This window comes from Cetorhinus maximus, chromosome 24 (genome assembly GCF_964194155.1).
Source record: "Cetorhinus maximus chromosome 24, sCetMax3.hap1.1, whole genome shotgun sequence".
NCBI lineage: Eukaryota > Metazoa > Chordata > Chondrichthyes > Lamniformes > Cetorhinidae > Cetorhinus > Cetorhinus maximus.
Genome location: NC_135902.1, coordinates 24,402,697 through 24,691,054, shown reverse-complemented (window position 1 = coordinate 24,691,054; position 288,358 = coordinate 24,402,697). Strand labels below are relative to the sequence as shown.

Below are 288,358 nucleotides of genomic sequence, written 5' to 3'. Positions count from 1 at the left end.
GATCAAGAGCTGAGTGATCCTGGCAGAACCCAAACTGAGCGTCTATGAGCAAGTTATTGCTAAGCAAGTGGCACTTGATAGCCCTGTTGATCACCCCTTACATCACTTTACTGATGATCGAGAGTAGGCTGATGGGATAGTAATTGGCCGGTTTCGATTTGTCCTGCTTTCTGTGTACAGGGCATACCTGGACAATTTTCCAAATTGCCTTGTAGATGCCAGTGTTGTAGCTGTACTGGAACAGCTTGGCCAGGGGCACGGCAAGCTCTGGAGTACAAGTGTTCAGTACAATTACTGGAATATTGTCAGGGCCCAGAGCCTTTGCAGTATCCAGTGCCTTCATCGTTTCATGATATCGTGTGGTATGAATTGAATTGGCTGAAGACTGGCATCTGTGATGGGAGGAGGCTGAAATGGATCATCCACTTGGCACTTCTGGCTGAAGATTGTTGCGAATGCTTCAGCATTATATTTTGCACTGATGTGCTGGGCTCCCCCAACATTGAGGCTGGGGATATTTGTGGAGCTTTCTCCTCCAGTGAATTGTTTAATTGTCCACTACCATTCACGACTGGATGTGGCAGGACTGCAGAGCTTAGATCTGATCTGTTGGTTGTGGGATTGCTTAGCTCTATCTATCTCTTGCTGCATATACTGTTTGGCACGCAAACAGTTCTGTGTTGTAGCTTCAGCAGGTTGCCACCTCATTTTTAGGTATGTCTGGTGCTGCTCTTGGAATGGCCTCCTGCACTCCTCATTGAACCAGGGTTGATCCCTGGCTTGGTGGTAATGGTAGAGTGGGGGATATGTCAAGCTGTGAGGTTACATATTGTGGTTGAGCACAAATCTGCTGCATTTAGCATGGTGGTAGTGCCACACAACACGATGGAGGGTATCCTCAATGTGAAGACAGGGCATCAATTCCACGAGGACTGTGTGGTGGTCACTCCTACCAATACTGTCATGGACAGATGCACCTGCAGTAGGCAGGTTGGTGAGGACGTGGTTAAGTAGGTTTTTCCCGCTTGTTGGTTCCCTCACCACCTGCCGCAGACCCAGACCAGCAGCTATGTCCTTTAGAACCTAGCCAGCTTGGTCTGTGATGGCGCTACCGAGCCACTCTTGGTGATGGACATTTAAGTCCCCCACCCAGAGTACATTCTGTGCCCTTTCCACCCTCAGTGCTTCCTCTAAGTAGTGTTCAACATGGAGGAGCACTGACTCGTCAGCTGAGGTGGGGGGTAGGGTACACAGTTATCAGCAGGGGATATCCTTGCCCATTTTTGTACTGATGCCATGAGACTTCATGGGGCCTGGAGTCAATGTTGAGGATTCCCAGGGCAACTCCTCCCTGACAGCATACCACTGTGCCGCCACCTCTGCTTGTTCTGCTGGTGGGACAGGATATACCCTGGGATGGTGATGGTGGTGCCTGGGACATTATCTATAAGGTATGATTCAGGCTGTTGCTTGACTAGTCTGTGAGGCAGCTGTTCCAGTTTTGGCACACGCATCCAGATGTTAGTAAGGATGACTTTGCATGGTCGACAGGGCTGAATTTGCCATTGTTTCCGGTGCCTAGGTCGACACCATGTGGTCTATCCGGTTTCATTCCTTATTGACTTTTTAGCGGTTTGATACAACTGAGTGGTTTGCTAGGTCATTTAAGAGTCAGCTACATTGCTGTGGATCTGTTGTCACATGTAGGCCAGACCAGGTAAGGACGGCAGATTTCCTTCCCTAAAGGGCATCAATGAACCAGATGGGCTTTTACGACAATCGACAAAGGTTTCAGTGGTCATCACTAGACTTTTAATTCCAGATATTTTATTGCTTGAATTCAGACTCCACCATCAGCTGGTGACAACACCACTGGCTCCCCAGCATGGCAATATATTGGCAAGCTCATCTGCAATTCAGATTTGCCCCTCCTCCAAGGCATTGCACAGTTGATTACATAATGACATGATCATGTTATCATATTGTCTGCCAGCCTCTGTGTGATCTGTGCATGCAGTGTAAAATTTTATGTTATTCCCTATAAGCTAAATAGTCTCATAGACTCATAAATAGACTCATAGTTCACAGTCCCTCACAGTATTATTCCCTATAAGCTAAACCAACTGGAATAAATTTAAAAGAAGTCTTTTTCTGATGCAGCCAACACTGAACAGGATGGGCTGGATTTTTATGGAGTTGGAAGGGCTATGGAACCATTTAAAGATGGTGGGTAGGACCTGATTACGGGATTTCTGCCCCCATTTCTGGTGCCCCCAATTTTCACTGGCACAATACAGCGAGTAGTGAACAAGCACCCTGCACTCCTGACTTGGCTGGCTCCATTATAAGGGTAGGCATCTCCTAGCACCCAGAGCTTTTCATAAAGTAGGGCCAGCTTTTCAAGGACTCATAGTTCACAGTCCCTCACAGTAGTCACAAACAATAGTCTGGATTTGGGAACCTTTTGAGAGGCAAGTTCAAAAGATCTTACCCATGCCCCCTCCATGGGAACTCAATGCCAACTCATGCCCCCTGCCCACCCCATGACCTCTTATAGCCTCCATGCCAACTCATGACCCAAACCCACCACTATGGTGCCTTATTGCCCTGATGCTAACTCAATGCCAACTCATGCCCTTACCCCCTCATACCCTCGCTGCCAACTCATGGCCCTTCTATGTCCATTCCATGCCATTATGTACAGAACCAATGAACCTTACAGTAACTATGGCGTGTGTGTAACTGCTTAAAAAACACCCATTCGTTATTTTTTTGAAAAAAAACTGGTGTTCCTACATTCCTATAAAAGCATCAATCAAACAGACCATTAAAGTACCAATAACATAAGTTTTGAGCACTTGACATGTCTTAACCTTGTGCATTTCAAAATTAAGACATTGACAAAAGAGATCACAGGAAACAATAACTTACTATAACCTCTTAGAGATATCGATCAAGCAAAGTTTACAGTTCTCTGCACTTGTGTAAACAAACTCCCTCACATAATCCTTTTGTAAGAGACCGGTCTCTTAGCCGAGCATGAGGCTTAGCTGAGAGATATGATTAATTTTTCTCTCTTTTTTCTCTTGTTTTCTCCCTCCATCCAATTTTTCTTTCCCCCTCTCTTTATTTCTCTTCCGGTACTTGGTTTTACTCTATTCACCCTCCTTCTGTTTCTTTCTCAATCCTTAAATCTTATTGGTCCTGTAAATAACTAAGGTCCCAAGTGCTCTTTTACCTTCTCAATTAGCAGCTCATGCATTCTTCAGGTTGCAGCACGAGAAAACCTTGAGTCAAACAGTGCATGAAGAAGTCTAACAGTAGCATTAGCTGCGAGATACCCAACTGCAGTAAGATCCAGCGCACCTTATGTAATGTTCAGAATTTTACAGCATGCATAAAGACAAGTTACTTCTTCTTCGATTTGGGTTCATTTTTTATTTTGCCAAATCATTTAAAAGCTTGCTGGAGAGTTAATTTTAAAATCCTTTTTCAGATAAGTTATAATCAAATGCTTGAGACTTGTCAAGTGCTTCATACTTAAAGCACCTAAGCTTAACAATTGTTTATTCAAATGTTAATTATATAGCAGTGTTAGTTTACCCTAAGTGTAATGCCAGATAAATTATAAATAACAAAAGTCATGAGTAGTTGAAAAATATACATTTTTAACATTTTTATAAAGTCACTATTAGATAAATAATCTGAGTTAAGTCTTACTTAGAATTCTTTCTCTTCCTCATAACTGCTATTTGTGCCAGGTTTGTTGTTTCATACAAATTACATGTTTATTAAACCAACCTTTATTGTTTTAGAAAGAGAGAGAAAATAATAATTCACTTGCAGTGCATAAAGAAAAGTTTATTTTCCAAGTCACTGTCAAAAGTATGTTTCTGTATTTATAGGGGTGTCTTCCTGACACCTTTCCTAAGTACAGTGTCTCATTGCTGACGTCTACCCCTCCTCCACTTTTGCAGCACTGTACCCTCCTCCCTCAGAACAAAGTAATCTTCGATTCACCATGAGAAGTGACTTGGGGGTGCCCATTTGTATAGAATTTTGAGATGTATCCATAACACTAGATGTTCCTCACTATTACATAATACAAATTTCTGTGCCACCTTCATAAAGTAAGCATTTATGACGAGAGTCACTATGACCTCCAATTGATCCAAGGCTCTGCTTAGAGCAGTCTCAATTACAACTTGAGACATAAAGGGATACACAAAATTTCACATAGCTGCACTTCAGCAGACTATGACAGGTTAACTGATAAAGAAACTACATAGGCTGCAAATTGTAGAGGTTAGATATTTTACTTTGTTTCTGTTGCAGTCACTCATCAAATGTTCTTTTTTATTTTGTATTGAAGTAAGACCTGTAAATTACTGACCTAAACCGAATGGGGATGCAATGAAGCAAAACTATTCTTGAAGCAATCTTATCAATATGGCATTTTTGAAACTCCAGTGGAGACCATAGAGACTTTTACCAACAATAGCATTAGATTTTCACTTTCAGAAATTAGACATCGTGTTTTATCTGAAGGACATGTGCATTTTGTGAATTTTGTTTTCAGTGTAGCAGACCTGTAAAAGTTCAGCAGTTTGATGAAAAGTCACCTGCTGTAAATTAATGGAGTGAGCAGAATTGCTGAAGTATACTCTTTTAAGTTTACTTTTAAACGTATCAATTAGAAAGAAAGAACTTGCATTGAAATTGTGCCTTTCACGATCCCAAAATGCTTCAAAACCAATTAATTATTTTTAAAGCGTAGCCACTGTGGTATATAGGGAAACATGGCAGCTAACTTGTGCCTTGTAGAAAACGTCTCTTGGGGTTCATGTCACACTGTTCCCTTTGAATTCACATTGTTACCCTGACGGTTTCTTGGAGGTGTTCCATATCATCCATGCAGTCAACTTTTGCCATGTCTAGATTGACAGTGCACTGTAGTTTCATCAAAATGTATTTAACTTGCCAGGTGCATTGTTGTGAAAATAAGATCCAACATTTTAAAATATGATTTGTTGCACCAAGTTTGAGGAATTTGCCAGGTATCCATTTTAAATTAGTCAAATGAATTCTTTTTGTTTTAAAGATTTTTTAAGGTGCTTAATTGGAGTGATAGATTTGACTGATGTAAGTAGCATGGAAAACCAAATAAATAAAGACTGTCATTTTATTCATGATTATTTAATAAAGCTAGTTGATCATGCATGACTTTGCTCTTAGGGAAAAATAAATACAATGTACCCGTCTTTCTATGATTTCCTCTGCTTACTGCTCACTTTCTCATTCTTTTTATCACACTCTACCTTCTGTTTTGTCTCGTTCTTGCTCTCCCCATATCTTGTGTTTCGCATCCCTATTTTCTGTGCTTGTCTGTAACTCATTTGGGTGAAACTTGCTCCTCATTTAATGTCCTGCCATATTTTTCCTTTCCAGGAGGTAGGGAAATGTGGCTGTCAGTTGTGCAGAGCAAGGTGCCACAAACTGTGAGGAATAAATTGACCAGATCGTATGCCTTTTGTTGAGGGATAAATGTTGGCCAGAACAGTGGGAAAACTCTCCTGATCTTCTTTGAATAGATCTGTGGGATCTTTTATGCTCACCTGAAAGGGTAGGCTGGACCTTAGTTCAACACCAAATAACATGACACACCTGACAGAAGTAACACTCAGACCTGTGTGATAACATTGACTCCATTTGTCAATTCATAAAGTATTTTAGTCATAGAGTTCAGTTAGGTAAAGTTATTTGTATGGTAAGTTCAAATTGGAGCTCCATAAATTACATCTGGAGGAATTTATTTTGCCTTTATTTTGGGACTGAGTTTTAAGCAAAACTTATTTTTAGCTGGAGAATGGTTGTTAACTCAAGGAGAGATGTCTGACCTATGCTTGTCTGTAAACCTATTTATTGCCTATAAGCAAAACCTAATCAGGTCAAAGTCATCTGGTAAGTACATCCACAATGCAAATTGTTAATGTGGGCAAATTATCTTTAAGAAGAAACTGAACTTGGTGATTGAAACAACTCAAAAGGACTCTTTGTGACATATTCGAAATTTCAGAAAGTTTTGTATCAAACCTGACTTAGTGAACATGGCTAGATGGTGATAGGTCCTGTTATCCATGAACTAGATGATAGAAATAATGGCTTGAATCTTCTGAGCAACGGCAATGCTGCCACTGTGCGTGAAGATTTTCCCAACCCAGTGCTACTGTTCATTTCTTCTGGGATCTTCCAATCCCTGCTATCAAAGAAATTCACAGCGTAGTGTCCCCCGGGGAACTTTATTGGAGTGGAATGAGTAGAGTGCAGTTGACAATCCAGAGACTGGAAGCTTTGGGGCATTATCATCAATGATCTTTTACAGGAGGCAACAAATGAGGTCAAGTAGATCAATAGTCAGTAGGGATCATTTAGTAGATAGTGAACATACCTTAAGGTTTAGGTTGGCTATGGAAAAGGACAAGAAGCAACGCAGAGTAAAAATAATTCAATTGGCTCAGGGTTAACTTCATTGGGGTGAGAATGGATCTGGCTCACGTAAATTGGAATTAAAGATTGGCCAGCAAAACTATAGAGTAGATGGTTTGGGTACATTTGAGGTACGTTTCCAGGAGAGGGAAAAGTAAGACAAACAAAGCCAGAGCTCCCTGGAAGATGAAGGAAATAGGGAGTAAGATGAAGCAGAAAAAGGGTGCATATGACAGATGTCAGGTTAATAATGTAAGTGAAAACCAGCTGAATATAGAAAGTTTGGAAGAGAAGTGAAAAACTAAGAGAAGCTAAGACAGTATGAGAAGAGACTGGCTGCTAACATAAAAGGGAGTCCAAAAGCCTTCCATAGACATATTAATAGTAAAAGGGCAGTAAAGAATAGGTGGGACCATTAGTGCCCAAAAAAGAGGCATTGGGCATTGCTGAGGTACCGAATGGTACTTTGCATCCATCTGTACCAAGGAAGAAGGTGCTGCCAAAGTCGGCATGAAAGGTGAGAATAGATGAGATGCTGGATGGTCTAAAAATTCAAAAGCCTGGCTGTACTTAAAGTTGGTAAGTCACCCAGACTGGATGAGATGCAGCCAAGGATAATGAGGGAAATGAGGGTAGAAATTGCAGAAGCACTGGCAATAATCTTCCAATCCTCTCTGGAGTGACGCTGAAGGACTGGGGAACTGCAAATGCTACACTCTAGTTCAAAACATTATTTTCCAGGATAAGTCCAACAACAAAAGACAGTCAGTTTAACCTCGGTGGTGGGAGAGCTTTCAGAAACAATAATCAGGAGCAAAAGTAACCATCGTGTGGAATGGGCAGACATATGGCAGATGAAATTTAATACAGGGAAGTGTGAAGTGATACATTTTGGTCAGAAGAATGAGGATATAAAATAAAGGATACAATTCTAAAGGGGGTGCAGGAGCGCAAGGGACCTGCAGGTAAATGTGCATAAATCATTGAAGGTGACAGGGCAGAGAAACTGTTTGAAAAAGCATTTGGGATCCTTGGCTTTATAAATAGAGGCATAGTGTACAAAAGCAAGGAAAGTTTAGAAAACACTGATTTGCCCTCAACTGAAGCACTGTGTCCAATTTAGGACACCATACTTTAGGAAGAATGTGAATGCATTAGAGAATGCAGAAAAGATTTATGAGAATGGTTCCAGGGATGAGGGACTTCAGTTACATGGATAAATTGTAGAGGCTGGGGCTATTCTGATTTGATTTGATAGAGGTGTTCAAAGTCCTGAGAGGACTGGGCAGAGTGGAGAGAAAGAGACTGTTTCCATTGGTGGAAGTATCGTGAAGCAGAGGACATCAATTTAAGGTGAAAGGCAAAAGAACCAATGGCAACATGAGGAAAAGCCTTGCTTACACAGTGAGTGGTTAGGATCTGGAATGCACTGTCTGAGTGTTGAGAAGCAGATTCAGTCATGGCTTTCTAAAGGTAATTTGGCTTATTATCTGAAGAGAAAAAATTTCAGAGCTGTGGGGGAAGGAAGCCAAGTGGAGATAGCTGAGTTGCTCTTACATAGGAGCTGGCATGGGCATGCAGGGCTGAATGGCCTCCTTCTGTACCATAGCCATTCTATGATCCTATTGACATGGAACTGGAGAACTTCTTTCAAAGCAGCCACCTTCCATTTCAAAGAAAGTGGCGTGAATATTGAGCAGCTCTTGAATGTCTTGTTTACTCAGTATGATTGCATTTCTGTGCTGCTGGAATGAGACCGGACTCTACGGCAGAGAAGGGCACCAATGTAAAAGATTATCAAAAGAGCCAGTTCTAAGATTCAGTAAAAAAGACTCCAAGGCTGCAAATGCTTTGTTATTCCGAATAGAAAGTAAGCGGTATGCAAGTTCAATATTATTCTGTTGAATTCATTTTATTTCTTGCAAAACTACTTAATGTAATAAATTTAATTTATAGTTTCAGACTGAAATATATGGTGTGTCAGAATGATGTTTTCTGTCTATCGAAGAGATCAGAACTGCACAGTTAGCGTCTCATGCACTAATTGCTGTGAAGTATCTGAATAAAAGTTATGTTATTCCAGGGACATGCTCACCACTCACTTAACAGAAAGGGTTCTAAGTTTGGAGAAAGTCCAAATTGTAACAGTCAGGTCCCTACTTACTGGGTTGTGGGCTTTGGAGGGCTGTTGGTTTGGTATCTGATTGATTGAAGCAATGCTGGTCCTTATATCAGATCAGTTAAAAATTCTTGTACCAGTTTGGCTGAAATGATGGTCATCTGTCCTTCTGTTCTGATTGGACAAAGGGGCTCGATAATATTACATTTTTGCATTTGAATAACATTTTTTTTATTAATAATACATGTAGCCACTATTTTTCTTTCTTCATTTCCATTTTACTCAGGTTTAGCCTCCTCACTCTCTCTCTCTCTCTCACACACACACACACACACACACACACACACAAAGATGCTGTTGTCCAATGCACTCACCACTTGCCACATGTGGCGAATTGGCCACAAACATGACCAATTGATGCTGTTCATTTTTAGAACCACACAATACTGAGTTGGTTTAAAGTTTCAGCGTTGGGTATGATTATGAGAGTCACTCACTAGACCGCTGTTCGTCATCCGTTCCTAATTGAACAAGGAAGCATCAACCATGCTGTTGTTAGCCAGGAGTCATATATCGGTCAGTCCGTGACTGTGTTTATCAGAATATTGATCAGTTGACAGGGCTCTAGTGACATGGAAATTGAAAGTCCACTTGCTGAGTGAAACAAGAAAAATAGGCTAAAATAAAAGCAAAAAACTGCGGATGCTGGAAATCCAAAACAAAAATAAAAATACCTGGAAAAACTCAGCAGTTCTGATAGCATCTGTGGAGAGGAACACAGTTAACGTTTCGAGTCTGTATGACTCTTCAACAGAACTAAGGACAAATAGAAAAGAGGTGAAATATAAGCTGGTTTAAGGGGGGGGTGGAACAGGTAGAGCTGGATAGAGGGCCAGTGATAGGTGGAGATAACCAAAAGATGTCAGACAAAAGGACAAAGAGGTGTTGAAGGTGGTGATATTATCTAAGGAATGTGCTAATAGGTGACATTAAGGGTAGAAAGCAGGACGAGCAAGGTACAGATAGCCCTAGTGGGGGTGGGGTGGGGGGAAGGGATCGAATAGGCTAAAAGGTAGAGATAAAACAATGGATGGAAATACATTTAATAATAATGGAAATAGATGGGAAAAGAAAAATTTATATAAATTATTGGAAAAAAGGGGGATCGGAAAGGGAATGGGGATGGAGGAGAGAGTTCATGATCTAAAATTGTTGAACTCAATATTCAGTCCGGAAGGCTGTAAAGTGCCTAATCAGAAGATGAGGTGCTGTTCCTCCAGTTTGCGTTGAGCTTCACTGGAACAATGCAGCAAGCCAAGGACGGACATGTGGGCATGAGAGCAGGGTGGAGTGTTGAAATGGTAAGCGACAGGGAGGTCTGGGTCAGGCTTGCGGACAGACCGAAGGTGTTCCGCAAAGCGGTCACCCAGAAAAATGGGCTGCTGTTTGTTACTAGCTCTGTTCCTGTTCTCTGGGCACCTTTAAATGATACATTCAGAACTGCTCTGTGAAAGCAGGGCCAGCCTTGGGAAGGATAGCAATCCAATTGCTTTCAAAATTTTCTTGGGGATCCAGCGACACAGTGGATGCTAACTGAAAAACTTAGTTTCATCTAGCTAGCAGTTTTCACAAAACAGTTGAGGTGCATGAGGTACGGACAGCTCTGCATGGCTGCCAGTGAGGGTTGAAATTTGAAATTTTGGCAAACTGGTTGCTGCAGCAACTTCCAAATATGATGGGCAATCCAGAGTAAGAATAATTAACTGTACAAGAGCAAACTTCAATGGGGCGAGAACGTGGCTGGGCCAGATAGACTGGAACGAAAGATTGTTGGGAAAAACTGTAGCGGAAAATGGACTACCTTCAAAAAAGAATTGGCTCGGGCACAGTCAAGGTATATTCCATTGAAAGGGAAAGGTAGGGCAAACAAATACAGAGCTCCCTGGATGAAAAAGGAGATAAAAATTAAGATAAAGAAGAAAAAGTGTGCTTATGACAGGTGTCAGGTGGAAAATACAATTGAGAACCAAGAGGAATACAGAAGGTCCAGAGGGGAGGTGAAAAAGCATATTTGAGAAGTGAAGAGGGATTATGAGAAAAGACTGGCAGCCAACATAAAGGGGAATCCCAAAGTCTTCTATAGGCACATAAATAGTAAAAGGGTGGTAAAAGAAGGAGTAGGGCCAATTAAGGACTAAAAGGAAATTTACACATGGACAAAGGGGCCATGGCTGAAGTATTAAATGAATACTTTGTATCTGTCTTTACCAAGGAGATAGATGCTACCCAGGACATTGTGACAGACGAGGAAACTCTGTCACTAGAAGGGTTCAAAATTGATAAGGAGGAAGTGTTGAATAGACTGTCAGTACTTAAAGTTGAAAAGGCACCGGGACCAGATGAGATGCATCCAAGGATATTGAAGGAAATGAGAGTAGAAATTGCAGGGGCACTGGCCATAATTTTTCAGCCTTCACTAGACTCAGGGGAGGTGCCAGAGGACTGGAGAATTGCAAACCTTACGCTCTTGTTCAGAAAAGGTTATAAGGATAAGCCCAGCAATTACAGGCCAGTCAGCTTAACTTCAGTAGTGAGCAAGATTCTAGAAACAGTTATTCAGGATAGAATTAGTAGTCACATGGAAAAATATGGGTTGATAAGGAAGAGCCAGCATGGATTTCTAAAGGGGAAATCGTGTTTAACTAACTTGCTGGAGTTTTTTGAAGAGTCGATAAGGATAATGCGGTTGATGTGGGGTACATGGACTTTCAAAAGGCATTTGATACAGTGCCACACAACAGACTTGTGAGAAAAGTTGTTGCTCATGGAATAAAAGGGACAATAGCAATGCGGATACAAAATTAGCTGCAAAATAGGAAGCAGAGAGCATTGGTCAATGGACATTTTTCAGGCTGGAGGAAGGTTTGTAGTGGAGTTTTCCAGGGGTCGGTATTGGGACCCTTGCTTTTCATGATATATATTAACGAACTAGATCTTGGTGTGCAGGGGACAATTTCAAAGTTTGCAGATGCAATATTACAAAAGGACATAGACAAGTTGGTGGAGTGGGCAGATAGGTGGCAGATGAAGTTCAATGCGGAGAAGTTTGAGGTGATGCATTTTGGTAGGAAGAACATGGACAGACAATATAAAATAAGGGGTGAAATTTTGAAGGGGGTGCAGAAGCAGAAAGAGTGTATATGTGCATAGATCATTGAAGGTGGCAGGACAGGTGGAGAGAGCAGTAAGCATATAGTATCCTGGGCTTTATTAATAGGGGCATAGAGTACAAGAGCAAAGAGGTTATGCTGAATTTGTATAAAACACTCGTTAGAGCACAGCTGGAGTATTGTGTCCAGTTCTGGGCGCCACATTATAGGAAGGATGTGAACACATTGGAGAGAGTGCAGAAGAGGTTTACAAGAACGGCTCCAGGGATGAGAAACTTCAGCAATTGGAGAGGTTGGGACTGTTCTGCTTGGAGAGAAGAAGGCTAAGAGAGATGGAGATGTTCAAAATCATGAGGGGGCTGGACAGAATAAATAGGGAGAAGCTGTTCCTGCTGGTAAAAGGATCAATAAAAAATTATTTGCCAAAGAAGCAAATGTGACGTGAGAAAAACCTTTTCACACAACAATTGGTTCAGGTCTGGAACGTAATGCCTGGAAGTGTGGTGGAGGCAGGTTCAATCGAGGCATTCAAGAAGGCATTAGATGATTATTTGAACAGAAACAATGTGCAGGGTTACGGGGAAAAGGCAGAGCAATGACACCAGGTTATAATGCTCGTTTGGAGAGTCGGTGCAGACGCAACGGGCCGAATGGCCTCCTGCACCGTTAAAATTCTGTGATTCTGTCAGAAACAGAATTCTTTAGTTAACTGATTGTCACCACCCTGAGAGTTTATACAGCAGGCTTGCAAAACCCTTTTGAAACTCTCCTCTTGGCTCTGGCAGTGAGTACAGGGGTTTTGATTACTGATGATCTAAAACCTCAAACCCATTTAAAAGATTAATATGCATAGATTTTCTATCCTGACACGAATATGATGACCTGACCACCATAAGAAGCAGAGAGCATTGGTCAATGGACATTTTTCGGGCTGGAGGAAGGTTTACAGTGGAGTTCTAAGAGGGCAGGCAGAGCTGCTTCCCAGTGATGGCTTTAAGTTAGCTGCTGGGCAATGTCCGATTAGTGATCTCACTGTTCCCTGGAGTCTTTCAGGATATTTCACTTGATTGTAAGAAGGTTTGCTTATGAGTTGTGAGTGGCAACCCTTCGAGATCTCTGTGTTCCTCTAATTCTGGCCTCTTGAGCATCCCCCGTTTTAATCATTGTACCGTTGGTGGCTGTGCCTTCCGCCGCCTGGGCCCTAAACTCTGGAATCCCTCCTTACACCTCTCCACCTCTCTCTCCTTTGCTTTCCTCCTTTAAGATAGTCCTTAAAACTGAGTTGAAGAGTCATACGGATTTGAAACTTTAACTCTGTATTCCTCTCCACAGATGCTGTCAGACCTGCTGAGTTTTCCCAGCTATTTTTGTTTTTGTTTATCAAGCTTTTGGTAATTTGCCCTAATATCCTCCAGTGTTCAGCAACATATTTTGTTTTACAATGCCCTGAGAAGTGCCTTTGGGCGTTTTGTTAGATTGAAGGTGCTATACAAGTACAAGCCGTTGTTATGCAAACTACATCCTACCACTCCATGAAAGGTAAAGTTAGTATCTTGCATAACTGGAAACTCAGGTAACTTACAGCTTGAATCAATCTTCATAACTTTCATTTGCTGACAGTTAACTTAAAAAAAAAATAATTTATAACTATATGTTTAATGAATGCACAGACAAGTCTGCACATCAGTGAATAAAATCAGGGACACAACCATTCTTTTGGTATTATAATTTAGCAGAAGGCAGTATGCTGAACTGCAGGTAACTGAATTCATAATGTGTTTGGAAAGCAATCACATTTTTCATTCCATCGAAATATGATGAGATTTTATAATCTATTTTAAGAGATAGATACAATTGATTTTTTCTTTCAAAAAAAAGAATGAAGACTCAAATCCTTGCCATTCTAATTTTCAATCATGGAATCATGTTTTGAGATGAACAAACTGGAACTGATACATTTGTGAGAAATTTTTCTTTTAAGCTATTAATTCCTTCTTCAATAATGAGATGCCATCCTTTATTTATAATCCTTTCTCACATATAGTGTACTGACTGATTTAAAGTAAGTGTCATGTTAGTCTGGTTATTTCATAAAAATACACTCTACTGCCAACCATCCCCATTGATGTTCTTCAATTTTTTTTTAAGACCCCTTTATTTTTCTGCCACTTGTGTAGACAGCTGTCTGATGCCTTCCCCAAGTGACCATTATTCCTATGTTTAATTAATAGTTAATATGTTAGCTTTATGCGAGAGTGTGAAATGAGTGGTAGTGATTCGGCAATGGAAGCAAATATAAAACCGGGTTACCCATTTACCATCACAAATTTTACACTATACTCCAAAATCAAAATCTTTGCCAATGAGTCTAGTAAACTATCCTGTCATGGGGACATTCAAGTACAGACTAATTTGCCCTCATCCAATATTTATCCATTGTCCAACAGCTCCTGCTTGAAGACAATCAGGAATAAAAAACCTGGACTTTTGCTCCCAAGGCGGCTGCACTGAGCTAGGAAATATCCAAGCTTGTCATTCCCGCCTTGGGAAAAAGTGGTCTTAATGGTGGGATCTTTGTTCCGAAAGGTTGGGGGCGGTGGGGGGCAGGGTTGTGCGTGGGCAAGGCAGGGGCGGGATACAGTTGAGTCCACCACCCCCGCACGCAGATCAGAGGCGGCCTTAGGGGTTCACCCAGTATCTACCATGGGTGGACCTTAGGAGCCATGCTGAAATGAAATAAAATAAAGTTATAAATATCTATTACAGGCTTCACTATGTAAAAACCTCATTCCTGAAACCCACTCAATACATTTTAATCCCCTTAAATACTTAATCCCTTATATAAACAAACATTTGTTTTTAGCTCCAAGGAAGAGTCATATGGACTGAACGTTAACTCTGCTTCTCTCTCTCCACAGATGCTGTCCAGACCTGCTGAGTTTTTCCAGCATTTTCTGTTTTTATTTTACATTTGTTTTAAAACCTCTTTGAGCTGTCAATCAAGCTGTGAATTTACAGGTCCCCCCCACCCCCCCACTATGATAATGAAAGCTCTGAAGAAGAGTTATACAGACTCAAAATATTAACTCTGTTTCTCCCTCCACAGAGGCTGCCAGACCTGCTGAGTTTTTCCGACAGTTTCTGTTTTTATTTCAGATTTCCAGCATCTTCAGTACTTTGCTTTTATGATAATGATAGGTTGTGGAAAGCAATCAAACGTTAATAATACTATAAAAGCCCTTAGGGTTATGTCAACAACAGCTATTGAAACTGCCAGAACAGATTTTCTTTAAACTCTCACAGTCAGGTTTTTTTCAATTTTTAAAGGGCTGGCCATTTAAATAGCTTGACACCATGACAGCCGTACAGACTTTATCCGCTTTTCATGAGCATTTACAACTTTTCTAAAGATATGTAACCTTCACACTGCGGGTTAAGGCCCTCGCTGCAGCAAAAATGGGATCTGTTTGAATTCAGCTCTGAGTTCAAATGACCCTGCTGAGTTTGGGTTTCTCATGTGGGAATCATGCCCCACCCTGATTTTCCCCTCTCCTCCCCCACCAGTGAAAATGGTTTTGCTGGATATAAGGGTGGGACTTCCAGATCCAAGGTCTGTCCGCCATTTTGGATTCGCACTGGGTCTCCACGACCCTGTGAAAACCCAGGGTGTTTTGTTTTCTCTTCCTGAATACAAATAAAGCTGAAGGGCAGGCATAGAGGTTGAGTACAAATGGCTTTAGTGGGGACTTGTTGCTTCACCTTACACGTCCTAACTGACTGTGCAGGAGAACGTGATATTGCAAATCTTTCTGTGATTACATACATGTTAGCATAACCACATATTAAATTATTGTATTTTACATACTAACAAAGGCACTAATACAAACATCTCCCTTCCGTTAAATAACATCCCCATACAGTATAACATTAATATATATATGAATAAACATCCCTAATAGAATACAACAAATTTGACAACTATAACACTATTGACACAAAACATTCAATTGTAACAAGGGCACTTGGGACACTCTTCTACAAGGTGTTGTCTACATTTGGAACTGTACCAGTCATGATTGACTCAACCAGGCCTTGTGACAGTGACATTTAGGTGTGTTCTTGAACTGTCCATCCTCGCCAATTGAAAATTGTGTTTGGGAGGACTGTCCTCAGTTGTCAGTATATTGCTTGTTTCTTCATCCGCATAACCTATGTGGGCACGCTTAGGTGATGCTGCTTGGCAACCTTGTGCATGGCAAGCAGAAAGTTTCCTGGGGTGAGATCAATTTCTTTACATTACTGCACTATTTGGTGTTGTCACCTCATACAAATGTGGTTCTTTGATCACCTCTGCTGGAATCCATGTCAGTTCTTGTTAATATGATCATCACCCGCTGGCCAACGTATAGTGCAGAAAGTCTGCACCTACATGCACATCATGTGCGTCTTTCATTGTTTCTGTTGTAACCGGTCTGTGATCAACGGCGACTTGTTGAGATTATAGCTTAGTAATGTTGTTCTCATAGGTCAATCAAACAGAATCTCAGCAGGGGATGGTAATCTGAGAATGCAATAACGTAACTTGGATGTGTTGCCCAGTTTCTAAACACTTTGATCAACAATTTGACTGTGCTAATCAAAGGTTCAGCTATCCCATTCAAACGAAGATAAAGGGGTAATGATGTAACATAGTTGATAGATCATTGTTCAAACATATCCTGGAACAGTTTTCCCATGTATTGTGGACTATTATCGGATGCCACTTCTCACCGAGGCACCAAAAAGACTAAAGATGGCACAGTGTTGGGCATTGCTGCACTTGATACGTCTCGAAGTTTCTGTATAATAGGCCAATTGGAGTGATAGTGGCTAGTGGCTAGCAGATAGCCCTTACTCCCCCAGAGAACAAATCTGTTGCTATCTTGGTCCATGGTGATGACAGTATGTGATGTGATAGGGAGGGTTCTTTCTGTTGACTAGCTTGGTGTTCCTGGCATGCATCATCAGATTTCACCACCTGAACAATGTCCTTGCTGATGCTGGGACAGAACACCGACTTGCGGACAAGTTACCTTGTCCTCTCTATTCCTGTGTGCCCTTGGTGGAGCTGTCCAAGTATGTCAGACAGAAGTGGCACCGGAATGACCGCTTGACACCCTTTGAAGAGTACTCCATTGAATTTACCAATTTTGTCTTGACATGGCCAATGCGTTCTCAGAACCGTAGGGGTCTCCTGGATAGTCTCAGGCCAACCCTCTAACAATCTGCCACAGAGCTCAGAGTATCTGGGGTCTTGAGAAGTGTCCCCCTGGAGCTCCTCTCTCTTGTTTTGACTGTAGCACATGGGATCTATGTTGTAGACATCCTCCAGGCTTGCACAGACTTCGTCCTGCTGGACGCTGAGCAGTAGGCTTCGCACCTTCCCTGGGCTGGGCAGTCTGCTTAGAGTGTCTGATAGGGCCATCTGACTATCAGGTTTGTATCTGACATCATGGTTATAGCCCTGAATCTTGATTCGAGATGGTGCACTCATGAGCCATTTTCTACAGACCATCTCAGGCGGCTTATGATCTGTCTCAATCGTGAACTTTTTCCCGAATAAGTATGTGTGGAACCTGGTGATCCCAAAGATACGAGTGAGAGTTTCTCAGTTGATGTTGGAGTAATTCCCTTGTACTGGTCACAGCCTTTTTGAACTAAATGGGACAGGATTGCCATTTTGAAGAAGACATGCACCATGACCTTTCTGCGATGCGTTCTCTTCCAATGTTGTTGCCTCCCGAGGATGATAGTATTGAAGACATGACTTGGCTGACAGCTCTTGTTTCAAAGCATTGAATGTATGTTGCTGATCGTCCTGCCATAGGTCTTTCTTCAATTCTCTTTGTGGAAATGCCTTCTCTGAGAAGCTTGGTATGTATGGAGCAAGGAGATTGAATAGACCTGGACAACTTTGGAGGTTGTCCTTCTCCTGTGGTATCAGCGTTGACTGGATGCCTTCAATCTTCCCAGAATCTGGACAGATACCAAAGCTTGAGTAAATGGCACCGAAAAGATTTGTGACCTGCCTTAATGGAGCACTTTTTACTGTTGAAAACAAAACCTATGTGCCTGGTGGACTCGAGTAACAAGTGTAGTTTTCTGTCATGCTCTACTATGGCAATGTTGTCCACAATACACAGACAGCCCAGAACTCATTCAGTTATCCGGTCCATATAATGTTAAAATATATCATGGCTAAACAACATTCCAAATGGTAAATGGAGGAAACTGTACCTGCTAAATATTGTTAGCTCTTGCAACTCTCTTGACCAGCATACAGACCAATATCCATTTCTTGTGTCTAATTTGGAAAAGTGTTTCGCTCCAGCAAATGTTGGATTTATCTCTCCTAGCACTGGTATCTTATGAGGGCAGCTGTTTCAGGTTTGTTTAGCCTCCTCAGGTCTAAGCACAGTCGAGTTGAATCTTTCTTCTTAATTACAGTAGTGATGGAACTGCACCAATCGTGTGATATAGCACTCATGGAATGAAAGTTATTGATCTAAGAACAAAGAAAAGTACAGCACAGGAACAGGCCCTTTGGCCCTCCAAGCCTGCGCCGATCATATTGCCTATCAAACTAAAACATTTTGCACTTCCGGGGTCCGTATCCCTCTATTCCCATTCTATTCATGTATTTGTCAAGCTGCCTCTTAAACACCACTATCGTACCTGCTTCCACCACCTCCTCTGGCAGCGAATTCCAGACACTCACTACTCTCTGCATAAAAAACTTGCCCTGCACATCTCTTCTTAAGTTTTCTTCTCTCACCTTAAATCTATGCCCCCTAGTAATTGACTCTTCCACCCTGGGAAAAAGCTTCTGACTATCTACTCTGTCCATGCCACTCATAATTTTGTAAACTTCTATCAAGTGCCCTTCAATCTCCGTCTCTCTAGTGAGAACAATCTGAGTTTCTCCAACCTCTCCTCATAGCTAATAACCTCGAGAACAGGCAGCATCCTGGTAAACCTCCTCTGCACCCTCTCCAACACCTCCATATCCTTCTGGTAATGTGGCAACCAGAATTGCACGCAATATTCCAAGTATGGCCTGACCAAGGTTCTATACAGCTGCAGCATGACTTCCCAGCTTTTATACTCAATACCCCTGCTGATGAAGACAAGCATGCCATATGCCTTCCTGACTACCTTATCCACCTGCGTTGCCACTTTCAGTGACCTGTGGACCTGTACACCCAGATCCCTCTGCCCATCGATGCATTTAAGGGTTCTGCCATTTACTGTATAATTCCTACCTGTATTAGACCTTCCAAAATACATTACCTCGCATTTGTCCGGATTAAACTCCATCTGCCATTTCTCCGCCCAAGTCTCCAACCAATCTATATCTTGTTATATCCTTTGACAATCCTCTTCACCATCTGCAACTCCTCCAACCTTAGTGTTGTCTGCAAACTTACTAATTAGCCCAGTTACATTTTCCTCCAAATCATTTCCGTATACTACAAACAGCAAAGGTCCCAGCACTGATCCCTGCGGAACACCAATAGTCACAGCTCTCCATTCAGAAAAGCACCCTTCCACTGCTACCCTCTGTCTTCTATGACCAATTCTGTATCCATCTTGCTAGCTCACCTCTGATCCCGTGCGACTTTACCTTCTGCACCAGTCTGCCATGAGGGACCTTGTCAAAGGCCTTACTGAAAGCCATGTAGATAACATCCACTGCCCTTCCATCGTCAATCATCTTTGTCACTTCCTCGAAAAACTCGATCAAGTTAGTGAGACACGACCTCCCCTTTGCAAAACCATGCTGCCTCTCACTAATACGCCTATTTGCTTCCAAATGGTAGTAAATCCTGTCACAAAGAATCTTCTCCAATAACTTCCCTACCACTGACGTAAGGCTTACCGGCCTGTAATTTCCTGGATTATCCCTGCTACCCTTCTTAAACAATGGAACAACACTGGCCATTCCCCTGTCCTCTGGGACCTCTCCCATTTCTTCTGGCTCTACACACAGATTCCCACCTCTGCCCCTGAATGGGCCTACCCTTTCCCTGGCTACCCTCTTGCTTTTTACCTATGTATAAAAGGCCTTGGGATTTTCCTTAATCCTGGTTGCCAATGACTTTTCATGACCCCTTTTAGCCCTCCTGACTCCTTGCTTAAGTTTCTTCCTACTTTCTTTATATTCTCCACGGGCTTTATCTGTTCCCAGCCTTCTAGTCCTTACAAATGCTTCCCTTTTCTTTTTGACTAATCTCACAATATCCTTCGTTATCCAAGGTTCCTGAAACTTGCCATACTTATCCTTCATCCTAGCAGGAACATGACGGTCCTGAATTCTTATCAACTGGCGTTTGAAAGTCCCCAAATGTCAGTTGTTGATTTGCCCTCAAATATCCGCCTCCAGTCTAGATTCCTCAGTTCCTGCCTAATATTGTTATAATTAGCCTTCCCCCAATTAAGCACTTTAACCCGAGGACTCCTGTTATCCTTATCCACCAGTACCTTGAAACGTACTGAATTATGGTCACTTTTCCCGAAATGTTCCCCAACTGAAACTTCGATCACCTGGCTGGGTTCATTCCCTAATACCAGTTCCAGTATTGCCCCTTCCCTAGTTGGACTATCTACATATTGTCTCAGGAAGCCCTCCTGGGTGCACCTTACAAACTTTGCACCATCCAAACCCCTAGCCCTAAGTGATTCCCAGTCAATATAGGGAAAGTTAAAATCACCCACCACAACAACCCTATTGCTTTTACAACTTTCCAAAATCTGCCGACACAACTGTTCCTCAATCTCCCGCCGGCAATTGGGAGGCCTATAGTAAACCCCCAACATTGTGACTGCACCCTTCCCATTCCGGAGCTCTACCCATATAGCCTTGCTGCATGAGCCCTCTGAGGTGTCCTCCTGTCATACTGAAACAAAGATGAAGTCTGCATCTTTAAATGATATTATTCTATAGCCTGTAATGAAGTGTTCTAAAAGTACAGTGAATGAAAATAAGCCAGAACAGTACTCTTCGGGGGCAGGGTATGTCAGGTGCAATAGAGTGCATTTCTAGATACCATACTTTAGATTAATGTAGGTTAGGGCTCGATGCTAAAATTCTGAGATTTTAAAGTCAGCCAATTGCCTACTGGTATATTTTATGCTGTTTTAGTTTCACTTAAACTTGCACATTCTAGGAATCCCAACATTCTTGCTCAAGCTTTCTTGTAGAACCTGCTTTTTTGTAATTTCAAAACATGCAGCTTTATTTGGACAGCATTTTAAGTACCCTATGTTTTTGATGTTCTTCTATTTGCTGCACACACATGCAATCAGCTGCAGGTTTCCAAGAAGTTGACCAAGAAAAATAGTTACCAGAGTATGTCATGGAAATGGGTGATAATTTCAGAAATTTACTCAACTATTCAAGTCACAAATTTGTTAATGTGTGACCTTACCATTTTTGAAATTTGTGTCTGTAATTTACCTTCAAACTTTCAACTCCAGTCAAAAGTATGGACATGGGATCGCGATGCTGTGGGAAGGGGTCATGGAGGCAGATTCAACTGTGGTTTTTGAAGGGAATTAGATAAGTCCTGGGGTGGGGGGGGTGGAATAACAGGGCTATGGGGAAAGGGCAGGGGAGTTAGAGTGGCTGGATTGCTCTTGCCGAGAGCTGGCCTGGAATCGAGGAACCAAATTACCACCTCCTTTGCTGTAAGCATTCAATGATTCTATTTGTTTTCTGACTGAATGTTGGCAGGACGTTATATGAGCGGTCACCAAAAGGTACAAAGAAGTTAAGCTAATGGAAACATTTAAAAGTTAAAGTTTGACCAGCGCGCAGCCACACAAGAATCTGCGAGGCCTTGTCCTGCTGCAGCCTGGACCTGATTTTAAAAAGCAGTGCCTTTTTCCTGATCGTTGGAAGTTACATTGATAAAGAGTCAGAAATCTTTGAGGTCACTTTAAAAAAAATCTGTGGGCAACAGCACTGGAGATAATTGATTCTAATTATGAGCTTTTAAGAACAAGCATTTGGTTCAATTCTCTATTTGGGAGGCAGCCAGCATATGAGATCAAGGATTGGACTATAATTGATGTCTGATGTCAATCACAAATTTTACAAGCTCTCGAGCACCATTGTCCACTACAGGTATTACGGGTATTTATTGATGGAATTTGATCCCTTCCTCCATGCCGAATTTGGTGGTGGGGGGTCATTTAATCAGGCCGTCTTCCCGTCTTGACCCCGATTAAGCCCATGGCAGGAAGCCTCGTGGATGACCTTCCCGCCTGCCACCAATTGAGGCTCCGAGTGGGCAATTAATACCCACTAGAGGGTCTCATCCCGCCGTTGCTGGTACTAACCCAGCAGCAGGCTGGGGGCGCGGCATGCGGGGAGCATGACGAGCAAACCCGCCATCACTCACCTGTGACCTTGGATCTAGCAACGATCCTAAGCCTCAGGTGAATGTCGTACCAGCACCAGTCATCACCTCCCAGGTGGCACTTTCCGATAGGCACTGTCCGATAGAGCTGCTGGCCTCTGATTGGGCAGAAGGAAAGAACAATTTGGACCAGTATTCTTATTTCCCTGTTTTTACTGTTTTTTTCGTTCAGGGTCTCGGCAGGCAAGACCCAGTAAATACCGTTCATTCTATCTATACTTATTATGAGATTACTTAAATTGGCAGTTACCTTATTCACATTTTAGTGCAGATAAGGTTGGTTGAGAATCAATAGCAGAAATTACAATATTGACAGTTTGATAATAGCACTGGAAATATACAATTTGGCTCTGTTTCAGAAACTCTGGCAATACAGTTGGTCAGATTTTAAAATAATACCAAACCAGGAAGAGCAATGAAATTAAAGGAGGCAGTCCAAAAACTGCAGAAAGAGTGAAATGAGAAATGTGGGTGGATTGAATATCAGATGAAATTTAATGCAGTTAAGTGCCAACGTGCTGCACGAAGGAAGGGAACAAGGCGAAATGATTTGAAATAGCTGAGGATGAAGTTGAAAGAGACGTCAGAGCTTTAATATAAACACTTCTCATTGCCCGGATCCAGTGATCCCATTAGAGGTGAGTGCTGAGACATAACAGATCCACAATTTCCAGCAAGCCCACTTGTGCTCGAATGCAGAAGTTGTGGTTCACCTGAATGGGTTCTGAGAGAGCGCAAGCTGATGGTCCTGTCAGGACCTGTCAACACAAAAACGCAGGCTGATTGCCCTGTACTTAGACTTGTATTTCGCTGATCTATTTGGGGCTGCTCTTAGCAGCGTAGAGGATGCCCAGGAACGCAGCTGTTTAAATCAGCAGGAGTGTCAAAACATTCCCCCACCCCCAGCTCTGAACTATTCCCTCCCAACCCTTACTCTCCCGCACTCCAGCTCCTCAGTCCCCATTGCATTGATGGACATTTTTCAATTATCTGTACCTCGGCTTTGATAGTTGCCGCTGACTACAAGACCCTGGCCAATCTGTTCCAGCAACAGAGTGCAGCAATCAACAAAGCCAATAGAATATAGTCAAATAGAAGGGAGAAGGAGCAATAATTAAGCTTTACCATACCCTAGTCAAGCCATACTCTGAATGCATTATGTCCCTCTGTGATCACTGAGAAACAGTTGAGAGGCATTGAAATGCCGGAGGTAATGTAGAAAAGAGCCATGAAGCTTATCCCTATTATAAGTATCTGAGTTGTCCAGAAAGTCTGGGGAAACGTTTTTTTTTTAAGCCTGTATAGGAGACATCGTATAGAATCGTAGGGTAAAATGTTTAGCTCAGCCGAAGTTGGCAGCGCGCCAGCCAACAACTAAAAGGCCTGTTAAGGCCATTAAATTATCAATTAACTTGAATTAGGCAAAAAGGCCAAGCGGCCTTTGCACTTTTTAGGAAACCTCATTCATGGATGGGATGAGGTTTCCTAAAGCAAATAAAAATAAAATAAAAATTTTAAAACTTAATTAATAACATGTCCCTGCTCATGTGACAGAGTCACATGAGGGTACATGTTTCATTACATTTTTATTTTCTTCTTTTTAATAGCACTTCATCTCCCTGAGGCAGCTCTCTGCCTCAGAGAAGTTATGAAGCACGCACGCGTGAAGGCCGTGTTTGCCCCACCCACACAGGCAGCGCTGAACGTTGCCAATCGCGTTTCACACTGGGCAGGCATGAAATCACCTCCGGCCCCGATCGCGGGCGGCTTACCGACCTCCCCACCCCAGCCGAGCCCGCCCAACGTGTGAAATTCTGCCTGTAGTAAGATACAGAAGGAGGCTGTTCAGCACATCGTGGCTGTGCTAGCTCTTTGGTAAAGCTATCTAATTAATTTGACTATCCTGCTCAAATACTTGTCTCAATTCTCCTTTGAATGTTCCTATTGAATCTGCTTCCAGCACTCTTTCAGCCAGTGCTTTCCAAATCACAAAATCTTCCTGTTCTCTGCCCTATTGTTTTGTCCTGTGTCCTCTGGTTATCAACCCTACTGCCGCTGGAAACAGCTTCTCCTTATTTGCTCACAAAATCATTCATGATTTTGAAGTCCTCTATGCAACCTCCTCTTCTCCTCCTCTGCTTTAAGGAGAACAGTCCCAGCTTCTCCGGTGTCCCCAGTTGACTGAAGCCCCTCATCCCTGGTACAATTCTAGTAAATCTCCTCCCTGCAACCTCTCCAAAAGTGTTGAGCCCAGAATTGACTGCAGTGCTCCAGCTGAGGCAGAACAAATGTTTTATAAATGTTAGTATGGCTTCCTTACTTTTGTACTCTATTCCCTTATTAATAAATGACAAGGATTCCATTTTAACAGCCTTCTCAAATTGTGCACATACATCCCCAAATCCCTCTGTTCTTGCATCCCCTTTAAAATTGCACCGTTTAGATCATGATACCTGTCCTCATTCTTTTGCCAAAATATATCCCTTTACACTACTGTACATTAAATTACACCTGCCATTATCTATCTGTTTTAACAGCCTATCCTTGTTCTCCGGAACTCTGTTACTCTCCTCCTCAGTTTGTATTATATTTGTCGGTTTCTTATCACCTGCAAACTTTGAAATTATGCCCTGGGTACCCAAGTCCAGGTCATTCATGTATGTCAAAAAGAGCCTGGGTCCTAATGCTGAGAACCCCTGAGGAACATCACTGCATTCTTCCCTCCAGCCTGATGAATTCACCACTACTCTCTGATTTCTGTCTCATAGTTTAGCATCCATGCTGGTATCCATTTAATGCTATTGGCTTGAATTTTGTGAACAAATCTATTATGTGGTACTTTGTCAAACACATTTTGAAAGTCTAGCCCAACTGCATTACCCTCATCAACCCTCTCCATTTTCAATCGTTAATCAAAGACAATTAACCTTTAATGTTAAAAGTGTTTTTCTGAATGGGGAGCCGTGACTAGTGGAGTTCCGCAGGGATCAGTGCTGGGACCTTTGCTGTTTGTAGTATACGTAAATGATTTAGAGGAAAATGTAACTGGGCTAATTAGTAAGTTTGCAGACGACACTAAGGTTGGAGGAGTTGCAGATAGTGAAGAGGATTGTCAAAGGATACAACGGGATATAGATCGGTTGGAGACTTGGGCAGAGAAATGGCAGATGGAGTTTAATCCGGACAAATGCGAGGTAATGCATTTTGGAAGGTCTAATACAGGCAGGAATTATACAGTAAATTGCAGATCACTTAGGTGCATTGATGGGCTGAGGGATCTGGGTGTACAGGTCCACAGGTCACTGAAAGTGGCAACGCGGGTGGATAAAGTAGACAGGAAGGCATATGGCATGCTTGCCTTCATTGGCAGGGGTATTGAGTATAAAAGCTGGGAAGTCATGCTGCAGCTGTATAGAACCTTGGTCAGGCCACACTTGGAATATTGCGTGCAATTCTGGTTGCCACATTACCAGAAGGATATGGAGGCGTTGGAGAGGGTGCAGAGGAGGTTTACCAGGATGCTGCCTAGTCTGGAGGTTATTAGCTATGAGGAGAGGTTGGAGAAACTCGGATTGTTCTCACTAGAGCGATGGAGATTGAAGGGCGACAAAATTATGAGTGGCATGGACAGAGTAGATAGTCAGAAGCTTTTTCCCAGGGTGGAAGAGTTAATTTACTAGGGGACATAGATTTAAGGTGAGAGGAGAAAACTATAGAGGAGATGTGCAGGGCAAGTTTTTTACGCAGAGGGTAGTGAGTGTCTGGAATTCGCTGCCAGAGGAGGTGGTGGAAGCAGGTACGATAGTGGTGTTCAAGAGGCAGCTTAACAAATACATGAATAGGATGGGAATAGAGGGATATGGACCCTGGAAGTGCAAAATGTTTTAGTTGACAGGCAATATGATCGGTGCAGGCTTGGAGGGCCGAAGGGCCTGTTCCTGTGCTGTACTTTTCTTTGTTCTTTGTTCTTTAACAAATACATGTTGCCTTTCATTTATTAGCCCACACTTTACCAAATGCCAATTAATTTTGTCCCAGATTATTCATTCTCAATTTTTCCCACTCACTGACTTTTGGAAGCATTATGCTGTTCAGAGTCAAACCCAAATCACAAGATGGGAATCGTACATGATAAAATTACGCTATGATAACAAACAGTGGAGGAAAGTGTAATCTGGGCTATTTTAAAATAAATGGTAGGAGCAGGACAATGAGATAGAGGTTCAAGCTGGTAACAAGGTAAATTTTAAAGTTGATATCAGGAAGTTCTTCATATGAAAAATATTCAATACATGGGGATGGACTTGGCACAAAATGATAGAAGGGGAAACTCATTTAAAATCGACATCGTTGGGTCTTTCTGAGTAATGGATTAAGATGAGCCAAATTGCCTTCCTCATCCATATTTATCCTGTGAAAAAAATGTCTAAACTGTTTTCAAAAATTATTATACTGTTTTTAAACATAAAAGATTATAGTTGGTGCTAGACTGATCTCAGCAATTTTGTTTTATTTTCATTTTTTGGTAAATGAAAAGAAATATGATGTTTACACCAAGAATCTTAAATTGTTTGTCTTATTGCAAAACAGGGCGTTACCAGAGCATGTCTGCATCTTCTTACAAGGCTGCTTCCGATGGCTTTGAAACAACTCCAGTCGAGTTAATTCAACATGGCGCAACTGGCAAAGTGCTTCTTCTCATCTGCAACTCAGCAGGGACAGGGCAGCAAGCTGTCAGGTAACTAACGGTTTTGGGAGTGAAATGCTTACCCTCACTAATTTCAGTCCAAAAAGTGTTCATGAACAAAAAGTCGGGTTTAATTACTTCAAATTTGTTCCTACGTTTTTGTTAAAATTAACAATGACAGGAATTTTACCCTCTCTGTATTTAAACTTGTGAATCCTCCGAGTTCTTGAACTTTCCCTGGAAAAATATCCAACGTGCTACATTGAGTGATTTGCAATTCTTATTCATTCACTGAACTGGCTGTCAAAGTTAGCAAAGTCCAGAGCAAGCAGACTGAATTACTATCAGTTGGATTTTAGGCATCCTTAAAGAAAATAGGATGCTTGTGGGACAGGACTTTGCCCTTGGCGCGTGGGGGCAGTCAGGAAGCTGCCTGCTGCCCGAGATCAGGACTGGACCACAATTTCACACTGGCGGGCCAATTAAGGCCTGCCCAGCATGAAACACGAGTGGCAGCACTTGGCGCTGCCTTGCCGAGGGCGGAGGGAAGGAGGGTGAGCGGGCCAAGCACGAACTTCATGCATGCGCATGAGTGAGTGCTTGAAAATCTCCCTGAGGCACAGAGCTGCCTCGGGGAGATGAAGCGTTTTTAAAAGGAAAATAAAGAAAATAAAAATGTAATAAAACATGTGTCCTCGTGTCACATGAGCAGGGGCATGTTATTATTTCAATTTGAAAACTTCTATTTTATTTTGATTTGCGTTTAGAAACCTCATCCCGCCTGTGGATGAGGTTTCCAAAAAAATGCAAAGGCCACTTGGCCTTTTCACCTGCCAGCCAACCGTTAGGCTGGACGGGCAGCAAAAAATTTAAGTTAATTGATTATTTAATGGTCTTAACAGGCCTTTTAATTGTTGGCGGGCGCGCTGCTGACTCCGACACGTGCCGACCGAGCTATCGTGCAACTGCGCGTTGACATTGGCGCGCTCGGCCGACGTCATTTCACGCTCGAGCGGCTTGGGCACACGCCTGCCGCCGAGCAAAAAATCCTGCCCATGGGCTTTATTTCTATATTCACATTGATCTTTAGACAATTAAATCAACAAACTCATTGCCGTAAGGTTATTATTTCTGATACTATCTGAGGAAAGCTGCATTTAAAGCTGATACAGTTGGAGAGGTTTCCTGAAAATGTGGGCAAATTAATGACAGATAATGAGGTGATTATATGCAGATTCACTCCTGATGCAACACATCAGTTCAATATTTTGTCTCCACATCCATCTACTGGCAGAGATGAAGGTGAGATATTCTTTCATGTTGTGATGCATGTGCACAAAGCAACACCTACACACGGTGCTACCTGGTCAGTAGGCACTGATGGTTTCCCACCATTTCCATCCATATTTAACATGCGGTTTTCAAAATATCTGCCTCAAGACAATCGGACTTTGCAAATGTGTAGCTTATAAATTTTATAGAAACTGCTGATCCTGGCTGGAACCTCAGATCTGGCACCAGTGACAGGGCCTTGCACACAGTGAGTGACTTATTAAAAAAAAACAAATGCACTGCCAACAATTTTCCATTGAATAATATAAATGGAGAGAAAATCGGAGGCAAAGCACACAGGACTTTGTAAGGTGTCACATTGAATTGTTTTGCTTTGTATCTTTTGGTAAGTGAGGGAAATGAAATGAATATGAAGTTAAAACTTGTGTAATAAAAGCGCTGTGTAATTTGGGAGTCTAAACTGCACTGATACAGTGGCCTGCAGTGTTCGAGCTCCAGGGCAGTGTAACTCGGGGGTACCCCAAAGATCCGCTGGGGAACACACACACACACACACACACACACACACACACCCCCAACCCCACCCCAACCACCACCACCCTACAAAGAAGTTCCTAGGTAAGGATTGCACGGAACTGCCCAGGAAGATCAAACCTCCAATGGGCAATTGCCCTGACTAGGAATCACCCAAAATTGCAATTTAAATTGCAAACTTTGGATGGTTCTGACTGTCATACAGAAATAGTCACCCAGAAAAAGTTAGAGGAATTAAAACCACTTCTAGCTTCCAGACAACTATTGTACTGGTTCCCGCCCCCACCACCCCCTGCCCTCCCACCAAACACAACAGCCACCTACCCGCATTTATAGCAGCCCACTTTCAGTATCATTATGCAAGGTCCATGAAAAATCTGTCATGCCGTTGGATGTAGCTGTAAACCTTTAATTACTGACTGTGACAGGAGAGAAAAGATATTTGTCACTTAGTTCCAAGCAAATGAGTGTGCCCTGCGGATAAGATGCTGATCGATATCTGCTTTAAGCTGTTCTTTCAGCTAAGTGTGGCATTCTGAGACCAATTAATACATATTTAAACTGTACATTCAGACTAGACCTTGCAATTCACTTGTGTTGTTTAGTCCACTGCGATGCATTTAATAATTGCATTGTACTGTTGCTCTGGGCATTTCCTGTTACAAACGTTGTTGTCATCTGATCTATTTTCAAGACCCTAAATAAATCACTTGAGAAAGCAAATTGGCATGACATAGCATTGTAGACTTTTCAGGCATGCAATCTATCCTGAATTTAAAAGGTCACTGCTGCTTAAAATGCACCAAAATGTAATTTGAAATTTTTTTTCCCTTCATTTGCCTGACCTTATCGATGTAGATTCAGATTTCACTAGTGCAAGCACTCACAAGAGATGTTTTAAATTAAACATCAGGCACAAAAAGACCTACACTTTATCCACAGGACGTGCACTGGTCCTCTTGAAGGATTTTAATATTTTATCTTGCACTGAAAGAAAGTTATCTCAAGTGCTAGTGTTAGATGCAGTGTCATATGTCTCTGAGTGGAATGTCACATCTGATAATGTTATGATCATGGAAACTTTTTTTTCCCACACAAAACAGCCTGGAGTTGCTGGCCATCAAGAATTTATCTGAATCTTTGTTAGCTATTTTAATTAACTGCTTAAATGAGGTTACATCAATAAACAACATGCATTTTAAAACCAGAAGGACCAAACTATTTGGTGACTTTAATTGTGTTTAATGTCATACATGTATCTTTTTTTCTTCATATACAACCTGCAACTTTTTCACATTTATATTGTAAACTTTCTGAAACTTTTTTTTATTTCCCAAAGTATTTGTTTCATAGGGGTATTAAGGAGTAATTATGAAATGAGGTTACTACTTTTGAAGATCTAACTGGATGAAAATGTTGATTCATAGACCAGTGGTCTGATATTACAGTGAATTAGAATGGGCTGTTCTTGCTGGAGCAGGACACCCCATGCTGTGCATCTTTCTTTCCTGCACCCTTTAGCTTGAATATAGCTAGTACCATAACTGCTGAAAGTGTAAGCTTATGACAGCAGGGTGAGGAGCACTTGGGACCTGAGTGAACAATGGGACCAACAGAATATCTCCTCCCTCCTAACTCGCATCACGTCCCGTTCACCTGTCCCAATGCTTGCTGATCTACATTGCTTCCTGGTTAAACAGCACCTTGATTTTTCACATTTTCTTCCTTGTTTTTAAATCCCTCCATGACCTCATCCCTCCTTGTCTCCTCCAGCACTAATCTTTGCAATCCTCCAATTTTAATTACTGCACCATTTGCATTCATGCCTTCTTCTGCCAAGGCCACGGGATTTCCCCCTAAATCTCCCTGCCTCTCCACCTCTCTTTGATGCTCCTTAAAACCTATTTCTTTAACTATGCTTCTGGTCATCTGTCCTACTATTTCCTTAGTGGCTCTGTGCCAAAACTGGGTTTGATAATTCACCTGTGAAACACCATGGAATATCTTAATATGTTAAAGGTGCTATGAATGCAAGCTGCTGTTAACCAATGAAATTTAAGGATTGCAGAAGAAACAGAGAATGACAGAGGATGATTAGAGCAAATCAGGTGTAGAAAGAGAAAATAAATATTAGACTAAGAGAGAGAGAGGGAAAAAGAGACAGAAAGAAAAGAAAAGTAAACTATTTACTATCTGTAGAAATAAGACTGCACAGTTTAAATTGTTCCCTTTCTGGGCCAGAGAGGTCGATTAGCATTTAATTCATAATTATCTGGTTCAGTGGGTGTTAAGCCTGAGCTTTAACTTTGTGTTGTGAGCTTATTTGGGAATTAATGTACAAATCCAGCAAGTTCTTAAAAGTAACCTGGAGTTGAGGATAAGCCGCCATTTCTATTCAAACCTATTCGCATATTGCCACACACAAAACTTGCCATGAACCAGTGTTATAAAAAATATGCTTAAATAAATTTTTGCTTCAGAAATATTTTTAAAATATTTAAATGTGTTAACTTCTTGCCGTTTGATTAATATAGCTGATAATGGGCTTATCAGAAAAATAAGCATTTTTAAACAGAATCAATCAAATTGTGGGTGACCTGGTTTTAAATTACTGAAAATGACTTTTAAAAGCTATATAGAATCATCTGTTAATTATACTGCAGTAAAGTAGTTGTAGCCTGTTCCTTAGTAAATTAGAAAAAAAATGTTCAAAAGCTTTTAATGCATACCTATTGGTGTCACTGTGCCCAAAAGGAACAGCTTAAATCTTAGACCTTCCCAAAATCCTTCAAGCAAGGGTAATTATTAGAAACTCCCAATCATGATTAATTTACCTGAAGGTGCCGAATGTTTTGTGCCTGGAGTGTTAATGGTATGTTAATTGTTTATCAAGGTTAGGGATATACAAGTGAAAAGCATTGATTGATTAAGCACCTTGAGCATATATAAAGAAAGACAACTGGGACACTGGGTGTTGGTCAGGGAGGAGGCAGACATACGTAGTGCTGCATTCTGTAAATAAAGCTGTTGTTAAGTAAAGAAGATTGGCGTCTGGTTTCAGAATGAATTAACATGTTAGCAGAAAATGGTTGCCTATAGGTGAAGATTGGAAATTAAGATTATTTTTAAAACAGGAGATTATAATCTGAGTTATTTTGTGAAAAATGGCTGAAGGCAGGTATAAAGTGTCAGGGTATGACGCCCACAATGTTCTCTGAATCCGAACCTTATGACCATTGGGAAAATAGAGCAGAGTGGACACGGGTCACAGCATTACTGAAGAGAGTAAAAGGACTGCTTTTGCATTGTCACTACCTGGCAAAAATAAAATCAACAACAAAGTATTTCCTGAGCCTGATGCATGGCAGCTGGATACCGATAAAGATTTGGATATTCTATTAAATTTCATGGATAAAATTTACAAGAAAGATGCCTACAAGGCACAGTCAGACTTCGATAGATTTTAAAAGATGGATGATTATTCCATAGATGAATATATCAAGGACTTTAACAGACTATCTAAAAGATTGCAGAAATTCAATTTGGAAATTCCTTGCTCAGTGCTCGCTTTTGAACTGTTGGATTGTGCTAAGGCGTCGCATATTTCCTAGATTCCTGGTCTTATTTGGCATTAGATTCTAAAAAAGAAGCACCCTTTTGAATCAGATGTCTGATATTTTAAAAAGCATTCCTCAGGAAGCAGTCATTTTCAGCAGCTTTGATGGCACAAATAGAACGTTCTGTGATGTCACAAAGGATAGAGGACTCACTGATTGCAGCATTTTGAGATTGTTCAGATATGGGATTCAGGCATCAGTACAAAATAGTGACAGACAAAAGACATGGGGATGAAGGCATTTTTGGCGGATCTGTCAGATGACAGTATTAGGTAGTAAATAAGGGATGAATGAACCCCAGGAATGCCTGAGGAACTGTTAACCAGAGCTTCAGATGTGACTCAGAATATCATTATGTAATGAACTGCCCAAAACGCAACAGCAGCATTTTCGAATCAACACATGACACAGAGAATTTTGAAGTTGAAGGTGATGAAAATGATCAGTCTGAGGGAATTGTACTAGTCACAAGAAGCTTTAGCCCAGTAATGAGTGCATTTGTCGCGGATTCATTTAATCGGATAGCGGTTGCACCTTGACAGTGTGTGGAATAGTTTGGTTAAAATGTTATTTAGATTCACGCAGTAGTAAGGATTGAAGTGAGGTCAGGGAGTATGAAAGGGCTACTTGTTTCAGGTTTAGGGGTGACAACCCCTATTTCTATGCAAAATAGCTGGAATAAGCCACTTTATTAGTGCAGATATGTAGTCTCTGGTGAGATACCCTTGCTGCTGAGAAAGCCTTCCATCGAAATGGCACAGGTGAAACTGGACATGGAACATAATAAAGCAATTGCTTTTGTAAAGTCAGTGGATCTGCCGTTTACCCAATCAGGGCATTATTGCATCCCTTTTAACAAAACCTGGCGTTTCAAATCGGCGTGTTGAAGAAGTGTTAATGGCATCAGCTGATAAGAGTTTGGCAGAGAAAAAGCAAATTGTCTTGAAGTTACATCGACACTTTGCTCATCCTGCTTGTCACAGTTATAAATCCTACTAAAAGATGCAGGAGTGGTTGATTATGAATACACAAGGCTCATCGAAGAGATTAGTGAAAAATCCAAGATACGTAAAAAGCATCTGAGGACGCCACCACAGCCTATTGTAGTCTCCCAGTGGCAGGAAACTTTAATGAAGCAGTAGCCATGGATTGAAAGGCGTGGATCAAGGAGAGAAATTTTTTCATTTTACGTTTTATAGACATGGTAACCATGGAAAAATGGATAGGGACCAGACTGGGAGCACCAGCTAAATTTCTGACTGACAATGAGGGAGAGTTTGCCAATGACAAGTTTAGAGACATGTGAAAATATGAACACTGTAGTTATGAACACCACAACTGAAAGTCCTTTCAGTAATGGACCCTGTGAAGGAAATCACACGGTGATCAATGAGATGCTTCATAAGATCTTAGCAGATCGACCAAATTGCAAACTAACAACTGCCCTGGCGTGGGCAGTCCATGCAAAGAATTTGCTTCAAATAGTTGGAGGCTTTGGCCCTTATCAATTGGCCTATGGGAGGAATCCCAAAATACCTTGTGTGCTGCGTGATATTCCCCTGACCCTAGAAAGGACTACACTTAGTTCCATTTTTTGTGCACATTTGAACGCCCTACATGCAGAGAGAAGGACATTCATTGAGGCAGACGTCTCAGAGAAAAATCAACGAGCCTATGTCTTTCTGGGTAACTGTTACAGGATCTCTCCCCCTCATGATCAGAGGCTCTGTCGCCAGTGCATGATCATTCCCTGGTGCCAGAGTCACACTCAAATCCAGATTTGTCCACAGATAAACTTTAATCCTGGGGATTCAGTATACTATAAAAGAGAGGGTCAGAGAGAGAGTCAAAAGGTCTGGCTAAGGTGATAGGGTGTAATGGGAAAACAGTGGTTCTCCAACATGCCAGTCAAGTTATTATGGTACACTCAATCAGTTAACACAGATTGATTACAAGCTTTCAGAACTGAGCAATTAATAGAAGGTGATGAGGCCCCTTGTATCTCACATACTCGTATGTTTGATGGTTTGTGGAACAGAAGCAATAGTTAAGGGGCCGGATGGTGATGGGCAGAATGCTGCCGATGCACAGGACAGGGTTATTGTATCCAAAGGACTGCCTAGAGTCAGTACTAGGGTGACGTACATACCAGAAGGCTCCTGTGAATGGAGATATGTGACCATTGTTGGGAGTATAGGGAAACTGCCTGTTCAAACATTGGCTAAATGTCAAAGATGTTGAACAAGAAGCATGATCTATGGACTGGCAAAATGAGGTGAAACAGTGGAAAGCAAAAAAAATGTAAAAATGCAGTGCGAGTTCTCATGGTGGATTAGAGTGTGACTCTGGCACTAGGGAATGATCATGCACTGGCAACAGAACCTCAGATCATGAGGGGGAGAGATCCAGTAATAGTTACCCAGAAAGACATAGGACGATAAGTAGAGGCTGTAGCTTGACCAGATTATGCAATTGAATAAGGATTTATAGAATAATCTAGAAATACTACTTGAAGTAGAAGCCCTTACGATCAGGAAGTTTTGGTGTCTGCCAACAAATTAAAAGATAAATTAATAAGAGAGGCAAAACAAAAAGAGTTCCATTGTTAGAAGGAATTTGGTGTCTACTCTGTAGTGCCAAATAGGGGACAGCCAGGCATATCTCACAAATGGATATGAATGAAAAAGCCCTTCCAGATGGGGACAAAGTGACAAGGCTAAAATAACACTAGTGGCTCGGAATTTCAAAGAGAGACTTGGAGATCAAGGTGTTAGAATGGACACCCCATGGTGGAATAAATAACCTTGAAAGTTTTCTTATCTCTTGTTGGTTACATATTTGTGGAAATGTAGGTCAATGGTATAAAAGCCACATTTTAGCAGGTTTAAAATTTTTAAAGAATTTTAGAGAAGTGTTTTTGAAACCAGCTAATGATGCAAGCGATGTAGAAGGGAAGCTGTGCAAATAAACAAATGCGTATACGAATTAAACAATGCATCAAAGGTAAATTATGGGTCTGCCTGGCTGAAAGTAGGCTGCACTCTACTGAATGCAGATCCGGTAATGTTTTACTGGTACCAAAAACGAAACTCTCAGGCACCTTTATGATGCAATGCCAATGATTTTCTATGGGGAGGATCTGTGGAATTTGAGCAATATGTTACAAATAAGATTAAAGGGGAATTTAAAATTGGAAGTCAGACTTCGGGGGACTTTAAATATATAGGCTTAGAAATTAAGTAGAACAGGTCAGGAGTACCTTGAATCAATAAACATAGCAAAAAGTGTTACTCGTAACCCAATAAATTGTGCTAGGTCATCACAGAAAGATGATCTTATATCTAAAGAAAAAACAAGGTAGTTACGAAGCTTGATTAGACAGTTAAATTAGCTATGTACTCAGAGAAGACCCAATGCCAGTTTTGAAGTACTATGATGAGCTATCCTTGGGGGAGAATTTTTTCCCCGTCGTGCAGGCTGGGCGGGCGTGCAGCCGATCGCTGCCCGTGATCAGCTGTGTGCTGCCATTTTACGTGGGCGGGCCAATTAAGGCCCACCCAGCATGACGCGCACCCCCGAAGCGCTCAGCGCTCCCTGTGCGGGCGGGGGAAGGAGGAAGAGTCGGGGCCTACGCTCTTTCGCGCATGCGTGCGAAAGAGCGCAGAAGTCTCCCTGAGGCACGGAGTTGCCTCAGGAAGATTAAGTTCATGTTTAAACTTTGAAATAAAGGGAGAAAAAAATTATTTACGCGTGCCCCCTCATGAGTGTCACATGAGCTGGGACATGTTTATGTATTTCAATAAAGATTTTTATTTTGATTTATAAAGCCTTCATGAAACCTCATCCCACCCGTGGATGAGGCTTCATGAGAAATGCGAAGGCCGCCTGGGCTCTTCGCCTGCCCGCTAAACTTAAGGTTGGAAGGGCAGCCCTGTTAAAGGCTTCAATTGATATTTAAATGGCCTTAAAAGGCCTTTAATAGTTCAGCAGGCGCACAGCTGACTCTGGTGCACGCCCGCCGAACTGAAGATCGGAATGACGCTCGGTGATGTCGGGATGCCCGACGTCACTGTCCGTCATTTTGCGCATCGGCGAATGGGGCCCGCCCCGACAAGCCGACCAGAAGATTCAGGCCTTGAGGATATTTCAAGGGAAAATAAAACATTAAAGAAATCCAATACAGAGAAATGCGTACTCAAGTTTCCAGCCTTGGGTGAACTGAAGGACATGAAATTAGTCCTTTTTACTAACGCTTCCCACGTCAAACTTCTGAATGGGTATTCAAGTACATCTGGATTTATAATATTCTTGGTGGGTGAAAATGGAAAATGTTGTCCTTTGGCCTGAGATGCAAAGACAATAAAAAGGTTGGTTAAAAGTACCTTAACTGTGGAAAACACTGACTCTAGTAGAAGCAGAAGATATGGTGTTTTACTTTTCAAGTATTTTGAGTGAAATCCTATATAAGGGATATATATGCTAAGAATAACTTGGCCATTGAATATTATGTCGATAACCATTCCCTGTGGATAATGTACGTTCGACAAAGAGCGTGACTGAGGAAAGGTTAGGGTTGACCTGCGAGTATAAAAGAGATATTAGAAAGAAGAGAGATCTCCAAGATAAAATCGATCGTGCAAGTCACCAACATTGGATTACTTTACAAAAAAGAATGCTTGCACAAAGAAATTATTGGAGGTCTTGTATTGTAAATGTGATATACATGATATGGAAAATCATTTATTCTTTTTCTTTTCTTCAATTTGTTTTGAAATATGTTTTTGTGTCAGAATACTTTAATTTAAAGAGAGAAAATCTGTTAACGGTATGTTAATTGTATTTATCAAGGTTGAGAAGGGCATTGATTAATTAAATATCTTGAGCACATAGAAAGAAAGACTGCTGGGACACTGGGTGTTGGTCAGGAAGGAGCCACATATATGTATTGCTGCATTCTGTAAATAAAGCTAGTATTAAGTAAAATGATTTGGGTCTGGTTTCCTACTTCACCATCTGGCTTCAGAATGAGGTACCATGGTTCAGCTTCTCTCACTTTTTTTTAAAGTGGTAGAAAAGATCCCAGGAAGAATTTGCTCTTGAAATTCTGCAATCTTTTGCGCTGGTTCTGTCGATTTCGGGTCAATTGTGCCAAAAGAAAGCAACTGAGTAGAAACTCCCGTGTTTAACTCATTACTCGTGAGTTATTCAGTGTACCTGATTCTCAATCTAGGCTGACTAAGCTGATTTTAGCCTGAGGACAGGGACACATGCTACAATTGGCTTTAGTGCAACTGGGCCTTAGAGAGATATGGCCAGCATGATGCCTACTCCTGACTGATATGCAGCCTATCATGTTTGGATATAGGATGAATGTGGGACTGAACTTCACTATGATGCCCAACAATTGAATAGCCTGTCGACACTCACAGTGTGAACACAGCACTCAGGCAGTTTCCAGAGGGCATCTAGCACCTGAGGATCCACATGTAGAAAGGGAGAAAACCCTTAAGCAAAAAAAGAGGGAAGATCAAAGCCTTGCCAGTGAAGGTAACAGGTAAATTGGAATCAAAGTTTGGCAGGCAAAACTGTAATTGAACAGTGGACTGCCTTTAAAGAGAAGTTGGTTCAGGTACTGTCAATGTACATTCTCACAAGGGAAAAAGTAGGGCAAACAAACCCTGAGCGCCCCAGATGACAAAGGAGCTCGAGAGTAAGATGAAGCAGAAAAAGGGTGTGTATGACAGATGTCAGGTGGATAAGACACTTGAGAACCAAGCTGAATATAGAAGGTGTAGAGAGAAAGCGAAAAGACAAATAAGAAGTGAAGAGGAGAGCATGAGAAGAGACTGGCAGCTAACATAAAAGGGAATCGAAAAGTCTTTTATTGGCATAGAAAAGGTGATTAAAGGAGGTCTGGGCCAATTAAGGATCTAAAAGGGGATTTGTGCATGGAGGCAGAGGAACTAAATGAGTATTTTGCACCTGTCTTTACCAAGGAAGAAGATGCTGCCCAAGTCATAGTGAAAGAGGAGGCCTTGAGACACTGGATCAGCTAAAAATTGAAAAAGAGGAGGCTGGTTGTACTTAAAGTTGATAATTCATCAGGCCCAAATATGATGCATTTAAGGGTACTGAGGGATATGTAAGGGTGGAAATTGAGGAGGCACATGCTATAATCTCCCAATCCTCCTTAGATACAGGAGTTGTACCAGAAGAATGGAGAATTCCAAATGTTACACCATTGTTCAAAAAAGGTGTAAGGCTAAGCCCAGCAAATACAAGCCAATAAGATTAATCTTGGTGAAAAGCTTTTAGAGATGATGGGCGGAATCGTCCCAGATTCGCACTAAGTGCGGTAGCAGGCGGGTAAAAGAGTGTTTTACTGCAATGCTGCAATGGTGGCTTTTCACACAGAATTGCCTGAAACCCACATTATTAATCATGCATTCCTGGGAAACATACCGTTTCGATGCCGGGCGGGCTTTCATTTTCCCACCACACCGTCACCTCGCTGCCTCCTCATGCTAGGCGCCATATTTAATGTACAGCCGCACGCACACCTCTCAGTGCTTCCAGCCCAGGACTGCTGCACAGAAAACATGGCCCCAAAAGGCAAGAAGACTGAAGGCCCCCTGATTTAGTGACACATTCCCGGAACGCCTTTTGGACGCTGCGGAAGCCTGTCATGAAGGCCAGCGAGCATGATCACCAACCCAGCATGGGACATGGTGGCAGCGGTGGTCAGCACCAATGCCTTGCAAAAGAGGACAGCCACCCAGTGCCACAAGAGAATGAGTGGCCTCAATCATTCCACCAGGGTAAGTCACTCTTATTGTCACTCACAACTCACACACTCTCAAAACCATCACACATCCACAGGGATTTCACACCTCAAGGGATAACACCATTAACTCTATCTCACACTCTCACATCTCCATCAGGCTCATATTCTCCCGAGCTCGCGTTTTCATCCTGTCCATGGCTCCGCTCATCACACAAACATTCCACACAGTGCCATGTGTCCTGCTCTCACTCTCTCCATCTGTTTCCATGCAGGAGAAGCCTGCTCACATCAGCAGAGGATCCAGACATGGGTTGGAGTGGACCACATTAGCCCCCTCACTCACTTTGAGGGAACGTGCATGTTCACCTAGACATTGCGCTGACTGGTGAAGGTGTGGACGCTGCCTGCAGTGATGGTGAGGTTGGCAGCAAATACCCAGGTGAGGATCCTGCACCGGATCATCCCTCTCTCAATACAACTGAGTGTTCTCTCTCCTGCCTTTGACTCTGCTGCCACGCACTAAATATCTCTACTTTGATTCACAGGGAGCTCTGCTGAGTGACTGACACCCTCAGCCAGCCAGTCCCTCAGCTCCATTCAGGTCCGCACCTTCAGCCAAGAGGACTCCTCCACCATTGAAGAGCTGGAAATAAGCAGCCTGGAAGACCCATCACTGCTTACCCACACCCTGCACCAGCACAGAGAGACACACCTTGGTGGAAACCAGATCTGGAGCAGGCTCGGGTTCACAATCTGGTGGTCACCACATGGACATGTGTCTACAGCAGGAGGAGGCAGGTTTAGCTGAGCTCCCGGCACTTGGAAGACTCCTGGGGAAAAGGCATCTGTGAGGTCCGAGTCAGATGACGAGCCTCTGGATTTGGCCTTTCAACTCCGTGTGGAGAGTCAGCAGAAGGCAGAGAAACATCGAAAAGTGCTTTGGAAACCCTCAACAGAGTGGCACGCGAGTTGGAGGAGTGTGTCCGCCTGCTCCCTGATGAAGTGGTGCCCACATGTGCGTATAGAGGCCTCCATGGAAAGGGTGGTGGACACCATTGAGACTCTGGTGCAGCAGAACACAGAGATGCACATCGACCTGCACTCCATTGCGGTAGCCGTGGATGAGTTCCTGCAATGGCAATGCGAGAGGGAAACGGGGCACCCCGATATCCCTTCAGGTGCTCCTTCTCCACCGGCACCCAAAGGGAGGAGGAGTGGCAGCTGGACACCCCTGTGTCACCCACTCAGGAATCTCAGAGGCTCTCCTCTCCCTCCATGTCCCCTTTGCCTGTGACCCCCCTCAACCTCACCCTCTGTCACCGCAGAGGGAGCAGCTGGCCCACAAGAGGACAGCCAAAGCAAACCAGCCCCAGAAAACCCTGGCTCTCCAGAGGACCCACGCCGAGGTCACTGGAGGCAACAGGGCCAACAATTGCCCAGACTGTCTCAGCCCCTGCTGCAGATGTCAGGAGCACCTAGAAAAATTAAGAATTTCTGATCACAAGTGGTTGCACGGGTGAACACATTTTGTCACTTAATAATCTGAAAATATATTCACTTTCACTGAATAATGTGTAATGTTGTCTTTCAGCTTCATTTACAGGCTTCACGAGTCCTCCCCCGCATCCCCCCAATTAACAGTTCAGCTGCATGCAGCCGGCCCACGAGTGATTCTGGAGGGAGAAGTGTGTGTGTGGCAGGGCCTTTCGGAGCCTCGTGCAAGTATTCGCCCATGTTCATGGTGCCTTCCTCAATCACACTCATCTCAATGTCCCAAGCATTTTCAATGCTGCCTGCTGGGCCCGCTTTCAGTTGGGTATCTGAGCTGACCTGCATCTCCGCCTTCCCACGGATCACACTCCCATGAAGCACCTGTTCCCACCCACCACGAATCTTCTTTTGCTTTCGGATTTGCAAGCATGGAGCGTTTAACATTCTTCTTCAGCTTCCCCGTCCTTTCCCCTCTGCCAGTCACCCATTTCCTTTCCCCCATCACAGTTGACCCCCAGCATCACCTTCCACCTCCCCACCGTCACAACCACAACCAGCCACAACCCCTTTTACTTCGGGGATGCCCAGGTGAATGTGCACATTCCTCATCTTCCTGAAAATCCCACCCCCATCCACATTAAACTCCCCAACCTCCTCCTTCCCACTCCCAGGGTCCGTGTCTGCCTCTGAATCCCCACCAGCCACCCTCGCCAAACCTTCTATCGATACCATCTCACCCTCACCCTCGCACCCTACCACCTCACTCTGCCCTCTCTTATTCTCATTATTCCCTCCTACCATGCCCACCTTCATTTCACTCTCCAAGAGGCAGTCATCAACTCCACATACCCCTCCCTTGCACATTCACCTGGATATCTCTCCCCTTACCCCTCCCCAGACTCCTTCACCCCTTCTGGACTCCTCCCCTTATACCTTCCCCTCCCCTTACACCTACCTCCCCAGTTGCCGAATTCTCCCCATTACCCCCTCCTCCCCCAATTCTTCCTCCCCCCTCCTGACCTCACCAACCTGGCACCTTTGTATCCCCCCCAACCTCATCTCCCTGACACCTTTGTTCCCCACCCCCCAACTTCACACCCGCTTGACACACCTTCCTCTCCCAGTGAAACCTAGACCTTCCTCTCCCATTAGCCCCCCACCCGGTACACCTTCCTCTTACACACACAGCTGGACCTTCCTCTCCACCCCCTCGACAACCATCTGTAGCAGACCATGGCCAAGACACTGATGTCCCGAAGCAGACCCTCAACAGTGACCTTCCACCTTCCATAAGCTGCTTCGCAGCAGAGCCATGTCCATGAGAATCCACCCAGCATGTCATGGATGTTCCTCCAGGGTTCTGTTGCTGTCGGGCTCCAGCATCTTCTCCTCGGATGTCAACGATGTGAGCAAGGCCCTGACGGAGAGTCCCGACTTCTGCACATTACACTTGTCAAGATGTGTTCTGCACCAGTGTGTTTTCTCATTGATGTGGGCGGTAAATTTGATGTGGGGGGAATGATTCCAGCGAGCTGGGCTTTTAATAACACACAGATGTGTTATAAGGAAGTTCCAGATGTGCAGCGGTGGGAAACGCGGTCTGCCATTGACAGGCGGAGTGGACGATTGCAAATGCGTTTCTGGATGGATTTTTGGCCTTCCCACTAAATTCTTCGCTCACGCCCATTATGACACCCAACGCCAACAGGCACGGAAAATTCTGCCCAATAATTTGGGACAAAATTAACAGTCACTTGCGGATTAATTAAGGATTGGCAGCATGGATTTGACAAGGACAAATCATGTTTAACTTGCTTGAGGTTTTTGATCCAGTAATAGAGAAGGTTGATGTGGTGTACATGGACTTCCAAAAAACATTTGATAAAGTGCCACATAACAGTATTGTCAGCAAAGTTAGAGCCCATGGAATGAAAGGAGCAGTAGCAGCATGGGTTCATAATTTGTTGAGTGACAGGAAGCAGACAGTAAACGTTCAATTTTAAGACAGGAAGAAGGTATAAAGTGGGTTTGCCCAGAGGTCAGTGTGAGGAGCCTCGTTTTTCTCGATATACATCAATAAGAGTGATTAGGATTGGAATCCACTACCTGAGAATGTGGTGGAGGCAGATTCAATCCCAGGGTCTTCAAAAGAGAATGGGATAATTATCTGAAGAGCAAGAAGTTGCAGGGCTGTGGGGAAAAGGCAGGGAAGTGGGACTAAAAGAGTTGCTCTTGCAGAGACCCAGCATGGACATGATGGGCCAAATGGCTGCCTTCAGCATTGTAATCATTCTATGATTTTATGTATACCAATGCATGTGAAGAGTGCTTTATCACTGTATTTTTGTTGTGGCTGATTTGCCATTGCACATTGGGTAAAATTATGCTGGTAGAAGTGAGAGGCTGTCTTCTGTGGTCGTTCCAGGAAGCCTGTGACAAATGTATTGCTGCAGGGGAACAGAAGTAGTTTGTTACATTAGAAGCTGAGGCACAGAAAGTCTCTTAAGATAATACTTGGTCATTTTATGTGCATTAGCTTTGAAGATTGAGATGAAAACAAATTACAGAAATCACATTTCGTTTTAACAAAGGAAGTTTATAACAATTTTTATTTTAATGCCAATGAATAAATTCTGCTTTTTTAATCTCATTGCAGATTGATAATGGAACTGGGAGGCTGCTCTGTCTCTCTCTCTCTCTCTCAGTTCTGCCACTAAACTTTGTATTATTTAGATAAAAGAGCCTGGAGTTTTATTTTTTAAAATATGAAGGATCTTAATTGCCTTCATTTCATTGTAAACAGTGCTGTAGGACATATGAACAATATTGGACAAATGTAACATAGGAACATGAGTAACTGACCTTACGTTTCTTGAGCAAATTTGTCCTTGCATTTTCGGTTTAATATAAAGTAGAATTACCAGAATTGCCTTGTTTTTATAATTTTAGGAGAAATTGGCAGAAATATAGGCTGTGTATCAGGTCAGGCTCAAGAAATTTTCTGGTTGCATTGCAGTGCCGAAGACCATTGTCGGTTCCACTGGGCTATCTGCTGATTGCTTGTTCCCACCTCAAGTTACCTCCCTCCCTTCCCGTTTCCCCTCCAACTCAATTGTACTCCCATTCCAGGATGTACTTGTAGACTGTGCTCGTAGAGCAGTGGTCTTAAATCCAATGCCAATTCATCAACAAGCTGCTTAGGGATAGCAACATGAGTCTACAGTTTTTCGGTTTCATTTAAATAATGCCTGAGGTCCAATATCAGGTGTTCCTTCAGCCTACCCATTCGGGTGCACACCAGCCCGTGTGTCCAGTTACTTGTTTCCAGCAACTTGGCTTCATGTTTGGAAATAGACTGATACGATCATTTGTGCAGCTGCTGACAATGATATTGATTTTCCTATTCAGCTTTTAGCACTTTCACTATGTAGGTTGTTCGAAAAGATTTGTTCATATTAAGAACAGTTGAACAGTTGAATAGGAATTCAGAGATCCCATGGAATTACGTTGTAGTTTTCAAGCTTCATTTACACAGAGCATATTGCTATATTCTAACCAAATTGCTTTATACTTAGTGCACTTAATACCAGAAAATAAATGAGAGTATGAGCATCATAAGTGATATCCATTATCTCCCCAGGCAGAATGTATTGGTAAGTTAACTTCCACCAAGAAAACTAACCCAGGACGGCATCAGTGACTTGAAAAATGGGATAACTAGGGCTGCTAATATGACTTGAAACTAAAAGGGAGGTGGGATGAAGAGGAATGGTTCAGGTGAAGGGAGATTTAGGAATCTAAAGAGAAAAGTTGAGACATTGAAACAGAATTGAGTAAAACCAAGCAGAATGGGACAGGAAGGGACAGAATGGTAATGATAATTAATGGTAATAGTGCGTCAGCGAATAAGGCCTCCACAAATAAAAAATAAAATTAAGGCTCATCCTCTGAATGCGGAATAAGATAGATGAACTAGCATAAATAGAGATAAATGGTTTAAATGTAATCACCATTACAGAGATATGGTTACATGGTAACCAAGGTTGGAAAATAAATGTTCCAGGCTGCACAAGGGACAGACAGACAGACAATGGCAAAGGAGGAGGAGTAACCCTGATAGTAAAGGATGACCTAAGGACATTACTGACAAAAAGATCTTGGCTCAAGGAAGATTAGGATGTAGAATCCATATGGGTGGCGATTAGGAATATCATAGGTCAGAAAATACTGTTGGCCTTCTAAGAGTAGTTAGACCATCGAGCATAGTTTTAAGCAAAAAATAATTGTGCGGGGCTTTAACCTTTGTTTGTTCTGGACCATTCAAATTGGCAAAGCTGGTGTAGAAGGTGCGTTTGTAGAATGCTTTTGTGACAGTTTCCTGAAGCAATACGTCGTTTAACCAACGAGGGATAAAGCTAGTTTAGATCTAGTATTGTGCAATGAGGCAGGGTTAATTAGTAACCTCATAGTAAAAGGTCCACTGAGAGAAAGAGATCATAATACAACTGAATTCCATATTACATTTGAAAGCAACATACTAAAGTCCTAAATAAGAATCTCTAAACTTAGAGGGGTAAGAGGGGAGAAAGGCTTAAGGTTGATTGAGCAAGTAGGTTAAAAGGTATACTGATAAATAAACAGTGGGAAACATTTAAAGAAACAATTCAAAATGTTCAACAAAAATACATTACGTTAAAAAACAAAAACTTAGCAAGCACGATCCATCCATGGCTTACTAATGAAGTTAAGGATCATATTAGATTAAACAAAGAGGCTTATAATGTTGAAAAGAAAAATATGAAACCTGAAGATTGGAAGTATTTTAGAAACCAGCAATCAACCACTTCAAAGTTGATTAAAAGGAGGAAATAGAATATGAGTGTAAACTAGCCAGGAATATTATAATAGATTCTAAGAGCTTTTGCAAGTATATAAAAAAGAGAGTAATTAAAGTGATCATTTGTCCCTTGGAGGCAGAGAAAAGAGAAATTATCACGGAGAATGAGGAAATGACATGATGATGGACACAAAAAATTTGTTCACTGTAGAAAATGCAAATTACGTACCAGAAAAGAGGGACTAATAAGGGTAAGAAACTTAAGGTAATTAATATCAGCAGAGAGGAAGTATTGGAGAAACTTAAGGGATTAAAAGCTGATAAATCCCCAGGACTTGATGGCTTAGTTCCTAGGGTTCTAATCGACGTTGCTGCAGACATAGTGGATGTGCTAGTCATGATGTTCCAAAGTTCTCTAGATTCAATAATGGTCCCAGCAGATGGGACATTAGCAAATGTAACAGCTGCTTTTCAAGAATGGAGGGATAGAGAAAACGGAAATACAGGCCAGTTAACGTGACATTGGGAAATTGCCGGAACCTTCTATTATTATGGAAGTATTATCAATGCACTTAGAAAATCATGGTATGATCAGCCAAAGCCAACATGGTTTTCCCAAAGAGAAATTATGTTAACAGGTTTATTAGTGTTTTCTGAGGATGTAACTAGTAGGATAGATGGAGGGGAACCAGTAGATGTAGGAGACTTGGATTTACAAAAGGCATTTGATAAGGTGCCACACAAAAGGTTAATATGGAAGTTGGGGGTAAAAATGAGCATCGGTAGAGGAACGTAGGAAAGAGGAACAAGAATAGGCCATTCAACTAGATCGTAGCTGATCTTCTACCTCATTGCCATTTTCCTGCCCTGTCCCCGTATCCCAGCTCTAGAGAATATAGGCCCAGTCTCCTCAATTTCTCCTCTTAGGGCAATCCTGCCATCCCAGGGATCAGTCTGGTGAACTTTTGTTGCATTCCCTCTGTGGCAAATATATCCTTCCTTCGGCACGAGACCAAAACTGTACACACTAATCCAGGTGTGGTCCCACCAAGGCTCTATACAGCTGCAGCAAGACTTCTTTACTCCAGTACTAAAATCCTCTTGCAATATAGGCCAACATACCATTTGCCTTCCTAATTGCTTGCTGCACCTGCATGTTAGCTTTCAGTGATTCATGAACTAGGGCACCCAGGTTCCTTTGGACATGAACACTGCCCAATCTCTCAGCAGTAAAGAAATACTCTGCATTCCTGTTTTCCTACCAAAATGGATAACTTCACATTTTTCCACACCTTTCCATCTGTTATGTTCTTGCCCACTCACTTAGCCTGTCTAAATTCGCTTAAAGCCTCTCTGCGTCCTCCTCACAACACATTCCCACCAAGTTTTTTGCCTTCAGCAAACTTGGAAATGTTACATTTGGTCCCCACATCCAAATCATTGATCGAGATTGGGAATAGCTGGGGCCTAAGCACTGATTCTTGCGGTATCCCACTAGTCACAGCCTGCCAACCTGAGAATGACCCATTTATTCCTACTCTGTGTTCGGTCCGTTCCCAATTCCCAATCCATGCCAGTATATTGCTCCAAATTCCATGTGCTCTAAGTTTGCTTACCAGTGTGGGACCTCATTGAAAACCTTCTGAAAATCCAAAAACACCATATCCCCTTATCGATTCTGCTATTACATCCTCAAAAAAACTCCCAACAGCTTTGTTAAAACATGATTTCCCTTTCACAAATTCATGTTGACTCTGCCCAATCCTACCATTATTTTCTAAGTGTCCAGTTATCACATCCTTTAAAGTCCCTAATTCTGATGTCAGGCTGACAGGTTTACAGTTTCCCGTTTTCTCTCTCCCTTTTTAGTTGGGTTACATTTGCTAACTGCCAATCTGCAAGAACCATTCCAGAATCGATGGGATTTTGGAAGACGACCACCAATGCATCCACTATCTCTGCAGCCACCTCTTTCAATGCAGATCATCAGGTCCATAAATTTCTCCAGTACTACTTTTTTTACTCATACTAATTTCCTTCAGTTCCTCATTTCACTAGCCCCTTGGTTCTCTAGTGTTTCTGGGAAGTTTTTTGTATCTTCCTCCATGAAGACAGACACAAAGTATTATTGTTATTATTATTAATAAATAAATTATTATTATTTAGTCTCTCTGCCATTTTCTTATTAGCCATTATAAATTCTCCTTTCTATGTCTGTAATGGGTCCACGTTTGTTTGTGATAATATTCCTTCTTACATGCCTATAGAAGCTTTTACAGTCTATTTTTATGTTCCTTGCTAGTTTACTTCCACATTCTATCTTCTCTTTCTTTACCTATTTCTTGATCCTCTTTTGTTAAGTTCCAAAATGCTCCCAATCATCAAAAAAAGTAGTAACTTTTTTGGCAACTTTATAAGCCTCTTCCTTTGATCTAATAGAGGATGGAAGATTGGTTGGCAAACAAAAACAAAGAGTAGGGGTCATTGGGGCATTTTCATGTTGGCAGGGTATGATTAGTGGAATGTCACAAGGATCAGTGCTGGGGCCTCGATTATTTACAATCTATATTGATGACTCAGACAAGAGATGAAGAGTAATGAGTAATATATCTTAAGTTTGTTGATGATAATAAGCTGACAGGAAGGGATAAAGAGGCTGAACAGAGATACAGACAGGTTAAATGAGTGTGCAACAAGGTGGCAAATGGAGTATAATGTGGGGAGGTATGAGATTATTCGCTTTGCTGGTAAGAATTTAAAAAAGGAATATTTTTGAGATGGCGTGAAATTTGTAAATTACTGAAAAATGAAACATGCTGTCAAAGCTTTTTATTTTGTACTCATCAGGACAATGCAAGAATGCCAAATTTCAAAGGGAGCAGTAATTTATACTTAATGAGAAAAGAGTGATTGGTTGGCAAGTCGACTATTGCCATGGAGAATGCACCAGGAAACTATTGACCCCCCCACACTTTTGCTTAATTCAAAAAAGGCACAATGCCTGGACATGTTCCTTTTGCCTGCAGAGGACAGAAAATATGTTAACAGTAGTTGAGAAATCCACTAATGGGTTCTCTACTGTTGTCTATCGCAAGCCTACCTTCACTGGTCAATATACGCATTGGGATTCCTACAACTCCACATACTAGCAACACGAGTGATATTTTCCACTAACAGGATTTTTCCGTCAAGCAGAAAAGACATTCTGCCTATCACACAAATGAGTTATATGAGTTTCAGTGCCAGTGCAATGCCAGGCAAGTAGACCATACATCCCAATGACTAGCAGATCATATCAAACAGCACGTCCCTTTGTTCCCCCCTGTTCACAAAAGGCAGAGTTCTAACCATACTCAGCCAGCCCATGCTTGCAAAACTCAGAAGAGAATGTCTAATGTTAGATGTGATTCCGTGATTGGATGGCACTTGCTGAACAATCTTGAGTGTGCTACAAATTACACTAAAAACCAATTGAAGGTCGTCAGTTGGGCTCATAAGGTGGCTCACTTATGCTTGCTAGAAGCTACATATATTCAGATACAGGGACCGGTCCTCAGTAGGCAAAAGGAATATGTCCAGACATTGCTCCTTTTTTGAATTTTAAAAAAAGCATGGGAGAACAGTAGTTCCCTGGTGCAATTTTCATGGCAACACCTCATCCAGTCAAAGTTGACTTGCCAATCAATCAGCACCTTTTTCTCATCCAGGAAAATTTGTTGCTCCCTTTGAAATTTGGCATGCTTGTGTTGTCCAGGAGAGTGCAAGATGAAAAGTTTCGAAAGCATGTCTCTTTTTTTCAGCAATACTCAAGTTCTGTACTACCAAGCGGAAACTTGTAAATGTTAATGTTCAGAAGGACTTGGGTGTACTTCTACAGGGAATCCAGAAAGTTAACATGCGGATTATCTTCTTCTTGAGTTATCTGCCCGAAGGCAGGTCCTTGGCGATTATTCGCCGAACCACGGCAACGTGCCATGATTTTTTTACCGTGGGTAGCGTGAGGAGGCAGACCCCAAGTCTACCTCAGCCAGAATGAGGATTGAACCCTATGCTGTTCACATTAATCTGATCCACATGCTAGCCATCGAGCCAGCTGAGCAAATGACATGTTGGCCTTTCTTGCAAGGGAATTAGAATACAAAAATAAAGAAGTCTTGCTACAATTCGGTGAGACCACACCTTGAATACTATGTGTAGTTTTGAACCCCATGTTTACGGAAGCATATACTTGCATTGGAGGCGGCACAACGAAGGTTTACTATAATGGTTCCTGGGATGAGAGAGTTGTCCATAATGAGAGTCTGAGTGAATTGGGCTGATCCATATTCCCTGGAATTCAGAATAATGTAAGGTGATCTCATGAAAACGTTCAAGACTCTGCAGAGGTTTGACAGGGTAGACACTGTGAGCTGGCTAGGGAATCTGGAACATGGGAGCACAGTCTCAGTAAAAGGGGCCGATCATTTAGGATTGAGATGAGGAATTTCTTCATTCAATGGGTTATAAATCGTTGGAGTTCCTGACCCCAGAGGGTTGTGGATGCTCCATCATTGAATATAGTTAAGGCTGAGTTAGACAGATTTTTGGTGTCCCAGGGAATCGAAGGATATGGGGAACAGGTGGGAAAGTGGAGTTGAGACTAAAGATCAGCCATGATCATTTTGAATGGCAGAGCTGGGGGAGGGTCATGTGGTCTGCTGCTGCTCCTATTTCTTATGTTCTTATCTAAATGTCCCAGTGGAATTTGATGTCCATTCTTGCAATTTTATTTATTTCCCTTTACTTGGGGAGTGCCTAGCTCCTGCTCAGTGTCTGTCCTAATGCTGATATCAAGGTTAATAGCTTTAGGAATTGTGACTGCAAGTTATGAATGATCATGAATTGTGGCTGTAACTTCTTTTCTACAACTGTTGGCACAACACACTCATGTACAACAAGCAGGGTACCTTACCATAGTTTGAAATACTTTTAAAAAGCTACAAAATAATGCTTCAGGGAAGGTTGGACAGACTGGGCTTGTTTCCACTGGAGTTTAGAGGATTGCGGGGTGATTTGATCCAAGTATATAAGACCCTGAATGGCCTTGACAAGGTGGACATTGAAAGGATGTTTCCTCTTGTGGGTGAGTCCAGAACTAGGGGGCACTGTTTTAAAATAAGTGGTCGCTCTTTTAGGATGAGGAGAATTTTTTTTTTCTGACTGTTGTGCAACTTTGGAACTCTCTGCCTCAGAAGGCAATGGAGGTGGGGTCATTAAATATTCTTAAGGCAGAGGTGGATAGATTCTTGTTAGGCCAGGGAATCAAAGATTATTGAGGCTAGATGGGAATGTGGAAATTGAAACACAAACAAATCAGCCATGATCTTATTGAAAGACGGAGCAGGCTCAAGGTGCCGAATGGTCTACTCCTGTTCCTATTTCTTATGTTCTATGTTCTTAATTAGTCACCAGGGGCATTTGGCATTTGTTGTATTGTCAGATGTACACTTGGCCTTGTTGGTGTGTAAATCGAGACGAATGATCTTTCCCATCCATTGGTCCAGGCATTTATAATGTCTGCCTTTGGGAATGATATTTATACATTGTTGTTGCCTTAATCTAAGGAAGTAGGTCAAAGAGAAACAGGTTAGTGATAGTCATTTTTAACACCAGTGACCATTTAGTGAACACTAGAAAAGTGACCCTTTAGCATATCACTCTGCGAATTTTTTTCCTCGCTCCTGTCGCCTGAAGGAGTAACTTGTGTTTGGGTATGATCCCATCCGTTGACATTTGGCAGTTCCCTGCTGCTTCAGTGTCCCACTAAAATGGTCTTTTTGTATCCAAGTCTGGACATGGACTGTAATTAACTTTGTGGAGTGTCAGACTATGTGCAATCTTCTGCTTTCCACACAAGGCATGTTTCCCTGTGGATAGCAATTGTGATCAGGAATCCTCAATGAATTTACCCCTACATGTCCCAGGGGAAGCAAAGTCTATTTTATTCTTCCCTGTGTCTTTCTGGTTGAGATCAGCTAATGCAGGAGAGATCAGGAAATGAACCCAGTGCTGGTAATACTTGTGACTTGCACAGATTGGAGGATTTATGAGTAAGTTTTTAAGTACTTTGCTTCACGTGGGAATTGCAAATGTTACTCTCTTTGTTTAACTTTCCTGCATAAGTACAGGGCACTATTCTAGTCTTTGATGTGCACTTTTGAATCAATTGATCACCACTCTGATAACATTAAGTATGCTATTAAATACTTGACAATTGGAAAAGTAACTGTAAATGGAATAATCTTTGGAATAATAGAGCAGTGTGGAAATCACAGTTGTATCTGTTTTAAATTCAAATTATTTTGTTTCAGCCAAATTTAGTGGATGCATACGGGGATTTGGATGTGCATTTCATGCTTGTCATTTTCAGCGTACAAACAATATCCTACTGTTAGGCTATGAAGGATTAGAAGACTAAAATAAACCTTGACGACTGGTTTCTTATTACAATTTATAGTAATGGGACATCTACTGAATCCCATATCACCTCACAATGTACCAAGTGTTAAGTTTCCTGGAGTCAATCTATAATGGGAGTGCAATTGTAATTGTTTATGTAAAATAGTGATATAATAAGGCTTTTACTGAATAGATTTTTTTCTTACTGGGAGGCATCCAACAATCTCTGTACCAACATAGTTCAGCAGAGTACACCATTGGTCCTATTGTTTACAGAGTTTGCATAATTATACAATATTTTACAATATCGTAGCTGTGAAATCATTTGCATTCTCCTGCAGTACACCATGTTGCTTTAATCTTACTGTCAGCTGCACATGTTTATTCAGGACTGGAAGCATGTAAGAATTACCGTGAGGTTGCTCTAACTGTGCCACATTGCAGTACATCTGCATTGAGACCATTTTTTTGTTATTCTTTTGCTAAATGATACTTTCAGAGCTGTCATACGAAGATGGTCATTAGTGGCAGGATGTGGCTATTTTTATTCCATTACCTGTTCCCTCTGACCTGTTATTTAATAATAATAAAAAAATCCACCTCAAGGGAAAATTCTCGCTTGTCTATTTTTCAGAGTGGCGGATGAATTAATAATGGTGCCAGCCCCCTACTTTGAATAATTTAAATACTTGGGGAATTAATTCTTTAGCATTTTGAACTTCCTAAAAATACATTGAACCTCTTAAAAGTACATTGGTATTGAACCTTTGAAAATGTAATCCTTTGGCAATGCAGAAGCACAAGGCAGAATCTTCCACTCTGAAGTCTAAACTCGGTGGCCAAAGCAGAAGTTGGAGTGATTTCCGCTGGGCAGTGGGACGGCTGACTGTGCGATCTTGCAACGTTCAGCTCATTACTTATGCATCTGTGCATAGCACAGTGAATCTCAGGGTGGGGGGCAGGCAGAAAGCTGTCCTCCCCGCCATTACCTCACTGGGTCGTAGGTCCTGGCACCATATTTAAATGCCACCCGAACAATCATTCATTCTCTTGCGGACCAGGAGCTCCGGATTACTCGTCCACGATGTCACAGAAACGCAAACAGCATGCAGCCCCACGATTCAGCGAGGCCTCCCGGAGACACTCCTCCAGGCCGTCCTGGAAAGGTGGGAGGTGCTATTTCCCCGGGATGGCAGCAAGAGGCCCTCCTGTCTGACCACGGTGGCCTGGGTAGAGGTCACAGTGGAGCTGAGTGCCTGCGGAGCCCAGCGCAGAGCTGCCCAGCAGTACAGGAAGAGGATGAATGATCAATCTGCTGGGCTCTACCAGGGTAAGTGTACCATCTACTCACTGCAAACTGATACCCATAAGGGCTTCAGGAAGTTTGGGTTGCGGCACACCATCAGATAGGATATCTGTACTGAATCTGTGCCAGCCACTTTATGCTCTCAATCTCATCAGTTGTAGGACATCCTTCTTAATCAGTTACTGAGGAGGGCTCAGCAGCTGCCATAGGCATGCATGCTCCTGAATTGCTCATGCAGCCATTGGGATGACAATCAATCCTTCTGTCGTTCTGCTGGACAAAAACGCCCACAAGTGGGAGCGCTCCCCGACTGGAGGCAGCATCCAGACATTCGATTCCTCATCCCATATGAGGATCGGGCCACAGAGAGAGCCAGTGGGGAGCAGGACCATGCCTGTGCTGAGGTGCGATAGAACTCCCCCAGGAAGCCAGCGAAGAAGCCTCCAGTCTGCAGTTGCCAGCTGTGCCCACTGAGTGACGGATTTATTGAATTAAGGAGCCTGCTTAATCATCTCAAAATCTTTTTTTCTCCATCCCAGATACCAGCATGAAATGGGGAAGGCCAGCAACCTGATCCAGCCACAGCCCCAGCCCCAACCCCATGTCTGAGGAGGATGCCTCAGATTCCTCAGAGGATGCACCATCACGCTGTTCCCCTGCACCCTCCACCAGCACAGACACGCACCTTGTCGGTCCACGTTCTAGAGTAGGCTCGGGGTCACAACCTGATGGGCACATCACTGACAGAGATCTACAGCTGGTGGAGGAAGGGACAACTGAGGTCTCTGACACTCGGTGGACTGCTGAAGACCAGGCCCTTGCTCAGACCCATGCAGGATTGCAAGCACCTGGACTCAGCCCTGAGAGACATGATGGAGATGCAGAGACAGGCAGGGGAACAGCAGGCAGAGATGCCAGAGGCCATGCGCAGACTGGACCAAAGATTGGAGGAGTCCATTCCCATTCTGTCCGATGTTGGGACATGCAAGCGCTTGGCTGCCTCCATGGAAGGGGTGGCGGCTGCCTGAGACACCGAGGTCCACCAGTGGCTGCTGGATATACAGTCGGACTTGCACTCCATCACTCTAGCCATTGGTGCAGTGCAGTAGTGGCTAGGCATGAAGGGGAGGGACCACCTTGACCTCCCTCCAGGTGCCTCTTCTCCTCAAGGAGTCAGGCAGGTGCCTTGTGCACCCACCCAGGCAAACCGGGGGCTTCATCCCACAACATTCCAAGAGTGCCCTGCCGCTTCACCCCCCCTCTGCTAGTGACCCCCATCGCCTCCAGCAGGTCAGGCCGAGGAGGGTGCACCTGCAGCTGAGCAGGAGACCCTCAGCATCCCTCTGCCTTGGGCCACCAGAGGACACCTGCCAAAGCCACCACAGTCAACAGGACACAGCAGTCAGCAGGCTGCCTCCACCTCAGCTGTGGATGTCAGGGCTGCATTTAGACGTAGTGATAGGCAACCAAAGATTAAGAAGTTTTGAAGGCACACTGATGTACAATCATTGTAGATATTTTTAGCACTTGTAAATATGTGTTCACTTGCAGTGTTTGGAAGTTTCTTGGATTCCATCTTGCTATTAGTTGCTTCAGCGTCCGTGGGCATTTAAGGGCCTGGAATGTGGGCCCCCATCAGAGTCTGATAATAAATTCCTATAGATTCAGTTCTCCCACATTATCAACATGGCGAATACTCAATAATCCCACGTGTGCAGGATTAAGCGCTGGCTATAATTTGTGAGTGTGCGGCCTGGTCATGCATCGGGAAAGCTATTACTTGCAGTGCGCCATGTTCGAGCCTCTGAAAATGTGTGCAGCGAGGTCACTGTATCTCCTGCTGCTGCTGCTGCCCTGATGTGAGATGTGGGTGGATGCCACATGTACTCAATGGGAGTTAAATCTGCTATCTGAGTGGCAAGGAACAATGTAGATGCAGTTTTAGGGCTGACAGAATGAAGCTCTGCTCTCTTCTTAACAGTAGAAAGCCAGAGGCTGCCCTACAGATCTGCAGAAAGCTATGGTGGGCACATCCAATCGGTAATGGCCTTCCTTGGTCATTTGTCATTTTGAGCTGACATGCAGGGTAAGGCTGCAAGTAAGGAGGCAATGGGCGTATTAGCCTTGACTTAAGAGGGATTTGAGCGTAGAATTTAAGAGATGTGTGTGCAGTTGCCTCAAGCCTTTGTCAAACCTCACATGGAGATTTGTGTGACCTGCTCGTCATCTTATCGAGCTCAGCCTCCCTTTGGGAGAGGTGTGAAGGTGACATAACTGCATCCCTGCAGAGGTGAGATTTGATATTGCTTCCAAGTTGTCATGTGCATGGACTTTGTAAGGACATGTGTAAAATCACAATTGTACTTACAGGTTCCGGAGGTTGTGGGAGAACTGAGTGCTGTTCAAATTTCAATGCATGCATTTAGCATAGTTTGGCACATGCAAAGGAACAGACCACCAGCAAGGCATACAGTAACTAGTGCAATTTAATTCAGCTTTCACAAATCAAGGTACATTAGAGCAAAGTATGATGTCTACAACCAAAAAGGAGCTGGGGCCTGCCAGCCAGCAGAGGATAAAAAACCAAGATGTCAAGGAAATGTGCTGGCAGTTTACTCTGCCTGGAATCTGGTAGCTATCAGATTGACACAGGCTGGTCTGCCACATTGTAGCCCTGCTATGGCCTCTACATGTGGCTCAGTGAAATACTGGCCCTTGTCAGTTCCGTTCACTGTCCTCCTTGCCGAAGGAGACATCTCGGTCCTTCATATCTCCCTCAGCCAAGACATTCCCCACTTCGTAATGTTAGGTTGTGCAGGCACAGTAGACAACGATGATCCAGAGAGCCCCACCTTAGGGCAGACCCTGGCCTTTCAACTGTGGGCACTGGGTTCAAATCTAGCCCAGACTGATGGGACTCATGTGCTGTTTATCCGCTGGCTGAAAGATCCTATGTGAAATAAATTTGGGCTGTCTCAATCCAATTGCTCGATAGTTGAAAGCACAAAACTGTTTTCAAAAAAATACAACCATGGATAATTGACATTAAATTAGTAATCTTATTCAGTGAATTCACAAGATGGTTGGTATGGAAACTTCACCCTGATTAGGTAGGATGTTCTCTTCTGAGTGTAAGACTGAGGCAAGCTGCTGATGTAGAGTACATAAACCAAGAAATGTTATGTCACACATAAGTCAACAGACAGAAAAATGTTTATGCTGAAGCTTTCGGGTTCAGTGTAGGTGTTTCTTTTGATGGTGGATTTACATTGCATTTACCGTTCAGAGATGAAAATCTGCAGCTTGAGTTTTTGCCAGGTATAACCTTGTTTAAGCTGCCTTTGTAAATTTGAATTTTGTTGTCAAGGAAGTGTACTACCATGCGTGCAGAGTTTCATGTTACAATTTTTGGTTTTGTCTAGATACTTGTCTCACACTCAGCACTAAAAACTATTTTCATAAATATCTCTTTCTGAGCAAGAGTTTGGTTTCATCTGCACAACATCCGGTAATGTAACATTGCTCAAGGGCAAACAAAAAATCCTTGTTACTGGAATTAGCTCCCTGAATTGACACAAGCCTTTGTTCTTTCTCTTGTCTTCAGAAGGATAAACACTCCAACGACCCATGTAGTTTAAACTAAGGACTACGGTTTGTGAGCAGTAACAACTGAACAATGGCAGAAATCAATACAGCAGTTTTCAGTTAATTACACGTTCGTTTTTAAATTTGTACCTCTTCCAGTACAAAATGAAAGATGCCATATTTTGTTCACTCTCTTAATGACGTCAGATCTAGCCCAACACCCATAACTTCGCTATGAGGTTTCTTCTACCAGCTTTAAGACCGGACTGTACTTTGAGCTCAAAACTACTTGAGGTGGGTGTACACTGCCTGACATATACCTCTCTTGCCCTTTGAACTTCAAATTGCACCATGCAGAAAATCAAAAGATGATTCCTGTAGTTGAACAAAGCATATCAAAATTCAAAGGTTGTTTTCTTTGAACTGCACTTAGTCCCGATGTAGGTGCACGTCTACTGTTTCAGCGTTGCTCCTGTTTCTCTGATTTTCACAGGGTTACAGCTGCCATGACAGTTCCTGAGTTGAATCTCCACGACTTGTACAACAATGTTGCAAAAACCAACAGCTATATCCTAAATGAACCGTGTAATGGTCACCTTTATTTTCACAATCATTGATTTCTTACTCCTCCCCCACAGCAGGAAATTATTTTTGTCTAATTTTTCCCAAATCTGAAGTAACCGAAAACAGTCAGTCAAGAGATCAAAATCTGAAAGAAGCTTGAATTAGTTGTTGTGGAACATAGGAACAGGAGTAGGTTATTTACCCTTGAGCCTGTTCTACCATTCACTGAGATCATGGTTGATCTGTGGCATAACTAAAAGTACCCCATACACTAATACCTTTGGTTATTAGGAATCTATCAATCTCAGATTTAAAATAGCTGCGTTTGGTGACCCTGAACTGCAGAAGATACAATTCCCGCACATGTAGTTGCACTGCCTGTGATGTCCAGGCCAGCGACTCAAGAATTCTGATTATTAAAATACAGCAAGTATGTAGAAAAGCTGAAACAGATTAATGGAATTCCCTCTTGGTTAGAGTGCTATGTTAGCCTCAGTAGAAATAACCCAAGCGGCAGTCAGAAAACTCTGCTTATTTGGTTACGTTTTGCTGTACTTTACAGTAATTCTTCACTTAACCTGGCAGTTGCATTCCTGAGAAATGCAACTTTAAATGAAACAGCTTTAAGCAAATCAGATTTTTCCATTACAACCAAAGTAAAAGCTGTACTTAAAACCTGTAGGACCTATCTCATCAAGAAAAGTTAAAACTTTATACCCTGTAAGTTGAAATACTGTATATTCCTAAATTGTTACATTTGTAAATTAAATAACTATTAAAATAAAATGAATGGAAAAATATAAAGAAATGTGTTAACTCTTTTTACTTGCTTCCTCATTATGAGCGAGAGCTTGGGAGAGGGAGGAAGTGAGCGAGGGAGCAAGAGGAACTGAGAGTGGGAGAGAAGTGGCAAATCGGGGGTGTCAGTGAGTGGGATGGTCGGGGTACAGGAGGGTTGATGAGCGGGAGAGGGGGCGAGCAGGAGCATCGGGGAGCAGGAGGGTCGGTGAGCGAGAGAGACGGCAAGCAGGAGGGTCGGTGAGTGAGAGAGTTGGAAAGCAGGAGGGTCGGTGAGTGAGGGAGGCGGCAAGCAGGAGGGTCGGTGAGTGAGGGAGGCGGCAAGCAGGAGGGTCGGTGAGTGAGGGAGGCGGCAAACAGGAGGGTCAGTGAGTGAGGGAGGCGGCAAGCAGGAGGGTCGGTGAGTGAGGGAGTTGGCAAGCAGGAGGGTCGGTGAGTGAGGGAGATGGAAAGCAGGAGGGTCGGTGAGCGAGGGAGTTGGAAAGCAGAAGGGTCGGTGAGTGAGGGAGTTGGCAAGCAGGAGGGTCGGTGAGTGAGGGAGGCGGCAAGCAGGAGGGTCGGTGAGAGAGAGACGGAAAGCAGGAGGGTCGGTGAGTGAGGGAGATGGAAAGCAGGAGGGTCGGTGAGCGAGGGAGTTGGAAAGCAGAAGGGTCAGTGAGTGAGGGAGTTGGCAAGCAGGAGGATCGGTGAGTGAGGGAGGCCACTCCAAAATGGCACAGATCAGGTAATACACATTACTTCAGCCAGCACGAAACTACACTAAAATGGAAATCCCAGCACTAAGTGTGCATACCAGCCCTAATATAAACATGATGTTAAAGTGGAACAACTTAAAATGGGGCACTTAAAATGAGGACTTGCTGTATTTCCCAAACTGCAGACATGTCCACGTGCTAACATTATATAATTTCCTGCATTGGAATTTTACAGAAGTTGTTTGTGGTGTCAAAGGTATAAAAATTGCCATGCGTGTAGTGAGATGCAGTGTTATTTTGGTGATGTGCAAGACTCAAAATTCATGAACATCACAGAATTATAAAGATCTTTTCTATCCTAAAATACCTGGACATCATCACTGCCAGGGAAACTGATTAAGTTCATTCTGTGACCGTTAACCAGCGACTGGGGAACTGATATTGATGGGAGCAACGGTGAATACTGTGGTGCCCAGAAGGAATAGTAACCAGGTGAGATGGTGTTTGAATTGCTCATAGAGTAGTATAAGTATTGACAACAGGGAGAGCAAGTTGGAGCCCAATAGAGTGGCTCGCAATGGTCAGAGACCAGAGCATCGTATAGCATGGACTGGGGAGAAAACTGGTAATGCATCAGGGCAGCAGAGGGAAATGGCCCAATGGCAGACAGGGCACGCCAGAGAGAGGGGCCAGCAATTACCAGTGTGTGATAATGTCACCACACACAGGCGCACAAGAGTACTAGCACTGGCTGACGGCTGCACACCAATGAAATCAGCAGCAGGCGAATCTGAGATGTGCCAGTTTAGCATCAGGTGTTACAAGTGATTTAAAATTAGCAATTGATCTAGTATCAATTGCTGTTTGTGGAAAAGAATTCCAAACTTCCGCCTCCCTTTGTGTTTCGAAGTGTTTCCTAACTTAACTTCTGAAGGACCCGCCTCTAATTTTTAGGCTATGTCTCCCAGTCCTAGACTCCCCAGCATGCAAAATTGGTTTCTATCTACCTTGTCAGTTCCCTTTAATATCTTGGAAACTTCGATCAAATCACCTATTGAGCTTTCTAAATTCCTGAGAATACAGCCCCCGTATGTATAATTTCTCCTGGTAATTTAGCCTTGGAGTACTTATCCTTGGAGTCGTTCTTGTAAACCTACCCTGCACTCCCTCCAAGACCAATCTATGCTTCATCAGGTGTGCCTAGAATGGAACAATGTGCTCCAGATCTGGTCTAACTAGTGTCTGTATAGCTGCAACATGACCTCTAATCCCTTGTGTTCCAGTCCACTAGAAATAAAAAAGTGTGCTATTGGCCTTTTCTATTATTTTTGTTCCTGCCCATGAAGTTTTAATAACCTGTATACATCGACCCCTAAGTAGCTTTGGACCTCCACTGCTTCTAGCCTTTCACCATTTAGAAATACTCTGTTCTATATTTTTTCAGTCTCACACTCGCTTATATTAAAACCCATTTGACATCGTTTTCCTCACTCATTTAATCTATTACTATCTCATTGGAATTTTATGATTCCATTTGCCTACTTATAATGTGGCCTATCTTTGTGTCATCAGCAAACTTGGATGTGTGGCTTTCTACTCTGTTATCTAAGTTGTTAATAAATACACTGAATAGTTGAAGCCTGAACACGCTCCTTGCCGGACACTGCTAGTAACATCCTGCCATTAAGAGTACCCACCCAATATCCATACTCTTGGCCTTCTTCTGCTCACCCTGTCTCCTAGCCAGGTCAGTAGCTTGCCTTCAATTCTATGAGCTTCAAATTTAGCTTGCAATCTCCTGAATGTGAAAGAATTTTGTCTATCAGTCCTCCTTAATCATAAGTACAAGCCTCACTACAAAAGTCTTTCTTCTATGAACTTGAAAGAAAATCAGCAAGAAAGCATAAATTGTAAATATTAAATGGGGGAATTGACATGAAGTCAATTAAGGTTTTTTTGTGGCAGTACCAATATATCAATGCAAAAACAACAGGGGAAATGCATGCCCAATAAATCATTCTTTAAAACAGCGCTTGGTAATTGACTGGGACCCTGAAGGATCAGGATTGCATTCTGAGAGTGTACATGTTCCCCTGCCTTTTCCAGCAACACCAAAGAGCTGAGATTTGTTTAAATAGCCAATGTACAGTGAGAATTATGAGTGCCTTGAGACAATGGCTCCATTTTAAATACTAGCTTCTGAAAACTGGATTTTTCTGTTGTTTATGTGGTGTTAACTCTTACCATGAAGACTAACTTGCAATTATAATAACACTGCTTAAAAACAATTTATTAGATTTAGGTACAATGTAAATGAATCTCTCTTATCAGCTTTCAGTAAAGGAAGGAAATGTTGGAAATTATCAACAACTTTCCCTGAATACAAATTTCTATGATTGTATCAAATTCTTTCAAAACTTCAAGAGTAACTTCTTCCAAACAATCCTTTGTTGGGTTTTGAACAGGAAAGAGAGAAAGACGAGTATAATGGATGATTGTAAGTGCCTATAAAAGCTCAAGTGGCAGTCTGAGTGGATTAAGTTTAATAAGTGGAAGACCTTGTACGAAGTTCAAGGTGTAACTAAACATTTCTTGTTCTTTTTGAGCTTTTTATTGCAGTTTTTGTTCATGAATCATTGAACAGCTTGACAATACTTGGTTTAAGAAGGAAAGTATGTAGCACCTTTCATGTCTTCAAGGTATCTCAAAGCACATCACAGCCAATAATGCATCTTGAAGTGCCATTACTGTTGCAGGCAATGGCATCGGTCAATTTGCACAGAGCAAGGTCCCACAAACAGCAATGAAATAAATAACCAGATAATCTCTGTTTAGTCATGTCAATTCCAGGATAAATGTTGGTCAGGACACTGGCAGAATTTTCCTACTCCTCAAATTGTTGAGCAGGCCAAGATTACTTTAATTTAATATCTCATTTGAAAAAAACACATGATGATGCAGCACCAGGTCCATATTGCACTGAATCATCGGCCCAGAATGTGTCCAGAAGTGAGAGTTGAATCCATGGCCTACTGACTCAGAGGCACAAGTCCCAGAAATTGCCTTTGACCCCCTTCTATTTCTCACCTGCATGCTGCCCTCAGCAACATCATCTGAAAACACACCTTCAGTTTCTGTATATACACTGATGATACCCAGCTCCATCTCACCATCACCTCTCTGAATACCCACAACCCTAAATTGGATAACCGCTTTCCCGATACCTAGCATTGCATGAGCAGGAATCACCTCCAACTAGAGTGGAAAGACTGAAGCTATTGTCTTCGGTACCCACTCCAAACTCCATTCCGCAGCTACTGACTCCAGCCCCCTCCCTGGCAACTAAATCAGACTGTTCACAATCTTGGTGTTATATTTGACCCCGAGATGAGCTGCCGACCACATATCCCTGCCGTCATTCAAACTGCTGATTTCCACCTCTCTATCATTGTCCAACTTCACCCCACCTTAGCTCATCTATTGCTGAAATCCTCATTCATGCTTCTATTACTTGTGTATGAGTCATTGACTTCAGGGCAAGGCAGAAGAAAAGTATAAAATATTGGTTTATAACATCATGTTTTGGGCTGTATCATGCAAGTTATTGTTTGGCTATGGATTGTCAGGACATGCGGAATATTTATATTAATTGGGTTATGCACCTGCCTCGTCAAGTTGTTGTCAATTTTTTTTCTCTGTTTAGACTTTGGAACTAATAAATTATGCCATTCTGTGCCAATGTTGATTGTGATATCTGTCATAGTTAGAATGCAATGGCATTGCTGAACTGTTTTGATTTCCATGCTGCTGGTAGCAGAAACCTTTTTTTCATTCATTGATGGGATGTGCACATCGTGGCAAGACCAACATTTATTTCCTTTTGAGATGGTGGTGGTGGTGAGCTGCCTTCTTGAACTGCTGCAGTCCATGTGGTGTAGGTACACCCACAGTGCTGTTAGGGAGTGAATTCCAGGATTTTGATGCAGTGAAAGAACAGCGATATAGTTCCAAGTCATGATGGTGAGTGAATTTGAGGAGAACTTGCAAGTATTGGTGTTCCCATGCATCTGTGCTGCACTTCCTCTACCAGGTGGTAGAGGTTGCGGGTTTGGAAGGTGCCATCGTCGGAGTCTTGGCTGCAGTGTATCCTGCATATGGTACACGCTGCTGCCAATGTGCACAGTGGAGAGAGTGAATGTTTAAGGTGGTGAACGAGGTGTCGGTCAACAGGCTGCTTTATCTTGAATGGTGTCAAGCTTCTTGAGAGTTTTTGGAACTGCAAATGTCAAGGCAGGTGGGAAGTATTCCCCATCACACCCCTGACTTGTGCCTTGTAGATGGTGGAGAGACCGGGGAGTCAGGAGGTGAGTTACTCAGTGCAGAATTCCTAGCCTCTGACTTTCTCTTGTAGCCATAGTGTTTATGTGGCTAGTCCAGTTCAGTTTCTGGTCAATGGTAACCTCCAGGCAGGGGAGTTCAGCAACAGTAATGTTGTTGAATGTCAGGGGTTTGGTTAGACTCTCACTTATTGGAGATAATGATTTGAAATAGTGTCTACATCTTCCCTGGCCCATTCTCAAGTGGTTGAGCATTGTCCAGATTTTCGGTGGAAGGTTGCAACCGGGAATTTCACCATGCGGGTCAGTTATCAGATTGTAGATGGTGATGTTTGCAGTCAACCAGAATGTGGGGCTGCCTGAGTTTGTTGAGTGTGGAATATGTTCCAGTATGGGATTTCAGATGGGTGTGTAGATTTTTTTGAGGCCCTGAGCCAATGGGAGTGCTTCATTATCTGTCAGCCAGTGGTTTTCTTTGAGGATGTTTTGGGACATCAGGAGGTTCACTATGTGATATCACCAGGGGACCACTCAAATTATGTTGGTCTCAACGTTCCTGAAGTAACCCTGATGACTTCCTGGATGTGGATATCTGCCACATTTGTGTGGCAACTCCTGAGCCAGATTGAGCAGCAGTACTTTGCTGTTGGGTAGACCAGGGCAAGTGAAGCAGAGTGTAGTGTGTTGGCTCTGCTGCCCCTAGTGGTCCCCACCAGTCTCCATATGAGATTCACTCTCGTCTTGACCTTGACTCTGGAGCTCTGGAGGTGTTCCCAGTTGATCAATGTAGTCAAGAATGATGCCAAGGTATTTTGGCATTGGATTGTTGGTGAGTGGTCAGCCACAGAACTGAGCTTGGAGTTCTTCCCTGGCCTTTGAGTTGTTCAGGTGAAAGGCCTGAAATGATAGTCCTGCTAGTGTTTGGTCAAAGTCTGCATTTTCTGAAGTAGGGTTCCAAAGAACATAGATCTTCAGTGAGTGTTTTCCCAATGCCCTGAAGTTCTTCAACCTGGAAAGCCAGGCTCAAGTCATCAATATATGCGAAGAGCGTGACTTTGTGGGAGGGAGGTCACTGGTATATATGTTGAAGAGAGCTGGTGCGAGGACTGATCCCTATTGTTGGTTAGGTGTGGACAGAAACATAGAAAAATAGGGGCAGAATTTGATCTCTAAGGTGTGCACATAACTGTCGGTTGCTGATCATGGAGTTGATTGGTTGTAGGGTTTACACAGCAGATGAATTTGGAGAGTTTCAGCAGCATGCCTAAGTGCCACAATGTCATAGGCACAGGATAAGTCGACAAAGGCCTTTCTGGAAACCGGCCTCAGTGTGTGAGGTCAGTGTCAGGAACTGCTTGGAACAGTTGCAGCCTGTGCAAAAACCAGGAGCATTGCTACTTCCAAGGTGGGACTCAGTCTGTTTAGAAGGAGGCGTACATTAAAGGAGGTATAGAAATACAAGTAGCCGTTGCTATTTATGACACTGATCAGTTTGCTGGTTTGAGTGAAGGTATAATAGTCTTTAAGCTTTGGAATTACTTTGAAACCTTCAAATTTGTAAAAATTAATAGATGCTAGTTAGATTGTGAGATGCTTTGATTATCTGTCCTGCGGACTTGCAGTGTTGTGGGCTAACTGTCTAGCACTCACTGTCATGCGATGTCACAATGTTCTATAGTGATATTTTGCACTGATTCTGAGGTGATCTAATGGCCATGCAGCAATCTTCTGGAATCTAGAAGTACCTTAGCACCAGCTGTAAAATAAGTTATACAAATAATGGCACCAACTGTAAAATAAGGTTTACAAATAATGTTTTGAATTAACAAATGCACAATTAACAGAATAACAATTAACCAATGTATGGAGTCTGTTTTTAATCTATAATCTGAGAACACCCACATCTACCTTTTCACTGGCACCATCCATGGCCAGAATTTTCCCCTCGGCGATTTGGGGGTGGGGCCTGCTCGCCAGCAGGAAAACGACGCGGGATTGGTTGGCGGGCAGGCCAGGAGCCCCAGCCACTGGCGGGATGAGGTTTCATGTCCGTTTTTAAAAAGTATAATAAAGTTTATGTCCTTTTTATTAACATGTCCCATCTCGTGTGACATTGTCACATGAGGGGGGCATGTTAATAATATTTTTATTTTTCTATTTTTTAAGTTTTGTGCACCGTCACTAATCTCCCTGAGACAGCACTTAGTCTCAGGGAGCAGTGCACACTTTTGTGCGCATGCGTGAACAAGCGCACTTTGATAGCTGGGGATTCCCTCCCCCCCCCCAGCACAGGAAGCGCATAGCGCTTCCTGTCGGGCAGCCTGCTGGGCAGGCCTTAATTGGCCCGCCCACTCAAAATGGTGGCGGGCCCTGTTTCGGGGGCGGGGGTCAGCTGTCTGCCCGCCGCCGAGCCGGTGGAGCCCTCACGCCCACCAACGGCAAAATTCTGCCCCATGACTCTGTGACCAGTTCCGTCTGTCAAGTTGCTTGCTTGACATCAAATTGTGAATGTGCCAAAGCTTATTCCAACTGAACATCAAGATTGAAGCTATTCAAATTAAGCACCTAACAAAAACGTACAACCTTTGTCCCTTATACTGTCCACTTTCTAGCTGCATGCTTAGGCTGAGCCGGACTGTTCACAACCAAAATTCATTCTTGAGCTGAGATTCAAACCTCACAGCTGATCCAACACCAAGACTACCTTGAAAGCATCTTTACTCGCCCCAGTTATTGCTGCACAACTACAGTTTTGTTACCTCCGGACCCATTTTGTTTTCAACATCCTCTTTATTTTTTTCACACTTCATCCTTTGCAACTTGTTCCTTAGCCTCCATTCACTCCATCATCAATAGCAGAGTCTTCAAATACCTCAGCCTACTCTCTGGAATTTCATCCCTCAACCTTTCCACCTTATAACTGCTCACCCTGCCTTTTAAAACCTCCCCAAATCTATTTCTGTGATCGAATTTTAGGTCACCTCTGCTTACTTTTCTATTGCTGCTTTGTGTCTTGTTCTCTTCTGTAAAGTACCTTGGGATGCTTGACTGCATTCAAGAGGCAACATATGGGCCCAGAAATAAAAGGCCAGAATTTAATCCACTCAGTCACGGTTTTTGTTTTGAACGCCTTTTTGAGATCCAAAGCTGCAATTTGTGATTTAAAGATCTGTAGTGAAGCATAAAATTAACTCAAGGCATTTTCCTTTATCAATAAAACGTGCTCAGTTCTAACAATAGTCACACTATTCAAATTATTGATTAATCATTGCATTGACATATATGTTCCATACACAGCAGTAAATTGCATTTATTATCAGTGATGGCTTTGAGTGATTTGTACAGAGATTTCGATGCCTCTTTTAATTAACAATGCCTTCACAAAACTTACAAACTGTAAAAATAGCTTGGTGGTTTATGCATTGGTATTCAATAGAAAATGTACTCTGTTCAACTCATTCTAACTGAAGAACTTACTGGGATGTGGATTATCACCACCATGGACAAATTTACCAACACCTAATTCAATTGGGTTTCACTGTGGGAATAAAAATCTCTTGCAGCAAAACCCACTGTGGTGATATTGTTGTTTTAAAAACCATTTAATGCATTTATAGCTTGATGCGACTCTACAGCCCAATCAATATCTATCAGTCAACTAACATTTTAACTGTATAATGTGTTATGTTGATCATCTTAGGTTTGGTCCACCATTTTTGGTAAGGGAAGATCGATCTTTGAGCTGGGATCAGCTGCAGCACTGCATCCTGAACAAAATTTGCTACCTGATGAGAAACGAGACCCATTCACAGGTCAGTCGAGTTCAATTTAAATTAGGAAACTTGGAGCTTCTGAAGTTGTTTATCATAAAAGAAGAAAAATAGATGTATCACAAGTCCAGACTAAGCTGGTAGTATTTCATTTAAGTTACCTAACAGGTTACTTATTTGTTATTGTTGTTGATGTTATATTGTTATTTTCTGATTTTGTACTTGCAAAGTCCCTATCACATGACTTGATGTGATTCAGATCATCAAATACACTTGGTGTTATATTTCCCACTTGACATAAAGATCAGAATAGTGTGATGGTAGCCTTCCCATATCTACTAAACTTTACAGACCTGTAACTACCATTAAGCACAAAGATAGTCTAACATACATTATGTATACCAAACTTGGAGTGAGTTGTCAACTCTTTCCATGCAGCGCATTATTTCTGAAGCAAGCACTTTGCCGACATTATACTGCACGGACGTAGACACAGTGATCATAGCTTTCAAAATGTATCTCCCTCAGCTTAATATTATGTGCTGAGGTTAATCATTAATTGTTACCTTGCTCCAGCGTCCATTTCTGACATTTATTGTTAGAATTTGTTTAATTAAAACGTCCATTGGTATTTTCTACCACCCAGTATTCTGTAATGTACACACTGGCTAACTCAAAGACCACATAACTGCATCAGCAGCTTTGTACCTCAGAGAGGAGAGAGAGCAGTGTTTGGAAGTCCCTGCAGAATAAAGGCATAAATAAATCTTGATAAATTTTTAAAAACACTTCAAACTCATCAGACATGTGATACGGGAAAAAAATACACAAATTCTGGTTATGGAAAAAGAAACCACCAGTGAATTAGGTCTGCAGTGCTTACAAACCGAGCTCATTAAGTTATGCCTGAAGTCATTTCATGGCTTGGATTTACATCAACCATCAAGTTGTGTTGAGTATTTTCAGAATAAAGTAACAAATATAAGTAGGCGAAGGGCTGTTGCATACTCTTGGGGTTTAGATGACACTCATAAACAGTTCAAGGTTATTGTTCATACTATATATTGTTTTAACTGTTCAACTACATTGCAGGCTTGTATCTCACTTCAATCAATAGTTCTACAAATGGATATAGACGGAGAGAGAATGTGTATTTGACATCCAGGAAACTGACATTATACCTAGCAATGTGTTTTTTGTGCACGACCAATTCACACGCCCCTCCCCCTTCCCCATTAAAAGAAAATGTGAAAATGAAGCTATAAGTATTGATATCAAGAAAAGACATTTGGGTTTCCTAGCGGTTACTTTTCAAGTTGGTGCTTAATGATTTAGAGCAGACATGATTTAAAATATTCAACATTGAAAGTTCTATTAAGCATGCCTCCTACAACTTGCATGAGAATGACATGAGTGCTATGCTATTGCCTGAAACAAAGTCAGTTCAACCTACTTTTGAATATTTGAAGATAAGTTGGATTCCTCCCAGTCTGCCAAAAAATAAAAGCAATCAATATCTACCCGAATCTCTTGGGATACAGGACCATACTTGGTCATTGCTTAATTATTACAGATATAAATTTTTAATTCCAACCAACTTTGTGAAGAGAATACTACAATCCTGTGTTTCTACAGCTACTCCTACAGCTACTCGTACTCTCTTGCATCTGTACATTCATAAACTGTCGAACCCTTAGCCACTTCTTTACTTGGACAACATAGTCCTTCTTGCCAGCACTTGGATGGATTGTAGGATGTTTATTTCTTATGTGCCAAGACATCTGTTCTGATGTTTCACAAGTACACCTTGAAGCCACACGGTGTGCATTCCAATAATTCATGAGATGGTGGCTATAGTCTATCCCAAGGCTGTGCCATAAAGTTATTAGTTAAGGTTTGACATCTGGGAAAGGGAAAAGTTATTGCAACATTGATTAACAAAATACTGGGTTCCATTAACTTACAATATAAATTTTTCTGAAGGTTTTTCAGTGTGACTGAGGCAGCTCTGAATTGGCAACAAGATTACAGCTATGTTTTCTAAAAAAAAATGCAAAAGCAAAATATGGCAGATGCTAGAAATCTGAAATAAAAGCAGGAAATGCTAAGAGTACTCAGCAGGTCTGACAGTATCTGTGGAAAGAAACAGAGTTAGTTAATGGCCAGAATTCCGTCGGCGAGTTGGGGGCGGGGCCCGCTCGCCAATGTGGGATGACGTCGGGGGGAACTCCCAACGTCATCCTGCCCCATTTAAATATTCAGGAAGGTGGGCGGACAGCGAAATCAGCTGTTCACCCGCCGACCTGTCAATGGCCAATTGAGGCCATTGTCAGGATCATTAAGCCAATTAAAGACCCTGCCCGTCCAACCTTAAGGCTGGCGGGCAGGCCAGGCGCTCCAGCGGGCTTCTGAAACAACGTGAAACCTCATCCACCGGCGGGATGAGGTTTCATGTCTGTTTTAAAAAACTTTAATAAACTTTGTGATATTTATTAACATGTCTCATCTCGTGTGACATTGTCACATGAGGGGGACATGTTAATTTTTTTTATTTTTCTATTTTTTAAGTTTATAAAACTTTCAGCGCTCTCCCTGAGGCAGCACTTAGTCTCAGGGAGCAGTGCGCTCTTTCGTGTGCATGCGCGGAAGAGCACACTTTGACAGATGGGGAACTCCTCCCCCTCCTAGCACAGGAAGCACATAGCGCTTCCCGTCAGGTGGCCCGCCCACTCAAAATGGCGGCGGCGGCGATAGGCTGCCCGCCCGCAGCCGAGCCGGTGGGGCCCGCCCGCCCATCAAGGGCAAAATTCTGCCCAATGTTTCAGGTTGTGATGACCTTTCATAGAACATTCTGATGTCCTGATGAGAACCTGAAACATTAACTCTGTTTCCCTTCACAGATGCTGCCTGACCTGTTGAGTATGTCCAGCATTTTCTGGTTTTATTATGTTCAATGAAATGTCTGGATTCCAGTTTGAGATCCCTCTTTCTCATCAAACTCATCTAAGGCACATCATTTTGCACCTTCCAAAACCACTGAAGTGTCACTTTAATTTCCCCTAAAGCATTGAGGAAGAACATAGACTCTTACAGTACAGAAGGAGGCCATTCATCCCATGGTATCTTTGAAAGAGCTGTCCAATTTAGTCCCACATCCCTGTTCTTTTCTCATAGTCCTACAAGTTATTTCCTTTTTAAGCCTATCTCTATTTTCCTTTTGAAAGTTACTATTGGATCTGCTTCAAACAACTTTCTTGTTTATTTTTTCATTCGCGGGATGTGGGCATCACTAACTAGACCAGTATTTATTGCCATCCCTAATTGCTCTTGAGGAAGTGGCGGTGAGCTGCCGCCTTGAACCGCTGCAGTCCATGTGGTGTACGTACACCCACAGTGCTGTTAGGAAGCGAGTTCCAGGATATTCACCTAGCAATGGTGAAGGAATGGTGATATAGTTCCAAGTCAGGATGGTGTGTGGCTTGGAGGGGAACTTGCAGGTGGTGGTGTTCCCATACACCTGCTCCTCTTGTCATTCTAGGTGTTGGAGGTGCCAGTTTTGAAAGGTGCTGTTGTTGAAGCTGCTTTGTCCTGGACAGTGTCGAGCTTCTTGAGTGTTGTTGGAGCTGCACTCATCCAGACAAGTGGAGAGTATTCTATCACACTCCTGACTGGTGCCTTGTAGATGGTGGACAGTCTTTGGGGAGTCAGGAGGTGAGTTACTCTGCAGAAATCCCAGCCTCTGACCTGCTCTTTAGCCCAGTGTTTATATGACTGGTCCATTTCAGTTTTTGGTCAATTGTAACCCCTAGGATGTTGATAGTGAGGATTCAGCGTGGTAATGCCATTAAATATCAAGAGGAAATGGTTAGATTCTGTCTTGTTGGAGATGGTCATTGCCTGGCACTTGTGTGGTGCAAATGTAACTTGCCACTTATCAGCCAAAGCCTGAATATTGTCCAGGTTTTGCTGTTTTTGGACATGGACTGCTTCAATATCTGAGGAATCGCGAATAGTGCTGAACATTGTGCAATCATCAGCGAACATCCCCACTTTTGACCTTATAATGGTCATTGATGAAGCAGCTGAAGATGGTTGGGCCGAGGACACTAGCCTGAGGAACTCCTGCAGCAATGTCCCAGGGTTGAGTTGATTGATCTTCAACAACCACAACCATGGTTTGTGCTAGGTATGACTCCAATAGTGGAGAGTCAGGCAATGCAATGCAATGGAGCTCATTAGAAGTTGCTGAATAAAAGCAATACTTCTGATCTTCCTTGCTTTTTCTCTGCCAATTATCTTAAACCTGTACCTTCTAGTGAGTGATCTGCCTGCTGGTTGAAAGAGTTTTTCCCTGTCTACTCTTTCAAAACACCTCATAATTTTCAACACCTCCATGAATCTCTCCTTAACCTTCTTTGCGCCAAGGAGAACAATCGCAGCTTCTTTAGTTTCTCAACATAACTAATGCCCTCATCCCTGGTACCATTCTGGTAAATCTCCTCTATACTCTCTGTAGAATTGGGCACAATACACTGAGGATGGACCAGTGGCTATGGGAATTGGTGAATTTTCAGTGGGTGTAGAAATAACATTCAAGATCATGCAGTGATTTAACTATGCGTCCTTACGTAATGATTCCTATGCGAAGATTAAAAGTAGCTTCCATGGTTTTGGATCATCTGCAAGTCTGTTAGCAGTTTATTTAGCTTTCACCTGTGTGGATATCAGCCGTATAGATGTTAGAAAGCTTTGATGAAACAGACGAGGCCTGTGATAAAGCACCATTGTAAGTTGAAAAAGAACAAACACAAGAATTAGGAGCAGGAGTAGGTCATTCAGCCTCTCGGGCCTGCGGTGCCATTCAATAGGATCATGGCTGACCTGATTGTGGTCTCAACTCCACTTTCCTGTGTGCCCCCCATAAACCCTTGTTTGAATAAAGTTAACATCCAGAGGGTGGGATAAGGACCAGCAGGACGTATGGGCAAGATGGGGATGGTTACCCAGATAAGAGTTCTGTGTTCAAATGCACATTGCACAACCAGTAAGTTTGAAGAACAAGTTTAGCTGAAAGGTTATGATGGAGTAACCATTACAGGGATATGGTTCCAATTTGAGCATGATTGGGAACTAAATGTTCCAGGCTAATCTCAGTAGCGCCCTGAAATATAATATATATTTCTTGGGCTTTGCTATTTCGTTCCCCATTCCCCTCAGAATGCGCGGATGTGTCCTACCAGAGCTTGGCACTTTGTCCTGTTTAGCTTAACAAGCTTCTCTGATGCTTTCCTATTATTTAAAATATATCTCCTCTTGTTTTTAACAAATTCAGGATTTATCTACGACCTAGTATCTTTCTGTTTTGTAATTATTGAAGTAAGTCCTTGTTAAGTAATCCCACCATTTCCTTTTACCCTTGACGAACTGGTAATCTTCTTTTCTCAGGAGTCCTCACAATGAACACAACTGTTGTTGATGTATTTGTGCAATATTTCACTCTTTTCAACAATTTTTGGAGATTTCTTCCTCATACTCCCTACTTGTTTTCCCTGTCCTCTTTTTCTTTATTTACATTCTGGACGGGATTCTTTGGATGGCAGGAAATCTACCAGCCGAAGAATACCCAGCTGTCCTGCAGCCATTTAACATTCGGCAGGGTGCTAACTGGCTAAGGGTGAGACTTCCAAACCCATCTGGGGAAGCAGTCGTACCTTAGAAAGCTGCCAGCCTTTCAGATGGCCAGCAGCTCTGCAATCCCAGCAGCTCTGCAATCCCAGCAGCTCTGCAATCCTCAGCAGCTCTGCAATCCCAGCAGCTCTGCAATCCCAGCAGCTCTGCAGCCCCAGCAGCTCTGCAATCCCAGCAGCTCTGCAATCCCAGCAGCTCTGCAGCCCCAGCAGCTCTGTAGCCCCAGCAGCTCTGTAATCCCAGCAGCTCTGCAATCCTCAGCAGCTCTGCAATCCCAGCAGCTCTGCAATCCCAGCAGCTCTGCAGCCCCAGCAGCTCTGCAATCCCAGCAGCTCTGCAATCCCAGCAGCTCTGCAGCCCCAGCAGCTCTGTAGCCCCAGCAGCTCTGCAATCCCAGCAGCTCTGTAATCCCAGCAGCTCTGCAATCCCAGCAGCTCTGTAGCCCCAGCAGCTCTGCAATCCTCAGCAGCTCTGCAATCCTCAGCAGCTCTGCAATCCCAGCAGCTCTGTAATCCCAGCAGCTCTGTAATCCCAGCAGCTCTGCAACCCCAGCAGCTCTGTAGCCCCAGCAGCTCTGCAATCCTCAGCAGCTCTGCAATCCCAGCAGCTCTGTAATCCCAGCAGCTCTGCAATCCCAGCAGCTCTGCAATCCCAGCAGCTCTGTAGCCCCAGCAGCTCTGCAATCCTCAGCAACTCTGCAATCCCAGCAGCTCTGTAATCCCAGCAGCTCTATAGCCCCAGCAGCGTGGCCACTCAGATTACAGCCAGAACCTGAAGAAGGAGGAGCTAATGATGACCAGACTGAAGGGTATCAGTGGGCCATGGCTGACAGGCCATAGTGAGGGGAGTGGTGGGGTTCAGGGGCCAGGCTCAAGAGGCCAATCAGGGGTGGCTTAATGGTGGGGGATATGATTTGGGTGGGTGGTGGGGCTGGCTCCGATGGGCACAGAGGACCCCAAAAGGAAATACCCACCCCTTGCCTGATAATATCCCGCACAGCTAAAGCTTCGGGCTACTTACTTGGTGTGCCCTCGCCCTGCTATGGGTAAAATAGCAGTGGGGGCAGGATGAGGCACTTATGTAGCTGTTAATTGGCCACTTAAGGGCCTCAGTAGGCCCAAGGGCATGTGGGCCGCCCAACCCCTTTACTGCCCGTTGTAAAATGGGACACAGGTCAGGGACTGGTGGTTAGGCCGGGCAGACTTTGCTCTAAATTTGACAAACTCACCAGGTCTTCAAACCCACCATGAAATTCACGCTGTCTTTTACCATTCCTATAAACCTATACGCTCTCTTCAAGTTTAGTTGATATCTAACCTGATTAAGGCTCTGAACAAGTTGTAAATTTCTAAGATTCAATGAAACTATTGTAGTTGTTTGCGGAACCTTCCAGGGCCTAAAACTAATAATATGTTCACCTTCTCGGATAATAATATAGTTTGGAATGTGTGTGGTTGAATGTGTACACGATGGTTGCTGCGAAAGAGCAAAGTTTGTAGTAGGACTGATAAATGATTCTACAACTTTATAGCAATGGCAGCCAGTCTTGCAATATAATTTTGCCTGCAGAACTAGTAATGTCATAGATTTAACCTGCACTATGCTGTACTGAAGTATATAAAGTGACTTGGGTGCAGTAAGGCATACAGTTGAAATACTATTTTGCAGGTGACAGCAAAAATAATGGAATAAATCCTTCTTGACAGCAAAACCATTTAGAAAGTGCGAGTGTGTTGTTAAACACCTCAGGGAGTAGACCCTAGAGCAGAAGACAACAGCCTGTAGTGAATGCTTGGGCCATTACGTATTGCAGGAGAGACTTCAAACTCTAAATCAAATCCTGCTTGCATGTAAGCTTATTAATGTCAGCGAGTTTGAACTTGGTTGCTGCAGCTGCTAAAGAACCAAAGTTTGCAAACTTTTATTTGTTACTGTGGCCTGTGACTTAAGAATCGCTTGCTGCAGGTTATTTTTTGCCACTCAGGTCAATTTATGAACTTCCCTGCAGCATTGAGCAAAAGCTACATCATTCCAGACAGCACAAGCAATTCTGTTTGTCTTTTTACAAGCGCATGTTCTGAATTACACATAAGTGTATTGTGAGCCTCAATTCTGTTGCAAAATAGAATGGGATGATGAAATGGAAAAAAAGCATTGTCATTCAGTCAATTTTCACCACCACCTCCTGAAGGACAGCAAAAGATGGGCAATCTAATTTCTAGCCTTATTCCAGCAATGCACACGCCCCGGGATTTGATTTTGCAAAAAGCAGTTAATAGCAAAATTTGTTGGGCTGGATTTTGTCTGTTGGGTTTGGGGAGAAGGCGGCTTTGATGGTGAACTATTAGGGTGATCTTCGTTACCCCTCTAAAACTGACTGCAACCGTAGGATATCGGGCATTCACGGCTTAACATGAAAGTGCTGAATTGCAGTCTGCCACTCAGGCTGCACTGTGGAGCCCGTGCCCACCCACCCCCCCGCCAAGCTGGCAATCACTGAAATCAGCAAGAATTACAACTTTTCCACTCCTGCATTGGTGTTAGAAACCCTTTAGAAAGGTGCACCTTGTTCAGTCAGGTGCAACTGGGTTTTTAGCAGTCATCTGAATAGCAAAAATTGATGAACAACAGAACAGGCCCTGAAAAATAATTATATAATCACGGAGTGCTGTTAAATGACTACTTTAAGATACATTTTTTAAAATTTACTTTTAAAGCATTATTTTTGAAGTGTTTTAGCTTCCACCATCACACCACATGTGTGACCCAGTCATAATTTGCTCTACGTAATTTTTTAAAGTGGTTTTATCTTAGTGCATTTGTTTCCTGTTTTGGAGGTTGGGGGGTGGGGGGGTGGGGTGGTGGTGGTCTTTAAATGATTGGCTGTGTGGACAGCCTCATGACATCACTGCAGCTCCTTGTTGTGAATACCCAGTAAAGAATGCTGCAGTCTGTTGCTGTACCACTGCACAGCAAGAAAGCTGACATTCTCATCAGAGAGATCGCTAGATCTCTCAGTGAGTCTTAACTTCATACTCAGCAGTGAGTGCCCTTGTTTGCTACTGACTCCATCCCATTAATTCCGTTTTATCAGAAGTGCATTTGACTAGCTTCTGAAGGCTACAGAAAGTAGCCCTTTCTAAAATAAAGAACAGCATATCTGAGGTAAAAAGAATATTCTAGCAACGCACAGCACATGACTCAATACCAAAAAGAAAAATGGAAATAGAAAATGTTGGAAATATCTGGCAGCATCTGTGGAGAGAGCAACAGAGTTAAATTTTCAGCTTTATGACTTTCCTCATCAGAAACTGGGAAGAGTTAGAAATGCAATATGTTTTGCGCAGGTGAAAGGGGAGGGGTGGGAAAAAGGTAGAAAGTGAAAGTCTGTGATAGGCTCAAGGGCAGGCAAGATTAAATGGCAAAAGGTTTAACCGTGCAAAGCCAAAGGGTCAAGTAAGGAAACAAAAGATCTGTCCAGAGGACGTGTAAATGGCAGGATCCTGAATAGCTTTCAACAAAAGCAAAAGGAAATAAGAAAGAAACAAGAGAGGAAAGAAAAGCCAGCAAAGAAAAATGGAATAAAATGAGTGCAGGGGATACAATGTAAAATTGCTGAACTCAGTGCAGAGTCCAGAAGGCTGTAAAGTGCACAGTTGAAAGGCAAGGTGCTGTTCCTCGAGCTTGTGTTGAGCTTCATTGGAACACTGCAAACGGGGCCGAGAACAGAGGTCAGAGTGGGAGCAAGGTGGAGAATTAAAATGACATGGATGCTGGGGGTCACGTTTGCCAACTGTTCAGAGGTGTTCCGCAGTGTGGCCACCCAGCCTGCGTTTAGTCTCCCTAATATAGAGGCGACCATATCATCAGCAAACGAATACAGTATACTAAATTGAAAGAAGTACAAGTAAATCGCTGCTTCACCTGGAAGGAATGTTTGGGTCCTTGAACAATGAGAAGGGTGGAGGTAAAAGGGTGGGTGTTGCATCCCCTGCACTTGCATGGAAGGGTGCCGTAGGAATTTGAGAGGAAGTTGAGGCTGACTGATGAGTGGACCAGGGTATTGTGGAGGTAGCAGCCCCTTCAGGATGTGAAAAGAGAAGGGGAGGGGCAAATACTTTTTGTAGTGCCATCACGCTGGAGATAGTGTAAATGGCAGAAGATGATTCAGAGACTGATTGGGCGGAAGGCAAGGACATGAGGAACCCTATTGTGGTTCTGGGAGGGAGGGGAAGGGGTGAAAGCAGAAGTGCGTGAAGTGGAATGGACACAGTTGAGGACCCTGCCAACCACAGTGGGAGTGGAGTGGTGGGACAGGGGTGTTATTCTTCAGTTGAGATAAAAGGAATACACATCAGGAGTGCTTGTATGGAATGCAAACAAATGCAACAGAGTCGCAGAAACATGGGAGAATGGAATAGAGTCCTTATAGGAAGTGGGATGTAAGGAAGTGTCATCAAGATTGCAGTGGGTGTCTGTGGACTTATAGTGAAGGTGGGCTGATAGCCTAGCCCCACAAATAGAAACAGAGAAGTTGAGGAAGGGAAGGGGAGAGTTGGAGATTAAGGCAAGAGAAGGGGAGAAATTGGAAGAAAAGTTGATGAAATTTTCCAGTTCGGGATGAGAGCGGGAAACCGCTCCAATACAGTCATCAGTGTATCAGAAAAAGAGGAGAGGAAGGAGCTCCGAGTAGAAATGGAACAAAGAATGTTCCACATATTCCACAGAAGGTAGGCTAGAACCCATGGGCGTATCCATAGCAACATCTTTTACTTGGAGGATGGGAGTGGAGTTGAAGGAGAAGTTGTTCAATGTGAGAAAGATTGCCAAAAAAGAGAAAGGTTAGTTAATATTGTGATTAATATTTGCATGCAGTGCATTCTTTCAATGCCTGGTACCTTATAAGTCTTTTTTTGTGCAGCGGTGCCCTTGCATTACTTAACCCGGAACAAGGCTTCCAGTGAACCTTCCAGGCTGCTGCATGGTCACACAGGCGCATGTAGCTTAGCAAGAACATTGGCTCCAATTATGGAAGATTTAAAATACCAAGATATCCTCCTTGGGTATTCCAGTCCTTTACTGTAGAAATATTTAAACTAAGCTTAATTAAAATCTGAAGACATTTCATTATTTTCAGAAGCTGCTGCCCAGTCTAAGTTGGCAGACAATACAGGAATTGAAGGAACTGATAGAAAAAACAATCGAACAGTGCTGATAATGTAACTGCCAGTTCATTTCTTAGATTGTACATTCGCTGACTGTGTAATTAACCACGGGTAGATTGAAGTCAGAAAGAATTTAGATTGATAGCCACATCTAGGATTGATATTGCCATGAACAGATAAAATATTGCCATGCTCAGTGAGCGAGACCATTTTGACAGGTTTGATATGAGGATTGTTTGAGTGGCAGGGAATGGAATGTATTGTGGAACTTGCAGCCTGTGAAGGAAAGTCACAATCTGTCAAACATTACACATACTTTCTGCAATTGGGTTTGAAATTTCTTAGGCGCTTTGAGCAGGAGATGAGAGCCATCTCCCATTTCTTTTAGCATCGCTGATTTTTTTTCTCTGACACTCTCTCCTGACAATGTTGACTCTTACTGGGGTATGATAAGACATTGATCTTTCTTCATGTATTAACTTGAAGAATGACCAGCAGCAGATTGTCCTGATTTTGGGAACCATAACAACTGGACCTGGCCCTGTTCTCAGCTGACATCTAGGTATTTTTCTGCCAAGCGTAAGGACCTGGAGTACAGGAACCTCTATGGATTCTCTTATTCTCTTTTTCATTATCACTCTTTAGTTCAGTTCACAAAAGAAATGGGGCATATCATTCACTAGATGTCAAAATCTCTGATCCTTTTTTCAACATGCTTTATTGCTGCTCAGTCCTCTAGGTAATGTAACTTAAGACTAATTGTAAAAAAAAAAGTCTACCCAAAACCCTAAGAAAGAGATCAGTGCTGTAGTACTATAAACCAAAGCTTTGGTAGAACAATCCAGAGGTACAATTATGTGGTTTTTAAAAAAAATTAAATTAAAGTTTTTACAAATCAATGAAACAGTCCCACCCCTATACAGATACAGTTCCCAAGTTGCATTAATTGACACAAGGAATCCATCACGTGTATTCATCATGGTGGAACCTGCACCTATTTGAAGCTGAGTCCAGAAGTCTGATTCCAAATGTCTGAAGATGAGAAAAATATGAAAAATTTGGCTTGTCAGCAAAGAAAACAGGTGACTGAGAGGTGATTTTATGGAAGCTGGTAAACAGCAAGGAAAAGGTTGAACCAGAAAATGATTTATATCTGCATTAGAGAGAAGAATAAAGAAGCATTCATTTGAACTGATAAAAGACAAATCTGGGACTGGTATACCTACTCTGGAGTTATTTCAATATTTGATCTGCTGGTGCTCAAAATCATAAATACGTCTTGTAACAATATTTCTTCAGGCAATCTATATCTTGGATGGTACAGTAAAATTGCACTTCTATGATATGGATTCAAACCCAGTGTCCACCAGCTATAAAGGTCTCACCACAAGTGATTTGAGTATCTCAATCCAGTTTATTTTGGACTTGTGTTCATAGCATTAAACTATGCCTAATTCAACATTAACTTGGCATTTTTACACTGAGAGGCTGGGTAGCTGGTGATGGAAATGAAAAATTGTCACAGTAGAGCTCAGTGCAAATTTTGTTGTTTGCCTCTTAAGCAAATCTCATAGTCAGTGACAAAGTGACAGCGTTCACCGCTGACCTCAAAGAAAGCTGCCCACAAAGATTTTGCGATGTCTGTGGCTTGGATTTCACCTTTCCCAATGTCAATGCCAATCCCAAGTCACAGGGATGTTCAGGTGTCTAGAAACAGCCAATCACATTGCAGGATTTTCACGGGCAGCAAACCAGGAAGTAAATTGCTCTGATTATTCTTCACTATTAATTTTACAAAGAGCAGAATAAAAATTGGGACATACACATTAGAAGATGAAGTAGCATGAACATATTTTTGAAAAAAATATTATATCAAACTATGGTGTTTTTATTATGATGGAAACTTTGGCATTACAGAAATATAAAATTGGATTTCTAGGGCAAGGGAAGCTATTCAGCGGTAGTTATGACTTAGTACACCTTAAAAAACTGAGTTGCATCTCATTAACATGGCATAACTTTTTAGGGGGGAGATTTAACATTATTATTCTAAAAGGGAAGTTCTCATCAGTTCTGTGATTTGTAAAGATTGCAGATTTCAGCAGCACAGGAGAAGGTGTGTGTGTGTGTGTGTGTGTGTGCTGTCAGTGTCACAGGTAATGATGGGAAACGCTGGCAATTTTGCTGTCATTACAACTGCAAAATCTGGCCAATGTTTCACAAAAATCACAACATGTTTTCCAACCTGTATGTTCGTGTAAAAGGTCAGCATGGACACGATTAAAGGGAGTCACTATATAAATCTCTTTTTAACTCAGAACTTTGGACATCTGTTCCGAATACGTGTGACTGGAGGACCGACAACCAATTGTTACCTCTCTCCTCAAGACATTAGACCACTCTGCCAGCCAGCAGTTGACAGGTGAGAATTGCTGTTTGTCACATAGTGCTTCCTTCAAACCAATTTAATGTCCAGTTCCCAAAGGAACTTTCTTTAAAATAAGTTTATAGAGCTTGGATTTGTCCTTCAAACCCAAGTCTGCATGTTCTTCCCTCTCCTGTTGTATCTGCTGCTTCACATCGTGCATAATTGACCTGATTAATTATCAAGCAAATAGCATCATATACACGTTTCCTGAACAATTAAGGAGAACTGTAACAATACACTTGAATAAATACAAGTTAAAGGGAACAGAAAGTCCTGTCTAGTTTGCCTTATGATTTTACAATACAGGATTATATTTATTTCTTGTATATTTTTAGTTTGGACTACAAAAATGCACATTATTATGATAATTACCATTCATTCTACATGAGCTGCTTTCACTTCTCTTCTGGGTTCTGGTAAATCCTCTTAGTGGACATTAAGTATTAAATGCATGGATCTGTTTAGGCCCCAAGTTCTGATACCTTCACCAGTGTGTGTTGGGATATCGGGAGAATTTATTCCCTTTTGTGGCACCAGCATCAACTTTATCTCCTCCTACATTGAAGACAATTCTCTGATGGCATTACCATCACTGAATCGCCCACTATCAACATCCTGGGGCTTACCATTGACCAGAAGCTGAACTGGACTAGCCATATAAATACTGTGGTTACAAGAACAGGTCAAAGGCTAGGAATTCTGCGATGAGTAACTCACCACCTGACTCCCCAAAGCCTGTCCAAAAAGAATATATCCCCAATGTACGTACATTGCACCTGTTTCAGCTCAACAAAATAAGTGACAGCTATTCGCTGACTCAATCCTCAGCACAGTGCCTTGGCCAATCAGGGTCAAGCTGCCTGGTTTAAATTTAAAACCATACTTGGCAGTTAACTGTCAGTCACCATCAGTGGTGTAAACTCTCTATTTTGTCTGATCCCTAATTTTAGACTCCAGAAATTAGTTTCTGAGGGGGGAGAAAAGCATCAAGAATTTATTTTATAGTGCAGTTTAAGCGATTTGTGGGAATTTAGTAATCAGATTGTGCAATCTCAGTATAAATCATGAAGCTGCAGTCTCCTCTCCAGGGTACAGGGCTCAGGTCTGGGCAAATAGTACGGAGAATATGAGTTGCCCAAGCATCAGGGCCCTTCTCTCGGCGTTGCTAGTATTGCCCAAAGGAAAGGATGAAATCAGTACAGTTTGGTAGCAGCTCTGCTGCATCAAGGAACCCTAGCAAAACTGGGGTCAGTGGAAATTAGGGGGAAAACTCTCCATTGGTTGTAGTCACATGTTGAACAAAAGAATCTTGTTGTGGTTGTTGGAGGTAAATCAACTCAGTCCCAGGACACATTCCAGGAGTTGCTCAGGGTAGTGCTCAGTACCATTCGCGACTCCTTAGATACTGAAACAGCCTGTGTCCCTATGCAGCAAGATTCAACCACATTCAGGCTTGGACTGAAAAGTGACAAGTAACATTCGCGCCACACAAGTGCCAGGCAATGACCATCTCGAACAAGAGAGAATCTAATTATTGCCCCTTGACATTCGATGGCATTACCATCACTGAATCAACCTCTACCAACATGCTGAGAGTTACCATTGACCAGAAACTGAACTGGACTGGACATGTATACTGTGGCTACAAGAGCAGATCAGAGACTGGGAATTCTGCAGCGAGTAACTCACCTCCTGAATCTCCAAATCATGTCCATCATTTACAAGGCACAAATTAGGAGTGTGATGGAGTACAGTCCACTTGCCCGGATGAATGCAGCTCAACAACACTTAAGAAGCTTGACACCATCCAGGAGACAGCAACCTGCTTGATTGGCAACCTATCCACCACCTTCAACATTCACTCCCTCCACCATTGACATACAGTGGCAGCAGTGTGTACCTTCTACAAGATGTACTGCAGCAACTCATCTAGGCGCCTTCAACAGCACCTTTCAAACCTGCAACCTCTGCCACCAAAAAGGACAAGGACAGCAGATGCATGGGAACACCATCACCAGCAAGTTCCCATCCAAGTCACACACCATCGTGACTTGGAAATATATCGCCGTTCCTTAACTATCGCTGGGTCAAAATCTTGGAACTTCCTCCCTAACACCACATGAACTGCAGCATTTCAAGAAGGCAGCTCAGCACCACCTTCTCAAGGGTAATTAGGGATAGGCAATAAATGCTGCACGCCCACGTCCCGTGAAAGAATTTTTAAAAGTTACCGGAAAGCTGCCTGATAGATGTCTGATCTATGCCTATGGGACTGCACTCTGGATTTTCTGTCAGGGTTTACTCCTTTAGCCCCCTTCTCTCCAGGGGCACCCACACGGTGGTGGGCCTATAGCTGGGGGCCTAGTTCATGCGCACCAGGACGTAATCACACGCTGGTGGGCCTGTATACCACATGTCTGAGGGCCAGCCTCCTTTGAAAAGATACCCTTAACTATAAGGTAGCAGCTAATATGGATCACATAGTGTGACACCTTTAACTTTAAAAATACCTGCCGTAGTGCAGTTTGCATGAATAGTAGTTAGTGCCTGTATTCACAGTGAGCTTTCAATTAAGCATGACCCCTCAAACTGACTTTCAGATGAATTGTTAAGCCATGGCTTCGTTTCCTTTTTCAGATGGACATTATATATCCTTGACATTATTCAAGGAAGATCGGGAGAGTTCTTGCTGGTGTCCAGGCCAATATTTATCACTTGACCAACATCACCAGATTTAATTATCTGATCATTATCACAATGCTGTTTGTGGGGCCTTGCTGTGTGCAAATTGCATGTTGTGTTTCTTGCATTAAAACAGTGACTTCACTTCACTTGTACAGGCCTTCATTGACTGTAAAATGCTTTCAGAAATTGAGAGTTCGCAGAGTTTGTGAAAGGCGCTATATAGATGCAAGTTTCTTTCATGTGGCAGCGTTTTTAATGGTGTAGATTTTGTAATACTAATTAAATAAGTTTTACACTTGCGTTGTTATCTGATGTTTAGTTCTGTTCTCACTCCTTTTAGAATATGTGTTATGCATGGCTTTTTAAAATGAAAGGCACATGGGATCACTGTGTCAAATTAGGCTTATGAATCGTGATAAATCAGGCATCACTCCTATATTTCTACCATAGTAAAAGTAATTTAAATTTGATTTATGTGAATGAGCTTTACTTTGAGATGGTTATTGGTGGGTTGAACCTCAATTAGTGGCAGATATTTAGTAGTCACTTTCAATGTTTAGACAACGGGTTTTGTATCACATACAGTATTGAGTTTTGTGCTGCTTAGTTTCTTTACAAATTACATCAGCACCATCTACTGGTAGAAGGCCAGTTATGTAACCTTCATTGCAAGAAATTTCAAACAATGAAACAAAAGATTTCTCACACAATTGAATGGGCTTTCATATCGCTATGGGCGTATGTGGCAATGGGTAGTGTAAAACCTCCCATGTAGACAACAAAGAGCTTAATCTCCTCTTCATCAGAGTTTAGTAGTTACCAATACATTATAGATATTGAACAATCTTAGAACTTATATTTATGTAACCCTATAGATGCTGTCCTATACATTACAGGTCCATATGTTAAACCTGTGCAAAATGGGAAAAAACACACACGCAGGCACATACACACATTACACAGCTAAGCTTCAGAGACTTAAATAAATCAGATGCCTTTCAATAAGGGACAAAATTATTCTAAGCATGACAGGCAGCTAATTAAATGTGCAACTTGTTGATGATTCAGCAATTTTTAGAGAATCGCTAGTCTATATGGACCAGGAAGATCAGAGATAAAAACAGAAAATGCTGGAAAAACTCAGCAGGTCTGGCAGCATCTGTGGAGAGAGAAACAGAGTTAATGTTTCGAGTCAGTAAACGCACTTCTAACATGTCTTCCTTTTTCCTTAACCAAGGCTCTCCCCCACTGTGTTGACAGGGCCTTCAACCGTGTCCGACCCATCTCCCGCATTTCTGCCCTCACCCCTCCCCCTCCCTCCCAGAACCAGCCTTTGCATTCAAAGGATCGTCCTCCATCATTTCTGCCAACTCCACCACCAAACACATCTTCCCCTCACCCCACCCCCACCAGCATTGCGTAGGGGCCATTCCCTGGTCCACTCCTCCATCATCCCCTACTCCTTATGCCCTTCCCACGGCACCTTCCCATGCAATTGCAGAAGGTGCCCCTTTACCTCTTCCCTCCTCACTGTCCCAGGCCCCAAACACTCCTTTCAGGTGAAGCTGTGCTTCACTTGCACCTCCTTCAATTTGGTCTACTACAGTCGCTGCTCCCAATGCGCTCTCCTGTACATTGAGGAGACTAAACACAGACTGAGTGACCACCTTCAATCAGTCTGCAAGCATGACCCAGACCTCCCTGTCGCTTGCCATTTCAACACTCCACCCTGCTCTCATGTCCATCCTTGGCTTGCTGCAATGTTCCAGTGAAGCCCAACACAAACTAGAGGAACAGCACCTCGTCTTCCGACTAGGCACTTTACAGCCTTCCGGACTTAACATTGAGTTCAGCCATGAACTCTTTCCTCCAACTTGACCCCTTTTTTAATCTAAGTTTTAATTTTTTTTAAATTCAAAAAATGTTTTTTAACCCTTCTCCCCGCAGGGCCACCTGTCACTTGTTTCTATGTTGTGCTTTCACAGAGCGCTGACCCTTGTGCTATTAACACATTCTGCTATCTCACCTTTATGCCACTCTTCGTACCTTTTTTCATCTCTACCAGTAACACTCCCTTTGTCATGTGCCCGTGACATCTTAGTCAATCTCTCCTGAGCCACGACCTATCCCTGACCTTCTATTCTTCCCCACCTGCTTAAACAGTATAAAATCCATCACATTTCTACTTCTCTTTAGCTCTGAAGAAGAGTCATACGGACTCAAAACGTTAAGACTATTTTCTGCAGATGCTGCCAGATCTGCTGAGCTTCTCCAGCATTTTCTGTTTTTATTTCAGATTTCCTTCATCTGCAAGATTTTGCTTTTATCTTAGGAAGATCAGAGGTTGATTCCTGGGAAAGCCATGATCTTTGGTGAGGTGGAAGCAAGTTACTACAATAGGCAGGGGGAATTTCACTTGGACTTCTGATCAGAATCAGCATCCAGTGAGTGTTGGAAATGTGTGCCCATGAACATTGGGTGAGGACAGATCAAATTCAGCTAACCATCCTCTTTATTTATCGAAATAACTTGCATCTATACAGCACCTTATTACACCCTCAGGATATCCTAAAGCACTGTATAACTGATGGGCTACTTGTCAAATAGAGTCCAAGTTGTTTTTGTAGGTAAATGTGGCATGCAACATGATCTTGCCTCTAATCTAGCCTCTAAGCTACACGCAGTGTCAGTATCTGAGCCGGTGGCAGAGAGTGTAAATGAAGTGTCAGTGCTGTGTCTTCAACATCACTCTCTTGGAGTTCCTCCACTGCCAGGCCAGGTTGCATCTCTTGGGTATCTGAAAGAAAAAAAGCACAGGGGTAATTTTGTGATGGCGGGGGAGGGTGGTGGGGGTGCAAATGCAAAAAGCACATGTGAACAACATCTGCAGGTTGTAAATCGGATGAGATTGTCCTCGGCCCAATCATCTTCAGCTGTTTCATCAATGACCTTGCTTCCATCATAAGGTCAGAAGTGGGGATGCAGAAGTGGGGATGTTCGCTGATGATTGCACAATGTTCAGCACCATTCGTGACTCCTCATATACTAAAGCAGTCCATGTCCAAATGCAGCAAGACCTGGACAATATCCAGGCTTGGGCTGACAAGTGGCAAGTAACACTCGCGCCACACAAGTGTCAGGCAATGACCATCTCCAACAAGAGAGAAGCTAACCATCGCCCTTTCACATTCAATGACATTACCATCACTGAATCCCCCACTATCAACATCCTGGGCGTTACCATTGAGCAGAAACTGAACTGGACCAGCCATATAAATACTGTGGCTACAAGAGCAGGTCAGAGGCTAGGAATCCTGCAATGAGTAACCCACCTCCTGACTCCCTAAAGCTTGTCCACCATCTACAAGGCACAAGTCAGGATTGTAATAGAATACTCCTCATTTGCTTGGATGAGTACAGCTCCAACACACTCAAGAAGCTCGACACCATCCAGGAGAGAGCAGCCCGCTTGATTGGCACCCCATCCACAAACCTTCACTCACTCCAACACTGATGCGCATTGACAGCAGTCTGTACCATCTACAAGATATACTGCAGGAATTCACCAAGGCTCCTTTGACAGTGTCTTCCAAACCCACGACCACTTCCGTCTAGAAGGACAAGGGTTGCAGATAGATGGGAACATCACCACCTAGAATTTCCCCTCCAAGTCATTCACCATTCTGACTTTGAAATATATCGCCGTTCCTTCACTGTCGCCGGGTCAAAATCCTGGAACTCCCTCCCTAACAGCGCTGTGGGTGTACCTACACCACATGGACTACAGCAGTTTAAGAAGGCAGCTCACCACCACCTTCTCAAGGGCAACTGGGGATGGGCAATAAATGCTGACCCAGCCAGCGAAGGCCACATCCCATTAATACATTTTTTAAAATGAGGAGAAAGTGGGCTGAGAGAAGGAGGATTAGATATAAGGATATTGTCACTGTTGATGGTTTCAGCCCCATAGCTGGCTATGGCCTCAGCAATGGATGTTCTAATAATGGCCAACACCGTGTCCTCCATGAATATTAGGACATGCCGGCATAACTGCCCCCTACAGTTAGCTCCTGCTACCTCCGGTTGTGTGCTTCCTTGTCCTTCAAGAGAAAGGAAAATGTGTCAGTGAGTGTGGTGTATTTTGTTTGGTTGATGTGCCAGTCATGGATGAATAGCTGGCAGCGTATGCAAGCTGTGGGATGAGTGTAATGCTTGCAGCACTGGTAGATGTGGGAGGTTGAGGTGAAGCTCCAAGTCATGTTAGAGATTGCTGATAAATGAGGAGTGCGGTGAATTGAGCAATGTCCAAGGCTAGTGCTGCAGTGGTTAGGATGTAGCATTTGAAGATGCATTCACTGCTTGGAACAATCATATAAGGTCACTGAAATTCTTACAGCACTGCACCCAGATCCTCAGGGCTTGATTCCTTGCATTGACCTCCACAGCTATCTGTTCTTATTACCTTCTGTCTTGGGAGCCTCCTGCATCCTCTACAATATAGGGCATTTCTCCCCTTCTTCATTTCCTCCAGTGTATGTTGTACCGTTCCTTGCTATTTCCCAAGATAGATTCACTTCTTGTATGAGTCCCAGCACCTGGTCCAACCGCAATGCACCTCCCCTCTAAGTTGTGCAGGCTAGTTTGAAGTGATGCTCGGAAATTACAATTTTAGGTCCCCTGCTGATGCAGCCAGCCAATCAACAGCACTGCTTGTCCACAGAAATCATCCTGATGTGTGGGCAGCACCAAGTTAGCACGCTGTCTGGACTTCAGTCTGGGCACAGGTTCACACTTCATGATCCCTGTGCCTGTTTTCAGAAACCAGTTGATTTATTCTCCTTGTGCTTTATTTCTGTCCATTTCTAATGATTCTAAAAATTCTCCAGTGTCATTTCAAAGTGGCAAGTACTGGAGAAATGAACCTGGGAGCAGATCAAAGATCACAATCATCTGAAAAGATAACTTTCTATGAACTGAAAATTCACAAAGTGAGCTCTGCAGTCAATTTAACAGACTAAGAGATAGTGGAGTCGATTTGTCAGCCTTCCCTGAAGTACCCTTTTATTGCTGACCTTACACTGCTGACTGGACACAACCACAGTGATTATTTCATTATGATTGATCTCACTGCTGCAAGAAGCCATATAAACGCTAAGTTGTCTAGTAACAATTTAATTTAATGTAAACACAAATGTAGTTCTCCTGAATCGATCAAGCTAAGGAAAATTCAACAAGGCTGTTTAGATTTCCTGATTGCCCCTTCTCCCAAGCCCCACATTATACTGGCTAAGATTAGTGTCATTGTTATTGACTTGTTTTTTCCCTCTAACCCTGTATGAATCGATTGCTCAATGTATTTATTGTGCGTTTTAGACACCTTTGAGCAGTGCCTTATTTTTGCGCATATAATTGTACCCCAGCTTTGAAGTTTCAGCTTATATAATGCTCTTCACCAAAATACACAACTTGTTTATGATGTGATCAGTTCTGGCTATAGATGTTTATCAACCTTTTATCTACTGAAGGCAGTCAAAGAACTATTATTACTTTTAAGGAGCACATTTATTTGCGTGTAGAATTCAAAGTTTCCCGCCTACTGGGTGAGATGTTTTAAATGGCTTGAAGGGAGTGTGTAGTCAAATTAAAATCTCAGTTTAATTTTATCCATAAAACTATGCTCTAGTCGTTTCTAAGGTTTTGATTTTATTTTTCAAACAAACCTTGAGCAGCCTACTTTCCACCACTTCCTGTACAATCGCAGCTGTAAGCATACCCAGAAACTTTGTTTTTCTGCACTAAACCGACCAAGCAGCATCCTTGCATCTGCAAAAGCTGATGGACAGGCAGCAGACAATCTGTTTCAGGTGGAGTATCTCCATAGTGTGCACGTTTGCTGATGGCTGAAGAGACCAATCCTTCAGAGGCAGCCTCTGCCACAAGTGCCACGCATGAAGCTACCAAGTGTTGTTGTTGTTTTCGGCGTTGGCAACTGTTGCTGAGCCATTGGTCATCATGTTGGTGTGTGCCATTTTTGCCATTTTCCTCTGTCATCAGCTGGTGGCTGCCAGTGTGGTAATCGATGTTTATGGCCTTCATGTCACACTTGCAAACATCCTTGAAGCAGAGCTTTGGGCCTTCTACAGGTTATAAAGGGATTGTAAGAAGCACACACAAGTTATATTTTGCTTAAATGCTGAGATGTATAAATACTTTTCAGTCAGCTGATCCTTGCTTCAATTATCCAAGTTATTCATTGTTGTTTATGTATAACCTTGATAGCATGTTAATCACTGAGTTTTGCTTCAAAATCATATCCATTTTACCATAAAGATTAAAGCAAAAAACTGCGGATGCTGGAAATCTGAAAAAAAACCAAAAATTGCAGGTCTGACAGCATCTGTGGAGAGAAAGACAGAGTTAACATTTTGAGCTCGTATGACTTCTTCAGAACTAAAGAGAAGTAAAAATGTGGTGAAATATATACTGTTTAAGGGGGGTGGGACAGGTGAAGCTGGATAGAAGGCCAGCGATAGCTGAAGGCAAAGGAGAGATTGCGAAAGATGTCATAAACAAAAGGTCAAAGGGGTGATGATAGACATTTCTTGCCCATCCCTACTTGCCCATGAATGGGTGGTGGTGAGCTTCTTAAACCGCTGCAGCCTCTGTGGTGTAGGTACACCCACAGTGCTGTCAGGAAGGGAGTTCCGGGATTTTGACCCAGCGACAGTGAAGGAACCGCGATATATTTCCAAGTCAGGATGGTGTGTAGCTTGGAGGGGCACTTGCAGATGTGGTGTTCCTCATTCACATGCACTGATAGTTTTCGCCATGCCTTCATCGACTCCAGTATAAGTTGCTGCAGTGCTCTCTTCCAAATTTCCCAAATTTCACCAACCTCCTCCAATTCCACACTAAATCTCATTCTCCAAATGCCCTTGTGCTCGCCAACCTTCACTGACTTGTATATCAACTTTAAAATTCTTGCCATCAACCATATATCCTCGAAAGCATCAACAGGTCCTACCTCTGCCAATTTGTGCATCCTATTTTCCTGTTAGCACCCACTGTTCTTCTGATTCTGGTTTTCTATAAATTCCCATGCTCCTCATTCCTCTTGGTGCAGGGTCTCCAGCCATTTCATTAGTATATTCTGTAACCTGGTGCTCAGTTTTTGGGTGAGCGTGCACACAAGTATCACCTGAATACTGAAGCTAAATGATTGAGGTTGGAGTGACTTGGGATTTGGATTGTAGGTTGAACAGTTTCCCATCTGTTCTGTATATTGTCTCCATGCTTGTGGGTCATTTGCTGGAGGTGAGGTTCAGTATTTCAGTGAGGAAAATGAAGAAGAGGGTTGGTGCAATGACAGCCTTGTGTGACCCCAGTTTTCACTGAGATTGGGTTTGTGCTATTTCAGCTGGGGAGGAGCATGGCCTGCATGTCATCATGGCATAAGCAGAGGATGATGACAAATTTCTGAGGGCAGCCAAATTTGAGGACGTTACTCCATAAATGTTCGCGGTTGACAGAGTCAAAGGGTGGAATCATCCCAGTTTTACAATAAGTGCAGTGGCAGGCATGAAAAAACGTGGATACAAAATTGGCTAAAAATAGGAAGCAGAGAGTAATGGTCAATGGATGTTTTTCGGGCTGGAGGAAGGTTTGTAGTGGAGTGCCCTAGGGGTCGGTATTTGGATCCTTGCTTTTCCTGATCATATAGTAATTATCTAGATCTTGGTGTGCAGGGGACAATTTCAAAGTTTGTGAATGATACAAAGCTTGGGAGTGTTGTAAACTGCGAGGAGGACGGTGTGGAACTTCAAGAGGACATAGACAAGTTGGTGGAGTGGACAGATAGGTGCCAGATAAAGTTCAATGCGGAGAAATGTGAGGTGATGCAGAACAAAAACAAAAATACCTGGAAAAACTCAGCAGGTCTGACAGCATCTGCGGAGAGAGATACGGTTAACGTTTCGAGTCCGAATAGGAAGAACATGGACAGACAATATAAAATAAAGGGTGAAATTTTGAAGGGGGTGCAGGAGCAGAAAGACTTGGGTGTGTATGTGTATAGATCATTGAAGGTGGCAGGACAGGTGGAGAGAGCAGTAAGCATATAGTATCCTGGGCTTTATTAATAGGGGCATAGAGTACAAGAGCAAGGAGGTTATGCTGAATTTATATAAGACACTCGTTATACCTCAGCTGGAGTATTGTGTACAGTTCTGGGCGCCACGTTATAGGAAGGATGTGAACACATTGGAGAGAGTGCAGAAGAGGTTTACAAGGATGGTTACAGGGATGAGAAGCTTCAGCTATGAGGATAGATTGGAGAGTTTGGGACTGTTTTCCTTGGAGAGCAGAAGGCTGAGTGGAGACTTATAGAAGTTTTCAAAATCACGAGGGGGCTGGACAGAGTTCCCACTCGTAAAAGGATCAAGAACGAGAGGGCGCAGATTTAAAGTGATGTGCAAAGAAGCAAATGTGACGTGAGAAAAGACCTTTTCCCACAACGAGTGGTTCGGGTCTGGAATGCTGTGTCTGGAAGTGTGGTGGAGGCAGGTTCAGTCGAGGCATTCAAGAGGGTATTAGATGGTTATTTGAAAAGAAACAATGTGCAGGGGTACGGGGAAAAGGCAGGGCAATGGCACTAGGTCATAATGCTCATTTGGAGAGCCGGTGCAGACACGATGGGCCAAATGGCCTCCTCCTGTGCCTTTAAGATTCCGTGAAAAAAGTTGTTTTACCCGCCGGCCGCAATGGTAGGTCTTTGCGCAGTATCGTCCCCTTCCTGGTGCACCCTGCATCATTAATAATGCATTCATGGGAAACACACCGGCTTGCTGGGTGGGCAGGCTCAGACTTTTCAGCCACGCTGTGACCTCAGTGCTTCCTCGCTCTAGGCGCCATATTTAAAGTGCACCAAAGTGCAGCCTATTTCATGTCTACAAACCAGGACTGCTCCAGACAACAGATGGCCCTGTAAGCAAAGGAGACAGCAGCTGCCAAATTTAGTGATGCCTCTCTGGGGCACTTGCTGGACCAGTGGAAGGCTGCTATAATGTCCTGTACCCCCATTCTGGCCACAGGTGGTCCACCAGAGTTACCAGTCAGGCCTGGGAGGCAGTGACAGCAATGGTCAGCACCACTGGAGTGCAGAGGAGGTCAGCAGGAAGAAGATGAATGCTCTCATCCGTTCTGCCAGAGTAAGTCAACTACCTCATCGCTCTCAGCTCACACACTGACAAGCCCATCACACATCCACAGGGATCTCACACCTCAAGAGACAACACCACTAACTCTCATTCACACCCTCACATCTCCATCAGGCTCATATCCTCTCGAGCTTGCATTCTCATCCCTCTCCCACTCCCCCGAGCATCCCGGTACACCTTCCTGTCCCCCTTTTAGCTGATCATCCGTTGCAGCCCATGGCCAAGACGGTGATATTCCGGAGCAAACCCGCAGCATTAATGGAGACCTCCCATCATCCATGAGCTGCTTCGCGGCAAAGCTATGTCCATAAGAATGCACCCAGCATGTGATGCACTAGTTCCTCCAGGGTCCGGTAGCTGTAGGGCTCCAGCATCTTCTGCTCCTTGGATGTCTGTGATCTAAGCAAGGCCCTAAAGGTGAGTCCCGCTTTCTGCATGTCTCATTTGTCCAGGCGTGTTCTGCAGTGGCGTGTTTTCCTGCCGACATAACGGTAAACCTGGCATGGGGGGACAATTCAGTGAGATCCTCGAAAACGTGGACCATTTTCCGTATCTTAGGAGCTTCCTCTTGCCGAAGATAGACACAGATGATCAAACTCGTCACCTCCAACATGCCAGCTCAGCCTTCAGCCAACTGAGGAAAAGAGTATTTGAGAATCAGGATCTCAAACCCACGGTCATGGTTTAGTGGACAGCAGTGATCCCCATGCCACATAAGGTTTTGGAGACTTTGACAACATGCAGCAGGCAGTGGAGAAGTATCGGCAGTGGTGCCTTCGCAAGATGCTCCAAATCCAGTGACAACGCAAAAAAACGGTCTTCCCCGAAGCCAACATGCCCAGTATTGAGGTGCTGATCACTCAAAACCAGTTCTGCACGGCCGGACATGTCTTTCGTATGCCTGACACCAGACTCCCAAAGCCACTGTTATACACAGAACTCAGTCGTGGTTGGAGACTTCCAGGAGACAGCAGAATTACTTTAGGAATGTCCTCAAAACATCCCTGAAGAGATCAAACATATCATGGGAGTCCCTGGCTTGTGACCAACCAAAATGGAGAAGGTCTACTCGAGAATACACTGAACATGTTGGAAAGACTTCATCGGAAACATGCAGAGTCAAATTTGAGACATCGGAGGAGTGCACAAATCTCTAAACAACTCATCTATCTGACCCTTGAAGCAACATCTGCCCCCAACAAGTCTGCAGATCCAGCATTGGACTTAACAACCATCTCCAAACCCAATGAACTGGATTGTAAGCAAGCCATCCTCAATCCCAAGGGACTGCCTGAGAAGAAAATGACTGAGACTCTCCATTAACCTCCCAGTGTTCCTGCTGCTCTTCCTCCCAGTGTTACTGCTGCTCTTCCTCCCAGTGTTCCTGCTGCTCTTCCTCCCAGTGTTACTGCTGCTGCTCTTCCTCCCAGTGTTACTGCTGCTCTTCCTCCCAGTGTTACTGCTGCTCTTCCTCCCGGTGTTACTGCTGCTCTTCCTCCCGGTGTTACTGCTGCTCTTCCTCCCGGTGTTACTGCTGCTCTTCCTCCCGGTGTTACTGCTGCTCTTCCTCCCGGTGTTACTGCTGCTCTTCCTCCCAGTGTTACTGCTGCTCTTCCTCCCAGTGTTACTGCTGCTCATCCTCCCAGTGTTATTGCTGCTCTTCCTCCCATTGTTACTGCTGCTCTTCCTCCCAGTGTTACTGCTGCTCTTCCTCCCAGTGTTACTGCTGCTCTTCCTCCCAGTGTTACTGCTGCTCTTCCTCCCAGTGTTACTGCTGTTCTTCCTCCCAGTGTTACTGCTGCCCTTCCTCCCAGTGTTACTGCTGCTCCTCCTCCCAGTGTTCCTGCTGCTCTTCCTCCCAGTGTTCCTGCTGCTCTTCCTCCCAGTGTTACTGCTGCTGCTCTTCCTCCCAGTGTTACTGCTGCTCTTCCTCCCAGTGTTACTGCTGCTCTTCCTCCCAGTGTTACTGCTGCTCATCCTCCCAGTGTTACTGCTGCTGCTCTTCCTCCCAGTGTTCCTGCTGCTCTTCCTCCCAGTGTTCCTGCTGCTCTTCCTCCCAGTGTTACTGCTGCTCATCCTCCCAGTGTTACTGCTGCTCTTCCTCCCAGTGTTACTGCTGCTCTTCCTCCCAGTGTTCCTGCTGTTCTTCCTCCCAGTGTTGCTGCTGCTCTTCCTCCCAGTGTTACTGCTGCTCTTCCTCCCAGTGTTACTGCTGCTCATCCTCCCAGTGTTCCTGCTGCTCTTCCTCCCAGTGTTCCTGCTGCTCTTCCTCCCAGTGTTACTGCTGCTCTTCCTCCCAGTGTTCCTGCTGCTCATCCTCCCAGTGTTACTGCTGCTCATCCTCCCAGTGTTACTGCTGCTCATCCTCCCAGTGTTACTGCTGCTCTTCCTCCCAGTGTTCCTGCTGCTCTTCCCCCCAGTGTTCCTGCTGCTCATCCTCCCAGTGTTCCTGCTGCTCATCCTCCCAGTGTTCCTGCTGCTCTTCCTCCCAGTGTTCCTGCTGCCCTTCCTCCCAGTGTTCCTGCTGCTCATCCTCCCAGTGTTCCTGCTGCTCTTCCTCCCAGTGTTCCTGCTGCTCTTCCTCCCAGTGTTCCTGCTGCTCTTCCTCCCAGTGTTCCTGCTGCTCTTCCTCCCAGTGTTACTGCTGCTCTTCCTCCCAGTGTTCCTGCTGCTCATCCTCCCAGTGTTACTGCTGCTCATCCTCCCAGTGTTACTGCTGCTCATCCTCCCAGTGTTACTGCTGCTCTTCCTCCCAGTGTTACTGCAGCTCATCCTCCCAGTGTTACTGCAGCTCATCCTCCCAGTGTTACTGCAGCTCATCCTCCCAGTGTTACTGCTGCTCTTCCTCCCAGTGTTACTGCTGCTCATCCTCCCAGTGTTACTGCTGCTCTTCCTCCCAGTGTTACTGCTGCTCTTCCTCCCAGTGTTACTGCTGCTCTTCCTCCCAGTGTTACTGCTGCTCTTCCTCCCAGTGTTACTGCTGCTCTTCCTCCCATTGTTACTGCTGCTCTTCCTCTCTTCAGAAACCTCAACATCTCCTGATTTTGCTTTCAGTCACTGCCCCATCCCTTCTTCCAATACCCATCTCCAGTTATTCTGTCCCTGACGTGTTCAGTGTTCACATTCAAAGCGCTTTTTATGTGTAAATATAAACAGTTTCTGTTGTTGAAATGAAACTGCTTTGCATTAGTGTAAAAGTTGTGTCAGGGCCTGACTTGGAACAAATATTCTCCTATTGCATGTTCTGGGCTCAGCTCTGAAAGCTGGATTTACAATATTGCTTCATTGACCCAAATCTTCTGGTCTCTGAATGGTCATACCCTGGAGGCACCTTGGAAGATGCTCTGGGGGACCTTTCAGAGGTCCCCATGCACTGACTACACGGGAAATCTCAACTTTCAATGGGCAATTCCCCTCTGTCTGGAACCCTCCAAAACTCTGAATTAAAGTTGGAGACTTCAGATGGTCTTGACTCACTTACCAGAATAGTTACCAGGAAAAATTTGAGGGATTGAAACCATTTCTAACTCCTTAGTTACTATCGTGCTGACACCGTCCCACACCCCCCCCACCCCCATCCGCTAGACGTGACCCCGATTTCCTCGCCCGACTACACTGCCTGACTATCTCTCCAAAGTCCCCAGCCCCCTGAAGCCCCTGACTACTCTCCCAAAACCCCCAACTAACCCTAACCCTGACTACCTCTCCAAACCTCCACTACCTCACCCCCAACCACCCTCACGCCCAACCCTGCGTCCGACATTACCTCACCGCCCCCGACCCATCCTAGCCCTCACCCACTTACCTTACACACTTACCTTCTCTCCTGTAGCTTGTCAAAGTGGCATTTTAAACAAAGGGGCGTTTAAATTTACCGGAACAAGGCAGCTAGTGCTGAAAGGGTTTTGGGGGGGGTGCGTGGCTTGGTTTGGTTTTCCCCAACTTCCTGCACTGCGAGGCAAGGATCCGGAGCTCCACATTTCTCAGGGGGCCCAGGTTGGAAGTCTGGGTGAGAAACGTGGAACTGCAATGTAAGGTAAGAAAATAGGAGCAGAGTGGTAATCCGACAGTGATTTGGAAGACAAAATCAGAATTACCTGGAAAAACTCAGCAGGTCTGGCAGCATCGGCGGAGAAGAATAAAGTTGACGTTTCGAGTCCTCATGACCCTTCAGCAGAACTGGAAGATTTGGCCCATTGTGTCAATGCAATATGAAATCAGTTCACACCAACACTGCAGTAAAATAACAACACTATCATGTGAACACAGTTTACATCAACCCCTATTGTCCCTCGGTAGTGCAGTTTGACAAAACCAGTAATGAGTTGTTTTTGCAAGTTTCCAAAGCAAGCCAGGACCTGATAAGTGTCAACTGGATATTCCTAAACATTTCCTTCCAGGGAAATAGCCCTGGGCATTCTCAACCAGGATTCCATTGATAGCAAGGGCAAGGCTGCTCCATCACACATTAAACAAACATTACTGTGTAATCACAGAGTGTCATGGCCCGTATCTTCTTTTCTCCGGAGACCAATGTACCCCACAAGAGGCACTTCAGGACCCTGCAGAATTGCCATCACATTGACTCCATCGGAATTTCCTGGGAACTTTGAACTTCCGATGGACAATTTCCCCTGCTTCCTGAGGCCCACCAAAAAAGTCTCCAACTCTGAGTTTCAGTTGAAGACTTTGGACGGTTTGACTCACTTAGCCAGGAAATGTTAGACATAAAAATCCTAATCTGACTCCTGGGTAACTATACTACTGACCCCCCCACCAACTCCCCTCTTGACCCTCTGACTACCCCGCAGAACCCCTGCCTCCCTTGATCCAACGTGGCTACCCCTGCCCCCGATGCCCCCAACTTTCCCACCGATTCCCCATCCGATTCGACCTGACTAACCCCCACACCCAACTACCCCCGAGCCACCCTGACAAGCCCCACCACCCAACCTCCCCCCGACACCCAGAATCCCCCCCCAACTGACCTGACTATCCCTCACCATCCAACAAGCCCCCCTGACTCCCAACTCCCCACAACCTAACCTGACTAGCCCTCAACCCGCCTATCCTCCTTTTGACCTCACCCACCCTACCCACCTGCCACCCAACACCTCAACCTCCTGCCAACCTGCCATCCACCTACCTCACCAACCCACCATATCACTACCATTCATCCATTCACTAGCATTCATCCATTCATTAACATTCACGCTGGACATTTAAACAGCTAGTTACAAAAGCTAGTGCCATAAAAAGGTGTCGTCTTTTCTGCACTGATTCTCTTCGCTGCTCCCTGCGAGGATTCCTGCACTGAGGGAGTTCTTCTGCATTGTGGGGAATTCGGAGCCTTTCAACGTCTGCAGGTAAGTGGGTAATTTTCTGTCTGACCAGAATTGGACACAGGGTTCTGACTCCGATCTGAAGTTTTGGGTCAAAGCGTTTGACCGATTGGTGATCTTCACTGATGATGGGACAACCATGCGTTTGTTGATCTGTCCTAAATTTGCACTAATTTGGTGTGTGAAGGAAGCACATCTTACGTTGCCTCCAAAACAAGGGCTGTGCATGAAAGTTTTGTTGAGTGATTCTAAAATGTAGTTGTTACTTTTAGGGCATTACGTTCCTGTGGCCCTGGTGGGCCCCCACATATAAAGCTTGTTTTGGAATGGGATCAAAGGACGAAAGATGGGTGAGTGTGCAAATGCAGACAGCTGAGCTGGATTATTATTTGGCTTTCACCTGTAGGAACATGTTGCTAAACTATACTCAAATGTATAAATGACCAGTGGGCCTGCATTGAAAGTGAGCATTCTGGTGGATTATGAATATGAGAGATTGCAAACTCCATTGCTTTGTCATTTTGTTTGATGGTGATTAAGGTGATGATAAAGTTTCTTGTAGGTAATAAAATCCATAATTGCAGAGTGTAGGGCCAATAGATCCAACTGTGTTGTTAGAAATTCAGGTCTAATGCAGATATCCATTTGAGATCAAGTGTCAGCAAGTACCTTAAACAGCCTGGACTCCCAATGCCCTGAATGCACTAGCACAAAACTCAGGAATGTAAAATGAAACACTCTCAAATTCTGGACTAGATCTCTATGTCTCATGCATATATAATTAATTTGAAGGTGGACCAAGTTAACACTGGGTGAGATGACATTGGGTTCAGTTCACTAGCTGCTTTACCCCACAGCAGGCAAAATACATAAGAGGCCAGTGAATAAGGTGGGAAAGACTTGGTAAATTCAGATAACTTCTACTCATCTACTATTACAAAAATACATAAAGACCATACATACGCTAGGGTTTGGGCATCTGACCTGTGCAAATCAAAATGAGCTGGGAATATTCACACTTGAGAAAAGGCAGTTCAGGAGCTCATGTAGAGTTTTTCAAAATTAAAAGAGTCTAAATTGTTTGACATAACCACAGACTCTAACCATAAATTCAAGTTCAGAAGAGAGATGGTAACCAGGCTTATTTAAGTATTTCATAGAGAGGTTACCATGACACAAATTAACCAGGAAGATGACGAGGCAGCAAATTTAAGAGCAACATGCATTTTAGGCAAAATAAACGATTGAGAGATATAAGTAATAGAGTTTACTGTGGTAATGTTCTAAGTTTGGGACTAGCCAGTTGAATTATAATGGTTTTCCAAAACAGTGTATTCCAATGCACCGGTGGTCCTGTTTGTAGAGAGCAATAGGGCTTCATTAAAGTTCATAAACATGTCTTTGTTTCTCAGTTTGTTCGGAAGCATTCAGGAAGAAGTTGTCCAGGACAAAGAAAGTGTTCGGACTCAGCAGCAGGCCCATCAGCAGGCACACAACTGTACATTGGCCGAGTGCTTTGAACTATATACAAAGGAGGAACAGGTAAGGGGAGGTGATTGGATTGTCCATCAAATAGGGACAGGACACCCGTTACTGGTGAGAACTCAGCTGCATCTTTAAAAATAATAATAGTGGCTGACCTTTCTGCAGTGTAAAAAAATCTCAAGGAGACCCGTGTTGGTGGTTGTTTCTGAAGGACGTGCCTAACAAAATTGGATTTAATGTGCCAAATCCAGGCACATGTTTATTTTACTTATTTCTTCCATATTTTTCAAACCCCTATCATACTAACAACCATTCCTGAGGGAAAGGTTGAGTAAATGACTTGCTTTGTGGGCTGTGCCAAGTGTGTGCTGCAACCAGTCCCCAGGTGATACAACAGCAACTTGTATTTATGAAGTGCCTTTAACACAGTAAAATATCCCAAGGTGCTTCACAAGGAGTTATCAAATAACATTCGATGGTGAGGCACATAAGGAGATATTGGCACAGATGACCGAAAGCTTGGTCAAAGTTTTAAGGGGCAGCTTAAAGGAGAGTGGAGAGGTATAGGGATGGAGATTCAGAGCTTTGGGCCTTGGCAACTGAAGGCAAGGCCACCAATGGAGGAGCAGTTAAAATCGGGATTGCTCAGGAGGCCAGAATTGGAGATATCACAGAGCGTTGTAGAGCTGGGAAAAATTACAGAGATGGGGGATAAGGCCTTGGAGGGATTTGCAAACTAGTGTGAGAATTTAAAAATTGAGGCACTACTAAACCTGGAGCCTGTGTGGGCTAGTGAGCACAAGGGGTAGTAGGGAACAGGAGTTGGTGCAAGTTAGGTTACGGGCAGCAGAGTTTTGAATGGCCTCAAGTTTATGGAGGATAGAAAGTGGGAGGCCAGTGAGGAGTGTGGTGGCATAATCAGGTCTAGAGGTAACAAAGACAGTGGGTGAACTCAGGCAGGAATGGTGTTGGGCATAAAAGCAACTTAGCTTTCGAGTGATGTGTGAAATTTATTTTCTTTTCATCCTTTTGGTACCCACCTTCCAACAGCCCAATTAAAATCAGCATTTTACCAAGTGGTAAATTACTGGTCATGAATTATTGGTTATAGACCTGTGGTGTGGTACAATGTTATGTCAGTGCACTCACTGTAATTTATTGCAGTGCAAAGAGAGAGCACAATAAACACAAAATCTTATTTTCTGTTGCAAGCTGTACCTTCAGTGTTGGCAATGATTTAGAACATTGATGTGATTCAATCGTTTCTCTGCAGTTAGCTCCAGATGATGCCTGGCGATGCCCACATTGTAAAAATCTTCAGCAGGGGATGGTCAAGCTTAATCTATGGACTTTGCCTGACATTCTTATCATTCACCTGAAGCGATTTCGACAGGTATTTGTGTATTAAAATAGGACTGTGATTTATTCAAACATTTTCTCTTATTTTACAATACCCTGGGTATAAATTGACTGTCTTTGACAAGTGCATAAAAAGTTTGTTATGGTTATAGAGAGGCTATTCCATATAGTTGTTATTTTGGGAAGGATGAGAAGTTCAGAGTATAATCAAAGAATACTGCAACAGAATGTAGCTTGTTTTGTTGCATTTCCTGTGCAGCTCAGTGCAGCATTTTGAATGATTCAACCTAACTCAGTACATACCATGGTCCCTATACTGGACATTACATTGTCCTCTTTTGAGGTAAAATTGTGCTATGTGATAGTAACAATAATGTGTTTTATATTGTTATGAAATTCCTTTGTTACTTTAGCAAATTTAAGCTGGTTAACATCCCTTTGTTAAAATTGCAGTCAGTGAAATTTGATTCAAATGTGTTAACACATTTGTTTATAAAAACCCACAGTATGATCTCAAAACATTTATGTTGTCATTGCTATGGACATTTAATGGATAATTTTATGCATCTCCAGAGAGCACAGACTTGAAGGATGGAATGGCCTCTTTCTGTGTTGTAACCATTGATTCTATCATAATGATTCTATCCCAATCTTTTTTGTCTTTCTACTTGAACAATTTTTCTTCAGCATATTTTCAGAGTTTTGTGTGAGATCTTCTCATTGGAGGCTGCCCTTTGAACAACTGTGACCCTTTATAAATATTAATTAGTTGGCTTGAGACTAGGGCTGGAATTTTCCCTCCCCATTGGCGTCGGATGTCATAATGGGCTGAGACCAAAAATCGGTTTCACAACGTCGTGAAACCAGTTTGCGATTGTCCGCTCCACCCGTCAATGGCTTTTCCCGCTGCCGCATGATGGGAACATCATTTTAATATATCTGCATCTAATTATAAGCCCAGCTCACTGGAATCATCCCCCCCATGTCAAATTTACTGCCCACGTTGGCGAGAAAACACACCAGCCCAGAACCTATCTTGACCATTGTGATGTACAGAAGTCAAAACTCACTGATAGGGCCTTGCTCATATTGCGGACGTACGAGGTGCAGAAGATGCTGGAGCCCTACAGCTACCAGACCCTGGAGGAACATGAGTTTCACATGCTGGGGGGAATTCTCATGGACATGGCTCCGCTGCGAAGCAGCTCACGGAAGGTGGAAGATCACTGTTGATGCCTGGGGTCTGCTCAGGGACATCACATTCTTGGCCATGGGCTGCTATGGATGATCGTCGAGGGAGTGGAGAGGAAGGTTGAGGTTTGACTGGAAGAGGAAGATGTACTGGAGAAGGGTGAGGTTGGGAGAGGGGGGGGTGGGGTGGGGGGGGTGAAGGTGGTGTCAGGGGTTAAGGTTGAGAGGGGGGAGGACTACGGGGGAGGAGGGTGTAACGGGAGAATGCAGCAAATGAGGAGGAAGGTGTAAAAGGGGAGGAAGATGTAAGGGAAGGAGTTTGGAGGGGGGAAGGAGTTCAGGGAGAGTAAGGAGTTCAGAGGGCAAATTGAGTCCATGGAGAGAAAGGAATCTGCGGGAAAGGATGGAGTAAGAGTGGAGAAAGGAGTAAGGGGGGGTGCTATCCAGGTGAATGTGCAAGGGGAGGGGTCTGTGGAGTCAATGACTGCCTCTGGGGAGTGAAATGAAGGTGGGTGTGGTAGGAGGGAATGATGGGAATGAGAAAGGACAGCATGAGGTGGGAGGGTGAGGGTGCGACGGTAGTGGTAGAAGGGACGGCGAGGGTGGTTGATGGGGACTCGGAGGCAGACACGGATCCTGGGGGTAGAAAGGAGGAGGTCAGGAAGGTCAATGTAGATTGGGGTGGGTTTCTCGGGAAGATAGGGAATGTGCACATTCACCTGGACATCCTGGAAAAAAAATGGTTCTGGTAGGTAGGTGACGGTGGGGAGGTGGAAGGTGATGCCAGGGAGGGTCAACAGTGATGGGAGAAAGAACATGAGCGACTGGTGGAGGGAAAGGACGGGGGAGCTGAAAACATACTTAACAACTGCCATGCTTCTGAAATTGAAGGTATGGGGAGCCTTGTGTTGGACAGGCACAGGTGCTGCATTGGAGTGCGGTCAGTGGGTGGGCGGAGATGCAGGTCAGCTCAGATGGACAACTGAAGGAGAGCCCAGCAGGCAACATTGAAAATGCTTGGGAAATTGAGATGAGTGTGATTGAGGAAGAATCCACATGCATGGGCAAATGCTTGCATGAGGCTCTGAATTTCTCTGCCACACACACACTTCTCCCTCCAGAATCACTCGTGGGCCGGCTGCATGCAGCTGAACTACAAGTTGGGGGGATGAGGGGGAGGACTCACGAAGCCTGTAAATGAAGCTGAAAGACAACATTACATATTATTCAGTGAAAGTGAATATATTTTCAGATTATAAAGTGACAAAATGTGTTCACCCGTGCAACCACTTGTGATCAGAAATTCTTAATTTTTCTAGGCCTACCACTGCTTCTAGGTGCTGCCCTGACATCCGCAGGAGGGGTGGAGACAGCCTGTGCAATGGTTGTCCCTATTGCCTCTGATGACTTTGGCATGGTCCCCTGGAGAGTTGAGGCTTTGAGGCTTGCTTTGGCTGTCCTCCTGTGGTCCAGATGCTCTGACAGAGGATGAGGTTGTGGTGGTCATAAGTAAAGGGGACTCAGAGAGAGAGAGAACAGCTTCTGAGATTCCTGAGTGGATGACCCAGGGTGTCCAGCTGCTGCTCCTCCTCCCTTCGAGAGCCTGAGGGCGACAATCTGACTTCTTGAGGGAAAGGAGCACATGGAGGGATGTCGAGGTGCCCTGTTTCCCCCTCTCGTTGCCACTGCAGGAACTCACCCAAGGCTACTGCGATTGAGTAGAGATCTGTGCGCATCTCCGAATTCTGCTGGACCAGCGTCTCCATGGCATCCGTCATTTTTCCCATGGAGACCTCCATTCACGCACATGTGGGTACCACTTCATCAGAGAGCAGGCGGAGACACTCCTTTGACTTGCGTGTTGAGGGCTCCCAACAGCTTTGTGTTCCCATGCCTTCTGCTGACTCTGCAGGATAAGTTGGAAGGCTGATTCCATAGGCTGGTCATCTGACTCGGACACACAGATGCCTCTTCCCCATCAGTCCTACGAGTGATGGGGAGCTCAGCTGAATCTGCCTCCTCCTGCTGTGGACATATGTCCATGTGGTTACCACCAGATTGTGAACCCGAGCCTGCTCTAGATCTACATCCCACCGAGGTGTGTGTCTCTGCGCTGGTAGAGGGTGTGGGTAAGTGCTGTGATGGGTCTTCCAGGCTGCTTATTTCCTCTTCAATGGAGGAGGTGTCCTCTTCAATGGAGGTGAGAATGTGGATGGAGCTGAGGGACTGGCTGGCTGAGGGTGTCGGTCGCTTGGCAGAGCTCCTTGTGAACCAAAATAGAGATAATGAGAGCATGGCAGCAGGGCCAAAAACAAGAGGTAGAGCACTCACATTTGCACTGAGAGAGGGATGATGTGGTGCAGGATCTTCATGTGGGTGTTCATTGCTATTTCACGTTGCCCCAGGCAGGGTCCACATCCTCACCAGTCAGCGCGATGTCACACTCCTCAAAGTGAGTGAGGGGCCTAATGTGGGCCACTCCACCCTCTGTCTGGGACCTCTCCCTGCTGTTGTGAGCCAGTTTCTCCTGCATGAAAACAGATGGAGAGAGTATGAGCGGGATGCATGGCACTGCGTGGAGTGTTTGTATGGTGAGTGGATCATGGACGGGATGAGGACACGAGCTTGAGAGGGTATGAGCCTGATGGAGATGTGAGGGTGTGTGTGAGAGTTAGTGGTGTTGTCCCTTGAGGTGTGAGATTCCTGTGGATCTGTGATGGGTTTGTGTGTGTGTGAGCTGAGAGTGATGAGAAGAGTGAGTTACCCTGGCGGAACGGATGAGACCATTCATCCTGTAGCAGCACTGGGTGGCTGTCCTCTTTTGGAGTGGGTTGGTGCTGACCACCGCTGCCACCACGTCCCATGCTGGATTGGTGACCTTGCTTGCTGGCCTTTGCCCAGAGCAGTGGTAGAGGATGTCACGGCGGGCTTCCGCTGCATCCAGTAGGCGCTCGAGGGATGCGTCGCTAAATCTGGGTGCAGCATGTTTCTTCCCTTTGGCAGCCATCAGTTCTCAGCAGCTTCCTATCCCTTGAGTGCTAGCTCTTTGCAGGGGCAGCCTCTAAATATGGCGCCTGGTTTACTTCAGGCCTGAGGTGACAGTGGGGCGGGCGAATCAGAGTGACCTGGCATGTTTCCATGGAATCTATGATTAATGAGGTGTGATTGGGACAATACGGCATGAAAACCTGCTATTGTGGCCAGCAGGTAAAATGTCCTTTTTCCTGCCCGCTACTGCACTTGTTGCAAATCTGGGATGATTCTGTCCTAGGAGTTGACTTTGAAACCCCCTAAGTGAGTAACACAGTCCAATGTACTTAGGCAGCTGTTATTGGGGTGTAGGAATTATCCCATCTTGGATAGCTCCCCCACCGGGTGTTAGTGAGGTTTGTGGATTTGATTCCACCTTAACAGAGACGCTATCTCTCACAGAGATTATCATTATTTAACCATAATAAATAGTTTACATAAAAAAAACACAATTAGATCTGTCCTGGAGTCAAACCAATGATCACTCCAAGTCTGTTGAATCTTTAGACATCTTATTTCCATTATTCTCAAACTCGCCAGTCCTAGTCAACTATAGTGCAGAAGCTAGATCTTATATTCTTTGTGTCCACACTTCCTTCCTAATTCTCACATGCACATCTCAAGGATTTGTTCCTCCAGAAATGCCTATGCTTCTTGTTGTTCATGTTTCGTTGAGAATTTAGTGGGGTTAACTTATGATGCATGTTACGTGCTGCTTGTTCAGTGGTTTCTTATCTGAAGACTGTACTGTCTGATCGACAAGTGTCTATTAATGTTTTTCTATAACCCTGTGTGAGCTTGTAGGTAATGTAGTTTAGCCACCAATAAAATTCTTATTGTTAAGGGCGTTCAAAAGATATTTTCCCTTCAGTGGTATAAACATTTCACACCGAAAAAGGAAACACAAATAATTACACACCCTGTACTGACTTTCACAAGGTGTGGAGTTAATATTGTTTGCCGAGTTGCCAACACTTATGATTCTGTTGTTTTTTAACAAATGTTTTATTTTGTGGACTCCCTATGAATAAAAGGGCAGGCAAGACCATTTTTATTTCTCCCTGTGAATTGTGAGCATTAAAACAAGAATGAAACTCAATAAACTGAACAAAATTATGCTGACAACGCTTTTTTCATTTTTAGGGATTTTAGCACAGTGTTAGATAAATCGTAGAAAGTTAATGTTGTATAACATTTTAATTTTTCAGATGGGAGAGAGAAGAACCAAGCTTTCTACTCTGGTAAAATTTCCACTAATTGGCCTCGATATGACACCTCATGTAGCCAAAAGAACTCAGAGCACTAAGAACTTTTTATCTCACTGGTCACCATGGCGCCGACCACGTACTCCTTCTGGGAGTAATCACGAAAACTATATGTATGACTTGTATGCTGTGTGCAACCACCATGGGAGCATGCAAGGAGGTCACTATACAGGTAAGTCAGCAGTATCCCTGTACCTTTATGACAGTCAGTGTTGTTGTAAATTCAAGTCCATTTACTTGAATGGATTTTCAAGTAAATCCATTGTTTAGCTGCCCACATTAATTGATATGTTACACTGATACAGAAAAGTCAGAAAATCTTTGATAACCTGGCTGGTGTCTAAAACATGCAAGTATATTTCAATCTTCAATTCTCCTGACTAGGCAACCCTAAATTGCCTCACCCTGCGTTTATCAATTGTAAAGTTTTGTGGCCTTAAAAGGACTGGGCTTAGTACGTTACACTTCTGTCCCTGTAAAGCAGAACATCATCTAATTGACTGTCAACAACCCCACAGAAAATCCATTAATAATGCCCAGCAGCATTGTGTCCATTGTACCTTCTATGTTACTGTGTTCTGTGCCACACTTCATTCAAAGTACTTTTTTTAAGAAAACAGGAAAAATGATTATTTGCAATGCACAAAGAAACAAAAGATATCATATTTACATCAGTCAGAATAACCGTCTCTTCAAATTGTCCTCGTTAAACTTATCTAAAACAAAGAACATGTCTCAAGCATAATCCAAGATTTATAGTGAGCAGTGCCACGAGAGATCTTCATATATGGGCATAGATTTCTTAGAATTCTGTACACTTCTATCTCACACTTTCATACTTCCTTTGTCACTGTTCTTTTATCACAATCGTGACACTGATAATGTAGTCACAACTGGTTGCAGTATGTTTAATAGGTATAATGTCTGTTAAAATAACCATTATATTTACCTTTCAGTGTTCCCAACATTGGAGCAACTATTGCAGCTCTTAAAACTCTGTTCCCCAAACCCTGTTTCCTAATGATATCTAGACAACTTGGCAGCAGTGAATTCATTATGTAATTAATTAAATAATTGCATAGCCTCAAGACACAATTTGGGCTTCAGTGATAATAAGTACATTTACAATTCATGGACTATGTCTTCTAGGGAAGCGGGATAGCCAGCAATTAATTAAATACTTGCAAATCTCCCATGACATTGCTCATGATTAGTCAAAAACTTAATAAGAACTGGGGCATTATGCTACATAGGATTAACAGAAATGCTGATTCATCTGTATTAGAAGTAGCCCTGGAACTGGAGAGCAATGTGAAAAGGACCCAGGATCTGCTAGTAAAAGGAATGGGATCACAGCACCTAGGTTCCCACAACACTGGAGGGAGATCCGAGGAACGCAGAGGCAGATCCTGGGATCCTCCAACGAGGGACCGTGGGATTGCAGGTATTGGGAAGAGCGTCCTCAGCATCATTAGAATTGTTCCAGGATCGGAGAACACTGGGAATGCAGTGCAAGGGGTTTGTAAGCACGGTGGGGGAGTCCCAGGACCTGGGAGTAGAAAGGGAATTTGGTGGCAGGTATCCTGCGATCCACTAGTATTGAGGAAGGAGTTTGTGAGCACTGAGAGGTTTAGAGTCTGTTTTGTCTGGGGTACTTTCTTGGAGCTGGCATTATTGGCAGAGCAGAGTGATGTCTTCTGAGGTGAGAACCAAGGAAGTGGGGCCCAAACTTCGATTGGATCTTTCAAGCCTTCAGGGCTTAACCCGACTCTATCCCCTCAAATTTTATCCCTGCCCAACATTGTGCAAAAAAAAAGTGAAGTAAAGAAGGAAACGTACTAATTAGTTCAATCTGCATTTTTTAAAAAATGTATTTGGTTGTCACGATAAAATGTTTACATTGTGAAACAGGGCAGGCGACCTACTTGATATTGTATGAATATAATGTGTGTCATTTCTATTATTTTTCCACAACACATTGTATCTTATACTCTAACCTTGAAGGTAACATAAGGTAAAATACAAAACGTAGCTGAAACAGGGAGATGTAACCTGCTTTATATGCTTTAGTTTATGTAAAACAGGTCAAATAAACATAGACTTATATCACACGTGCCTGTTTTTGCTAGTTTGATATTGTAGCTGACAGTGACGGCTGACCTCAATGAAACCACCTCTGTGACTGACTGTAAGTAGTTTTAATGACATCTGCTGATTCCTGTGTTAAATTGTAAGGAAAGCGAAATGTACTTGCAGTGTAAATTGCTGGTGTATGCAGAAAATTTACTTGTATTTATCACTTTGTTCGTCTATTTAAAGTAGTGTCTTAGATACAAAAAGGGATATAATACTTCAACTAAAGGCAACATCTTGTCGTATTTACAAGGTAGTTTTATTACCCACCTCTGTTACAGATTTCATTTTGTGATTAGCTGCTCCCAACTGATAGTTCTTAAATTACACTCTCTTTCTTTTTGATGCCGTGGGTCAATAAATTGACTTGTTCTTTCACCCAATTTGACAGAGGCAGCCCTCGGTTTATAATAAAGCACTTTTTGTTTTCAGGTAATTTAGGGCTGAATTTTCCCAGATTTGCACTAAGTGCGGTAGCGGGCGGGCAAAATGGAGTCCTACCTGCCAATGAAAATGGAGAGTTTTCACACCATATCTTCCTGAACCCGCTTCATTATATATTCACTCCCACGAAACACGCTGTTTCCATGGAGGGCGGGCTCTCATTCGCCCACTGTTGCATCATGCCGGCCACCATCTTTAAAAGGCAGTGGCCAGCAAAGCGTTCATCACCACCAACTCACCACCGCTGCCTGGGAGACATGGCCAGCAAAGGCAAAAAGACTGCAGCCCCCGCTTCAACGACTGGTCCCTCGAGCGACTGCTGGGTGCTGTGGAGGCCTGATGGGACTTGCTGTACCCCCGCTCTGGCCGCAAGATGGGTAGCAATGTCACCAGCCTGGCTTGGGAGGCGGTGGCAGTGGTCGTCAGCGCCAACGCCCTTCAGAAGAAGACAGCCACCCAGTGCCGCAAAAGGATGAATGATCTCCTCCATTCCGCCAGGATAAGTCGCTCTTTTACACACACACAAACCCATCACACACCCACAGGGCCCTCACTCACTGCCAGTGCAAGGGCCAGCACCATTCACTCTTTCACACACACCATCATTGTCCTCATCCCATCCATGGGACCACTCACCACCCACACAGGCCAGGCATACTTATTATCTAGCTCGGCAGGCATCCTGATACACTCTCCCCATCTCTATCCATGCAGGACAAACTGGAGCACAACAGGAGGGAAAGGTCGCAGACAGGTGGAGGGATGCCGGAATTCAAATTCTCACAGAATTTGAAAACAGAGCCATCCAGCTGGCCGGCGATGACCGGGACCAGTCCTGGGCTGACGGTGAGGTTGGCAGTGCTCAACCAAGTGAGGATCCAGCAGTCTAACACCCATCAGACAACCATGCTGTGAGTGATGTGTCCTTTCTCACAGGCCACTGCCATGCACTAATTATCTCTCTTTGTTTTCACAGGCACATCTGGGAAGCAGCAGACGGAATCCACAACCCAGAGCCTCCAATCAAGCTCCAAAGAAACCTCTGAAGATGAATCTGAAGGCACCCTCCCTCACAGCGCTCACCCACACCCTCCACCAGCGCAGAGACACACAGCTTGATAGGACCTAGCTTTACAGTAGCCTCGGAATCACAATCTGGTAAGCACATTGCATTTTCTGATCCACAGCAGGTGGAGGCAGGGACTTCCCAGGTCCCCGGCACTCAGAGGACTGCTGGAGGTTGAGAACGTTGCTGAGTCTGAGTCAGATGATGAGTCTCTGGACTCGGTCATGTCACAATTGCTGGAGCTGCAAAGGCAAGCTCGGGAACATCAGGAAGGGATGTCCGCTGCACTCCTCAGATTGCGAGGCACAATGGAGGAGTCCGTCTGCCTTCACTTTGAGGTGATAGCGCCGGCATTGCAATGCACCAAGGTCAACACTGGCAGGATGGCGGCCACCATGGAGACCTTGGTCCTGCACTGCTGCGAGGGCTTAATTCATCGCTGATGCCATAGTTGGCCTTCAACAGTGTGCACACGAGAGGGGTGCTGGTCAGCTCAATCTCACTCCAGCTACCCCTTCCGCTCACGGAGTCAGCCAGGGGCCCTCGGGCACCCATAGGGAGGAGGATCAGCAGGTGTACATTCCGGGGCCATCCACCCAGGTGACTCTGGGAGTGACCGGCCCAACTGACTCCCCTCTTCCTGTGACCTCCGCAGCTCCAGCTCCACAGGCTGAGGAGGGTGCCACTGGCACTTAGCAGGAACCCAAAAGCAGGCCAGGGCCCTCCAAGTCTCGGCCCTCCAGAGGACGCCCACCAAAGATATCACAGGCAGGGCGTCACAGTCAGCAGGCTGCCTCCACCTCCGCTGTGGATGACCAGGGAGCAGCAAGACGTAGCGGCAGCGTTAGGACAGTTAAGGAGAAATAGTTGCACAGCCTGGGCACAGGTGTTGATCACTTGTACATAATGTTCACTATTGTCAATAAACTCCCAAGAATGTCTCCCTGCCTATGGCTCCTTGTTCTGATGAGCAGTGTTCCTGTCACTCAGGTGTGAAACCTTTCCGCAGAATATACAAGGCAAGTGTCTCAATCCAGGGCCTCTCCCCAGTGCTCTGTGCGGCCTTCAGACCACAGTGTTGGCCCAGCCTCTCACTCCCTGGAAACATTACTGATGCCTGCACCTCAGCGGTGCTGGTCATTGCTGCCAGAATATAATGGGCAAGTGCCACAGAGTTCTCTCATTCTCTCTGTGTGCTCTCAGCACCTTTAAGGTGGGGCTGGCCCCCATCACACCAGCATCTGGTGTCGCTATTAGTGTCTGGAATTCGCTGCCAGAGCAGGTGGTGGAAGCAGGTACGATAATGGTGTTTAAGAGGCAGCTTGACAAATACATGAATAGGGTGGGAATAGAGGGATACGGACCCCGCAAGTGCAAAATGTTTTAGTTGACGGGCAATATGATCGGCGCAGGCTTGGAGGGCCAAAGGGCCTGTTCCTGTGCTGTACTTTTCTTTGTTCTTTGTTCATCTGCGACCAGTGATGCTGTGCACCAGCTCCTGAAGGGCTGAGGTGCTGAAGGCGGACACAGCATCAAATGTGTCTAAAGTTTCATGGCTGCGTCTCTGAGATAGCCCTGATCACAGAGCGCAAGCGAGATGCCCTCAGCCAGACAGGAGTCAGACATTCTCAGAGGCTATGTGAAGATCTATGGAGTGTCCTCACTGCATGTTGTCATCACCCTCCTGCAATTGAGCGACTATTAGGGCCTTCACTGCATCTCCATGACAGGAGCATTATCACAGAGAGTATTGGCGCTGAGATAAGCCAGACTGGAGTCAAACGTTCACAACTGTGATGCGAGGGGGCACCTCGTATGTCATCATCAACCTCCACAAATCTGGCAGCTTTGAGAGCCTCCCGAGTGTGCCTGCCTCGTCGAGCCAGTGCCAGAGTCTCATCCCCGTCATCGTCACCACCGAGGACACCCTCACTCTCATCCTTGTCGGTGTCTTCCTCATCGGAGGAGACCTCCAGCTCCTCCATCTGCTCCTCAGCCAGCTCCTCTCCCCGTTGCAGCGCCAGGTTGTAAAGGGTGCAGCAGACGATGACGATTCATGACACCCTCTGCGGACTGTATTGCAGGGCTCCACCAGGCACCGGAACTGCATCTTCAACATCCCAATGATCTGCTCCACCAATTTGCGAGCTGCTGCATGAGCCTCATTATACCGTCGCTCTGCTGCAGTCTGAGGCCGCTGCACAGGTGTCATCGGCTATGGCCTCTGCGGGTAGCCCTTGTCCCCGAGGAGCAAATCCTGCAGCCTCTGTGGACCCTGGAAGACTGCAGGGATCTGTGAGCGACTCAGGATTTAGGCATCGTGCACACTCCTTGGAAACCTTGCGTATACTTGCAGGATGCGTTTCTGGTGGTCACATGCCAGCTGCATGTTCAGCAAGTGGAAGCCTTTGCAGTTGATGAAGTCCACCGAATGTAGCGATGGAGATCTGAACGCCACATGCGTGCAGTCAATCACATCCTGCAGCTGTGGGAATCCTGAGATCAGGGTGAATCCAATGGCCCTTGCATCCTGGCTGTCCCAGTCCCAGGCGAAATGCACAAAGTTGTGTGCCATGGAGAAGATGGCATCTGTGACCACATGGATGCATTTGTGGGTGGCTGATTGTGAAATCCCGCAGAGGTCACCTGTGGAGTCCTGAAAGGAGCCACTGGCATAGAAATTGAGCGTCGTGGTCACTTTCACAGCCACTGGCACTGGATGCCCTCCATGTCCCCTTGGCACCAAGTCCTGCAGTAAGTGACAGATTGTGAGCCACCAGGTCCCGAGACATGCGCAGTCGTCGGCGACACTGGTTCTCAGTCATCTGCAGGAATGGCAGGTGATGTCTATAGACCCTGGGTGTCACTAGGCACTGAGCAGCCACGGCTCGCTGTCACTCCTGGGCAGCGTGTGCGGGAGCCCCAGCAGCTCCTTCTTCATAAGGTTGCCACTCATGCCTTTGCACGGCCAGGACCCTCAGTCACTCCCTCCTCCATCTTCTACGGTCTCTGTAGCCATCAGGCATACAGCTAGATCACCAGGATCCATGATCCTGACGTGGTCCTCCTGCAGCATGAAATAGAGAGAGAGAGAGAGAGAGACGTGGTTATCATGGTTGTACTTAGCACCTTTCCTGGCCCTGTGTGACCGCCCTTTAAGATTCCCGGAGAGTGCTGGTCACCCCTCAGATGGCCAGAGATGAGTGCGCTGCATGGCTGCCCTGTCAATCTATGACATGGGGGACTGGTCCAAATCAGGAACCTGAGATTGCAAGGGGCTGTGAGCACCTCCAGCAGTGACTGCTACATGGCCAGTGTTGGCGAGGAGATTGTACAACCTGTGCAGCCCAACTGCCCTGTGGTCCAGTAAAGTGGTAGCAGACTCGCAGTCTGTGCCGGGGGTGGAAGGGGAGGGGTAAGGTATGGAGCGCTTGGTGGCCCTTTGGTGCCTCCGCGATGCTTGCATGGGTGGGCAGGCTAGGATCCTGACCCCAATCACATCACTGTGGCTGTGTCTGATCTGTCTTATTTGCACAGGCTTGGTCAGTTTATACAGGTGTCCCTAAGGCGTGGCCATTTCCCTCGCTTACCCTGTCTCCCACCTCGATTGCCTGTGCGCGGAGTGCAGCACCAGGGCAGCACTTGCCCCTCCCCCCCTCAGCAGTCACCTCCGAGGCTGGCCAGCACCTGCCCCCAGACACCATCCTCCACCCTCAGCAGTCGCCTCCGGGGCCAGGCATCAGTTTCCCTTCCCCCCACCCCCCGGCGCCCCTGAGGCCTGTAACCAATGGATGAGCTGTGGGGAACGCTGCTGCTCACGCACCTCAGTTCCCCCAAAGTGAAGGCCGCCAAGTACACGTCGCCTGCGTGCTGTAGTGAAACACGTCGGTCAGCTTTCCTGCCAACGTGGACGGACGATATGGCGGGGTTCCCAGAGCCTGGCGGGATGGCCTTTTAATTATATGCTAATATATTACAATTAGCTCCTCGCCAACCAATGGCGGGAAACGCGGCCCACCATTGGCGGGCTGCGCGGAAGATCGTGACCTGCCTTCACGCCATCATGAAGTGGGTCCCGCCATATTTTCCACGCATGCCACTGGACTCGGAAAATTCCGCCTTTGGAATTGTGATCTGTTGAAATTTCCTCAATTGATCCATAATGTTGCACATATTGCTTATTAATTTTGTTCTGGCCATCTTCCCCCTTTTCGTCTTTGCTTCATGTGACATTATTGAAATAAGCCTTCCTGTTGCACTAATTAGCAACACCTTATACAGTGGTTGTCTAACTTCTCCAATTCATTTAGCTGAAAGCAACAGGCAGTTTCAATTAGTTATTTAGCTCATTTTATAAATGCCAGGGTTGTTCACAGGAGAATGGGAACGATGATTGTAGATTAATAGTAATGTGGCAACATCACTGGATGCTGATTAGGGAATTCATCTGAACAGTGATAATACAATGTGTTGGACACTGTTCTTGAACCTCTGGACTCAATGTATCAGTGTAGGGTGATGAAGCTTGCTTTCTGTTGCACTTGGAGATTGCCAACTAAGGTGAGATGGGATGGATAGAAATCCAGTTATCAACATGTTGCACACAGCAAATCACAGCACAAAATCATCTTGTGTAAGATATGACTATTATTAAAAAAAATTGAACATGAGTTCACAATGGAGTTTAGAAATTCAAGGCTGAAGAACAGATGTGTTATGTATCTGGTCTTCCATTTACAGAAGTCATTTTTTCATGAAAATAACTGAGTCCCTTTTTAATATAGCCAATGCAAGTAATTTATTGATTACACAATAAATCTGAGCATTTAGTATATTATCGTACAATCTGCTGCTTAAACTAAACTGAAGTTTAGCATATGGGTGATCACAACTTCACTGAAATCTTAAGTTAAAACAAATCAGAACACAAATTTGAACAGTTCCTTGGACATTTCATAAAATACTAAAACTTCACAAATTCATATTGAGCTAATAATAGTAGAGTTATAATAAAAACAGGAAATGACTTTACCAGATAACTTATAGAAGAAGCTGTTGTTTACGTGCTGCCCGATTTGATCTGCACCCAACAAACCACACCTCATTTTAACTTTTTTTCAAACTATGTAGCGTCTTGAAGCATTCTTAACCAGGGTATTTTTAACTTCACTCTGCAATGATGTAAAAGGGAGCAAATATCAGTCGGGAATCGTGGTAAATTGCATATGTAAGAATTTTTAACTTTTATACTTGAGAAGGCAATAGCACAATACATAACAACTCCTGCATAGTGGCTCCACAAAAACTGTGATTGTGACCTTGATACTCTTTCTCTTCTTACCCTCCTCAGCCTCTCCTACATTTATTAACACAGTTAATCGTATCATCCTCCTTCAAAGCTTCTCCTCCATTTTCCAGCATAGAGTCACTGCCATTTCTTGGTTCCACTCCTACCAACCGTCAAAGGCAGAACATCTCCAGCAATGATATTGGAGGCCCCCAAGAACAATCCTTGGCTCCTTCTTTTCCTCACCTGCATGCTACCCAATGGTGACATCATCTGAAGATATTCAATCAATTTCCATATGTATTGTGAAGACACCCAGCTTCTACCTTTCCACCAATACTCTTGATAAGACCATAAGACACAGGAGCAGAAGTAGGCCATTCAGCCCATCGAGTCTGCTCTGCCATTCAATGAGATCGTGGCTGATCTGAAAACCCCCACCTCCGCTTTCCTGCCTTTTCCCCATAACCCTTGATTCCCTCACTGATTAAAAATCTCTCTATCTCAGACAAAATATACCTAACATCCCAGCCGCTAGAGCAAAGAATTCCACAGATTCACTACCCTCTGAGAGAAGAAATTCCTCCTTACCTCTGTCTTAAAGGAGCACCCCCTTACTCTGAGATTATGCCCTCTGGTCCCAAATTTTCCCACAAGGGGAAACAACCTCTCAGCATCTACCCTGTCAAGCCCCCTAAGAATCTTATATGTTTCAATAAGGTCGCCTCTCATTCTTCTAAACTCCAATGAGTACAGGCCCAACCTACTCAACCTATCCACGTAAGTAAATCTCTCACTAACCGGGATCAACCTAGTGAACCTTCTCTGGACTGCCTCCAATGCCCGCACATCCTTCCTTAGATAAGGGGACCAAAACTGTTCACAGTATTCTAGGCGTGGTCTAACTAGTGCCTTGTAAAGTTTTAGCAAGACCATCCTATTTTTATACTCCATTGCCTTTGAAATAAAGGCCAACATTCTATTTGCCTGACCTAATATCTGCTGAACTTGTATGCTAGCTTTTTGTGATTCATGCACGAGGACCCCCAAATCCCTCTGTGCTGCAGTTTTCTGCAGTCTTTCTCCATTTAAATAATATTCAGCTCCTCTATTCTTCCTGCCAAAGTGCATAACCTCACACTTTCCCACATTATATTCCATCTGCCACGTTTTTGCCCACTCACTTAACCTGTCTATATATCTCTGTAGACTCTGTGTGTCATCCTCACCACTTGCCTTCCCACCTATTTTTGTGTCATCTGCAAACTTGGCGATAGTACATTCACTTCCCTCATCTAAATCATTAATATATATTGCAAATAATTGTGGCCCCAGTACTGATCCCTGTGGCACTCCACTAGTTACAGGCTGCCATCCCAACTCTCTGTCATCTATTAGTTAGCCAATCCTCTATCCATGCTACTTTACTACCCCCAACACCATGGGCTCTTATCTTATTAAGTAGCCTTACGTGCAATACCTTATCGAACGCCTTTTAGAAATCCAAATATATTACATCTACTGGTTCCCTTTTATCTATCCTGCTTGTTACCTCCTCAAAGAATTCTAATAAATTTGTCAGGCATGATTCTCCCTTCATGAAGCCATGCTGACTCTGATTATATTATACATTTCTAAATGCTCTGCTGTTACATCCTTTATAATAGACTCTAACGTTTTCCCAATGACAGATGTTAAGCTAACTGGCCTATAGTCACCTGTTTTTGTCTGTCTCCCTTTTTGAATAAGAATGTTACATTGGCAGTTTTCCAGTCCTCTGGGACTTTTCCAGAATCTAAGGATTCTTGGGAGATTAATACCAGTGCCTTCAGTATTTGTATAGCTACTTCCTTTAATATCCAGGATGCAACCCATCAGGCCCAGGGGACTTATCGGCCTTTAGCCCCATTAGTTTCCCGAGTACTTTTTCATTAGTGATAGTTATTGTATTTATTTCCTCTCCCCCATCTTTTGCCCCTTGATTATTTAGTATTTTTGGAATGCTATTAGTGTCTTCTGCCGTGAAGACTGAACCAAAGTATTTATTCAACTCCTCTGCCATTTCCTGGTCCCCCAATATTATTTCCCCAGTCTCATTCTCTAAGGGGCCTATGTTCACTTTGGCCCCTCCCTTCCTTTTTATATATTTAAAGAAGCTCTTATTACGTTTATGCTACTACTTTTATATTATTTGCTAGTTTACACTCAAAGTTTATTTTCACCCTCTTTATTTTTTTTGGTCATCTTTTGTTGGTTTTTAAAACTTGTCCAACCCTCTGGCTTACCATTAATCTTTGGGCACATTGTATGTTTTTTCTTTCAATTTGATACTATGCTTAACTTCCTTAGTTAACCATGGTTGGTTTATCCCCTTCCTTAAATCCTTCTTCCTCACTGGGGTATATCTTTGTTGTGAGTCATGAACTATTTTCTTAAACGTCTGTCATTGTTCATCAACTGTCTTTCCTGCTAAACTCCTTTCCTAGTCCACTCCAGCCAACTCTGCCCTCATTCCTTTGTAATTACCCTTTTTTAAGTTTAGCATAGTTGTTTCCAACTTAAGGTTCTCACTCTCAAACTGAATGCTAAATTCTACCATGTTATGGTCACTGTTTCCTAGGGGATCTTTTACTCTGAGATCATTTATTAAACGTGCCTCATTCCACATTACCATATCCAAAATAGCCTGGCTGGATCCACAACATATGGTTTTAGGAAACTGTCCCGAATACGCCCTATGAACTCTTGCTCATGGCTACTTCTGCCAATTTGATTTTCCCAATCTACACGAAGATTAAAGTCACCCATGATTAATGTACTGCCTTTTTTTACATGCTTTCATTATCTCCTGATTTATTCTCTGTCCTACAGAATAGCTGCTGTCAGGGGGTCTATAGACTTCTCCCACCAGTATCACTTGTACCACTACCTCTGTGTTCTCAGATTGTTTGTCTGACATCCTATCCTGGATGAGCTACAATTTGCTCTAAAATGAATGTCTACAAAATGGATGAAATCACACAAGATACCTGGGATAGCCCTGGAGATAGAATCCAACATAACTATACCAGTGTTTCTAGTGGCATCATTGGTTCCAATGGTGGTGGTTTCCTCTGGGTTTTCAGACTGCCTGTGAATTTGGAATGTAACTTTGAATGCTCTGCATAGACTGACATTATCAGAGTTCTGTTGGGGGTGAATTTGATTTAGAAGCTCTTGGAGGGCTTATAAAGAGCAATGTAAAGATTAGGGAGTAATTCCCTTCCCTGAGTCATGAGCTTACAACTGACAAGCTGTGTTTTTTTAACAGTAATTTGGCAATGCCGGGTAAAACAAGTTTACATCAATTCTGGTAGCAGGATTAAATCATGCTTTGTAGCCTACAAAATATAATTTTTACGAATTATAGAAAAGGAGAAATATTTATTTGGTGTTGCTGTGAGACAGCAGCTATCTAGGGATATTTTACAAGATATTAACACATTGTTATGGCTGTTGGACATTATAAGATTGTTGATGTTTTAAACTGTCTCCTTTAATTCAAGGTAAAATGAAGTAATTAAGAGAGGGGGGGTGTGACATCATACTAATTCTACGCAGTGACAGGCTCGTGTGATCTGGTTGCCAAGGGGACAAAGGCCCAGGTCAAGCCCAATTGAAAGTTAGGTGCAAGGTTTAACACCTGAAGACAAAGGGAGAGGCAGCTTGCCTTCCTGCTGCCAGACTCTCAGATCCAGACCAAAGGAGTTGAGAAAAGAAAACCCACAATGGGTGTTGCTATGCCAAGCAGAAGAAAAGGACTGCCTTTGGGTTAACCATCCAGCCAAGGGTTGATAAGGACAGAACCCATGTTCGAGGAGACAAGGATTGTAAAAAGTTAGAAATCACGGGCAGAATCTTCTGATAGAGCAAGGTTGTTGGCGGCAGGACAGGATGTGCGTGACACTTCCACTCGGGTGCGATGTGGCTGGCCACATGTGATCACAATGCGGACAGCCAATTACCTAAGTATGGGCAAGGAGCACAGCCAGTCATGCAGCAGGGCAGGCAAGAGCTCGATGCCCCGATGTTACCTCACAGAGTCGAAGGTGCAGGCACCATATTTATGGAGCACCCAGACAGACATTTGTTCCCTGCAAGCCTGGAACATCACCCTGGCTCTCTGAGTGGACACCTATAGCAAAATCCTATCCTTTCCCTCCGTGGATGGACTCAACTGATAACTTGCTATTCAGGAGTGACGCCTCAGAGAAGACCAGTGGCCCCATGGTTCAGCGGTTCCTCATTGCAGATTCTCCTCCGGCCACCTAGGAAAGGCGGGAGGTCCTGTTTCCCAGGGATGGCAGAAGGAGGCCCTCCCATCTGACCAAGGAGGCCTGGACAGAGGTTGCAGAGTGGGTTAGTGCCCATGGGGCCCATCCCAGAATCTGGATGCAGTGCCAAAAGAAGATGAACAACCTGCTACGCTCCACCAGGGTAAGTGGCACCAAGTAGTTACTGGAAAATAACACTCAAGGTCGTGAAACAGTGTGTGAGTGCTCAAGGAATTTGGGTTGCAGGACTCACTATCAAATGGAACATGTGGACTAAATGTGTGGGAGCCACTTCAAGCTGTGAATATTGTACCAGTTGCAGGACAGTGTCAAACATACTGAGGAGGGCTCAGGAGCTGTCATTGACACACATGCTCATAAAGTGATTGTGCACTCACTGGGATGACACTCACTTATACTGTCTGTCTGCAGGAGAAAACTGCTCATAACAGGAGGGTGTGCAATAAGGCTGGAGGAGGTGCCAAGACATAAGAATCCTGACCCCAGCTGAGGTGGAGGCTGCAGAACATGCCGACGAAGACATTAGCCAAGCTTGCGCTGATGGAGAGTCATCCAATGAGGATGCCACCAGTCTGCTGTTGACAAATGGGCATACAGGAATAATGCCTGAAACATTGTTGAGAAAAGGGATTGTGCATCTCAATCTCTGACATCGCTGCAGGAGTTCCTCAAGGTAGTGTCCAGGGCCCAACTATCTTCAACTGCTTCATCAATGACCTTCCTTCCATTATATGGTCAAAAGTGGAGATGTTCGCTGATGATTGCACAATGTTCACCATTTGTGACTCCTCAGATACTAAAAAAGCCCGCGTGCATATGCAGCAAGACCTGGGCAACATTCAAGTTTGGGCTGATAAGTGGCAAGTAACATGCACGCCACACAAGTGCCAGGCAATGACCATCTCCAACAAGAGAAAATCTATTTCCCCTTGACATTCAATGGCATTACCATCACTGAATCCCCACCTGTCAACATCCTGGGGGTTACCATTGACCAGAAACTGAACTGGCCTAGCCATGTAAATACTGTGACTACAAGAGCAGGTCAGAGGCTGGGAATTCTGCAGCGAGTAACTCACCTCCTGACTCCTCAAAGCCTGTCCACCATCTACAAGGCACAAGTCAGGGGTGTGATGAATACTCCCCACTTGCCTGGATGAGTGCAGCTCTGGACACCATTCAGGACAAAGAAGCCCACTGGATTGGCACCACCTTCAACATTCACTCCCCTCTACCAACTGACCACCCGATCCCTGATCGACTTCTCTCCCCCCGCCCCACTGACCACCCAACCTCCCCAATGACCACTTGACCCCTTCCACCTGACCCCCCCCCCCCCCCTCCCCCCACAATCCTACCCACTTACCTTCTCCCTGGCTTCTGAAAGTGGCTGTACTTTTAAACTTACTTGCTTTACAGCAGATAGTTCTGTACAAAAGGGGGGCATGCAGCCCTCGACAGAAGGCGTCAGGAGTGTGCTGCCCTACGCAGTTCTCGCCCAGCCTGAGTCGGGTGGTCGGGCGAGAAAGGATCTCCTGGATTTCACGGCAGGAAACTAGGAGCGGAGTGGCAATCGGACTCTGCCACTCCTCGGAAATTCAGGCCGACACCTTAGTTTCATCCCGCCATTACGAAGCTGATTTTTGGCCTCTCACGTATTCACCAGAAGGAATGTCAAGGCAGGGAGTCCATTTGATTATGCTCAGAGGATTCAGTGAAGAGGATTTGGTCTAAAAAGACACATTTTCATTTGGTGAAGCAGGGAGAAGAGATCCTGTTGGAACACCAAGAGGAGTTGGACTTTAAACTTAAGACTACATGTCCACGGAGAGTGTGGTATAATGTATAAACACAGTGTGGGGTTTTCCGTTAAGAGGTTAAAGAGGGGGGTTACCTGTTAGTTGCCTACTAAGTAATGTTCAGTCAATGTTTGTTTTTGTTTCTGACAGTAAAAGCCTTAAAGAATGAAATCCTGTCACGTGATCCTTTGAGTGGGTCACTGGGAACTCAAATCTTTTTTTTAAAGTTATCTGTCTCTACAGGGGTCATAACAAATTGGGGGCTCCAGCAGGATACAAACCCAGAGGCTGGAAACAAGCATGCTGGAATTTGCCAGAGTTCAAACAAGATTTCACAGTTACTTCTGCTATATTCATTAAAAAGTTAACATGACTGCATTTAATGCTCAAGCATTTCTGGAGATAAATAACCTAAACATGCCTGGCATCAGTTAAGAAAAGTTGACTTGAAGGCAGTGGCAGAGAAATTAGGAGTAGATTTAAAAATAGGGACTAAAAAAGCAGAGATTGATGAAGTATTTGCTCAAACACCTGAACCTTTAAGAGGAAAAAGGGGATCCTGATAGCAGTCAGGTTGAGTTGGCTAGAATTCAGTTACAAATGAAGCAACTTGAATTGCAAAGAAATAAGGCAAAAAATTGAATTTGAGAAAGAGAGAGAGTTGAGAAAAGTTGAAACCGAGAGTGGAGAAAAAGAAGAAGAGGAGAAAGAAAGGGAAATGGAAAAGCCTGAAATAGAAATCCTAAGAGAAAGGGAAACCTTGAATTCCAGAGGAAAAAGGAAGTGAGGGAATTTGATCTTGACAAAGAAAAGCTTAGATTATGTGAACAGTGGAGGGAGGGCGTAAGAAAACTTGATGGTGACTAAAATCTAGCTCCTGGTTTTAATTCGGTGAGGAAGGAATAAAAGCAGGAAGTGCTGGGAAAGTTCAGCAACTGCGTTCCAAAGAAGAGTCATATTGGACTCGAAATATTAACTCTGTTTCTCTCTCCACAGATGCTGCCAGACCTGCTGGGCTTTTCCAACACTTTCTGTTTTTATCTCAGATTTCCAGCAGCCGTATTTCTTGTATTTTTGCTTTTAGTTCAGTGAGGAAGGAGTTGAAACAAAAAGGAGTCTTGTTGTTTGAGAAAATTACAACAAGACTCCAATGGCTGGGAGAAAGTTGGACAATTTTATTACAAAGCTTTTTCATGGAGAAGGTGTTAGAAGTGTACTCATTCCTTTTGGATATACATTATAGTAATTATGATACAGTGAAAACTGTTCTTCTCAATGCCTGAGAGTTAGTTCCAAAAGTTTACAAGCAATAGTTTAGAAATCTAAGGAAGAAACAGAATCAGACTTCTGTGGAATTTGCTAGGAGAAAAAAAATGATATTTGATAGGTGTTATAGGTCTATGAAGATTGAAAAACATTTTGAAAACCTAATGGAAGAATTTAAAAATAGTGTCCCTTTGGAAATAATGTCCCACCTAGAAGACCATAAAGTTTCTATGATAAGAGCAGCTGCCATAATGGCTAATGATTAGGAATTGTCTCATAAGCATGTGAGTAGCAGTAGGCCTTTTGTTTGCAAACTCACAAAGAAAGTGAAGGGATAAGATATTTGATAATAAAAAAGACTTTATGGAAGATATTTATGATTCAAGGAAACTAACATTTTGCTTTTGTCATAAGAAAGGACATGCCAGTGTGGATTGTTGGAAATTAAAAGGGAAGGCTGTAGTATTTATGGGATTCTATATCATGTCTTCAGGATATGTTGTACCAGTAGGTGAAGCTTGTGACAAACTGGTAGCTTCAAAGGTGTTCACTTTTGGAAAAGATGAGATCATAGACAATCATATAAGTTTAGTGTTGATGGTTGAAGTGACCCCATTTTTGTCTAGTAAAGCTGGCAAGCAAATTAATATTTGTGATGTTTGTGTTTAATGTTTATGCTTTTTTGTAAAAGGACATTTTAGTTAAACAGAATTGTTATATAAAACCTGCCAGTAGGGTGTGCTAAGTCCCGGAGATATTGCCCTCTGGAGAATGGAGAATAAGGAATAAAGGAACCTTCTGTTTTTCATACAGGAAATTGGAGTTCAGAAGCAGATAGCTGTGTGTGTATTCTTAATTATTAAGATGTGACAAAACACTTCAAATGGCGACAAGGATGGGATCATCTTTATTAGGGGCTTTGGAGGCTTTTGATCCAGCTACTATGGACTTTGTAGTTTATGTCAAGCAAATGGAACAGTTTTTCATTGTGAATAAGATTGAAGAGGAAAAGCAGGCCTCAGTGTTTCCTACAGTCTTCAGAATGAAAATTTCACTTTACTGAGAAATCTCATTGCTCCTGACAAGTCAGCAGATAAAAGCTTTAAAGAGCTTGTGGACGCTTTGAAAAAGCACTTCAATCCCAGATCAGCAATTATTGCCAAGAGATTCAAGTTTCACTGAAGAGAACAGCATGTCAGTGAATCAGCTTCCCAGTTCCTGGCTGTGTTGAGGAAATTAGCAGAACATTGTGACTTTAAAGATTACCTGGAAGAAGTGTTGCATGATCGGCTTGGTTTGTGGACTAAGAAATTAAAGAATTCAACGCAGATTGTTAGCGGAGCAAGAGTTGACACTGAAGAAAGCGTTCAAGATTGCTCAAGGCATAGAAATGGCAGAAAAATAAGCTGGAGATTTAAAAGTGCGTTCCAACTGTGCCGAAGTTAAAATAGTGAAATCAGGGAATACTCATTTTCAAACATGTTACTGCCGTAATGGAATAGGGCATAATGCAGAAGCCTGTAAGTGGAAAACCGTTGATTGTCACTACTGTGGGGGGGGAAAATAGGACATGTACAGCATGCGTATAGATCAAAGGCTGATCACAGTAAAGCAGCACCACCAAGAAAAGGGCATCACGAGGAGCACACAGACAAGTCAAGCTTGAAAACAAACAGGCAGTTTAAAAAGGCGTACTACTTGGAAACAAAATACAAAGATAATGCGAGTCCAGACAAGGCAGAAAATGAAACTTACAGCAACAATGAGGAAGAGCAACCGTATTGCATTCAGTCTGATCTGAAACTAGCTGAAGGACTAAAAGTTCACATTGCCTTAAATGGTAAAATGGTTGAAGTGGGGGTTGACACTGGAGCATCAGTTTCTATTGCTTCAGAGAAGACGTGGGAGAAAATTTTCAAGAAATTCTCTTTTGGAGAAAACCCTCCTCCAGCTGAGCAGCTACACTGTGAATATACTTGGAAAAATGTCCGTTCAAGCTAAATATGGAGATCAAATAGCAAAGTTGCCATTTATCTGTGTGAAAGGGGATTGTCCATCGCTTATGGGCTAAAAGAAATTCGGCTGGACTGGAATAAAATAAATAAAGTGCATTGCAATCCCATGTTTCAGTCCTTGTTAGACAAGCATACTGATGTCTTCAAAGAAGGCCTTGGAGTTATCAAAGACATTGAAGCCAAACTTGCTGAGAAAGCCAAAGCTTTTCCAAGGAATCAAAGGTTATCAGGGTTAGATGGGAATGTGGAAATCAAAACACAAGATGATCAGCCATGATCTTATTAAATGACGGAGCAAGCTTGAGGGGCCGAATGGTCTACTCCTGTTTCTATTTCTTATGTTCTTAAGGTTCTTCAAACCACATTCAGTTACGTCCTCAATGCGACAGAAAATCGAGCAGGAACTAGAACAACTTGAAAACTTTCAGATAATTGAGAAAGTTGATTATGCAGAGTGGGCAGCTCCAATAGTCCCAGTAGTGAAGGATGACGGGTCTATCAGAATACTTGGTGACTATAAAATCACCATAAATCCTTTCCTGGAAGTGCATCAGTACTGAAAATTGAGGACCTATTTGCTGCTCTGAATGGAGGTGGATAATTCACAAAGCTTGACCTATCACAGGCATTTTTGCAAATGCAGCTGAGTGAAGATTCCAGGAAGCATACATCAGCACACACAGAGGTCTATATCAATATAAATGACTACCATTCGGAATCGTGTCATCACCAGCCTAATTCCAGCAGGCCGTGGACAAAATACTGCAGGGCCTACCTCGTGTAATCTGCTTCCAAGACGACATGATCATCACCAGGAAAAACCTCCCAACTCATTTAGAGAACCTAGGCAGGGACTAGACTGGAAAAATACGACATCTGCTGTAAGAAATCCAAATGCTCAGCCCTGAAGCTCTCCGTGGAGTACTTGGGACATGTGATTGACGAAACTGGCCACTCAACCTCACCCAGAAAGGTGGAGGCAGTGGTGAATGCACCACAGCCCAAAAATGTTAAGGAGCTTCATTCGTTTTTGTGCTTGTGAATTACTGCAGCAAGTTCATTTCCAAGGCAGCACCACTGAATAATCTGCTGAAGAAGAATGCAAAATGGGATTGGTCACAAGCCTGTCAGAAAAGTTTCAAGGAACTCAAGCAAGAGCTTACTTCTGCTAAAGTCCTGGCACATTTCAATGAAAAGTTACCTGCTTGTGATGCATTTGGATATGGTGTTGGAGCTGTCATCTCCCACACATTTCCTGATGGCAGTGAGAGGCCCATTGCATACGCCTCACACACATTGTCCAAGGCAGAACAAAATTATGCCTAAATTGAGAAGGAAGCTCTTAGACTAACCTATGGAGTCAAGAAGTTCCACCAATATTTGTATGGGCGTAAATTCACGTTAATTACAGACCACAAGCCTTTGAACTGGTTGCTTAGCCTGAAGTCACAAACCCTGATACTTGCCGCTGCATGCCTCAAAGGTGGGCACTGATCTTATCTGCTTATCAGTACGAAATTACATTTTGCTTGACTGAGAATCAGGGAAATGAGGACGCACTTTCCAGACTTCCGTTACACCACAGCTCCACAACCCGAAGTGAATTCACTGCTTTCAAAGTGAACCAGATAGACATGTTAACTGTTAAAATGGATCAAATTTGACTTGAAACGCAAAGGGATGCTGTGCTGTCCAAAGTTTACCTGTACACACAGAAGGGTTGGTGTGTACCTCAAGAAGTGACTGCTGAGCTGAAACCTTACTACATGCGTAGGCTTGAGCTGACTCTGCAAGACAGTTGTTTGTTATGGGGAATCAGAGTTGTTCTTCCTTCAAAATTCCAAACACGAGTGTTAGAAGAACTTCACTCAGTCACATGGGAATCATCAAAATGAAAGCATTAGCTCGTCTACATATATGGTGGCCACACCTGGATAAAGACATCGAAGGCATGGTCAGTGATTGCCTTCCATGCCAAGAAATGAAGTCTTCTCCTGCACCTGCCCCATTACATCCGTGGGCTTGGCCTCATGTGGACTTTGCCAGACCACGTCTCGCTCATACGTTCCTGATTGTGGTGGATGCCCGCACAAAGAGGCCTCATGTTATTCCCATGAAATCGACTATTTCAGCAAAGACCATTGATGCTCTCCGGAATGTGGTCAGTACTTTTGGATTGCCAGAGCAGGTTGTGTCTGACAATGGCACACACTTCACATCATGTGAATTTCAAACATTCCTGAAAAACAACGGGATCGCGCAGATTCTGATCTCGCCTTACCACCCATCCTCAAATGGTGAAGCTTTGTCCAGACATTCAAAACGGCCATATTGAAGGGGAGGATGCAAACAGATTGGAAGTTGAAGCTGATGAATTTTTGATGATGTATTGTAACACTCCACATTCAACAACAGGCGTATCTCCTGGTGAGCTGATGTTTGGGAGACGACTGCGTACTAGAATGAATTTGCTGTGGCTGGATTTGAAAGTAAAGGTTAGTTCAAGGCAACTTGTTCAGAAAAGGTCACATGACACAAGTATACTAGCTAGTGAGTTTAATCTGGATCAGTCTGTTTGGGTCTAAAATTACTGAGGGACACCAAAGTGACTCCTGGGACGAATCATCAAGCGTCGAGGACCACTGACCTATGATGTTGAATCTTCCTGTGGAATCTGGAAGAGACACACTGACTGGATGAGAGAAGTCAAACCCAAGGAACCAAATTTCCAGGTATCTCCAGTCACAGTGGAAGATTTCTGGGAAACTTCGGCTTCAGTGGGTGAAACCTGACTTGATTCAACTGACAAACCTGTAGCTGCAACTGCTGAACCTGAACAGAAACAAGTGGAACAGCAGAACCTTCCATTTCTAAGCAAACAAACTGAGATAAGCCAACATTCCTGTCTAGACCAAAGCAAATCTGCAAACCGCCTGACCGATTTGTTCCTGCCTAAAGAGGGAGGAGAGGTGATGTTTGTGTTTAATGTTTATGCTTTTTTGTAAAAAGGACATTTTAGTTAAAAAGAATTGTTATATGAAACCTGCCAGCAGGGTGTGCTAAGTCCTGGATATATTGCCCTCTGATGGGGAATAAGGAATAAAGGAACCTTCTGTTTGTCATACAGGAAGTTGGAGTTCAGAATTGGATAGCTGTGTGTGTGTATTCTTCATTGTTAAGAAGTGACAAAACACTTCAATATTCTTGGAGGCATGGGATCAGTTCAATTGCAGGTGTTGGGAATTTCCTTCCAGAAAATTTGCTGTATAAAAATGTGTTGATACAAGGTATCATGGTTGTTTGTCTATTCCATTGTATAGAGCTAATTTAAAATGTGGCTTAATTTCTGGTGTTGTAATTGTATCTTAGATTATTAAAGTAGTAACCTTCAACTAATAACCCAGGAAGGTCTTCAATCTCTGAGAATATTACACTATACAAATTGAATAATTCTGGGGAGAAAACACACCCAGGTCTTATCCCCTCTTTTAATCATCACAAAATCACTTAGACCGTTCTCAACCTATACAGCTGCAGTTGGTTCCCAGTAAAGATTTCTTATATTCTAACATCTTTGCCATCAAGGTCAAAAGACTCTAACATGCTCATCAGTTCTTCGTGTTTCACGTTATCACCTTAATACAATCAATAAAATACATCTTTTTTTCATATCTATGGCTCTTCCTGATAGCATGTGTAATATAATAAAAAGCGGGTAGAATCATCCCAGATTTGCACTAAGTGCGGTAGCGAGCGAGTAAAATGTTTTACCCAGCTGCAATGGCAGCTTCTCATGCTGTATCATCCCAAACCCACCCCATTAATTCTGCATTCCCCAGGAAACACACCATTTCCATTCGCCCGCCACACCTTCACCTCACCGCGCCATCACGCTGGGCGCCATATTTAAAGTCCAGCCGTGCACACACCTCTGTGCTTCCAGCGCATGACTGCTGCACAGAAGACATGGCCCTGAAAGGCAAGAAGACTTGCAACCCCCAGGTTCAATGACACATCCCTCAAGTGCCTTTTGGAAGCAGAGGAGGCTTGCCATGATGTCCACTACTCCCACTCCGGCCGCAGGATGGGCAGCAACATCACCAATCCGGCTTAGGAGGCAGTGGCAGCAGTGGTCAGTGCCAACGCTCTGCAAAAGAGGACAGCCATCCAGTGCCGCAAGAGGGTGAATGATCTCCTCCTTTCCGCCAAGGTAAGTCACTCTTCTCAACACTCTGAACTCACACATTCACAAATCCATCACACATCCACAGGGATCTCTCACACTGCCAGTTCAAGGGACATCACTCTCTCATACTCACCTTCATTGTCCTCATCCTGCCCATGGGACCAGGCATACTTATCATCTGGCCTGGTAGGCGCCCTGCTTACACTGTTTCCATCTCTATTCATGCAGGACAAACTGCCACACAACAGGAGGGAGAGGTTGCAGACTGGTGGAGGAATGCCCGAAATCAAGGTCATCATGGATATTGAAAACAGAGCCATCCAGCTGGCCAGCGTCGATCTGGACCATTGCTGTACTGACAGTGAGATCGGTGGTAGTACATCCATCAGATAACCATCCTGTGAGTGATGTATCCTGTTTCACAGGCCACTGCCATGCACTAATTATCTCTCCTTGCTTTCACAGGCACATCTGGGAAACAGCCAAGAGAGCCCATGACCCAGGGCCCCCAATCAAACCCCGAGGGAAGCTCAGAAGAGGAACCCAATGAAACTCTACCTGAAATCCCGTCACAGTGCTCACCCACACCCTTGACCAGCACAGAGACACGCACTTTAGTGGGACCGAGCTTAACAGTAGCCTCGGGATCACAATCTGGTGAGCACAAGACACTTATTGATCCACAGCAGGCGGCAGCAGGGACTTCCCTGGTGTCCGGCACTCGGAGGACTGCTGGAGGCTCAAAATATGCTGAGTCCGAGTCAGATGGCGAGCCTCTGGACTCAGTCATGTCACGGTTGCTGGAGCTGCAAAGGCAAGCACAGGAACATCAGGAAGGGATGTCCGCTGCACTCCTCGGTGCCAATGCACCAAGGTCAACACTGGCAGGATGGTGGCCATAGAGACCTTGGTCCAGGACGTCACTCCACTGCTGCACGGGCTGAACTCCATCATCGACACCATAGTTGGCCTCCAATAATACGTACGTGAGAGGGGACAGCCCGATCTCACTCCAGCTGCCCCTTCTTAAGGAGTCAGCCAGGGGCCCTTGGGCACCCGTAGGGAGGAGGATCGGCAGGTGCACCCTCCCTGAGGCCATCCGAGGTGACACTGGTTCTTGGTCATCTGCAGGAATGAAAGGCGGCATCTATGGACCCTGCGTCTACCTAGGTGCTGACCAACGATGGCTCGCTGTGGCTCTTCAGCTGTGTGTGCATGAGCCCCAGCCGCCCCTTCTTCTTGAAGTTGCTGCTTCTTCCTCTGCATAGCCAAGCGCCTCAGTCGCTCTCTTCTTCGTCATATCCGCGCTCTGTACGTCACGAGGCATACAGCTAGTTCACCAGGCTCCATAATCCTGATGTTGTACACCCGCAGGATGAAAGGGAGAGATGTGTGGGTTAACTTGGGTATACCAAGAACCTCTCTTGGTTAAGTCTGAAGGTGCCTTAACGCATCCCAGAGAGTGCTTGGATGGCCAGAGTTTAGTGCACTGCAAGGCTGCCCGAAACCCCAACCACCTCCGCCCTACTCCACCTGACCGACTGGCAACAGCTTTGCTCATTGGACTGCAGGAGGTGCCTCCAACTGGAGCAACTTGAGCTCCGGGTTTTGGAGCTTGAGCGGCATCTGGGGGCACTACGGTGCATTCACGAGGCTGAGAGGTTTGTGGGTAGCATGTTTCAGGACGTGGTCACCCCGCAGCTTAAGGAAGTGCAGGCAGAGAGGGAATGGGTGACCGCCAGACAGAAGGTGACCAGGCAGGTAGTGAGGGAATCCCCTCCGAGTGCACCTCACTCACAAACCATTTTTCGCCCTTGGAAAACGGTGAGAGTGACGGTTCCTCTGTGGAGGTCAACCAGAGCCAAGGCCATGGCACTGTGGGTGGCTCAGCTGCTCCGGTGGGGAGGAAGAAGTGTGGAAGGGCAATAGTGGGAGGGGATTTGTTAGTGAGGGGCGTAGACAGGTGCTTCTGCAGCTGTAGACATGACTCCAGGATGGTGTGTTGCCTCCAGGTTCCAGGGTCAAGGATGTTACGGATTGGCTGCAGGGCATTCTGAAGGGGGAGGGTGAACAGCCAGAGGTCCTGGTCTATGTTGGGACCAATGACATAGGAAGAAAGATAAATGAGCTCCTGCAAGCAGACTTTGGGGAGTTAGGTAGGAAATTGAAAAGCAGGACTTCAAAGGTAGTAATCTCCGGATTACTCCCGGTGCTACGCAGTAGTGAATATAGGAACAGAAAGATAGAGCAGATGAATGCGTGGCTGGACAGATGGTGCAGGAGGGAGGGCTTTAGATTTCTGGGGCATTGGGACCGTTTCTGGGGGAGGTGGGACCTGTACAAATTGGACGGGTTACATCTGAACAGGAACAGGACCAACATCCTCACAGGGAGGTTTGCTAATGCTGTTGGGTGGATTTAAACTAATTTGGCAGGGGGATGGGATCCTGAAAAGTAGTTCAGAGGGGAGAGAAGCTGAGATGGAATTAGAAGTTAAAACGCTAGTAAGTGAGTCTGAAAGGCAGAGGAAACATAGGCTACATAAGAAAAAAGTGAGTTTAGCAAGGCTAACTGGAATATACTTTAATGCAAGGAGCCTGAGGAATAAGACAGACGAGCTGAGGGCACAGATAGGAACGTGGGAGTATGATATCATAGCTGTGACCGAGACTTGGCTAAAAGGCCAGGATCGGCAGCTCAACATACCTGGTAATCGGGTTTTCAGACAAGATAGAAAGGGGGATAGAAGAGGGGGAGGGTCGCAATATTGATCAAAGGGATCAATTATAGCAGTGATGAGGGATGATATCTTGGAAGGATCATCAAATCATATAGGTAGAAATAAAAAACACAAAAGGAGAAACCACACAGTTGGGTGTGTACTATAGACCCCCAAACAAGCAGGGAGAGATAGAGGATCAAATATGTAATCAAATTTCAGAGCAGTGTAAGAATAATAAGACAGTAAAAGTAGGGGATTTTAACTACCCAAAGATTAACTGGGATAGTGTTAGTGTGCAAGGTAGGGAGGAAGCAAAATTTTTAAACTGTACCCAGGAGAACATTTTTAGCCAGTACGCAGAAAGCCCAACAAGGGAGGGGGCAACTCTAGACCTAATATTCGGAAATTAGCCCAGTCAGGTGGAAGGCGTATCAGTAGGGAAACATTTTGGAGATAATGACCATAACTCAGTTAGATTTAGGATAGTTATGGAAAAGGATAAGGTTGGGCTGGGATTAAAAGTTCTAAACTGGAGAAAGGCTAATTTTACTAAGATGAGATGCGATTTGGCCCAAGTGGACTGGGAGAAGCTACTTGCCGATAAAACTGTGGCAGAGCAGTGGGAGGCATTCAAGGGGGGAAAAGGAAGAGTACAAGGCAAATATGTTCCCGTAAAGACAAAGGGGGGAACCAAGTCCAGAGAATTGTGGATGTCGAGGGACATAAATGTTAGGATTAGGAAAAAAAGAGAAGCTTATGGCAGATACTGAGGGCCCAATACGGCAGAGTCCTTAGAGGAGTATAAAAAGGGCACCAGGAAACCTAAAAAGGAAATTAGGAAAGCTAAGAGAGTGCATGAGAAAGCATTGGTGGGTAGAATAAAGGAAAGCCCAAAGGGTTTTTTTAAATTATATAAAGAGCAAGAGAGCAACTAGAGAAAGAGTAGGGCCAATTAGGGACCACAGAGATAATCTGTGTGTGGACCTGGAAGACATGGGTACAGTTCTTAATGAATGTTTTGCGTCGGTCTTCACAATGGAAAAGGACAATACAATTATAGACATCAGGGTGGAGAACTGTGAAATATTAGAGGAAATTAGCGTAGAGAGAGAGGAGGTACAAGCGGGTGTAGCGGCCTTAAAAGTGGATAAATCCGCAGGCCAGGATGAGATGTGTCCCAGGCTGTTGGGGGAGGCAAGGGAAGAGATAGGGGCCCTGGCAGTAATTTTTAAATCCTCTCTGGCCACAGGTGAGGTGCCAGAGGACTGGAGGACTGCTAATGTCCGATTATTAAAAAAGGAAGGGATAGACCAGGAAATTACAGGCCAGTCAGTCTAACCTCAGTGATGGGGAAGTTACCAGAAAGAATTCTGAGGGACAGAATATATTTGCACTTGGAGAGACATGGATTAATCAGGGATAGTCAGCATGGATTTTTTAAGCGAAGGTCGTGCTTGACAAATTTGATCCAATTTTTTGAGGAAGTAAGCAGGAGTGTTGATGAGGGTAATGCATTTGATGTGGCCTACATCGAATTTGGCAAAGCTTTTGATAAGGTCCCTCATGGCACTCTGGTCAAGAAAGTAAGAGCCCATTGGGTCCAAAGGCAAAGTGGCACATAGGATCCAAAATTGGCTGAGAGGCAAGAAGCAGATGATGATGATAGAGGGATGTTTCTGTGACTGGAAGTCTGTCCCAGTGGGGTTCTGCAGGGCTCAGTACTGGGGCCCTTGCTGTTTGTGGTGTACATAAATGATTTGGACTTAAATGAAGGGGTATGTTCAAGGAGTTTGCGGATGACACAAAACTGGTAAGGTGGTAAATAGTGAGGAGGATAGCCATAAACAGCAAGAGGATATCAATGGACTGGTCAGGTGGGCAGAGCAGTGGCAAATGGAATTCAACCCGGAAAAGTGTGAGGTAATGCACTTGGGGAGGGCTAACAAGGCAAGGGATTACACTATGAATGGTAGGACCCCGAAAAGCCCTGGTCAGAGAGACCTTGGTGTGCATGTCCACAGAACCCTGAAGGTTATTAGCTGAGGCATAGAATACAAAAGCAGGGAGGTTATATTTGTATAAAACGCTGGTTAGGCCACAAGTGGAGTACTGTGTGCAGTTCTGGTCACCACATTATAGGAAGGATGTGATTGCACTGGAGAGGCTGCAGAGGAGATTCACCAGGATGCTGCCTGGGCTGGAGGGTCTGAGCTATGAGGAAAGATTGGATAGGCTGGGGTTGTTTTCCTTGGAGCAGTGAAGGTTGAGGGGGGACCTGATAGAGGTGTATAAGGTAATGGGGGGCATAGATAGGGTGGATAGGAAGGGTCAGTAACCAGGGGGCATAGATTTAAGATAAGTGGTAGAAGGCTAAGAGGGGAGTTGAGGAGAAATTTTTTCACCCAGATGGCGGTGGGAGTCTGGAACTCACTGCCTGAAAGAGTGGTTGAGTCAGAAACTCTCATAACATTTAAGAAATATTTAGATATTCACTTGTGTTGCCATAGCCTCCAGGGCTATGGGCCAAGCGGTGGAAAATGGGATTAGTGTAGTCAGATCTTTGTCGACTGGCACAGACATGATGGGCTGAATGGCCTCTCTTTATGCTGTAAATGTCTATGAGTCTGTGCATGCTGTGCTCTCAGCTCAGGCACAGGCATTCTCAACCTGCACTGCAAGGCTGCACTGTTAGCTTGAACCATGGGGGAGACTGGTCCAAACCGGGATGATGACATTGCAAGGGGCTGTGAGTGCCTCCACCAATGGTCCATGGCCAGCTTTAGCAAGGAGGTTGTACAATGTGCACAGTCGTCCAACTGTTCTGCAGTCCACTAAAATGCTCATTAGTTTGCAGTCTGTGCCCAAGGGGTGAAAAGCTCTGGAGCACTTGGTAGCACTTTCATGCCTTTGTGTTGCTTGAGTGGGCAGGTAAAATGGGGGCCCAACTCCAAGCAGTTCAATGTGGCTACGTCTGAACTGTCTCAGCTGCAGAGGAAGGGCCACTATATACAATGTTTCCCTAATGTGTGGCTGCTTCCCTGCCCCCCCACCCTGCACGTGCTTGTGCACTACCTTCAACCACAGGGCAGCCCTTGTCCCCACGCCTCCAACGCGCCTCAACCTTGAAGTCCAACAGGCATCCCGGGTGAGCGCTGCGCAATGTTACTGTGCACTCATCTTCAAGCCCCCCCAAAGTGCATGCCTTATATATGCTGTTGTGCAATCACGCTGACGTGGACAGACAATCCAGCCGGGGCAGGATGACTCCGGCGGCTTGGCCTTATAATGATATACAGATGTATTACAATGAGGTCTCAATGTCCAATGACAGGAAACGCGGCCCGCCATTAATGGGCAGAGTGGACGATCGCAAACTGGTTTCACAACGTCATGAAACCAATTTTTGGCCTTCTCGCTATAATGTCCACTCATGCCACCGAGCATACCTGACGCCAGCGGGCACGGACAGTTCTTCCCAGCATTTCTCATTCCTCTATCTTCTACAAAACCGCATTGAACAGCTGAAATTTCTGGCGTTATCTTGCTCCTGGCTCTATTCATCAGCACTCGAAGAAAGATCTTGGTAATGTGACACATCAGACTGATAGTGCAATGGAGTTCACATTCAATTGCTCCTGGATTTTTAGGGAGGGCGATAAATATGGATTTACTTAAGTCTTCTGGGATTTCTCCTGTGATGTAAACTTCATTAAAGATGAGTGTCAGTTTGTCTATTCCAAAGTCTTCTAAACTTTTAATTTGTTTGGTGACTATTTCATCTGGACCTTTGCTTTATTGTTTTTCATCCTTCTTGTTGCTGTTCTTACTTTGTCTTTCTTGATCTTTGGACCGTGCATGTTTTTCTTAATTGTTGGCTTTTCTTCTTGTCTGTTGTCCTCAAAGAAGTCTTGTGTGTATTCAGTCCATCTTGCAAGCGCTTTGTCCCTTTCCATGATTATTTTTCCATATTTCCCTTTGATTCCCCCACCAGATGTACACCCAACCTTTCGTGTGATTTCCCTCATATCTTCATATATTGTTCTTGAGTCTTTGTTTTTGCATTTTTCTATTCCTTTTGTTCAACCATTTTTCCTACTCTTCAACATGTTTTTGTTTGATCCTTTTATCCAGACTTTAGAGTAGTGATGAAAGTGAGGAGAAAAGGCTGAGCATAAATTGTAAGAACATAAAATGACTAGTCGTGTTGAAAAAGAAAGTCAAACCAGAATGTAAGATCACAGTGGAGAATGAAACGGTCACGCAGGTAGACAAATTTTGTTATCTAGGAGGTATGTTAACATTGGACAGAAAGTCCGACCAAGGACTAAGATGAAGGAATGGAATGGCCAAACATGCATTTCAAAAAATGAAAAAGATTATGATCAACTCAAAAGTAGGCATGAAAACAAAGCTAAGAATCCTGGAATCAGTGAAGCAATGCAGAGAAGAATTGAGACTGCAGAGTTGCAGTTTTTAAGGCGAATAATGAAGATATCTTGGACAAGTCACACTACCAATGAAGAGGCGCTAGTAAAATCAGAGACCAAAAGAACTCTGCTGACCAAGATCAGGAAGAGAACAGTGGGACCGGAAATTCCCACCCAGAGCCAATGGACTTTTGGCTGCTCTCCAAACGTTCCGGTCCGCCACGGACAGGACCGGAAAATCCCGGCCATAGTAAGAAATCATGATTTAGAAAGTCTGATGTTGATGGGAAAAATCGATGGTAATAAGAGTTTGAGGTAGGCAATGAACGACCTTTCTAAGGAACATTACAAATTGGATGAATGTGCCACCAACAAAGATGATCCACACCTCCAGAGCAAGATTAACATGGAGGTCCATGGTCACCAAAGCCTCCTTAGGACATGGTACCTGAAGAGAGAGAGAGATTGTAATTGTAGGAATTGTGCCTAAATTACCTATTGAAGATGCCGATTTTCTATTAGCTGGGGATAAGCTATAGCCATCTCCAGTGACTACAGAAAAGCCCAGTGAAGTTGTTGAAACTGAATATGTACAAGAGAAGTCAAATGATGTCCATCATTTTTTGTAATCCTGCTGTGGAAATTACTGTTTGACCAAAGATGTGTCCAAAGAGTCAGAAGCTCAAGTAGCTAATGTTAAAAGGGTTGAGTGAAAATGAATTGTTTTAAAAAGAAAATTTACCTTAGTGAAGCAGGTGGAAGAGAATCTGTTGAAAGGAGTTGGATATTAAACTTAAGACTACAGTCTATGGAGAATGCAGTATAACATATAAATGTGGCATGGGATTTTCCATTATGTTGAGGTTAAAAGGGGGGAGATGCCCGTTCTGCAGTTTAGCATATTAGTTGCCAATTATGTAATATTGTTGATTTTAGTTGTTTTGTTACAGTAAAAGTCTTACAAAGTGAAATCTTGTGTGATCCATTGAGTCAGTCACTGGGAATTCAAAGATAAAAACAAAAAACTGCGGATGCTGGAAATCCAAAACAACAACAGAAATACCTGGAAAAACTCAGCAGGTCTGGCAGCATCGGCGGAGAAGAGCAAAGTTGACGTTTCGAGTCCTCATGACCCCTCAACTATTTAGAAACATTGAAGACTACTTCTACATACCTATTCTGCAGAATAGATGGCAATTGATAGAAGTTAGTGGATGACTTGCTGGGGAAGAAATTTTAGGGGAGAGAGTGAGTGTGAAAGCAAGTGTAAACTTGTGTAAATGTGTAAATGCCATGTAATACTGAAACCTTGTGGTTTAAAGTAATTTGGTGGTGATTCAGCAAACAGTGCATGGATTGGCAGGATGCGGTAAGTTACCAATCTTAGTGAAGCAACCATGGGGAGATAGAATAGTAGTTATATCACTGGACTAGAAATTCAGAGGCCTGGACTAATGATCTGGAGACATAAATCCCACCATGACTGCTGGGGAATTTAAACTCAGATAAATAAATCTGGAACAAGAAGCCATTATGAGTAACAGTGACTGTGAAACGATCAAATCGTTGTAAAAGCACATGTGCATTACTTTCCTCCCCTTAAGGAAGGAAATCTGCCAACCTTAGCCTCCATGACTTCAGACCTGCAGCATTGTGGTTGACTCTTAACTGCCCTCTTAGTGGTGACTTACCACCACCTTCTCGAGGGCAATTATGATGGGGAGTAATGCCCACATCACATGAACGATAAAAACGATGCAGGCTGGAGTCTATCCCACAAGATGAGTGGGAAGTTTGTGAATGAAGTAAAATTAGTAGAGCTCATCTACCTGTGCTCTCAAGGAAAAGTGAGTGGTGTGGGTTATCTTAAGAGTGGAACCCCTCTCCCCAAAAACATGTATAATGTTTTATACATTAGGAAAAAGTAAACTCTTCAAGTACATTCTAAAATTAAAATCATACAGCTCCAAAGTACCCTGCAAAGATTTGAAGTTTCAAAAAATACTAAAAGTCTATTTAGGATTTCATGTGCATGTCTGTTAATATTAAAGCTAACCTGCATCGGTATTCTACCAAAGTGACCGGATCTTCAACTATTTCACTCAATTTTGTTAGACATTAGCTCCATATTCATTCACTTACCACAGATCTGCTTACATGCAATATAAATGACTTCAAGAACTCATATTTTCAATTAATGGGTTCTATCAATGATCTATAGTGTAACTGGGATTATGAGGAAGTTAATGGAGAAATGCTGAAAACCGCAGCTATTCTGTCCTGGTTCATTGATTTGACTCTTTGTTTATCAGCGTACTGCAGAAACTCTGTGGATGGGCAATGGTATGATTATGATGACAGCAATGCAGAGTTGATTCCAGAAGAAGAGACTTGTACTCGTGGTGCCTATATACTCTTTTATCAAAAAAGGAACACCATCCCACCCTGGTCAGCCAACAGCTCTGTGGCAGGTATGTGAAATTTAAGAACTGCAATTTGTTGCTGTAATGGTGTGTGATTCAGTGGTCAGCCCGTCTCTGAGAGGTGACCTCATTGAAACATACGAGATTTTGAACAGGCTTGTTGGGGTAGATGCTGAGAAGATGTTTCCCCTCAAGGGGAAATCCAGAACTGGGGGCATAATTTCAAAATAAGGGGTCTCCCAATTAAGACCATAATGAGGAGGAATTTCTCTTCTCTCAGAGGGTCATTAGTCTTTGGAATTCTGTTTCCTAGCAAGCAGTGAAGGCCGGGTCATTGAATGTATTCAAGGCTGAATTAGATGGTTTCTTGATTGACAAGGGAGTCGAGGGTTATGCAGGGCAGGCAGGAAAGTGGAGTTAAGGCCACAGTCAGATCAGCCATGAATTATTGAATGGCAGAGCAAGCTTAATGGATCGAATGGCCTACTCCTGCTACTATTTCTTATTTCTTATGATTTTATCTTAAAAGGATGGAAAAGCAAACGGTGAATTGGAGTCAAATTAGGTATAAAATGATAAATAGAGAGGGAAAAAAAGATTGGATTAAAAGAGAAAGTGACAGAAAGGGGGGGAAAAAAAAAATCAAATTTTTAAACTCTCCAAGAACAATTTACTACATGCAGGAATGAAATGCCAATGGTTCTCTTTCAGGACCTCCAAGGTTAAGTAGTATTGCAGGAAGATAACCTCATCATTAGAAGTGTCCTTAGATCGCTAAGTACCAGGCATAACTGCAGACACTCTAATTGGTTTCAAACAGAGCAAATGCAGCAATTTGTTGAAATTCACGGGCAGATGACATAGAGCTCCCATTTCCACAAGCCTTACAGCAAATTGTCCTAACAGTTTGTGGTGAATTGCAACTCATGATGCATGTCTTCCTCACCACATATTTATAGGTTATTTACACACTAATGTCGACAAGCTCATTTAACCTGTTGTTGCCTTGCCAGGAAATTTGCCCCAATATCTTATTTCCATTTATGTGTACTAATTAAAACAAATATTGATCAAGAATATCTGCAGGTTCAATAGTGGAGTTCTGGAGCCCAAACAAACTCTCAATTTGTCTCACCTACGCTTGGAGTTGTCCAGACTCATGGAGAAGTTGTCATTATCAAGGGCACGTGAGGATGCTCCATAGGCCCCAGTTGTCCTGTGCCCCCATATGTTCATTCTGCAGCATCATTGATAAAGAGCGTAAACATCTTTCTCTTCTCTCCGCCTTTGTGGGTGATATGAAGTTGTTTTCTTGCATTTTACTAGAATGATTACCACAGGCAGCGTAACCACAAGTGAAGCACAGTATGTTATGAATCTCTTAAGATCTTAAATCTTGAAAACAGCTCAATTTTTTTGTAGCAGAGGAGGGAGTTTCAGAATCTGGCTATGGTGAGGATTAGTTTAGAAATAAAAATAGTGGTGTGTGTAGTCTTATTCTTAGTGTTAGCATTTAACCAGCTCTAACTGAACTGTTAGTACAAAAAGTATTTAGTGAAAAGTGGGGATTGAAATATTTATAAGAAAAATTCAACTGTTCATGTGTCGTTTCAATCCGCATTTTAATGATTATCAAAATCCTGTTATAGTAATACAATTCTTATTATTTTATTCAAATTAAAAATTACCTGTTTTCATTTTCCTTTTTTATAGAAGTAATGCCAAAGAAACTGCTGAAGCACCATCTAATATATTACATAAACCAACAACATTTTCACTATGTTGGTATATTGATGATCAATTTTGAAATAGAAACTGTTCATGAATGTTGCACTAATTGTAATTTATTGCACAAAGCTGAAAGATCAGCTACCATTTGTCATCCTGAAACTTGAGCAACGATACCAATAAAGTCACCAGTTCAATGTATCTCTTGCCTTCACTAGGCTGTTTTTTGGCATTTGAGAAGAAAAGGAGCTGTTTTTACACATTTTTAACCATGATGAGTGAAATTGTTGTTTTTTATATACAGACAGTTTTTCTTAGGAGTAGAACATTCTGTACTCAATTTGAGTTTCATTGATTTCAGGTCCTATCTTCAGCTAGGTCAATACTCAACAGGTCAGGCAGCGATCTGCTGAACATTTCCAGCATTTTCTGTTTTTATTTCATATTTTCAGCAGCTGCAGTATTTTGCTTTTGAACTTTAGCTGGGTGTCTGCTTAGTTCCTGACAATGAATTGGTGAAAAGTTGTCCTGGTTTGCTTGCTGCACTCTAATTGTCTGTCTTATTGCATAGACAAACAATCAGATTGAAACAGCCTTCCCCTCATCAACAAAATGTGATGATCAGAATGAAACAGAAGTATTAGATTAATTGCTTTTCAATCCTAAAAAAAACTGAATATGAGCCCCAATTTTAACTGCCTTCACCTGATGGAAACAATGTAGGTTGGGGGGTGGCGGTGGTTATTGTAATTAAAGTCACAGCTGTCAGTTATCCCCACCCTCCCACTACATCTCCTTGCTATCCTGCTGTTATGAGCCAGAAAACAGGAATCCACAGGGAGGGGTAGGACCCTGAGCAGGAGTGTTGTGTCAGCTCCTCTGTCAATCATAAGCTGCTGGGAGCTAGATTCTGGTCCAGAAGAAACTCAACAGGTAAAAGTTTAAATGTACTTTTCAGGTCTTCTGGTGGGGATGGGAGTTATCCTCTGGCACCTCACAAGGAGCATTGGGCCTTCTTTGAACTGGCCTAGCCCCCCCTTCCTCCTTCCTGTCAGAGCCCCAAGTTTTGAAACCTACTAAATGCTAATGGCCATCCCCACAGGTCACCAGCTGTGGCTTCCTGCTGCAAGTTCGTGTTCCTCCCCGCTGCTCATGCCATCGATCTGGCCAGCTGTCGTGTGAGAGACGGCAGCATTACCTGCCATTAAGATCCTAAGGAGTTTTAGGCCCTCGGCCTTGCTGGGTTCTTCAGCCCAGTGCAGCCTCCCCCACACTCTCCCAACCTCCTTTTGTTATCAGGATCATAGATTTTGTCAGAGCTTTTCTGATCATGAGTTATTTTGAGAATGGTTTCCATAATGTATCCCTGAACATAATCTAGATAATATTCTGGTATTTAGGATTTTTAAATCAGTCATGAACAATGGCAACTGAATGAAACATTAGCCTTGGCCTATGCATGATGATCAAGTTGGTGTAACTTGATTGGGGAGGTCATGTTGTAAAACTGAAGAGTAAAGTTCATTGATACTTACAAAAAATTCAATTTCTTACACCTGCAGCAATTAATGATTTGTTTAGCTTTGGGCAAGAGTGTTGTCCCAAGAGTTCGTAAAAAAGCACCAACAAAATGCAGTTGACTGATGATGACGCACAATCGAGTTAATTGTTCAGTTCAAACAATATAATCATCAATTTTGTGATTTCCAAAGTTGTCTCGTGTGGAAGCAGAGGTGAAATATTTTAAGACTGTAAAGGTCGATTATAATCTAATAACCATGTGGATTTTATCAAGTTGTTTGGTTTCGTGCAGGATCCACAAGCTCATCAATCTCTGATCATTGGCTTAACCGGCTTACTGGAGACAGCAAACGAGGGAGCTTGGTATCCCGTGTGTCCACAAATTGCACGTCCCTCCCTTCATCTCCGGACTCTCCTGTCTTTCCAGATAATCCAATAAAGGATAAAAATGGTACGTACGGCTTGTTCAAAAAAAATTAACCTTTGGACATTACTGGTGCCTTATCGGCTAGAGTTTTTGGACAATGTTTAACACCTGTAAAAGTATGTTCTGGTTAACTTGAAATGTTCTGCTACCAACTGTGTCCAGGAGGAGCTTAGTCCTGATTGTTCTGCTTTCCATGGCTGTGTATTTTGTTACAATCACAAAGATCATCATAGTTGATCTGTTCTATGTGTTTCCCAAAAAAGATTTAAAATACTGTATCAATATCTTAATTACAACACATTGGGCCAGAACTTCTGATATCCAGAGGCGTTGTACTCAGGAGGTATCCCAGGCTGTTAGAAGTGGTTTTAACTCTTCTAACTTTTCCTGGGTAGCTATTCTGGTACGACATAGAAACATAGAAAATAGGAGCAGGAGTAGGCTATTCGGCCCATCGAGCCTGCTCCGCCATTCATTATGATCATGACTGATCATCCAACTCAATAGCCTACTCCCGCTTTCTCCCCATACCCTTTGATCCCTTTCGCCCCAAGGGCTATATCTAACTCCTTCTTGAAAACATACAATGTTTTGGCCTCAACTACTTTCTGTGCTAGCGAATTCCACAGGCTCACCACTCTCTGGGTGTAGAAATTTCTCCTCATCTCACTCCTAAATGGTCTACCCCGTATCCTCAGACTGTGACCCCTGGTTCTGGACTCCCCACCATCGGGAACATCCTTCCTGCATCTACCCTGTCTAGTCCTGTTAGAATTTTATAGGTTTCTATGAGATCTCCCCTCATTCTTCTGAACTCCAGCGAATATAATCCTAAACAACTCAATCTCTCCTCATATGTCAGTCCCACCATCCCAGGAATCAGTCTGGTAAACCTTTGCTGCACTCCCTCTATAGCAAGAATATCCTTCCTCAGATAAGGAGACCAAAACTGCACACAATATTCCAAGTGTGGTCTCACCAAGGCCCTGTATAATTGTAGCAAGACATCTCTGCTCCTGTACTCGAATCCTCTTGCTATGAAGGCCAACATACCATTTGCCTTCTTTACCACCTGCTGCACCTGCAAGCTTACCTTCAGCGACTGGTGTACGAGGACACCCAGGTCTCGTTGCACATTCCCCTCTCTCAATTTATAGCCATTCAGTTAATAATCTGCCTTCCTGTTTTTGCAACCAAAGTGGATAACCTCACATTTATCCACATTATACTGTATCTGCCATGCATTTGCCCACTTACTCAGCTTGTCCAAATCACACTGAAGCAACTCTGCATCCTCCTCACAGTCAGAACCATCCAAAGTATTCAATTTAAATCAGAGTATCGGATAGTTCCCTGTGCAGGGTAACTGTCCATCAGATGTTTGAACCTTCTGGGCAATCACCTAGGAAAAGTTAGAAAAATTAAAACTACTTCTAACTCCTGGGTAACTATGCTACTGGCACCCCCGCCCTCCACTGGACCCTCCTGACTAACCCCCACCCCACCAACTACCTTCCCGACCCCTCCCCCGACTACTCCTTAACTATCCTTCCCACCCCCTGACTACCCCCTCGACTACCCTCCTGACTGCCCTCCACATCCCTCGCCTGCCCTCCCAACACTTCAACTATCCCCCACCTCTCCAAACACCCTTCTGACTCCACTGACTACCCCCAGCTACCCTCCCCACCCTCCTACCCCTCTGTCTCCATCCTACCCGCTTAACTTACACACTTACCTTCTCCCTGGCTGCTCAAAGTGGCTGGGACCTTTAAACGTACCTGCTTTACGGCACCTAGTGCTGTAAAAAGGGGGCGTAGCTACCTTTCCTCTGATGCTGCTTCACTCGACCGAAGACCTTGGGAACTTGCTGCACTGCACTTTTCTCACCTGGCCCAAGTTGGAATGTCAGACGAGAAATGTGCAGCCCTATTTCAATGTAAGTTAAAAGGAGAGGAATGCCAATCTGACGTCAATTGCCACTCCACAAATGTCCTGGCCCCTTATTAATTTTCACTGTGCAAATTTAACAGGGAGGAGGAAGAAGAGAAGATTAAGTGGGTTAGGCACATCTAAAGTGTAACACCCCCTTTTACAAAACTTGATATGAATTGAAGGTGTTTGTATTCACACATTATACTTATTGAAAAAGACAGTTTGGGGTGAAGGGGACAGACTCCTCTATATCACTGAGTACTTTCTAGTGTGCTGAATGGGAAGCAGTTAAACTGCAATCTGGACTCAAACCGAGCATAATTGAGATTTGCAGTTGTGGGATTTCTTCAGCGTTTTAGTCACCTTAAAAATGCATAACAAAATTGCAGTCTTTGCCACAAGTAATGAGCAAAAATCCCATTGCAAGACCATTTCACCACCTCATACAGCAAGGGGACCAACTTGTCCCTGCTGTATGTTTGTCACCCATGGGGTTAGGTTTTACACTCCCTTGTCGGTGGGTTTGAAGACAGGGGGAATTCATTAAATCCAGTCCACCTCTTACCCACCCCTGCCACCACCGCAATTATACCAATGACGGGTCTGGCATGAAGTGGCTTGATTCCCAGTGGGCCAATTGAGGCCCTTCAGATGGCAATTAATTCCCACTTAAGGGCCTTATCCCACCGCTGCCAGGATTTAATTGGCGGCAGGAGAGGCCCCCACCAGTCCAGCAGGTTTCCCTGCACAGGCAGGTGAAGGGCAGTTGTGGGGGGGGTGGAGTTCCACCGTAATGAGGCCTTTGGGCCCATCAGAGAGCACCCCAGGGCTTTAATTACACCCATGTTGCCCCTGCAACCCCCCCCTCCTCCACTGGCTTCTCAAACCCCATGCCCCCCTCTCCAGGGCCTACCAGCTTGGCACCTGATGAAACCCTCAAACACTTATCCAAAGCTAATCCAAAACACACGCCTCTGTCCTGAAGCACCAGACAGCCGCCAGCCTCTGGTGTTCTTTTAACTAGATGTAATCCCACGGGTATTAAAGTTGATGGGTACTCATTCTGCTAAAAGCCATAACAAATCACTGGAGCATACTGATTTGCATCTTACACAGGCAAATAATGCCAGTTCAAAAATTGACTGTCTTCAAAAATTCAAAAACTATGGCTGAGATCTTCCCAATCAACAGTGGCATGAATTGGAATCAGAATCCTGGGTATTAGCAGTAAAGCAACAGGTTTGTAGTTTGCCCCTGTGTCTGAGTCCAGGCACTAAGGGACTACCAGCCAGTCCGACGAAGGAGATGGGCCAATTGGCAAGTTACTTCTTTGGCAATGTTATTGACCCTCCACTGCTAATGCCCCTTTTAGTATTGGAGCTATCAGATAGAAGGACAGTGGGGAAGGTCATCTCATCACTGCCATGTGAATGTGTAATCATAGCCTGTGTCATGTTATCAGAAAGATGACAATAATTATACCAGCAGAAGACATTTTTTTTAAAATGAAAAAAGGCCCTAAAATTGTGTAATCTAGGGTAAAACATTTGAGTTTGTCTGCAATTCCTCTCTCCGATACTTTAGCAAAGTCTGGGGGAAAGTACTGTGGCGATTTTGCGGACATGAACTCCTGGCTCACCATTCCGCATTTGTGCTTTGGTGCACCAAATTTCAGTGCTGTGCTCTTTAATAATGTGATTTTTTCATAACCATACATTTTGTGTTCACAAAGAGGTATCAAATTCAGGTTCTAGATTTTGATGGCACTCAGTGGAAGGAAGAAAATTATTGAAATGCTGTAGAAAGCCCTGTAACTGATAATCAACCTGTCTGGTTTGAATTTAAATGAAAGTTTAGCAGTTAACTGTTCCCTGGTGCTTTCGCCATGGCAACGCCTCTACGAATCAGAGTCCACTTACCAACCAATCAGCACTCTTTTCATACAGTATAAATTGTTGTTCCCTTTACACTTGGTATTCTTGCGAATCTGTCCTGATGAGTGCAAGAAGAAAAGCTTAGACAGCATGTCTCTTTTTTCAGCAACACTCAAACTGATAATCTGTTCATCCCCTAGGTGGTTTTGAAATTCGACCATTTGTGCGTGGTATTCAAGGAAGAAGTATTAGTATGAAGGGGTCAGCTGCACTGGCTGTACCTAAAGATGCAGCTGTAAAAAATGCAACATTACGTTGGTCATTGGGAGCCAAGGACAGGCCAAAATCAATGCCTGGTGCACTGGTTGAATATTTGGAATCTGGCCGCAGGCCGAGGTGCACAAAAGAGTCCATTGTACCAATAATGACAGGCACCACAGACCCTGACTGTGTGTCATCAACAGATAGACCAAAGCAGCCTAATTCAAATTGTCATGTTGATTGTACAAAGCAGGCAGGAAAAGGATCAACTGCAGAACAAAGCATAACTCCCACTGGAAACAGGAATGGAGATGCACGTCTTGAGAAAATGCATGATTCTTCAAACAGCCTTCGTAGTAGCCATAGCAAAGAGAATTCCACAGATGAAAAGACAAATACACTGAGGAGAAATGGAAAACAAAGAGGCACTGGTACTTCGCAGAGAAAATCATCTAAAATGCCAACTGACAAGTCTGAAGGGGTAAAAGGACCATCACTCATCAAAACAGAAGAACCCACACAACCAAGAGATGACAGAATATGTAATAGCACCAGTGGACATAGTATTGGCTCTATGAGCAGCTTGGCTCTGAGCGACACTTTGAAGAGAAGAAAAGGATACCATGGTAGCAAGAAGCTTGAAAAGTCTCTCTCCTTGAGGAGTACGGATCTTGAACCAACGTTGTCACCAAGTCTGCGAGAAACAGATAAAGGTAGTAAAGCAGAAGAAGCAAAACTAAATGAGAGAAAGTTTTCAATTCTGAAAACAAACTTTTTGAAGAAGGACTTTAAAAGACAAAGTGAATTGGAGAAATGTTGGACTGCCGAAAATGTCAATGTATCATCAAACATATCTCTGTCCAATGGGGCTTTGAATGGTAAGCACAGAGTAGATTCTCTAAGTGAGAGCAGGGCAAGACCCAGAGTGAGTGGAACCAAAAACTCTGCCAAATACAGGGAGGAATTAAATAATGGTAGAATAAACGTAGCAGGAGAAGAAATTAGACGATCACAGAGTTCATCAAACATAATGATGAAAGATGAGTTGACCTTGAAGAGGTCAACTTCGCTTCAGAAGACGGGAACAATCTCTCAACAGGCCAGAAACCTAAATGTAGAAAGATATGGTACATTGCAGAGGATGAGATACAGCACTTCCTCACTGGGAAGGAAAAAACCTGTGCCTGAATCAAGTTTTTAAAGGTATTGCAACTGTCGATGGATTGAACACAACGAAGTAGTTTTATAATTAGCTGCACTATTTTTTCTGTTACCTGTTTTGCATTCTTCAATTAATAACCAATATTTGTAAATAATGTTTGAAGTTTTACAGATATCTAAGGACAAACATAAGATATATAGATTTGCTAACTTTGTGTGTTATAAGAGCTCATAACTTTCCTTTTAAAAATAATTGGCTCATTTTAATCAGTATGCAATAAGACTTTAATGTCGGGGAACCCCAAAAATAATGTTAAAAGCCTATATATGTCTCATATTAATGAATTTTAATCACTGCTTTGTTATAAAAGGATACTTTTGTAAAACAAGAATCTGAAATTTGTATTGTCAAGAAGTTTTAACTGTGTAACCAAAAATGTTAATATTTACAGGGGAAGGTGTACAGTCATTTTTTTGCTGCCTAAAATGAAATGTCAGCTGTTAACATCTGCTCTGTGTTAAATTATCATTTATGTAAGGGAACATGGCACAAGCTTTCATATTGATTAAAAACACTTTTGAGTACCTTCCAATTATTGTAAAAATGCCTTTTTTGTTCAGGAAATGGAGCCAACAAGCTGAATCGCATAGGACAACAACACTTTCTGTTCTTCTCCCCAGTTTAAGTTGTCTGGAACTCGTGGCTGATGTTTGGGAGCCACAGTTCCATGAAGCTGGCCTATCTTTTGATACCTTGTCAAAATGACCATTCTTCTTGTGTAATTCTGGGAAAATTATTCAACTTTAGAGGCATCATAGTGAAGCCAGCCAACTCAGCCACAACTGGTGGTACAACCTTGGCTCCATTTTGGACATTGCGTATGCCAGCTGAATCGTCAGTGAGCACGCACTTACCAATGTTAATTGGAAAGGAATGAAAATGCTATTTAAGTTTTGGTATTGAACCAAATCATTGATATTTGGAGGAAATTATCTTGCTTGTAATATTGTATTTTATCTTTCAAGGCTGATAGTGACATGAATAGCAATAATGCATCTTTCAGTATCCCTTTGTGATTTAACAGATAAAAGTATGATCATCGTTGGCCAATTCAAGCTAATGATACAGCTATGTCAATCTTTACAGTGCTGTCAAATAATGAGCCTGAAAATGCACCCGGAGCCAATATATTCAACGATGCTTGCAGCTTTAAAACAGATAATTAGACAAGGGAGGCTGAGAATACAAAGCAAAACCTCTAAGTTTGAATAATCAGAAAAAATAGAATAGAGAATTTAAGTAAAAGTAAATTTATACTAGTAAAAATTCAGAAGGAGGCCTCTTGGTGCGTGGAGTGCCGGGTTTATGAAAGATCTATCCAATTCGTCCCAAAAAGATCTATCCAATTCGTCCCAATACCCTGTTCTTTCCACATAGCCTGAAAATGTTTCCTTTTTTCTGTTTGAAAGTTATTGTTGAACCTTTTTCCTCCTCCCTTTCAGGCAGTGCATTTCAAATCATAACTCATGGAGTGAAGAAATTTCTCCTCATTTCCCCTCTTGTTCTCTGCAGTGTAATCTCAAATGTCAACCTGATGCTTTTCATCCTGCAGACAGATCAGGAGTGTACAGTGCAGAAGCCCGTACTATTTCCAGTATACAAGCTCTCAGGCCTACCGTGACAGGCATCTCATGCAATGGGTTCACTTTTGGGACACAGAGGCGGCCCATGTGCTTTGTGGTTGGCACAAATAAAGAATGTTGGGAGGTAACATGAACTGTTATGATTGGCTGCAGCTAGAGTGGGTTAAATATCATGTGAGGCTAAAGCCAATTGTTCAGTTTAATCAAAATAAGTTACCATATGAATGGTAATAGTGAGAGTTGAAAAGATGGACACTGAATTCACATTGGATTGTCTGGCAGCTGGAAAAAGCCAGCAACATTGTGAGATTGAAGCATGTAGCCTAAGTGGAGGGGCAATAAGAGCTGTACAGGCTCAAGAAGGAGAACAATTGGTGCAAACATGAAGATGTTCAGAGGAGGCACAAGTAGAAAGATAAGGAACATCGACACAGGTATAATGATGAAGTAAAAGTGCCACATCTGCTCATAGGGGCTTTGAGAAAAATCAGGCAGAGGAAAAGGACAATCAGGTACCGTCATACACTTAAACTGATAAAGGAAGATTTATTGATCACGCAATTAGTGAGAAGAGGTCTATTTGATCCAACCCATAACTTTGTGCTAAATGATTTTACCACATTGAACCTTAATACAAATTTATAATTAAGAATAGCTTCTGTAAAACAAAGTAGGACAAGGAAGTATAGACGGAGAGGTGAGGGTTGTTACTTTGAGGCAAATACACCATGCATCTTAATTTGTAGATTTGAGGAATAATGCAGATTGTGATATTGTAAAATGACCTATTTTGCTGCATATAATTTGATTCCTGAGCCGAGATACGCACAAATAAAATGTAACAGAAAGCTCAGAGCTGCAGTCAAAGCAGCCTGCCAACAGAAATGGACAATATATTGGAATTGTAATTAAGGATGGAAAATGTAATATCTTAATATGTCTAACAATGTTAGAGCATTTTCAGAATATGATTTCAGAAGATTTGTCTGATCTTTGAGCAACCAATTGATTTACAGCATCATGAGTGCTCGAGAATTGAGAAATGAATGATCAGGCAGGGTTTTTTTTATTATTCATGGGATGTGAGCATAGCTGGCTAGGCCAGCATTTATTGATTGGTCATTTAAGATTGTTCTTACCAGCAATCTTGTGAATAAGGCCCAATCCATTTGCTCACCATGCAAGCTTGATGCTGAAATAGGGCTCATCAAATGTATCCTGCAGGATAATGGCTATCCTGATCAGATCATTTCACGCTTATATCACGCAAACTCATGAACGGGCCTAAGGCCGTCACTTTCGGCCCTGAAAAGTGTCCAGTCTACCTCAGTTTACCCTGGAAAAACAAAGTATCTCAACAATTTGAGCAACAGGTGAAGCTAGCTGTCTCACACTGCTACTATGCAGTAGTAACACGAGTGGTATTCACCACTAACAGGGTACAGCCGTCAAGCCAAAAAGACATTCATCCTATCACACAAATGCCAATGTGATGCTAGGTATGTATGTCATATGTCCCAAAGACTGATGGATTGTATTAAACAGCATGTCCCAGCCGCTGTTCACAATTGGCAGGAAACTCAAAACGCAGTGTCCAACATTAGATGTGACTCTGCGATTGGACAACATTTGCTAAATAATCCTCAGTGTGCTAAGAATTACGCTGACAACCTATTTAAGATTGTCAGTCAGGCTCTCAGTGTGGCACATTTGCGTGTGCTGGAAGCTACATATATTAATACACAGGACCCTGTTCTTTGCAGACAGAAAGAACATATACACACATTGCACCTGTTTCAGCTAAATAAAATAAGTGACAACCATTCACTGATTCATTCCTCAGGGCAATGCCTTGACCAATAAGGTAAAGCTGTCTGGTTTAAACTTCATACAATGCTTGACAGTTAACTGTCAGTCACTATCACTGGTGCATCTACCAATCAGAGTTGTCTTGCCAACCAATCAACTTTCTTCACATACAGTATAAATTGTTGTTTTCCCCTTATATTGGTATTCTTGTGAAGTGTCCTGATGAGTGCAAGACAAAAAGCTTTGACATGTCTCTTTTTTTCAGCAGTACCCAGCATTTATTGCCCATCCCTAATTGCCTTTGAGATGGTGGTGGTGAGCTACCTTCTTGTACCGCTGCAGTCCATGTGGTAATCCATACTGACTGACTCATCAGCCCGGTTAATTCGCTGCATCCTGTCCGTCTGTATCAGGCCAGCCAAGCAGATCATGGAAGAGCAATGCAAAAGAAATTAATGCCATAGGCACAATGATTTGAGGCGCAAAACAGAATTTCAGGTCTGAAAGAGAGCCTAAGGCACAGTCAAGAGACCAGGAGCCACAGTGAAACATGAAGCTGCTGAATGTATGTTCACCCAAATTCAGGGGTCTGCTGCCACGTGGCAAGAAGCTGGTAGGTGTGTAATGACCTCCAATGCAAGAAATTTATCCCATACTGAAGCTCCATCCAAATATACAAGTATCCAACATTAGAGTTGCAGGGTTCAGCATAGGACCTCATACAGGTACATCCATGTCTGATACAGAACATAGTTTCATTCTCACAATGTGAGGCCACTGAGAAGGCCAGCATTTACTGCTCATCCTGACTTGGCCTTCAAAGGTTAGCAGCAACTCAGTGGCTTGCTGGGCTACTTCAGAGGCCTGTTAGGAATCAACCACTTTGGTGTGAGTGTGGATTCACTTACAGGTCAGGCTGGGTAATGATTCAAAGAATATTAATGAGTCAGTCGGGTTTTTAATGACAACCCAGCTGCTTCATGGGCACTTTTACTGATACCAGCTTTTTCTTTCTAAATTTTTTAAACTGAATTTGAATTCTCAAATGGCCATCATTGGAGTGGACTCTTGTTCTCTAGATTATTAGCCCAGGCCTCTGAATTACTAGTCCAGTAGCGTCAACCACTACTCTATCCTACCTGATCTGTAACAGTATACAAAGGTCAGGACTTCCCCCATTCATGGCTTGTAAGCCCTATTAAATACACTCTTAGTTAGTATGTGGGTAGAGTATTCAGCTTGTTGGATCAGTGTAATGGCAGCAAGAGTTCCAGTATCTGTGCTAGTTAGTATTCTGTTAGGCAATAAGTAAAGCTATGAAGTTCTAACCAGTTCAATTAATAAGGAGGAAACTATCGCTGGAAGAGCCAATTTTCTGCCAAATCAGTGAGTTGCCTGTCGCAGATGTTGACCATGTGGTGCAGCAGCTGAGACTTCACAAACCAGTGGTTTCATGTGAGATAAAAACAGAAAATGCTAGAAAAACTCAGCAGGTCTGACAGCATCTGTGGAGAGAGAAACAGAGTACACATTTCGAGTCTGTGTGACCCCTCTTCAGAGCTTTATATGAGATTCCGTTTTAAAGGTTAAGGCTTATGGGAAATGTGTATGCAGTGATCATGAGCAAAGAGCCTAGGGAGAAGTCTGAATTGTAGAATTGGTGACAATCAATTTCAAATATTTGGTTCTCGTCAAACCTAATATGTAAATTTATTTCATCGCACTGAGTTCCTTTCAGGAGTACATCTGGTGTGAACTGTATTTTTTATCTATTGACACTTGTTATCAAACCTTCCCAAAGGCTTTGTTAGATTTTTGACAAATGTGTGAAATTACTTCAACCTGCTGTTCAGACTACTTCAGTTTCTGCTCAAGGAAACATTTGACTCAGAAGCAGCAAATAATCTTGGTAGACAATTTAACATTTTCGCCTGCAGCTAAACTGGATTTTTACACCTTTTGCATTTTCTCCCATTAAGAAAGATGCAACATGTTGGTAGTATAATGTTTTTACAGTGCTTGCAACCCACTATCCAAAATTAACAGCACTCAGATCAGCATGGATTAGACAGAGTATGAAGCAGGTGGATATGGTAGTCTAGTGACTATGTTGCTGATCCGGGCATCCAGCAGTTCCATATTCAAATCCCACCATGGCATGTTGTGAAATCTGTCAATTTGTGATATAGCATCAGAACATTATCATGAAAGCTGTTTAAAAAAAACACAGCCAATTTTCAGTGCACACTCACCTCTTCGTCTTCCTGCCTATAATGCTCTTAAAAGTTTTTGTGATCTAAATTATATGATGGAAGAACTTGAATGCTTACAGTTATTCTCACCTCTATAATTATCAATACCCAAGTTCTTGTTTCCTGATGACCCAGTTGGACCAATGGAGGTCATGTGATTACCAAACCCTGCCTCATTGTTTTTGGACTAATACCTTCTCGTTAGTCTTTACTAATGCGGCCCTTGTCATCCAGCGATATCTCCAGCCTTCTCAAAGACTGACCACTCATAGCCAGATCATCTATACTTCAAAGCAGGCCTCAGCCTCAGCCACAAGTTGAACCCCGCCCCAAGACCCACTTTTGGACACTACCTCTGCTCCAGCCACAGGCCATGACATGTATTTTCCCTAATATGGACCTGTCAAACATACAAGCAGCACTGGGTATGACAGCCTGAGATAAGGTACCTGCCTGCACCTTCCAAATGCACCCATGACATTCCCTGGGCTTCAACTATGACCTGTTCCCTCCACCTTGATTCACAACATCTATATGATCAAGGCCCAGTGATATCCCTAAAGCCTCAGTGTGTTCTCTCCACTTTCTAAACAGTTCACCCCAGTTGTGTTGCTGGGATATCAGTGAGTTGTTATTTAAGCTGCCTCAGAACTCTATAATCACAAGATTAGTGCAATGTTTTTGACCTAGCTGTGCTGGAAAGAATCCCTGATGCTGATTTCAACTGAAAATAATGGAAATTAAGTAAATGTTTCATTTGGTGACTAAATGATGCCTCCAGCAAGTGTTTTAAACCACAGGGAGTCATTTTTATTCTCACTGCAATGAAGTTGAATGGAAAAGTTAATAAGGAGGTTTTTTATATTGGCATAGTACTGGATTCACAACCCAGAGAGATGTTGGTTTCAATCCAGAGATCTCACATTTGAATTCTCTTTCTCAGTATGCTTCACTATTTCACAGCCAGACTGTTGAAGATAAAGCTAAACCTTGCCAAACCAATTTCCTCTCTATATTTTTCTCTCCCCCACCCATGCAGACTGAGCCATCTGTTCAAGATATTTTGATCAAACTGGAGGGAGAGGATGTTGAAGAAGGAAATAGTGAGGGAAAGAGAGAAAAGTAGGGAAAATATTGTAAAAGGCTTTCATTGCTGTTACTTGCAACAAAAGCATCTTTCTAATGTTGGGACCTGAATTTTAGGATCTTTTGGATCCTTCACTACCACTGGGTCAAAATCCTGGAACTCCCTCTGTAACAGCACTGTGGGTGTACCTACACCACATGGACTGCAGCAGTTCAAGAAGGCAACATACCACTACATTCTTGAGGGCAATTAGGGATGGGCAATAAATGCTTGCCTAGCCAGTAATGCCCACATCCCATGAATGAATAAAATAACACTGGGGCTATAGGAAAACTGTTGTGTCCTTATTTCAGTAATGGTAAATGTGTACTTAGTATTATGTGCCATTGTTCTTTCCCATAGACTCACTGACGTTTACAACACGGAAGGAGGCCATTCTGCCCAACGTGTCCGTGCTGGTCAACAAAGATCTGACTATACTAATCCCATTTTCCACCACTTGGCCCATAGCCCTGGAGGCTATGGTAACGCAAGCGAATATCTAAATATTTCTAAATGTTACAAGAGTTTCTGACTCAACCACCCTTGCAGGCAGTGAGTTCCAGACTCCCACCACCCTCTGGCTGAAAAAAATTCTCCTCAACTCTCCTCTTATCCTTCTACCTCTTACCTTAAATCTATGCCCCCTGGTTATTGACTCCTCTACTAATGGAAAAAGTGCCTTCCTAACCACCCTATCTATGCCCCTCATAATCTTATACACCTCTAGCAGGACCCTTCTCAACCTTCGCTGCTCCAAGGAAAATAACCCCAGCCTATCCAATTGTTCCTCATAATTCAGACCTTCCAGCCCAGGCAGCATCCTGGTAAATCTCCTCTGCAGCCTCTCCAGTGCAATCACATCCTTCCTATAATGTGGTGACCAGAACTGCACGCATTACTCCAGTTGTGGTTTAACCAGCGTTTTATACAGTTCCAGCATAACTTCCCTACTCTTGTATTCTATGCCTCAGCTAATAAAGGCAAGTATCCCATATGCTTTCTTAACCACCTTATCTACCTGCCCTACTACCTTAAGGGATCTGTGGACATGTACACCAAGGTCCCTCCGATCATCAACACTTTCCAGGGTCCTACAATTAATAGTGTAATCCCTTGCCTTGTTAGCCCCCACCAAGTGCATTACCTCACACTTTTCCTGGTGAATTCCATTTGCCACTGCTCTGCCCACCTGACCAGTCCATTGATATCCTCTTGCGGTTTATGGCTATCCTCACAATTTACAACCCTACCAATTTTTGTGTCACCTGTGAACTTCTTGATCATACTCCCTACATTTAAACCCAAATCTTTTATGTACACAACAAACAGCAAGGGCTCCAGCACTGAGCTCTGTGGAACCCCACTGGAAACAGACTACCAGTCATAGAAATATCCCTCTACCATCACCTTCTGCTTCCTGCCTCTCAATGAATTTTGGATCCAACATGCCACATTGCCTTGGGTCCCATGGGTTCTTATTTTCTTGACTAGACTGCCATGAGGGACCTTATCAGAAGCCTTGCTAAAGTCCATGTAGACCACATCAAATGCATTACCCTCATCAACATTCCTGGTTACCTCCTCAAAAAATTGGAACAAATTTTTCAAACATTACTTTCCCTTAACAAATCCATGATGACTGCCCCTGATTAATCTGTGTCCCTCCAAGTGCAGATATATTCTGTCCCTCAGAATTCTTTCTAGTAACTTCCCTACCACCGAGGTTAGACTGACTAGCCTGTAATTTCCTGGTCTATCCCTTCCTTTTTTAATAATGGCATAACATTAGCAGTCCTCCGCTGTTACCTCACATGTGGCCAGGGAGGATTTAAAAATCACTGCCAGGGCCCCTGATATCTCTTCCCTTGCCTCGCTCAACAGCCTGGGATACATCTCATCTGGGCCTGTAGATTTATGTACTTTTAAGGCCGTTATACCCGCTAGTACCTCCTCTCTCTCTATATTAATTTCCTGTAATATTTCACAATCCCCCACCCTGATGTCTATACCTGCGCCGTCCTTTTCCATTGTGAAGACCGAAGCAAATTTACTGAGGACTATATATAGATATATATATATAATATATTTCTAAACCCCTTTGGGTTTTCCTTTATTCTTTCTCATGCACTCACTTAGCTTTCCTAATTTGCTTTTCAAGTTCCTCCCTGCACTTTTTGTACTCCTCTAAGGACCCTGCTGTATTTAACCCTCGGTATCTGCCATAAGCTTCTCTTTTTTTTCTTAATCCTACTCTTTATGTCCCTAGACATCTGGACTTAGTCCCCCCCCCACCCCTTTGTCTTTATGGGAACATATTTGCCCTGTACTCTCACTATTCCCTCCTTGAATGCCTCACACTGCTCTGACACAGTTCTCCTTTTGTTATATACACTAATACTGTAATCATTTTACTGTACTATTCCTAAGTGATATACTATTAGTAGGAATAGATGCAGAGTTCTCCTGATTACTTGTTTGTGATTTTGGTGGTTGCTTTGCTCACCACAGACAGTTCTGTCTAAGTGTCAGGAATAGTTTATTCTATTCTGACTGGACCAGCCTGTATGTTTTGGGGGGTTTGCTGCTTGTCCAAAGACACCAAAGAACCAGTGGAGGCTTAAGATTCATCCATCTGTTCTTGTGCTTCTACATACATTCTGCTGATAGATTCTGTGTTTTTAGTGCAAGAGTGAATATTATTGCACCTTGATCTGTGTACAAAGTTGTTGCATTCCTAATGTGTTAGCAAGGGTGTCAAAATCAACGTCCATTGTGTCTTGGAATGTGGGCCTGAATAATTTGATTGTATAAATGCTCCAATTGTGCATGCTGCCTGTCTGCCTGAGGCTTCCAGAGCATGTCACTGATACCATACTACTCAAAGGAGTCAGTAAGGCAGAGATCCCTTAATACATGACATTACATTTAACTGGCTTGCTACTGTACTGAATCCCTTTTGTACTATATTCAAAAAGAGACAAGTTTGTGCTCATGAAAGATCTTCTATTTTATTTCTGTTCCTGCGTGCTCGGAATCACAATGGGATTTGAGGGATAGTGCCATGCTATGCTCCCACTCAATAATAGCTTGCTTTTCTTCAGCCTCTACCTCTACTCACGTTTACACCATTGAGACATAACTCATCCTATGCTTCCTTTTCTAAGTCCAATCTCTGGCAGCTACTTGTCTGAAGTGATGCTTGTTTAATGTTATGATGACTCAGAGTTCTGTGGTTAGGGTTATTGCTGAGCAGAACCTCAAACTTGGTTTTCCCATGGATCATGCTGCACATTCAGATATGTTGGTGTGTCAACAATAGAGACATTTTTTAAGGCAGCACACTGTACCTTCGTATCTGCTGAAATAATTGTACAAACAAGGAGGTTTCTCCTATTCTCCAGCTTGTGATAAGCTTGACATGCCCATGACCTCCATGATGATTTGGTCAAAAAAGTGAGCAATTTATAGTGTTGCGTCCCATTGCCTATTTGGTCTTGGTATTCTATGTTGCAAGCAGATTAATTTCTTTAAGAAGATCAATATACATTGAATGAGCAGATGTAATGAACTGTGTATTTCAGGCAGCAGCAGCTATATCGCTGTATGCTTATCTAGATGTAAAGTGCCTCAGCTATGGAATACTGGAGAGTTTATTGGAGCATTGGAATGGCCGGTTACATGTCTTCAAGAAGATAAAAGCAAACTACTACAGATGCTGGAAATCTGAAACAAAAACAAAAATAGCTGGAAAAACTCAGCAGGTCTGACAGCATCTGTGGAGAGGAATACAGTTAAAGCTTCGAGTCCGTATGACTCTTCATCAGAACTAAAGAGAAATAGAAATGAGGTGAAATATAAGCTGTTTAAGGAGGGTGGGACAGGTAGAGCTGGATAGAGAGCCAGTGATAGATCGAGGCAAAGGAGAGATTGCCAAAGATGTCATAGACTACAGGGCAAAGGGGTGTTGATGGTGGTGATATGAGCTAAAGGATGTGCTAATGGTGACATTAAGAGTAGAAAGCAGGATGAGCAAGTGACAGGTGGCCCTAGTGGGGGTGGGGTGAGGGGAAGGGATCGAAATAGGCTAAAAGGTTAAAAAGGCTAAAATAAAACAAAGGATGGAAAAAATTAAAAAATAATAACAGAAATAGGTGAGAAAAGAAAAATATATATATATAACAAATATTAGGAAAAAGGGTACGTGGCTCGTCCATGTTGTGTCTTAACTCCAGGAAACCACAACCAAGGGCAGTGAGGAAACCACAACCAAGGGCAGTGAGGAAACCACAACCAAGGGCAGTGAGGAAACCACATCCAAGGGCAGTGAATCAGGTGGAAGCGGAGTTCTGGGACGGCTGATCTTGATTTTCAGCAGGAAGCAAACAAAATTTAGGCAAGCGTGGAAGTTTGTCACTTAGGTATTGATGAAACTGGGTAGCCGAGGACATGGTTAGTGGTCCGGAGACCTACCCTGAATTACATCATCTGAATGTGTGTTACCTTTATTAATTACTTTTACATTAACCCAGGAAAGGCCATATTAGTTAACATGGTTATAATTAACGCCGTGTAACCACTATCCAAACAGTTAAACAGGTAAAACCTCCATCTAGCTGAACTTGTTCTCACACTGAACAATTTCTCCTTTAACTCCTCTCACTTCCTCCTAATAAAAGGTGTGGCTATGGGTACCCGCATGGGCCCCAGCTATGCCTGTCTCTTTATGGGGTATGTGGAACATTCCTTGTTCCAGTCCTACTCCGGCCCCCTCCCACAACTCTTTCTCCGGTACATCGATGATTACTTCGGTGCTGCTTCATGCTCTCGTCGGGACCTGGAAGAATTTATTAATTTTGCTTCCAATCTCCACCCCTCCATCATTTTCACATGGTCCATCTCTGACACTTCTCTTCCCTTCATTGAACTCTCTGTCTCAATTTCTGATGATAGACTGTCCACCAATATCCATTACAAGCCTACCGACTCCCACAGCTACCTCGACTACATCTCCTCACACCCCGCTTCCTGTAAGAACTCCATCCCATTCTCTCAGTTCCTTCGCCTCCGTCGCATCTGTTCTGATGATGCTACCTTCAAAAATAGTTCCTCTGACATGTCCTCCTTCTTCTTTAACCGAGGTTTTCCACCCACGGTTGTTGACAGGGCCCTCAACCGTGTCCGGCCCATCTCCCGCGCATCCACCCTCACGCCTTCTCCTCCATCCCAGAAACATGATAGGGTCCCCCTTGTCCTCACTTCTCACCCCACCAGCCTCCGATTTCAAAGGATCATCCTCCGCCATTTTTGCCAACTCCAGCATGATGCCACCACCAAACACATTTTCCCTTCACCGCCCCCCCCGGCAGCATTCCGTAGGGATCGTTCCCTCTGGGACACCCTGGTCCACTCCTCCATCACCCCCTACTCCTCAACCCCCACCTATGGCACCTCCCCATGCCCACGCAGAAGATGCAACACCTGCCCCCTCACTTCCTCTCTCCTCACCGTCCAAGGGCCCAAACACTCCTTTCAAGTGAAGCAGCATTTCACTTGCATTTCCCCTAACTTAGTCTACTGCATTCGTTGCTCCCAATGCGGTCTTTTCTACATTGGAGAGACCAAACACAAACTGGGCGACCACTTTGCAGAACACCTGCGGTCTGTCTGCAAGAAAGACCCAAACCTCCCTGTCGCTTGCCATTTTAACACTCCACCCTGCTCTCTTGCCCACATGTCTGTCCTTGGCTTGCTGCATTGTTCCAGTGAAGCCCAACGTAAACTGGAGGAACAGCACCTCATCTTCCGACTAGGCACTTTACAGCCTTCCGGGCTGAATATTGAATTCAACAACTTTAGATCTTAAACTCCCTCCCCCCATCCCCACCCCGTTTCTTCCCCCTCCCTTTTGTTTTTTTCAATAATTTATATAGATTTATCCTTTCCCACCTATTTCCATTATTATTAAATCTACAACTAATACCTTGTCAGTCTTTCCACCCCACCCCCACTAGAGCTGTACCTTGAGTGTCCTGCCATCCATTCTTAATTAGCACTTTTCTTAGATAATATCACCACTTTCAACACCTCTTTGTTCCTTTTGTCTGTGACATCTTTTGATTATCTGCTCCTATCACTGCTTGCTTGTCCCTACAACCACCCCACCCTCAACTTCTCTCCCCCCGCCCTCCACCGTAAACCAGCTTATATTTCACCCCTCTCCTAACTACACTCAGTTCTGTTGAAGGGTCATGTGGACTCGAAACGTCAACTCTTTTCTTCTCCACCGATGCTGCCAGACCTGCTGAGTTTTTCCAGGTAATTCTGTTTTTGTTTTAGAAAAAATGGGATTGAAAAGGGGGTGAGGATGGAGGAGAGAGTTCATGATCTGAAGTTGTTGAACTCAGTGTTAAGTCCGGAAGGCTGTAAAGTGCCTAATCAGAAGATGAGGTGCTGTTCCTCCAGTTTGCGTTGAGCTTCACTGGAACATTGCAGCAGGCCAAGGACAGACATGTGGGTATGAGAGCAGGGTGGTGTGTTGAAATGGCAAGCAACAGGGAAGCCTGGGTCATGCTTGCGGACAGACCAAAGGTGTTCCACAAAGCGGTCACCCAGTCTGCGTTTGGTCTCTCCAATGTAGAGGAGACCGCATTGGGAGCAGCGAATGCAGTAGACTAAATTGAGAGAAATGCAAGTGAAGTGCTGCTTCACTTGAAAGGAACGTTTGGGCCCTTGGACGGTGAGGAGGGGGGAAGTAAAGGGGCAGATGTTGCACCTTCTGCGGGAAAGTGCCATGGGAGGAGGTTGAGGTGTAGGGGGTGATGGAGGAGTGGACCAGGGTGTTCCAGAGGGAACGCTCTCTACGGAATGTCGACAGGTGGGGCGAAGGGAAGATGTGTTTGGTGGTGGCATCGTGCTGGAGTTGGCGGAAATGGCGGAGGATGATCCTTTGAATGCGGAGGCTGGTGGCATGATAAGTGAGGACAAGGGGGACCCTATCATGGTTCTGGGAGGGAGAGGAAAGTGTGAGGGCGGATGTGCAGGAGATGTGCCGGACACGGTTGAGGGCCCTGTCAACCACCATGGGTGGAAAACCTTGGTGAAGGAAGACATGTCAGAAGAACTGTTTTGGAAAGTGGCATCATCAGAACAGATGTGACAGAGGTGAAGAACTGAGAGAATGGGATGGAGTTCTTACAGGAAGTGGGGTGTGAGGAGTTGTAACCAAGGTAGCTGTGGGAGTCGGTAGGCTTGTAATGGATATTGGTGGACAGTCTATCACCAGAAATTGAGACTGAGAGGTCAAGGAAGGGAAGGGAAGTGTCAGTGATGGACTATGTGAAAATGATAGAGGGGTAGAAATTGGAAGCAAAATTAATAAATTTTTCCAGGTCCAGACGAGAGCATGAAGCGGCACCAAAGCAGTCATCATTATATTTTCTTTATATATTTTTCCTTTCCCACCTATTTCTATTATTATTTTAAAATTTTTTCCATCCATTTTTTAATCTCCATCTTTTAGCCTATTTTGATCCCTTCCCCCCACCCCACCCCCACTAGGGCCATCTGTCACTTGCTCATCCTGCTTTCTACCCTTAATGTCACCATTAGCACATCCTTTAGCTCATATCACCATCGTCAACACCCCTTCGACCTTTTGTCTATGACATCTTTGGCAATCTCTCCTTTGCCTCCACCTATCACTGGCTCTCTATCCAGCTCTACCTGTCCCACCCTCCTTAAACAGCTTATATTTCACCTCATTTCTATTTCTCTTTAGTTCTGATGAAGAGTCATACGGACTCGAAGCTTTAACTGTATTCCTCTCCACAGATGCTGTCAGACTTGCTAAGTTTTTCCAGCTATTTTTGTTTTTGTTACATGTCTTCAATGTTCTACTTGATTATCTACTTTTGGCTTAGTGTACTAGTTGTCACCACTTTTCATTGCTTCTCATTGTGCTGTAATTCCAGCAGTTTACTGCATCAACCAACATCAGCAATAAACTCGTTTGACATAAATGTATATTACACAAGTGACAGGCTGTGTTTATTCAGAGTGATTGTCATCATTCATCTTGCCATTTTACATGCAGTCAGGAGTTTTCAGATACACATACAGATATTTCTTCTGGCTGGGGTCTAGAACAAGGGGCCACAATCTCAGGATAGGGGGTAGGCCATTTAGGACTGAGTTGAAGAGAAACTTCTTCACACACTGGTTGTGAACCTGTGGAATTCTCTACCACTGAGGGCTATGGAGGCCAAGTTACTGAATATATTTAAGAAGGAAATAGATTTCTGGACTCTAAAGGCATCAAGGGGTATGGGGAGAGAGTGGGAGTATGGCGTTGAGATAAAGGATCAGCCATGATCATATTGAATGGCGGAGCAGGCTCAAAGAGCCAAATGACCTACTCCTGCTATTTTCTATGTTTCTATGTTTCTTGCCCTCAGATCTGATATGAGATGCAGAACTTCAAACTATCAATCTGGGTTTAGTATTCACACTGCCCCCCCAACTCCTCTGCCAACTTTCACGGATCCTTTGTTCAATGCACTATGAATAGTTCTTGTGATTAGTGAGTTGACCAACGTTTTTGTCGGTACTTTTAGCACATAGTAACCCATCAGAACTTCAAGAAAATATATGGAATAAAGCTATGTGTTCCTAACAAAATACCAAGAAAGGCAGATAATTTAACTCCCATTTAACTCTCTGCACCCTCTGTGCACACAGAAGAATTTTGTCCTTAATTGTCAATATTGTAGCAGAAAGCATGCATGCTCAGACATCTTCCACCCTCACCCTGAGAGATGTTTGGTAAAATTATGGAGTGATCATAATCCCTTGAACTGAACAAACCTGAGACAACATGCTGTTTGTGAGTTCGGTGTAAGCATCCTTACAGGCCTGAGACCTATTGGATGTGAGGGTTCAGCAATCAACAAATGCTCCTGATGGTTCTTCATGCTGACACCAATACTACTAGAAAGCCTGACTTTCTCAGGTCAGGAATACATAGGGCAGAACGTTCCGCTCCTGCCAGCAGTGGGAATCATTATGCACAGGGACACTAAATTTGGCGTGATGGAACAAGCCAGTTTCCTGCCAGCAATTTTGTTCTCACGACTTGGAGTTGAAGGTTGAAGACGGGTCTAGTTTCCGGCTGATCTATGTTGAGAACCACATTTGCATTCATCTGCATCTCATGAATGCTCATTAAAAGGCCAATTGGCTGGAATTACGTTCCCCCTTTAAACTGTGCCCTGCCATCAAGAATTTAGAAGGGTTTGCTTCCAAATGTATATAAATGGTGTGCACCTGGTGAATATTGAGGTCTGTAGATGTGGTAGGGTGACAGGTCCAGGGTGAGTGTCTGGTAAGTGAAGTTAGGTCAAGAGGGGAACAAGACAGGTGGCTTGGATAACAGGAGGGGCAGGGTCAGGATGGACATGGGGACAGTAACAAGTGTCAGCTCGGAGGTGAGGAAAGGCATGTGGAAGTGGCTTGTGATAGGGTACAGGATAATGGAGGGAAGGTTCAAGGGTGACAGAGGGGAGAAGAATGGTAATATTGGGTGGGTCCATGGTGATGGGGGGAAGTTGGTGGGTGATGGGGAGGCAGGGGTAGAAGGTGGTGGAGCGAGTTTGAAAGGTGAAGCGCATCACTTTTCCATACTGACCTTGACCACACAGTTAGTCGGTCAGTGAGATCCCTCAAAGTGGTGGAGGGTCTTTTCGTGTGGGTGGAGTTCAAGGTCAGCATAAGTGGTCGACTAAAGGGACACCCTAATAGCTATGAGGTAGCTGGATGTCAAAGATGTTCACTTGTGTTCCCCTCTCGATGGTGAAGCCGCATTGCAGCAGGTTTGTTCCTGGCTGTTGGATCTCATAACATCGAGATCCCAGCAAGGCGTGGAGCTGCCGCTCATTCTGTGCCATTTGCCATTAGCTGCAGTCAGAGGCAGGGATGAGGGGAGGGAGGGAGGTGGATGCATCCAAGGAGCATGGCTGGTGGAGGGCAGCCAACTCGCAACTCCAAACCTCCACCCTCCTGGGTGAATGGTCATGGCTGACAAGGGATCATGTGGTTAGTCTTTCTATGCTGCCAAGACAATGGTCTCTCTATAGAGTTTCGAGGGTGGTGGAGACAAGCGGAAGAGTGTCCCCGTGAGGCTTCTTGCATGTGGCTCCCATCACCTGGCCAAAGAGCAATGTCTCCATACGCATTCATGTGTGAACAGGAGGAACAGCCATCTCTGGTCCTCCAGGATTTCCTTTACCTGGAAGGGGTGGAATGGGGATGCCATGTCTAGATGGAGGTCAGGTGAAGGGCTTAGCACTTGCCTGCCGGCTTTCAGATGGAAGGAAACATGTAAAGGACATGTTCGCTAAATGTATCACTTCAATTTGTTCACTCATCCACTGAGGCGTCGATGATGCAGGCTGCAGGCAACCCTGCCTTGGTAATGGCTCTCACCCAGATGAGGAGAAGGAGGTTCCATTGTCATTTGGCACAGGGCCAGGAGGAGCAAGGGCCTGAGCAGCAAGAGGCAGCCGAACCTCTATAAGGTCAAGAGGTTGGCGAACATGGACCACTGCGATGGCGAGCATTAGCCTGACCGTGGGTGTACTACTGGCGGTGTTCTTACCTAGAGATGAGTGGAGGGCAATGCTGGAGGCCCCTTCGTATGTCACATGATATGGTTGCTCAAATCTGCAGCCTTCTTCAGTATGAGCTGTGGCCACAAGGACTCTGGGAGAGTAGTGCAGGGAGCTCCTGGCCTTACATGAATGAATGTATTTCCAGGTGCCCTTTAAATATGGCACCAGGACCTTTGAACCCATGAGGTAACACGCCACAAGATTCATCAAGCTCCTTGTGGATGCACAGTTAATGAGCTGAAAAGTGGAAGATTGCCCGTATTCACCCGCCCAGTGGGAATCATGTCAACTTTCCCGACCACCACTGGACTTAGTGTCCAGAATGGAAAATTCCACCCATCGTGTTTTGGACCATGCTGAAGAGCTTTTTCATTTTGAATGAGTTGATGGTCTGTTTCCTTGATTTGCCTTCTCACTAAGAACTCTTTATATGGAGAGTTTCTTAAATCCTGATTTTCCTTTCCTCCCCAATTCATTCACTTTAATGACCACAAAAATTCTAGGCTCATTTTAGCACATTCAGGGTACAAGAAAGAAACATTTCTGTAATCAGATTATGACCACCAATCCACCACACTAGTCAATGATGTGAACACCGTGTACATCAAAATCCAGTTGGGAGTACTTGTGTTGTCTTTACATATGTAGTTTTGGTAAAATAATTCTTTTGCCGTCACTGTTCAAATTAAGATATGGAAATGAGTATATTTTATTGTTAAAATACTCAGGTTTCACAAAATAAGGTTAAAATAAAAGCCTTAGCATCATGGTGACAACTAATTACTTTGTACTTTAGCAACATTTTATTCAATGTATCCTAACAAATATTGCTCTCGTGGTGATCCACTAGGTGGTGCGCTTGTGTTAAATAGTTCGCACTGACAAATGTTCAATTTTAAAATTTAAACATTATCACAGTAATTCAATGGGGCATTCCTTCAATATTGGTAATGATACTGATCCATATCTCATAATTTTGAAAATACAGTAATGGTATAAGCCAACAGGCAATCTTCCTTGCTTGTTGCTTCCTCAATAAAATTCCCACATATTTCAGGATCAAACTCATGAAACATTTAACCGCGTTATAATTGGCTTTGATTATATCTTATTATCCCAACTCCTGAATTAAATAACGCCACCTACACCGAACGTCACCCAGCAAACAGTCCTAAAGCTTGGCCTTCCATTGATAATTGAAATGTGTAGTGTAAAAAATAGAAAAACCAACTGCTCCCAGTAACTGCGTCTGAACCTCATTTAATGATTCTTTTCCTACTATGAACTCATCAGATTATCAGCTTCCCCAGTCCAGTCTCACTGGTAATTTATTAAATTTCCTCACTGCAGCAGATTTTTCACATTTGCTCAGCCAGAGGTTTGCTATCCCAATATATTGGGCGGAACCTTCTGCCCTCTTTAGTTTGGAGGCAGGGAAGACATTTAATCGGGCGTGAGGGTGAGCACCCTGTTGCCTTCATGCCTCTGCTAAAATTCAGTCCGGGGAGGGAAGGCTCATGGTAGGCCCGGCTACCAATTGAGGCCCTTGAGTGAACAATTAATATCCACTTAGGGCTTCATCCGACTGCCGCTAGGATTAACCCAGCTGTGGGTGGCAATGTCACCACGCAGGAAGCACAACAAGTAAACCTCTGCAGGCTGCTTGTCATCTCCGGGCAGGGGGAGGTTCCTCCTTCAAAGGCATTGAGTGCCTGATTGAGCGACCCAGCATTGGGAAGCGGGGGAACTGCTGTGAGCCACCTTTGCCCTTGCTGCCAACCCCCTTACAGCCCCCTACCCTGTAAGCCCCATCCTTAGAAACCCATCCTGTCATTACTTACTCTGGCCTGCATTATGCCGTGGCCCTGAGCCTCTGGTGAGTGGAGTTCTGGCAGCAGCCACCACCACCTCAGTAACGCTGCTGAGCTAAAGAGCTGCCGGCCTCTGATTAACTGGCAGCTCTCGGCAGGCAGGACTCCCTGTGCCCTGGGATCCTGATCCTGGGGAAGGACAACCAATGGCCTCTCAACTGCCTGATTGGTTCCTGGTTTGACGGGCCTTCTCCAAAGGAGGCAATGCAGATCTCTCACCAGCTCTCCAGGTGGCCAGTCAGACCCACCATCTCCTCCACAAGATTCAGCCCATTGATTCAAATTGTCTTGGATCAAGCTCCTACACATAGTTTAAACAGTACCTGTGCTGGTCTGTTAGTGGTAGGTTTAAAAAAATGTTGAACTCAGAGGGCTGGATTTGATCAGCCTTTTTGTGATGGGGTTAGAGAGAGGGCTGGTAATGTGGCAGGAGGGGAGGTGTTGGGAGAGGAACCTGATGCCTTCCCGCCACCAGACATATTACCAGTGGCGGGAACCTCCGTGGTGTGGCCCACAATTAAGGACCACCTTGCACTGTGTTGGTATTTTACCGGCATGGGGAAGGGCTGCGACTGCATGGGGAGACTGCCAGGTAAACACTGATGGCCTCCCAGTGGGTTACTTGGTGAGGGGCTGCTTGTAAGTGACTACTCCATGACCCATGGTGTGACCCCCCTCCACCCCCCCCCACCCCCCCCTCAACTCCAACCAACCCCCGTGGCAGTAATGGCAGCCCCATGGCTATGGCTCTGCTGCTACAATATCACCCCCTTACTCCTCCCCACCACTCGTCTCCACCCCTCTTGATCACCGGGGCCTGCCTAGTTTGCTGAAGAGAACTTACCTCGCCTTCAAGGCTGCTTCAGCATTCAAGTGCCCTCTCACCTCATCCTGCAACCTCAACATTGGCACTGCCAAGTGATGGCACTGCCAAGCTACCGGTCCACTGGGATAGCAGCCCTGAGAAACAGGTAACCATCCTCAATTGCTAAGCTGTCTCAGAGGCAATTTTGTTCCCCCAAATTAGGAACTTAGGAGCAGGAGTCGGCCATTCGGCCCATTGAGCCTGCTCCACCATTCAAACAAATCATGGCTGATCATCTACCTCGACACTATTTTTCCTCACTATCCCCATATTCCTTGATGTCATTAGTATCCAGAAATCTATTGATCTCTGTCTTGAGCACACTGAATGATTGAGCTTCCACAGCCCTCTGGGGTAGAGAATTCCAAAGATTCACCACCCTCTGAGTGAAGAAATTCCTCCTCATCTCAAATTAGTTTGGCATTGGACAGCTTTTTGCTGTCCTGATTGGTTTGCCTTTCAGAGCCCTCATTGGCCATTTGGCCAAACACTTTGAATAATCAGGGGTTCCAGGGATACGCTCAGTTTGAACGTGGTTTGTGTGGGTGGCGGAATGGAGGGATTTGCTTGGTTAAAAAAAAAGTTAAAAAAGAAATCGCGGTTTACTGCTCTGAAAAAGTTGGTGACTTTGATTTGAACGTGAAATGTTTACGAAAGAATCGGGGATAGTGACCATAGAGGTCACATGGGTAATTTTTAGGAGTTAAGCAGCGGTGAGAGAGGCAGAGTGAGAAAGGGAGGAGAGTGAGAGAATGGGAAAGGGAGGACAGTGAAAGAGCAGGACAGGGAGGAGAGTGGGAAAGGGAGGAGAATGAGAAGGACAAAATGAGAAAGGGGGAGAGAGAGAGAGAGGTAGAGTGGCAAAGGGAAGAGAGTGAGAATGGGGAAAGAATGAGAGAGTAGGAAGGGGGAGAGTGGGAAAGGGAGGAGAGTGGGAGAGTGGGAAAGGAGAGAGAGGGAGAGAGACAGAGTGGGAAAAGGAAAGAGAGTGACAGAGAAAGAGTGGGAAAAGGAGAGAGACAGAGTGAGAAAAGGAGAATTAGAAGGATAGAATAAGAAAGGGGGAGAGAGAGGGAGGCAAAGTGGGAAAAGGGAGAGAGAGAGAGACACAGAGTGAGAAAGGAGAGAGACAGTGGGAAAGAAGAGAGAGCAAGAGAGACAGAGTGGGAAAAGGAGAGAGAGTGAGAGAGACAGAGTGGGAAAAGGAGAGAGAGTGAGAGACAGAGTGGGAAAAGGAGAATTAGAAGGACAGAATAAGAAAGGGGGAGAGAGTGAGAGACAGTGGGAAAAGGAGGAGAATTAGAAGGACAGAATAAGAAAGAGGGAAAGAGAGGGAGACAGAGTGGATAAGGAGAGAGAGTGAGAGAGACAGAGTGGGAAAGGAGAGAGAGTGAGAGAGACAGAGTGGGAAAGGGAAGAGAGACAGAGTGGGAAAGGAGAGAGAGTGAGAGAGAGACAGAGTGGGAAAGGGAAGAGAGACAGAGTGGGAAAGGAGAGAGAGTGAGAGAGACAGAGTGGGAAAGGAGAGAGAGTGAGAGAGACAGAGTGGGAAAGGAGAGAGAGTGAGAGTGACAGAGTGGGAAAGGAGAGAGAGTGAGAGAGACAGAGTGGGAAAGGGGAGAGAGACAGAGTGGGAAAAGGAAGACAGAATAAGAAAGAGGGAGAGAGTGGGGCTGTGGTGGAGTGGAATCCCTGATTATCCAGTTGGATGGTTATAACCAAATGGCCAATCCAGGTACTGAAAGGTGAACCAGCGAAAAGCTGTCCACTGCCACAGTAGTTCAGGAAAGAAAAATTAGCATCCTGTAGTCGGCCTCCTAATCGGTCATTTCTAGAAAAAATGCAACCCCCATGGTCACATCGGTGAAGGACGGTCTCTCACTTCCGGCCCAAATGATGGAATTTCATCCCAGCTTGAAAAATCCAGCCCAAGTTTCCAGTGCCAGTTCCCATTTTGGAAGTCTAGTGGTTTTAAAGAACTACCTTGGACTGTATCACCACTCATTTATTAATCTTTGTCGATTTGGTTCCCTGTGGTACCAAACTCTCCGCTCCTTCCAGCTAGTTCCTGAGTGAGGACAGCAATGTTCAAGCAAAAATACCCAAAGTCAGAAATGCTAAGAGATGCCAATCATAATTTCTTGCAGCTGTGTTTCAAAATGGGATCCTTTTGCCAAGATTGACTTACATGGAAGGCCAGCTTGTTTTCATATGTATCTTATGGAGTCACTATGACTTTAGACAATTGGTGACTCTGTGTACATTAGACGATTAAAGGTGTTTTGTGTCACTTTACAACAATTGGATCAGCTGCACACTCCTCCACCACCTGCTACTGAAGCTAACATCATATTTTCTTGGCTAAAAAAATTGTTGGTACGGAATTCTGGCTTTATTTTTGCTCCTCCTGCCCGCAGAACAAGCTATTAACTGATTCATTTTGATTTGCTTTTCTCTCATTTTATGCATCCTAATGAAGTGCTTTTCATCGATAGATTTATTTTAATATGTTATCATACAACAGTGAAGTTGTATTGATGGTTTGCTGTTAGAATTCAGGATTTTCTTTTTTAAATTTTAATCGCCTCTCCTTCGCTCTGGCAAAGGCTTCAGTGAGCACTTGGTAACTCACTAAAGTGACCATCCTTCATGAGTGTATTAGGAGGTGGGTATTGGTAGGTTATTCAATTTTAGGTTCATCACAATCAAGACCAGTCCAGGGCTATCCTGACATCTGCATAATATTCACTTCCCAGAAATATGGAATGATGGAAAGCAATTGTGGCTCATTTTTATCCTTCTTCCTAGCTCAGTGGGACTAGATGCTAATTCCAGAACCTCCACCACCATCTCAGATGAAATCAGCTGGTTCTGCACAGCCCAGGAATCTCTGGTTATATAAGACGTCATTGAAACATATCTTTTACTTGCCTGTCGATAACCTGGGAATCAGATGATCTGATTCCTGATAGTATGGTTGCATTGTATAATTTTAAGTGATTAATAGGCAACCATACTGAATGTTCAGTTATGATACTGCTGCAATGAAATCCATTTAAGCAGAGTCTAATTTGCCAATCTCAGCCATTTGAATTAGTCTTTGGACTCCCAATACTCAAAGGTTTTAGTATTAAAGTTTTGCCTTCCTAATGAAGGAAAAAAAACAAATAATATGACAGGGAACTATGCCCAAGACTTTGGGTAAGGGGTCTAGTTCAGAGTTCTTAGTGTTAAAGCTCGAGGTACTCCAATCAAAAGAACTGAATATGATTATTCAGTGAAGTATCTGAAAATTATTTAGAAAAGAGTGCCACATGAGTTCTAGAAGTAACTTATTATAGATAATTCTTTCAGTGATCAGAACTATTGCATGTATCCTCCTCCTTGCACCATGCCCTAAAAGCACATTGGCAACCATGGACTTCCATTGGATTGGTCCATGATTACACTTGGTAAAGTACTGCTGTAGCTTTTACTTTACTGCTTTACCTTTGGCGGTATGGCTGACTAGGAAACTCTCCCACTGTTACCACCTGCTGTCTGTCATATTGGAAGGGTTTGCAGACTGATAATCAACCTGTTTGGCCACATTATGGTCATCAAGTCCTGAAGTGGGACTTGAGCTCAGAGCTACTGGCCCAGAGGTAGGGACGCTACCCACTGCACCATAAATCCTCCTTATTGCACGTAGAGGTGAATAATGCTATTGTGAACCTTTGTTGTTTGTGTAAAATTTCAACGAGGATATTAGTCTCAGGGAACTGAAGCTTCCCTTTTTAATTTAACATACAGCATCAATCTGAAGACCTGGTGAATTCAATAAACACTCCTCTCCCACCAACCAATGGTAATTCAATATTTTGCAAAAAGTAATTTCTCGGCTTATTGCTTCTATACCTCGAAAGATCTCATGCTGAGTGTCACATGGACCAAGATATCTAATCAAATTTAGTTGCAGCCAAAAATTTAGAAAACCCAAGATATTAAGCAAATACTACAAAGGACAAGTTGATTTCATGTAGACATTATGCATTATCCATAAAAGTGCCTTACCTTCTATAGAAATTAGTTCCCTGTTGTGTGTTGACACAAGCAGTCCAATAAGCTCTGTATCATCAGTTTTTAACCTCAGCATATTTCATGTGGTAAAAGTGTTTATTACAGTTTTCAAATGGTTAGCAGCAGTTTCAGAACGGCATTGATCAGTTACAAGCTCATCTGGTTTCACGTGGCTTCCTGTTTTTTGACTTCAATTCTCACTATTCCTCTTTCTATCAACTTGATTCATTCAGGGAATTGAATCCCTCCCAACCCCAACAAATCCCATGAACTAAAGAGTCAGATATGCAGCTTCCTAAAGTAACTGCCTACAGATATTGATATCAGTTCAAATTACATGGCACATTACTGAAAATGAATAGGTGAAGCATATATGTGCATCTTTCTATTTGAAAGGTTTGCAATGGTTTTGTATTCTGCAAATTCAATGTGAAAGAAAGCTCTCGTGATGTTATCTTTCTTTTGTGGTTATTCAGGTTGGCATACCTGAAAAATCTGGGCTCTGAAAGTGCTTCTAAGCCAGCTGCAGCTTTTCCTATGAATACATACACAGGGCTAGACATATTGAATAATCTCATAGGCCCAGATCCTCTGGTCTCTCGATAGCCAGAGAGTGGACGTACCCCACAGGATGCACTATGGGACCCCTTCTGCAATGTGGCTGATGGGATCTTGATGCACTTACTCCATGGAATTGTCCAGTAAGTTTGAACTTCCTGGGCAAAGCCCCCACTCCCTGGGGCTGTCCGAAAAACTCTGAGTTAGTGTTGGAGAATTTGCAAAGTTCCGACTTACTTGCCTGAATGGTTACCCATGAAATGTTTGCCAGATTAAAACCTGGTTTACACCTGGTTTACTATACAACAGACTCTCAATCACTCACACCGACATCCCCTACCCCACCCTGATGTTCAACCTCCCCAATCCGCCCTGACTAGCCCTATCATCCCACTACCCACACTCCCCCACCCTGGACCACCCGACTCCCCCCAACATTCCGACTACCCCTCCACCACCTGACTCTCCCCTTACCATCTGACTAGCCCACATAACCCGACCTCACCTGACCTCACCACCCAACCACCCGGACCCCCGATCACCACCCGGACTCTCCGACTACCCCCACAACCTGACTCTCTCCCAATGCCCCGACTACCCCCAACCTGACATGACCCAGCCTCACCACCCTACCCCCTCACCCGCCCCAATTTACCTTACCCACCCACATTTACGTTACCTGCTCCACCCCTTTATCTAGCCTACCCCCTTACCCACTTACCTTACCCACCCTACCCTGTTACCCACACCACCCCCTTACATACTTAGCTGCTCTCATCTGCATTTCAAAGAAGCTTTGGGGCATTTAAACTCTAGTTACTAGAATACAGCAGCTAGTGCCATGAAAAGGGTTGACGGATTTTGTGCGGATTCTCTCTGCTGCCCCCTTCGAAGTTTCCTGTGCCGAGTAACTTTGGAAGGATCCTCCATTATGAAGACTATGCTGAAATAAAGGAGGAAGGCAAGTGTGTACTTTTTTGTCTGTTTAAGGTTGGAATTAGGGGTTTCAACCCTGAACAGAAGATTCGGGCCAATATGTTTTTTCTTCTTTTGAGTGACTTTGGAAATGAAAAACAATTCAGAACATATATTTCATGATTACTTATTCCTCATGCTTCAAAATCATGGCAAACTTCTGTAACAGAAATAAAGCGTTCTCTTTGCAAACTTGTACATCTACATATCTAGCCGCAATTTGATATCCTGGCAAAATTGGGGCTGCCAAGGTCATCGCATAAAGGGTTGGCTGTGCCAAGTTTTGCTATGGGCGTCATAGAGGCAGATAATGTTGCTCTTAAAGGACTGCCGCTCATTATAAGGAAAGCCCTGGGGTAAAAGAACAATGGAATCATTGTTGGCACCGTGGGAGAAATGTCGGCGATACTGCTCCCTTTAATAGGGAAAGATAACAACACTTCAAACTTCTTAACAAAAAGCATAAATTTGTAATTGTGATAAAAATGGAATGATTGTGAGAAATCTAGCTATTTCTATCTAGCTACATCCATCTCTGTCAGTATTTTTAATGTAGGCCCGAGTAAACAGGGAAATATGCAAATACTTGTAGCACCACGTTAAAGTTGAATCAACATGATAAATTTGTCAATGAAAGGTTACACATGTGATAAACAAGCTTGGCAGCCCAAACACTGAGAACAGTTCTTGTGTTTTCTAGCAGCCAGTCATTTGCCAAATGCTACCTGCGATTTGTAGCCAATGCCAGAATACTGATGTGGCTGAAAACAAATTGTGTGAACCAGGGATGGTAGAAAAGGACCCATCATATATCAGATCAAGAATTGTATGCCGTATACATTTGATAGATGTGCATTTCATTGAATCATAGAAATTTACTGTACAGGAGGAGGCCATTTGGCCCATCCTGTCAGTGTCAAACTAAAATGAACTTTCCAGCCTAATCCCACATTCCAGCTCCCTCTGCAGGTGCATATCCAAACACTTCTCAAATGTGATGAGAGTTTCTGCCTCTGCTGAAAGGTCAGCAATGAGTTTCAGATCCCCACCACCATCTGGGTGAAAAGAAAAGTGATTCCTCCTCAATTCCCATCTAATTCTTCTACCAATTACTTTAAATCTATGACCCCTGGTTATTGACCTGTCTGGGTCCTTCCGATCCATTCTATTTTGGCCCCTCATAGTTTTATACACCTTGATTTAAATCTCTCCACAGCCACCTCTATTCCAAAGAGAACAGTCTCAGCAAATCCGATCTTTCCTCACAGTTAACTAGTGTTTTATATAGCTTTAGCACAACTACCCCCTCCATGCCCCACCCCATACTCTTAGCTTCTCTACCTTGGCTAATAAAGGGGAGTATCTGGCTTGCCTTTTTAACCACATTATCTACCTGTCCTGTTACCTCAGGGATCTGTGGACATACACTCCAAGGTATTCCCTTGTCTTGTTTGCCCTCCTTACTACCTCATTACCTCACATATCTCAAGATTGTATTCCATTTGCCACTTTTCTTTCTACCTGACTAGCCCATTGCTATCTTCCTGCACCAACAACCATGTGGCCAATTTTTGTATCGTTTGAGAACTTCTTAGACATGCCCCCTACAATTCAACAGTAAATCATTGACTTATACAATAAAAAGCAAAGCACCCAGTACTGAGCTCTACGGAATCCCACCGGGAACAGCCTTCCAGTCACAAAAACACCCACTCATCTTTACCCTTTACTTCTTGCGACTTGGCCAATTTTGAATCCAACTAGCCACTTTCCCTTGGATTCCATTGGCTTTTATTCTCCAGATCAGTCTGCCATGTCTTTGAACTGTTTCCTGCCTTGTTGAAAGTCTTGCTAAAATCCATGTAGACTACATCAAATGGACTACTATTGGTCCTGCTTGTTAATGCTTCAAAAAATTCAATCAAGTTAATCAGACACAACATTCCCTGTACAAAAATATGCTGACCTCCATCTTTGATAAAATATTGTGCCTCCATTAATGATGGTTAAGAATACTATTTTTCCAATAATCTATCCACTACTGAGATTAGGATGACTCGGTCTATCCCTTTCTCCCTTTTTAAACCAGCCTCTGTTGTCTCTCTCCCTCTCTGTGCTTGATCAAAGTCTCTGAGACAATAACAAGAACATCTGCTTCTGCCTTTGTTTTCATGTGTTAAACCTAACGCATGTATTTCAATAACATCAGACTTGGGACCCCTGACTCCATGGTAACCATGTCACACAGTTTCATTGTCAGGTATAACTGGTAGCAGTTCACGTGATCCTTTACCTTTCCCCATTTTACCTCGAATTAAAGGGACAGCTTAAAACATAACCCTCTTACAAAACCCCCATTCATAACAATTTCTAAACCATCTTTGTTCTTTCTTGATTTTACTTGCCAATGTTTTTTCATGCTCTCTCTTTGCTTTTCCAATGTCACCCCTGAACCTTCTATACTCCTCTAGGCTTTCTGCTGTATTCGCCACCTGGTATCCAACATAAACATCTCTTTTTTGCATTATCCTACTCTGTATGACATCTAAGGGATACTAGATGGAGAGTCCCACCCTTTTTCTTTGTGGGAACATATTTGTTTTGAATCTTTGTTATATCCTTCTTGAGTACCTCCCACTGCTCTGCCACTGATTTACCTTCAACTAGCTGTTTCCAAACAACATTTGCTAAATTATAGCACTTCTCAGAAATCTGTCCACATATTTATTCTTCTATCTCCCTCTGACTGTTAGGGTACCGATAGTAAACTCCAAGCAGTGTGACTGCCCATTTTGTGTTCTCAGTTCAAATTATATGGCCTCATTTCATGACCCTTCCAGTATATCATCCTCATGGCTGTAATTGTTTCTTTAGTCAATATTGCAACCCACCTCTTTTTTTATCACCCTCTTTATCACTGTCTTCTGAAAAACATGTAACCAGGGATGTTGAGCTTCCATTCCTGCCCTTTATTAATCCATGTTTCAGTAATAGCTCTTTTATCATGCTTCCGAGTGTCTATCTGTTACCTCAGCTCATCCACCTTATTCACTAGTCTCCTTGCATTGTTGAGCACTACCAACACCTTTCTTGTCTATTTTCTGGCCTTTGCTTCCCCTGCCTTCAAGACTTGCTTACACGTTTTCTGTCTTCCATTTTCAGCTTTACTTCTCTCTCTTCTAAATCTATCCTCAGGTACCCATCACCCTACCAAGCTGATTTGAACACTCGCCAGATAGCAAACCACCCATGACGATATTGATCCTGGCTCTGTTGAGGTGCAACCTGTCAGGCTTGTACAGGTGCCACCTCCACCAGAACTCACTCCACTGCCCCAGGAACCTAAAGCCTCTTGCATCATCTATGCAGCCTATCACCAATTTCTATGCTCACTGGTGTTTGGCACTGGGAGTAATTCAGAGATTACTATGTTTGAGATCCAGCTTTTCAATCTGTCTGCTAGTTCCCTAAAATCTGCCTGCAGCATCCCTCTTTCTGCCTATGTCATTGATACCAATATGAACTATGACCTTTGGCTCTTCATCCTCTGGACTCAGAATGCTCTGCAGCCATTCAGTGATATCCTTGACCTAAGCACCAGGGAGACAACATATCCGTATCACATCTGTGGCCACAGAGATGCCCGTATGCACCTAACTACTGAATTATCTATCACTATTGTTTCTCTAGCGCTCGTTCTCCTCCCTCCTCCATGCAGCTTGGCCTTTGGTGTCTTCAGCTAGACCCTAGCTGCACTCCCCAGAGGAACCAATTCCCTCACTTAGAACTGAATACTGGTTGGGAAGTGAGGTGAACTCTGGGGACTCCTGCACTACCTGCCTGTCCTACTTATCTGTTTGGCTGTCACCCATACCCTCCCGACCTACCCACCCCTAAACTGCAGGTTGTCTACCTCATGAAATGTGCTATCCATATAGCTCTCAGATTCACAGTTGCACTGCGGTGACACCAGCTACTGTTCAATCTCTGAAACCTGGAGGTTGAGCTCCTCCAGCTGCCGATACTTCCAGCACAGGTGGCATCCAGGACATGAGAAGCATCCTGAAGTTCCCACTTTGCACAGGATGTGTATGCGATGGGACTGAGTTGTCCTGCCATGCCTTAATTTACTCAAATATTATCTAAACTTTACAGAAATAAGCAGAAGACTTGTCCCTGATTTGGACAAAAAAAACCTCATCAGCTACTCATGAATTTGCTGCTTCACTTATTTTTTTTTATCCACCTACCTGATGCTTGCACTCCCTTATCTCTGGGCTCTCCAGTTGAAGCCTACTCTCAGAGCTTTGTTCCTTACAACTCTGCCACCGCTCTGATGCTCTGCAGCTGAACTATCTCTGATTCATGCTCCCTTACCTCCAGGCTGTCTGACTCTCTAGTTAAAAATGTAACCTCTGAAAGGCTGATGTTCTCTGACACTGTTTGCCCTCAGCCTCACTCTCTACACTCTCACTGACTCCCTGCAGCCACTTATACACATCTCTCTCTCTCTCACAGTTTCCCCTCTCATGGTTTACTATCTCTGTAACTTTCCCTCCATATATAAACAGAGCAAATGCAAGATATGCTAAAAGACAGAATAATTGTACTTGGAGACGGGGTGTTTAATCGCCAGATGTTTGCACTGTCTAAATTCTAGTTTATGCACAATCATACCAGTTTTAGTAGTCTAAATGAGGTTTTAGATAGAAATATATTCAACAGAGAATTACACAATATATGTCAACAGAGATAAAAGAGATACTTTACTTTGTAACAGTTGGATATGTTAACTAGGTCACAACTGTGGAATGAGGTGTGAAGCATTACCCAAGAAGAACTAATTTTGTGGATTGTTATTATCATGTTTAAAAACACTATTACCAAATTTCTAATTTTTATAGCTCGGTAATTATCTTCTTAGGCAGTCCCTTGGGATCGAGGATGATTTGCTTTCATTCTGATTTGATGGGCGGAATCAGCCCAGATTTGCACTAACAATGTTTTACCTGCTGGCTTTTCACATCCCAAACCTGCTGCATAACTAATGCATTCCCAGGAAGCATGTCATTTCCATGGCAGGGAATCATTCACCCGTTGATTCATCACACCAGGCACCATATTTAAATCCCAGCCGCACGCACACATCTCAGTGCTTCCAGCCCACAACTGCTGCGGGGAAGATGTCCACGAAGGACAAGAAGACTCCAGCCCCCAGGTTTAATGACACGTGACTGGAATGCCATTTGGGTGCCATGGAGGCCCACCACGCTCATCCTCTACATCTGCTCTGGCCGCAGGACGGGCAGCAGCTTCATCAATCCAGCATGGTAGCGGTGGTCAGCGCTAATGCCCCTGCAAAAGAGGACAGCTACCCAGTGCCGCTACAGGATGAATGGTCTCATCCGTTCCACCAGGGTAAGTCACTCTTCTCATCACTCTCAACTCACACACTCACAAACCCATCACACATCCACAGGGATCTCACACCTCAAGGGACAACACCACTAACTCTCACACACACCCTCACATCTCCAACAGACTCATACCCTCTCGAGCTCACGTCCTCATCCTGTCCATGGCTCCGCTCACCACACAAACATTCCATGCAGTGCCATGTGTCTCTCCACACTCTCTCCATCTGTTTTCATGAAGGAGAAGCTGGATCATATCAGCAGTGGGAGGTCTCAGATCGGGGGTGGAGAGACCCACATTGGACCCCTCACTCACTTTGAGGAATGCTCCATCGCGCTGACTGGTGAGGACATGGACCCTGCCTGCAGTGATGGTGAGGTCGGTGGCGAACACCCACATGAGGATCATGCACAACATCCCTCTCTCAACGCAACTCCCTTACCTTTTGACTCTGCTGCTTTGCATTCATGATCTCTACTTTGGTTCACAGGGAGCTCTGCCAAGCAACCAACACCCTCAGCCAACCAGTCCCTCAGCTCCATCCACGTCCTCACCTCCAGTGAAGAGGACACCTCCTCCATTGAAGAGCTGGAAATAAGCAGCCTGGAAGACCCGTCACAGCGCATACCCACAACCTGCACCAGCGCAGAGACACACACCTCAATGGGACCTATACCTAGAGCAGGCTCGGGTTCACAATCTGGTGGTCACTACACGAACACATGTCCGCAGCAGGAGGAGGCAGATTTGGCTGAGCTCCCCAGCACTCTGAGGGCTGCTGGGGAAGAGGCATCTGTTAGTCCAAGTCAGATGATGAGCCTCTGGATTTGGCCTTGCAACTCGTCCTGGAGAGTCAGCAGAAGGTGGGGGAATATCACACAGAGCTTTGGAAGCCCTCAACAGAGTAGCATGTGAGTCGGAGGAGTGTGTCTGCCTGCTCCTTGATGCAGTGGTGCCCACGTGTGTGCGCATTGAAGTCTCCATGGGGAGGATGGCAGACGCCATGGAGACCCTGGTCCAGCAGCACGCTGAGATGTGTGCAGACCTGCACTCCATCGCGGAAGCCATGGGTGAGTTCCTGCAGTGGCAACGCGAGAAGGAAATGGGGCAATTTGATGTCCCTGCAGGTGCTCCTTCCCCTCAAGGAGTCAGGCCAGGGCCCTTGGGCACCTGAAGGGAGGAGTAGCAGCAGCTGGACACCTCTGGGTCATCCACTCAGGAATCTCAGAGGCCATCCTCTCCCTCCGAGTGCCCTTTGCCTGTGAGCCCCTCAACCTCATCCTCTGTCACCGTAGAGGGAGCAGCTGGCCCACAAGTGATTCTGGAGGGAAACGTGTGTGTGTGTGTGTGTGTGTGTGTGTGTGTGTGTGGCAGGGCCTTTTGGAGCCTCGTGCAAGCTCTCTCCCACGCATACAGATCCATCACATTTCACACTCACCTCAATGTCCTGAGCATTTTCAGTGCTGCCTGCTGGGGTTCACTTTCAGTTAGCCATCTGAGCCTGACCGGCATCTCCACCCACCCAATGATCACACCCCATGCAGCACCTGATCTCACCCACCACGACTGTCGTTTCACTTTCGATTTGGACAGCATCGTCTGGATTCGCTTTTTTGTCAGCTCCCCCATCTATTCCCCTCCCCCAGTCACCCATTTTCTCCCCCCCCATCACAGTTGACTCCCCCAGCATCACCTTCCACCTCCCCTCTGTTACCTACCAGCCACAACCCTTTTCATTCGGGGATGTCCAGGTGAACGTGCAGGTTCTCTTCTTTCACGAAAATCCCACCCCCATCCACATTCACCTCCCTGACCACCTCCTCCCACCCCCAGGGTCCGTGTCTGCCTCCAGGTCACCACCAACTACCCTCACTGTCCCTTCTATCGCAACCATTGAACCCTCACCCTCCCACCCTACTGCCTCACTCTGCCCTTGGTCATTCTCATCCCTCCTCCATACCACACCCACCCTCAGTTCACTCCCCAGGAAGCAGACATGGATCTATCTGACCCCTCTGGTGCACATTCACCTGCACATCCTCCCCTCTGCACCCCTCCCCACCTTCGCACCCGTTCCTGCCTTTGCACTCCTTTCCCCCCCCGGAACCCCTTCGCCCTTCACCCCCTGGAACCCCTTCCCCCACCCCCTCAAATCCTCCCAACCTGCCCAGACTCCCCGCCACTTACTTCCTCCCCCTTTCTGACTCCTTCCCTCACCCTTACCTCTTCCGCCACCCTTAGTCCCTCCTTCCTCCCAACTCCTTCCTCCAGCCTTACCTCTTCCTCCAGCCTCACTTCTTCCTCCACCCTTATTCCCTCCACTCTCCACCCCTTCCTCCCCTGGAACCCCCTCCCCTTTCTGCATGCCTTCTTCCCCCTGGACACACTTCCATCTCCGCACCACTTCCTCCCCCCAGACACCCTCCCCTCTCCACACCCCTTCTTCCCCCCCGGACACCCTCTCCTCTCTGCACCCCTTCCTTCCCCTGGACACCCTCCCCTCTCTGCACTCCTTACCCTCTCCGCACTTCTTCCCTTACAGCTTCTACCCCACTTATACCCACCTGCCTAGTTGCTGTCTTCTCCCCCATTACCCCCTCCTTCTCCCGTTCTCCCTTCCCCCTCCCAACCTTCCATCTGATACCTTTATTTCCCCCTCTCCCAACCTCACCCCTCCTGATGCCTTCATTACCCCCCCAACCTCACCCTTCCTGACACCTTCATCCCCCCACCCACCCCACCACCTTATCCCCCTTTGACACCTACATTCCCCCTTCCCAACTTCACCCACTGACACCTCTTCCTCTCCCAGTTGATCCTAGACCTTCCTCTTCCACCCCCTTGACCATCATCCATTGTGAACATCAATGGTGACTTTCCAACTTCCGTGAGCTGCTTTGCAGCAGAGCCATGTCCATGAGAATCCACCCAGCATGCCACCGACGTTCCTCCAGTGTGCCATTGCTGTCAGGTTCGCAGATGATCATGAACTGATTTCACGCCATCAGGAAATCGATCGCGCCATGCTGTCCGCTCACGCCACCGAATACGCCCGACGCCGGCAGGCACGGAAAATCCCGGCTAATGGGTTCTAAGATGGCTGATAAGTCTAATGCGCGATCTGCAGACTCTGTCACATGGGATCTGTTGCAACCGAATTCTGAGTAGAGCAGTTGCTTTGGGAGACTGGTGTCAGGCATACAAATGTCCTGTCCAGCGGAGTTGTTTTAGAGTGATTAGTGCCTTGGTGCTGAGCATGTTGGCTTGGGAGAGAACGCTGCTGTAGGTCTGCCTTTCTTGCCACCAGATTTGGAGGACCTTGTGAGGGCACCGCTGATGAATAATAGTGCCTCTGTTAAAAGCCTGGTCTAATAAATTCTTTAGTTATGAGTTTTTGTATGAAGAGGTACTTTCAAAGTATAGTGAAAAATTTTCAACCACAGGTTTGATTTCACAAGATATTCACAACAACATTCCACATCATGTGAACTAAAACACTCAATGCAAAAATGGATTCACACCACATAAAAAGCAAGTATAAACTGATTGGATTAGGACTGTAAACTCCGCTCCTCTTTCCCCGTTGGTTAGAAGCCTCCACCCTCTATTTCCTGTAAATGAGGCTATATATGTTCTCAGTTCCTGTTTGTTCTAACTGCATACGTATCAGACAAACTTACAAAACTTGGATCTCATTGTGCCAGCTTATTTTTTTTATTCAATATCATCTTAATCTAGGATGTGGTTAAACTCCAGCCCATTGGGTCTGTACAACTGTGTGAAACTACCCTGTAGTCAAGAAAAGCATTAGAGGGAACTGACCGAGTGGGAATGGGAAGTCTCCTAATGTCTTCAAGGTTTCAGGTAAGTTTGGCGTATTGCTTCTTTTCAGTTTCTTGCCATTGTGAACCATTCAAATATAGAATAATGACAATTTGTTGGGGTGGGGGGGGTGAGGTGGGGGTTGCAGAAATGTATTCAACCAGCTGCAATCAGGTGCAATAAATAGCACTTTCTATTCACCATAGTATACTACTAATCTCTAATTATATGTAAAAGCGCCATTTGAACACATCACTGAAATAACTTTCTTGAAAATTCAATTGAAAGTTAAAAGGCATTGTGCTATAAACACTATTATTTCAGGTTAGGTTAAATTAAATCTTAAAATATTTAGCCCTTAAAATATTAATGTTGTTGCTTAATGTGGCACCTTGAAGCACAGTTTTAGATTTGCAACACCAAGCAATATAAAATAGGCTCAGACAAAAGAGCGGGGGAAAGTGGTGTGCTGTATTAGCAAACTACTTTCATTACCCCAGGTTCTATATGATAATGCAGTCTGGGCTGAAGGGATGAGAATATCATCTCTCTGCCTACAATAATTCTAATTGGTCCAGTTATGTGAGGAAGTCCAATTTAAGACTTATAGGTATGAAGGGTCGGTGTGTTGGAAACTGCTCTTTTTTTTAAATGCAGTTATAATGCCACTACTCCTAGCAGTAGTAGCCCATGAATTTATAGCACCAAGCTACCTACAATTCACCACTAAGTGACACACAAAATTTGGCAGCCATAGAGAGGATTATGCTTGCATTATAAAAGGCACATGATGACCTGTTGGAGGGTATTTTTCCTAGATAGGCATGTTGGGTGGAATTTTACGGTCTTTTGAATGGCTCACTGCATTTTACGGCCCTGCCCCCATAAAATTCCTCCTGTCATGTGTGCCCTGCCTGATCCCTGGCTCACTGTCTGCTGATGCTTCATCCTGAGCCATTGTAGTCATTGGTGGTTTGTCATTGCCTTCCACTCAGGGGCAGGGTGAGGAGGCAGGTCCCAATTCTATGTCAGCCAGAACAGGAATCGAATCTGCACTGTTGACATTATTCTGAACCACACACTAGCCATCTAGCTAATGGATGAGACAGTGACATAGTAATAATGTCACTGGACTAATAATCCGGAGACCCAGGCTAATGCTCTGGGGATACGGGTTCAAATCCTACCGCAGCAACTAGTGGAATTTAAATTCAATTTCCTCTAATAAAACCTGGAATTAAAAGTTAGAATCAGTAATGGCGACCATGAAACTGTCATGTTGTAAAAACCCACCTGGTTCACCAATGTCCTTTAGGGAAGGAAATCTGCTGTCCTTACCTGGTCTGGCCTACATGTGATTCCAGATCCACAGCAATGTGGTTAACTCTTAAAATGCCCTCTGAAATGACCTAGCAAGGGCTAGTCCAAGGGCTATTAGGGATGGGTAATAAATGCTGGCCTTGCCAGCGATGCCCACATCACATGAAAGAATGAAAAAAAAATAGATCAATATGGAGGCACATAATTTGGGCAGAGCAGAAAAGCATGAAATTTCTGTCCAACATGTACTGTACCTGACTGGGAATTAGTTGACCTTAACATCAGGTTTATAAAGTCTTGAGGAGGAGAGGGGCCACATTCATTCTCCACACTGACATCCCTCATCTTGTGAACAAATCAAATTACACTAAAAACAGAAATTGAAGAAAATGTTTAAATCCCGCACAAATACAAATTAACCTCATTATACATTCAAACTTAGGTGGAAAACACTCCTGTTATACCAGAAAGCAAACAGGAAAGCTCTGTTCTGCCCATTTAAATAGCTCTGGTTATCAATTGTAAATGATTTTGAAATTAATTTTGTAAAAGAAGCTAATGGTTATAGGCAGGGGAGTTTGCAAACTGATGATCGATTGCATCAAATTTCAAGACCATGATTCCAATATATCATCCCTACTAATTGGAAAAATATTCTCCACTTAAAACATCACTGTAGAAATGTATTTTATAGATTATCTATGAAAGCAACGTTGTGTTCTGTTTGAAAGCTGAAGTTAGTCATTACTTGAATGGTTGACATGTTTCTGCACAGGTAGAGATAATTTGGAAAGAATACTGAGGGTTATCCCTATTCTGGCCAACAGAGACCATAGCAGTGAGATACAAGTTCAGAGGGAGTCTTTTTTGACGATGAATATAGTTGAAGCTAAATTATGCAACAGAATTAGACTGAGAAATAAAAAGGTAGGTCAGAGAGGCTGTTGAAGATTTTGTCCAATGAACAAATTTGGTAGTGTATAGCAAAAGTTGCAATTAGGTCATGATACAGGATCTGCCAGTTAGATAATTATCATATAAAACTGCAGACCCATGTAAATTAAGTATACAAATACGAATGAAAACAATGGTGCAGGTGTAAGTTTTCATGTGCGTGTGACCAGAGACAATTTGAGTCACCTCATTTTGTTTCTAATGTGCACTACAGTGGCTAAGGACAAAATGCTTTAATACATGATTTTATACAGCGTGAGTAAAGAGAAAACAGTTGCTTTAAGTTGAAAAACAAATCAATGTGCTGTTAAATGTTGATATAGGGAACAAAGGCATGCTATCTGTGTCAGCCATGGCTCAGCTGGTAGCACTATCACCTCCAGTTTACAAGATTGTGAGTTCAATCCCACTCAAGAGACTTCTATATAGATATTACAGTGCCGCACTTAGTGGGTGCCACGTTGTTGGGAAGGCCTTCTTTTGGATAAGATATTAAACCAAGGTCCCATTGCTTTCTCAGATAGACATGAATGTTTCCATGGAGCTATTTCAAAGAGTAGGGGGGCTATTCCTGGTGTCCCAGCCAATATTCATCCCTCAATCCACATCACTGAAACATATTAGCTGGTCATTACTGTTTGTGGGAGCTTGCTGTGCACAAATTGGCTCCCACATTTCCCATGTTATAACAGTGATTACACTTCAAAAGTATTTAATTGGCTGTAAAGTACTTTGGGAAGTCCTGAGGTAGTCAAAGGTGCTATTTAAGTAAGACAGGCTCAAGCCTATCTTTCTTAATTTCTTTATGACTTAACAATGTAGTAAAAGACTTTTAAAGTTCTGCCAGAGGAATCTTATGGTGCCAGCGCTAACATCTTTGATTGAAGATCAAGCTGGTGCTAATCTGGTTTTGAGCTCCACCATCCCCTCTACCTCCAGTCACAACATAGATGTCCTTTATTCTGATTACCAATAAAGCAATTGGGAATTCATTATAGTGGGAGTGGTGGTGTGAGTGGCTCATGCTGCTCTACCTCACATTGTTAGGATTCCTGCTCTCCTGCCAATGCACTTCATGGTGCCCAGAAGCCAGCTGGGCCAGACTTCCCAGCAGAAGCAGAGGTGCTGCATTCTGCTACTGAGCCCACTCAGGTAATTGACCATGAGCCTCATCAGTGCTTTAGTGTAAGCATTAGCAGCCTGTCACTCTGATGCTGCAGCTAGTGGGAAATGAATCTCACAGGAGTGGTACAATAAGGTCAAAGAGTTCAAGTTAAGTGAAGTCAATGGAACTCAAAATCAGAGATGTAAAATGGGCTTTTGATTCATGATTGCCCATTTCACCTTATGGCACAAAACTAAAATTACCCACTGTCCTTTTCATTTGATGTTGGGGAACTGTTTCTATCTCCGACAGACTGAAAGAAGCCATTTGGCCTGTCATACCCGTAGTGGGTGCGAACTCAGCAAAGCCAGGTAGGCAGTGGTATTGTATATTTTATAACTCCGAGTTATGCAGAGATGACATACTAGTTTCTATGTGTGTAGAAACTTTATTTATAATAACTTTTTTAAAATGTCTGCTCCATGTTTACAGCTCTAGCTTTCAGCAGCTTCTACAATTTGCTTACTTTTCTCTGAGTTCATATTAATCAAGCACAGTGTGCATCAGTAGTAAACAGACTCACATAATGAAACACAGAACTATTGAACACGACAAGTGGGATGGAAGTTCTTTCTTAGAGGGTAGGTGGACTTGTTCTGAATGGAGCAATGGCCAGTGAGCTTCTGGTAAACAGTCTGCAGGCTGATGTTTCTACATTGTGTGGTCACCGTATTTCTCCTTCATCGTGTGGGGGAAATACTTCTTCCACCTGTGGTCAAAAGTAGCTCTCCTCATTGTATGACAAAGTTATTGTTGTGACTGTAATCTCTGTTTCCCAGCAGCCAATCTGTGCAGTGTTGCCCCTTGCCAAAAATAATCTTAAACTGCAGCAAGATGCATCACAGCAGTTACCTGGAATGTGCTGCTAATAGTCAAAGAGCAGCTGGACATCAAGAGAGTAAAACCCTTTGTGGTTCACAAAGGTGACAAGCCCTCTTGTTTCTGGCTCCTAGCATCCATGGAGAACACAAAATCATTAACCTTTGAAAATAGGGCATCCAAGGCCTGCTTGATGCAGGTATACACTGCAGCCTGACTGATTTTCCAGATATGTCCAGCTTCAGGCTGAAATGACCCTGATGGATAGGATCCAGAGCTGTGGCTACTTGAACCACCATTTGAAAAGCAGCGACAGTTGTGTCTATGGGTTGCAGGTCCTGTTGATGTTATGACAATGTTGCATATTTGTGACTGCATCTTGTGTGAATCTCAATCTTCTCTTCCACTAATTTCACTGAGGTTCAGCCTGATCCCATAAGCAGAGCAAGGCTTTCTGCAAGCAGCCCTCCTCCTTCCGGTCTTCCTTTGCAGAGCCAGTTGCTATATCTTGAAGCTATAGGTAGCTTGGATATTGATGCAGCAACTGCCTGGGCCTATGCAATGTGACACCTTGGGAGTTACTTGAGTAGGTGGCTGAATCATGGAATCATGGAATGGTTACAGCACTGAAAGAGGCCATTTGACCTGTCATATTCATGCTGACTTTCTTCAAGAGCAATTTACTTAGGGCCACACCGTAATTAATGACTTCATCCTGAACGATAGCTCCATCATCTGTGTGAGCTCATGCCCTTCCCCTGATTCTGAACATTCCTTCATTGCATTTTTGAGAATAGATCATTAGACAGGTTGGCAAATTGCCGTTGGATTTGGTTCGCCACCAAGGGGAATCCAGACAAGACAGATTTGTAGGTTAAGGCCCAAGGTGTTCAAAGCCTCAGACAAAGCAGGCATGACGAGATTTATTCCTGATTTTAGAACCTTGACTAAGGGGGGCTCTGTAGTGATGGTGCTCTCCATGGTGATCTACCAGCTTGATCAGACACTCATACAAAGATATGAATTATGGATGTCTTTGTAGATGTCCCTGTGTGTGCAGGTTGTTTGGTACACTGAACTACTGACACCGAACTAACCAATTATGTTTGTAGGCAGGTGCTTTGTATTTCAAATTTTTGGGCTCAGCAGCTAAAGGATACCTTAATCTGGCCTCCCAGATGAGAAAGAAACATGCTGGGCTATGCAAAGTTGCCAATGGAGGTCTATTCGCATTTGGCACAATTGAATAGTATTGGCTTACAAGGCATGTTAGTAGCATTTGACTGTAAACTTAGTGCAGCGTCTGGGAGGGAGCATGTTTAGGGCACTGGCAACTGTTTATCTGCTTTACAAATGTAGAAACCTCTTCAGCAAGTTACCTTTCCTCCAGTTTCATGTGAACTTTCTCTTCCTCACACCTGTTCTGTGCTCCAACCTGTAATCCTTCTTGCACCTCAATAACTAACCTGGTGGAATTTGTGTTGGTGTTTGTCACTGTAGGGGGTGGGTTAGCAGCGGCGTCTCATTGGCTGTCCCTCAATTAGAGGATGATATCTATTGGGTGTCATGAGTTTCAGCCAAGGGTCTCCATGTGACTTAACAGGCTCATTCTTGACCCACAGGATGTCCCATGAGGTAGCGGGACCTGGAGTGTAGGATTTGCTTTCTTTTCTTTCCTTTGCTGCTGCTCTGCCTCAAAAGATACTGTGACTCAAAGTGTAATGCAGTTAATGAACAAGTTGTTGCCTTTCTAAATGATTGGTAGCAAGTTCCTCCCAGTCATTAATGTCAATGCTGCTGCACTTCAAGGAGACCTGCAGGGTGTCCTTAAAGCGTTTTCTTTGTCCTCCCCTGGAACCTTGAATATTTGAGAGTTGAGAAAACAGGACCTGTTTTTGGGGACAGCTTTTGGCCACCCACACTGTGTCCAGTCCATCGAAGTTGATTTTGTAGGAGTTTTACCTGAATGTTGTGGAGCATTCAGCATTTGTTCGACAGTCCTCCCTTTGAATCTGCAGGGTGTGGCAGAGGTGTTGCAGATGGAATTTCTCTAGCACTCTAATGTGTCACTGATACACAGTCCAGGTCTCATTGCAGTACAGGAGTGTGAAGATGACAACTGCTCTGTACATCAGGATATCTTGATCTGTTAAATCGGGTTCTGACATGTCCACTGAAGGCAGCTCCTCTGAGGAGGAAGGGAGGGATAGAATAAGGAGGAGGCCAGGAGTGGACAATCAGCCTCCAGGGGAGCCACCTTTGGGAGGACAGGCGCAGGCACAAGGGGTGCAGGGCCAAGAGGTTGTCCAAGGTGGAAGGGGCCGCAGAGGACGCCACTATCCTGCTGCCAGGGAATACAGGCGGAGAAGCAGCTACCTCAATATGACTGAGGTGCAGTGCCAAAGGAGGCTCCGACTGTCAAGGGAGACAGTCAACTACATCTGTCCGATGATTGGCCCTGAGATTTCCCCTAACTGTGTGAGCGGACACCCCATGCCAGTGGCTCTGAAGGTCACAGTTGCCCTCAACTTCTATGCCTCTGGCTCCTTCCAGGGTTCGGTGGGTGATCTTTGCGGTGTCTCCCAATCAGCTGTCCACACTTGTATCAAGCAGGTTACAGACGCTCTGTTCAGACATGCATTGACCTTCATCCACTTCCGCTGAGACCAGGCAAGTCAGGCACAGCGAGCCAGAGGCTTCGCGACCATTGCTGGCTTCCCCCGCGTCCAGGGTGCAATAGACTGTACACATGCGGCCATCAAGGCGCCAGCAGGTGAGCCCGGTGCCTTCGTCAACAGGAAGGGCTCCCACTCCATGAATGTGCAGATAGTGTGTGATCACAGGATGCAGATTCTACAAGTCTGTGCAAGGTACCCAGACAGCTCCCACGACGCCTACATCCTCAGACACTCCCAGGTGCCGGGGCTCTTCAGTGTTCCGGCTCGGCTGGATGGATGGCTGCTGGGTGACAAGGGTTATCCCCTCAGAAGGTGGCTCATGACGCCTCTCCGCCATCCAAGAACAGAGGCTGAGCAGCGTTACAATAGGAGCCACGCCTCCACAAGGGCTATGATGGAGAGAGCCTTTGGTCTTCTCAAGATACGCTTCCGATGCCTGGACCGCTCAGGGGGCGCATTCCAGTACCCCCCCAGATTGCGTCTTGGTGATACTGGTTGCTGCTGCGCTCTCCACAATCTTGTGCTGGAAAGGGGGGACGCAGTGGACGATGAAGACGTTGATGCAGTGGATGCGGCTGCACACGATGAGTCCAGCACTGATTCTGAGGATGAGGAAACACGGGGGAATGATAAGGGGCTAAACGCTGACCTGGCATGACACCAAGGAGGCAGGGACACCTGGGAGGCTTTAATCCAACGAACCTTCAGCTAGCTCCACACAAATGGATCAGGAGGACCAGCCTTGCCTGGCGCTTCCATACTCGGCACTTAAGTGCTACATCGGATGGTTAACAGTGACGTTGAGTGTCTTGGGCTACAGGAAGATATAGACGGGACAGTCAAATGGGCAGATAAGTGGCAGATGGAATTTAACCCTGAAAAGTGTGAGGTGATACATCTTGGAAGGAGTAATTTGACAAGGAAGTATTCAATGAACGGCATGACATTAGGAAGTCCTGAGGAACAAAGGGACCTTGGCGTGTGTGTCCATAGATCTCTGAAGGCGGAGGGGCATGTTAGTGGGGTGGTGAAAAAGGCATATGGGACACTTGCTTTTATCAATCGAGGCATAGATTACAAAAGTAGGAAGGTCATGTTGGAGTTGTATAGAACCTTGGTGGGGCCACAGCTGGAGTACTGTGTGCAGTTCTGGTCACCACATTATAGGAAGGATGTGATTGCATTGGAGGGGGTGCAGAGGAGATTCACCAGGATGTTGCCTGGGATGAAACATTTAAGTTATGAAGAGAGGTTGGATAGACTTGGGTTGTTTTCGTTGGAGCAGAGAAGACTGAGGGGCGACCTGATCGAGGTGTATAAGATTATGAGGGGCATGGACAGGGTGGATAGAGAGCAGCTGTTCCCCTTAGTTGAAGGGTCAGTCACAAGGGGACACAAGTTCAAGGTGAGGGGCAGGAGGTTTAGGGGGGATGTGAGGAAAAACATTTTTACCCAGAGGGTGGTGACGGTCTGGAATGTGCTGCCTGGGAGGGTGGTGGATGCGGGTTGCCTCACAACCTTTAAAAAGTACCTGGATGAACACTTGGCACATCATAACTTTCAAAGCTATGGGCCAAGTGCTGGTAAATGGGATTAGGTAGGTAGGTCAGGTGTTTCTCACATGTCGGTGCAGACTCGATGGGCCGAAGGGCCTCTTCTGCACTGTGTGATTCTGTGATCTGCCACTTCATCAGCTGCAACTAAGGGTTTTGGACATAAACCTCAATGTCCACTCAAACACTCATGACATGTCTGTAAAGCATACAAATGCAGCACAAAGGAGCCACCTCAGCCATGGTAACACATCTGGATTTAATTTTCTCCGTCATATAGTCGCACAAAATGAAAGCAAAATGTTCTTCAACCATAAACAAATAACAATTCCCTAATCTCGGGCCAACACAAAAGCACCAGTGGGAAACCCATGGTGTGCCTAAGGTGCCTTATGCTAACATTTATGGGTGCTACGTCTTGGTGTCGCCCCCATCGCTCGGAGTGGCTTCTGAGACAGTTTGCTGACTCTGCTGTCCTGCTGGCCTCGATGACCTTGGCGGAAGTCCTCTGGCCCGTGGAGCCTGTGCTGGCCCCGCCTGGGAGGGATCTGCCAGTTCCACAGCTGGCATCTCCCCAGTCGTCGCAGCCTCACCCGATGAAACGGTCACTGGGAGAGGGGCGGAGCAGCTGGTGCCCACATCCGGAGCACCGTGAGAGGAGCCCGCAGATACGACAGGCAGTTGCTGCGCCAACATGAGGTCGCCCCGGACCTCCCTGCTTACCATCGATGGAAGCTTGAAGCCCACACCACCTCCCACATTGGCAATGACCAGCTGTGGCCACTGGTGCTGTGAGGGTTTGCAGGTCCGAGCGTAACCCCAGGAGAAGCTGCTTGTTCTCCTGGAAGCCCCTCTCCATGAGATTTGCCACTCTCTCCATGGAGGAAGCATGACACTCTGACATGAGGCTCATGGCATCACTCATGCTCTGCGTGGACTCCTCCACCACGGACACCAAGTGAAGCATACACTCATGCAACACTCCCAGATGCTCCTGCACACCCGGCCACATTTCCTGTAGCTGCTGCATGGCGGACGACTCCAGAGGCTCATCATCACGGCCCGACTCAGCATGTGTCTGGTCCCCTGCAGTCCTCCGGCTGCTGGCTCCATCGGCACTTTCTGTCTCTGCCAGCTCCTCCAGCGATTGTGAAGTGCCCTCTCCACTGTGCCCTGGGACACTAGCCGATGTTGCAATTCCCACCGATGTGCTAGTATCTGCGCTGGTGCCTGCCTCACAGATATAGTGTGACGCAGGTGACAATTGAGGCCCCTCAGGTGTGAGAGGGGGCACCTGCAATCAATCCTGGTCGACGGGCTTTGATGATGTTGAAAATAACAAGGACAGTGGAGCAGTTAGCGTCCACACAGTGACACACTTCATCCCTTTCCCCCGGGCTCGTTATGCACTCAACCTACCAGAACCTACGGAGAGGAATATTGGTGGGGTGACAAATAGTCAGGAGGAGACCCAAACGTTACAGATGGATACAGACGGGCTGGTCAGATGGCCTAAGGAATGCCAGTTGGAATGTTATGTGGATAAATGTGAGGTGATGCACATGGGCAGGAGAAACAAGGGAATACACGAGGAATGGTAGGACCGTGGAAAGTAAGGAGGATCAGAGGGACCTTGCTGGGCATGTCGATAGGCCCGTTAAAGTAGTACCGTTAGGCGTTTAAGAATGTAAATGCCATACTTGCCTTTATTAGCCGAGGAATAGAATATTGGAACAGGGAGGTCATGTTGCAAGTGCAGAAAATGCTGCTGAGGTAGCAGCTATAGTTCTGTGTGCAGTTGTGATCTGCGCTTCATGGGAGGGATGTGATTGGAGTGGAGAGAGTGCAGAGGTCGCTAACCAGGATGCATGCTGGGCTGGAGAGTTGGAGTTATGAGAAGACATAGCATAGACTGGGGATATTTCCCCTGGAGCAGAGGAGATTGAGGGGTGACATTATTGAGTTTTATAACATTATGAGGGACATAGATAGGGTCGACAGAAAGGAACTTTTCCCCTTGGCGGAGGGATGGGTAACCTGGTGGCATTGATTTAAGGTAAGCGGCATGAGGTTTACAGGTGAGGTGATGAGGAACTTTTGCACACAGTAATGTGGGATGCACAGCCTGAAAGGGTGGTGGACACAGAAACCCTCCTAAGATGTAATAAGTATTTGGATGTGCAGTAGCGATGCCATGGTGTACAAGGCCATGGGGATAATGGTCAGAAATGGGATAAGGCGACTTTGGAAGGTGCTTGACATGCGCATCTTCGAAGGGCCGAGGGACCTTTGTCTGTGACCCACACGTCTGGCTCTATCAGTCTGTGAATGAGCAGTGTTGCTACAATAATGATTCAAACAATCATCAGTGCTATGGATGGTGGGAAGACAGAGCAGATGCCACTGTTGACCTCAAATAGCTGGCTCCACCCCAGCCTCACCGACACCTGTAGACCTGGGCGCATTGCACCTCTCAAGCTCCAGGGTCTTCTGCTTGAATCGGCTCAAAATCATCAGCTGGGCCTGGCCGCCTCCAGTCCTCGAACGCTCACTGGCATTGTGAGCATTCTTCTCCTGAAAAACAGAGAAGACCATTCATTGCGGATAATCGCACATGGACTCTGCACACGCACGCTGCACCCCGACCACAGTGGCCCATATCAGGCCTCCAGTGCCTCCTCTCCATGTTACTGCTGATCAGTCACACAAAGATAGTACACCTGCTCTCAAACAACCCCCCCTCCCCCCCTCAGTGGCCACCTTGGACACATTCTGTATCCATCACTTTAAGAAACACACGGTCTTAGCTCCCATGGCAAGGAGGTGCAACTAGGTGCAGTGTCGAGGGCAGCAGATGGCTCTTGGCAACGAGAGCTTGGGGCTCCCCTTCCACAATCTCTTCACCATGAAGAGGACATGTGTTGGCGTTCTGAGTATGCGCTTAGCTGCATCTTCTGCAGGTTGCCCCAGGACTAGTCATGTGTGACTAAGAGCAACACATGGTGCAGGGAGAACCCATCTCCTCATGAACCACTCAGGCTGAAGTAAGCATGCTTGCCCACCCAGCGTACGAGAAATGCCCAACATGATTCAATGCAGTCACGACAGTAAGACTTAGAGGGGGGGGCGGGCCTCAAAGGTTAAGACTACCTGCTGGGTTAAATGCCCAATGCATCTGGTACTCACCCTTCCAGAGCGCAACAAATCGTTGAAGTGCTTACGGCACTGGATACGTCGCGGGAGCTCACCACCTCCACCACCTCCTCCCAGGCACGGTTGGTCCTGTGGGGGGGGGTCTCCTTCTCCCACCCTGGGGAACCAGCGGCACCCGCCGTGCTGCCACATCCTCGAGGAGGGCAGCAAGGCAGTCATCAGAAAAACGAGGGGTACACTGGCCCCCCGCTGGCCTAGCCTGCAGCCTGGCCTGCTCCTGTGGAGGACCCTGCAGCCTGCCCTGCTCCTGTGGCAGACCCTGCAGCCTGGCCCTGCTCCTGTGGCAGACCCTGCAGCCTGGCCCTGCTCCTGTGGCAGACCCTGCAGCCTGCCCTGCTCCTGGGACAGACCCTGCAGCCTGGCCCTGCTCCTGGGACAGACCCTGCGGCCTGGCCCTGCTCCTGTGGCAGACCCTGCAGCCTGCCCTGCTCCTGTGGCAGACCCTGCGGCCTGGCCTGCTCCTGTGGCAGACCCTGCAGCCTGGCCCTGCTCCTGTGACAGACCCTGCAGCCTGGTCTGCTCCTGTGCCTTTCCCTCCAGAGTGCCCTGCTGAACAGACCCCCTGCGGTTGGATCTCCAGGTGGCCATTGCGAACAGCTTACAGGAGGCTGCCAGGCCTTCCTTTAAACAGGCTGCCGGGTTGCCATTGGACCCAGTGGTCTGCACATGCCCGCTGCCACCCGCACACTCCCGCTATCCACTGGAGTTGGAAATGCGCTGAGCGGGCCTTAATTGGCCCGCCCGCGCAAAATGGCGGTGCGGCCGTGGTCGCGGGTGCCGATCGGGCCCGTGTCCGCTCCTGCTCCGCCCGCCCGCCAAATGGAAAATTTTGGCCATACACACACTTGGAGGGCCCCCACACCCAAATACAGATTACAAAGTGAGGAAGGATAGGTTCATCAAATTAGAGTCATAAGTAAAAGGAATATATAGTCAGTGGCTCGGTAACTCTGCTGGTCAGATGATCCTTCGGTGGTCCTGATGCTTTGATTTAAAGTTGTTGCCTGTTAAATTGATTGTTCCTCTGGAGACAGTGGTGTTGAGCAGAATTTCAGTTTTAAAAGGTCTCTGGTTGCAGTAGATATGCCTCTGGTTGGTCTCAATCAGCAAACAGGGCTCACAGTTTACCAGGAAGGCTGGAGAGAAAGGGAGAGAGAGGGAAACAGCAAAGCTCAACAGTTTCAATTGCTTGTCCTCAGTTCGTCAGCATTGCAGAATCAACTCTCAACAAAATGTGTCTTTTCGAACGCACAAAAGAGGTTTACTGGTCATCTGACTTGCTCTCTCCACTGTTGGAGAGACTCATGTTTGCAAAGTTACCTTAGCCATTGTCTCATGGACCAAGTGATTAGACTTAAAGTCCCATCTCCAACAGTTGAATCTCAGTTGCTTGTCTTAATGCCTTGTTAATGACAGGGGCTTATTGTCTCTGGTGGGGCCTTCACAGACCCAGTGTCCCCATTCCAATGAAGTGGAATGTGCAGTGCATAGTGATGCAAATTCGGGCAGCCATTTTTTGGCTGTGATTTCCGGTCATCCTTTTGAGCCTGTTCTTAAAGTCTGTTCTTCAAAGTTTAATTCCAAATTTCCAGCCAATGGATTAATAATCACTATTTGAAACAAGCACATCTTCATAACAATTCCTCATACTTTTTATGGACTCTAATTTGACCAACCTGTCCTTCCCTATTTATAATTTGTATTTGTGTGTATGTGAAAGTCGAAGTGTATTTTACTATTTTGCTTAGATGGGTTTAAATATAATAAAGCTAACCTCTTTCTTTGTTAAATTCAAGAAAACCTGCCCTAATATTTTTTTTGAGGTTACAGCACCTAAACAGCTACATACTCACTGAATTGGCAAGTATATAATTTCGAACTAAAAAACTTACTGCAATTAAATGAGGAAAGGGAAAAGCGGGGATGGCCATTCGGCCCGGCTGGATGCCTGGTTGTAACAATATTAAATCCTGTTTACCTGATTGCAATTTTGGGTAAGAAGCTACACAATCTAAATAACAAAAGTGCATAGTTCTTAGAATGTATTATATCCTTGAAAAAGGAAGTCACTTCATAACTTCCTCTTGGAACAAGGGTCACTTCTCCTTTCCAACTAGCAGGAGTATTCAACAGGCTCTGCAGTGTACAAATGCAGAAGTCGGTTTTTGTGCAAAACTAAGATCATAACTAATTCAATTTGTTGTTTTATTTTAACAAGTTGTGCTTATAATAATTTGGGAGAGTTTTGACATGTTGTTGTCACCAGGAGAGAGAGCCATTTTTGGTGTTCAATCATCTTGCACATGACAACAAAGCCTTGATTTAAATCACACCTTTAATGGAGGAAAAAGTTCCATGGTGCTTCACAGAAGCTTAATTAGCCAGCAAGTCAATCGAGTTATCTAGAGAGGTGATCAAATCTTTGGTCAAGAACAAAGAAAAGTACAGCACAGGAACAGGCCCTTCAGCCCTCCAAGCCTGCGCCGATCATATTGCCTGTCAACTAAAACATTTTGCACTTCCGGGGTCCATATCCCTCTATTCCCATCCTATTCATGTGCTCGTCAAGCTGCCTTTTAAACACCACTATCGTACCTGCTTCCACCACCTCCTCTGGCAGTGAATTCCAGACACTCACTACCCTCTGCGTAAAAAACTTGCCCCGCACATCTCCTCTATAGTTTTCTCCTCTCACCTTAAATCTATATCCCCTAGTAATTGACTCTTCCACCCTGGGAAAAAGCTTCTGACTATCTACTCTGCCCATGCCACTCATAATTTTGTAAACTTCTATCATGTCGCCCCTCAATCTCCGACGCTCTAGTGAGAACAATCCGAGTTTCTCCAATCTCTCCTCATAGCTAATAACCTCCAGACCAGGCAGCATCCTGGTAAACCTCCTCTGCACCCTCTCCAACGCCTCCATATCCTTCTGGTAATGTAGCGACCAGAATTGCACGCAATATTCCAAGTGTGGCCTAACCAAGGTTCTACACAGCTGCAGCATGACTTCCCAGCTTTTATACTCAATACCCCTGCCAATGAAGGCAAGCATGCCATATGCCTTCCTGACTACCTTATCCACCTGCGTTGCCACTTTCAGTGACCTGTGGACCTGTACACCCAGATCCCTCTGCCCATCAATGCACTTAAGAATTCTGCCATTTACCTTATAATTCCTGCCTGTATTAGACCTTCCAAAATGCATTACCTCGCATTTGTCCGGATTAAATTCCATCTGCCATTTCTCCACTCAAGTCTCCAAACGATCTATATCCCGTTGTATCCTTTGACAATCCTCTTCACTATCTGCAACCCCTCCAACCTTAGTGTCATCTTCAAACTTACTAATTAGCCCAGTTACATTTTCCTCCAAATCATTTATGTATACTACAAACAGCAAAGGTCCCAGCACTGATCCCTGCGGAACTCCACTAGTCGCAGCTCTCCATTCAGAAAAGCACCCTTCCACTGCTACCCTCTGTCTTCTATGACCAAGTCAATTCTGTATCCATCTTGCCAGTTCACCTCTGATCCCGTGCGACTTTACCTTCTGTACCAGTCTGCCATGAGGGACCTTGTCAAAGGCCATACTGAAATCCATGTATATAACATCCACTGTCCTTACATCGTTGATCATCTTTGTCACTTCCTCAAAAAGCTCGATCAAGTTTGTGAGACACGACCTCCCCTTCACAAAACCATGCTGCCTCTCACTAATACGCTCATTTACTTCCAAATGGTAGTAAATCCTGTCACGAAGAATCTTCTCCAATAATTTCCCTACCACTGATGTAAGGCTCACCAAGGAAGTGAGTCTTGAGGAGGGTCTTGAATAGGGTTGAATAGGCTTTAAAGGAGATTGTATCAAGCAGTATGTCCCTTCCGCTGTTCGCAATGGGCAAGGTATGGATCATACCTAAACAAAAACAGAATTACCTGGAAAAACTCAGCAGGTCTGGCAGCATTGGCGGAGATCTTCTCCGCCGATGCTGCCAGACCTGCTGAATTTTTCCAGGTAATTCTCTTTTTGTTTTGGATTTCCAGCATCCGCAGTAGTTTTTTGTTTTTATGGATCATACCTAACCAGCCCATGCTTGCAAATCTCAAAACACAGTGTCCAACATTAGATGTGATTCCACGATTGGACAACATTTGCTAAATAATCCTCAGTGTGCTAAAAATTATGCTGACAACCAATTTAAGATTGCCTGTCAGGCTCATAGTGTTGCACATTTGTGTGTACTGGGAGCTACATATATTAATACTCAAGGCCCTGTTCTTTGCAGACAGAAAGAACATGTACACACATTGCATCTGTTTCAGCTAAACAAAATAAGTGACAGCCATTCACTGGTTAATTCCCCATAGCAATGTCTTGACCAATCAGAGTCAAGCTTCCTGGATTAAATTTCAAACATTGCTTGGCAGTTAACTGTCAGCCACAATCAAGTGGTGCATTCTCCATGGCAACATCTCTACCAATCAGAGTCTACTTGCCAACCAATCAGCACTATCTTCTCATACAGTATAAATATGTTATTTCCCCTGACGTTGGTATTCTCTTGTGAATTGTTCTGATGAGTGCAAGATGAAAAGCTTCGACTATTTTTTCAGCAATAAGGGAGAAGACAGACATGGAAGAGTTAGCAGAGGGGCCTAGGCAGCTGAAAGCACAGCAACTAAAGTGAGATGAAGGGGAGGATAATCAGAGGAATGGAGAGTTCTGGTGGGGAAGGGGTATAGTTGGTCACAGCAGGTTGAATATAGAAAGGATAAAGCCATAAAAAATGAAACGTGAGAATGAGGATTTTAAATTGGAGGTATTGGAGGATCAAGAGCCAATGACATTAGGGGGAAGGGTGAGTGGAATTTGGTATGGGCTAAAATATGGGCAGTAGGGTTTGGGATAAAGTGAAATTTGCCTGGTACAATGGATGAGATCAGCCTGAAGTAGATTAGAAACACTGAATAGGAGCAGGAAGGGTAGCTATTGCTGGGGATGACTGGCTAGGTAAGAGGGCAAGTCCATTGGCTGAACAATGATTGAAAGACATTGGTGGATGGTCCACGTCAAAAATGGAGGAGGATGAGGAGGGAAACTGCAACACATTTACAGAGAATATCATTAGTGACTTTGATTACAGCTCTTTCAGTGTTGGAGAGATTCAAGCATGGTGGTACAGGGATGGGCATGGATTTGGGAGGTGTCAACACGTTCAAGGACTTTGGAGAAAAAAAAGGGTGTGAGATGGGGCAATAATTTTCATGGATGATGGTGTTAACAGTTGATTTTATAAGGAAGCTGGTGATGACAAGAGTTTTAAAGGAGGGGAAGGAAATGGTACTTGAGGAAAGTAAGGAGTTTACCGTGTCACTCAGCATGGGGGCCATAAAGAGAAGTGGGTGGTGAGTCATTTAATGGGAATGGACTAGATAAGGCATCAGGGAAAATATGGGAGAAAGTAGAGAAAGACTCGCGCAGTGGAAAGTCTGGGGCAGGTTTTGCCTGGTGGGGAAGAGGAAGTGGGGGGTGGACAGGAAAGGCAGCTGAATGACTTGGCTCAATCTTAGTGACAATGAAATCCATTAACTCAAAATACTCAGTATGGATGCAAGAGTGGAGAGAGCTTAGGATAAGGGTTTAAAAGAATTGTTCCTCACAGAGAAGAGAGTCAGGAGTTATTTTAGGTTGTCAGTATAATCGTGGAGCAGTAATAGTTTTGGCAGGAGGAAGGGAGATCCAATGGTGCTTGATGTGATCCACCCACATCTGGTGATGGATAACTCAACTGATTTGGTACAAGATACACACAAGCCTGTGTCTCTTAGACTTGAGGAAGTGAAGATAGCAGGAAGAATGTTCAATATGGGAGAGAACAAGAGATTGATTCAGGAAAATTTTTTTGTAGGTGATGGAGAGGTTGAGCAGATTGACAGCTGTAGAAGTGGCATGGCCATAGGAAAGCTGGAGTTGGGAATTGAGAATTCAAAAGTGCCATGGGGGATAGTTTTTCCAGAAGCGGTCACTGAAGGAAGTAGAGATGGAAAGGGGTTACGGGATGTGGGGAGCAGGAGATAGAAGGAATTGGTCAGAGATGGTCTTATCTGTGATAGAAAGCATGGGAGTAGTCAGGCATGTGAGATGGCAGTATCATAATATCAAGGTAATGGCTATGTTTGTGGCTTAACAGAGTTTACATGAAGTGAGAGGTTAATGGAGGAACAAGCCATTTTAATGCTGAATCATTAATATCCTCACCCCGCCCCTCGGATATTCTTGAATGCATCTGGACTAATCTATCCTGCCCGATTTTCAAGTACACATCCAGTCAGGGCAGATATAAGCCATGTCATCCAAATCCAGGTCAAAAAAATATTATGGGATCCTCTTTAGTGACTGATGCAGTATATGTCAGGCATTCTGCTCCTGTTGGGCGCCCAGACAGGGAAGTTTCCCCTTAAGCCTCCATTTCCTTGTCTTATCAATTTCTTATACTTCCTGATTTTTGCTTCAGCTTTGTTTTCTTAAAATATTTACGAAGTTCTGGCAATTAAATGCATTGCAGTGACACTACACAGTGTAAATCACAGGTACACAAAGATCCTCCAGTACAACGAGACCTAATTCATGGGATGCTCCAGAATTCCACCAAAGAGCCCTATTCCACTTTTTCACTATTTTGTGAAGTTGATGTTTTGGTATTTTGTTTTAATCTGTTACTTATATTCCCTCACACCTATCCAGGGCTGCCTTTCCTGCCCAGAGACCTCACTCTGGGCAATGCCGCCCCCCACCCCCCGCAGACGGCTGCAGAGCGTGGGCTTCTTTGAAGCTGGCAGCCTTCCTATGTAGTGGGGGCCACCCTGCCACTGGTAGCCCCCACTTAATGACCCCTATTTGGGGCCTTAATTTTTTAAATCAGCTGCCTGCTTCATGGAGGTGGCCAGCAGATCCACACCCCAGCCTGCCTGCCACCCGCTACCGGGAATCTTCACTGGTGACAGGATGGCATCAGGGAGCTGCTTCTACTTGGTTCTTCACTATTTTACCAGCCCTCTGCCTCCATTTTCACCACCTGGGGGGCCAGTGAAATTCAGGCCTTTGTTGTTGTAGATCTAACACGACCCCGGGATTTTCCATTCCCGCCCACAGTGGGAATTGTCATGGGCAGGACAGAAAATTTGATGGATCAGCCTAAAGTCTGTTGACTTTGTGCAGGAATTTCCGGTCCCTTGGCAGGCGGGACCGGCGATTTGCATCTGAATTGGAGGAAACTGGAGAAATTAAGCCAAGAAAACCAACAACAAATTATTACCAAACTTGAGCAGTTTGTTATGGTGCATTCACAAGTTTACAGTCAGTGCAAAGTTTCGACAATGTTGCCTTGACTTTGAATGCAAATTGTGTGTCAAAACCTGAAATTACTCCAAAAGGAAGTAGACTAAAATTGCATCCATTAGGGAGTGTCACTCCACTTCACTCCAGTGTCAGGTCAAACTCTGCTCTGAATTCAGGCTGAATTTACTCTTTTACTATAGCAGTGAATGTAGCCTTAGTTAAACTCCAGCGATTGAGGAACTGCTGTTCATTCAAACTGTCTTTTTATTATGTCATATTGATTTTTTTTCATGATTTGTCTCCATGCTGTGGTAATAACACAAGACTTTATAGATGTGCCAGGATCTTTCTCACAGAGAAAATGAAATGAGAATTACCATCCTTCATAAAATGTTTCACAGTTCTGTGGGGAGACTTGTACTCCAGTACAGTATGAGGGGTATGGTTTGTGAAAATTTGAATCAACTTACAGCAGTGTTATACACATTTTACAGTCTCAGATTGTTGTAGTAGATAGGTCTGTGCAAGAATGTGGTTAGAATGCATAATTCTGAAAGTATTTTTATGGATTATTATCTTATTGCCTGATTAAATATTCAAGTTGGACAAAAGTATGATTTGTAACAAAGCATCTTTTACACGTTTACTGACTTCCTTGTCTAGCATGTTCCTGTGAACTTACTTATATTAACTCGCTGATTAATGACTGTTTGAAATGAGCACTTAAAATGACTTAGAATGTTCCTGCATGAACTTTGCTGGTCAGAATTTTCACTATCAACGGAATTAGTGAAATAGAAAACTCCCTTAGCATGATTTGAATTGTAGAATTCACTCTCTCATTACTTTTCATTCTGTTTAACGTTTTGCTCAGAGTAAGTGCTTTGCCTTGGTATCATTATGATTAATCTTTATTACATCCTCTCCAAGACCGATATATCATTCCAGAAGTATGATGCCCAAAACTAAGTGCAATACTTCAGATGGGGTCTGACCAAAGCTTTGTGCAATTGAATTATGACTTCCTTCACTTTTTTCTCAAGGGAATTGGAATACAGCCAAAATTTCAATTATTCTTTTTGAATATGTTTTGTATCTGTGCATGAGCTTTTATGCACATATACACCTAAATCTCTATGCTCCATTACTGTCCCTAATCTCTCATCATTAAGAATGTGTTGTGATTTGTTTTCTTCCATCTAAAGACAATGATCTGAAATTTCCCCTCAGTGTACTTCTCCTGCAAAGATTTGCCAACTCACTTCATCCACTCTTGTCCTTTTGTAATTTCTAGCTTCCATTGATACAATTTACTGTGACTCCTAATTCACTGTAATCTGTAAAGATGGATATATAATTCTTCATTCCTTCCTCTAAATCAGTGTTGTATTGTTTGATGAAGTACAGATTGTTAGCAAATACCATGTCACATCCGCCAATCTTCATGATTGCTGCCAGTTGTACATTCCAGCCCATGTTCTCCATTCCTTTGACGCTATATTATTAGTTACTCCTCATTTCTCTGCTTCACCATCAATGTCCAGTCCTTCAGTCAATGTTTTAAAACTCAGTCCAAGAACCACTTCATCTTGTTACTTGTCTTCCCCTTCAAAGCCTTTTAAAAACCTCTTTGACCCACCTTTTGACCTTGCCCTTCATCAACTGTTCATCCTACGTACCTGGAGTACTGTGTACAGTTTTGATCCCCATACTTAAGAAAGGATATACTGACATTGGAGGCAGTTCAAAAAAGATTCACTAAGCTGATTCCTGGGATGAAGGGGTTGACTTATCAAGAACGGCTAACCAGGTTAGGCCTTTATTCATTAAAATTTAGAAGAATGAGGCATGTCTTATTGAAATGTACAAGATTCTGAGGGGGCTTGACAGGGTAGATGTTGAGAAGATGTTTCCACTAGTGGGGTAATCTCGAAATAGGGGACATAGTCACAGAATAAGTGGGCACTTATTTAAAATTGAGATGTGAAGGAATTTCTTCTCTCAGAAGGTAGTGAATGTCTGGAATTCTCAACGTCATACAGTTGTGGAGGCTAGATCACTGAAAGTATTTAAAGAGGAGGTAGATAGATTTTTGAAACAAAGGGGAGCTGAGGGCTATGAGGAACTGGCATGAAAGAGGAGCTGAGGCCTGGGGCAGATCAGCCATGATCTTATTGAATGGCGGGGCAGGCTTGAGGGGCTGAATGGCCTACTCCTGCTCCTATTTCTTATATTCTTATGTTCTTATGCATTCTCTTTACTCTCTTGTAAAGCAGTCAGAGATATTTTTTTGTATGAGGTACTAGAAAGATGCAAATTGTTGTTGGAAAAAGTGTTTTAAAAAGGTTGGGAAGTAACCATTAGCATTATAATCATTTAAAACTTTTCACACTTCCTGTCACATGATATGAAACAGCACAAGAGTGGTTCAGTAGCTTGGTAGTACCACTACATCACAGATGCCAATCTTCAGCCAATTCGATTGACTCCGTGCGATATCAAGAAGAGGCTGAGTGCACTAGATACAACAAAGGCTTTTTTTTAAGCCTTGACCAAATTCCAGCTGTGGTGACTTTTGCTCTAGAACTACCTATGCCTCTAGCCAAGCTGTTTCAGTACAGTTACAACACTGGCACCGATATGAAAATTGCACAGGGGCATATGTCCTATAAATCCAACCTGGCCAATTACCACTCAATCAGTCTATTAAATCATTGTTGATCTGTGACCTAACTCCATATACTCACCTTTTCCAATATCTCTTGTTACCTTCGGTTATAATAAATCTGTTTGTCTCAGATTTAAATTAACATTTGACTCAGCATCAACTGCCTGAGGCTAAATCACACTGTTCACAACCTTGGTAACAAACATGGACAAAAGAGCTGAACTCAAGTGGTGAGGTAAGAGTGACTTTCCTTGATGTCAAAGCAGCATTTAACCATGCATGGCACCCAAGGAGCTCTAGTAAAATTTAAGTTAATGGGAATCAGGATGAAGCTCTCCACTGAGTGGAGTCTTACCCAACACAAAAGAAGATGGTTGTGGTTGTTGGAGGTCGACAAGGACATCATTGCAGGAGTTCCTCAGAGCAGTGTCTCAGGCTAAACCATCTCCAGCTGCTTCATAAATTACTTCTCCTCCAATATAAAGTCAGAGCTGGGATGTTTCCTAAAGATTGTATAGCATCCAGTTCCATTCTCAGATACTGAAGCAGTCTGTGCCTGCATACAGGGAAGACCTTGTCAATATTAAGGCTTGGACTTCAATGACAGTTAATAGTTGTGCCACATAATTGTCAGTCAATGACCATTTGCATCAAAAGAGAGTCTAACCACCTTCCCTTGACAGTGACAACATTATCGTTTCTGAAAGCCCCACTATCAACATTCTTGAGCCACAACTGTCCAGAAACATAACAGGGCCAGCCACATAAATCCTATGGCTACAAGAACAAATCAGAGACCAGAATTTGTTTGGTGAGTAACTCAACTCTGAACTTCTCAAAGCCTTTCTATCATCAACAAAACAGGTAAGATAAAATACACTCCAATTGCCTGGGCGAGTGCAGCTCAAACAACATTCAGGAATTTTGATACCATCCAGGATAGAGCAGCTGACTGGATTGACACCCCATCCACAATATTAAACATTAACTCCTTCACCACCGACACACAGTGGCTGCAGTGTGTGTGCCATTTACAAGATGCACTGCAGCAACTCGCCAAAGCTTTTTTTTTGTAAAAATATACTTTATTCATAAAATATCTTCAATCACATTCCAAACCATTTCAAAAACAACATTACAAGGGTACAATCCAGGTTAAACTTTTACAAAATGTATCACCAGGTGCATCAGTACAAACAATATTACAATCATTTACAGCCTTTCATTTTGATCTGTACAGCCCGAGGGGCTCTAAACAGTTCCCAGTCTCTCGGTGCGCTGTGGTAGAAAGGTCTTAGACAGCGACCCTTCCCCATTGTGCCTTTGCGGCAGCTGCCCCAAGCTTTAGTGCGTCCCTCAGCACGTAGTCCTGGACTTTGGATTGTGCCAGTCCGCAACAATCGGTCGGGGACAACTCTTTGTGCTGGAAGACCAACAAGTTTCGGGCAGACCAAAGCACGTCTTTCACCGAGTTGATGATCCTCCAGCTGCAGTTGATGTTTGTCTCGGTGTGTGTCCCTGGGAACAGCCCGTAGAGCACAGAGTCCTGTGTCACAGAACTGCAACTCGCCAAAGCTTCTTTGATAGCACCTTACAAACTGCAATCCCCACAACCTAGAAAGACAATTGGCAGCAGATGCCTGGGAACACCACCACCTCAAAGTCATATTACCTGACTTGGAAAAATATCACCATTCCTTCATCGCTTATGGATCAAAATCCTGGAACACCCTCCCTAAAAATACTATCGGAATACCTGCACCACACAGATGGCAGCAGTTTAAGAAGGCAGCTCATCACCACCTTCTCAAGTGTAATTAAGGATGGGCAAGAAATACTGGCCATCAAGATACCCACGCCTCATAAATAAATAAATAAGAGCAATTTTTGTTAGTATATTGGTGTCACTAGACACAATAAGGAAAGATAAACTTTTCAATAGCCAAGTTGGAAGACAAACTAAAATTATAATTTCATGTAAGAATTTTTAAAATGGCAACTTTGTGTGTATTCGGGGCTATCTCACATCTTTGACATGTAGCCGCCAATCATAAGCCATTGTAGTTTTGCTGTTTGCAGCTTCAAATGCTAACTTTGAATGTTTAACACAAAGACCGCATGGAGGAAATAGACTTTAGTCATTTTGAGGAAATTAGTACATATCCTCCAAACATAGGACAAACCAATTTGTCATGACTGTGGTAATGGCAAGCAACATCTGCCAATGAGTCAATTGATTACCAAACAGTGTCATGTGGGATGACTTTTACCTATGAATGTTTACTGCTCTCCCCTAATTGGAACCATTTAAACATCCAGTCGTGTTAAAAATATAATGGCAAGCTGGATTTAAAGCACCAGCTCCCTTTGAATATCATTGTTTATACATTTAGTATAAGAAATATGAATGAGCCTAGTCATTCAGTATTGATTCACTCCTTTTGGCAAAATGCACATACAAGTAAAATATAGAAGCTGTATCTGAAGAAGAATGAGAATTTATTGCCTTATGGAAGTGAAGAGTGTCACAAAGTGAAAACTTTGCTGAATTGGAAAAGTCTTCCTCTGCATGTGAAACTCATACAGTAGGGATTAAATGTGAACAAGCAACAAACTACAGTCTGGGTCAGTTGTTCCTGAGTTTTGCTGAGATCAGATGATGTACAAGGATTGGCAATGTCAGCACAACTATAGTCTACTTCTTTGGATTCAAAGTATTCCTTGTCCTAAAAGAAATCAAATACCTCAGTAATTTGAAATAATTGACTTCAAATGAACAGGAGTAGACAATGGTTAAAAGAAGTGCTGTAGTCTTTTTTGCCTTTCGGGGCCATGTCTTCTTTGCTGCAGTCCCGGGCTGGAAGCACTGAGCACGGCTGAACTTCAAATGTGGTGCCCAGTGTGATGAAGTGGCGAGGTGACGGTGCAGCAGACGAATCGGAAGCTGCCCCCAATCGTGTATCCCAAGAATGCATAATTAATGTGGTGGGTTTGGGACGAGATGGCGTGAAAAGCTGCCATTGTGGCTGACAGGTAAAACATTGTTTTTCCCGCCCACTACCGAATTTAATACAAATCTGGGATGATTGCATCAACTGTCCAACATTTAGATGTGATTCTGCAATTGGACAACATTTGCTAAATAACCCTCAGCTCTCAGTGTGGTGCATTTGCCTGTACTGGAAGCTACATATAATAATACACAGGGCCCTCAGCTTTGCAGACAGAAAGAACATGTACACACATTGCGCCTGTTTGGGCTAAACAAAATAAGTGACAGCCACTCACTGACTCATTGCTCAGGGAACTTCCTTGACCAATCAGGGTCAAGATGCCTGGTTTAAATTTCAAACACTGCTTGGCAGCTAACTGTCAGTCACCATCACTGGTACATTCTCCATGGCAATGCCTCTACCAATCAGAATCTACTTGCCAACCAATCAGCACTCTCTTCACATACAGTATAAATTGATGTCTTCCCCCTATATTGGTATTCTTGTGTAATGTCCTGAAGAGTGCAGGACAAAAAAACCTTTCTACAGCCACACAAAATAATCCCCATATTCTGAGATGTTTGCAAAGGAATTGTTGCAGAATTTATCTATGTTAATAACAAGGGTTATTAACCCGTCAGGTGCCTTTGAAAAGTCAAACCATTGACTTCCTTTCATTTTGCACTGACCGTTTCTGTTGATTTTTGAATCATTTAAAAAGTTATTGCTGTTGACATTATCTGGACAATAAGGATTTACTATGGAAGGAATTATCATCAGTGAAGATAAGTACTGTGCTAAGTCAATATTAATTCTCAGGCTCAGTAATTCTTCTGGACCAGTGTTCCTAATTATGTTATCAACATTTCAGTGTTTAAGTAATATTGTTAAAATTGACTGATTGGATAGACCAAATCAGAGTTTTAACATTAATCACAATTCTTTATAAGTGTTTGATTTTTATAAGAGTTTCTTCTGATGATGAGAGGTTATGTTATGTTGTCTTGACAGAGGAAATGTTATTTATCCTAGGTCAGTAATCGTGCAGTGAGAATAGCACTTTTTTGGATTTATTGTCTCTGACATTATGATGAATTACCATTCCTATCCAAACATACACTTGTGTTAAATGCAGAATATTGCAAGACTTTGAATCATGCAATTTGTAATTAACTGGATTGAAAGGTATTTATTTATTATTGGGTAAGTTTAGCAAAATCTGGCCATAAATTCTTTAGTTGACGAATGTTTTGAAACTCTAAATTTAAATAATTGAAATAAGCAGTTTGAGATGTCCTGATTGTAAACATTTGTGTGATGCTCACTTTTCCACATAATCAAGTTTTAAAAATCCCTGTCCTGTGCTCCGAAAATCAAGCATGGTTAAATTTTCAAACTTGTGATGGATAGTTGGTGAATAGCTGTTGTCTATGCCATAGACCAAAGAAATAAAGAATATAATTGAACAATTTAAGGCATCTAGGCCTGGGGACCACCACATGCAATGTTAGTTTATAGATATTAATGTTTTGCTATGAGCTTCCTCTGTCCAATGGAGCATACTAAGAATGTGTTAAGTATTCATGTACTAATTTTGTATAATATCAGAAGAAGGGAGTGAACGGGAGGCTTTGTGGTAGCATTCCCATCTCTGACTGAGACTGCAAAGGTTTCGAGCACCATTCCAGATAGCCCTGGAAAGTGATCCACTGGACCCAGTGGTGCCCATCGTGTCGCGCACACAAAAAAATAAACAAAAGAAAAATATAATGTCTGGCAACAAATAAAAGTACACTAACTTTACCATCTTCCAAACAAACCACAAAAATTCTGCCAGGAACATGATGGGAAAATTTCATTTGTTCACTGTTTGTAACACAATCATAAGTGAATTTTTGAACTATTTTGTGAAAACACTGAAATCTTCCCACAGTTTTCTAAAAGAAACCTACATTATCAATAAACTGGGTAAAAATATAGCAACTTCTTATGTTTCATGCATTTGAATGGTGAGTATCTAGACAAGATACTGGTGCAGCGAAGCTTCTGTGGAATAAGGCAATTTGGACAGTAACTTCCTGATTTCTGTGTTTGTCTCTGCATGTACAGTCACCAGAAGTTGGCATCAAATTTAATCTTTAATAACAGCCAGTGTTGATAGCACTATTGTTATTTTTACCACAAAATCCAGGCTATGTATGTCCATGTAACTGTCAAGGAGGGATTTGCATGTTTTTCTGATTGGCAGGATGTGACGAATGGAGTCCTGCAGGGGTCTGTGATGGAGCCTCAACTTTTTACAATTTTTTAACAATGACTTAGATGAGGGGAGCGAAGGCATGGTAGCTAAATTTGCAGATGACACAAAATAGGTAGGAAGGTTGTCAAGAGGACATAAGGAGGTTGCAAATATAGATAGGTTGAGTGAGCATGCATAAATTTGGCAGATGGAGTACAATGTAGGAAAATATGAAGTTGTTCACTTTGGCAGGAAGAATAAAAAAGCAGAGTATTACTTGAATGGAGAATGACTGCAGAATTCCGAGGTGTAGAGGGATCTAGGTGTTCTAATACATGAGTCACAAAATGTTAGCATGCAGGTACAACAAGTAATTAGGAAGGCTATTGGAATGCTATCCTTTATTATGAGAGGAATTGAACATAAAAGTAAGGATAAAAGCAAAATACTGTGGATCCTGGAAATCTGAAACAAAAACAAAAATTGCTGGAAAAACTCAGCAGGTCTGACAGCATCTGTGGAGAAGAAGACAGAGTTAACGTTTCGAGTTCATATGACTCTTCATCTGGACTAAAAAGAAATAGAAAAGAAATGAGGTGAAATATAAGCTGTTTAAGAGGGGTCGGACAGGTGGAGCTGGATAGAGGGCCAGTGATAGGTGGAGGCAAAGGAGAGATTGCCAAAGATGTCATAGACAAAAGGACAAAGGGGTGTTGATGGTGGTGATAAAGTAAGGATGTTATGCTTCAGTTATACAGGGCATTGGTGAGACCACATCTCGAATGCTGTGTGCAGTTTTGGTCTCCTTATTTAAGGAAGGATGTAAGTGCATTGGAAGCGGTACAGAGGAGGTTTACTAGATTGATACCTGGAATGAGTGGGTTGTCTTATGAGGAAGGTTTGGACAGACTGGGCTTGTTTCCACTGGAGTTTAGAAGAGTAAGGGGTGATTTGATTGAAGTATACAAGATCCTGAATGGCCTTGACAAGGTGGACATGGAAAGGATGTTTCCTCTTGTGGGTGAGCCCAGAACTAGGGGACACTGTTTTAAAATTAGGGGTTACCCTTTTAGGACAGAGATGAGGAGAAATTTTTTCTCTCAGAGGGTTGTGCGACTTTGGAACTCTCTGCCTCAGAAGGCGGTGGAGGCGGAGTCATTGAATATTTTTAAGGCAGAGGTAGACAGATTCTTGTTAGGCGAGGGAATCAAAGGTTATTGGGAATAGATGGGAATGTGGGATTTGAAACACAAACAGATCAGCCATGATCTGATTAAATGGCGGAGCAGTCTCGAGGGGCCAAATGGCCTACGTCTCCTAATTCATTTGTTTATCTGATCCCACGTTTGTATGCACAAAGCTATTTAGCGCAATATGACAATATTAACTAATCGGTGGAGTTCAGACATGTAACAGATATTTAGAGTATTTGTCTCCATTGTGGCAACTGTGCTCATGGTGGGAGGAAGTTGGAATAGGTATATAAATATCAATGCAAGTACTCATTGCCAAAGAATTAATTATTTCAATGGCTACTATTGTGTCAGGTTTCTTTTCACCTTCTCCTATTAAATGACACCCATGACCAAACAACCTCTATAAACTGCAAAAGAAGTGAAGTTTTGGTTCTAAATGCCTGAACAAGTGTTAATATAAGCAGCCCCCCAACACCCCAATGGTTGAACTGCAGAGTTGTATGATTCAAATTAGCAAAACCCAACAATTTTGGTCTCCCCTCCCAAATATAGCACAATTAATTTTTGCGTATGTTCCTTCTAACTAGCTTAACCAAGCACAAAATGGCAAAACTCATTCTATTATGTTAAATGATGAGCTCACCTGTGTGACTTTCTGTTTGGACATTGTGTACCCGACACTATGACATCATACACCAGTTGGCTCTGCAACACGTCACTTCCTGATTTTAGTAGCATTACTTGAGATTATGAAATTTCAAGAAAATGCCCATTAAAATTAGAACGGCGCATTGAGAAACAGTCAACAGCAGTGGGAAATGAGCTTTAAAAATTTAAGCTCTGCATTGTAAGTATTTCTGAGAATGTCTGTCATTGACCTTTTATTATGATTATTCTAGTTTTGAGTCGGCATCTCTCCTCTATTGAACCAACTAGACAGTAATGATGTCCATAAGTTTTCTTTACTTTTCTTTAAAGGAGATGATATAAAATGCAGCATACCTCCTGTACAGAGGATCGCATCCATCATGCCCTGGAGAGATGTTTACATGGATTGGATAGAACTATCTCTTCTAATTGGAAGGGTGAGCCACTTCATTTCAAAGTATAATTCTACTATAGTTTGTTTACAGTTTTGAATTTCAAATTTATTGCCCATATTCTTTCAATGTGGATTTACAATAGCTGATGAGATAGTTAAATATGATTATAGACCATTGAGCATTTAGCTTGCTTCTGAAATAGGATGTTATTACTTTGAAAAACCAGAAGTTAGTTTATTGAACATTAGGAAGCATGAACTCGTTGCTCTGTTGAATGTCTCCAGATGATGGACATGTACTGCCCTGTGCCCTCCTAAAGATTGGATTGGACTGATCTAAGATGCAAAATAATAAGGGTCAGACGCAAGCATGACCTTTATAAGAGAAATCTGTCTAATGGACACAATCCTGACTACAATACATCAGACACTGGATTTAAAGCACGGAAATGATTTAATTATTGTTCATACTGAAACTTGCTGATGAGATTTACACAGCAAAACACTGTGTAACATCCTGAAATGTTCCTACATCCTTTTCTGAAATTGTCAGTTCAGCAAACATGAAGTCATTCATGAAAATTTACCCTGAGGTGTCTTTTCCAAAACATTTCTAATATAGAATCTTACAACATAGAAGGAGGCCACTCAGCCTGTCATGTTTTTGTCAACATTTTTAAAGAGCTGTTCAATTTAATCTCACATGTCAGCTTTTTAGTCATAAACCTGCAAATTGGTCTTCTCAAGTGCGTGTTCAATTGCCTTTGGAAAGTTTCTATCAATCTGTTCCCACTACCGCTTCAGGTAGTGCATTCCAGATCTTAAAAACCTTCTGTGTGAAAAAAATTCTTCTCATGTCCCCTTTCATTCTTTAGTCAATTATTTGAAATCGATGATTTCTGGTTACCAACCCAATTGCCGGACTAATTCCTCTATCAAAATGCTTCCACTAGGTCTCCACTTAATTTCCATTTTTAGGAGAACAATCCCATATTCTTCAATTTCTTTAGATAACTAAAATCCCTCATCTCTAGTATCATCCTGTTACACCCTCTCCACAGCCTTGATATTCTCCCTAAAGTCTGCTACCATATATTGTACACAATAGTCGAGCTGAGGCCAAACTAGTCATTTCTAAAGGTTTAGCATGGCTTCCTTGTCTCTGTATTCAATGTCCCTACCTTCAAAGTCAATATCCCATTCACACCTTTTTTGTTCCTCAACTCCAGCAGAATCAATTCAGCCTTTGAACCCTTAGTATATCATCCCTCTATAGAACCGTAACATTATCCTTGATCAATACTTCCACACGCCCTTCTTTTTTCTCCCTTTACCTATCCTTTTTGATTATATTGTGGCCAGAAATGTTGAGTTCCCATTCCTGACCATGATTACACAAGGTCTCCATTATTCTTTTGAGTCCCTGGAATGGGGCTTGAAACCTCAAACTGCTGACTCACGCAAAAGGGCTGCCGAGGTTGTCTTAGAGCAAGTTTTTCTAATTTGAATTTTCAGATTTGGGTCATATGTTGGATGTAGTTTGGTAAAGTAAAAACATTTGATTGGCCCATAAGCCTAGTAGGCTCTTGTGCAAATCAATGGGCAGATTTTTCTGGTCGGCGAGCAGGGGCGGGGCCCGCTCGCCAACATGTAAAATGACGCAGGGATACGTCGGATGTGTGTCCCGACATCACCCCACGTCATTTAGATCTTCAGTTCAGTGGGTGCGCAGCCAAATTGGCTGTGCCCCCGCCAAACTGTCAACAGCCTATTAAGGCCATTAAAAGACTAATTAACCTGATTGATGGCCCTGCCCATCCAACCTTAGGGCTGGCGGGCAGGCCGGGAGCCCAGGCGGGCCTCGGAAAAAGCATGGGACCTCATCCATGGGTGGGATGAGGTTTCATGAGGGTTTTTTAAATTTTTATCAAATGTTTAAATAAAAGTTATGGACATGTCCCGACTCATGTGACAGTGTCACATGAGGGATTTTGAGGGTTCACGGCAGGGAAATTTTTTTGTCACCTTTATTTCAACTTTTAAATCTGAGCCAATCCCCCTGAGGCAGCACTTTGCCTCGGGGGATCTGTGCGCTCTTTCATGCACACCCAGCTGAGGGAATCCCGCCCCCCCTCCCCCACCCCCCGCTCACACAGAGAGCGCATAGCACTTCCTGGCGGACGTCATGCTGGGCGGGCCTTAATTGGCCCGCCCACGTAAAATGCCGATCGGAAGCCCATGTCCATTCCCGCACTTTCTCCCCCCGATGGGGGTAAAATGTTGCCCAATGTTTTATTATATTTGCAATATGTTATTGCGTTAAAAATGGTAACAAGTGCAAGTTATTGTTACCAGGAATCACTGTATAGACTGTTTACCACATCTTTGCCTTTTTCCTTTGGTAATTGGGCTAATATATTGTTCCCTAAGCTCCCCTTTAAGGGAATTTTGAACCATTAGGAAGTAGTATTTGCCATATTATAATTAATGTTTTAACAATTTTTTTTAATCTATCTGGGCTATTGCATTAACCCCTTCTCTAAAATTTTGCAATCTAACATATGCAAATAAAATCTTTTAAATAGCATATTGGCCATCCATTCAGGAATGCATGGTAAGCAAGAATAATAACAGTTATTATTACTTAAATTACTTCCAGACAGTAATTTCCATAATAATATTTTGAAATACCTTATTTCACAATGCCATAAAATGGCATTTCCCTGTCCTTTCAAAGCATTATACTTCTCTTAAATGATTGAAATTTTGCTGCAGTTTCTCTAAAGATAAAGAAACCCATGCTTTAGCACAAAAGCAAAATACTTCCCATGCTGCGAATTTGAAATAAAAGCAAAAACTGCTGGAATTGCTCAGTGGCTTTGGCAGCATCTGTGGAGGGAGAGACAGAGTTTCAGGTCTGATGAAAGACCACAGTTTAGCACATTTTTCAGTAATTGATTTCCAAATTATATTTGTCCAATTTTCTTAACACGAGGATTGAATGTTGATTCAAAGCAATCTATTCTGCAGGCAAGGGGATCAGTTAAATGGTAAGCAAAAGGCATGTGAGGCTGGCTTGGGACGAGGCCCCAGCTTCCCTTTGCCTCACTGTAAGGGAACAAAGAGCCTTTGCTGGCCGCCAACCCCAGCATAGCGTACTCAAAATTAGGAACTTGTGTAAAAAAAAAATCATGAATGCAAATCTGTATCCTACCATACCATTGCACAATCTGAATGGGTTGTTGTGTCAGTCAAAATTGTGGGATCAACAAAAAAGCGAGTTCAATTAGAGAAAATATCCACTTAAATTAAACAGGCTGTACCAAAAATAAAGCCAGAAATGCTGGAAAAGAACAATAAATTACTCAGTAGCTGAAAGAGAAAGACGGGTAGAACGTTGTCTTGTTCTCTAATATTATTGTTTTTCTCTCTCAAATTCAATATGCTGCATGCTTCTGGAATTCTTTGCTTAAATTTCCATTGTTTGTACTTCTTCCATTTTCTCTAGGCTAGATCCTGGTTACTTACTCTACTGTGTGACCTCTGTTTATGTATGAATTGTAGGTGTGCAGAGGAAAATAGGTTAATTTCTGAATTGAGATAATATACAAATGTGATTTGACTAAACACATCCTGTTATGGTTTGGATACTTGCACCACCTGCACCATTCATATAATTCATCCTTTGTTCTTTGTATCCCTTACAATTCTGAATAATTTGATAATACACACTTTAAATAATATTAGTTCAATCGGAAATACAGCTGAACAAAGAACATTGGTCCTTCAGACAGATGGGTGAAAAGTGTTTGAAATTATTTTCCTGTACATAATTCCAAATTTTGGCTTCATAAGATGCAATAATTTCTTAGGAAAAACATTGCAACAGCTTATGTACTTGATTTGTGTAAAAAAAAGGCTTTGAGAAACCTAAAGCAGATAATATAAAAATAACATACATGTGTGGTTTCATATTAATTACAATACAATTGATGTAGAAAGTGGAGATGTGGTATGACAAAAGAAAAGAACTGGTCTAATCAGCATGGATCTTGACCCCATGTAAACCAATAGCTTCAGCAGAAATGCCTAAAGCCCTAGCCCCAGAGGAGCATAAAGCCAAATTGTTTACCATACTGAACTCTGAAGAAGAGTCATATGGACTCGAAACGTTAACTCTGTTTTTCTTTCCACAGATGCTGTCAGACCTGCTGAGTTTTCCCAGCAGTTTTTGTTTTTGTTTTTGTTTCAGATTTCCAGCATCCGCAGTATTTTGCCTTTATCTTTGTTTACCATAAGTTTTTTTTAACGGGGATGTTAAAGGGAGTTTTTGCACACTCATCCTTGAGTTATGGAGTAACTTGAAATTGTGAAAAATTGTAGGACATGCATTTATATAATCTTTTATGTTCCCAAGATATCTCAAGTGCTTTGCAGCCAATGAAATACTTATGAACTATAATTACTGCTGTAATGCAGGAAACGCAACAGCCAATTTTACACACATCAAGGTCCCACAAATAGCAATGCGATGATGATCAGATAATCTTTTTTTTTAGATGTTGATTGAGAGCTAACTATTGGTCAGGACACTGGGGATAACTCCCTTGCACTTCTTTGAAATAGTGCCATTCAGTGTTATACATCCACCTGGAGAAGGCAGGTAGGCTCTTGGTTTAATATCTCAGCTGAAAAACAGCACCTCCAACAGTGCAGCACTCCCTCAATCCTGAAGTGTCAGTCAAGATTTTTGTACTCAAAACCCACAATCTTCTGACTCAGAAGCAAGAGTGCTACCAACTGGCAGAGGCATTGGACAGAGCTGTGTGTACCAGCAAATATGGAGATAGCTCTTCGCTTGTACCCTTTACTGTATATTTGTAAGTAGCTCTAAGAGTCAATACAGACTTACAGTTAAGCTGCGTATGACTATGAAGACTTCTTCAGACCTACCGAACTGTAACCACCCTGCAGAAGTTGGCACTAGGTTTGTACACAGGATCAATCTTTTCTCTTCCACTTGGTATCTTAAATACCTCTAGGAAGTTCCTTCCTTTGCTACCTGTCAAGGTGAAGAGCCAAATTTTCCCAACCTTTATTTTTCCAACCTGGTGTGAACAATATTGATGTCAATGATTAAAGTCAGTTAAAATTATGATAGCAGTATGAAAATATCATTAAAAAATCCACTTGTGCATAAATTAAACTAACTATAACTTTGCAGTCAACTACATTAATATGAATTCCTGGTAAGTTGATATATTCCAGGTAATGAACAGCATTTTGTATCATTTGAACATATTCAGTGAACATACATTCACTATGTTCTGCTCAAACCACAATGGCAGTGGGTGTAAGATGGGTAGTTGATAAGTTGATGAGATGCACACACTTTTGCAACTAACATTGAACTGATAAGTTTGTAATTTATCATCAATTTTGCCAAGTGTTATATGCATTGTTTACAAAGATGCTATTTTAAAGCGTGCATCCTCTCCACTTCTAAGAACACACACGATATCTTTCACTATCACCATTTCCATCTCCTCCTCCATGCACACAGAGGAACGAATATGTGTCCATGCCCACAGAATGTGCTGAAGATGCATATAAGTTTGATGGCAAGAACATTTTCTGGAACGCGACTTGTTTGGTTTACTTGCAAAAGTATTTGATTTGCCTACAAACCAAATGTTACTAAGGTTGATTATAAAGACTTATTAATATTAGCACTTCAATCAGTTACTGGCCTAAAGAGACAGTTTTAAAGCTTGATTGATTCAATTTATACACTATCCCCTTTTTCAAATCTTTTAAATATAGCTACTTGACTAGTTTTGTTCAGGTATTTAATTATCATAAGAACAGTATATAATATAGGTGTCAGTCTTGGCTCAGTGGAAGGCTGAGTCAAAAGATTGCTGCCCCACTCAAGAGATTTGAGCACATAATCTAGACTGACACTTAAGTCTAGAACTGAGGGAGCATTGCAGTGGTAACTGCAACTGGCATCTCCACCATCTCAGATGGACATAAATGATCCCATGGAAGAACAGGGGAGGGCTCCTAGTATCGGGACCAATACTTTTCCCTCAACTGACATCACTAAAACAGATTAATTCATTATCTCATTGCTGTTTGTGGAATCTTTCTGTGCACCAATTAGCTGCTAAATTTCCCTACATTAAAACAGTGACTACACCTTGAAAATAACTGACTGTGAAGCTCTTTGTGACACCCTGAGGTTGTGAAAGGCACTAAATAATTGCAAGCTCTTTCTTTGCATCCTGTAATTTGGGTACTGGAATGTACTGTTATAAATGTTAAATCATGCAGTTTATTTCCTTCTACACATTCCTTCACCCAGTCAATGTCATTAGATTGGGTAATTCACTAGGAAAAGTCCCTGCCTGGAGTATGATGTCCACCTTAAAGGGAAGTGATCAGCGCAATGACTTCTTTCATTTATGTAAAAAAAACTCTGGCTTTCCACAGGACAAATCTGTGTAAAATTAGTTCTAAACTTACAGTAACAAATTCTGTAAATAGTGCCTTGACAGTACATAAGACAGTTCTGAAACTGCAATAATTACTCAGCACCAGAAAGATTAGTCCATATTAGCACATCTGTGTGGAAAATGGGAACTAGGCTGAAATGCAACAATTTTCAACAGAGTGCTGTTAAAATATTCAGATAGTATCAATTCTACACAACATTGCACAGAATTCCAGCTTTCACTTATTTTGCAATAACAAAACAGAGAATGAATCTGTCCTGAACATTTAATATTTGAGCAATCCAAAAGCAGTTTTCCCCAACTTTTATTAATCATTCTGAAAGTTAAATCATTATATGAAATTGTAATTCACTTTCATATTCTTTTATGGTTTTCTGTTTGTTTCTGTTTGACATTTTAAAAACTATTTTATTTGAGCAGTGATAGCTCACTTTTCCTGATAAGTTGGTAAGTGTGCAAGATACATTGGGGCTGAGTCAATAGACTTCCACCCTCCAAAACTCGATCTCGATTCTATACAGAATTAGCTGACCTCCAGTGGAGCATTATAGACATTAAAGTTGATTATCATCCTCTTGGGAACTAAATAGCTTGCATTTATATATCACCTTTAATATCAAAAAACTTGCAAAGTGGTTCACAAGAGCATATATAGGCAAAATTTGTCACAAAGCTACATAGAGAAAGATTAAAACAAACGACCAAAAGCTTGGTCAAAGAAGTAGATGTCAAGGAGGTGCCTTGAAAGAGGAGAGACCGGCATAAAGGTTTAGGGAGAGAATTTCAGAGATTAAGATGCTTGACAGCTAAAGACATGGCTGCCAATGGTGGAGTGATTAAAATTGGGGATGCTCTAGAGACTAGAATTGGAGTCATGGTTCCTCTCCTGGTTGCTATCCAGTGACCATTACCTGGAAAGGCTACGTATAGATGTTGTGTGGACAGCTTGGCAGTTATGTCACCACATTGTCCAAGTTGACACGATGAAGCCAATGGTAAGGTGAATCAGGCAACATGCAAACCAGGCAACTGATCCAGTGCCACCCATTTCCCATCTGGCAGGAAAAAACTTACAGTTGTCCCCACTATATAAATACATTAAGTTATTGCTGTTGTTAATTTGCCAACAATCCTGGTTTTCTTTTTCAGCTGGGCTCTGTGTAAACCGTTGGAGCCTGGAAGAACTCGTGAGCAGAGATCCCCACAGCTTTTTAATCCTCATTGAGAAGATACTACTTAAAACCCAGGAGGTAAGGGAGAAAAAACAGCCCATTTCAGCAAGGTTTACAGACACTTTCTCCATATGAAATTGAACGGTTTGATTTGTGAAGTTTACAGTGCATGTTTTAGTCAAAAAACGAAACCCAGTATAGTGCATCACTCTCACACAATCTCCTATAGGCAACATACACATGCAATATTTTACAGAATGCTTTGATAATCAGAAACATTGTTAGACATGTTGAGCTACTTAATTTTGCATTTGAAACTTGATTTTGAGGATTAATATTTCATATATGTATTTTTGGATTAGTTACAATGTATGCATTCATTTGATTATATACCGTAATAATTTGGAGAGTTCCCCATTATGAGTGTGCTGGGGGAAACATTGGTCAGAATATCAAGGTTAACCTTCCCTTTGTTAAATGGATCCCAAGCCAGATGGTGAAGAATGAACATAGTCACCAATCCTTTTATAGGTTCATTTACAGAATGCAGCATTACATATGTCTGCTTTCTATCTACTACCCCAGTGTCCCAGCAGTCTGTTTTTATAAGTGTTCTAAGTACTTCATTAAGCAATGCCTTCATCTGTGTATTTTAACAGTATCATTAACATACCATTAACACCTTTTGTGATGTGTTCTGGAGCATTTACCATCAGATAGACCATACAAAAAGATACCTCAGTTTAATGTACCATAGGAATGTACTTCTGCAACTCACCAAAGATTCATGAGGTTGTTGGGGTTGGGAGAGGGGTGTAAATTCTAGAACTGAATTAGGAAGGATTTTAGGAAGGTTGTGATTGCATTGGACAGGGTGCAGAGAAGATTTACCAGGCTGCTGCCTAGGCTGGAGGGTCTGAGCTATGAGGAAAGATTAGATAGGCTGGGGTTGTTTTCCTTGGAGCAGCGAAGGTTAAGAGGGGACCTGATAGAGGTGTATAAGATTATGAGGGGCATAGATAGGGTGGATAGGAAGACACTTTTTCCATTAGTAGAGGGGTCAATAACCAGGGGGCATAGGTTTAAGGTAAGAGGTAGGAGGCTAAGAGGGGAGCTGAGGAGAAATTTTTTTCACCCAGTGGGTGGTGGGAGTCTGGAACTCACTGCCTGAAAGGGTGGTTGAGCCAGAAACTCTTGTAACATTTAAGAAATATTTAGGTATTCACTTGTGTTGCCATAGCCTCCAGGGCTATGGGCCAAGTGCTGGAAAATGGCACTAGTGTAGTCAGGTCTTTGTTGACCAGCACGGACATGATGGGCTGAATGACCTCCTTCTGTGTGGTAAACGTCAATGAGTCTATGGCTAGGATTTTCCAGTGGTCGGGCGGGCTCGGCAGGCAGGCCTGGGAGAGGTTGGGAAGCCGCCTGCCGCCTGCGATTAGGCTCTGAATGCGATTTCACGCTGGCTGGCCAATTAACAGCCTGCCAGAGTGAACTGTGAGCTGAAAGGCTCAGTGCTGCCGGTGTGGGGGCGGAAGGAACGCGAGCACGGAGGTGCGCGCATTAAAAGCTCCCTGAGGCATAGAGACTCAGGGAGCTGAAGAATTTTGAAAGTCAAAAGTAAAGAAGTTAAAAAAGTGAATAACATGTCCCCTCATGAGACTTGTCACATGAGCAGGGATATGTTAGAAATTAGTTTGAAATTTTTTTTTAAATCACTGATCAAAGCCTCATCCTGCCCGTGGATGAGGTTTGACAAAAAATCCAAAGGCCGCTTGGCCTTTTTTGCCTGCCCGCCAACCATAAGGTTGGACTGAAGGTTCTTTAAAATGTTAAGTTATGCATGGATCACCACCTGTAATTATTTGTCTATGTCTTCAAATAAATTCTATAAAAAACAACCAAAAGGTTGGATGGGCAGTGAAAATTTTCATTTAATTAGAACATCAATGGCCTTAATAGGCCTGTTAATTGTTAGCGAGCATGCTGCCGACTCCCGCCCACGCCCGCTGACCGAAATATCGCACGAGTGCGCGATGATGTCGGGCTGCTCGCCTGACACCATCGCACGTCATTTTACGCTCGTTCGGGTCGGGTGTGTGCCCACCTGACGAGCAAAATATTCTGCCCTATGAATCTATGATCTCTTTTGGGGAGTAAAAGGATATAATTAATTCTCCAAAGTCACTAACCATCCTGACTTGGAAATACATCACTGTTCCTTCACTGTCACTAGACCAAAATCCTAGAACTCCCACCCCCCCACCCCCCACCACCGACTAACAGCTCTGTGGGTGTACCTATACAACATGGACTGCAGCGGTTCAAGAAGGCAGCTCACCACCACCTTCTCAAGGGCAATTAGGGATGGGCGATAAATGCTGGCTGAGCCAGCGGTGCCCCCTAAATGAATTTTTTTTAAAAACAGCATATGAGATGAGTTCTCTTTTCAGACCACCCCCTCCCCACTCCCCACTCCCCCCACCACCACCACCACATTAAAATGAGCCCTGAGAGGAGAAGGTGATCACAATGTCTGTGGAGTCAAGGGTGCACTCATCCTCCTGGATCTACAGAAAAGATTCATAAAACATTGTCAAAGTTTCCTTTGGTTGATAGTCACTGAAGAATCCAGAGAGTAACAGGCCAATGCCTCTCCCACACATCGAGAACTCATTTTGATAAGGGGCCCTTCAACAGGCATTAGTAGACTAATTAACATAGTCAAGGATTTTAGCTCATGTCTTAAAAAGCGTACTTATCACTGAAAAATAATATGGCCAATGTGAACTCCCTGCTTCAAAACACAGTTGGAACTAGCAATTTGGAGGTGGATATTTTTAGTTTGATGTATGACTGGATTAAATTGTCATGCTCAGTTTAAATTGGGGTTTTATTTTAGGATTCAGTGTTTGGTTTGAATTCAATTCACATTCCTGACCAAATCAAATCAAAATTAAGAAATAATACAACTTAATTGGCCTAGAATTTCTGATCTCCGGAGTGCCGTACCCAGGAGATACCCCAGAAGATGCACTAGGGGACCACCCGGAAGTGCCCTTGGAAGGATTTCCTGGGAAGTTCAAACATCCAATGGGCAAATATCCTGCGTCTGAGTTAAATCAGAAATTTTAGCTGGTTCTGACTGTCATATCAGAATAGTTACTCAGGAGATGTTAGAAGAATTAGAACCTCTTCTAACTCCTGGGCAACTATAATACGGACAGCCCACCCCACACCCGCCCCGCACCCGACCCACACCAGCCCCACCTGCCCCACACCCGCCCCGCCCCACCATGGGACTCCCCAACTTCAAAGTAAAAACTGTTTTTACAGTGTTGCAGATTCCAAGGTATGAAATTTGATTTAAAGCCTGACTCTGCGCTGACTGTTGGAGAAAGTTATAGGGCAGATATACTGTATGTGTGGCATTTATCTTAAAATGCAAACTAGTTGCAAATTTGCAGCTCTGATATAAACATCACTTTGAAACACAAATGTGCCTCTCTGTTAGGTTAGCGTGACGATTCTTGGTAAGGATCTCACCACAGTGTACTCACTCTATATGGTGCATGTTTGTTGTTGAGATCATAACCACAACAGGTGAAGCATTACATTTCCCAAGTGCCTGTTGAATTGTAGAACCCAAAGTTATGGTGCAGAAAGAGGCTATTCAGCCCATCGTGTCTGCATCAGCCATAAAAAAGGGAAAAAATAAGCTAGCCGCTCATTTTAATCCCACCTTCCAGCCCCTGGTCCGTAGTCTTGCAGGTTAGAGCTCTTCAGGTGCAGATCCAGGTACCTTTTAAATGAGTTGAGCATTTCAGCCTTAGCCAGCAATTCGGGCAGTGAATTCCAGGTGCCCACCACCCTCTGGGTGAAAAAGCTTTCCCTCATGTCCCCTCTAATCCTTCTGACAATCATCTTAAATCTATGCCCCCAGGTAATTGACCCCTCAGCTAGGGGAAACAGATCTTTTCTGTCTAGGCCACTCATAATTTTGTACACCTCAATTAGGTCACCCCTTAGCCTCCTCTCTTCTAAGGAAAATAAACCTAGCCTATCCAATCTTTCTTCATAGCTGCACTTTTCCAGTCCTGGCAACATTCTTGTAAATCTCCTTTGCACTCTCCAGAGCAACTATGTCCTTCCAGTAATGTGGTGACCAGGACAGAATCGCAGAATCTTTACTGTGCAGAAGGAGGGCATTCAGCCCGTCAAGTCTGCACTGGCTTGCTGAAAGAGCATTCTACCCAATCCCGCTCCCCTGCCTTATCCCTGTAACCTTGCACATTCTTTCTTTTCAGGTAGCAATCCAATTCCCTTTTGAATACCTCGATCGAACCTGCCTCCACCACCCTTTCAGGAAGTTTGTTCCAGACTCCAACCAACTTCTGTGTGAAAACATTTTTCCTCACATCACTCTACTCCTTTTGCCCATTATTTTGAATCAGTGCCCTCTAGTTCTTCATGTTCTCTTGAGTGGGAACAGTTTCTCACTATTTACCCTGTCCATACCCCTCAGGATCTTGAATACCTCCATCAAGTCTCCTCTCAGACTTAATTTCTCCAGGGAAGACAGACCCAACTGCACACAAAATTCCAGCTGCGGCCTAACCAGTGTTTTATATAGTTCCATCATTACATCCCTGCTTTTGTATTCAATACCTCGTCGAATAAAGGAAAACATTCCATATGCTTTCTTTATCACCTGATCCACCTGTCCAGTGACCTGTGGACATGCAGTACATCCTCTCTCATTATACTTATTGTATCTAATGTTTTGCATTCTTCCTCTTTAACTAGAATGTCTACATCATTCTTCTCTGCTTACTGAAGACAGAGACAAAGTACTCATTGAGAACCCTGCCCACATCTTCTGCATCAATGCACAAGTTACCTTGTATATCCCTGATAGGCTCTACCCTTTCCTTAGTTATCCTCTTGTTCTCAATGTACTGGTAAAGCATCTTTGGGTTTTCTTTGATTCTACCTGCCAATATCCTTCCATATCCTCTCTTTGCTTTCCTAATTTCCTTTTTTACTTCACCCCTGTGCTTTCTATACTCCTCTAGGTTTTCTACAGTATTAAGCTTTTAGTGACTGTCATGAGCTCTCTTTTTGTGCTTTATCTGGCCCTGTATGCTTCTGGATAACCAGGGGGCTCTAGATTTGGAAGTACACCCTTTTTCTTTGCGGGGACATGTCTACGCTGTGCTTGTAGAGTCTCGCTTTTGAATATCACCCACTGATTGTACACTGTTTTCCCTTCCGGTAGCTGTATTCAGTTCACTTTCTCCAGTTCACCTCTCAACTTTGTAAAACTTGTCTTCTCCCAATTTAGAACTTTTACTCCTGTTCTATCTTTGTCCTTTTTCATAATGGTGCTAAATCTAACTGTATTAAGGTCACTATGTGCAAAATGGTCCCCCCACTGTTACTTCATCCACTTGGCCAGCTTCATTCCCTAAGACAAAATCTAGAATTACACCCCCTCTCGTTGGGCTTGTTACATGCTGGATAGAAATTTTGTCCATAGGTCCCTTCTCTGGGTTAACTAAGTTATACAGGTGAGAATGAGATAATCAGAGTTTAGATTGCAAGAAATTGACAATATCATTGGATGCGATTTCCTGACTATTCAGAAATGGTACTCATTGTCTAAGTGAATAACAGTGATGTGAAATATGGGAGGGGCAATATCTCTTGTGTAAACTACACATTCATTTGTTCAGCATTCAAAGGTGCAGTTTTGCTAATAGAATAATGATTAACCCAGAGTTTGTGGTTGATATGACTGAGCAACAATGTAGAATTGACAATGCCAAAAGTCAGTAACTACTACAAAGTCTTCAATTCCTGGCCTCTGCAGATTTCAGCCAAGGGCAGTATTCAGTGTGTTAAAAGGCTGAGACTCTTTTCTCTAGAAAATAGAAGGCTGAGGGGTGACCAAATAGAAGTCTTCAAAGTTATGAAGGTTATGGTGTATGTGGTAGGCATCAAGGAATTCAAAATTAAGGCTCATAAGTATGGGATATTAAATCCAATAAGGAATTCTGGAAAAATCGCTTTATTGAAGGAGAATGGTGAGAATGTGGAGCTTGATACCACATGGGGTAGTTGAGATGAATATCTAAGATTCATTTGAGGGAAAACTAATAGTAAGAGACAAAGAAATTAAAGGTTATGTTGATACGTTTAGATAAAGTAGGATAAGAAGCACATAAACACTGACATAAACCAATTGGGCTGAGTGACCTGTTCCTGTGCTGTAAATTCAATGCCATTCTTTGTGAAACAGTTGCTAACTCACTAGCTAAGTGTTCCAGAATCCTGTGTTGTTGTCTGTAGGATTATTACAAATGGTTCTACTACCTTAGCCAAAAAAAAAATCAATAGCTCGCGTTAACCTCGGTTTGTTTGGATGAAGGGGTTGGAGGACACCACTGGGCTGGACTGTGATGCTGCCCAATGTGGGGTAGCCACCCTGTCTGACACACAAACCATTTTGATGAGATATCAGATATTTGGTAAAACTACATCCCTGCATGAATTTTTGCCTTCAAAAACAAGGGATGAGAAAGCCCTGAGGAGTGTCACCAAAAAGCATGATCAACTCATCCAGTTTAATGAATAATAAGGATCAAAAATATTAATTTTTCAATCTAATTTTTGGTTTTATACTTGTTAAAATTACAATTACATAGATTTTACAGCAGCAGGACAGGCCATTCAGCCCAGGTGATCTATGCTAGTGATATCCTGTACACGAGCCTCCCTCACACAAGGATTTTGCTCCTCTTTAATCACCCACCACTCCCAGGTGAGAGAGTCAATGGTGAATCAGCTCCCACACCTCCATCTTGGTCACTTAATCTTTGTAATCAAGGCTGCATGAGTAGGTCCCAAGATTTTCTTTGTATTATTTTCCTTCTGCGGGTTACTGACCTTGGTGACCTCTCTTCACTGTTGTAGTAAAATCCTGAGAGTATTTTTACAATGAACCGAGGAAGCCCCCCCTCCCATTATGTGGTAAATTGTACACATCAACCTGCATCCTGCTGGTTTGAGGCATGGTGTGTCAAAGCACCAAAACACTACACCCTATTTCAATACTTTATACTTGTGAAAAAAGGTATAATTTCCTTAGAATAAAACAAAAAAAAAACACCAAGGTACTTAGCAGATTTTATTCTGGTGTAATATTAACAATAAATTTATTCACAAGTGTTACTGAATCATTTCTTTCTAAAATGTGCTATGAAGAAATGAAAAATCACTTTTGAGAATAACATGATGTCTTATGTGTGTGAATTATGTTTTGCAGGTGCAGGAAATGTGTCAGTATGACTTATTGGTGCCACTGGCTTTAATGTTTTATTCTGCTGCTTTACGAGTAAGTGCTAAAGATATGTATCATATGTAATTAAAAAATGTAATTGTTTAGGCATGCAGGAGTGATTTATAAAAGGATTGCAATTCTTCAAAAGTGATTGTGATTTTTAACTTTTCCTTGAATTAGGTCCTTAATAGGAAAAAGTTTACATATCCCAAAGATGCATTGGGGGAACTCCCCCTCAGGAGCCCCCCATAAGGATTGCATGGCAATTGCCCGGGAGGTTCAAACTTCCATTGGGAAATTGCCCTGCACTGGAAACCATCTGACACGTTAACTTAAATCGCAAACTTCATATGGTTCGGACTGTCTTACCATAATAGTTACCCAGAAAAAGTTAGGAGAATTAAAACCACTTTGAACTTCTAGGTAACTATAGTAATGACACCCGCCCCCCACTCCCGACTCCTCACAGGACTCCCCCCAGCCCCGATCCACCACTGCCACCCCCACCCCATCAATTATCCCCCAGCCCCCATGACTGCCCTACCCACCCCCAACTACCCTCCTCACACCCCGGCTACCCTCCACACCCCGACTACCCTCCCCGCCCCCAAACTACCATCCCCACCCCCCTGACTACACCCCATCCCCCAATTACCCCTCCACCCCTAACTACCACCTTCCCCCAAACTACCATTCCCAGTCCCTCCGACTACCCTCCCCAGCTGCAGACTACACCCCCAGCCCCTGGCTACCCCTCCAAACCCCTGAAAACCCTTCCCACGGACCACTGCCCACCCCCGCTGACCACCCCTCTGACCACCTGACCCCCTCCCACTGATTGCATCCCCCACTGAGCACCCGACCCCTCCCTACTGAGCAACCCCCACTAACCACCTGACCACCGAATCCCCTACCCCCAGACCCACCCCTACCCTACCCCCATCCTTCTACTCACCCTATCTGCCCCTGCCCACCCCCCAACATCCCACCTCAACCTCCTCAATCCTACCCACTTACCTTATACACTTACCTTATGCCTGGCTTCTCAAAGGGGCTGGACCTTTAAACCTACCTGCATTACAATGGCTAGTGCTGTAAAAAAGAGTACGTATCTTCCTTACCTCCGACTCAGCTGTGCTCGACAAAAGGCCTTGGGAACTTGCTGCACCGCACCTTTCTCACCTGGCCCGAGCCAAAGGTCAGGCAAGAAAGGTATGGCAGTGTTTTGGGATCAGTAACTAGGAACGGAGTAGCAACCTAATTGTGATTGCCACTCCATGGAAATTCAGACCCATTGTATCCAATACCGGACACCACACTTTAGAAAGGATGATCTTGGAGACCAGGGTTTGGGGTGGGGGAGTTCTCCAACATTGCAAATTTAAAATTCTCCTCCTTGTTTTTAAATCCCTCTGTGCCTCACTTATTCCAATCGCTAACTTCTCAAGCCCTTCCATCCCCTTGCTCCTTGAACTCTCCATTTCGCTGCCTCTGGACCCTTGTGCACCCTGTCTTTGATCTCTTTCCACCATCATTGGTAGGTGTGTTTTCAACTGCTTAGGCCTCATTCTCCATCTTTACTATCTGCCTCTCCTTCTCCTTGGTAACACCCTCCTTAAAACCCAACTCTTTGTCCAAGCCTTTGATCACCTTTCCTTCTTTGCCTCAGTTTCTGTTTTCTCTTCACAGCTGTGTGTGCTTTTGACATGTTTTTTATATTTAAGTGCTGTATAAATGCAATCCATTGCTGCTCTTATCTACCAAGAATGACTGCTAGATTCTGTCCCAGATTCATTCTTGAACATCTCAAAAAGAACAGTTATTGAATAGTGCTTGAAGACACCAAAGAACAGATTATTTGATTTTGTTTTTAAAAGTTAGATTAGGAGAAATAAACATGAGAGGACATGGCTTTAGGGTGAAAGGGGAAAGGTTTAGGGGGAACATTAGGGGGAACTTCTTCACTCAGAGAGTGGTGAGAGTGTGGAACGAGCTATCATCTGACGTGGTAAATGCGGGCTCACTCTTAAGTTTTAAAAATAAATTAGATAGATACATGGATGGGAGAGGTTTGGAGAGTTATGGACTAGGTACAGGTCAATGGGACTAGTGGAATAATATTTCGGTACAGACTAGAAGGGCCAAATGGCCTGCTTTCTGTGCTGTAGTGTTCTATGGTTCTATAAGATAAGATGGTTCTGTAAGATATTCAGGGAATGAAGAGAATTTTCGAATGAAATGTAGTTCCTTTAAAGCATTACTGTTTTCATGGAGTACTTTACAGTCTTTGCACATTTATTGAATCTGCTCTGTGGTTGTTTGCAGACTCCATATTTTCCTCCAGAATGTAACCTGCTGAAGAAGGCACACAATATCTACCACGGCCTTCTGACGTGGCCTGTGCCATATTGTAATATTTGCAAGGACCTTCTAGTATTTATTCAAGATGAAATGAAGGCACCAGGTAAGAACAGTTTACCATCAAACCACAGTTCTGTAATTACATTCATCAAGGAATATACTTTTTAAAAAGGCTTTTTATCTATTAAGCGGAGGTCTTGTGGTGCGGTGAGTGAACCAGAAGGTCTGGGATCAAATCCTAGGGGCTGAATTTTATTCTCTGAAAATGCTGTAGTCCCATAGAAGTGTAATGTCCTGACGTGAACTTGACCCCATCACACGGGTCAGCAATAATACGGTGGGCGGAATGTATTGTGGGCCGGGTGCATTGGAAGGATGGCTGCTGGGTGAAGAAGTGGCTTATGACACCTGTCAGGATTCTAGGACCGATCCTGAGTGACAATACAATGAGAGCCATGGCATGGCCAGGGCCATCATCGAGCAGACCAATGGGTCTGCTCAAAATGACATCTAATTACCTCAACTGATCTTGCAGATCTCTTCAGTACAAGTCTGCGAGATTGTTCCTCCTGGTGGTTGTTTGTTGTGCACTCTACAATCGGGTAGATTGCAGAGAGGGGATCCTCTCTCAGAGGATGCTTCGCGGTAGACAATCTATTCCTCTGAGGAGTTAGAGGAAGAGGAGGGAGAACTGCTCCAACCAGTTGTTCAAGGACTTCAGGGAGCATCTGTATGGGCGAGAGACAGGGGAGTTCTAATCCTGACAAGTTAGCTCAGTCTATCCAAATATCTCATCATCATGGTCAGCATTTCCTTCTTCTTTCGATTTCATCACAGGAAACCTAATTGCTCATCTTGGACAGTCTCAAATATCTAAACCATAAACTCATTTGGGTGCACATGATTACTCATTTAAATAAGGGCATCAATGGAACCCATCTCCATGCATTCTCACACACAAATAAACCAGTGATCATTTGGAAGACTTTCAAACAAGACATCATTTATGTACACAGAAACTCAACATGTGTAAACAATACAAATATTAAGTTCAGCCATGTGCACCCAAGTGTGACTACTGTGGGGTTTTCTTGAATCTCTAATGGGTGTAACAGTGTAGTGCTTCCCCCCTCACTGCCAGCTGTGTTGGAGAAAGGCTGCTGACCCTTATGCCCCTTGTCGGCAGTGACTTGGGCAGCTGTCCTCTGGTTGCCTGAGACTGTGAGGGCCTCGGCATGGTGGGAGTGTCCTGCACAATGGCAGGGGGCCAATGTGTTGATGTGGCATGTGAAGGTACCTGTGCCAATGACAGAGCAGAGGAGAGGCTGTCCCCATCAGAAGTGCTCTGAGGGGTTCCCCCCCCAGATGGTATTAACCGCTAAGATAAAAGCAAAATATTGCGATGCTGGAAATCTGAAATAAAAATAGAAAATGCTCTGGATTTTGACCCAGCGCCAGTGAAGGAAGAGCTCTGAAGAAGGGTCATACAGACTCGAAACCTTAACTCTGTTTCTCTCCACAGATGCTGTCAGACCTGCTGAGCTTTTCCAGCATTTTCTGTTTTTATGTTGGTATTAACTGCTGCTCACTCTCCACCATGAGGTCGATTTCGCCCTACCTGCTTTCCTGAGAAGGACCAGGAGCTGGAAATGACTCAAGGCTCCTCGTTCCCCTCTCGCCCAAGCTCTGAGCCCCTATGCTCAGAGACAGGCGATGGAGTGCATGTCCGAATTTACAGCCCCGATTGCTTCAGTAATTTGTTTTTATTAATTCATGGCTAGGCCAGCATTTATTGCCCATCCCTATTTGCCCTTGAGAATATGGTGTTGAGCTGCCTTCTTGAACCGCTGCAGTCCATGTGGTGTAGGTACATCCACAGTGCTGTTAGGAAGGGAGTTCCAGGGTTTTGACCCAGCGACAGTGATGGAACGGCAATATATTTCCAAGTCAGGATGGTGAACGGCTTGGCGGGGATCTTCTGGTGGTGGTGTTCCCATCTATCTGCTGCCCTTGTCCTTCTAGATGCTAGCGGTCGTGGGTTTGGAAGGTGCTGTCCAAAGAGGCTTGGTGAGTTCCTGCAGTGCACCTTATAGGTGGTACACACTGCTGCCACTGTGTGTTGGTGGTGGAAGAAGTGAATGAACAAAGAACAAAGAAAAGTACAGCACAGGAACAGGCCCTTCAGCCCTCCAAGCCTACGCTGATCATGTTGCCTGTCAAACTAAAACATTTTGCACTTCCGGGGTCCGTATCCCTCTATTCCCATCCTATTCATGTATTTGTCAAGCTGCCTCTTAAACACCACTTTCGTATCTGCTTCCACCACCTCCTCTGGCAGCGAATTCCAGACACTCACTACCCTCTGCGTAAAAAACTTGCCCCGCACATCACCTTTATAGTTTTCTCCTCTCACCTTAAGTCTATGTCCCCTAGTAATTGACTCTTCCACCCTGGGAAAAAGCTTCTGACTATGTTTGTTTGTTTGTGGATGGGGTGCCAATCAAACAGGCTGCTTTGTCCTTGATGGTGTTGAGCTTCTTGAGTGTTGTTGGAGCTGCACTCATCCAGGCAAATGAAGAGTATTCCATCACACTCCTGATTTGTGCCTTGTAGATGATAAACAGGCTTTGAGGAGGCAGGAAGTGAGTTACTCGCCTCAGAATTCCTAGCCTCTGACCTGCTGTTGTCGCCATCATATTTATATGGCTAATCCAGTTCAGTTTCTGGTCAATGGTAATGGATATTGATAGTGGGGGATTCAGTGATGGTAATGCCATTGAAGACAAGGTGCGATTGTTGAATTCTCTCTTGTTGGAGATGGTCATTGCCTGGCACTTGTGTGGCGTGAATGTTACTTGCCACTTGTCAGCCCAAGCCTGGATATTGCCCAGGTCTTGCTGCATTTGGGCATGGACTGCTTCAGTATTTGAGGAGTCGTGAATGGTGCTGAATAGTGTGCAATCATCAGCGAACATCCCCATTCCTAACCTTATGACAGAAGGAAGGTCATTAATGAAGCAGCTGAAGATGGTTGGGCCGAGGACACTACCCTGAGGAACTCCTGCATTGATGTCCTGGAGCTGAGATGGTTGACCTCCAAACAACCTCAACCATCTTCCTTTGTGTTAGGTATGACTCCAACCAGCAGAGAGTTTCCCCCCTGATTCCCATTGACTTCAGGTTTGCTCAGGTTCCTTGATACCACACTTGGTCATATGCGGCCTTGATGTCAAGAGCAGTCACTCTCACCTCACCTCTTGAATTCAGCTCTTTTGTCCATGTTTGGACCAAGGCTGTAATGACGTCAGGAGCTGAGTGGCCCTGGTGGAGCCCAAACTGAGCGACAGTGATCAGGTTATTGCTAAGCAAGTGCCGCTTGATAGCACTGTTGATGACCCCTTCCATCACTTTACTGATGATCAAGAGTAGACTGATGGGGCGGTAATTGGCTGGGTTGGATTTGTTCTGCTTTTTGTGGACAGGGCATACCTGGGCAATTTTCCACATAGCGGGTAGATGCCAGTATTGTAGCTATACTGGAACAGCTTGTCTAGGGGCGCGGCAAGTTCTGGAGCACAAGTCTTCAGTACTATTGCTAGAATATTGTCAGGGCCCATAGCCTTTGCAGTATCCAGCACATTCAGCTGTTTTTTGATCTCCCTTGGAATGAATCTAATTGGCTGAAGGCTGGCAACTGTGATGCTGGGGGCCTCAGGAGGAGGCTGAGATAGATCATCCACTCGGCACTTCTGGCTGAAGATTCTGGAAAATGCTTTAGCCTTATCTTTTGCGCTGATGTGCTGGGCTCCTTGTGCTGGATTTAGCACTCCAAGACAGTTGCCAGTCTGTCAAATGAGGAAGCTGTATGTTCTGTAGATTGGGTGATCGCGGCACTCGTGGCTTGGATGCACACCTCTAAAGTCCGTGCCAGAGTGCACTATGTCTCCAGTATCTCTGCCAAAGCTCCAGGTACCTCGTGCTGGATGTCCAGCATCTGCTCCCTTTCAGAGGTTCACCATCAGGCTGGGACTCAGCATCTTGGTCAACTCCAGCACTCCTCCAACTGCCAGGCGGCTGCTCCATCTCAGCCTCTGGCAGCTGCATGTGTGTCTGTGATGCCCCCTCAACAGTTTGTGGTTCCCTTACTTCTGAGGTGCTGGTATCTGCGCTGGTGCTGGGTGCAGAGCAAGGATATGACACTGCATCCTCTGAGGCTTCCTCTTCCTGCTCAGAGGTTAGTCTGGGACTCTCGGGACTTGCGGTGAGAGCTGTCGATGTTGCATCTGTGTAGGAAACAAAAATAGGGATGGTTAAGGCCATCTTCAATCTTTGGGGTGAGTATGCATAGACTAATGTCTGCATTGGTAGCACTGCAAGCATTGTGAGATGTGACTAATTGTTTGCATTTTATAACTTGCAACATGCAGTTACTTGTTAATCCTCTATGCATGAGAACCCTTAAAATCACAAACAGTGAATACCTCATTCATATACCAGGCATCATGAAATGTCCCCTTCGCCCTCCTAACACATCGCTCTTTCACTTGGTAGAATGTCCCTCACAATCTCACCACCCCAGGGCCTTCCTCCTATCTTGCCTCTACCAATGGACTGGCTCCACTCACTCATACCCAGATTCTCTATGGATGTAAGCGTTGCCAGGTTTGGCACACTGCCTCTAGTCTTGCTTCTTTCCCTGGCATTGTGCGCCTCTTCTCCTGCAATTTAAGTGCAATATTTTCATGATTTTGAATCTTCTGTAGAGTTATACGTTCACATGTATGGCTTATGTGAACTCCACAGGCTGCACTGTCTACACAGAGATTTGCGCTGACTAACCAGTGTGCCTTTTGCACTTCCCACCCCACAGCCCCCGACAGCCTTTCATAGGCCTCGGTGCCATGTAGAGTGACATTTGTGCATCATGCTGCCTCACACTTTTGGGCACTGCACAAGACAATACCCTAATGAAACTTTCCATAAACCTTCAGTGTTTGTATATCTCCATGGTGGAGCCTCACTCACCCTTCCAGATCTTAGAAGGCCTTTGACGTATTTTCAGTACTGAACCCAGGTTCGCTGGACCACCCTGAGGCTGCTCACCTCCACTGCGACCTCCATCCAGGCTGCTTTGGTCAGGCTTCGCGGCCTTGTCTTTCAGTCACCTTGCATGAGGACCTCCTGCCTGGAGGAGGGGTGACAGGGAGTCATCGTCAAACCTTGGGGTCGTACTGGAACATTTGCCCTCCCCATCACCTGGCTCCCTTCTGTTGGCCATCTGTGGAGAGATACAGAGATTGAACAGCCTGATGTTCTATACCTGAGGGATTCATCAGGGTTATGATTCAACTGCATTCCAAGTCTCTCCCTTCCCTACCAAAGATCCTGAAACCTTCCCATCAGTCAAAACAGTCAAACATAAATAAAAACATTCATTCATCTCTGGAAATGTTTTCAAATAATTATATTCAGCTCCAAATTCTTCTCACAATCTTCAAGCAATGATCTCTGGTACACCTGACACAGTCCCGTGCCAGGGATCCCTTTAAATAAGTGGCTGTGACCTTCTTTCCAGGTCACAGCTTGCCACCTGCAGAGCCCAGACGTCCTGCCCTCAGCCACCTGCAGGGCCCAGTCGTCCTGTCCTCAGCCACTTGCAGGGCCCAGACGTCCTGCCCTCAGCCACTTGCAGGGCCCAGACATCCTGCCCTCAGCCACTTGCAGGGCCCAGACGTCCTGCCCTCAGCCACTTGCAGGGCCCAGACGTCCTGCCCTCAGCCACTTGCAGGGCCCAGACGTCCTGCCCTCAGCCACTTGCAGGGCCCAGACGTCCTTCCCTCAGCCACCTGCAGGGCCCAGACGTCCTGCCCTCAGTGGCCCACTATGCGAGCAACCCACCCTCTACTAATGCCGTTGGCCGGCAGCCTGACTGCTGGTTGTTATTTGACTGATTCACATAATATGCGTTATGTTTAAAAGGAGGGGGTTGTGAGTCAGCGGGTCACCACCTCCTGGCACCAGCTCCCACCCACCGTCAAGGTGCATTAAATCCAGCTCCAGGACTTTATGGCCAAGGAAGGGGCATTCATGATATAGCCAAACAGAATGACTTGGAAATCCTTCTAACATACGCTAATGACAGGCTGTAAGAGTGGGAGAAATTCCTGGTCAGCCATGAGGTGGGTAGAAATTGGAGCTTCTACCAGCACTGTCCATAGCTCCAGCCCACAACATTCATGTAAAATTGCATGTTGGGGAGGGGGGACCATGGCTGGCTCAGTTAGCTGGACGGCCAGTGTGGATCAGATTGGCGCCAACAGCATGCAGTTTGGTCCTTGCTCTGGTTGGGGTGGATTCCGGACCTGCCTTTTTGTGCTACCCATGGTGGAGATATTAAACAAGTCAACTACAAAGTGTCATATTGTTGGCATGTTTTATGTGGAATAAATGTAAAAGTCCAGATAATATCGATGTAATATAACAGGATATTCTTGGGTTTAGTCTCACAATGTTCCTATGTTTCCTGAAGGGTGGGAACTCTGAAACTGTTCGAATAGTTAAAAAGGTTGAGGCCTTGAATTCCACCAGGATGGTAGACTTCACTTCTGTTTTCAATCCCCTCACGTGACATCCATTTGCATGGAAAATGAAAAGTAAATTTGTATTGCTCCGCTGAAAGGGAACTTTGACGGTCAAATCGAGTTCCCTTATTTTTATTCATAGTTGTTATTTACATGAAGTGATTCACTTATTCTGGTATATCTCCTTTTTGGATATTCACATGAGCTCATTTAGTTCAGAGGTCTGTGGTCCTTATGATATGAATTTTAAAAGTCATCTCAGAAAAAGACATTTATTCTGTGTAAATAGAGTAAATGCTTGTGGTTATTTTATACATTCATGCTGTATGCTCTGACCCCTTATGTGACTTAGCAAAACTGGGTTGTACCAAATATTTTTAGCCCTGCCCAGGTTCTCCAACAGTCAACAGTCAAATTATTTTTTGTGTTTGTGTTTGTTAAGTAAAACATAAAGAAATTGGGATGCATAAAAGAAATTCAACCTTCACTTTGTTGAACAGACCATGTGTAATTTGTACTATCACAGACCCTCAAACTCAATTTATTTAACTCCCCTAAGTGAGGTCAGTAATTGCAGATAAAACTGCCAAGAATTATTGAATGCTAGAATGATACAACAGAGAGGAGGCCATATGGCCCATGGTGTCTGTGCTGACTCTTGAAAAGGGCTATCCAATTTGTCCCTGCTCTTTCCGCAGACCCTATAATTTTCTTTTCTTTTCAAGTATTTATCAAATTCCCCTTTGTAAGTTATTGTTGAATCCATGTCCACCACCCTTTCAGGCAGTGTACTCCAAATCATCATAATTTGTTGCGTAAAAAAATGTTTCCATGCAGCCCTCCTTAATTAACTCAAACCTCCCTGTTAATTTTTCCCTGATTAGTGTTTCCAAAACCTTAGACTGACTGGCTGGTAGTTACTTGGGATGGTCCTTACACCCTTTCTTGAATAACCCTCTAAGTTAAATTCATCTGCCATGCATCTGCCTATTTCAACAGTCTATGACTCCCTGAAGCCTGTTACTACCCTCCTCACTGTTTTGTACATTTGCAAGTTTTGTGTCTTCAGATATTATGATATTATGCCCAGTATACTCAATTCCAGGTCAAAACAGATCCCGACACTGACCCCTTGGGAACATGACTAACACTTCTCTTCAGTCTGAAAAACAACCATTTGTCATCTTCCTGTCCCTTGGCCAATTTCATATCCGCAATGCCGCTGCTCCCTGGATCCCCTTTTAGGTTTCAGTTTTGCTAACAAGTCTATTAAGAGGTTCTTCATCAAATACCTTTTGAAAGCCCACATGCATTACCTTCATTCACCCACTCTATTACTCCATGAAAGAACCCAGTCATACTTGTCAAACATGATTTGTCTTTAAGAAATCCATGCTGACTTTCATTTATTAACCCGTATTTTTCCAAGTTTCAATTCATTTTGCCCCTGATTATTGTCTCTACAAGGTTTCCCACCATTGACATTAGGCTGCTTTGTTCAGTTAAACACTCCTCCCTGTTTTGAACAAGAGTGTAACATTTACAATTCTTCCAGTCCTCTGGTATTACTCCATATTGAAGGAGGATTTGAAGCTTGTTTTATTCATTCACAGCATAGGGCATTGCTAGTAAGTCCAGTTTTTATTGTCCATTCCTGATTGTCCTTGAGAAGATTTTTTTTGGAAAAAAATACTTTATTCATAAAATATCTGAAAGAACATTACAAAACATTTCTAAATGGCCATCGCAAAAAGTACAATCATATTCAACTTTAACACATGGATCACGAGGTGCTTCAATACAACCAATGAATATTACAGTCATTTCAATATGACCTTTACAGACAGTCAGACAGTGCAATGGTATTGCAGTTATCAATATATATCATGTTGCGCTCTGCGGTGCTTCAGTACAATTATGATACATTTAGTATTCACTACATACATTCATTGTGAGTCATAGGTGTTGGTGAGCCTATATGTGGTTTGCTGGGCTTTTTCAGAGGGTAATTAAGAATTAACCCCATTGCTATGGATCCAGAGTCACATTTAGGTCAGCCTGTGTAACAACAGCAGATTTCCTTCTCTACAGAATATTAACTAGTTGTGTTTTTACAACAGTCCAGTAGTTTGCTCGTCACCATTACTGGTGACTATCTTTTTATTCTACCAGCTTTTATTTAATTAACTCAATTTAAATTTCCCAGAATCATGGTGGGATTTGAGCTCATGTCATCAGATCATTAGCCTAGGCCTCTGGATTACTAGTCTGGTAACATAACCACTCTGCTACCATACTCCTAGTAATTTTTTCCAGGTAATTCTGTTTTTGTTTTGGATTTTCAGCATCCGCAGTAGCTTTTAGCTTTTTGTTTTTATCTCCTAGTAATGATTGTGGCCACAGCCTCCACAATTTCCAACCTCACTTCTTCCAGCAACAGAGGTTGTAACCCTTGCAGACCAGCAGATCTCCCTGCTTTGAGCATTGTCGATCATTGAAGTACCTTGTTTTATTTATCTTTATCCCATCCAATTTATCTACTACCTCTGCGTTCACTGTGACATTAACAGCAACTCTCTTCTTTCATGAAGATAGAAGCAAAATACTCATTTATTACCTCAGCAATTCTCTGCCTCCACAAGATTTCTTTTTTGGCCCCTTGTCATCCTGATCCTTTCTTTGATAGCCTTTTTACTATTTATATGTTTATAAAGACTTCTGCATTCCCTTTTATGTTACCCACTAACCTATTCACATACACTATTTGTGCCCCCGATTAGCCAGAGGTCGTGGTCCATGTTGGTATAATGACTTAGGTGGAAAAGGGAAGAGGTCCTGAAAGCAGAAAGGGAGCTGTTTTCAAGAAGGAGTTAGATAAAGCTCTTGGGGCGAAAGGGATCAAAGGGTATGGGGAGAAAGCGGGAGCAGGCTATTGAGTTGAATGATCAGACATGATTATAATGAATGGCGGAGCAGGCTCAAAGGGCCGAATGGCCTACTCCTGCTCCTAGTTTCTATGTTTCGATGAAAATGCAAGACTCTGCCGAGAAGCAGGAAACAGTCCCCACTAGCCGAAAAATGACTGAGTAGCAAAAACAAAGAATAATTTCAATACAGGTGGAAACAAGCAGTCTTTTAACGATTGGCAGTTTAAAAAATCAAATGTTATTATTGTCGCAGAAATGGACATATAATGAGACAGTGCAAGGAAAGATTCAAACAGGCTTTTAAAAAAAGGGAAAAAAATGAGATCTACAATTTAGAAGAGCCTGAAACAACAAATTGAAATATTTACTTTTTGTTTAATCTGAAGGTTGGAAAGACAGAATCAATATTTGTAACAGTGAAAGCAAGTGGCAGACCTATTAAAATGGAAGTGGACACAGGGGCTTCCACTACAGTAATTGGGGAACATACCTTCAGATATCTGAATAATGGGGAACACCAATTAAATTTAGAAGAAACAACTGCCAATTAAAAACATACACGGGTGAAGACATTCAAGTCAGAGGCATAAGCAGAGTAACTGTCCGTTATGGTACCCAGTCGGCAAAGTGACCAGTGTTGGTATTGAGAGGCAGAGTTGGTCCTAGGGCGAAATTGGCTAAGGGAAATCAGCCTTGGGTGGGCACTGAGGTTCGAAAAGCTGGATGCATTTCTGTTTTGAAAAAGGAGTGTGTAAGAACTCAACAACCTAAAGAAATGCAGGCTGCCTTAAGCTAAAACCTGGAAGAACAACAAAAGGAACTCAAAGACCATGCTTAATGACAGAGATTGAGATGAGATGAGCACCCTTCGAAAGGAGAAAGTAAACCTGCAGAAAGACCTTCACACGCTACAAGATTCCCTCTGGCCAAAGTTTATACCCCTGGAAAAGTACGAAGAGGAAGAAAAAGGATTCAGCACTTCTCTGAATAAACTGAAGGATGAGTTGGCAGAGAAGATGCAACAATACTTAATTTTCCAGGAGGCAGCAAACAAATACAAAAAAGAGACCGACGAGCTGAAGAATCAGCTAAATGAAGCCAAAGAGACTTTAGAAGCAAAAGTGCAAGAATTTTCTAAGAAGAAGACACACAATGAAATTTTGGGAGACTCAATCACTGAGCTCACTCAAGTCGAGCTTGCTTCTGAGATAAGTCTGGCCAATATTGAAGTTGAAAAGAAGGCCGAGATTAAAGTCAGCGCTAGAAAGAAGAAGGCACACAGAAACACAAATAAGACTTTAATCCTGGTAGCATACAAATACATTTTCATACATAGGCCTGGCAATCAAATTGCGAATGCCGATATCCTCAGCCATTTGCCTTTACAAGAAAATGACGAGGCCGTCCCAATTCCACGGGAACTTGTTTTATTGTTTAATTTCTTAGATTCCTCGCCAGTATGCGCTCAACAGATTAGGGACTGGACAAGTCGGGACCTAAACCTATCTCAAGTATGAGAACAAATGCTTCATGGTTAGTCACAAGACCCCATATCTGATTAAATGAAACCGTACTTTAACAGAAGGCATGAAATAACCAGCCAGGATGGCATCTTATTGTGGGGAGAACGAGGAATTCACCAAGGCTCCTTCGACAGCACCTTCCAAACCCACCACCACTACCATCCAAAAGGACAAGGGCAGCAGATAGATGGGAACACCACCAGCTGGAAGTTCCCCTCCAAGTCACTCACCATCCTGGCTTGGAAATATATCATTGTTCATTCACTGTCGCTGGGTCAAAATCCTGGAACTCCCTTCCTAACAGCACTGTGAGTGCACCTACACCACATGGACTGCTGCAGTTCAAGAAGGCAGCTCACCACCAAGGGCAACTAGGGATGAGCAATAAATGCTGGCCCAGCCAGTGAAGCCCACATCCCGTGAATGAATTTTAAAAAAATTGAACTACACAGCACACATTCAGGAATATCCCAAATGAAGACCATGGCACACAGCTACCTATGGTGGCCTAGGTTGGATCGCAAAATAGAGATCTTAGTCAAGAATTGTGCGCCATGTCAGCAACTGCAAAAGTTACCATCAACAGCTCTGTTATACCCTTGGGAGTGGCCAGGAAGACAATGGGCACAGTTACACAATGACTATGTGGGACCTTTCATGGGAACAATATTTCTGCTCATTGTCGATGCCCACTCAAAATGGATGGACATATGAGGGATATGAGGTGAAGTCACCAACGTCGACTGCTACAATTGAGAGGCTACGTCAAAGTTTTACCATTAACAGTCTACCAGAAGTAATCCTTTCAGATAACGGCACGGCATTTACGAATGCTGAATTTCAATGGTTTATCAGCCTCAACGATATCACTCATGTAAAAGCTTCACCGTACCACCCTTCCTCAAATGGACTGGCCAAAAGGGCAGTTCAAACATTCAAGGTATGCATGAAAAAGTGAACTGGAGATTCCTTAGCAACCAAACTAGCACGCCTTCTTTTCCATTATAGGAGCACCCCTCACACAACAACAGGTGTCACGCCAGCAGAGTTATTGATGAAATGCCATCTCAGGACGAGATTGAGTTTAATGATGCCGAATTTAGAGAAAAAGGTGGAAAGGAGTCAGGGAAGCCAGAAAGACATGACTGGCATAGTCATGAGAGGAAATTTACCATGGGAGAAATGGTATACGTGAAGAACTTTGGAGAAGGGCCAAGGTGGTTACCAGGTGAAATAAGTGCAGTGACTAGAGTGCTGTTTTACCACATGGAGGTGGAAGGCTGCGTCATACAGAGACATGTGGACCATTTAAGGAAGAGAGAAATCAATTGCCAAGAAATTATTCCACCAGTGTCCACGACCGGGCCAACGTTTCCTGTTGAGAGTTCTCAGCCCAGGACAGACGCGTCTGACGTTCCTGTAAGAGTTGAGGATACAGAACTGCAGGTGCTGATGTTCAGGCAACTCCGGAAAAGGAGGTTCCCGACAAAGTACCTGAAGTTGTAGAGCTGAGATGTTCTACATGCATAAGGAAACCCCCAGAAAGATTGAGTTTGTGAATGACTTAACAGTGTATATATTTTGTTGTCTTGAGAAAATTGTACTTGTAAATATAAGATGTATATCTGAGTAAAGGGGGAGGGATGTGATAATTATGGTTTTATTTAGTGTGTAATATGCCTTTAAGGATAATACTTACAAAGGAAGATCACATGATCTTCAGTATCCAATAGCAGAGTAGCGCAGACTACCTCAGTAGTCAGTTGTTAGAGTTTGAGTTGGAGGTACACATGTAGTTGCTGCTGATTTTGTAAATAAACTAAAACTTTCCACCTAAGAAGTGTCTGCTGATCAACCCTATCAATAGTACCAACTCGGTCAGCTCTCACAACAGAAGGGCATCAGATTTCTGAGGCATTGGGGCTGGCTCTGGGGAAGGTGGGACCTGTAGAAGTTGGATGGTCTACACCCAAACAGGACTGGGACGAAGATCCTTGCTAGTGCTGTTGGGTGGGGAGAGGTTTAAACTAGATTGGCAAGGGGCTGGGAACCTGAGGGCAAATTCAGAGCAGGGAATGGGCAAAGGAGAATTTGTGAGTGAATCTGAAAGACAGAAGCAGCACAGGTTAAAAAGCATACAGCACAGGAATTTGGCAGTGTTAAAAGGTTTATATGTAAATGCAAAGAGTATAGCAAATGAAGCCGATGAGCTGAGGGCACAGATAGACACATAGTCTGATATCATAGCTATAACGGAAAGTTGGCTTAAAGAAGGGCAAAAATGGCTGCTCAACATTCCTGGATATAGAGTTTTCAGACAGGATAGAGAGGGGGATAAAAACATTGAGGGTGTAGCATTATTGGTTAAAGAATCAATTACAGCTGTGAGGAGGGATGATGTACTAAATGAAGCATCAAATGAGGCCTTATGGATTGAGCTCACAATTAAAAAGAGGCAGCCACACTGCTAGGAGTGTACGATAGACCCCAAAATAGTGGAAGGGAGTTAGAAGAGTAAATATGTAGACAGATTTCTGAGTGCAAAAACAATAGGGCAGTAATAGTTGGAGACTTCAACTACCCCAATATCAATTGGGATGTGAACAGTGTGAAGGGTACAGAGGGTACAAAATTCTTGAACTGCACTCAAGAAAACTTTTTCAGCCAGCACATAACAAGCCCAATGAGAGAGGGTGTAATTCTAGATTTAGTCTTAGGAAATGAAGCTGGCCAAGTGGATGAAGTAGCAGTGGGGGGGGCCATTTTGGAGATATTGGACATAATACAGTTAGATTTAGCATCATTATGGAAAAAGACAAAGATAGAACAGGAGTAAAAGTTCTAAATTGGGGGAAGACAAAATTTACAAAGCTGAGAGGTGAGCTGGAGAAAGAGAACTGGATACACCTACTGCAAGGGAAAACTGTGTCCAATCAGTGGGAGGCATTCAAAAGTGAGATTCTGCAGGCACAGTGTAGACATGTCCCCACAAAGAGGAGTGGTGCGGCCAAATCCAGAGGATTGGAGGTCTGTGAATGTTGTACCAATATTTAAAAAGGGGGTGCGAGGGATAGGTCAGAAAATTTTAGGCCAGTCAGTCTGACGTTGGTGGTGAGCAAATTATTGGAAGCAATTCTGAGAGACAGGATAACCTGTCACTCAGAAAAGCACGGATTGATCAGAGACAGTCAGCGTGGTTTTGTTAGGGGAAGATAGTGTCTTACTAACTTAATAGAATTTTTTGAGGATGTAACAACGAGGATTGATGAATATAGTGCAGTGGATGTTGTCTACATGGATTTTAGCAAGCCATTTGACAAGGTCCCACATAGCAGACTGGTCAGAAAAGTGAGATCCCATGGGAAATAGGGGAAGATGGTGAGTTGAATCCAAAACTGGCTCAGTGACAGGAAATAAAGGGTTATGGTCAATGGATGTTTTTGAGAATGGAAAGCAGTTTCCAGTGGTATTCCACAGGGCTCAGCGTTGGGACCATTGCTGTTTGTTGTATATATTAATGATTTATACTTAAATGTGGGAGGCATGAATGGGAAATTTGCAGATGACACAAAAATTGGCCATGTAGTTGACAGTGAAGAGGATAGGTGTTCTCTCCAGAATTATATAAATTATTTGTTTGAGTGGGCGGAAAAGTGGCAGATAGAATTCAATCCAGAGAAGTGTGAGGTAATGCATTTGGGGAGGGGAAACAGAGCAAGGGAATACTCAATAAACGGGAGGATATTGAGAGGTATTGAGGTAGTGATAGACCTTGGAGTGCATATCCACAGACACCTGAGGGTGGCAGGACAGGTGGATAAGATGGTAAAGAAAGCATATGGAATACTTTCCTTTATTGGGTGCGGTATTGAATACAATAGCTGGGATGTACTACTGGAACTGTATAAAACACTAGTTAGGCCACAGCTGGAATTTTGTGTACGGTTCTGGTCACCACATTACAGGAAGGACATAATTGCTCTGGAGAGAGTGCAGAGGAGATTTACAAGAATGTTGCCAGGGCTGGAAAATTGCAGCTATGAAGAAAGTTTGGATAGGCTGGAGTTGATTTCCTTAAAAGAGTCAAGGCTGAGGGGTGACCTAATTTAGGTGTACAAAATTATGAGGGGCCTAGATAGGGTAGATGGGAAAGATTTGTTTCCCCTAGCTGAGGGGTCAACTATCAGGAGTCATAGATTAAAGGTGATTGGTGGAAGGATTAGAGGGGTCATGAGGAAAAACTTTTTCACCCAGAGGCTGGTGGGCATCTGGAATTCACTGCCTAAGCTGGTGGTTGAGGCTGAAACACTCAACTCATTTAAAAGGCTACAGACCAGGTGCTGGAAAGTGGGCTTAAGAATGAGTGGCTAGCTTTTCTCTCTTTTTATGGCTGGCACAGATGTGATGGGCTGAATGGCCTCTTTCTACACCATAACTTTTCTATGGTTTTATGGTACTACTTCTGAGGTCCTGTTTGCTAATTTCTTACCTGGCTCCCTAAATTCTGACTCCAGGACCACGTCCCTCTTTCTGCTTATGTCGTTCATAGTTATAACCAAACAGATTCTATCTTTGAACCCTTAAGTACCTGTAACATTTAGTACTGTAGCAGTAAGATAGCTTAATACTGCCACCCCACCTTTTTTTCCCTTCCATATCTTTCCTGAATACATTGTAGCTCGGAATATTAGGTGCTCATTCCTCCCCTTGTCTGAGTCAGGCCTTCACTATTGCCATAATCCCATGTGGCTACATCTGCCTGCAGCTCACCCACCTTATTTGCCAAGCTCCAGGCAGTTACACACTTGAGACAGAATTGCACACAGCAGTAATGACCCTGCCCCACCCCTGACTAAAAGGCCTGCCTCAACTGTGGTGGTGGGGTTGGGGGATAATATTCCACCCTTGCACTCTTAGTCTGTCTTAGCCTGCCTCGCATTTTCCCCCATCTGATCTCTTCTATTTCTGATCTCATCTTTATTCTAATGCGGTTTGTCTCCTCGTCCTCTGTGCAGCGTTTATCTCCTGTTCATCTCATGCTTCATCCTGGTGCCTCTCTCCCTATCAAACTGCAGTGAAATTTCTCCCTCAGCTGAATATATTTGAACAAAAATTGCAAGTTTCCACTTCAACTTTACAATCTCCCAACCCACCAGGTTACCATCCGCTCATGACATTTGTATGGTCGTTGTAGAACTAGAACAAGGATTTACTCTCAAGTGTCAACTTGTATTCTTAATACTTATAACCAAATATTTGTGCAACTTGTTTTTAACCAACAGAGCCAAAATCGCTTTTGATCTGGGGGTGGATGGGTTTAAGGGTGGGGTGGGGGCTTGGAGTAGTTTGGGGGGTTGGAGTGGTTTGAGGGGTGGTGCCTGCAAAATCTTCCAGTCTCTAATAGTTCTCGACACTTTCTCATTTTATACTGGTATCTCCTGTACTTCTGTCACCAGTTTCAATCATTCGAGTTCTAGTCACATTAACTAACATAAATTTTCTTTTCTGAGTGCCCAACAGACACAGTGAACCTCAGATAAGTTGCACTTAAAAAGGAAAGGGTGTACTCAGTTTCCTTCAACTAAATCATTTGCATGATCTGCTGAACTCCATGCACAGCTCCACCACTTGGTTGGACCTACTGCTTGAAAAACAGGAGCATGTTTGAACACAAAATCTGGATATTCCTCACTTATCAGTTGCTGTGCCTAGTCTTACTGCTGCTAACAGACATCTATGTTGCCTTGTCTTCTAAGGTACCTAGCCAATGGAAAAGGTTTTGCTGTCTTGTTTTGGTGTTGGTAACAGGTAGCCTAGACCTATTGCATTCCATCTCCTAGGAGTTAATGCAATGGTCCCAGCCACTCTCTAATATAGAATTTTTATACATGATAACATGGCACGTGTGCTCATGCTGATTGATACAGTGCAAACAAATGGTTTAGATCATGATTATGATGCCAATAAATGCATTATTCAGTTAACCTTGTTACAATGATCATGGATCACCTAACATTTTATTACCCTTCAATCAGCAAATTAAACGGAAGCAAAAATAGAATTTGATTGCGAGCAACAAGTATCCTCTAGATCCTTAAGATTTTGATCTGGAAACTTTGGAAGGTTCATCAGAATTAATTTTAATTCACTTCATTGTGTAACTGTGGAAAAAAAATGCAATTTGAATTATAGCTGAATCTCACTAGAATGTACTCCCATGAGTCCTAATTTAAATATTTAAAATGGGAAGCAGAAGTGAAAATTTCCAAGCAATTGATATCAGAATATGTAAGCAATCTCTGTCAATGGATAAACAATAAGGTAATGTTTAGGGGAATTTGGAGCCTCTATTTTTGCTATTTCTGCAGCAGAAAATTTGCTTCTGTTTTGTTCCTTTTACCCTCCAGATAACTTCTTGGCTGAATTAGTTCAAACTACACTATAATAACTTTGTTTCTGGTTTTGACATTTATGGGAATCACCTTACCCCTTACCCACCTACACATGCGCCCATTGACTCATCCATTTGCACAGATACTCTTTTTTTTATTGATTCAGGGGATTTGGGCTTCACTGGCTAGGCCAACATTTACTGCACACACCTAGTGGCCTTTGAGAAGGTGGTGGTGAGCTGCCTTCTTGAACCACTGAGGTCCCTGTGATGTAGGTACATCCACAGTGCTGTTAGGGAGGGTGTTCCAGGATTTTGACCCAAAGACAGTGAAGGAACGGCGATATATTTCCAAGTCAGGATGGTGAGCGACTTGGAGGGGGACTTCCAGGTGGTGATGTTCCCATCTATCTGCTGCCCTTGTCCTTCTAGATGGTAGTGGTTGTGGATTTAGAAGGAGCTGTCAAAGGAGCCTTGGTGAATTCCTGCAGTGCATCTTAGCAGTCTATTCAGTTTCACTAATCTTGAAACAAATCCATTGAGCCTTGTGCTTTTAAAACAATCAAATATTCATTTGGATTACTCATGAAAATGTATTATGTACAGTCTACATCTTCTCTTTATGGGATAGAAGATTGGGTAAAAAAGACCAGTAATGCTTTATTTTTGAAATTGATAAACTTGTGAGAGTTTGTTGATTTGGAAAATCTCTCTCAGCATTTACAAACAAATGAAGAACCCCAGGATGATGGCCCTGTGAAGTTATACACATAGCCCAATTTACACCTGACTAGGGCATGGACTATATGGAGTTGACTGTCTTTTACATTAAGCAATAGTACGATCTCAATCCAGAGAAACTATGGGGTGAATTTTAGGGCCTCCCGCTGACATATTTGAAGGTGGGGGTGATACACAAAATAAAGCTGGTTGCTAGTCTGCCACCTTCCTGCCCACCTGTTCCCCAACATACTGGGGGTTGGGTAGGTTGTCAGGCAGCCCGCCCTCTCTTAGGCTTATTGAGGCCCTTAAGTGGATAATTAACGGCCACAGGAGGGCCTCACTTCACCTCAGTCTGCAGGGGAAGGCGCAGGCATGGCAAACATGGCAGCTTTTACCGCACGTTCTGTTGTTGGGCAGGAAGGGGAGTACCATCGGGGGCAAAATCCCTCCCCCCCCTGCCCCCAAGATGGCACCTACCTTTATCCCTCCCCCTGGCCTCTCAATCCCTCGTACCCACCCCTCCCCCACACTTGCTGGGGTCTTCCAGCCATGCCTGTCAAAATCCTTCAGTCCGGTATCCATCTTTACTTCTTCCTTGGTACTGGTATAGTCCCAATACTCTCTTCTGGCGCCGCTGAGACTACAGAGCTGTCAGCCAATCAGAATGGCCGGCAGCTCCTTCGGGTAGGACTCCTTGGGCAGCATTTTTCCGTTGGCGTATGGGGGCGGGCCCAACACAATGACGTGTAAAATGACGGATGATGATGTCAGGCGTGTGTCCTGTCGTCACCGCGCACCATCACGATATTTCGTCGAAATATAAACGGCCTATTAAAGCCATTAAGAAATTAATTGAAGCACTTGTGAACGCTGCGTGTCCACCTCTAGGGCAGGCGAAAAGCCCATGTGGCCTTTATGTTTTACAGGAAACTTCATCCACGAGCAGGGTTTCCTGAAGTTTTTATTAAATAAATAAATAAACTTTCATAAATATAAAAACATGTCGTTGGGACATGTGACATGAGGGGACATGTTTAAACACATTTTTAAATCACTTATTTTAACATCCATTCAATCTCCCTGAGGCAGCTCTGTGCCTCAGGGAGATTGCTGCGCATGCGAGTGGCCCTGACTATCCCTCCTCCCCCTGCCCGCACAGGTCCCTACCAGCCGAGTATTACACTGGGCGGGCCTTAATTGGTCTGCCCACATAAAATGGCAGCATGGAGCCGATCGCGGGCGGTGGAGGGGTGGAAATCCCAATCCAATCCAATTAAGGCCACTCCAGGGATATTATTGCTGTGGGGCAGCTGGATTTCTCACTGGCTTGGTGCTGACAGATCTTTCTATTGGTGGGTGGGTAATTCAGCCCCTTAAAAATCCACCCCTATCTGCTACTGCAATATTAAAAGGGTAATTGTTCACAGAACAAGTGTCCAAATTAGAGAATTTCAGGCTGTCCAGATACGTTTGCCAATTTTAACTTGTCTCTCATTTCCTGTTGCTATGGCAACCGTCCATGTTAGCTCCATGTTAATTACACTGTTTGCTATGTTTTAATTTCTGCAATTTTATTGATGAACATAATTCAACAAGCCCACAAAAAGCTGAATTGAAGTCTTGTTGACTTGCATTTTTATCCAACCAAGAATTGACGGCTTGAAATTCAAACGTTTTGGTTAAAAATTGGATGACTCCAAATCATAAAAATATCTCCTCCATTAAAATTTCTGCAAACCCATTTTTAAGGTCAACATGTTCATCACACAAGATGCAAAACAGGAGCCTGCTCCTGGAAACTTCACGTCATGAATTCTTGAATATTTCCTATTTAAGTGATGACATTTGATTAAAGATCACAGGCCAAGACATATATATAGTTGTACAAGAAATATGATTCTTCAACATTGACACTATCCTTAGCAATGCACTGATCATCAAGTTCAAAATGACTGATTAAACTTGAGATTTGAGTTCTTGAACAAGACCCAACCTTACTGGGGCTTTTTTCAGTTTGTCTAGTTTCAGCAAAGTCTTTATATTGATCACTTCAACTGTCAGTACATAGAAACTGCTTTATGGAGTACTTCCTGGAGTTCTCACTTTGATGCCATTTCTGCTGGACCAATCATTGTGCACATGTATAGGGGAAATCCAATTCAGTCAAATGAGTATTCCTGATTGAATGACCACTGAAGTAGGTAAAAGGTGCCCAACTGGCATCGTTTCTAATGTAATGGAAGGTGTCTGCTTAATCAAATCCAAAAGGGCCATTTCAAAATTATGCGGATGCCTTAGAGATATGTTTGATATAGTTAATTTGGACTATTTTTTATTGAGAGAAAAAAGACTTTAGCTGTTAACTTTAACTTCTCAATAAAAATTGACCTGTCAGAAAAAATAATTTAATTATTCAAAGCATCGCATGCTGTAATTAATTCTGATGTATATTTTTAATAATTAATAATTAAATTTAATAATTAAAATATTTCTAAAAGTGTGTCATTTTCTTCATAATTGACAATCATTGTTGTTTGAATGATTAATTGACCTCAGAAACCTAACTGGTATTAACAGATTGTTTCACCTTGTAGGAATCTCATTCCAGAGGTTGGTAAGAGCAGAACAAGGATTAACAACCAGAAATCTTCAAAACAAAACAATGTAAGGACCAGATAATTTGACAAGTGCTCTTGTGTTCCTATTTTGCCATTAATTCAGATAACAGTCACCCATATTCATAGTCAGTTATATATGACATGGCTTCATAAAATACCCTGCAGATTTCTATTATTGCCAATTATGTTGTGACATCCAACCTGTGTAAAAGTGTGCAAACAAGTTCCTGGAGATAGAATACCTGTGGCCTTATGAGTGGATCTGAATGATAATGAATCACTTTTCCCACTTGTATTGCATGTAGTTAAAAAGAAAAAGGAGCATAAGTTTGTATTGTACCATAGGATACCTCTCAAAGCTGGTCCAAAGCACATCACATACATTGTAATTGGAACGCAGTCACTGTTGTTATGTAGATGAAGCTGGCAGACCTTTTGTACACACCGATGTCCCACAACAGAAATGAGATCAATCACTGTTTCAGCTGCTTTTGACATTAAAAGGTGAGGACGCTGAGAGATCTCACGGTTCTTTTAACATCATCTGGATCACCAAAACAAGCAAACATGTTGATTTAACAATTTATTTAAAGGATACCAATGCTCTTTAATGAGCATGAAATTTGTCATTTTGTTTGAAATATTGAGGTATTAAATGTCCATTTAAAGAATAACTGTGGGCCTGGAATTCCTTGCATTGTGATATTGTTGGCCATACCATTTTTTGTCAGTGTTCTTCAGTGCTAACCCTTATAGAATTTGCTTTGCGAGTCGACCCCCTTGCTGCCTGCCCCTCATTTGCACTTTAAAAGGTGAATGGAAATTTTGGGCCTTGAAAATTACTAAGGGGATAGTAGTGCCAATTCTCTGGTAGTTTTTGTGCATGACGAAACTCTTGCAGAATTTCAGGGTCAATAAATATTATTGGAAGTTGTTGTCTCAACTCTGCCACCTACTGGCAATAAACTATTTTTTCTGGAAGTACTCTGCAGGACTAGCAGCACCTGTGGAAAGAGAAACCGAGTTATAGGGCAGAATATTTAGCCCGAGCCCCATTCCATTCTATCCCTAGGCCATTTACCTGGCAGCAGGAATGGAGGCGGGGGGTGGGGGGGGGAGGAGTGCGGAGGGGGGTGGTGTGGAGGGGGTAGGCAGGGCCACCAGCCTGCAAGTAGCAAGGAGCGAATTAAAGTAATTAAAGACCTATTGAAGGAAGCTGTGGGATTTTCCAGTTGGCCTCCAGTGCCCTGCAGGTGGCAGGGGACATGTGGTCTTCCAGAGGGGCTCCCCCTTTCACCCTATCACTCTTCTGCCACCCACCCCCCACACACACACACTAGTGGCCTGACTGCAAAGACCATTATTTATTTTAAATTTTAAAACTTTGGGGAGAAGTCATCTCCATTTTCAGATGCTCTCTCTCCCTCACCTACTATGGCATCTTCCTGATGCTTTCAAGCTGGAGAGCCTCTTATTGGCCCATTAGCTGCAAGAGCGCACCCTGCTGTCCATTGATGGTGAGTCTGTCCTCTGGCCATTAATTGGCTAAATCGGGGAAAGTCACTGGTGGTTGATTGTTTTTCAAACAGTTTGGGCTTCTAACCCATTTGAGCCTGATAGTGGGGTCCAGGGGCCCAGGGGAAAACCGTACCTGTCGTTTCAGCTCTGTGGCCGTTCGTCAGCTGAGTTCTGATGAAAGGTCGTGGAGCTGGAACGTTAACTCTGTTTCTCCCTCCGCAGATGCTGCCAAGCCTGCCGTGTATTTTCTGTTTTTATTTCAGCTTCCCGGCATCCTCAGTATTTTGCTTTTGCATTTTACTTCTTGTTGACAAGGAAGCTAAATCCATGTGTAAGTCACACCTCCATGCAAATCAGCAAAAGGAAAATAGTTATGGCCTCAAAGCCAAACTATGAGGCTTTAAGTGAAAAACTAACTTTTCCACTGGCATTTAAAATACTTTCAACCGTCCAATTTTGGGCGGAATTTTACACCCTGTGAGTGAGTGCAAGCCTGAACCGATCGGGCGTAAAATCACCCAGCGTCGGGCGAGTGTCCCGATGGCATCGTGCACTCGTGTGATATTTCGCTTGGCGGACAGGTGCAAAAGCGCGCCCGCCAACAATTAAGCAGACAACTAAGCCCCAATAATGGCGCAATTGTCGGCAAGTTTTCATGGCTGGTCCAACATTACGGTAGGTGGACGGGCCAATCGGCCAGGCGGCCTTTACGTTTTTCATGAAACCTCATCCAAAGGCGGGATGAAACCTCCATTAGGAAGAAAATAGAAGGAAATATCTGGGGACAGCATCTTTATGAGGTATGCTTTCAGGTGCTTGATTGTAATGTATGGATATTGTTTTGCAGCTTTTCAGTGCTTTATTTCATGATTTGCAGGCCTGCAGCTCCCTGAGTTAGCTGCCTGTCTTCAGGGAGCTCAGTGGAAGTGCTCACTTGTGCCCATGGCGACGTCGTTGCCCGCCCTCTTCCTGCCCCCACCCTGACAGTGCTGAGCTTTTCAGCACACGTTTCACGCTGGCTGGCCGTTAATTGACCAGCCAGGGTGAAATCGTGGTTGGGGGTCCGTTTCCCGACTGATCCCGGGCCAGCCAATTGCGCGCGACTGATGAGGGGGAAATTCAGGTCATGGTTTTAATTCCAGTGCTAGTTTCTATTTTAACTAAATAATGTATGACTTTGTATCAGAAGAAAATACATTTCTTACTAAAGTTCCACGCTGACAGCTAATTCAACTGTTTAAGGAAGTTGAGGATCAGGCAATTTAAATAATAGCTTATTTTATTCAAATTTTAGTTGTATTCTTATGAAGAAAATATTTATTTTCTGCTACTCTTTAAGCAGCTCTTTAAGAGACTATCTGTGCTGGTTTTCCCTTTCAGGCACTCAGTTCTCCTGCATCAGATATTAATCTCCCCAAACATTGTGTTTAACTCTTAATTTTAGCTGTTGTCTTGGTCCTGTCTTTTCCATTTCCTGAGTGTGACAATTCAGGGTTAAGCAATAGTAGTATATGAGTTCACCTGGTTAAAAACTGCCCAAATTAATTACATGTAACATTCTACAGCCAACAGAGAGTGAATCATCGAAACTAGACGTCAGACCATGTTTCTGTGGTAAAGTGGCAGAATGTCGACCCATGGTGGCACGCCCAGCCTACAGGAGAGCTAGATTTTTTGATACCCTTTCCCATGAAAAAACAACTAGTGGAATTAAATTTATTGCCAGGGATGAAGTGAATCAGTCTGAATTTGTTGTTTAAGTGCTTTATTGTAGAAACAATTGAATTTGTACCCATAACCGTACATGTGTTTTTCTTTATTCCTCTCCCTCTTCTAGAACCGTGCTTTTACTTAACCCTGCTGAGGTATCGAGTGAGTTTATGGAAGTTGCCGAGAGGATTAGCAACAACAAACAGTCTCTGGGAACCTCTTACATCACCCTGGTTAAGCACATGTATCAGGCAGTTTTTGGTGCCAAGTACAGTTTGAATGACATTCAAAATGTTCTTGAGGTAAAGAGCCTTCTAGTTAATACTAATGAATGTGTAATGACTCATAGTTAAAGACCCTGGAATATAACAGAAATTGTTCTGATGGGTATAAAGCTGGCTGAGTGACAGGAAACAGAAGGTTGTTTTTTGGATTGGAGGAAGGTGTACAGTGGGGTTCCCTGTGGGTCAGTATTAGGACCACTCTTTTCTTGATCTATATAAATGACCTAGACTTGGGTGTAAAGAGCACAATTTCAAAATTTGCAGATGACACAAAACTTGGAAGCATTGTGAACTGTGAGGAGGATAGTGATAGACTTCAAGAGGACATAAACATAGTGATGGAATGGGCGGACAGATGGCAGATTAAATTTAATGCGGAGAAGTGTGAAGTGACATATTTTGAGAGGAAGAACAAGGAGAGGCAAAATTAAGTAAAGGGTAGCATTTAATGCCCTCCACCCAGGTGAGTTTGGAGACGAGCAGGCCTTTTAATTGGGTGGGAGAATGCCGGGTGGGGACCCCACCACCTTCCCAAAATTAAGATCTGCTTAAGGGCCTCATCCCTCCACCCTGGCTCAGTGCCTGACAGTGAGGAACCGGCCTGCAAGAAGGAGGGACACAATGGGGTGAATTGTCTCACTGTGTGCTGTAAGAATTCTATGATTCAATAATAATGAAATTGTGACTTTTAAAAAATTATTGAAACCCTTGAGTACTACAGCAGAATTTGTGTCTAGTATTTTTCCATTCAGGTAATATAATTGAAATGCCCCAATTGCTATAGCGTTCAGTTGGAGAATGATATGAAGTAATGTCAAAACCAAAGAGAATGTCGATGTAATAAATCGTAAAAGACTTCATACGAATAAATGGCCAGACATACTGTTTTGAACATCTGCTGTGTCTCTCGTTAATAAAAGAAATACCTACAAATATACATAGAATGAGAGTCACTCATTCATATTAGCCACAAATATGGGGCTGAGTTATTCACCTCGGTGTAGTTGAGGGTCTAGTGTTGAAGGGTCACAAGTGCACAGACTTACAGTAAGATTGAAACAAAACACTTGTAAATTTTAAAGGAAGGTAATAAGTTGCATTTTTATAGCACCTTTTACATCCTCAAGCCATCTCAATGTTCTCCACAGCAAACTAATTACTCTTTCCAGTGTAGTCATTGTACATGTTGTAATCAATGTGGCAGCCAATTTGCACATAGCAGGATCCAACACACAGCAGTGCAGTCAATGGCCAGTTAATCGGTTTAGCTGATGCTCGTTGAGGAATAAACATTGTCCAAGGCACCAGGAGAACTCTCCTTCTTTTTGAACAGTGTCATTGGACCTTGTACATCCACCCAAATAGACAGATAATTAATTTTATTATGATATTAAATAGTTGTAAATTCTACTGTTGAAAAATTGGAATTCTACATAAATCTCTTTTGCTTTTCTTTAGTCCAAAACTGCCGACGAACTCCTGGACATTTTCTCAAATTGTTCTGATGTTATGGAGGTCACAGCAGCCATGAAGGATTCTGCCAAAGCTAAGGAACATTTAGTGAACAAATTAGAGGAGATAAAAGAAAGATTTGGACTCCTCCCAAAAGCAGGTATTGTTTGTTGGATGATTACGAAGAGTTATTGGTGTCTGACGCTCCAAACTCATTCTATATCGAGATCAGAAGAAACACTGTTTCTTGCACTGTGAATGCTAATTAACACGCACTAACTAACACTGAATGCTAACTAACACGTGCTACCTAACACTGTGAATGCTAACTAACATGCGCTAACACTGTGAATGCTAACTAACACGTGCTAACACTGTGAACGCTAACTAACACATGCTACCTAACACTGTGAATGCTAACTAACACGTGCTAACTAACACTGTGAACGCTAACTAACACATGCTAACTAACACTGTGAATGCTAACTAACACGCGCTAACTAACACTGTGAATGCTAGCTAACACATGCTACCTAACACTGTGAATGCTAACTAACACGCGCTAACACTGTGAACGCTAACTAACACGCACTAACTAACACTGTGAACGCTAACTAACACGTGCTACCTAACACTGTGAATGCTAACTAACACGTGCTAACTAACACTGTGAATGCTAACTAACACGTGCTAACTAACGCTGTGAATGCTAACTAACACGCGCTAACTAACACTGTGAATGCTAACTAACACTGTGAATGCTAACTAACATGCGTTAACACTGTGAATGCTAACTAACACTGTGAATGCTAACTAACATGCGTTAACACTGTGAATGCTAACTAACACTGTGAATGCTAACTAACATGCGTTAACACTGTGAATGCTAACTAACACTGTGAATGCTAACTAACATGCGTTAACACTGTGAATGCTAACTAACACTGTGAATGCTAACTAACATGCGTTAACACTGTGAATGCTAACTAACACTGTGAATGCTAACTAACACTGTGAATGCTAACTAACATGCGTTAACACTGTGAATGCTAACACTGTGAATGCTAACTAACACTGTGAATAACTAACACATGCTAACACTATGAATGCTAACTAACACTGTGAATAACTAACACATGCTAACACTATGAATGCTAACTAACACTGTGAATAACTAACACATGCTAACACTATGAATGCTAACTAACACTGTGAATAACTAACATATGCTAACACTATGAATGCTAACTAACACTGTGAATAACTAACACATGCTAACACTGTGAATGCTAACTAACACTGTGAATAACTAACACATGCTAACACTGTGAATGCTAACTAACACTGTGAATAACTAACACATGCTAACACTGTGAATGCTAACTAACACTGTGAATAACTAACACATGCTAACACTGTGAATGCTAACTAACACTGTGAATAATTAACACATGCTAACACTATGAATGAGAAACAGAGAAAAGACAGATCAGCATCCGACAAAAAAACGGTTCTGATGAAAGACCTTAAGAGTTTCTGATTGGCATTACTTTACCCCATGTGCTCAATTTGTTTATAATAAAAAGGCTAACCATGGCATGAAAATAACACTGATCAGAAAATCTAGGCTAGGTTCAAACATTAAATTGTCTTTTTCCCTCCAGATGCTCATGGGTCTGACTTGTACTTCCAGCATTTGCTGTGCTTCTTTTTCCAACAGGTGTACTTTTCTATAACTTTTCCATGTTTGTGTGAGTACTCGATCTGTGCTGATTAATTAATGATAATGCAAATGGTTACAAGACTGGAATTAAAATGTTCAGGTGATTTAATTTTTAAAAGCAAGTAAATCTGTGAATTTTCTAATATTTCACTATGGGCAAAATTTTCCCCCATTGGTGGGGAAGAGCAGGACTGGGCGCGGGTGGGCGGGTTCCCAATTGAAGCCCCCGGCTGGGGGTGCAATGCCATTTTACGTGGGCGGGCCAATTAAGGTCCGCCCCGTGTGACGTCTGCCAGGAAGTGCTATGCGCTCCCTGTGCGAGTGGGGGAGATTCCCTCAGCCGGGAGTGCGCTCTTTCGTGCATGGTGGGGAAGAGCGCACAGGTCTCCCTGAGGCTAAGTGCTGCCTCAGGGAGGTCGGCTCAGATTTTCAACTTTTAACAAAGGAGTTTAAAAATTTTCCCTGCCATGTCTCCTCATGTGACACTGCCACATGAGTTGGGACATGTCCATAACTTGTATTTGAACCTTTCATTAAAATTTAAATACCCTCATGAAACCTTATCCTGCCAGTGGATGAGGTTTCATGTTTTTTCACAAGCCCGCCTGAGCTCCTGGCCTGCCCGCTGACCTTAATGTTGGTCGGGCAGCTCCATTAATGAGCTGAATTGGTTTTCTAATGGCCTCAACAGGCCGTTGACAGGTTAGTGGGCGCACATCCGACTCGGGTGTGCCCCCGCCGACCTGAAAATGGAAATAATGCGGGGTGACATCGGGAGTTCCACCAGACGCCACCCTGCGCCATTTTACACGTTGGCGAGCGGGTCCCGCCCCAGCTCACAGACCGGAAGATCCTGCCCTATGAGAGTCAGATACCAGCCTTCCAATTCCTTGATTTTTACCTTCTTGTTGGTCTTCACTTGCAGTTTTCATGCAGGACAGCACCAATTTTGTGCTGTTGTGGTTTCAGTATTCATGGGCTCTTTTGTATTTTTGAAATGTTTTCATATAGACTTTTCTCTAGTCAGTTTCTGTACTAACCCTGGAGTTAAAATCAGTGTTGTGTTATATTCACACAAGTGTATTGTTAGTCTTCCTTAAGTTTTCTGTTCAGCATCATAACTGATTCTGGTGAAATTTTATATGGCACATATGCTCTCAGACATTGAAAGGTGGTGATACAGGTCCTACAATTGGTTTCAGCGACCCCAGGGCTCAGGAGGGAAAGCCGGAATTCCAAATCCTGATCCAGATTTGGAAAGCAAGCAGTGTGTGCAATAGTGGAGGATATGATCAAGCTTGGCTCTGATGTCTCACCTGTTGAATAGTTTGCGAACACTCAACTGCCTAGATTCAGCCTTGAAGCCACTTGGGTAGGGTAGTGGAGGACACCCAGCAGCTGTGGAACCAGCGAGGACCAGCACCTTCAGGGGAGAAGGGTTAGAAGCAGCATTCTTGCTTAAAATGTGGAATGATAATTCATTGCAGCCGAAGGACTGTGAAACGACAGGTTGATTTTTTTAAATTGAAGACTGAATAGGAATTAAATGTCACCAGGCTGTTATGCACAGGTTTGGATGTTGCACATTGAGTTTGATATTATGAATTGGAGCAGCTGTAATCATTAATCTTATGTTGATTTTCTCCTGAGTTGGAGATATAGTTTGACGTTAGTTGGATGTTTATATTTATGCAGTGATGTTTTTTATCCTGACTCACTGCATTGAGGCCATGTTGATTTGCCTGATTCTACACAGGCTCATCTCCCCTCGCTCGTCTCCCCACGCTCGTCTCCCCACGCTCGCCTCCCCACGCTCGCCTCCCCTCGCTCGTCTCCCCTCGCTCGTCTCCCCACGCTCGTCTCCCCACGCTCGTCTCCCCACCCTCGTCTCCCCTCGCTCGTCTCCCCTCGCTCGTCTCCCCTAGCTCGTCTCCCCTCGCTCGTCTCCCCTCGCTCGTCTCCCCTCGCTCACCTCCCCACGCTCACCTCCCCACGCTCGTCTCCCCTCGCTCGTCTCCCCTCGCTCGTCTCCCCTCGCTCGTCTCCCCTCGCTCGTCTCCCCACGCTCGTCTCCCCACGTAATGTGTGTGGATTTGATAAGTGAGATTTTTTTTGCATTCAGCAAATAGGATTGAGATCTGCATGAACAAATATTATTTGAAAATATTAGTTGTTTAAAACCAAATGGAATATTAGTAACTCAACATTTAACATGGTCATTAAAAAGTCCGACAACTATTTTAATGGAACAGTTAACACATTTATTTATGGACAAATATACACTCTTTGGTATTACCCTTGAGTAGCTTTGTCCAGGGCGCTGGAGTCAATGCTGCTGAGTTTCCCAGCATTCTTTAGCTGGGGAGCAGCCTCTGTTGTCTCAAGAGTTCAAAACTAGTTCCAATAGGGTAAAAATCAGACAGAACCGGATACTGGGTGCAATTGCATTGTAGTCGGGGTAGCTCAGGGTGACAGTTGGGTGCCATGCTCACTGGTCAGGTCTGAACCAATTTTGACCGACAGTGAGACCCAATGATATGTCCAGGAATGGCAGCGGGCACCAGGGAGCCTGCAGGTGCTCAGTTCAGACAGGAGAAGCTGGTCTCTCTGAATCCATACAAAAAAAACATTTTACAAAGTTTTGAGGCCCTCTTTGGAGGGGCTTGCAATACTCCCCTCTCAAGAGCTTGAAACCCAGTGCATCCTATGACTAATCCAACTGAATTTACCAATGCAGGTTGAAAATGGGTGCTGGGAGCTCATTTCAATCTAAAATGAGGCATTTCCCTATATAGTGAAGTTGCCAGAGCCTCCTCAAGAGAAAGGGCACATGTATGCAGATCAGGCACCAGCCAATTGGTTATTGTACCCCTGATGTGTCTGCAAAACAAATGCAACAGATTTGAATTTATGTCCCAGTGAATGACAACATGATGAGAATCTTGGTGGAATCCTGCACAGTGAGTGTCTGACAGTGGGACCGGAAGTGAGCGGGACTTCCGCTCAGAGGCAGGAAGGCTGGCACACACACTCACGCAGTGGCCAGCCAATTGGCTATGCAAAGTTGAGGAGCCCGGCTAATTATGCAGTGGGGGCCGACAGGAAGTTGCTGACTCCGTTGTTCAGTCACAGGTCTATATATTTAAATGGCACCCAGCCAGCCAGCAGTATCAGTCTGCCTGTCTGAGAGGGGGATTTTGAACTTGGAATGCTGCCACCCTCTGCCCACCTGTGGATCTCAATCACCTGCTGTCGCGCAATTCAAAAGTGGCTCAGCACAAAGGACAAGTGGCCCCATGGTATAGTGTCTGGAATCTCCCTCCAGGTGCACCTTCTCCTCCTGGAGTCAGGGAGGTGTCTTTGCGCACTGGCAGGGAGGCTTGGGCTGACAAGTGGTGAGTAACATTCGCGCCACACAAGTGCCAGGCAACGACCATCTCCAACAAGAGAGAATCTAACCATTGTCCCTTGACATTCAGTTGCATTACCATCACTGAATCCCCCACTATCAACATACCATTGACCAGAAACTGATCTGAACTAGCCATATAAATACTGTAGCAACAAGAGCAGGTCAGAGGCTGGGAATCCTGCAGCGAGTAACTCACCTGCTGAGGCTGTACATGTCAGGGTCGTACCAAGGTGTAGTAGAAGAAAAAGCAAGTGGAAAGCCTTCTAATGCACATTCTATGACATTGTAAGTTCATTTTGAGCACTTCATTCATGTGTGTCGAATGGTCATGTTGGGACTTTTGAAACCAGACTGAGGCTTTTAAGGTCTTGGTACTTTACTGAAATTCAGTGATGGCTGATGTAGAGGTTATGGGCGCACCATTTATTATTGAGCCTTGGAGTTAGTGGCAAATCTGAGCTTCTTGACATGTAGTGGTTTCTATGTTTGTCAATCTTTGTTAGATCAGGGGATTGTACCCTCGCTGGCAAGCCATTATATGTTGCTCACCCCCTTATCACCCCTCAGGCGTCATTGGCTCAGCAGTGTCTGTTGCTGAGGCGTTCCATATTTTACAGGAGAATGCAAGGGTTCTTAGCCAGGCTTTGCCAGGATTGGAGCGTGTGTGACTGAGTCGTGCGTGACCTCCTTCCAAGTCAGATGTGTGTGAGGCTTTGGCAGGGCCGTGCGCTTGGCCATCCTCTGCCAGGATGTGGAAATAGGTAGAGATGAGAAATGATAAAGGCAAGGAGTCACTTGTGGGAGTCGTGTACAGGCCCCCTAACAGTAACCACATGGTAGTGTGGAGCATATGGAGCTTGTCAGAAAGGCACGGCGACAATCATGGGAGATCTTAATTTACATATAGACTGGAAAAGTCAGATGGACAAATGTAGCCTAGATGAGGAGTACATTGAATGTTTTCGGGGTAGTTTCTTAGAACAGCATGTTCTGGAGCCAACCAGAGAGCAGGTTATACTAGACCTGGTATTGTGCAATGAGATGGGATTTATTAATGATCTCATAGTGAAGGTGCCCCTAGGTAGCAGCAACCATAATATGCTTGAATTTTACATTCAGTTTGAGGGAGAGAGGACTTAGTCCGAGACTATGTTTTTAAACTTAAATAAGGGCAATTATGAGGGCATGAAAACAGAGCTGGCTAAAGTGAATTGGTAAATTAGGTTAAGGGACAGGTCAATAGAGATGCAGTAACAAACATTTAAGGGGATATTTCAGAATACACAGAAGAGGTACATTCCAATGAGTAAGAAAAAGTCCAAGGGATGGACACACCATCTGTGGTTAACTAGAAAGGTTAAAGATAGTATCAAACTTAAAGAAAAAGTATATCATTGTGCAAAGATAGGTGGAAGGCCAGAGGATAAGGAACAACAAAGGATTAAAAGATTAATGAGAAGGGAAAATTCAAATACAAGAGAAAGCTAGCCAGTAAGATAGTAAGAGTTTCTATAAATATTACAAAAGAAACGAGTTAACAAAGTGAGTGTTGGTCCTATAGAAAGTGAGTCTGGAGAACTGATAATGGAAAACAAGGAAATGGCAGATGAATTGAACAGGTATTTTATATCAGTCTTCACTATAGAGGATACAATTAACATCCCAGGAGCAGCTATGAATCAGGAAATGGAAGGGAGGGGAAGAACTCAGGAAAATTGCAATCACCAGAGAAGCGGTACTGAGCAAATTGTTGGAGCTGTGGGCTGACAAGTGCCCAGGTCCTGGTGGATTTCATCCTAGGGTCTTAAAAGAAGTGGCTAGTGTAACAGTTGATGCATTGTTTTAATTTTCCGAAACTCCTTAGATTCAGAGAAGGTCCCATTAGATTGGAAGATAGCAAATGCAATTCCGTATTCAAACAGGGAGGGAGACAGAAAGTGGGAAACTACAGGCTAGTTAGCTTAACATCTGTCATAGGGAAAATGTTAGAAACTATTATTAAAGATGTTATAACAAGGTACTTGGATAAGTTCAAGGTAATCAGGCAGAGTCACTTTGTGAAAGGGAAATCATGTTTAACCAACTTATTGGAATTCTTTGAGGAACTAACATGTGCTGTGGATAAAGGATAACTGATGGATGTACTTTACTTAGATTTCCAGAAGACATTTGATAAAGTGCCACATCAACGGTTGTTGTGGAAAATAAAAGCTCATAGTATAGGGGGTAACATATTGGCATGGGTAGAAGATTGGCTGCCTAACAGGAAGCAGAGAGTAGGCATAGATGGGTCTTTTTCGGGTTGGCAGGATGTAATGAGCAGTGTGCCACAGGGATCAGTGCTGGGGCCTCAATTGTTTACAATTTCTGTAAATGGCTTGGATGACGGGTTGGATGGGATGGTTGCCAAATTTGCTGATGACACAAAGATAAGTAAGAAAGTAATTTGTGAAGAGGACATAAGGAGGCCACAAAAAGATATAGATAAGTTAAGTGAGTGGGCAAAGATCTGGTAAATGGAATATAATGTCTGAAAATGTGAAATTGTCCATTTTGGCAGAGAGAATAAAAGAGAAGCATATTATTTAAATGGTGAGAGATTACAGAGCTCTGAGATGCAGAGGGATCTGTTAGTGCATGAATCACAGAAGGTTAGTATGCAAGTACAGCAAGTAATTAGGAAAGCTAATAGAATGTTATCGTTTATTGTGAGGGGAATTGAACATTAAAGTAGGGGGGTTTATGCTTCAGTCATACAGAGCACTAGTGAGACCACATTTGGAGTACTGTGCACAGTATTGGTTGCCTTGTTTAAGGAAGGATGTAAGTGCACTGGAAGCAGTTCAGAGAAGGTTTACTAGACTAATACCAGGAATGGGTGGGTTGTTTTATGAGGAAAGGTTGGACAGACTAGGCTTGTATCTGCTGGAGTTTAGAAGAGTGAGAGGTGACTTGATGAAGCGTATAAGATCCTAAGGGGGCTTGACTGGGTGGATGTGGAGAGGATGTGCATTACCATCAACCTCAGGGCAGCCCTTGCCCCCACCCCCACAAACTCGCCTCAACTGCTGTGCAGCCCTTGCCCCAGCACCGCCCTGTCAGCCAGCCGGGAAAATGCAACTTGCCTGTGCCCACGCCTGAATGCTCGGCACCTCAACTTTGAGGTCCAAAAGCTGACCCTTGTGAGCATTGTGCAACGTTACAGTGCACTCACCTCTGAGTTCTCATCGAAGTGCATCTCGCCAGGTGCATGCCTTTTCAATACTGTTGTGAAACACGTCAGTGTGCGTCCACGTCGACGAGCTCAGATGACCCAGCGAGAGGGAATGATTCTGGGAGCTGGGCTTATAATGATATGCAGATGTATTACAATGAGGTTCCGGACATGCAGTGATGGGAAACGCGGCCTGCAATTGATGGGTGAAGCAGACGATTGCAAACTGGTTTCATGATGTCGTGAAACCGATTTTTGGCCTTTCCGCCATATTGTCTGCTCAGGCCCGCCATGACACCCAATGCCAACAGGCACGGAGAATTCCGCCCTAATTCTAGAGGTGGAATTTTAAGTCCCAAATCTTGGGGTAAAAGCCCATGGATGTGGCTCTAATAGATCTTGGACCAAGCATCACCATCAAGTCTTTGTCACAGTGAGTGATTTACAGAAAACCATAGACACTTGGCCACCTTAAAACCTGCCTCTTGGATCAAGCTTTTAGACACCCTTCCTAGTATCCCCTTTTTTTGGCTCAGTGGCAATTTTTGTCTGATATGTCTGTGTATCACATTCGCATGTTTTTCTCCATTAAAGGCCCTATATGCTGTTGCTGATGTTGTTTATTTTCCATCCATAATTGAAAAGGCTGTGCACCCACAAATCTCCAAAATGCCAGCTGCTGTATGTGGAGGTCCCACCTGTAGCAGGGGCCTCGCACAGTTGGACCTGGTAATTCAATTTTACTTTGTGTTAAAGTGGCACTGCCTTTATGAAAGAAGTGTTTTGAAAATGCGTATTATTTAAAACATTAATTACTTCACTACTCAGCATTTAATTGTCACTTTTCATTATATTAAATAAAATGATTAATAATTTCTTGTTATCTCCAATAGCCCAGAATGCGATGGTTAAGCTGCAAACAATTTCATTGCCGGTTGCCAATTGCTATAGCTACCAATGGGACAAGGATAATTTCGGTAAGCAGCCAGCAAGGTGATTGTCTTTAATCAGATATAATAATTACAATTGCATCAGTATGCCCTGCTATAACCTGATATTGTTGTTTTATTTTAGATGTTTTACGCGAGGTTCTCCTGAAAGAGTGTGAGATTCCTGATACTGCATTATTTCCGTTGAATGACAATGAGAATGATGAAGAGGAGTTTGAGGAGGAGGACGAGGAAGGGGAAGGGGAGGAGGATGCAATTGGAAATGAGCGAGATTCTGTGATATCCTCAATATCTGTAACATCTAAAGACTTCATGAAATCATTTGTTTCAAATCTCTCAGACTATATGGACAGTGGTTATATCGAAGATGGAGATGAAAGTTCATCTGAGACAGCAGGTTTGTCAGACCAGAAAGAGGAAAAGTACGATACAGTCAGAAAAAAATTAACAAAGAAACTATCTAACTTTTTCAAAGCTAGGAATAGCCTTACACACAAAGCGGACCCAAAATATTGTTTAAACAAATCCTTCTCAAACCTGTGTAAGAGCAGCTATACCTTGTCATCGAGTACCTTACCTCTTCGTCGAGCAGAAAGCTTGGGCTGCACTGAGGTCAAACGTAAGCTTCCAATGAAGTCCAGACGCTCAAACTCATTGCCACAGCATGCGACCTACAATTATCACTCCCAACGACAGTTACTACATAACACCTGCTTCAAACGGAGACCGTACCTCAGCTTCGAGGATGAGTGTAAAACCATGACACTGCGAATTGTTGTTTTTGGTACTGACAGGATTCTAGGGAAAGTCGCAAGAGCCTACAGCAACCTCAGGTAAGAGGTGCTCACAGCCCCCAGTCTGGATATTAGTTTTGAGAAAGCTGAGTGAAGCATCTTACTCAGAACATGTAACATTCAGTTTTGGTCTCTAACTCTGAGCTTCTGAGAAATCTATAATAGATCCCACTGGTTTAGAAATGTCAAATAATTCCTAATATTAGATCAGGGAAGAAGCTGGCAATCTGAAGTTTGTGAATTATCATTTGGCACATGACTTCCCCTCACCATTGTACTGCATACAATTTTGATTGCCATAATATAAAAAAGGAGAAGGTGCAAAAATGATTTCCAAGAATGTTAGCAGAAGTGCAGGGAGAGGATGAACAGGCTGGGTCTCTATTCCCTTGAAAGGAGAAGACTGAGTGGTGACCTAGTAGAGATTTTTAAAATTATGAAAGGTTTTGGTAGAGTATTGGTGGGGAAAAGCAAAACTAGAGATACAAGTTAAGATATAAGATAGTTACCAAGAAATCAACTCGGCAATTCAGAAGAAACTTATTTTCACATAGAGTGGTAAGAACTTACTACCACAAGGAGTGGCTGAAGTGAATAGCATAGATGCATTTAAAGGGTGACTAGACAAGTATAACAAGGAGAAGGGAATAGAGAGCTATCTGATAGAGTTAAGTGAATAAAGACGGGAGGTGGCTGGAGTGGAACATGAACACCGGCATGGACTGATTAAGCTAAATGATATATTTCTGTGCTCTATGTCCTATGTAATCCTGTGTAAGCCATGGCCAGCCTGATACTAAAGGGATTCAAAGGTTCAAGTGGAGGCACCAACCATGTAGATTCCTTTAGGTCATTAAGCAAAATGGTAACAAAGGGCAATGTTCCATATCTCTCCTCACCATCACTAACACTGTGCTGAAATCAAGTGACCCACCTCCCTGCACCCAATGATTATCTTCAAGTCTGGAAACTACTCTCCATTAACAACTGTTACGTAACATGGACACTTAATTCTTCCCCACGCACAATGAAAGTGAATATTGGGAATTTAGGCAACAGAGCTAGGTGCACATCACCCCTTCCCCCACTGATTTTATGTTAATTTTAATGGATAGGAAATCGTGCAAGATAAGCAACTGCTATGCCTAAGGTTTCATTATCCACTACCTCCACAAGGGCTAAAGCTTAACATTTACCACATCTTATGTACTCCATTCTGTTACTGGTTCGATTTGTTGCTGTCCATGGGTGTTGATGTGTTTCCTTAGACCTTTTCTTTACAGCTATGCACCACCTCAACCAGAAAAAGAGCCCAACTCCACCCACTACAGTGCTACTGAGTGTAGAGAATATGCTGGTTTATAATGGTACAGGAGAATACTTTGTCACATTCAAATCCTCCAAAATGGAAATATAATGCATGAAATTGATGGAATTGATTCAAAATGTATTATTCTTTGGGCCAGTTTGTCCTCCAAGGTTACAAAGTCAAGCAACAGACTTGGAGTGGACTTTCTATTTTGCCTCATCCTGTATTCCATGAGTGATACATATTTAAGGACTTTTTTCACCTTGTCACTCCATGTTGCTTCTTACATGCATAGTTTGAAATGAGAAATTTCATCCTTAACTTTGTCTGTATAACTGATTTATTAAAACAGTTCATAAAATTGGTCTTGCATGCATGATGCACCATAACCCTCGTTATGGAAATGGAGGCATGTACAAAACAAACAAAATAAATACCATGTAGTTTTATTCATCAAGAAAAGGAGCCGAAGTATTAAGGAAAGAAATAAAGGCTGTGCCATTTCGTTCAAAGCTTTGCTCATTAAGATGCTGCAGATTATCCAAGGCCAGCAGTTACATTGTCAACAAAGGACATTTCAGTGGATATCCCTAAACTCATCCTGATGGAATATTTACCAAGTCATTGCAAAAAGGTCTACAATGTTTTGCATAGCAATTCCTCTCTAGCAGTCAGCAAACAGTCCTTGTACTGGTTGTGAGAGTTCTATCCCAGGTGTAAACATATGGCATTGCCAGCATTGTCATAGTTCCAGCTGACCTATTTCAAAAGACTTGAAATATTTTGCTTCTATCAGACATTTGGTAGGTTAATTACTTTGTTTTGGCAGCCGATTCTGAACTTCTGACTAAGTGTAAATGTTTGGGTGACCCATATAAACAGATCATTAATTTTCTTCCATTTTCTATTCTATTCAGAATTATGAGGTAAATCGATTTAAGTTGTTCATGTTTATTGTGTCAGATTTATCTATAATCCACTTTTTCTTTAGACAGCTGTTTTTTTTGGAACTTTCTGTATTTTTATCTGAGATGGACTCATTTACTCACGGTAAAGGCTATATTGATGTTTATAACATAACTACATGGAATACTTGAATCTAGTGATGAACCTCTTGCTGCCTCAATGACAAGCTTATTCCCAGAACACTTACATTTTGGGATTCAGCCTGTTTTTCTCAAAGTACGAATGGAATAGGCTTTAATATGTCTGAGGCAATATGTACATGAAAAAATAAAACACTGCTTTACCATAAAAAATGATTGCTGAATAGTCACAAAGTAAACTAGAGACAAAGCAGGATGTTATGGTCACTCTTTACAAATTAGGTCAATAAAATCTAACAATAACCATTTCTTCTTTCAGGTTGCAGGAGAGCAAATGTCCCTTTCTCACAAAATACTTCAGGATGCAATTTTTTTATATTCCTCTGCAAAGAAATTCACTAAGTAGCCCTGTACAGTTTACAAGCTTCCCCACAGATAACCAGCAGAGACCATCCATACAACTGGTAATGAGTTGTATTTTTTCAATCCAATTATAAGTAATAAAAAGTTTGACTTTAGAGTGTCCAGTGCTTCAATGGCTTTCACTATAGTAATGATGTTGCATAAGTTTTATTTAATATTATTTGATCTTTCTATACCCCCAGGCCTGGCTTCATTGCATTTAGTGATGCAGTAAGGATCTCAGGGGCCAAGAGCATGGGAGTGAATGTGGAAGCAGGCAGGCCTGCACTCGCACGCTGGTTTGCTGGTACCATCCCATTCTCTAGGCCATTTTACCGGAGGGTAGCAGCATGTAGCCAATTAAGGGGAGTTAATGACCTATTAAGGCTTATTGTTAGAGACTGACCGGAGTTTTCCAGTCAACCTACAGGCCCCCCCAAGGCATCAGGAACTAGGCCAGCTGCCTGAAGGAGGCCTCCCAAGAACCTACCATTGGGACCAATGTTCCAGGCGGGCTTTAAGGCCTTCCCTGCCTGCTTGACCACAGACTGCCCTCTGAAGGGATCTTCCTCCACTGCAGTTGCAGAGGCCTGTATTTAATTTAAAACTTTTAAAAGTTGCAGAGAAGGTACCTTAAGATACAGGTGCCCTCTCTTGATCTTACCTGAACTATCCTTGGTTGGACAGCGAGCCTGCCCTCTGGCCGTAAGTTGGCCAATTTGGGAAAAATCACTGGCGGTTGGCTGTTTCCCACGCAGCGGGGGTTGTGACCCATTTGAGCTTGACTTTGGAGTCCTGATACAAAACCCAAAATCTTGCCCCAAGTGTCTCCCCTTCTCTTTCACATCCTATGGTCATGATAGGTTCTATCTAATTGCAGGCTTTTTCTTTGAGTAACATATTTCAGTTGGCCAAGATTATGGTGGTAATTTGATGCAAGCGTGAAAACAGATGCAAAATAGGTGGTGTGCTAATAAGATTTGTATTTGAAAGCCTGGTTTTAGCATAAATTTTGGTCCAAATTGTTCATGACCATAGTTTGAACTGCTTGCAGATACTGAAACAGCCGCCTGCAGCTTTGGCACTCAAGTGCTGATTAGACACAATTTTCAAGGAGCAATATATCTGGCTGCACACACCCACTTCCACTGAAGATGTGGATTGTGCTAACTGACACACACAGCAGCTTTCGTGGTGGCTCAGGGGCTGGGTTAGATGTGCACAGGTTCCCAGACATTGGTGGTCATGTGGAGGAGGTGCAGAGGAAGAGGGCTGTCCTCTACCCTTTGGAGGGAAAGAGTACTTCCGGTTACTCTCTCTCCTGTCACTCTCAACAAGTGCTAGAAGCTCATGAACTTCTTTGTCACTAAGATTGAGACCATCCAATCACCTGGCACTGTCACTAAACACCCTTCCACTAGCTTACCAGGCCAAATTTCCTCTAAAGATTCCCCTGTCTTAGTCCTGAACTCACTCGTTTTGCTAGTTTTTCTCTCCCCTCTTGTCCTCTCCTCGCTAACCTTGGCCTGAGACCCATCTCTTGCTCTCTCAACCTTATTCTGACCACCTAACTTCCCTCCCTGGCTCCCATGTTAGTTGATATTATTAATGGTTCTCTCTCCTTAGATACAGTTCCCACCTCCTCCAAATACACCACCATCACCCCTCTCCTCACTACACCAACACTTGACCCCTCCAGCCTTGCAAACTACCACATTATTTCCAGCCTTCCATTTCTCTCAAAATTCCTTAAGCATACTGTCACCTCCCAAATCTGTTACCATCTTTCCCGGAACTCCATGTCTGAATCCCTCCCATCATCTTTTCACCTCTGCCGCAGTACAGAAACAGTTCTTATCAAAGTCACAAACAACATCTTTTGTGGCCTTTACAAAGATAAACTATCCCTCCCCATCCCTCTCGGCCTCTTGGCAGCCTTTCACACAGTTGACCACATCACTCTCACCCAGCACCATGGCACTGTTATCCAACTGGGTGGGACTGCACTCACCTGGTTCCATTATTATCTATGGGCTCGTAAACCTGCAGTGACTTTTCTTCCTGCTCATGCATTGGTATCCATGGTGTTCCCCACGTATAATAATTGAAAACTTCTGGTTTGAGTCTGTACTTAAATTGTTGGGGTCAGGAAGGCCTGTAAAAATTGGGTTGTGGAAGAGGCTGAGAAACTAGGGAAGTGCATTTGGAACCAAAATGAGAGATTGGAATTGGGAACCTGAAAAGATGCTGGATAAATTGGGGAAGCAAATCCAGGTCTTAGGCCTGTGAGAAGAAGCAAAAAAAAGGCAACCAATGGAACAGGGATAGGGTGAGGAGCAACAAGACAGGAGGATGAGCTGGTGATCCGAGGTCCAGATTGTCATAGGTGTTGGAAAGGAGGGTAGCGAGAGTCTCAGCAGAAACAAAAATGCTGGAAGGGAGAAATGAAAAACAAATGTTGGAGTATAAAAGCATAAAAAATACAAAAAGAATTTGACTACGTATCTGCAGAAGAAAACTAAATATGGAAGATGCAAATGAACTGTGGAAGATATTTAAAAAGGGGTTTGCAGAGCCACCCAGTGACCAGAGCAAGGAATTGGAGCTGTCAGAGATCATGACAGACCTTTGGACAATTTTGTAACGTCTTAGGGCAGGATCGTCCCTGCTATGCACCAAGTACGGTAGTGGGCGGGAAAAAGGACGTTTCACTCACCAGCCCCAATGGAGGCTTTTCACGCTGTATCGCCTCATTAATCATGCATTCTCAGGAAACACGCCGGTTTGATGGTGGGCAGGCTCTGATTCACCTTCCATGCTGTCACCTTGCCGCTTCATCACAAGAGGTGCCATATTTAAAGTGCAGCCGGGTGCACACCTCTGTATTTCCAGCCCAGGACTACGCAAAGAAGATATGGCCCCGAAAGGCAAGAAGACTGTGAGGTCCAAGTCAGCTGACCCCCCCAAGTTTACTGATCCGTCCCTTGTGCACCTTCTGGATGCCGTGGAGGCCCATTGTAATGTCCTCTACCCCCGTTCTGGCTGCAGGAGGGGCAGCAGCAGTACCACTCCGGCTTGGTAGACGATGGCAGTGGTGACCAGTGCGAATGCTTCACAGGAGAGGTTGACCACTCAATGCAGATAGGGGGTGAATGATCTCACCCCTGCCGCCGGGGTATGGCAACCATCTCATCACTCTAAACTCAAAAACTGAAACCCATCACACATTCACTGGCATCTCACTCACTGCCAGCTCAAGAGACATCTCCACTCTCTCTCTCACACATACCCCTCACATTTCCATCTGGCCTCATCTCTTCATGAGGCTCCGAAAGGCCCTACCACATACACACTTCTCCTTCCAGAATGACTTGTGGGCCGGCTGCTCCCTCTGCAGTGACAGAGGATGAGGTTGAGGGGCTCACAGATAAAGGGGGCTCGGAGGGAGAGGACAGCCTCTGAGATTCCTGAGTGGATGACCCAGGGGTATCCAGTTGCTGCTCCTTCTGCCTTCAGGTGCCCAGGGGCCTCGGCCTGACTCCTTGAGAGAAGGAGCACCTGGAGGGACGTTGAGGTGTCCCATTTCCCTTTTGCGTTGCCAATGCAAGAACTCACCCTTGGCTCCCACGATGGAGTGCAGGTCTGTGCGCATCTCTGCATTCTACTGGACCAGGGCCTCCATGGCGCCCGCCATCCTCCCCATGGAGACCTCCATACGCACGTGAGCACCACTTCATCAGGGAGCAGGCAGACGCACTCCTCCGACTCGTGTGCCACGCTGTTGAGGGCTTCCAACAGCTCTGTGTGATATTCCCCCACCTTCTGCTGACTCTCCAGGATGAGTTGGAAGGCCAAACCCAGAGGCTCATCATCTGACTCGGACTCACAGATGCCTCTTCCCCAGCAGGCCTCCGAGTGCCAGAGAGCTCAGCTGAACCTGCCTCCTCCTCCTGCGGACATGTGTCCGTGCGGTGACCACCAGATCATGACCCCGAGCCTGTTGTAGATCTAGGTCCCACTGAGGTGAGTGTCTCTGCGCTGGTGCAGGGTGTGGGTAAGCGCTGTGACCAGTCCTCCATGCTGCTTATTTCCAGCTCTTCAATGGAGGAGGTGTCCCCTTTGACTGGAGGTGAGGACGTGGATGGAGCTGAGGGACTGGCTGGCTGAGGGTGTCGGCCCTTTGGCAGAGCTCCCTGTGAACCAGAGTAGAGATAATTAGTGCATGGCAGCAGAGTCAAAAGCAGGAGAGAGAGCACTCACAGTTGCGTTGAGAGAGGGATGATGTGGTGCAGGATCCTCATGAGGGTGTTCACAGCCGACCTCACCGTCACCGCAGGCAGGGTCCATGTCCTCACCAGTCAGCGCGACGGCACACTCCTCAAAGTGAGTGAGGGGCCTAATGTGGGCCACTCCATCCCTGGTCTGGGATCTCTCCCTGCTGATGTGAGCAGGCTTCTCCTGCATGAAATCAGATGGAGGGAGTGTGAGCAGGACACATGGCACTGTGTGGAATGTTTGTGTGGTGAGCAGAGTCATGGACGGGATGAGGGTGTGAGCTCGAGAGAATGTGAATCTGATGGAGATGTGAGGGTGTGTGTGAGAGTTAGTGGTGTTGTCCCTTGAGGTGTGAGATCCCCGTGGATGTGTGATGGGTTTGTGAGTGTGTGAGTTGAGAGTGATGAGAAGAGTGACTTACCCTGGTGGAATGGATGAGTCCATTCATCCTCTTTCTGCACTGGGTGGCTGTCCTCTTTTGCAGGGGCATTATGCTGACACCACTGCCACCACCTGCCATGCTGGATTGGTGATGCCGCTGCCCCTCCTGCTGGCTGCAAGGGTAGAGGACATCATGGTGGGCCTCTACAGCATCCAAAAGGCGCTCGAGGGGCGCGTCACTAAACTTGGGGGCTGCAGTTTTTTTTGCCTTTCAAGGCCATCCTGTCTTCCGTGTAGCAGTCGTGGGCTGGAAGCCCTGAGACCTGTACATGTGGCTGCACTTTAAATATGGCGCCAGGCGTGATGAAGCAGTGAGGTGATGGTGCAGCGGGTGAATGAGAGCCTGCCCGCCATGGACATGCCATGTTTCCTGAGAATGCATCATTAATGTGGTGAGTTTCAGAAAATACGGCGTGAAAATTCACTATTACAGCCGGTAGGTAAAATGTCGTTTTACCTGCCCGCTACCGCATTTAGTGAAAACCTGGGACAATTCTGCCATAAAGTTTTTCTTACTGAATGTGAATGTGATTCCCAGCATGTTGTGAAATTCATTCAACTATTCGTTTTGGTTTGATCTGACAGTCTACTAGTTCTGGATATTGTTAACAAAGAATAATTAGTTAAAAATGAAATATATTTCTTAATTGCCAATGCTGACTAGCTTGTTATTACTTTAGGACTTCAGTTCAGTTGAGTCAACAGACAAAGATAGCACCAATAACATTGCTCGGTACATTGGCATGTTGGATTCCTGGTATGAACGAAATGTTCTAGACTTACTGACCTTGCCAACAACTCTGCTTTGCCAGGTAAGAACAAGCCTCGCTTTGTGCAATTAACACTAGAATTATTTCCTGTATCATTCTTGGGATATTTTTGTTTCTTTTCTTCTTTCTTACTTTCCTTTTCTCAGCATCTGGCTTCATATGCAGTGAATCGTCCCCCAGTCAAAAGAGAGTCACCTTCTTTTATATATTTTCTTAAGAGCTGCTTTTTACTTGTATTGTTGTTTGCTGTTTTTAAACTATTCCTGTTCATACATGGTGAATGTGGCAATTAATGAGAGATTGCGAAAGGGGTTTATCTGCAGTGACATGGCAATAGCTCATGAACTAAACGTGGTGCAAGTCTAAGTTAGTGTGTGGCTGGTGCACAGGCAACTAATTCCTATATCTTTTGACAATTTCATGTCCAAATATGTCCTGTGCAACTACTTTAGAATAATCTGATGCCTTATCTTAGTTCCCTTCTTTAAGTCATACTTTTTTTTCCTGATCCCTTTTTCAGGTCCTGAGTTCAGTTTGATTGGGACATTTTAGGCAGAATTTTCTGTCTGTTGAGTGGGTGGGCCCGACCCAATCTCTGGCGGGCAGGGAGCCGATCTCCGCCGGAGAAGCGGGCCCCGCCGCCACTTTACGTAGGTGGGCCAATTCAGGCCCCGCCCAGCGTGACGTCCGGCGGGAAGCGCTTCCTGTGCGGGCGGGGGGGATTCCCCAAAAGCGAGAGTGTGCTCTTGCGCGCATGCGCATGACAGAGCGCACATCTCCCTGAGGCTAAGTGCTGCCTCAGGGAGATCGCTTACACTTTGAAAAATATGAAAAATAGAGAAAAAAAAATCCCTATCATGTCCCCCTTACGTGACAATATCACATGAGATTGGATAAGTTCATAATTTACATAATAACTTTATTAAACTTTTTAAAACCCTGCATGAAACCTCATCCCGCCGGTGGATGAGGTTTCATGTTTTATCTATTTGCCGCCGGGGCTCCTGGCCTGCCCGCCAACCTTAAGGTTGGACAGACAGGTCCTTTAATTGTATAATTGATCCTGTCAATGGCCTTAATTGGCCATTGACAGGTCAGCGAGCCCGCAGCTGATTTTGCTGCACTCCTGCCTTCCTGAAAATTTAAATGGAGCGCGGTGACATCGGGAGTTCCGCCCGACGTCATCCCCCGTCATTTTACGCGTTGGCGAGCGGGCCCCGCCCCCTGCTCGCCAACGGCAAAACCCTGCCCTTTGACTTGCTTGGGAATTGTCCTCAATCATTAAGGATGTCATTGTGTTTATCCATCACAGTTCACAAGGATGTCACAGGCCTGGTGGCCAAATCTGTTTTTTTTGGTTGTTGCCTAACAACCTTTAGAAATATATGCCTTTACCCGTGACTTAACAAATTTTTCAATAGTCATTCTAGTTAAATAGCTTGTTAGCTGGTGGAAAATATTAAAGGATGATTATTGCAAGTTGCAATTTGCTCCCTTCTGTGTTTTATTTCTGTTACCAAGATTCTGTTGCAATAAAGAGCATGTTTGAAATTGTGCATTCCTGCTATATAAAAATATTAAGCCAATTTTCAAAATGGAACAAGATAAAGACCATTGTTTGACCTTAGCAAAATCCTGCTGCCTTCCAGGCCCAATCTCTTGGTCACCCTCAACCCTAATGACCCGAGGACACCACTTCAATTCCTTTGTATCCGTTCCCCCATTTGTATTCAAGGCGGGACAAGATAACCTCTGTGTTTATTAGAGGTTGGTGTATCAAGTGTGACTCCAGGCCACTGTGGGAAGAAAATGTGACAGTGAGAGACATAAAGAAATAGAAAGATGGATGCAAGAATAGAAACAGAATGCAAGGGGTGATTCTGCACGCCCATGGGAAACCATGCTCACAGGGAGCATAGGGCAGAGAAACTGGGCAACAATGTTGTAGCACAAGCTCTGACATGTGCTTCCTGAAAGTTTACCCACTGAAAGCTAGGGACCACCCCAATCAAGTGTGTGAGAGACATACAAAAGGATCAAGGAGCCAGAGAGAAAGAGGGAGAGTAAAAGAGTGGGATAAGTTGAACACATTGAGAGATACAAAGATAATAAATTGAGACACCTTTATTGACAGTAATAGTGGAAAAAGGGAGTGAGAAAGATTTCAATTGGGAGATGAGTATAAAAACAATTACAGAAAGAATTAGACATTATTTTTAAAAATTTGATGGAAAATGTCATGGGTGTCTAGTTAATCATTTTGAATGAAATTATCAATAATTCAGAACATATTAATAAATCTATAAATATATTAGTGTATCTTATGAATCCCACTGCTACCACTTAAAAGGCTTTTTTAAATTACCTATTAATTTATTATTTAATTTATTTTCAGGAACCTTCCAAATCTGAAAATGACCTCGCTGATAGGGCACAGGAGAAGCTTCCCATCTTGGGTGACCTGATCCTTTATTACTGTCGGAATGCTGCCAATCCAGTGCTGGTCCAGCTTTACCAAGCAGAGGTAGAGCTGCATTCTGGGTTCATTGCATTTTGCCCACTTTTGATGTCACTAAGTTATGGTTAAATCACTGGTCAAAAGCTGACCACTGACCTTTTTTTTGGTGGCGTGTTAATGGAAACAAAATAAGCAGCTGTTTTAATCAATTTATTTGCATTGCCGTTTTATACTTTCCCTCAGCGAATTACATATTTGTATTCATTTCCTTTATATTTTGTGATGGATTTTTATGTTTCCTTTTAGTGTAAATTGGTTTTCCCAAAAACTTGTCGATTGGGAATTCCTTGAGTGATCACATTAAAGCAATTTTTATGGCATTTCTTGGATGCTTGCATTTGACAGTGTGTCGAGTCTGGGGTAGTGCTTTATGTGAATAATCAAGGGATTCATTTGTGGATGAAAAGAACGTTGCATTTAAGGATGTTATGGCTGTGTTGTGATTATGGTACTGGACTAGCAACTCGAAAGGGCTGACTTCAAATCTCACCATTAAAATAACAGACCTGCCAACCCAATCTAATCTGGCTCTAGCCCACACTGTGAATAGGTTCACTTTTAACGCCCACCATGAAGAGACCTATTCTAGATGGCTCAGTGAGCTATTCAGATATGCAAATAATTGCTATTAATCAATGACTCACCACCACTAACTTAACATAACTAGGGATAAATGAACCCCACATGCCAAGACCAAAAAAGAAATCAATGATTGAAGAGTCAGTCCTCTGATTCTATTCCTGTTCCAGTGAGCATGTGTAGAGCACAGTATTCATAATACAGCTGTGTCAGCCTAGGTTTGGTGACAGTGTTCTCAACTGAGCCAGAAGGCTGTGAGTTTAAGCGTAACTCTAGATACTGGAGCACGTATTCTATGCTGATGCTTCAGTGCAGTACAAAGGGAGTGCTGGCAGCTCATCTCCACGTTCTGAAGGGAAATTAGGAACAGGCGATAAATGTTGGCCTAGCCAGCGATGCCCATAGCCCCATGAAAAGAATAATTTTTTTTAAAGTGTTGATGGTCCGGCCTTTTGGATGAGCCTTCAAAACATGGTCTACCTGAAAAGGCAAAAGAGACATACAAGATCCCATCACAATATTCAAAGCCGAGCAAGAAGCTCTCCTGTTGTCCTAGTCAATATTTATTCCTCAACGTGACGTCTTTCCTACAGCAGATTGAGTCTTTTACCAAGTTAAATGCTGCAGCTGCTAAACGGATATGAATGCTTGCTTCTTTACTTCCTTTATTCTTCTTGTAGAGCGGGTTCCCCAGATAAATGAACTCATGGTCAGATGTAACTTCCCCATCTCATATATGATAAATGACTTGTCATTTTATTTTAGTTCACAATAGTGACAGAAGCATTGTTTCAGCAGTCTTATAGATCTACCAAAATAAATAGTTGCTCGCTCAGTTGAACTGCTAATTAATGTGTATAATATGTACAGATTTAATCATTGACTCACTGTACTACCACATTCTTGTTCCTTGATCGTTTTGTGGGGCAAGTCGGAGTGTACATGAAAACTATTATGTTTATGCGCAAAAAGCATGGAAATAATTAAGATAAATTGCACATTCTTTTAACAGTTAACTTTGGCGGGGGGTGAGAAGAGATCTGAGGTCTTTGTTTATTCGCTTGAACTGGGACAATCTGCTGCTACAAGAGCAATTAAAGCTTCAGGTGTGCTTTTTTTATATGTGAAATTCAAAAGAATTCTCCATCATATCTTTCCAGTAAATTTGGTGTGGTGCTACCCTGAAAGACGCTTGCCGTTAACACTTTTTTGACACATTAACCAGGGAGGAGTTGTTGCATTGAACAACTTTTAGCTAATCCGAGAGTTTGAAGAGGTAGGAAATGTCTAACCTCAGTCTCTGGTGACCATGGCAATATACACACTCTGCAGCAGGATGAATGCTTGCTATTGTTAATGGCAATGGTATCTTCCTGGCTAAATACCAATACAAATAGCTATCCAGTCATGTGCCCCTTTAATATTGTAATTTTTTTTAAAAAGCCTGAAATAGATATGTGTTTGGAAATGTAGAATGTTTAACCTCTTTCAAGCTATATTGTTATAAATATGTAGTTTAATGCAACATCCAGACTCTAATCGAAGCAGAATTTTGATTCAGATAAAATCTGAGTCACTCTGCTGAAACATGTTTGCTTCAGTTCAGAAGGGAGGAGACCATGTTGAAACGGGAAATCTGCTGGGTGTAACTGTAAATGTTGCAGAAACTCTTGAAGAAGTTTATTTGGCATGAATAAATCATGAACTAATACCACATTATTATCATAAAGATAAAAGCAAAAAATTGCGGATGCTGGAAATCCAAAACAAAAACAGAAACAGAAATACCTGGAAAAACCCAGCAGGTCTGGCAGCATCGGCGGAGGAGAGCACAGTTGACGTTTCGAGTCCTCGTGATCCTTCAACAGGCTGTCATGAGGACTCGAAATGTCAACTGTGCTCTCCTCCGCCAATACTGCCAGACCTGCTGGGTTTTTCCAGTATTTCTGTTTCTGTTTTTGTTCCACATTATTATCATATGTCTGCACCAATTTAGATCCTGGTGATAATCCATTGTTGTAACTCCCTGAATGTTGCAAAGCTGGCACTACTGCAGTCTAAGATCACAATATTAGAAGATTGGCATAAGAGAAAAAACTGCTAAACAAATTATATTAAATAACTAAAAGCTGAAATGTGGATTAACAGGTTTGCCTCGTGGAGGATTTGTGGACGCATGAACTTGTTTAATAAACTTGTTAAGCTTGGTTCTTTTTTATTCTAAAACAACACAGGGCCCGGGAGTAAAAGGCTTGGCATTGATGGTGACAGAGAAGCGGTCCCATTGGCACTGCAGATTGCCTACTGCAAGGTTTGATTCAATATATATGATACATCACTTGAATAATGCTGTTCTAAGCAATTTAGTGTTACTAGAGAACAATAAACGAACAGCATAGTATGAGACACAGTACATGGGGAGGGTGAGGTTGACAACTTGATATTAATTACTGATTGCAACAGGCATAATTATTTATTTTACCTTGTGATTTTCATAAAAACCTAAGCCAAAAATATAAAGAATCACAGTAAGAATGTTGTAGTCAGGATGGTATCTGTTGTAATGTCAACATGGCAGCCAACATCCACATTATAGTTTTCACAATGAGTTGCTCCAAAAGCTGAACACTGAATCACAGTGCAGAAGAGGCCCTTCAGCCCATCGAGTCTGCACTGACACATAAGAAACACCTGACCTACCTACCTAATCCCATTTACCAGCACTTGGCCCATAGCCAAGTAGCTTAAAGTAGGAAAAGGAAGAAAAGTTATGGAATGTCACTGAAAGTTTGGTTAAAAATAGGTTTGCTGGAGAGACTTAGGCGGGGATTTTCCGTGCCCGCTGGTGTTGGGCGTGTTTGGTGGCGTGAGCAGACAATATGGCGTGAAACCAGTTTGCGATTGTCTGCTCATCTGCGTTTCCTGCCATCGGACATTGGGAACGACATTATAATATATCAGCATATCATTATAAGGCCAGCCCACTGGACTCACCCCCACACCCCCCTCTGCCCTGTCCCCCCAGCCACCCCGCTGGATCGTCCGAACACGCCGATGGGAAAACACACCGACGTGTTTCACAACAGCACATAAGCGATGTGCACCTGGCGAGCTGCACTTCGCTTGGGATTTCAACGTTTGACCATCTTGCTTCAGTCAGCACTCGCAGTCATCAGCGCCAGGCTTCACAGACAGCACCACATCACTTTTAGGGGGGCTCAAGGCAGGTCTCTACCTACCAGATCAGCCATATGTGGGTGGCTTTTCAACAGCTGCAGGGCTGGAGCTTGCTTGGGGAAGGGGGAGCAGTGGTCTCAGGCAAATGGAAGAGGCTGCAGTGAGGGCTGTACTGGGGAAGGGACGTATCCCAGGGTGTGATCTGTGCAAGTGGCCTCAAGATGGTGAGGGCTGAGGAGGCAGTCTCCAGAGGAGATAAGGCCAGATGGACATGTGAGGGTATGTGTGTGTGAGAATGGGTGGTGATGTCCTTTGAGCTGGCAGTGAGTGAGATGCCAGTGATGGTGCTTCTTTGGCTGCTTTGGAAGTCCTAAAAGGCTCTATATAAATACAAGTTCTTTCTTTTATGAATTAGAGCAGCTCTATTGGCACAGAGAGGTCTTAGATTCCTCTATAATCAGGTATTTCACAGAATGTGGTATCCTCATAATTACCTTTAAATCTGCAGAGAAACCAGTTAAAAAAATTATTCGTCATCCACAGTCCTTCTTATCTCAATTAAGCGCGCGGTGAGTTAAATTACAGGCTCCAATCAACACATCTGCAACTCTAAAATTCTCCATTTAAGTGCACATTGAGTGTAAAGAAAAACAGAGTAGTGATATGTCACCTCACTTTTTAATAGTAATTTCTTTTGTCTTTTATTAGGCAACAGTCAGCCGAAGAAGCCAGTGGAACAATGTGGAGAAAAACTGCACATCTGTAAACCTTAGCAAGGCCTGTAACAAATATGACGAACTAGGTAATAATTATTCATGGCAACCAATTTACTTTGATGACATCAAAAATATGACCTTGTATATCTTTAGTTGTTCCAGCTAGCCATTTTACATTTCTGTAAATAGCATTTATCAGTGTATTGAGAAATTTGTTTAATTTCATTACCAAAAAGATTTTAAGTGTTTGGACATCATGGATAGATTGTACTCAAAGAGGACTCTTTTACATTGGCAAAGATATGTTCGTTAAGATGGCTGGAGTTTTGCAACATTTCACATACTTGAGTTGCAAGGCACCAGCATAGCATCCGATAACCATTTTAAGGAACATAATTTAGAACTGAAGCAGAAAAGTGATTTGTTTTTATTCTTTCTCGAACTGATGGCATTGCTGGCTGGGCCAGCATTTACGTTCATCACTAACTGCCCTTGAGGAGTGCTGGTGAGTCTTTATCTTGAACCGCTGTAGTGTAGGTACACCCACAGTGCAGTTAGGAACAGAGTTCCAGGATTTTGATCTAACAAAAGTGAAGGAACAGTGATATATTTCCAAGTCAAGGATGGTGAGTGGCTTGGAGAACTTCCAGGTGGTGTTTTTCCCATGTGTCTGCTGCTCTTGTCCTTCTAGATGGTCGAGGTCATGGGTTTGGAAGATGCTGTCGAAGCAGCCTTGGTGAATTCCTGCAGTGCACCTTGTAAATGGTACACACTGCTGCTGTGCATCAGTGGTGGAGGGAGTGAATGTTGAAGGTGGTGGATGGGGTGCCAATCAAGTGGGCTGTTTTGTCCTGGTGTTGAACTTCTTGAGCGTTGTTGGAGCTGCACTCATCCAGTCAAATGGAGAGTATTCCATCACACTCCTGACATGTTCCTTGTAGATGATGGACAGGCTTTGGGGAGTCAGGAGGTGAGTTACTCGCCACAGAATTCCCAGGCTCTGACCTGCCCTTGAGCTACAGTATTTATATGGCTAGCCCAGTTCAGCTTCTGGTCAATGGTGACCCCCAGGATGTTGACAGTGGGGGATTCACCAACGATAATGCCATTGAATGTCAAGGGTTGATGGTTAGATTTTCTCTTGTTGGAGATGGTCGTTGACTGGCCCTTGTGCGGCACCAATGTTAGTGCTGTCTTTCTGTAACCTACACCTGACACCAATACTCTAGGCAGCTGGATTTCCTTAGTTGATGTATGAGATGCATGATCAAATTAGATTAATCAGCTCATTTGGTTGTGCCATAATATGCCAAAACAACTCAAGGTCCCAAGTTCCATTCTAGGTGTGCACTGTGTCATGTTATCTCGGTTGGATATGTTTGCACAATACAATTGGCTTTAGTACCTCTGGGATAGGAATGTGAGGCTAAGCTTCACATATGGGGGAGGATTTTACAGTTGGGAGGACAGATTACCTGCCTCCCCCGACCTAAAATTTTGTTGGCACCTCGTCAACCATGAAATGTGGCTGCCCCACAGCGACATTACATTGGCGGTGGCCTTAATTGGATCGAAGTGGGACGACTGCCCTTCAGGGACAGGGAGTCTTGCTCTGGAGAGCTGTTGGCTAATCAAATTAGCTAGCAGCTCTGTAGCCCCAGCAGCTCCAGGAGACATTAGTGGCCACTGCTGGGACTACAACCAGTCTCCAAGAAGACGTGAAGATCTCTCCCAGTCTTTGCGGTAAGCCCAGGGGTTTTCAGAAGGCATGGCTGGGATGGGGGTGTGGGGTTGGGAGTCGGGTTAGAGAGGCCAGAGAGGCTGGACAAAAGGGGAGCCACCTTGGGGGTGGGTTCCCTGATGGGTGCAGGGGGCACCCATCCCCCTTCCTGCCTGATAGCAGCCTGCATTATCAAAGCTGCTGGTCTGGCTGCCTTGTTTCTGTCTTCCTCTGCAGACCAAAAAATTGCAGCAGAGATGGAATGAAACCTTGTCCACTTAAGGGCCTCAATATGCCAAAGGGTAGGCAGGCTGTGTGACATCTTACCCATCCCCCTGGAAGATGGTTAGGGGTGGGCGAGAAGGTGATGGACAAGCCAGTCACTTGATTTTAAGTGCACCCCCACCTTCAAATACACCGGCAGGAGGGCCTTAAAATTCAGAGTTAAAGTTTTGAATCCGTATGACTCTTCTTCAGAGCTAAAGGGAAGTAGAAATGTGGTGAAATATACACTGTTTAAAGGAGATGGAACAGGTGAAGCTGGATGGGAGGCCAACAATAGGTGGAGGCAAAGGAGAGATTGGGAAAGATGTCATAAAGAAAAGGTCAAAGGTTTGTTAATAGTGGTGGTTCTGGCTGAAGGAGGTGCTAATGGTGACATTAAGAGTGGAAAGCAGAATGTGATAATGGCAGGACCAGGGTCAGCACTCTGGAAAGTGACAGGTGGCCCTAGTCGGGGTGTGTTGGGGGGAGGGGACGGAGGTGGGAAAAAAGATCGAAAAGGCTAAAAGCTGGGGATAAAGCAATGAATAAAAATTGAAATAAATTTAAAAAATAATAATTATGAAAATAAGGGGTGGGGATGGAGGAGAGAGAGTACATGGTCTGAAGTTGTTGAGCTCAATGTTAAGTCGCAATCTGGATGAAGAGTCATACTGACTCGAAACGTTAACTCTGTCTCTCTCTCCACAGATGCTGTCAGACCTGCTGAGTTTTTCCAGGGTTTTTTGTTTGTTTCAGATTTCCAGCATCCGCAGTATTTTGCCTTTGCCTTAAAATTCACCCCATGGTACTTATTCCCAATCAATGTCCCTCAAACCCTGCTGGAAAATGCATAAGAGTGAGCATCAGGTTCAATCTCACTGTAAGGCCTATCAGGGTCACAAGACCCTACTGACACGCCCCATCCACATTCACAGATTCAGAATGACAATTCATGCAAATTACTGGAAGAGTATTGGGCCTGAACTCAGTAACTGGTCACTGCCGTCCCGACACTGAATGGCCTCCTTCCGTGCTGTTAAAATTCTGTGATAACTTGAGGATAGCAGGAAAGAAATGTTTTTGTAAATGTTGACCTGAATCTGCTACTACCCATGATCAACACTGAGAAAAAAAAGTTAAAGAATAGATGGATTTCGAAAATGCTTATTAAGATGTTTTATTCCACTTTAAAATCTGCAAAAATAACGCGAGAAGCTGATGCCTATGGCTAAAAGGAGACTGACTCCAACAATTCAAAAGTTTAATATGATTATTTCTGTCATTGCTTATAGTTTTCAACTGTAGCAGTTTTGAAACAGTTTATTTTTAAAATTAAATCCGTGTGCTAATTAAAGATTCAGTGTTATTATTGATGATCATGTATAAGTGCCTAAAACAATGTGTTTTAAAACTTAAATCTAGAGCTTCTGACTGCATTTTTAAGCAGAATAATTAGTTTCTTTAAAAAATAAATTAACATTTTCCTTAGAATCCAATACAGAATATCTTCATCTTTCTATGACTGAAGTGGTGAAGCGACAGAACTCTAAATCCAAAAAAAGTTATAATCAGGTAAGTACAGGCTTGTCGTGAGGTTAGAATCTCGAAACAGGGTAATTTTGCACAGTTGTGGTCCTGGTGAGAAGCCTCTTACACTCGGAGCACAAATTAGAAATAATCAGAAAATCATTTACAATATGTGGTCGCAGTGAGTAAGGTTCCTGACATAGCACAATGGTGCAAAATTACCCCTTTAAAGTCATGTCTCTAATGAGATTATTGAAACCTTTATAAAATGACCAGTGCATGAGATGACGGTCAAATCTAATTAATACTTAATGATGACAAACCTGTAACTAGTTTTAGGTTACTGGCAGAAACTAAAGTACTGTGGTTTTAGTTGCAACTGTCCCTTTTAGCAGCTGATAGTGTGCACACATCGAGTCTTTTTAGGTGCCCAGCTGTAAATTTGCAACTGAGGGGTTGCAATTTTTTGTCTGGCAATGCCACAGCCAGAAATGCGTGTTTTTGTTTTTAGTTTTCATTGCTCGAGTACTGACCTTTCCTTCTGCTGCACCCCCCCCCAAAATTATGCAGCAACTATTTACTTTATTGATCTCTGTGAGTCTTCTGGTCGTGCTTTCCTGGCATGTGTCCTGTTGATTCAGCACCTTTTAACATTGGTGACCTAGTGGGTACATTCATGGTCTGTGAAATTCCAGCGGTCAGGGAAAATGTTTTCTGCTCCCAATTAATGTTGGAAGTTTTGCTTTTATTTGCTTGGGTTTTCAGGATCACTCTTGACAATATGGCTGTTTATGCGCTTCCAGAAGGGGTTTTTGTGTATTCATATGGCTGACATTTCCTTCACTCATACAGAGCCACCATTTTGCTGCCTTAACTGGCATCAATTAACTCAGGATGGACAGGGGGCATAGAACAATGGTGCCTCATAGCGTGTATAACTCAAACCAAAATATTCCCCCTGTCCTATTGGGACAAGCATGACTCCTAAATGATCAGGATTCGAGTTTATGTTTGCTAGTAAATCCAAACAATAGGTTTGGAAAGGAAATTAACTTTGATCAGAACATTTGGTACTGAGTCTATCTTCCACAGAATGTTTGATGAATCAGCTTATTTATTTGATGTACATCTCTTTTTGTCATTTTAGCAAATAAGTATAACCAAAATCAAGATTGACAAGGTACAGATAATAGGGGTTAATAATACCACATTTGCAGTTTGTCTGGACCAGGATGAGCAAAAGGTTCTTCAGAGTGTAACAAGGTAGGAGAATTATTTCATCTTTTTCACCATTTGTTATTTTTTTACAAACTCATTTTAATATTAGAAGTATAAATGCAGAAACCATCGACTTATTGCAATGCATTTATAAACTTTGCATGTATGTGGCATTTCTATCACATCTCTCATACTATACCTAACTAGAGAGTGCTTAATAACAACAGGAAATGTTTATTTTTGTTTGGAAAAATATACTTTATTCATAAAATACCTGAAAGAATATTACAAAACATTTCAAAATGGTCATCACAAAAGTGCAATCATATTCCAGTTTTCCACACAGATCATGAGGTGCTTCAATACAATCAATGAACATTACAGACAGTCAGACAGTGCAATGGTAGACAAGTTATCAACATAGATCATGTTGCAGTCTGAGGTGCTTCAATACAATTGTGATACATCTAGTTTTCACTGTGTACATTCATTGTGAGTTGTACAGCCCGAGGGGTCTATACAATTCCCAGCCCCTCAGTGCACTATGGCAGAAAGCTCTTAGACAGCGACCTTTCCCCATTGCGCATTTGCGGTGGCTGCCCCAAGCTTTAGTGCGTCCCTCAGCAAGTAAATACCAACAGGAAATGGCTGAAATTGGAAGTTGTTTCCATTTCTCATTCCTCATTCCAATTAGCACAAAGATTCACTGAAACATAAAAGTAATTGGCACTGTACCATTCCCTAAAAATGCCTTCTTATCTTAGTATACATGTGTTTCATTCTGAAACCTGCTTTGGCCTCTCTTCATTTGGTTAAACAAACCAACAATTTGCATTGACAAGAAAATAAGAAGGGACAGTTATGACCATACGAACAATGAGGGACAGGTGAAGTCTCTCTGGCCCATCCACGATATAATGTGTATCACAATATATACACGTTCTATCCCACTCAAAAACCATGTGACAATTCAAAGTACTTTCATACATAAGCACCTTAAAAACTGAAATACGTGAAATAAAACATTTTAAGGAGGCTATAGATCTTTAGTAAAACCAGTCAGAGTTTACATAAAGGAAGTAAAGTGGAGCTTATTGGCTTAAAATTAGCAGCCACGTCATGCTGCCCAAACTAGTTTGTACAAAATTGTTCTGCTTTTTCTAGTTTCGATGCCTTGATATAAAAATTAACTTGTAATTACATTCTTTTATCTTGTTTAGATGTGAAGTGTCTGTGTGTTACAAGCCTGAAGATAGGGTGCCTCAGAAGTTGAAGAAACACACCTCTTTTCAGATGCAGCAGCAGCCGTCAAAGTTCTATTCACTTCTCTGTCTCCCAATTGTAACCTTCAGTGGAGCTTTGCCGTAGGAACTGCAGATGATGACACATTGTCCCTATTGCACTACTGGCTAAAAATGTTGTTGCAGCAAAATGACGGACCTGATTTTAGATAATGTGCTGGCACTAGTAGATCTGATACTTTTCATCGGAACTCACAAAAGATGATGTAGCAAAGGCGTGCCAATCTAAATTGTGATGCAAATGGCGCAAACAGTGCCACATAGGTTGCTTTCTAGCCATTGTTAATAAAATTGCTAGGGAGGGAAGAGAGAGGATAGTTCTGAGACAGCTAGTGGCTATTTGTTTTGGAGCTGTTTCAGAAATTGGAACTTCACTGTCACAATTTAGCAGATGCTATCATTGGCCTTGACTTACATATTCATGTGGTGCAAGAATAAAATTCTTGAAGGATAGCAGTCTGATGCTTCCTCCCATGCACTGATGCATTGCAGCACAGTGTGACCACAGATCACAATGTTAACTGGGCTGAGTGGGAAGTGCAGAATTTGGTAGGAGTAGGAACTTGGAGCAGTGGGAAAGAGGTGCTTCATTTTACATTTCATACTTGCAAATTAGTGTGTGGGAAAATAAACAATCAAAACAAAAGCATAAAACAAACTAAAAGGTAATTAACTATTAACTAATAGAGACTAAGATAAGGTGAAAATTAGGATAATTAAACCAGGATTCAAACACGTGAGATTTTCCATTCGGTTGAAATAAATAACTCCAAGGCCAGTGACATCACAGGATAGTAGGTTGGTGATTGATGTTGTTTGCTTTTGAGTGAGTAAATAGTATTTTTTTAATGGCAGTTATCCTAATTTTAATTCAGGCTATCAATAAACAAATAAATGAAAAATACTACAGATGGTAGGGCAGGTTGTGTGTCCGCACTGTGGTATGTGGATGTTCATGAACAGCGAGACTGTCCTCAATTTCTACAGCTGCAGGAGATGTCTGTGCTTTGAGTCACTCTGGCTCTGAGTCATTGAGTTAGAGTTTGAGACACCCTGAAACATAATGGAGGGGGAGGAATTTCTGCCTTGTTTTATTCAGACCACAGTCCAGAGGAAAGCACAGGCATAATTGCACAGGTAGCAGGGACTTTGGAGAGGTTATGAAGGAATTTCCACAGACTCAGGTCCTGTCTAACAGGTATGATGCACTTGCTACCAACGAGGGCAAGGAGAAAGATTGTTGGGAAGACAGCTAGAATAGTAGACCTTAAGGCACTCTGGATCAGAAGCTGTAGGGAAGAGCAGAATGGAAATGCAGTGCAGAGAGCGGATTTTATATTTAGGAGGATAGATAGCATCCTCTGTAGCCACAAACGAGAGTCTCAAAAAGTGTATTGCCTACATGTTAGGGTAGAGAATATCTTAAGGCAGCTAGAAAAGAATCTGGAAAGGGTACCAGTGTGCTTTTTCTTGATGGATCACTAAAGTCAGTAGGAACAGGAAGAAGGTCCTGTTGAGAGAGTACCAGGAACTAATTTAAATTGCAGGGCCTCGAGAGTAATAATTTCGAGGGCTTAGAAGAATTAACATGTTGCTAAAGGGCTGATTTGGGAAAGAGGAGTTCCTTTTCATGTGGCACTGACACCAGTACAGGGACAGGAGGGAGCTGCGCTGATGGTACAAGCCTCCAACTGAACTGGAGTTACAGAAATAGGGAGGTGGCAAAGGCTTTAAGCTAGTAAAATGGATTGTGGCAGGGAGGGGTGGCAGAGGGATCTATAAGCACTAAAGCAAGTTTAAATACAAATGAAACAGAAAAAGAGCCCATGTTACAGATTAAACTAAGGGAGTACATTAGTAGCCAGTGAATAAAAAGCTATGAAACAAATCATTAAAATTGAAGTGAGGCAAACTGCAATTAACAATGAGTTAAACTGTTTGAATACCAATTTGCATTGTGTCCATAATTAAACAGGGAAACTAGAGGCAAGAATACATTGTAAGGAACAAAATGTAACTTACGATTACTAAAACATAACTATAGAAATATCGGGGCTGGGAATTAAGCATAACAGGGTATAACATTTTTAGAAAATATAGGGAAGGAAAAGGGAAGGTGGAGTGTCTGTACTTACTGGAGATAACAAAATAGTAGTGGAAAAAATTGACAGCATCAGTACTGGAATACAGTCCACCTGGATAGCAATAAAAGATAATAGAGAATCAATCACACTGGTAGGAGTAGTGTACAGGCCACCTAATAGTGGAAGGGAGATGAAGGTAGGAATATGGAAATAAATTAGGAAAATTAATTTTAAAAAATAATCAATGGGAGATTTGAACTATCCTGAAATTAATTGGCCAGAAGAGGTAGGCTAGGTGGGTAAGGGAACAGAGTTCCTACATTGGCCCGTAACTTCCAAGCTCCCCAGTATCGGATTTGGGGGGGTACCACAAGGAAGCACTGGGGAATCCTTCTGGGAAGTTCCCAGGTAAGGGTTTGCATGGCAATTGCCCAGAAGTGCAAACTTCCTCTGGACAATTGCACTGCTTTGGGAACCATTGAAAAATGAGGTTTAAATCACAATCAATGATGGTTCCGTCGGGGTTATACCAATAGTTACTCAGAACATGTTAGAAGAATTAAAACCCCTTCTAACTTCTGAGCAACTTTTGTAAAGGCCCGGACTGACCCCAAGAGACTTCCCCCAACACCCCCAATGCCATCCCCCATGAGACTCCTCCCAATCTTCGACAGCCTCCAACCCTGACCTCCAACACCCCCAACCTCCAAACCTCCAGCC

At 43.6% G+C, this 288,358-nt stretch overlaps 2 protein-coding genes across 2 annotated transcripts in view; both read left to right on the top strand.

Annotated features, from left to right (window-relative positions):
- usp43a (ubiquitin specific peptidase 43a) overlaps positions 1–147,426 on the top strand; it is a 581,344-nt gene extending 433,918 nt beyond the window's left edge. Inside the window, exons 7-16 of the mRNA XM_078570881.1 lie at positions 26,826–26,973; positions 66,902–67,013; positions 80,143–80,246; positions 97,767–97,844; positions 98,907–99,036; positions 100,253–100,372; positions 105,768–105,996; positions 137,816–137,974; positions 141,468–141,626; positions 145,612–147,426. Of these exons, the coding sequence (XP_078427007.1) occupies positions 26,826–26,973; positions 66,902–67,013; positions 80,143–80,246; positions 97,767–97,844; positions 98,907–99,036; positions 100,253–100,372; positions 105,768–105,996; positions 137,816–137,974; positions 141,468–141,626; positions 145,612–146,873 (2,501 nt within the window). The 3' untranslated portion in view covers positions 146,874–147,426. The remainder of the gene's footprint in view (positions 1–26,825; positions 26,974–66,901; positions 67,014–80,142; positions 80,247–97,766; positions 97,845–98,906; positions 99,037–100,252; positions 100,373–105,767; positions 105,997–137,815; positions 137,975–141,467; positions 141,627–145,611) is intronic.
- A 34,391-nt stretch (positions 147,427–181,817) lies between these two features.
- pik3r5 (phosphoinositide-3-kinase, regulatory subunit 5) lies at positions 181,818–286,178 on the top strand. Its single transcript, XM_078570880.1, has 19 exons — positions 181,818–181,938; positions 211,015–211,121; positions 218,746–218,846; positions 226,096–226,164; positions 228,436–228,574; positions 249,211–249,280; positions 252,590–252,764; positions 254,205–254,358; positions 263,441–263,524; positions 263,622–264,330; positions 266,966–267,110; positions 272,445–272,576; positions 274,930–275,058; positions 276,644–276,737; positions 277,866–277,942; positions 279,517–279,610; positions 282,998–283,080; positions 284,183–284,298; positions 285,474–286,178. Exons 2-19 carry the CDS (start codon positions 211,028–211,030, stop codon positions 285,619–285,621), a joined length of 2,613 nt encoding a protein of 870 aa, XP_078427006.1. The 5' UTR covers positions 181,818–181,938; positions 211,015–211,027; the 3' UTR covers positions 285,622–286,178.
- Positions 286,179–288,358: the final 2,180 nt, after the last annotated feature.

Bases quoted from the DNA above. Each gene is read 5' to 3' on its own strand.
- pik3r5 (XM_078570880.1), top strand. From the start codon at position 211,028: ATGCAGCATACCTCCTGTACAGAGGATCGCATCCATCATGCCCTGGAG. The intron at 275,059-276,643 runs GTAGAGCTGCAT...TTCTTTTAACAG, and splicing joins TCCAGCTTTACCAAGCAGAG to TTAACTTTGGCGGGGGGTGA. The intron at 279,611-282,997 runs GTAATAATTATT...CATTTTCCTTAG, and splicing joins TAACAAATATGACGAACTAG to AATCCAATACAGAATATCTT.